The sequence below is a fragment of the Hemiscyllium ocellatum genome, chromosome 26 (genome assembly GCF_020745735.1).
Source record: "Hemiscyllium ocellatum isolate sHemOce1 chromosome 26, sHemOce1.pat.X.cur, whole genome shotgun sequence".
Taxonomy (NCBI): Eukaryota; Metazoa; Chordata; class Chondrichthyes; order Orectolobiformes; family Hemiscylliidae; genus Hemiscyllium; species Hemiscyllium ocellatum.
Genome location: NC_083426.1, coordinates 38,895,098 through 39,176,491, shown reverse-complemented (window position 1 = coordinate 39,176,491; position 281,394 = coordinate 38,895,098). Strand labels below are relative to the sequence as shown.

At 41.7% G+C, this 281,394-nt stretch overlaps 1 protein-coding gene across 2 annotated transcripts; it reads right to left on the bottom strand.

Annotated features, from left to right (window-relative positions):
• Positions 1 to 62,477: 62,477 nt before the first annotated feature.
• Positions 62,478 to 227,429, bottom strand: LOC132828418 (alpha-1,3-mannosyl-glycoprotein 4-beta-N-acetylglucosaminyltransferase C-like). 2 transcript variants are annotated; one of them, XM_060845510.1, is made up of 5 exons: positions 226,844 to 227,429; positions 136,658 to 136,709; positions 81,449 to 81,604; positions 71,919 to 72,069; positions 62,478 to 67,636 (listed from the first exon to the last, which is right to left on the bottom strand). In XM_060845510.1, the coding sequence occupies exons 3-5, from the start codon at positions 81,548 to 81,550 to the stop codon at positions 66,480 to 66,482; spliced, it is 1,410 nt and encodes a 469-aa protein (XP_060701493.1). In that variant the 5' UTR covers positions 81,551 to 81,604; positions 136,658 to 136,709; positions 226,844 to 227,429; the 3' UTR covers positions 62,478 to 66,479. The 2 variants fall into 2 exon arrangements, with proteins under 2 accessions (XP_060701493.1, XP_060701492.1); XM_060845509.1 differs by lacking the exon at positions 226,844 to 227,429 and adding an exon at positions 168,901 to 169,085.
• Positions 227,430 to 281,394: the final 53,965 nt, after the last annotated feature.

The following is a 281,394-nucleotide window of genomic DNA, read 5'->3' as shown; positions in this document are numbered from 1 at the left end:
GATCAGGCCTTTTTTTCCTCTTTTAATTCAAAAAGCAGGGGAGTCGTTATCCTTGTCCGGAAGAACTTCCCTTTGAAAATTCTAAATCAGATAAAAGACGAATCTGGACGATATATTTTGATTAAAGCCCTCATAAATGAAGAGGAATATGGGATCTTAAATGTGTACTGCCCCCCGGCACACCCCTTTAAATTCATAACGGAAGCTTTTTCAAAACTGATGGCCTTTGGTGCCCGTCATACAATTATAGGGGGAGACTTTAATTGTATTATGGATCCGGAAATAGACAGGATTCCCAAGAGTGCCGCTGGAGTATCTCCCAGATCTAGACAACTGGCGGACCCGAATAAAGAATTAGTATTGGTAGATGTATGGAGATGTCTCCATCCACAGGGTAGAGATTTTTCTTTCTACTCTAATCCACATAAATGTCACACAAGAATTGATATGTTTTTTGCCCCATCGATTTTTCTAAACTCTATAGCAACCTGTAAAATAGGTACTATAGCAATCTCTGACCATGCCGCTGTATACATGGAAACTAAGGTAAAGAACAATGGGACATCCGCTCGGCATTGGCGTATGGACCCCTTCCTGATAAAAGATAGCAAATTTTTAAAGTACTTCTCCCAAGAACTTAAAACTTTTTTAGAAATTAATACTGGTACGGCTAGCAATCCGTCAATGATGTGGGAGACCATCAAAGCTTATGCACGAGGTTTGATCATCTCCTATTCAGCGACCCAGAGGAAAATGAAGGGAGAGCAACAGCGTCTGCTCGAAGCTCGCCTAAAAGCAGCCGAAACAGCATACGCTGATAGACCTTCTATCACAAAATTGCAGAGGATTACAGCTCTTAGGACAGCTTTAAACACCGCGCTTACTCAAACGGCTAAAAGGGAAATATTATTTGCGAAACAAAGATTATATGAATATGGCGACAAACCGGGTAGATACTTAGCATTTCTTGCAAAGAAAAAGAAAGCCCCTCAAACTATTTCGACCATCAAGGAAAGTACAGGTACCCTGACTCATGATCATAAAAAGATCAATGCGACCTTTAAAGAATTTTATTCTGAACTATATAGATCGCAGGATTGTGAAGATAGGATTAGGAGGATGCAGTCATTTTTTAAAAATTTGACCTTCCCGGGCCTGACTCCGGAACAGGTGTCGGCCCTAAATACCCCTTTAACAGTCCAAGAAATACTTGAGGCAATTAGGCAACTTCAGAGCGGAAAAGCACCGGGCCCGGATGGTTTTCAAGCTGAATTCTATAAAGAATTTACAGGAATATTGGTTGACCCACTTATGGATATGTATAATTTTGTGCATAGTCAGGTCTGTCTCCCGCCCACGCTGAAAGAAGCAAATATTTCTCTTATCCTCAAAAAAGGAAAAGACCCAGAAGATTGTGCATCTTACAGACCAATATCCTTACTAAATGTGGACTTTAAAATTCTCTCAAAAATGTTAGCACTAAGACTAGAAAGGGTACTGCCATATATTATAAAGGAGGACCAGACGGGATTTATTAAGGGCCGCAGATCATCCAATAATATCAGAAGGGTCTTGAATATGATCCAAGCCTGTCATCAGGGAAAAATACCAGGAGTAGTAATTTCATTGGATGCGGAAAAGGCATTTGATAGGGTTGAATGGTCATATTTATTTTACACATTAGAAAGGTTTGGCGTTGGACAGGTGTTTACCAAATGGGTTTCAACATTGTATAATGACCCCAAAGCAGCTGTTATTACTAATGGGTTAAGATCGGATGGCTTCAGTGTGGGTAGGGGCTGCCGTCAAGGATGTCCTCTCTCACCATTGTTGTTTACACTGATAATCGAACCATTAGCAGAAGCCATCCGGACTGATCCTAATATAACGGCCCCGAGGATTGGTACAGGTAAACACAAAATTACCCTCTATGCAGATGACGTTCTCTTCCTCAGTAATCCTTTAATGTCAGTGCCTCGTCTAATTCAAGTTATTAATACATTTAGTGCATTCTCAGGCTATAAAATTAATTTTTCACAATCGGAAGCCATGCCAATGGGTGGTCTGGCTATGATACCCCACTTAATGGACGGATCCCCTTTTCCCTTCCGTTGGTCCCTGGAGGGCTTCTTATATTTAGGTATTTTTATCACGCCAGTATTTGATCAGCTGTATAGGGCTAATTTTGTACAATTAATGGAAAGGATAAGGCAGGACCTCCAGCGATGGAGAGACCTTCCGATTTCCTGGCTAGGGAGAATAGCATTAATTAAAATGAATGTTCTGCCCCGTCTCTTATATCCTATGAGAATGCTCCCGCTGATGCTGCCAAGGCTAGCCCTATGTAAATTATATGGCTGGTTGGGGTCCTTTATTTGGAACCATAGATGGCCCCTTATTAAGCTGAAGAAGCTACAGTTTCCACAGGCAAGGGGAGGACTGGACTTCCCAGACTTTAGGAAATATCAGTTAAGCTCCCTACTAAGTTACATAGCTGATTGGGTTTCATCTGATCCACAATCAATTTGACTGGATATCGAAGCCTCCCAAGTAAAATACCCACTTATTAACCTTTTATTTTCAGATAAGAGGAAAATCATTACAGACCACTGTAAAAATCCCATAATATTAAACACAATTAAGGCCTGGAATATAATGCGGCAAAATGAGGGTAACTCACATAAAACATCCCCCCATGAACCAATAGTAGGCGCATGGGGATTCCAACCGGGGATTCCAGATGCCACCTTTAAACTCTGGAGATCCAGGGGCATCTCATGCTTAGGGGACCTATTTAAAGATGGGATCCTGATGTCCTTTGAGCAGCTGCGTCTGAAATTCGGAATACCTAATGGGGATCTCTTTCGATACTTCCAAGTTCGAGATTATATACAGAGGAAGACTACATTAATAGATAGTCTTTATAAATCAGACAGAGAATGTAATGTCTTACGACCAGCGGGGGCATCCTCCGTTAGTACTATATACCATTTACTCTTGTACGTTGTCTGTGGACTTGTCAGAAAATCCGCAGATACTGGACTAAAGTGGCAAATACCCTGACAGAAATTTTAGGAACGGAAATTAGGGTGGACCCTGTATCTCTCCTTTTGGGCTTTTCGAACCTCTCATCTCTGGATATGCATGGGAAGAGACTATTTTCTATTCTCTCTTTCTGTGCAAGGAAAAATATTTTGGTGAACTGGGTGGCTGAGGGCCCCCCTGGACTTTCAAATTGGCACAGATTAATTATGGAATATATCCCCCTTGACTTCCTCAAAAATATGGTGCACCGAAAGACTGAATTATTTTATAAAATATGGCAGCCCTTTTTGAATTATATAAATGCAGATATTTCGGCTATCCTAACAAGGGCTTTTATTTAGTGAAGATTTCAGACCGGGCTGCTCCGGGGCCCCTTGGGAGAGGAATCCTGCGCGAATACGGGTTTTATTATATTTGATGTTTATACATTCCGAGCATGTAAGAGACTTAGGTATACACTCTGGTTAGTTATAGGTTAGATTAGTAGAAAGTTGAGTTTTTTTTTCTTTTTTCGTTTTTTTTTCTTTTTTTGTTTTCTTTCTTTCTCTTTTCTTTGTTAAATTATGACTATTGTATATATGATTTAATTGTACATCAATGTTTGTATTTGAGAGTTTTGTTTATTTTTGTAAATTTGCAAAAATGTTAAATTTCAATAAAAATATCTACAAAAAAAAAGAGTGGAAAGTGGGAAAGGGTCAACTTTAGGCATTACCTATTTCTTTGGCATATATTAATTGAGATACCAGATTTCTAAATACTTCAGAATTGTATCCAATTGATAATGTACAGTTAAGGTCCATTACCTTTGTGTGGAGGCTAACAGGAGGTAATCTTGCTTTTGAAACAAATCCTTGGCATTAAAAGTTTTCTTTTTTTTTGAAATAAAAATGAATTTTGCTCTGACTCTGTAGTAATTTGCAACTCTTATTGTTTTCTCCAGATGTATTTTCACAACGTTGAAGGAAAAGAAAGGCTTAACTTCATATAGCATCTTTCACTATCTCAGGCCATCCCAAAGCATTTTCATTTCTATTCCTCTGCATTTCCCATTCACTGTATTGTGGTCTTTGTTGTGAGGAGATCTTGTGGTGAAGACGTAACATTTCTATCTCTGGATCAATGTGTCCGGGTTCATGTTCATGTTCCACCTCAGTCCTTGATGGAGCAGAGAAAGTGAGCACTGCAAACGCTGGAGACCAGAGTCGAGAGTGTGGTGCTGGAAAAACACAGCAGGCCAGGCAGCATCCAAGGAGCAGGAGAATCGACCTTTCGGGGCATAAGCCCTTCGATCAGCTCATGTCCGAAACGTCGATTCTCCTGCTCCTCGGATGCTGCCTGGCCTTGATGGAACAGAGACATACAGTATTTATCAATCTGTAAATCTATAAGAATTATAGAATATATGAGCACTGGTAGACCAGTCAGCCCAGCAATTCTGTTCTGCCAGTCAATGAAAGCATGGCTGATCTGATAATCTACCACTCCACTTTCCTGCCTTATCCTTATAATCCTTGATTCCTGTACTGATTAAAAATTAGCCTTTCTCAGTCTCCATTGCTCTCACAGTACAATTTCATGTATTGATTACCCTCTAAGAGAAGAAATTCCTCCTTATTTCTATCTCAGAATGGGCAACCCCTTACATTTCATTTGTGTCCTCTTGTCTGAAACTCTGCCATAAGGGAAGCATTTATCTTATCAAGCCCACTACGAATCTCAAATGTTTCAATAGGTTTCCTCTCATTCACTATTGATAAGTATTCTACAAATTTAAATGATATATTTTGGAAAGCAGAAATGTGTCATATCCAAATTGATAAAGACTTCAAGCTGCTAAAAGAAAATAATTTTAGATTCCACAGAAAATAGGTCCATAGGTCGGAAGAGAGATGGGGACTTGAGGCAGAAATTCAGGGAGCTAGGATGGAAGCTTAGAGCTAGGATAAACAGAGTTGTTTTCTCTGGTTTGCCGCATGTGCCACGTGCTAGTGAGGTGAGGAATAGGGAGAGAAAGGAGTTGAACACGTGGCTACAGGGATGGTGCAGGAGGGAGGGCTTCGGGTTTTTGGATAATTGGAGCTATTTCTGGGGTAGGTGGGACCTCTACAAGCAGGATGGTCTTCATCTAAAGCAGAGGGGTACCAATATCCTGGATGGGAAATTCGCTAAAGCTATTAAGGTGGATTAAAACTAATACAGCAGGGGGATGGCAACCAAAATTGTAGGATAAGGACAGAAGAGGATGAGAGTAGGGGCTTCCAAAATTTAGTATCTAACACTGGCAAGCGAGAATCTGGACTGAGGTGTGTATACCTCAACGCGAGGAACATCCGAAATAAAGTGGGTGAACTGGCAGCATGGGTTGGTACCTGGGACTTCGATGTTATGGCCATTATGGAGACATGGGTAGAGCAGGGACAGGAATGGCTGTTGCAGGTTCTGCGATTCAGATGTTTCAGTAAGAACAGAGAAGATGGTAAAAGAGGGGAAGGTGTGGCATTGTTGATCAGGGGCAATATTACAGTTGTAGAAAGGATGTTTGGGGACTCGTTAACTGAGGTAGTATGGGCTGAGGTTAGAAACAGGAAAGGAGAAGTCACCATGCTGGGAGTTTTCTATAAGCCTCCGAATAGTCCCAGAGATGTAGTGGAAATGATAGCAAAGATGATTCTCGATAGGAGTGAGAGAGGCAGGTTAGTTGTCATGGGGGATTTCAACTATCCAAATATTGACTGGGATCACTACAGTACGAGTACTATAGATGGGTCAGTTTTTGTCCAGTGTGTGCAGGAGGGCTTCCTGACACAGTATGTGGACAGGCCTACAAGAGGCGAAGCCACTTTAGATTTAGTACTGGGTAATGAGCCTGGCCAGGTGTTAGATTTAGAATTAGGTGAGCACTTTGGAGACAGCGATCACAATTCTGTCAGGTTTACTTTTGTGATGGAAAGGGATAGGTGCACTCCACCGAACAGTTGGGGGAAGGGAAATTACGATGCAATTAGGAAAGATTTAGGAGGCGTAGAATGGGGAAGGAAACTGCAGGAGATGAGCACATTAAAAATGTGGAGCTTATTCAAGGAAAAGCCCCTGTGTGTCCTAGATAAGTATGTACCTGTCAGAGAGGAAGGAAGATATAGAACGCGTGAGCTGTGGTTTACTAAGGAAGTGGAATCCCTGGTCAAGAAGAAGAAGAAGGCTTATGTTAGGACAAAATGTGAAAACTCAGTTAGGATGCTTGAGGGTTACAAGGAAATCGGGAAAGACCTAAAAAGAGAGCTCAGAAGAGCCAGGAGGAGACATGAGAAGTTGTTGGTGGATAGGATCAGGGTTAACCCTAAGGCTTTCCATGGTATGTCAGGAATAAAAGAATGACAAGAGTTAAATTAAGGCTAATTAAGGATAATAGTGGGAAGTTGTGTGTGAAGTCAGAGGAGATAGAGGAAGCACTAAATAAATATTTTTTGACTGTGTTCACTATAGAAAATGAAAATGTTGGCGAGGAAGATACAGAGATACTTGCATTTAGACTAGAAAAGATTGAGGTTCACAAGGAAGAAGTATTAGAAATACTGCAGAGTGTGAAAACAGACAAATCCCCTTGGCCAGATGGGATCTATCCTAGGATCCTCTGGGAAGCAAGGGAAGAGATTGCTGAGCCTTTGGCATTGATCTTCAAATCATCATTGTCTACAAGAATAGTGCCTGAGGACTGGAGGATAGCAAATGTGGTTCCCTTGTTCAAGAAGGGTAGTAGAGACAACCCTGGTAATTACAGACCAGTGAGTCTCACTTCAGTTGTTGGTAAAGTGTTGGAAAAGGTTATAAAAGATAGGATTTATAACCATCTAGAAAAGAATAATCTGATCAGTGACAGTCAGCACGGTTTGTGAAGAGTAGGTCGTACCTAACGAATCTTATTGACTTTTTTGACAAAGTGACCAAACAGGTAGATGAGAGTAAACCGGTTGATGTGGTGTATATGGATTTCAGCAAGGCGTTCGATAAGGTTCCCCACAGTAGGCTATTATGCAAAATGCGGAGAAACGGGATTGTGGGAGACATAGCAGTTTGGATCAGTAATTGGCTTGCTGAAAGAAAACAGAGGGTTGTAGTTGATGGAACATGTTCATCTTGGTGTCCAGTTACTAGCAGCATACAGCAAGGGTCGATGTTGGGTCTTCTGCTGTTCGTCATTTTCATAAATGACTTAGATGAGGGCTTAGAAGGATGGGTTAGTAAACTTGTGGATGACGCTAAGGTCGGTGGAGTTGTGGATAGTGACGAAGGATGTAGCAGGTTACAGAGAGATATAGATAGGATGCAGAGCTGGGCTGAGAGGTGGCAAATGGAGTTTAATGTGGACAAGTGTGAGGTGATACACTTTGGACAAAGTAATCCCAATAAGAAGTACTGGGCTAATGGTAAGATTCTTGGGAGTGCAGATGAGCAGAGAGATCTCGGTGTTCATGTACACAGATCCCTGAAAGTTGCCACCCAGATCGACAGGGTTGTTAAGAAGGCACGCAGTGTTTTGGCCCTCACTAATAGAGGGATCGAGTTCCAGAACCGGAGGTTATACTGCAGCTGTACAAAGCTCTGGTATGGCCACACTTGGAGTATTGTGTAAAGTTCTGGCCACCGCATTATAAGAAGGATGTGGAAGCTTTGGAAAGGGTGCAGAGGAGATTTACTAGGATGTTGCCTGGTATGGAAGGAATGTCTTATGAGGAAAGGCTGAGGGCCTTGAGGCTGTTCTCATTAGAAAGAAGAAGGTTGAGAGGTGACTTAATAGAGACATACAAGATAATCAGAGGGTTAGATAGGATGGACAGGGAGAGCCTTTTTTCAAGTATGAGAACGGCAAACACGAGGGGACACAACTTTAAAGTGAGGGGAGATAGGTATAAGACAGATGTCAGAGGTAGTTTCTTTACTCCAAGAGTAGTAAGGGTATGGAATGCTTTGCCTGCAACGGTAGTAGATTCGTCAAGTTTAAGTGCATTTAAGTCGTCATTGGACAGGCATATGGACGTACATGGAATAGTGTAGGTGGGATGGGCTTCAGATTAGTACGACAGGGCGGCGCAACATCGAGGGCCGAAGGGCCTGTACTGCGCTGTAATGTACTATATTCTATAAAAGAGTGAACACTATTCCAATTTGATGGCATTCATTCAGATATACCAATAGCTTGAGAATACTGCCAGCTCAGCTAAATGGAAGAGAGCTGATTCATGGAAATACCCTAACAATTGTTATGGATCAGACCAAACCCCCTCAAAGATATTAAGAAGATAGTCTCGACCCTAACTTTTTTATTTTAAAGATAAGTGTAAGGTGGTACATTCCAGATGCAAGCCAATTGTCAAACTACTCAACTTTGAGCAAAATACACTTTATGATTACACTACAGTTAAAATATAGACAAAATAAAAAGTGGCTACACTTAACGCTATTGAAATGCTTAACAAAATAACATATACTGCTAATTAACTGTTCCAAAATAATAATAACCTGTAGGCATACATTTGGCAATTCTGTAAAATAAATTGTCTCACATATAATTCTGGCAGCTGGAAGAGAACCTGAGATTTTAGCTACAACAGGAAAAGGAAAATGAGCTTCCACATCCAGCTTCAAGACCCCAGCAACTGTAGAAAGCTAACATGAAAAATCCTGAATAAAAACAGAAATTGCTAGAAAAGCTCAGCAGGTCTGGCAGAATCCATGGAGAGAAAGCAGAGTTAACTTTTCAGATCGAGTGACTCTTCCTCAGACCTGTTTCTGTTTATGTTTTGGATTTACAGCATCCACATTTCTTTCAGAGTCTTATTAAAAAATCCTGGTTATGTGGGAGCTTGATCCATCAGGCTGCTTCTTTTGTTCCAACTTTAAAAAGAAGACCCCAAGGCTTCACAAGTTGTTGTCTTTATTAGCTTCGAGTAGACTTGGCACATTTGTTCAACATTTCTGCATTAAAAAAACCAGGACAAAAGTCATACTTCTCCCCTTAAAAAAATGAACTATCAATATACAAAGATGGCTTCATTTTTAAAAGCTTTGCCACCACTGTATTAGTACTTCACAATGCATATGTATTACAATGAATCTAACCATGCAAACATACACTACCACAGTCCATTTCAATCTGTTTCTTTCCTGCCACTGAACATATTTGTCCTTTGGTGTCCTGAAAGCCAAAAAATTCCTTCTCTCTTCCAGACAAAGGGAACTGCCAGTATCCTCTCAGTAAGTCTAATTTATAAACATAATTTGCTTGTTCCACCTTCTTGATACAGTCCTCAAAACCTGGAATAGAATATTAATCTACTTTTGTAATTATGTTGACTTTCTGATAATTCATACATGTTCTTTGAGTACCAGCTGGTTTTGGCACCATTACTGAGTGAGCTCCATTTGCTGCAAGTCACTTCAATAATATTAAATGCATGCTCCAAGACAATGTCTTTTTGAACATGCGAAAATTTGAGCGGGTTAAGTCTATAAGGATGTTGCTTAACTGGAACAGCATTTCCTCTATCTACATCATGCATAATCAGAGTGGTACGTTCCAGCTTATTTCCATGTATTTCCCAATATGATCGTAATAACTCTTTCAGGTCATTTCAATTTTCCTCTGGAAGGTATAACTCAAACATCTATCCCCATTTTTGAGAACTGCCTCATTGTCCAATTTAATTTTAGGTCTGTCTAATTCAGAACCAACTAAACTTAATTCCTCACTCTGTTATAATCAGTAATACATTCTCCTTTTTCTTTCTTTCCCTATCAAAATACTTTTTGACCATATTTCTGAATCACTGTGTGAGATTTCCTTCAATGTGGCATTCATATCAAATAATTCACCTCACTCAATTTCATTAGGTGCACTAAATCTTGCCTTAGAAGGTTCACCTACCACTGGTAGTAACACTGCCTCCATTAGCAAAATTACAAATCTTTGACTAATTGTCTGCTTCTTCTTTCATCACATGCTATACTGCTTTCAAATTCTGTCTAGCCAACTTACCCACTCTATTCAATCTTGCCCTAAAATTTGACACATCATTCAAACATGTAGTCTCTGAAGTCTTCCTAAATTAATTTTGGTGATCCTGTCACCTCATGCCCCAAAATTAATTCAGATGGACTGAATTTAGTTGATTCATTAGATGCAGCCTAATGTTTTTTTTCCAAATAACTGCAAGAAATACAATTAGAATTCCTTTATCCCAATCCTCTGGATAGTATTGACTATAAGCACTCAACGTGCTCTTTAAAGTTTGATACTACTGTTCTAAAACTCACTGTGATTCTGGAATGTTCTGCAGTAGATTTGAATTGTTTTATTCCTAAGCTATCTGTAACTTTCTTGAAAAAATTTTCATGTAATCTTTGACACTTGATCCAATTGTATTTCTGTAGGTAGTCTGTATTTTGTAAAAAAAATTGAGTAACTCTTCCATAAATCTTTTCAGCTGTGATACTGCATAATGGAACAGCACTGGGAATCTAGTAGACACACCCATTACAGTCAATAAATGCTGATTGCATAAGACCCTATCTAATACAAAATGTGGCAATCAGTTAAGACTTGTGTGAAAAGTTCCTCAAATGTGAGAATGACTTTTATCACTGCATGAGGTTTTTCAATTACCTGGCTATCCCTACTAGAGAAGGTGTAAAACTTGACTTACTCTTGGGAAATAAGGCAGGACAGGTGACTGAGATATCATTGGGAGAGCACTTTGTGGCCAGCGATCATAATTCTATTAGTTTTTAATTAGTGATTGGAAAAGGATCGACCAGATCTAATAGTTGAAGATCTAAATTGGAGAAAGGCTAATTTTGACGGTATTAGGCAAAAAGTTGCTTGGCAGCAGATGTTTGCAGGTAAAGGGATAGTTGGAAAATGGGAAGCCTTAAAAAATGAGATAATGAGAGTCCAGAGACAGTATATTCCTGTTAGGGTGAAAGGAAAGGCTGATAGGTGTAGGGTATGCTGGATGACTAGAGAAATTGTGGGTTTGGTTAAGAAATAGAAGGAAGCTTTTGTCAGGTATAGACAGGATAGATTGAGTGAATCCTTAGAAGAGTATAAAGGCAGTAGGAAAGAGGGAAATCAGGAGGACATAAAAGGGGACATGAGATAGCTTTGGCAAACACAGTGAAGGAAAATTCAAAGGGATTTTACAAATACATTAAGGACAAAAAGATAGCTAGGGAGAGAATAGGGTCCCTCAAAGATCAGAGTCAAGATTAGAGGGGTGCTAAAAAAGCACAGCAGGTCAGGCATCATCCGAGGAGCAGGAAAATCGATGTTTCAAGCAGGAGCCCTTCATCAGGAATGTAGCTGGCAGCCTCCGCTGGGGACAGATAAATGGGAGGGGGTGGGGCTGGGGAGAAGGTAGCTAAGAGTGCAATAGGTAGATGGAGGTGGGGATAAAGGTAATAGGTTGGAGGGGAGAGTGGAGTGGATAGTCGGGAAGGAAGATTGTGTTGAGACGGAAACCGAATGGTCTCGTCTCTACGTGTTCGTTGGAAGGAGAGATCAAACTGGCTAGAGTTTGGAGCAAAATCACCGTTTATTACAGAATCAAAACTGGCAAACTATACAACGAATTCAAAAGCATGCAAATTCGTTGGAGAAGGCGTTCTGTCTCTCCCTTCGGATCTGGTGCAGTTATACTTCGCGCTTCCTCGAGTTCCTGGTCAGGTTCCCCTTGTTCGGCTCTTTCATTGGTCGGTTCACCTGTCTGTGAAGGGATTAGTGTCTCTATTGGCTGCCTCGAGATACCTGTTCCACTCCTGCTGTGCCGAACAATGGGTAGACATCCTGGGTTCGGCAGTTTCCGATCTTGTAAATTAAAAGTTTATTGTTGGAAGGGTTTCCTCATTGCCATGCGTCTGGCTGTCTGGGCGTTCACAATAGTTCTCCATAGTTGAATATACAGATATTATCATTTAACATAGGACCCGAATGAGTTTGACGTCAGCGGGGGCATTAGCAAGTACTTTATCAATCAAGTGTGGTATCGGTGCGATTTACACTATCCAATAGTTACCGGTTTCCTTTATTAACAATGAGAGTGTAGCAGGATGATCTGAAACTGACGGACATGTTCTAATCCCCCAGGAATGTGGCCCCAGGCAGACAGTCCTGCAGTGGCTGGGTTTATTTTACATGGCTGTGTTTTAGCTGGTATCTGACAGTGTCTGCTTTAATAATGGTGCTCCCCTCCCTAGCCCCAATGTAGGTACCCCGATAGCAGATTCTCCCCAACATTCCCTCCCTTGGCCTCGAAAGAGGCCACACCCCCTTATCCCATAAGGAACGCAACCCCACGAGGCGACCGGTGTCCGGTGTTGTATCGACCAGACTCACCGGTTCTAAGGAGACAGTCATGTGGGGATGAAGGGTGCCCTGAAAAACGCGCCGCTACATAGTTAAGCAATAGATAGTCACAGCTGCATGCTAAGCTAAACTAATAGTTGAAGTAATTGAGGCAGTGTCTGCAGAAATAACGAAAAGCACAGGATTAGACAAGCATTGCAACAAGTCATTCAGAGCTGGCAAAATGTACGCGAGTGCGTTAGAATGAGTAAGTCATTTAGTAAACGCAAGTCTGTAGTCCAAAGAGCCGGCAAGTGTAAATAGGTGTTGTAAGTTTGGAAAGGGAGTAGGAACAGCCTGGTACCAGCAGTTAGGTACCCGCTAGAGATCTGAAACCCAGTGTGAAACTGTACTGTGCCCCGGTGGTCCAGTAGATCAGTATGCTCCAGAGAGCAACAGTGCTGTCCAACCGTCCGACACGGATGCAAGCAGGCAGAAATCTCATTAAATGGAGACGAACGGAGGCCACGCGTTCCGTTGTCAATGCGCGACTGTGCCTGTCTTAGGTTGTCCCTCGCCCGAGGGATCTTACCCGTCATTGGCTAACCAGTCGTGCTGCATTGAGTAATAGATGGCGACATCCATTTCACCACCCCAGGGACAGGCGTGGGCAGCTCAGTAGCATGGTCAGTGGCCTCCGAGGGTGGCTGAGGCCAGTCAGGAATACTGGACAGTCCGCAAAGGCTGCTTGCGAGAACAGCAGTGTCTCAATTGCTAAGGCACCCAGTACATCTCACTCCCCCCCGCTGTTATGGAAGGATCAATTCCCATATCCCCAGTTTAAACGGGCAAAATAAATAAGTGGGGGCTCTTTGGACAACCAGGCTGCATTTAGCGTACATGAAGATGAAAAGTTAGTCATGAGTACAACAGGATCAGACGAATTCGAAAGAAAGTCATTGAGGGAGCTGACACGCACCGGTGAGATAGGATTTACTCCGCCCGAACCGCGAGCTTATGCAAAGGTGGTACTATAGCAATGAAGAAAAGAATTGGGAGGTCCCCACTCGCCAGCCCTTATCGCAACCAGCCGTAAGCAAGAAACCCGGTATCATGGCTCACGAGCGGACGTCGCATTACAGCATGTAGTGGATGTGTCCCTGTCCGTTTGTAGGAGGTCACACACAGGCTGTCGTGTTGTTGGAGTTGGTGGCAGCGGCGTCTCCCGGTGGAGCTCAACGGATGGGGGTCCGGTTGAAAAGTAATGATACCTCATCAGCTTTAAATCAGTGAGATGGGGCTGTGGGAATGCAGTAAAAAGGAGTCCCCGCATCACCAGGGTGATATATGGCGGGGTCAGTCAGGAACCATGTGACTACTATGGGAAATAAAGTGTTGTGTTGTAAGGGGTCTTTGGGGTGGCATGTCTGGGAGACCGGAATGGACGGGAGGCAGTCCCCAAAGTCTCCAGTCAGTACTCCTGAACATGAGGTCTGTGCTCATGTGGAATGTCAAATGCAACCAGGAAGAGTGTACTCAACCATTTGTGTAAGAGGAAAGGGGGCAGATATAAAGACCATGGTGAAAATAATGACGGTAGTGTGAAAGCCTTAACTATTCTTATGAGTCGCGGACCTGTATGTGGCAGTATTCCACAAAAAGGAGTCACATGAAAATAGAGAGAACTCTGTGTGAGGTAGAAGGAGTGGTTTCATGTAAGGGAAAGGGTACAACTTTACACAAAGGTAGTCAGAGGGATTCGTGATCTCAAATCAGAGAAAAAAGGCTCCCCAGCACGGGCTGCCACAAAAAGGCAGTCGAGGCAGGGGTAGCCAGATTATACTATAGGTGTTTTAATGTTCGTCGAATTACGAAGAGGCAGAGGAAAAATGTAAAAAACGTAATCATGACACTGGTCCAGTGTCGGTGAGGTAATTGCGGGGAGCAGTCACGCAAACGGTGTCAAGTCGCAATATTCTGACAAAGTTAAAATAAAGTGTGCGCATAGTGTGGAAGACAATTAGTAGGATAATCCGTGTCCATTTGAGCAGCAGCACTACACGGGGTAGATGAAAGTCGGGACACTGATATAAATGCAAGATAGTACGAGTGGCAGTTCTGACTCGGTAGGAATGTATACTAGCAGCTGCAGGAGCGCAGGCGCCTGTATGTTTTTAAAACGCAATGTTTGAAGTGTAAAAACATTCGTCCAGGAGTTGTGTCAAAAAAATAGAGTAAGTCCCTCGAGAGGGAAGTGGGATTGGTAATAGTGAGAAGGGAACTACAATAGACTGCATAGGGGAAGGCCTACGGTACGCCTTGATACTGCACGGTAAGGGGCGCAAGGAATCTCGATTTGCACCCCAGGGAACTGCCCGTGCTCGGGGCGCACAACCAATGGGGTTGTCGTAGGACAATCGTTTGATGAGTCACCCATGGAGACCGTTTAGGATAAGGGTCATTAATGTGGAAATTATGAGGATCCCCATCAACTCTGTGGCAACAGGACAATAGAGCAGGTAAATTTCCACCGTGTGGTTAGGGAAGACACAGCGCAGGAGATCCCCCTAACCTCTCAGGGCGTGCAGCGTAAGCCTCAAGGCGGCCGGGACCCCGTCTAGCAGGGAGGGCGGGGATTTTCGCCCCCAGACACTTGGGTATGATATTGGAGCGAACCGCGACTGTGAGGCAGACAGTATTGGTAACATCAGGAAAGGCGCCTATACAATGGAGAAAGACCAATGTAGATAAAAAGGGGTTGAGTCACCAGCTAAAGGGCACAAACTTATCCTGGCGGCTATTTGCCCGCTCGAAGCGGAGTCTATGATAAACCAGGTGGACCTCCCAAGAGAAGGCCCAATGAAGAGTTTAGACAGCAGAATAAAGTACCAGAAGAGCAAAGATATCAGTGAAACAGAACCATGTCGGTGTAGAAGGGCAGCAACCCAAACTCTACGTAGAAACCGTGCCAAGGTGGGGTTGCATGACCCCTCTCTTTCTGCACCTCCCCGTCAGGTCCCGTCTCATCGAGTGACTTTAGGGATATATTAGGTTGCGCTGACCTGGAGCAATGAGAGAAGTGGTGCGTGCGGTGGCCTATGTGTTTCCAGCCAGCTCAGTATAAGAAATGATGATGATGATTATGGAGAGGGGGACAATGTAAAACTCTGGGCAATTAGGAGATTTGCGGTGGGACGAAATTGGACTGTTTGCCTGAGGGGACTTGTCCCCCCAAACGAGATACAAAATGAGAGGTGCAAGTATAATCCTTGTGTATGCAAGAATCTGTGTGTGTGTAGGGCCGTGTGGCATAGACAAAAGAGAATGCGCAGGTGCTGCGGGCATATCGGACTTCATCCCTGTGTAAAGGAGAGGGAGAGGGAGAGTATCATAAAAGGATGGTCAGACAGGTCAGGACAGAAATTGTCTGAGTAGCACTTTCCTCCGTTTGACACTTGAGGATTTGATCAGTTTGAGGGAAGTAACAGCCTTTAAAAGATACCCCGGGAAAAGGATCATAAAGGAACCTGGTGACCCTGCCGTTCTCAGTGCGTACCTGTGCGTCGCAAAAGATATGAACAGATGAATTGGCGAGGAGCACTCGCAGCTGAGGAGACTGAAGGATTTGGGCAGGGCATGAGGGTTGGGAAGTCCTGGTAGCAAACCTCAGGGAGCTTAAAACCTTAAAAAGAGATGGAGCGTAAGGATCCGCGGATCTTCTATTCAGCAAGACCCAGTTGAATTCATGCAAGCCGAATGAAAGACAGAACTAAGACGACCTCAGATCCGGCGGTGAACATAAAGTGTGTGGGTTTGGGAGAAAACGATGAAGGGGCGTGACTATGGCGTGGGGAATGGGGAGCGGGGGTGTAGGATAGGGCAGTACAATCGGCAAGAGGAGTCTGTACGAGATTTCAATGGGAAGGTTTGGTACTGACTGGCAGTTACAGGTTGCATGTTCAAAGCATTGGAGAGTGTAGCCTCAGACAGGTAGACTGGCTGGCATCCTCAACCCGCATGGTTGCCAATACCCGCTTCAGGGACTGGAAATGGCCGTGTCTGTGGCAGCAGTAGCTCAACCCTCCCTAGCCGCAAAGTTGAGGAGGGGGGGACAAGTAGCAGGAGAAAATTGCTTTAAAATGAGCGCCCATAATGCTTTAGCGAATGAAAACATCTGTGGACTTGGGAGAAAAGATAAAAATGGGTTCGTGAGAGGGGGCAGAAAAATGTGGAGGGCATAGACGGAAGAAGGAGTAGGTGGGCCCCCCCTCGTTCTTGGCACTTTGTGAACACGAGGGGAAAAGGGATGGCCTAAACACCCATGCCGGTGGACGAAAAGATGAGTGAGCGGCCGCGAGGAAGAGAGATGGGCCAAGCACCCTGCTGGGTGCTGAGTAGCACGTCCTAGCTGGAGGCCTGAGGCCTGTGACCAGCGGGGGAAAAAGAGAGAGACAAGATAAGTGGGCTGGGGGATATTCGGGCAGTGGGACGGCCAAACACTGGACATACAAAACGTTGTAAATGAAAACGCACAATATGGCGATACGGCATTGTGCATGTTGTCGGTCGGGATGTTAGAGTTAGAAAGGTACAACCTGTCAGAGAAGATGTGGTTAGAGGCATGATTCATATCGACATCCCAGTAACTGAAGTGGACCTGCTCATCGAGTAATCTCATGAAGTAGGGCAATGACGCTTGAGAGACCCATCGGTGTAGTGGTGGCGCGGTAGTTGAGCTAATAGGGTGGCGGAACGTCCGCAGGCGAGCAGCCCCTTCTAGACTGTGCAATCCTCCCAAGAGTGAGCATTCGTGCCAAAAGTGAACGGGCACCGCCCCAACTGAGCGTTCGCGCCAAAAGTCAGCTGGCCCCGCCCAACCTGAGTCTTCACGCCAAAAGCAAGAAAGCCCGCCAAGAACTAAGGTGACCCGCCCAGAGAAGGGTGACCCGCCAAAACTAGGGTGAGCACGGGACACCCCGGGATTTACCGTCTTAGGATTCCACAACCGTAGTGTTATTAAAATAAAAGCTCAACCATCCCTTCCTGCGCCCCCTCCCTACATTCAGGTATTCCTTTCTAAGTATAAGAGTAATTAAAAGTGATAGTGGGGGGACAAGCGGCATTTAATCCTAAAAATCAAGACGAGACTATGGAGAAAAATCCCAGACCGTTAAGTTATCAATCCCAAACCGCTAAGTGTAGAGAACAATACTCACGTACACCGACACCAGTAAAACTGCTTTCGGCTGCTGGGCGGCTTCTCACTGTCCCTGTCCGTCACTCAGGCTGTCGGTGCCGGTCCACTGTACACTGAGACCTGGGATGAAACATTTGTTGCGGCACCTCCGTTCGCCACGTCTGTTAAAAATCACTGCACTCACTCACTCATTCCCTCTCTCACCGGGCCGGCCCCACACTGGTTTTCATCCACATACATGCCAACCCACGCATACTGTCGGTGTGTCCGTGGGTGGACAGAAGTTACCAATCCTAAAACAAATCAATGTGAGATTGTAGGGAAGTCCCAATCGAACGAGGCACGGACCGTGAGGTGCAAGGAGGAAAACTTACACAGTCGATCCCCAGTAAAACTGCTCTTACTAGTTGCGCAGCTCACCATGCTATCCCCATCTGTCATGGGCCCGTCAAGTAATCGTTGTGGTTCTCCATTCTTAGGCAAGACCCATCCACCCCTTCCTGTCTATCCCGCGTCCTGGGGCCCTTTTCCATAATCCCTTGGTTGTTTCCCCCCAATGTCGGGGTCTGCCACGTCTAGACTCAGGGTGTCTATAAGAGGGTGAGCCAGCTGGGAGTGTGGACCCCGTTTGTTGCACCCTTTCCCTGCCACAGTGGCGGGCTTTATGTCCTGTCCCTTTACAAATCCAGCATGAGTCATCTGTCTCCATATCGCATCTATAAGAATTATGTCCAATTTCGCGACACTTCCAACAACGCCCGGGTAATGGATCTGTCCTTCCCCCCTTTCGTATCCCAGCGGGCGGCCCGGTCGATCTAATGCGGCCAGGCATGTGGTACTGAGGACTGCCCGCCCTGCTAAGGGAGGGCGAGGGCAATAGCGCCTGGGCGTAGGGCGAAGGGGAACTACACGGCTGTGGAGCCGGAGGCATAAGCCCCTGCGCTGTGCCCTTCGTCTCCAGCAGTAGAAGAACCTTTTCGAGTCGCTCTATAAGTTGCATAGGCAGTTTGGAAGCCTGTCTCTCAGTTTCCGCCTTTTCTGATGCTCTGCACCTGGATAGATAGTGGTGTGTCTGTGTTTTGCCCTGGTCCTCCGGCACTGAGTGTACCCCCACAAGGTTATTCAATATGCTCTGTACTGGGGCGGGAAGTTCTTCCATTAACCCCCGTTGAAAATGTGCTATTGGCAAGGGGGAGCCATTGGGCCTTTCCCCTGTGCCAGTCCCCCAGAGGTCCGTGGCCCTCACCAGATATTCATGTACACCGTTCCCGAACTTTAGCCTGAGGGTGCCCAGCGCATCCAGAGAAGGGGGCGGCGGACTGGGCTTGAGCAGTTCAGCTGGGGCAGGGTGTAGGATAGTGGGCGTGTGAGGGGTAGGGGGAAGGGGGTAAAGTGGGGTCCGGTTGGGAACCCACTCGGGTTCATACTCCGGGAGGGGGTCGTGCTCGCTCTGACTGGGCGTCTCTGCGAGCGGGGCTGGTAAGTGGGTCAGAGACCTTACTAAGAGCTCCCGTAGGGAGACAGAATCGTCAGCTGCCTTAGCAGAAGGCCTTGACAGATTGAAAAGAACTTCCTTCTTCCCATCTCTTTTCCCATGTAAGTAGGTGTGGAGACTGGTTTGGAAGTTTTCTGAATGTACTGGTGTGAAAAAGGGCTGGTGAGTAGCAGGGAGGCAGCCCTTGCGCCGCCACAAATTGAGGTTGTTGTCGATGTAGCGGAGTGTCCACTGGGCCTCTTTGGTGGTGTTGTTTTCTCTTAGCTGTGCACGAATCCCGTCCAGCACCTTTCCCATAAGGGGTTGAGGTGCCGGGGTGTTCGGGAGTGGGGTGTGTTCACTGGCGTGTGCATCAGGTGGAATGGAAACGGTGGCAGTGAGGTGGTGCAACTGTCGGGCAGGGGCGTCCGAAATGACTGAGGCTGTGGTGGAGGTACAGTGGCCCCCTTGCCACTGTGGGATGAATGTGATTAACAGTTTCGTTTTCCACCCCGGGGATTTTTCGGCGGTCGGTGGTGCCCAATCAGTAGGGGGTTTCCCTAGGGCTATCGTTTGCCGCACTGAATACTGCGACGAGAGTAGGAGACCGTTTAAAATTTTGGTCATTAGCGCCGTATCTGTGAAGGTCTGTTTTAGTCTCGTCAATATCAGGTCTTTTTGGGCGGGCGCTTGGTTAAACACTTGATCCAGTGCTGTCTTGTGCACTGTTACACTGTCCAGTAATAACTGGGCATGCCAAGTTATGTCTGTGCCGACCGTGAGGTGCCACCAGGGCACTCCGGGGCGTAATGGTCGAAATTGGGTCATTTTTGGTGGTCCAAAGTTCAAGTCCCCCATGACGGATCTCACCTGGTGGGTACTGCTTTAAACCCAGTGCGTTTTTCAAAAGCCTGACCTTCGCGTGGCAGATTTCTGCTCTTAACAACCGGTCTAAGGCAAACGCCTGTGCAGGTAAACCCTATCCAGGAGATGAGATCCGCCCTCTGTCCCCTTATGATGCTAACAGCGAGTGTGTCTATCGATAGTTGTGAGAGATAAAGTGCTTACTAAAAAGAAAGGATCCAATCAGTCAAGTGCAGTCAGCGCTGTATTAATTAATTTCAGAAAGCGTCCAGGCTCCGTAAGCCACGCTTTTACCTTAACTCAGAAAGCTGCGTCCAGGATCCGAAATCCACGCATAAACTTTACTGAAAAACCCGCGTCCAGGATCCGAAATCCACGCGTAAAACTCAAACTCAAAAACTGCGTCCAGGATCCGAAATCCACGCATTAACTTAACTCAAAAACCGCGTCCAGGATCCGAAATCCACGCGTAAAACTCAAACTCAAAAAGCTGCGTCCAGGATCCGAAATCCACGCATTAACTTAACTCAAAAACCGCGTCCAGGATCCGAAATCCACGCGTAAAACTCAAACTCAAAAAGCTGCGTCCAGGATCCGAAATCCACGCATTAACTTAACTCAAAAACCACGTCCAGGATCCGAAATCCACGCGTAAAACCCAAACTCAAAAAGCTGCGTCCAGGATCCGAAATCCACGCATTAACTTAACTCAAAAACCGCGTCCAGGATCCGAAATCCACGTGTAAAACTCAAACTCAAAAAGCTGCGTCCAGGATCCGAAATCCACGCATTAACTTAACTCAAAAACCGCGTCCAGGATCCGAAATCCACGCGTAAAACTCAAACTCAAAAACCGCGTCCAGGATCCGAAATCCACGCGTAAAACTCAAACTCAAAAAGCTGCGTCCAGGATCCGAAATCCACGCATTAACTCAACTCAAAAAGCGCGCGTTAACTTAAGGCTAGCCATGGATCAATTAGTCACTTCAGTACCGCGATGACAGGCAGGTATTAGTGAAGAAGTGAGAAAATAGCTTACCAGTATGGACTCTGCAACGTTGCTGCCAAACTGATTTAAAAGTACTGTTTGTGTTGGTGAGGATCAGGGAGCAGACAAAGACTGACTAACTGAAAAATTTTACTTACTGGAAGCCTTTGCTTTAACAGGCGCTTCCTCACCTTTTAAAAGTTCGGCCGAAAGTTTGTCTGCCCTCCAGTCCGCCAACGTGGCCAACTTGCGGTCGTCTCTTTCCCTTCCCACGGTCAGGCTCACCATCTGTTGAGACGGAAACCGAATGGTCTCGTCTCTACGTGTTCGTTGGAAGGAGAGATCAAACCGGCTAGAGTTTGGAGCAAAATCACCGTTTATTACAGAATCAAAACTGGCAAACTATACAACGAATTCAAAAGCATGCAAATTCGTTGGAGAAGGCGTTCTGTCTCTCCCTTCGGATCTGGTGCAGTTATACTTCGCGCTTCCTCGAGTTCCCGGTCAGGTTCCCCTTGTTCGGCTCTTTCATTGGTCGGTTCACCTGTCTGTGAAGGGATTAGTGTCTCTATTGGCTGCCCCGAGATACCTGTTCCACTCCTGCTGTGCCGAACAATGGGTAGACATCCTGGGTTCGGCAGTTTCCGATCTTGTAAATTAAAAGTTTATTGTTGGAAGGGTTTCCTCATTGCCATGCGTCTGGCTGTCTGGGCGTTCACAATAGTTCTCCATAGTTGAATATACAGATATTATCATTTAACATAGGACCCGAATGAGTTTGACGTCAGCGGAGGCATTAGCAAGTACTTTATCAATCAAGTGTGGTATCGGTGCGATTTACACTATCCGATAGTTACCGGTTTCCTTTATTAACAATGAGAGTGTAGCAGGATGATCTGAAACTGACGGACATGTTCTAATCCCCCAGGAATGTGGCCCCAGGCAGACAGTCCTGCAGTGGCTGGGTTTATTTTACATGGCTGTGTTTTAGCTGGTATCTGACAGTGTCTGCTTTAATAATGGTGCTCCCCTCCCTAGCCCCAATGTAGGTACCCCGATAGCAGATTCTCCCCAACAATTGGCAAGTAGGACTGGTCACAAGGATGGTGCTGAGCTGGAAGGTTGGAACTGGGGTAAGGTGAGGGGAAAGGAAATGAGGAAACTGGTGAAGTCCACATTGATGCCCTGGGGTTGAAGTCTTCCGAGGTGGAAGATGAAGCGTTCTTCCTCCAGGCATCGGGTGATGAGGGAGTGGTGATGGAGGAGGCCCAGGACCTGCATGTCCTCAGCAGAGTGAGAGGGGGAGTTGCAATGTTTGGCCATGGGGCGGTGTGGTTGATTGATGAGGGTGGACCAGAGATATTCTCTAAAGCGCTCTTCGAGGAGGTGTCCAGCCTCCCCAGTGTAAAGGAGACCGCATCGGGAGCAACGGATACAATAAATTACATTTTTAGAAGTGCAGGTGAAACTTTGATGGGTGTGGAAAGCTCCTTTGGGGCCTTGGATGGAGGTGATGGAGGAGGTGTGGGCACAGGTTTTGCAATTCCTGCGGTGGCAGGGATTGATGCCAGGAGGGGAGGGTGGGTTGTTGGGGGTGTGAACCTGACCAGGTAGTCACGGAGGGAATGGTCTTTGCAGAAAGCGGATAGGGGTGGGGAGGGAAATATATCCCTGGTAGTGGAGTCCGTTTGTAGGTGATGAAAATGTGTGCGAATGATGCGGTTTATGTGGAGGTTGGTGAGGTGGAAGGTGAGGACTGGGAGTTCTGTCCTTGTTTCGGTTGGAGGGGTAGGGTTTGAGGGCTGAGGTGTAGGACATGGATGAGATGCGTTGGAGGGCATCTTCAACCACATGGGAGGGGAAATTATGGTCTTTAAAGAAGGAGGCCATGTGGTGTGTTCTGTGGTGGAACTCGTTCTCTTGGGACCAGATACAGTGGAGGAATTGGGAATACAAGATAGCATTTTTGCAGGAGGTAGGTTGGGAAGGGGTATAATCCAGTAGCTGTGGGAGTCGGTGGGTTTGAAAGAAATGTCAGTGTTAAGTTGATCATCGTTGATGGAGATGGAGTGGTCCAGGAAGGTGTCAGAAATGGTCCAGATAAATTTAAGGTCAGGGTGGAATGTGTTGGTGAAGTTGATGAACTGCTCAACCTCCTCATGGGAGCACAAGGTGGCGCCGATGCAGTCATCAATGTAGCCGAGGAAGAGATGGGGAGTAGTGCTGGTGTAACTCTGAAAGATGGGCTGTTACACATAAACAACGAAGAGATAGGCATATCTGGGGCCCATATGGGTGCCCATGGCTACCCCTTTCGTCTGGAGGAAGTGGAAGGATTCGAAGGAGAAATTGTTAAGGGTGAGGCAGTGGAAGGAGTGTTTGACGTCATGACACATATTGAATTCATTGATGCATGGACAGAAGGGGATAGAGGTAAGGCCTTTGTTGAGGACTGATCATTTGTCCTCTGTGAGGGGGAGGTCTGGGGGGATGGTGAAACTTGGCAGGGCTGGGAGCTAGGATCTGGTATAGGTGTGGAGCTGGGAGTGGAGCCTGTAACTGGAGTGGGAGTGGTGGTGGAAGGCTCCGCCTATGTTTGGAGCTGCAGGAGATGGGGGAGATACAAAACGAGTATTTTGTAGCAGTGTTTACTGTGGAAAAGGACATGGAAGTTATTGAATGTTGGGAAATAGATAGTGGCATCTTGAAAAATGTCCATGTTACAGAGGAGGAAGTGCTGGATATTTTGAAACGCGTAAAAGTGGATAAATCCCCAGGACCTGATCAGGTGTACCTTAGAACTCTAAGCGAAGCTAGGTAAGTGATTGCTTGGCCCCTTGCTGGGATATTTGTATCTTCGATAGTCACAGATGAGGCACCAGAAGGTTGGAGGTTGGCTAATGTGGTGACACTATTAAAGAAAGGTGGTAAGGATAAGCTAGGGAACTATAGACCGGTGAGCCTGACATCGGCAGTGGGCAAGTTGTTGAGGGGAATCCTGATGGACAGGATGTACATGTATTTGGAAAGGCAAGGACTGATTAGGGATCGGCAAATGGCTTTGTGCGTGGGAAATCATGTCTCACAAACTTGATTGAGTTTTTTAAAGAAGTAACAAAGAAAATTGATGAGGGCAGAGCGGTATACGTGACCTATTCGAACTTCAGTAAGGCATTCGACAGGAGACTGATTAGCAAGGTTAGATCTCATGGAATACAGGGAGAACTAGTCATTTGGATACAGAACTGGCTCAAAGGTAGAAGACTGAGGGTGCTGGTGGAGGGCTGTTTTTCAGACTGGAGGCCAATGACCAGTGTTGTGCCTCAAGGATTGGTGCTGGGTCCACTACTTTTCATCGCTAATATAAAAAATTTGGATTTGCGCATAAGAAGTACAGTTAGTAAGTTTGCAGATGACACCAAAATTGGAGGTGTAGTGGACAACAAAGAAGGTAATCTAAGATTACAATGGGATCTTGATCAGATGGGCCAATGGGCTGAGGGATGGCAGATGGAGTTTAATTTAGGTAAATGTGAGTTGCTGCATTTTGGGAAAACAAATCTTAGTAGGACTTATACACTTGATTGTAAGGTCCTAGGGAATGTTGCTGAATAAAGGGACCTTGGATGTGCCGTGGAGAAATTGTAGAGAATCACCAGGAGATGCAGAGATTTCTTCAAGAAGTAGGTCTTTTATTTGCAACAAAAAAAACCGTGACACTGAGAAAACCATGATTCTCGAGTGCCCACGACCCTCAGGGTCCGTTTTTAAAAAATTTTTTTTATCATAGTTCTATTAGCTTATCAGCGTATCCAACTATATTAATCAAAGTACCTCACTCTAGCTCCACAATAAACCAGTGATGTTCGTTCCCATTTTCTCTTTAGTTATTGATTCTTCTTAATGTTATTCAAAAGTCACGGGTAGATATTTATTTTTATCTCTGCTACAGTGATCTTCCATTCCAGACTAACCTGTCATGATTAGATATTTAGCTATTCTATCTATTACAATAGTCTCCTGTCTCAAGCTGACTACTATTAATTAGATATTTAATGTCATGTCCCAAATATTTACGGTCCCAATCTTGTCGTAATGACATTTAATAAGGAGAGTACCTTTACTAACTGTTATCTCATCTCATAATCGTGACCTTTCAACCTCAACCTTACTCTGTTAATTGGTGGAAGAGCATTCCACTACTCTTATCCCATCCTGCACACCACAGACCACAAACTGCCAGTGGTCTTCATGCTTCAACCCTTCCCATGCTTTCAGGCTCTTTATTTTCCATAAGTGCAGGTTCATAGCTCCTTGAAAGTGGAGTCGCAGGTAGATAGGATAGTGAAGAAGTCATTTGTTATGCTTTCCTTTATTGGTCAGAGTATTGAGTACAGGAGTTGGGAGGTCATGTTTCAGCTGTACAGGACATTGCTTAGGCCACTGTTGGAATATTGCATGCAATTCTGATCTCTATCAGAAAGATGTTGTGAAACTTGAAAGGGTTCAGAAAAGTTTTACAAGGATGTTGCCAGGGTTGGGGGATTTGAGCAAGAGGGAGAGGCTGAACAGGCTAGGGCTGTTTTCCCCGGAGCACCGGAAGCAAGAGGTAATCTTGTAGACGTTTAAAAAATCATGAGGGGCATGGATAGAATAAACAGACAAAGTCTCTTCCCGGGGGTGGGGGAGTCCAGAACTGGAGGGCATAGGTTTAGGGTGAGATAAGAAAGATATAAAAGAGACTGAGGGGAACTTTTTCATGGTGGTACATGTATGGAATGAGCAGCCAGAGGAAAAGGTGGAAGCTGGTACAATTGCAACATTTAAAATGCAACTGGACGGGTATATGAATAGGAAGGGTCTGGAGGGATATGGGTGCTGGTAGGTGGGACTAGATTGGGTTGGGATATCTGGTCAGCATGGACAGGTTGGACTGAACGGTCTGTTTCCATGCTGTACATCTCTATGACACAATTGACATGTTCAGCAAAATTCAACCACATCCTTTTGCAGTCCAGGCCAATAAAAATGCTTTCATACTTTGACTTGAGGTTTCCTTTCTCCTAAATGATCTCCGAATGGTAATTCATGTGCTACTCACAACACCTCCTTTCTATAACCAGCCAGTATAACAACCTAATGAATTTCTGCCCATTGCTCATCTACCTGAATATATGACAGTCTTCTTTTCCTCATCAAGACTTCATTTTTAAGATTGTAACATTCAGGTATACACACAAATTCTTCTTCAGTGTATGCTTTTTGAAACAACTGCTTTAGTTTTTCATCTTTTCTGTTGTGATTCAGCTAATTTCTCTGAACTAAAAATATCCAGTTTGACCTCCACTTGTTCTTATTTTCTCTCAATCATTTGTTCCAAATTCTGAACTTCAGTTTCTTTATCTCTATCCTTTGATTTCTCCTCCGGTTTCTTCCTGTGGCTTTGTGGCCTTGTTACACAGTCAGGGCAAATCCCAGGATATACTTCCTGTAAAGTCTCAGTTGCCTGATTTTTCACTGGCTTTTCAACGACAGTCAGCATCACTCCCATTTGTGATCTAGCTATATCATTATGAAGGATAAACTGTATTTCCTGAACCAAGAATTTCACTATTACACCTACTACTACTTTACCACTTTTCACCGGACTCTCCAACCTCACCTTATGTAATGGAACATTGCTTTTCTCACCAGGAATTCCTCATATTACCATGTTTTCTGGCAATACTCCTTCTGAAATATACATCTGCTCATCTTTCACCAAAGATTGACTTGCTCCTATATAACTTAAATTTGTTATTTATTTACCTACTCCTCCTGGAATACATAACACACAAGTAAATTATTTACAGAGATCTGGCACTTTCTTCTCAAACAAATCCCTGATCAGGCTTTTGCAGCTTTTCAGCTTCTACTGTACGTTCCTTTACCATTTCAACAAAACTCACTGGAACACATCCATCTGTTTGTAAACCACCAACACTGAGACTTCATGTGGCCTACTTTATTACAGTGAAAACATTGGTGTTTTTTAACTTCTTGCCCCCTCACGGGTCTCCTTTTTATCCTGTGGTAAACTATCTTTACTGTCTTCAACTAAATCTCCTTTTCCCTTACCACCAGAGGATTTTCCTTGTCCTCAGTTTGTGGCTGCAAATGTGTTGCTGGTCAAAGCACAGCAGGTTAGGCAGCATCTCAGGAATAGAGAATTCGACGTTTCGAGCATAAGCCCTTCATCAGGAATAAGAGAGAGAGAGCCAAGCAGGCTGAGATAAAAGGTAGGGAGGAGGGACTAGGGGGAGGGGCGATGGAGGTGGGATAGGTGGAAGGAGGTCAAGGTGAGGGTGATAGGCCGGAGTGGGGTGGGGGCGGAGAGGTCAGGAAGAGGATTGCAGGTTAGGAGGGCGGTGCTGAGTTGAGGGAACCGACTGAGACACGGTGGGGGGAGGGGAAATGAGGAAGCTGGAGAAATCTGAATTCATACCTTGTGGTTGGAGGGTTCCCAGGCGGAAGATGAGGCGCTCCTCCTCCAGCCGTCGTGTAGTTGTGTTCTGCCGGTGGAGGAGTCCAAGGACCTGCATGTCCTCGGTGGAGTGGGAGGGGGAGTTAAAGTGTTGAGCCACGGGGTGATTGGGTTGGTTGGTTCGGGCGGCCCAGAGGTGTTCTCTGAAGCGTTCCGCAAGTAAGCGGCCTGTCTCACCAATATAGAGGAGGCCACATCGGGTGCAGCGGATGCAATAGATGATGTGTGTGGAGGTACAGGTGAACTTGTGGCGGATATGGAAGGATCCCTTGGGGCCTTGGAGGGAAGTGAGTGTGGAGGTGTGGGCGCAAGTTTTACATTTCCTGCGGTTGCAGGGGAAGGTGCCGGGGGTGGAGGTTGGGTTTACATTTCCTGCGGTTGCAGGGGAAGGTTGGCCTTGTTACACAATCAGAGCAAACCCCAAGTTATACTTGCTGTGACATCTCAGTTACCTGATTTTCCACTGGCTTTTCAATGACAGTTGGCATCACATTCAATTCCTCACAGATCGAAATTGATGTCGGAAACTAAACTTTGATTTATGAATGAACTCAATCATCTGCCATTTCTGCTACTAATCTTACAGTCCTAACTTCCTATGCTTTCACATGAGTTCTCACTTCTTCGGGAAGTGAATTTTTGAACTCCTCCAAAATAACCTTCTCTCTAAATTCATCATATGTTTGGTCCATTTTCAATTCCCTTATCCTCCAATCCAAATTGCATTGCTTGATCCTCTTAAACACAATGTATATTTGACCAGAGACCCTCTTTAGATTCCTAAAATGCTATCTGTAGGCTTCTGGCACTAGCTCACATGCACTTAAGATAGCATTTTTCACCTAATTCTACTCCCCAGATACCTCCTCTGATAATGATGCAAATTCCTCACCAGCACTACATGACAACTCTATTTGGAACAACAATACCCACATGGTCACCAGCCACTTGCTCGAATGAAATGAAAAAGGCTTCTTCATCCTTCTCTTCGAACTGAGGCTACACTTGGGCATATTTAAACAGATTCCCCCCCCCCAGGCCATTGGCTACAATGAAATTGCTCTCCGTCACCGTCCTCATCATTACTCCTACCTTTCATCTCTAACTCTGCCACCTTAAGTCGGCTTTGAATCTCCATTTCCAACCTCTGAAGTTCAAAAGCTCTCCACAAAGCCTCTGTCAGAACAGTTTTAAGAATTTTCATGGTCAACATCTTTGACAGTAGAAGTATTTTCATTGAATTCAGCTGTAACTTGAAGTGTGTCAACAGGAGGGTGAAAAGGTTTGGCAACCATCCTTAATAAGGTAAACACAATGACTGCAGATGCTGGAAACCAGATTCTGGATCAGTGGTGCTGGAAGAGCACAGCAGTTCAGGCAGCATCCATTTCACTGCTCCTTGGATGCTGCCTGAACTGCTGTGCTCTTCCAGCACCACTGATCCAGAACCATCCTTCATACCTCAGCAGAATTCCTTTTCTAAAATGCACAGCCCTCAACACTGCCCTTTTCTCAGATTACAGCTCTGACCTTACCAATCAAACAGTTTCTTGTTGCAAGATGGGAAAAGGACATTTAAAATTCATGCGGTTTGCTAATTGGATTCTAATGTTCAGCCAATTATCTTATTTGCATTTCGGCTAAGTGCTGCTAAGGACTTTCGTGTCTTACAGAATTCCAGTTACATAAAATAAATTCCTTTCCATTTTCATACTTGAATTAACAATAAGCTCCTGTAATAACGCCCCTGAACTTTACACCTTTCATGCCTCCTGGGATGAGATGTTTGAAGAATGCTCATTAAATTGATGGGTAATCTGGAAACTGCAAATCTTTGACTAAAATTTTTGTTGCCTTTTCCTTGAACTGGCTGCCTATGCAGTCAGAAATTGACTTGTCCAAATCAATTTGGATTTTTGTTTTAATATAAGAAGGTCTCTCTTTAGTCTAATGACTACAAATTGTTTTAAAGAAAACTATATGAGACTAAATTGCTGGAATATCTTAAAGTTTAAGCTGCATTGCATTTAATTCATTCAGCAAGATACCAATTACTTTGCAACCTGACCCCAGACATGCAGCATGCATACAAAAGTAATAGCACTTATTAAGAGGTACTCAATGATTTAAAATTGTGAACTGTTTTTGAAAGGACAGTTAAATGCATAGGAAAATTATGTCTCACATAATATCTTTAAATAAACGGTTGAAGTTCCTAACCTTGACCACAAGCTTTGAATAATGAAAAGTAGCTTTTAAAATATTAATTTCTTCTTTTCCCCGTATTCTATAAATAGTTATTCTACAAATTTAATTAGAAATTTGCAAAACAGGATGTGTCATATCTAAATTGATAAAGACTTCCAACAATTAAAATAATAATTTTAGCTTCACAGAGGAGAGTGTTCATTTGGCTAATTTGATGGTAATCATACAGTTATTATAATAGCTTAAGTTTGCAGCCAGTTCATCTGAATGGAAGAGAGCTGATTTCACTGATATTCCCTAATAATGAATGGATTTCATACTTACACAGCATCTTCCATGACTGCATTATGTCCAGAATACCAGCATGGATAAAAGATTGGCTGGCTGGCAGAACATAGAAAGTGCGCATAAACGGGTAATTTTCCAGTTGGCAGGAGGTGATGAGTGAAGTGCCTATTCTGTGGCATAGCTTTTTATAATTTACAATGACTTAGATAAGGAGAGTGAACACATGATATCTACATTTGCAGATGACACAAAAGAAAAAGTAGGAAAACATGTGGAGAGGACATAAAGATAATGCACTCAGTATACATTAGTTGATTGAGTGGGCAAAAATCTGCCAAATGGGGTATAATGGGTGAAAATTGAAGTTGTTCACTGAAAGGGGAAAAAAACAAAGTTTTATTTATATGGAGAATGGAGACAGAATTCTCAGGTGCAGCAGGATCTGGGTGACCTAGTGTACGTGTCTCATAAAGTTAGTATGCAATTACAACAACTAATTAAGAAAGCTAATAAAGTGTCATTCTTCATGAAGACAGGGATTGAACATAAAGACAAGGATGTAATGTTTCAGTTATGCACAGCATTGATGATGATGCTCTGGGCTTGTTATGACTGCTTTCTTAGCTGCCTCAACTGCTCATCGATTACCTAATTGAATGATGTCTATTTCCTTCTGATGTACTTTAACCTTTATACTGCTGCCCACAGTGGTAGTTTAACAGCTCTAGTAATTGATTCCTTAACTACTGTCTCAGGCTGCATTTACCCACCTCCTGAAGTGATGTACTCCCTTCAACTTCATTTTACTGTATAATCATGTCAAACTTCAAAGGTTTCCCTATTTTCCATAGTTTCCCACAACCTTGGAAAATGTGATTTATGCTATTTTGCATTTTGCTTTGATTTGAATTTCAATCATGCATCAGTTCAATTATTTAATAAAACTTATAATTCTAAAACATTGTTATGAATGTGAACTGTTATCTGTGAAATTCAGATCCCTTAATTTAGTACAGAGTGTAGAACAGCTATAGGATTTTGAATAGTTAGAAAAAGGTCAAATTGAGCAGATTTTGGAAAGGTGTGTGTATCCACAGTGACATTTTTTGCTGGTGGTTTTGAAACATCAGTGCATTTGATTCTTGTTTAACTTGTGGTAGGCACTATGTTTCAACTTTCTCCAGCAAGATTGTAACCACAGTAATGCAAGTAAATGAGCTGTCAATTCCACTGAAAATGTGGGTGTGGAATTGTTTGTCACATTATAACATGCCATGTTACTGAAAATGTTGGGAACCATTGAGTTAGGGTATGGAATATATCATCTAGAAATCTTGTGGATGCAGGTTCAATAGGATATCGGAAGATTATTTGGACAGAAATCATGGGCAATGATATGGGGAAAAAGCAGGAGATTGGCATTAGGTAATAAAACTGGTTCAGGCACGATGGGCCAAATGGCCATTCTTCTCCGCCATAAATATTCTGTGCTTCTGTGACATAACCATGTAAAATCTCAAAGGCGTTCCTACTTAGACAATTGCTTTTACTACCAAATTCAAATTGAAGATCCTACAGCTCTCCTTCTGTAAACTGCATCCTCTGTCTCTTATTGTCCCTATTAAATATTCCATGTTCTCAAAATAAAACACATTTACTGCTTCTATCTTATCATGAATCTTAGAAGTCATTGTTGCAATCTTCTTAACAATAGTAAACCAACTATTCTATTTGATCCCAGGCAGTAACATCATTGAAAACTTTATCCTTTACCCTTCAGTATTTAAACATTTCACACTTCCAGGTTCTAATAAACTAATGGATTCTCTTTAAAAGGTATAGTTTGGGTGTGTGTGTCCTAAATCACTTCTTCCCAGAAGCATTGGCTTTAGCTGTTTTGCAGGAAGAAACACAAAGGAGGGTGTTGGAGCTGTTCTCCTTGAAGAGAAGAAGGCTAAGCTAAGATCTGATGGAGGTTTTTAAAGTAACAAGCTGGCTGGATAGAGTAGATATGGAAAAACTGTTCCTACTCATAACAGGAACAAGAATAAGGATAAAAATAATGTGTAAGAATATGGAGGAAAACAAGGTGATTGGCACGAGGTAATGAGCTAGTGCGGGCATGATGGGTGGAATGTGCTCCATCTGCACTGTAACACTTCTGTGATTCTGTGTCATATTTTGCTCTGTGATTCACTTATTTCACCTGCCTTGATGGTCCAATCATGTGACTTTGACGTATGCTGCTTCACGAGTGGTTCATGAGGGATCTGATCTCTCTGCTCAGCCTTTTGACTTTGCTCACCTAATTCTCTGCCACCATGCCAGTGTAGTTCTGCCTCTTCACAGAGTTACTGTTCATAGAATCATAGAATCCTTACAGTGTGGAGAACATATAACAATTGGTTATTTCACATGCACATGTAGCAAAGCTTAAACACAGGGATCAAAGCTCATTCTGCAGAAATCCAGAACTACTTCAAGCTTTATATACAAATTACATCATGCATATTACACTCACAATTATACAATGTTCATGTGTCCCATTTTATCTGTTTCCCACTGTCTTTGACAGCATTGTTTGTTCTTAGCCAAGGCCTTTTCTAGGTATGAACTTTGACGGTCTGGATGTCTTTCTCCATTAGTTTTTGTCAGCTTCCTCACTACTCACAGGCTGGCTATATGAACTCTGAATACTGGAGAGGGACTCTGAAAATGGGAGTCTAGGGCACATGTGCTGCCTTGTAAGGCACTCAAGGGGGCACTGTAAAATGTGGAAAGGCAAGGAGGACTGGAGGAGGACAAGTCCACAATCATCAGGCACTGGCTGTTGTGTTTTTTTCCCCCACTATGGCCCTGCCTCCAGGCAAGGTTCACAAATGTAGGGTCAAGGAGGTGACATCTACCAGTCCATGCTTGTTCCCAGGAGGACCAGTTCCAGTACCGTACAACCCAAATGGCCTCTTTCTTCAAAGACCGCAATTTCCCCCCAGACGTGATTGACGATGCCCTCCACCGCATCTCCTCCACTTCCCGCTCCTCCGCCCTTGAGCCCCGCCCCCCCAATCGCCACCAGGACAGAACCCCACTGGTCCTCATCTACCACCCTACCAACCTCCACATACATCGTATCATCCGTCGTCATTTCCGCCACCTCCAAACGGACCCCACCACCAGAGATATATTTCCCTCCTCTTCTCTACCAGCGTTCCGAAAAGACCACTCACTCTGTGATTCCCTCGTCAAGTCCACACCCCCCACCAACCCAACCTCCACTCCCAGCACCTTCCCCTGCAACCACAAGAAATGCAAAACTTGCACCCACACCTCCCCCCCTTACTTCCCTCCAAGGCCTCAAGGGATCCTTCCATATCTGCCACAAATTTACCTGCACCTCCACACACATCATTTACTGCATCTGCTGCACCCGATGTGGCCTTCTCCATATTGGGGAGACAGGCCGCCTACTTGCGGAACGTTTCAGGGAACACCTCTGGGACACCCGGACCAACCAACCCAACCACCCTGTGGCTCAACACTTCAACTCCCCCTCCTACTCCACCAAGGATATGCAGGTCCTTGGACTTCTCCATCGCCAGATCATAGCAACACGATGGCTGGAGGAAGAGCGCCTCATCTTCCGCCTAGGAACCCTCTAACCACAAGGGATGAACTCAGACTTCTCCAGTTTCCTCATTTCCCCTCCTCCCACCTTGTCTCAGTCAAATCCCTCGAACTCAGCACCGCCTTCCTAACCTGCAATCTTCTTCCTGACATCTCCGTCTCCACCCCCCACTCTGGTCTATCACCCTCACCTTGACCTCCTTCCACCTATTGCATTTCCAATGCCCCTCCCCCAAGTCCCTCCTCCCTACCTTTTATCTTAGCCTGCTGGACACACTTTCCTCATTCCTGAAGAAGGGCTCATGCCCGAAACGTCGATTCTCCTGCTCCTTGGATGTTGCCTGACCTGCTGTGCTTTTCCAGCAACACATTTTTCAGCTCTGATCTCTAGCATCTGCAGTTCTCACTTTCTCCATGCTTGTAGATAGTCAGTTATACCAACTGAATGGTTATCAAGGTCATTCAGAACATGCTGTCAGGAATTTTCCAGTGGATACCAAGGGCTGAAACATAGCTGAGGGATGGAAGGACATCCCAGTAGCAGACTATGTTGGGAGTAAGACTATACTCAATGAGGATCCCTTCCTCCCTTTGACCCAACCATTCTCGCGCCTACCAGAGCTAGTATTGGTCCCTTGCAGATTCTGTTGAGTTACAATTAAGGAACAATAGAGAGGAACTGTCACAGCTGTAGTTGAAGTCATCAGATTGTGGAAAAGGCACAGAGGAGCATTTGTTCAGGCACTCTGCAGGAAGATTGATCATTGCAATTATTCTAACATGTGACAGTTTAGAGAGCAAAGTTTGAGTAGGAAATCCTCAAATGCAAATAAATGCAATTTCACAATCAGCAAGGTTGCAGTGCAATAAGAAAGAAAGCTAAGCTATATCCAGCTCTGTGGAATGAAATGGGGCAAGTGAAGAATTTTTCAGTGGGAGAGCATTTGGAGTCATTAATTTCAATATCAAGATACTTGACGAGAAAAATATCAATTGAGAAAATATTCATCTAGACAAGGACTAATTTGAGTGAATCAAAAATTGGTGTGACCAAATATATTAAAGTCAGCAGGGAGGTAAAACAATAAATGGTGAAGTTGAAGATCCTTTAGATTCAGACTAGACACTTTCAACAGGGACGAATGATTCTAGCCAATGATGGAAACAGGCTATGGATTTCTGCTAGTTTCTTTGTTGCAATGCATCCAAAATTGGCAAGATCAGTTCAAAAGATAGTAGATACTTTTAAATGCTAGTAATATTCAAGTTTCCCATGACAGTTCATGCCAGTTTTAAAAAAAAACACTACACTAGCAGCCTTACCCCCACAAAAATGGCTACACTCCGAGAGTTTGAGTTTCTAGTTATGTTTTGGCCAGTCTTTGAAGAGACTGTTGAAAATAAACCATATTATTGAAGCCCAAGGCCTCTAACAGATAGTTTTTAAAGCTTTTGATATGTTTACCATGGCTTCCTAATAAACAGACTATGGTATATCAATATAGCTATCAATAAAGTCATTTTTAAAATTGGTTACTCATAGGTGATATACTAAACATTCCTATTAAAATATGTCTATTTTTATGATTTAGTTGCCATGCTATGTTCTAAAACACTGCTGGAATGTGCTGATTCATGGCAGATTTTACATTTGAGGATATGTTTGCAGGCTTGAATGGAAACTTGAGGGGAGTAAACCACTTTTCAAATCCAGTGCAATCTTGAACATTACCTATGGCAAATTGTGCCCAAAGTGGAAGTTCTGTTCTGTAGTTATTAAAATGGAACAGAGTGAGGACATCTTACAATACATCTTGCTTTCATGTTTTTACAGAGAACCAAGCTAATTACAAATACTACTGGGGAAAGCTGAAAAAGTAAATAAGGCACAGAAAGTGAGTGCAGCTAGATTGACAAGTAACATCAAAATGGAACAAAGTCCTAGATTTTCACAAAGCATATCCAAAATGATAGTAGAAACCTGGATGCAGAAGTCCAGCTCCCATTTCTGACAGATTTTTATTGTTATTAGTAGGAGAATTGCTGAGAGTGGGGGGAGGGAACCGGGGGTCAGGGTGGGTGGGGTGAGGGGATCTGACTCACATGAGGGAATCTTGATAAAAGCAAACTACTGCAGATGCTGGAATCTGAAACCAAAAGAGAAAATGCTGGAAAATCTCAGCAGGTCTGACATCATCTGCAAGGAGAGAAAAGAGCTGACGTTTCGAGTCTAACTGACCCTTTGTCAAAGCTCATGTGGCATGTGGAGTGGGTGAGGCTATGACTCATAGAATCGAAAGGTGTGGTGCTGGAAAAGCACAACTGGTCAGGCAGCAATGTGGAGCAGGAGAAATTGATGTTTCAGGCATAAGCCCTTCATCAGGAGGGATTGGGAGGAGGTGGAAAGGGGGTCAAGATATAAGAGGGTGGGGCCACTCCTATTTATCTCTCAGCAATCGCAACCCCCCCCACCCCGACACATTCCTGATGAAATTGATTCTCCTGCTCCTCAGATGCTGCCTGACCTGCTGTGCTTTTCCAGCACCATAGTTTTCAACTCTGATTTCCAGCATCTGCAGTCCTTACTTTCTCTATTACTCTTAGAATGCCTCGGGAGAAATAAAACAACTGCTACAAAGTCCCAGAGAACAGAAATGTGCCCTTTAGCTACCTGCCTCAATACTCAATAGCCCTGTGGCTGCCATGGATCTGCATCTGGTGGGTGAGAAGGTACTCTATCCTGCATCTACCCCTTCCGAGCACAGATCCCATGATATGAAGCACATTTTGCTGAGGAGGGTGGAGCAAGCTGGGAATTAGTGAATCTGTACACTTGCCTCAGGAGTGAAAATCCACAAACAAATCTTTTATACAGAGTTAAAGACAAATTGAAGGCAAGGTTGTGTCAATTAAGGATCCAAAGAATAAAATCTTCGTATGGAAAAGGGCAAACCTGAGATACCAGATGTGATACTTCGCATACATCTTCATGACGGAAGAGGATGCTTCCTCAGTAAAGGAAGTGGAAAAAGATAAATTAGGCAGGCAAATGTTAGCAGCACTCAAAGTAAAAAGTCACCTGATCAAGAAAAAGAAGCATTGGGGGTAATTGAGAATGAAAACTGTAGACACACTGGCCATCTTCAGAATTGGGAATGTTGCCAGAGACTTGCACCACAGATGTGTAGAGGAGGTTTCTAAAGTTAGCTCAGGGACACTCTGCCATTTACAGCTCAAAACAACATAATTATACCTTTTAACGCACAAAGGTTACATGCACCTTTGGTATAATTTAAGCTTGATATCAATCAATTGCTTGTTGGTTCCTAATTGAGCTTCTCACACCCTATTTTCCTCACAAGGCTACTCTGTTTTCACCAACTGTTGTCACCACCTATCCTCTGCATCCCACATTCCTATCCATAGCTGACTGTATGTTGTGATGTTAATGATCTGTGGACGAGGGGTCATATAGCACGATGATCTTACTCAATGCAAATAACAGCTGCTCCTTCAGTTAACTGCTCATTGTTCCCTTTCCAGGTCCCTAGGTTAAATTGCCAAAACTGCATTAGCTATTTCCTAATTTGGATGTATTTTGCTCTTAGCCCCTACCCTCTATCGCTGGTTCAAGCTTATTTTTACCATGAATTTTGTTGTGGAGCATTCCACTCTTTTCCTTGTATTTTCCCGTTACAGTCTCCTATCCTCCTTCACAACTTAATACAATAATATTTACTGTTATCATACAATAAACCGTTGCTTGTTATATAAGATGTTATGTTTAGTATAGAAATGAAGATTAGTGGCAACATTGTACCTCAGCAACAAATTGAGAAACTTAGTCAATGAATGACAAATCATATTTGACTAACTTGTTTGAGTCCCTTGATAATGTAGTAAAAAATGAGGTCTGCAGATGCTGGAGATCACAGCTGCAAATGTGTTGCTGTTCAAAGCACAGCAGGCCAGGCAGCATCTCAGGAATAGAGAATTTGACGTTTCGAGCATAAGCCCTTCATCAGGAATGGTCAAAGCACAGCAGGCCAGGCAGCATCTCAGGAATAGAGAATTCGACGTTTCGAGCATAAGCCCTTGTAAACAGGCATGGTGTGTAACAGTAACATATGCGTATGGATATTTAAAACGTTATTTGATAAGGACCACAGAATTGAAATCCTAGCAGAACTCAGTGCCATAGTATTAAAGGGGCTGTAGATGAATGGATACAAAATTGGCTGAAGGAACAGGAAGAAGATGCATGTCAACAAATGTTTTTCAGAATGGAACAAAGTATACAGTTGAGTTCTCCAAGGTTCAATACTAAAATCAATGCTCTTTTGAATGACATTAATGATGTGTACTTAGGTATACAAGACATTAGATCAAAGGTTGTTCATGATGCAAAATTCTGAAATGTAAGAAACAGAAGTACAGCAACAGATTTCATGGGGACACAGACAGGCTTGTGAAATAGTATGTACACAGCAGGTAAAACTGAATATGTGTCAATGTGAAGTGATTTGTTTTTGTATAAAGAAAAGAGGTAAAGTCAACTGAGGGGTGCTATTATAAAGAGGCACGAACACCTGTATATGTACATAAGTCTTTGAAGGTAAGAAGGTTTTAAAAATTCATCTGCAATCCTCGGCTTTAGAAATTAAGGCATAGAGATGAAAATTAAGAATTGTGCTGAACTTGTATAAAACGTAACCTGGATCCAGGTGGATTACTGTGACCAATTCTGGGCATGGCTATTCAGGAAAGGTACCTTTGATAGCATCGAGAGAAGATTCACTATAATGGTCTCATGAGTGAAAGACTTCAGTTACATGGAAACTGAAAAAGTTGGAGTTATTTTTCTTGGAATATTGACATTACGGGCAAATGTAGTGATGGGATTCAAAATCCTGAAGGCTTGGAGTGAATAAGGATGAGCTATCCCCAATGGCAGGGGCCTCAGTAAGTGAGACAACAGGATTTATTAGGTAACTGGCAAAAGAAGCAAAGGTGATATTTGGAAAAGAAAAATGTAAAGTTACAAATTGGATTGGACTGTGTAATAGATTACTAGAAATAGTTTCAGTAATAATTTTCAAAAGGAATAGGTAAATACTTAAAAGGGAAACAAATTATACAGCTCTTGGAAAGGGTAGAGGTGTGACAATAGTTAGATAATTCCTTCAGAGGGTTGGCATTTGTACAATGGGCTGAATAACCTCATTCTGTGCTGTATCAGTCTATGAATCTAGGACAAAACATCAGAAACTGCTGTAGAGAATCTCAACTTATAAATTCACAAATCACAAAAGGGCCACATTCTAAATACTTTCAATTTGTTTTGGGATTTTAACTCATTACAAAAATTTGGAATCATTAGTAGTAATGAGAGACATTGAGGACCTCAGCACTTACACTACATTTCAGAATAATGATTGGCAAATAGTGCTTTATTCATATGAATGCAAAGTGACTGGAATAGATGTAAAACACATTAACAGTGATTATGGGATTAATAATTTTTCTTTAATGGAGTGGCTGCTGAAGCTGATTACCAGGGTGTGCTTAAGAATATAGCCAAACCTGTTTCCCAAGTAGTGAGAGCAGAATGTGAGTATTTATGAGTATCAGCCTGTGAGTGCTGCAAAGTAAGATGGTTTTATATTGAGCCAGAGTGATGTACAGCACGGAAACAGAGCTTCCAGTCCAACTCATCCATGCCGATTAGATATCCCAGACCAATCTAGTCCCACCTGCCAGCACCTGGCCCATATCCCTCTAAACCCTTCCTATTCATACACCCATCCAGATGCCTTTAAATGTTGCAGTTGTACCAGCCTCCACCACATCCTCTGGCAGCTCATTCCATACACGTACCACCCTCTGTGTGAAAATGTTGCTCCTTAGATATATCTTTTATATCTTTCCCCTCTCAGCCTAAACCTATGCCCTCTACATGGTACTCCCCCACCCCAGGCAAAAGACCCTGTCTATTTACCCTATCCATACCCCTCATGATTTTGTAAACCTCTATGAAGTCACCAGTCAGCCTTTGATGCTCCAGGGAAAACAGCCCCAGCCTAATTCAGCCTCCCCCTCTAGCTGAAATCCTCCAACCCTGGCAACATCCTTGTAAATCTTTTCTGGACTCTTTCAAGTTTCACAACATCCTTCTGATAAGAAGGAGACCGGAATCGCATGCAATACTCCAAAGAGGCCTAACCAATGTCCTGTACGACTGCAACATGACCTCCCAACTCCTGAAAACATACCAAATGCCTTCTTCACTATCTTATCTACCTGGAACTCTACTTTCAAGGAGCTATGAATGTGCACTTCAAGGTCTCTTTGTTCAGTAACACTCCCTAGGACCTTACCATTAAGTGTATAAGTCCTGCTTAGATTTGCTTTCCCAAAATGCAGCACATCACATTTATCTAAATTAAACTCCATCTGCCACTCCTCAGCACATTGGCCCATCTGATCAAGGTCCCGTTGTACACTGAGGTAACCTTCTTTGCTGTCCACTATACTCCTAATTTTGGTGTTAACAGCAAACTTACTAACTATATCTCCTATGTTCATCTCCAAATCATTTATATAAATGACAAAAAGTAGTGGACCTTGCACTGATCCTTGGGGCATTCCACTGGTCACAGGCCTCCAGTCTGAAAAACAACCTTCCAGCACCACTCTCGATCTTCTACCTTCGAACCAGTTATGCCCGTAATGATTGGTTCTCCTCGTATTCCATGAGATCTAACTTTGTGAACTAGACTCCCATGGGAAACCTTGTCAAATGCTATACTGAAGTCCATTTAGATCAAGTTCACTGCTCTGCCCTCATCAGTTCTCTTTGTGACTTCTTCAAAAAACTCAATCAAGTTTGTGAGACATGATTTCCCATGCACAAAGCCATATTGACTATCCCTAATCAGTTCTTGCCTTTCCAAATACATGTAAATCCTGTTCCTCAGGATTCCCTCCAACAAGTTGCACACCACTGGCTTGTCCTTACCATCTTTCTTAAATAATGGTACCACGTAATCTCCAGACTTCTGGCACCTCACCTATGACTATCGATGATATAAATATCTCAGCAAGAGGCCCAGCAATCACTTCCCTAGCTTCCCACAGAGTTCTAGGATACACCTGATCAGGTCCTGGAGATTTATCCACCTTTATGTGTTTCAAGACATCCAGTACTTCCTCCTCTGTAATATGGACATTTTTCAAGATGTCATCATCTATTTCCCCACATTCTATACCTTCCATGTCCTTCTCCACAGTAAACACTGATTCAAAATACTTGTTTAATATCTCCCCCATCTCCTGTGGTTCCACACATAGGCTGCCTTGCTGATCTTTGAGGGGCTCTATTCTACCCCTAGTTACTCTCTTGTCCTTAATGTATTTATACAATCCCTTTGGATTCACCTTAACCCGAGTTGCCAAAGCTATCCCATGTCCCCTTTGTGTCCTCCTGATTTCCCTCTTAAGTATGCTCCTACTGTCTTTATACTCTAAGGATTCACTCGATCTCTCCTGTCTATACCTGACCATGCTTCTCTTTTTCTTAACCAAACCCACAATGTTCCTAGTCATCCAGCATTTCCTATACCTACCAGCCTTTCCTTTCACCCAAACAGGAATATACTGTCTCTGGACTCCCGTTATCTCATTTGTGAAGGCTTCCCATTTTCCAATTGTCCATTTACCTGCGAGCATCTGCCCCTAATCAGCTTTTGAAAGTTCTGGCCTCATACCATCAAAATTGGCCTTCTCCAATGTAGAACTGCTACTGTTAGATCTGGTCTATTCTTTTCCATCACTATTTTGAAACTAATAGAATTATGGTCGCTGGCCCCAAAGAACTCTCCCACTGACACCTCAGTCACCTGACCTGCCTTATTTCCCAAGAGTAGGTCAAGTTTTGCACCTTCTCTCATAGGTACATTCACATACTGACTCAGAAAATTTTCTTGTACATTGTTAACAAATTTCTCTCCATCTAAACCCTGAACACTATGGCAGCCCCAGTCTATGTTTCAAAAGCTAAAATATCCTACCATAACCAACTTAATATCTTTACAGATATTTGAAATCTTACAAACTTGTTTCTCAATTTCCCGTTGACTACCAACAATATAGGAAGGGAAAAGGTTGAGATTCTGAGGGAAGATTACAGAGAGTTAGGCAGAAATTTAAAAAGGAGGTCCTCAAGGGTAGTAATATCTGGATTACTGCCAGTGCTACGAGCTAGTGAGGGCAGGAATAGGAGGATAGAGCAGATGAATGCTTGGCTGAGGAGCTGGTGCACGGGAGAAGGATTCACAATTTTGGATCATTGGAATCTCTTTTGGGGTAGAAGTGACCCCTGTATAAGAAGGATGGATTGCACCTGAATTGGAAGGGGACTAATATACTGGCAGGGAAATTTGCTATAACTGCTTGGGAGGATTTAAACTAGTAAGGTGGGGAGTGCGGTGAGGGGTGGGGAGGTTGGTGGGACCCAGGGAGATAGTGAGGAAAGAGATCAATCTGAGACTGGTACAGTTGAGAACAGAAGTGAGTCAAACAGTCAGGGCAGGCAGGGACAAGGTAGGACTAATAAATTTAACTGCATTTATTTCAATGCAAGGCAGATGAACTCAGGGCATAGTTAGGAACATGGGACTGGGATATCATAGCAATGACAGAAACATGGCTCACAGATGGGCAGGACTGGCAGCTTAATGTTCCAGGATACAAATGCTACAGGAAGGATAGAAAGAGAGGCAAGAGAGGAGGGGAAGTGGCATTACAGCTCTGCTGAGGAAGGATATTCCCGGAAATACATCCAGGGAAGTTATTTGGGTGGAACTGAAAAATAAGAAAGGGATGATCACCTTATTGGGATTGTATTATAGACCCCCTAATAGTCAGAGGGAAATTGAGAATCAAACTTGTAAGGAGATCTCAGCTATCTGTAAGAATAATAGGGTAGTTATGGTAGGGGATTTTAACTTTCCAAACATCGACTGGGGTTGCCATAGTGTTAAAGGTTCAGATGGAGAGGAATTTCTGAAGTGCGTACAAGACAATTGTCTGATTCAGTATGTGAATGTACCTACTAGAGAAGGTGCAAAACTTGACCTACTCTTGGGAAATAAGGCAGGGCAGGTGATTGAGGTGTCAGTGGGGGAGCACTTTGGGGCCAGCGACCATAATTCTATTCGTTTTAAAATAGTGATGGAAAAGGATAGACCAGATCTAGAAGTTGAAATTCTAAATTGGAGAAAGGCCAATTTTGATAATATTAGACAAGAACTTTTGAAAGTTGATTGGAAGCAGATGTTTGCAAGTAAAGGGAGGCTGGAAAATGGGAAGTCTTCAGAAATGAGATAACAAGAATCCAGAGAAAGTATATTCCTGTCAGGATGGAAGGGAAGGCTGGTAGGTGTAGGGAATGCTGAATGACGAAAGAAATTGAGGGTTTGGTTAAGAAAAAGAAGGAAGCATATGTCAAGTACAGACAGGATAGATGGAGTGAATCCTTAGAAGAGTATAAAGGAAGTAAGAGTATACTTAAGAGGGAAATCAGGAGGGCAAAAAGGGGACATGAGATAGCTTTGGCAAATAGAATTAAGGAGAATCCAAAGTGTTTTTACAAATATATTAAGGACAAAAGAGTAACTATGGAGAGAATAGGGCTCCTCAAAGATCAGCAAGGCGACCTTTGTGTGGAGCCGCAGAAATTGGGGGAGATACTAAATGAATATTTTGCATCAGTATTTACTGTGGAAAAGGATATGGAAGATAAACTCTGTAGGGAAATAGATGGTGACATCTTGCAAAATGTCCAGATTACAGAAGAGGAAGTGCTGGATGTCTTGAAACGGGTAAAGGTGGACAAATCCCCAGGACCTGATCAGTTGTACCCGAGAACTCTGTGGGAAGCTAGAGAAGTGATTGCTGGGCCTCTTGCTGAGATATTTGTATCATCGATAGTCACAGGTGAGGTGCCGGAAGACTGGAGGTTGGCAAACATGGTGCCTCTGTTTAAGAAGGGTGGTAAAGGCAAGCCAGGGAATTATAGACCGGTGAGTCTGACCTCGGTGGTGGGCACGTTGTTGGAGGGAATCCTGAGAGACAGGATGTACATGTATTTGGAAAGGCAAAGACTGATTAGGGATAGTCAGCATGGCCTTGTGCGTGGGAAATCATGCCTCATGATCTTGATTGAGTTTTTTGAAGAAGTAACAAAGAGGATTGATGAGGGCAGAGCAGTAGATGTGATCTATATGGACTTCAATAAGGCATTCAACAAGGTTCCCCATGGGAGAGTAATTAGCAAGGTTAGATCTCATGGAATACAGGGAGAACTAGCCATTTGGATATAGAACTGGCTCAAAGGTAGAAGACAGAGGGTGGTGGTGGAAGGTTGTTTTTCAGACTGGAGGCCTGTGACCAGTGGAGTGCCATAAGGATCGGTGCTGGGTCCTCTACCTTTTGTCATTTACATGGAGTAAAAAGTGAGGTCTGCAGATGCTGGAGATCAGAGCTGAAAATGTGTTGCTGGTTAAAGCACAGCAGGTCATGATGAAGGGCTCTGGCCCGAAACGTCGAATTTCCTGTTCCTGGGATGCTACCTGACCTGCTGTGCTTTAACCAGCAACACATAAATGATTTGGATGCAAGCATAAGAGAAACAGTTAGTAAGTTTGCAGATGACACCAAAACTGGAGGTGGACAGCGAAGAGGGTTACCTCAGATTACAACTGGATCTGGACCAGATGGGCCAATGGGCTGAGAAGTGGCAGATGGAGTTTAATTGAGATAAATGCAAGGTGCTGCATTTTGGGAAAGCAAATCTTAGCAGACTTATACACTTAATGGTAAGGTCCTGGGGAGTGTTGCTGAACAAAGAGACTTTGGAGTGCAGGTTCATAGCTCCTTGAACGTGGAGTTGCAGGTAGATAGGATAGTGAAGAAGGTGTTTGGTATGCTTTCCTTTATTGGTCAGGGGTTGGGAGGTCATGTTGTGGCTGTACAGCACATTGGTTAGGCCTCTTTTGGAATATTGCATGCAATTCTGGTCTCCTTCTTATCGGAAAGATGTTATGAAACTTGAAAGAGTCCAGAAAAGATTTACAAGGGTGTTGCCAGCGTTGGAGGATTTTAGCTATAGGGACAGGCGGATAGGATAAATAGACAAAGTATTTTCCCTGAAGTCGGGAAGTCCAGAACTAGAGAGCATAGGTTTAGGGTGAGAGGGGAAAGATATAAAAGAGACCTAAGAGGCAACTTTTTCATGCAGAGGGTGGTACGTGTATGGAATGAGCTGCCAGAGGATGTGGTGGAGGCTGGTACAATTGCAACATTTAAGAGGCATCTGGATAGGTATATGAATAGGAAGGGTTTGGAGGGATATGGGCCGGGTGCTGGCAGATGGGACTAGATTGGGTTGGGATATCTGTTCGGAATGGACAGGTTGGACCGAAGGGTCTGTTTCCATGCTGTACATCTCTATGACTCTATGAAGAGATCTATAGTACAATCCCAATAATGTGATCATCCATTTCTTATTTCTCAGTTCCATCCAATTAACTTCCCTTGATGTATTTCTGGGAATATCCTCCCTAAGTACAGTTGTAATGCTATCCTCTATGAAAAATGCCACTCCCCCTCCTTGCTTGCCTCCCTTTCTATCCTTCCTATAGCATTTGTATCCTGGAATATTAAGTTGCCAGTCCCGTCCATCCCTGAGCCACATTTCTGTAATTGCTATGATATCCCAGTCCCACGTTCCTAACCCTGCCATGAGTTCATCTGCCTTCCCTGTTAGGTCTACTGATGTCTGTCTGAGTTTACTAATGCCAACCAGAATGGAGCACTGGGATTACAAGTGGTCTCAGTTTACCTGCTAGCAAGTGGAGAATATATCTGACAGGACCCCTCTTAGAATACTTATAACTGTACAGGGTTGGAGCTAGCTGCAACTCATTGTGACATTTCCCGTACTGGTTCATACTTATCAAATTCTTGTTGTGGTAAAATACCAGCAGTGTCCAGAATCTATAGGGCAACATAGAGCATGAGTCACCAATCTAAAGGTATGGACATGCAGAAATAGAAGTAAAAGTTAGCACATTTCAATTACAGTAAATGTTATACAATAAATTGAAAACTGGCAGTTAAATGTCAATCATCAATAACTGGTGCATTACTCTGTGCATTAATTCTAAATAGGGTCACTGACCCATCAGGATTGTGCTGGACTCTGTAGTAATTAAAGATTTATCTCTAGGACCACCAGGTCATTTTCCAGTACAACTAGTTTGAGAGAACATAGAACATAGAACATAGAAGGATACAGCGCAGTACAGGCCCTTCGGCCCTCGATGTTGCACCGACCGAATCCTACCTAACCTATACTAGCCCAATAACTTCCAAATGCCTATCCAATGCCCGCTTAAATGACCATAAAGAAGGAGAGTTCACCACTGATACGGGCAGGGCATTCCATGAACTCACAACCCGCTGTGTGAAGAATCTACCCCTAACATCTGTCCTATACCTACCACCCCTTATAGAAACATTGTACCAGGTTTAAAAAGGATGGTCTTTCTCTGAACTTTTGCTTTTTAGTTTTAAAAATTGTGGTAATTGCATGATTGGCTCGGGAAGTTGTAGCTGACATGAAACTTCTCAGAAATATCCAACCAGAGCTGGCAACATTAATTCTAAGAGATAGATGCTGCATTGCTGTTTACTGCTCCAAAACATCAAAGTAAGAGAAGAAACAAGTTCAGTGTTCAGGAGATTGAACAGTCTCAACACAAGCCCGAATTTTCTGGGGACCATTCTCACTAGGACATGAGACTAGTAAAGTAGGAGGAGGAGGAGGCAATTATGGTAAGTGTCTGCTGCTGTCCCACTGCCATGTCATTTACCCAATAATGGAAATGGTACCAGATGAACTGGTCACTGAGGTCTCTTTTGAGTCACTTAAGTGCCTAGTGAAGCGTTCTTTATGCCTCTTTTGACATTTTTTCCAGTGGTGGTATGTCCATCGCTGCACTGGGTAAATACCACATCCACAATCTCTCAATCAGGGAAGGGAAGGACACTCATTTTCTTGTGCCACAGAGACGTCCCTTGGCAGCGTGGCTGCCCTACAACAATGGTTAGAGAGTGTTGTGGGAAAAGTACAGCAGGTCAGGCAGCATCTGAGGAGCAGTAGAATCGATGTTTCGGGCCAGAACCCTTCATTAGGCTACAACAATGGTTGCCTGTCTACGGTGATGCCTTTCCCTCACTATGACATACCTGGTCTTGTGCCCCAAGCCACACATTCTCAAAGCCATCTTTGAGAATGATTGCTATTGATCTGCTGCTATTCTCCAGCTGCAGGATTGACTTCTAGTGATGGCACTGATGAGCTAAGAAACCTCTGAATTTGCCGACAGCTTTTAGGAACATGTCACTTTTCTTCAAAGGGACAGTTGCTCAGTTGCAGTTACTCATTTGGCTGCCACTGGCAATAAAATGGTCCTATTTTCCACTATCCGCCAGAGCAGGGTCATCAGCCTTTGGTCCTGAGGGCAGGACCCTTGCACCCTCCGCAACATGGTGCCTGCTGACTGTTCTGACTCTGAAAATCAAAACATCATCCTAACCTCCAAATACACCAGAGCCCTTCTCTTATCCTCTCTCTGTTGCTTTTGCCCCCCAGACTCCAACTCTGTGACCCCAGAATGTGGGTTTATGAAGGTTCCACAAAGAGGACCAGGATCTGAGACTGTCTTTGTAACTAAGCTACTGGCATTTAATTCTCAACTTCCTTACTCATGTTCTCTCACCTGTGTGTGTTACGATAATTCCCAGAGATAGTACTGTGGGGTCACAAATCTTGATTAATTGTAGATTATGACCATCCAACCTACTGAGTAATGCTACCATTCCAGATTCACCACCTTCTTTTGGAGCACGTGGATATGCTTCATCTCAGATCTGGCCCCCAATCTGAAATATCTCTGCTGTGAGTTCAGCTCTGCATGGCTACCTCTAGCTGGCTCAGATCAACAGTAGTGGCTGGGACAGGGGTTGTGCAGACTGGAAAATCACTGGGACCAATGCGTTCAGAGGGTTATGATTTGGGCAACATTCATTTGCCAACTCACGCTATAATGTATTGTTACTATGTGACTGTGTCACTTAATAAATAAGTTAGTGAGAATGAATAAGGAATCTCTGAAACCAAAAACTAGCTTCAGAAAATAATAAAGCAGCCCTCAAGAAAATCTTATGAAAAACCTTGTAAAGCATTATTTGTGAGCTGCATCTTGAAACAGCAGAGCCGTTTGCATAATACGAATGACAAACATTGAGTGCAATTGTCTGACCAAGTTGTGGTTGTAAATGATATCTATAATGAGAACTGAGCTTTTATTGAGCTTTACAAATAGAGGCACAGAGTACAAAAGTAAATAATGTTTGCTGAACGTATTTTTGCTGAGAAGTGGGGCTACCTCCCAGTGCCAGGCACCCTCAGGTGACTGCCTCTGTGGAGTTTGCATGTTCTTCCTGTGTCTGTGTGGGTTTCCTCCCACAGTCCAAAGATGTGTAGGTTAGAAAGATCAGCCATGTAAATTGTCTGTAGTGTCCAAGGTTGTGTAGGCTAGGTGAATTAGCCATGGCACGTGCAGGATTATAGGGATAGGGTAGGGGGCTGGGTTTGGGTAGGATGGTCAGTGCAGACCCTGTGAGTTGAATGGTCTTTTCTGACACTGTAAGGATTCTATATTTCTAAAACAGTTCAATCCCACAGTAACTATGGTTTCCAATTCTGGACACTGGAAGAATATGAAGGTAAAGGCTTTGTAGAGAGTTGAGAAGAGATTTACTAGAGACAATGGATTACAGAGAAGCTATGGATACTCTCCTAAACGCCAGAGAGCCTGAACAAGGTGATGGAGGTGTACAAAATTATGAAGGACTCAGGTAGAATAAAATAGGATTTTGAATGCACTTCCTCCTTAATATTGAGATGGATACAGATTTCAAATTAGTTTTTAAAAGGAAATCGTATAAGTACTTGGAGAAAGAAAATAGGGAAAGAGAAGGAGGGAGGCCATTCTGCACTGAATGTACTTCTCTTTGAAAGAACTGGCACAGACTCAATGTGTTGGCTGGCCTCCTTCTTTCCTGTATTATTCTTTTGGCTCCAAAACACATCACAGAGCTACTTGCAAAGTAATGGGAAGGAGATGATAAGGGGCCCAGAAACAGAAGAAGCATCAGGGCCCATGATTTTTCCTGCAGTATGAAATTAACCACAATACAAACTAAGCTGGATATGAGAAGCATTAATAAACAAAAACAAAGAGAATACTTAATTCATAACCATTGCATACATTTTGATCAGATATATGCTTGTGATTATTTCAGTGATGCCCTTTACAAAGCCTCTGCACCAATCTTGCTTTTAGTTCAACCTATTACTTCTCTTCACCTGATCAATCCCTTAATCATTTAACCTCTCCAGTCTGCTAAGCTTCCTTCTTTGTCCCGAATTGCTTACAACTTGTAAAATCTCTAATTTCTCTCAGCTCCAAAGAACACTTCTGACATGAAACATGCTGCTTTGTTGAAGATTCCCAGTTATTTCTAATTTAATTTAGACTTAGTTCTGTTATCAGATCAGCTGGACAGGTGTTGCAAGATGTATAGGGTTCTACTTCACCTTAGACACTGTTTAATTCTGTTAACAAAGGCATTTTCTTTTATTCATTCTTGGGATATGGCGTTGGAAAAGCACAAGTCAGGCAGCATCCGAAGAGCAGGAGAATCGCCGTTTTGGGCATAAAGCCTTCATCAGGAATGTTGCTTGACCTGCCGTGCTTTTCCAGCACCACACTCTTGACTCTGATCTCCAGCATTAGCAGTCCTCAGTTTCTCATATGGGATGTGGTGTCACTGGTTAGGCCAGCATTTATTGCCCATCCCTAATTGCCTAGAGGGCAGTTAAGAATCAATCACATTGCTATGTGTCAGGAGTCACATGTCGGCCAGACCCAGGAAGTGATGCCAGATTTCCTTCCCTAAAAGATGTTAGTGAACCAGATGGGGTTTTTTCCTGACAAGAATCAATGCATAGTCGTTCTTAGATTCTTGTTTCCAGATTATTATTGAATTCAAATTCCACCATCTGCCATGGCAGGATTTAAACCCAAGTCCCCATTACCTGGCTGTCTAAATTAATACTTTACTAACACTACATCATCGCCTGTCCTTAGTGAACATATTCAAGTCAGGAGCTATAAGGCTGAGCAAAGATCACTGAATAGGGATCAGAGAAGCTGGACAATGGAAGATTGGGAGAGGATGTTGTAGAAATATAGAAATCATAATATGTAGCACAGGTATAGTAAATCCATATAAAGTAGATTCAGATTCAGGGTCTTAAATCTGAAGAAATGAAACTGTAAAGATATTGGTGGCTTGTGAAATGCGCTAACATTTAATGGTACGTAGGTAATGGCTGGCGTGTTAAAGAAATACTACATGGTAAGGGTGGCATGGTGGCTCAGTGGTTAGCCTGCTGCCTCACTTTGCCAGGGACCCTGGTTCAATTCCATCCTCAAGGTGACTGTGTGCAGAATTTGCACTGTCTCACTGTGTCTGTATGGGTTTCCTCTGGATGTTCCCATTTTCTCCCAGTCCAAAGACATGCATGTTAAGTGGATTGGCTACGCTAAATTATACATAGTGTCCAGGGATGTGTAGGTTGGATGTGTTAGCCATGGGAAATGCAGGGTTACAAGGACAGGAAAGGGGATGGGTTTGGGTGGGAGGGTTGGAATGGACTGTTTCCAGACTATAGAGATTCTATGGTTGATAATAGTTGTAGATTGTTCAATAACACCTTAAGGTAGGAGAAATCATCACTGGTTAGTGAATGAAGTGAAAGATTGTATTAGATCAAAGGAAGTGGCTTAAAAAGAATTCTTGAAGATACAAGCTTGAGGTTTGGGAAAAAAAATTAGGGGCCAGCGATGGAAGAAACTGATTAAGAAAGGGAAAAGAAAATACAAACTGGCAAGGAACATAGAAGTGGACTATAAAAGCTCCTTTAGGTATGTGACAAGGGAAAGATCAGCCAAGACAAATGTGGGCCCATTATAGATATGTTAGGAAAATTTATAATGGAGAACAGGGAATTTGTGGAGAAAATGATTGATTACTTTGCATCTGTCCTCATGTAAAAAAATAGAGAAAAGTTCCTAAGCATGCAGGTATCTAAGAGATTTGTGGAACTGAGGAACTAAAAGAAATAATTATTCAAGAGATAGTATTTGAAAAGTTGATTCAATTGAAGGTTAATTAATCGCCTTGACCAGATATGTGTCATCCCAGGTTGTTGAAGGAAGTGGGTAGGGAGATAATGAATGCAATGGTACTTGCCTAATAAAATTCTACAGATTTCAGAAAAATGCCCATGGATTCGAAAATAGCAAATGAAACACCACTACATAAGAAGGGAGGAAGAAAGAGAGTGGAAAAGTATAGATCTGCTAGTTTGATGTTTGTAACCAGGAAAAGGGTGGGATAACAGGTCATATAAAACAAATTGGTCAGATTTGATATAAATTCATGCAAAAGAAGTTGTATTGGATCAACTTGGTGTTCTTTGAGGATATTATTTGTAGTATTGATGAAACAACCACTAGGTGTTATGTATTGGATTTCCTGAAGGCTTTTGATAAACTTCCATGCAGGAGTCCAGTAAATAACATGCGATGGGTAGAAATGTCTGGTATCAATTGAAAATTAGTTAACAGTGAGAAAGCAGAGGGTGGGAATAGACAGATCGTTCTCAGGATGGCAAGCCGTTTCTATTGGTACACGTCAAAAAACAGTGCTTTGTCCATTACTGTTCACAATCTACATACACAATTTGGATTTTGGGAGCAATATCATACTTCTAAATTTAGTGATGACAGCAAACCAAGTGGGAAGGTATGTTGCAAAGACGGTGCAAGGAGACTTCAAGATAGCTCAGGCAAGTTCAGGGAAGGGTTAAAAACCCCCTGTAGCTAAACTATATTGAATAAATGTGAAGTTATTCATGTTCGAAGAAAAAAGTAGAATATTTCTTAAATGTCAGCCATTAAGTCCTGAGTATCCTTGTTTAGGAGTCAATAAAGGTACACATGCAGGTGTTACAAAGAATTAGAAAGACAAATGTCAACACAACAAGGGGATTTGAGTAAAGATGTCTTCCTTCAGTTGTAAAGAATTGATGCCACACCTGGAATACTGTGACCAGTTTTCATCCAATGATCTAAGCAGGGAAATATGTACCACAGGAGGAAGTATAATGGAGATCCATCAGATTAAAACCACAGGGGCTCCAAAAGCTCAATTATTCAGCATCTTTATGATAGAAGTCATTAGATTACTGATGACTAATAACGTCAAGAAATATGGAAATAGTGTGAGAAAGTGGCATTGAGATAAACAATTAGCCATGAATTAATTAAATGTCAGTGTCAAATAGCAAGGCAGATTTTTATTTAAACGGTCATAAATTGGAAAAACCGGAGGTACAAGACCTGAGTGTACCAGTCATTGAAGGTAAACACGCAGTGAAGAAGGCAAAGGACATGTTGGCCTTCATAATGAGTACACGGGCAGAGATGCTTTTCTGCAACTGCACAGGACATTGGCAAGACAACACCTGGAACATTGTGAGCAGTTTTCTTCTCCTTATCTGAGGAAGGATGATAGAAGGCCATTGAGGGAGTGCAAAGAAGGTTTACCAGCCTTATTCCTGGGGTGGCGGGACTGAGATACAGGAATAGATTGGATAAGTTAGGACATATTCACTGGAGTTCAGAAGATTGAGTGGGGAAATTTCATAGAAACCCCAAAACTTCTATCAGGATTACACAGAGTAAATGTAGGAAGGATGTTCTTGATGACTGAAAAATCCAGAACCAAGGGTCATAGTCCAAGGCTAAGGGCCAGGCCATTTAGGACTGAGCTGAAGAGAACTTTCTTCACCCAGAGAGTAGTGAGCCTGTGGAATTCTCTGCCACAGGAAACTGTTGAGGCCAAAACATTGAAGACTTTAAGAAAGATGAAGATATCACTCTTAGGACTAAAGAGAATCAAAGAATTTGGCAAGAAAGCAAGAACAGGGTAATGAATTGGATGCAAGTGTATGGTGCTGGAAAAGCACAGCAGGTCAGACAGCATCCAAGGAGCAGGAAAATCGACGTCAATTTTCCTGCTTCCTGGATGCTGCCCGACCTGCTGTGCTTTTCCAGCACCACACTCTCGACTTCAATCTCCAGCGTCTGCAGTCCTCAGTTTCGCCTAATGAACTAAATGGTCAGCCATGATCGTACTGAATGGTGGAGCACGTTTTAAGGGCCAAATGGCCAACTCCAACTCCTATTTTCTATAGTTCTGTGATGGGCTGAATGGCTGACTGCTCCTACATTCTTATAGGTAGAACGTGCAACATAGAATAGCACTGAAAAAAAAGGAGTTTCAGATGGTCAGGTGGAGAACGGAAGCACAAGTCTAAGACATTCAAAAGGTGGAGGACTTGGTAGAGTATTGTTATCTTTTAGAACTCCTGATGAGCATATTTAGGTGAGAATTTGACCTATCTGTGGCATTACCTGAGTGTCTTTCTCTTTTGTTATAATTCTAATACAACTCTTTAAATAACGTCACCTTTTTTGACAAATCTTTTTTGTAAATCAAGATTGTTCTTTCACAGTATTTTCCGTACATATCAAGCGAATATCAAGCTGTGACATTTGTAGTCAGTATTTTGCATTTAAACATGAGTTAATCCTACTATTCTAATCCTTTTGCTTAAATTCTGTTTTCTGTACTCTGCACTAAACTCCATTAAAGAATTTATGTTCAAATACAATTGAGCAGAGTCTTTGGCTCATGTTGCTCTGTTCTGTAAATAATACCAGGTTTGAATACAAGGTTTGTTAAAGTAGAACAATTGGCCTCTGTATATCTGGTCAAGAGTTCACAATCCTCCTCCAGAAATACTTGTTTTAAAGTTTAGGATAATTATGTAAAGGCAAGATCAAGTTTGGTTTTGATTGACTTTCTGCCTCAACAGCCTTTTGATATTCAGAATTGAGGCTGACGGGTTGTTTGATGGAGATACTGATGGGGAAAGAATTGAATTACCTTTTAAAGTATGGTTCTACAGTTCAGTCAAGTGTTCTGGAAATCACACTGAGCTTTGAGTGTTTTTACTTTGATCTTGGAGATTTATAAAATCTGGATTCAAGACAGGTAAAGCTCTTTGTACAGCTGGAATCCAAGTGCTTTTTTATTTAATATTAGAGCAGACATTTTATTGTTATATTGGAAAGGTACTTTGCAATTTAAGTTTCACATGTTTTTCACTTTGATTGACAATTTCCCTTTCTCTCACTATTAGCTCTAAAGCTTCCAAGTAAACAGTCTCTGCTATTGCCCTCTTACTATTGTTTATACAGTAAATGTTAACAATTGGCTGGAAGCAGACAGCGTGATGTTGTCATCAGTCAATGTTGCTATGCATACACCTTCCAACAGGAAATGCTGGAGTGATTAGAATTGAGCAGAATCAATTCTTCGCCTTACCCAGCCTGGGTCCGGAGGCCTGCAAATTTAGCACAAATTGAATTATATCCATCAAGTAACTGGCTAAACATTCATTGAGCGTGCAGAAGTTGTTATAGGCAAACGGCTGTGGTCAATTTTACATCTTGCAATAGTAGATGTAATGGCCACAATCATGATTATTGTAAAAATCATAAGATCCCTACAGTGTAGAAGTAGCCATTCAGCCCATCAAATCCACACCGACCTAGTTACTGACAGTAGTTAAAAAGGAAAAAGAGATGCTAAAGAAAGACAGTAATTTTGATGATGGGAAAGCCGCTCAGTTGTATGTGATAGCACTTTTGTGTATGATAGCAAAATGTTTTTCAGATGTGCATGGCAGGGGCGGGTCTTGTGGCACAATGGTAATGCCTCTACCTCTGGATGAAGATGCCAGAGTTGAAGTACCAACTGCTCCAGTGTGTATAATATCTCTGAACAGGTTGATTAGAAAAATATCTAGTCATTGTTTATAGGAAGTGCATGTGATCCAGTGGCCGTGACAGAGTTCCTACTGGCCAGTCAAGTTTCCATTTTTAAATAATCCACTCAAATTCCAATGTTTGTTTGTATTACTTGTTTAGTTAATTGACAGGTGTATAGAGATACAGCCAAGCATCATTGGTTACCAACTTGAGTTCTTTAAGACTATCATCAAACAGACACTCTGACTGTGGGTATCATTGTATGGATTATTCTTTAGTTGCAACTTGGATAGTTTCAGTAACTCTCAGATGTCAGTGGCTGCTCAGAACTCTCAACCAATCTGGAGATTGTTTGAAAGGGCTCACTGTCCCCATGAGATATGAAAACCAGTTGGGGAAGCATTATAATCTACGAGGGAGTGATTGCTGATGAATACCGTCTCCTGCCAATCACCCTGCCTGATGTCTTCAACCATTACTCCTTGCTGCAGTGGGTTTACCATATGGGATGCTGAGAGGAAAGGTGTTTTGCTGTTGGGTTGAGCAGGTCATTGAATAAAGACAGGATTGGTTTGAAGTTGACCTTTTCCAGCAGCTCGTCTGAATAATTACCCTTCTGGTGTGAGATGGTGGTGGCTTTTAGTGGGGACGGGGGAAGGGTGGTGATTACATTGCTCAGACCTGGGAAGCAGCAGAATGGACTTGACCAGAAATGACCTGTGATAATGCTCATCATTGAACTGAAATGCACATCACTGAATTTGATGTGGGCAGATAGGTAGCATTCTGGGACACAGCTTTCTTCAGCTGAGTACGTGATAGCAATAGCAGTCTCCATGTGACCTTCATGAGGTACCAGCCATGTCGATGAGGAAGTTATTGTAGTCCTATTGGAATACTGTCTGTTTTGTCAAATATAACAAATGAGGATTGTACTTCAGCGTGTGGTCATCCAGTGTAATGTTCACTTACCTCTTTGCTCTGGTATTGTGAAATTGCTTATTTATTAGGTGTTGTTAATTAATAAAGTTCAGAAAGTAGAAAAATAACATATAGGGTTTTTTTAAAATTGTGTGTTTGGGCATTGGAAAGGGAACTTGAGCTTTATTTAGAAAGAATAAGTTACATAGCGATTATTGATCTTAGCCAAAGCATATAGCATTTAGCTGTTCAGTCTGATGAGCTAGAATTAATATCATCTCTCCCTTTGTGAACAGTGTCTTAAAACAGTGAGTGCACAAGATGTACGTTGGCTGCAAAACATTTTGAGTGCCCTAAATTGGGAAAGGTCTTATGCAAATGCAAATATTTATTTCTTTTGGTTGTATCCTACGGATTGTCAATTAATGTTTTGTATTCAAGAAAGGGCACAAAACATGCCCAGGAAATTGTAAATCAAGTGGTAGGAAAAATAATGGAATCTTTGCTGAAGTACTACTCGAAGTGCGAAATACAGTAATGATCATTTAGCTTGGACTGAGGTTGCTTAACTAACCTTACTGCATTTTCAGAAGAGCTAACATGCAGTAGCTATAATTTATCTGGATTCCCAAAAGCAAACCTTTGGTAAAGTTGCCCCATTACACATTAATGAATAAGGACAAATGATGTGGATTCAGAGGATGTATGGCAGACGGTATTCTTAGCTGGTTTCAAGCAGGAAGTTGTGTACAGGAGAAAAGTGGAGTAATTCAGAGTGAGGGTGAGTCCACTGCTGTTCAAAATTTACATGCCTTCACATAAAAGCTGTAAATTGTTAGAAAGGAAGTTCCAGCCTCTACCATCACTATTCATAGCTCTGGACCACAACATGCACATTGAAGTGCTTGCTGCTATCACAGTAATTTGAACTCCTTGGGCAGATCATCCCTCTGATCAACTTGATAGTAACAGCATAGGATTCAAATCTCTTGGGCTGGGGACAGTACAGAATATCTCCTTGCCCTACCTGTGGTGGAGATCACAGTGTTGTGGCTCAGGTCCTTTAGACCATCAGGACGAACAAGAAATGAGTGGAAATTGTAGAGGATTTAGTTCGAAAACTTTTTGATCGGTAATATTAAAAATAAATGAGTAATATTAGAACAAATACAGTTGCTCAAAAGAGATGGTAACCAGTTTTGGTGTTTGTGTAGTTATCTTACAACAACGTGTGCTATTTAGCAAAGCCAGTTGTACAAAGTTATTGGATATTAGAAACAGTGGAGAGTTGCCAATTACCTTGCAATTGCAAAACATTCATTCAAAATACTATTATTGTGCAAAATTTACATAGGTAAGACTCCCCATATACCATCAGTCCACCTGCCAAAAAAAAACTTTAAAAAGGAAATAAAGTCAAAACAGCAGTGAGGAGATTCTGTTCCCCCACCCCCCATTTAAAACTTATCCTGTCAGATTAAGACAAAATTCAGAATCCAAAGGATGGTGGAGAGCAAATGCCAATATTGAAATTATCCCTAACTAAAAACACTAGGAAGTCTCTAATCAAAGTAGAACATTTTTGTAGAACCATAATACTAGTAAATAAAAGCTAAGTAATGCAGATGCTGGAAATCTCGAAGAAGATCAGGAAGCACTGGAGAAACTCAACAGGTCTGGCACCATCTGTGTAGATAGAAACAGATTAACATTGTGATTGAGATTAACATTTAATACTAGTTTGATCAGATCTAGGGCAAGCTGTTAGAGGGAAAAAAAGGTGAAGATAAGGTGTTGGGGGCCAGGAAAGCGAAAATCATGGAGGAGGTGGAGGGCATGGGTGGTGTCCCGAACGTAGGTGGGGAGTTCTTGGACTAAGGGGGACAGGACTGTATCAAAGTATGCAGATAGGTATCCACCTAGCGTATTCCCAAAGCCCCTCCCCCAAGTTCCTCCTCCCTACCTTTTATCCTAGCCTGCTTGGCACACCCTCCTCATTCCTGAAGGGCTTATGCTGAAACATTGATTCTCCTGTTCCTTTGATGCTGCCTGACCTGCTGCGCTTTTCCAGCAACACATTGTTAAGCTCTGATCTCCAGAATCTGCAGTCCTCACTTTCTCCTGTTTGTTGGGAAAAACCAGCACTCATATCCTTTAGGTAAGGAAACTGCTGTCCTTATCTGGTTTGACCTACATGTGACTCCAAATCCAAAGCAATGAGCATTGAGTATAGGAGTTGGGAGGTCATGTTGCAGCTGCATTAGATATTGGTTAGGCCACTTCGGAATATTGCACGCAATTCTGGTCTCCCTCCTAACGGAAGGGTGTTATGAAACTTGAAAGAGTTCAGGAAAGATTTACAAGGATGTTGCCAGGGTTGGAAGATTGGAGCTACAGGGAGAGGCTGAATAAGTTGGGGCTATTTTCCCTGGAGCAGAAGCTGAGGGGCAACCTTATAGAGGTATACAAAATCATGAGGGGTATGGATAGGGTAAATAGACAAGGTATTTTCTCTGGGGTGGGGGGAGTCCAGAACTAAGGGCATAGAGGGGAACAATTTAAAAGGGACCTAAGGGGCAACTTTTTCACGCAGAAGGGGGGTGCTTTAATGGAATGAGCTGCCAGAAGAAATGATGGAGACTGGTATAATTGCAACATTTAAAAACCATCTAGATGGGTTATGAATAGGAAGGGTTTAGAGAGATATGAACCAAGTGCTGGCAAATGGGATTAGATTAGATAAGGATATCTGGTCAACATGGATGAGTTGGACCAAAGGGTCTGCTTCCATACCGTACATCTCTAGGACTCTGACTTTAGTGGACAACAAAGGAGGTTATCTCAGAGTACAACGGGATCTTGATCAGATGGGCCAATGAGTGGCAGATGGAGTTTAATTTAGATAAATGTGAGGTGCTGTATTTTGGAAAGGTAAATCAGGGCAGTACTTATACTGGGGAGTGTTTTTGAACAAAGACACCTTGGATTGTAGGCTCATAGCTCCTTGAAAATGGAGTCACAGGTAGATAGGATAGTGAAGGCAACGTTTGGTATGTCTGCCTTTATTGGCCAGAGTGTTGAGTACAAGAGTTGGGAGGTCATGTTGCAGCTGTAGAGGACATCGGTAAGCCACTGTTGGAATGCAACGTTCAGTACTGGTCTCCCTTCTATAGGAAAGATGATGTGAAACTTGAATGGGTTCAGAAAAGATTTACAAGGACTTGTCAGGGTTGGAGGGTTTGACCTATAGGGAGAGGCTCCAGGCTATTTTCTCTGGAGCAGAGGCTGAGGAGTAACATTATAGAAGTTTATAAAATAACTTTGCTATTAGCTTGTTAAAATAATATTTGTACATGTAATGCCTTCCTGGTTGTATCTAATGCTGTCAGACTAATTTATTACCACGGCTTATATTTGACCCCAATATTTTCACCTTTTGCTCATTTAGGCTATTAATGTATAATTAACCATGGCAATTTACAGCCAAGACTGCAAATTATTGACAAAGTACACACAACATTTACCAACAGTATTGTAAGGCTGCAGTCTGAGAAAACCAAGGGTAACGATAAATTTAACGCTAGGATTGCGATGTTTGGGCATTCTTAAATTTAAATATTTAACTTTTAAAAAAGGTGTGATATCTATTAATGGGAAATCATCAAAGTATAGCGCCACAGATCTTGGGTGAGGTACAGTACATACAAGAACAAGTGGTAGGTCAGGTATTAAAAATGTATGGTACTACAGATCACATGTAGCGACATTAAGTTTAGGATGATAAGTAGTTAGAAAGAAGCCAGTTAGAAATAGTACGATTTGATTTGAATTTGATACTGAGTAATAATTAGTTGAGGGATACTGTTGCTTTTATGAATAATAACAAAATTTTATTTCTGCACAAATATACTGCCAGTCAATTAGAGCACTGATGCATTACTATATTCAATAAGCTGATTACCCATGATTGCTGTGTGCTTCTTCTTTCCATTTTTTTCAGTGGTTTTTATTGCCTGAACCAGAAACAAATCTCAAACCCCTTCTTTTTGTAGTATCCCTTTGCATGATCTGACAGTGGTCAATTCACTGAATTTTAAATTAGCTTTTATTTAGACCTTCCCCAACCCCCAGCAAATTGAAACAAATTGCAGCCATTTCCCAGCAGAAATGTGGCAATGTATTCCAGTGGCTTGTTTTCTGGATTCCAGAAGATCAGCATGAGCAAACTAATGAGTTCTGACCCCTTAATTGCTGCAGACTCGTGGTCACAAATTTTATTGTATACTGTATGGAGCTTTACTTTCTAAGCAAACCTATCCGAGAAACGACTATTATATCCTAACTTATTACTCCTCCCTATTGCTCAAATCTTTTCTGAACCCTTTCAAGTTTCACAACATTCTTCCAATAATAAGATCAGAATTGCATGCAATATTCCAAAAATAGCCTAACCAATGTCTTGTACAGCTGCAACATGACCTCCCAACTCCTAAACTAAATGCTCTGATCAATAAAGGAAAGCATACCAAACTTATCAACCACGTCTGAGGGGAAATTGCGGTCTTTGAAGAAGGAGACCATCTGGGTTGTTCGGTATTGGAACTGGCATCTGATCCCAGGAGGACCAATTCCAATACCGAACAACCCAGATGGCCTCCTTCTTCAAAGACCGCAATGTCCCCTCAGACTTGGTTGATGATGCTATCCACCGCATCTCCACCACTTCCCGCTCCTCCGCCCCTCCAATCGCCACCAGGACAGAACCCCACTGGTCCTCACCTACCACCTCACCAACCTCCAGATACATCGTATCATCCTTCGTCATTTCCGCCACCTCCAAACAGACCACACATCCCAACCCAACCTCCACTCCCGGCACCTTCCCCTGCAACTGCAAGAAATGCGAAACTTGCGCCCACACCTCCCCCCTCACTTCCCTCCAAGACACCCACGGGATCCTTCCATATCCATCACAAATTCACCTGCACCTCCACACACATCACTTACTGCATCCGCTGCACCCGATGTGGCCTCCTCTACATTGGGGAGACAGGCCGCCTACTTGTGGAACGTTTCAGAGAACACCTCTGGGACACCCACACCAACCAACCCAACCGCCCTGTGGCAGAACACTTTAACTCCCCCTCCCACTCCACCAAGGACATGCAGGTCCTTGGCCTCCTCCATCGCCAGACCATGGCAACACGATGCTTGGAGGAAGTGCGCCTCATCTTCCGCCTAGGAACCCTCCAAACACAAGGGATAAATGCAGATTTCTCCAGCTTCCTCATTTCCCCTCCCTCCACCTTATCTCAGTCCCAAACCTCAGACTCAGCACCGCCTTCTTGACCTGCAATCTTCTTCCCAACCTCTCCGCCCCCACCCCCTCGCTGGCCTATCACCCTCACCTTAACCTCCTTCCACCTATCGCATTCCAACGCCCCTCCCTCAAGTCCCTCCTCCCTACCTTTTATCTTAGTCTGCTTGGCACACCCTCCTCATTCCTGAAGAAGGGCTTATGCCAGAAACGTCGATTCTCCTGCTCCTTGGATGCTGCCTGACCTGCTGCGCTTTTCCAGCAACACATTTTTCATCTCACATTTGGAGTATTGCAGAGAGTTCTGGTCACCACATTATAGGGAGGATGTGGAAGCTTTCAAAAAGGTTTAGAAGAGATTTACTGGCATGTTGCCTGGTTTGGAGGGAAGGTCTCATGAGGAAAAGCTGAGGGAATTGAGGTTGTTCTCCTTAGAGAGGAGGTTGACAGGTGACTTAATTGAGACATATACTATAATCAGAGCGTTAGATAGGGTGGACAGCGAGAGTCTTTTTTTTCCTCAGATGATGATGGCTAGCATGAGGGGCTATAGCATTAAATTGAGGGGTGATAGATATAGGACAGATGTCAGAGGGAGTTTCTTTACTCAGTAGTAGGTTGTGTGGAACGCCCTGCTTGCACAAGTAGTAGACTCGCCAACTTTAAGGACATTTAAATAGTCATTGGATAAACGTATGGATGAAAATGGAATAGTACAGATGGGCTTCAGATTGGTTCCACAGGTCAGTGCAACATTGAGGGGTGAGGAACCTGTACTGCTCTGGAATATTCTATGTTCTATTTTATGACTAATAGAATTATACTCACTTGCCCAAACGTTCTCCCCCACTGACATTCAGTCACCTGCCCTGCTTTATTTCCCAACAATAGGTCAGGTTTTGCACCTTCTATAGTCAGTACATCCACATACTGAATCAGAAAATTTTCTTGTACACACTTAAATTCCTCTCCATCAGAGCCCTTAATGCTATGGCAGTCCCAGTCTATGTTTGGAAAGTTAAAATCGCCGACCATACCTATATTATCCTTACAGATAACTGGGACATTCTTACAAATTTGTTTCTCAATTTCCCACCGACTATTGGGGATCTACAGTATAATCCCAATAAGGTGATCATTCCTTTCCTATTTCTCAGTGCCACCCAAATAACTTCTCTGGATGCATTTCCAGGAATACCCTAAATACAGCCGTAATGTTATCCCTCATCAAAAATGCCACTCCCCCTCCTCTCTATTCTTCCAATAGCATCTGTACCCTGGAACATTAAGCTGCCAGTCCTTTCCATCCCTGAGCCATGTTTCTGTAATTGCTATGATATCCCAGTCCAATGTTCTCAACCATGCCCTGACTTCATCTGCCATACCTGTCAGGCTTCTGGTGATAATGATTTTGTATAACCTGACTCCTTATTAACTTAATGGAAGGCAAGACTCCCTCCAAATTAGGAGATTCAAGTCTAAAATTCAGCCTTCGAGGGAGAACTACAAATCACAAATGTAAGACAATTGAATTGAGCTGTTACCCAGGTAAATCATCTGAATCATAAAAAACAAACGCTCATTCTAATCTTCTGGTTGTACAAAGTTTTATTCTTTCCCACTCCCTTCAGAGCATCCACACTGTACACATTTATAAACTTCGCAAAATGCTTGTTTTGTTTGTGCACTGTAAAAAGAGATTTGTAGTTCAGTACATACACACAGTGTACTCTTCAAGAGCTACATAAATGGGCTCCAACCATATTCATGGATTTACATTTTCCTTTGAAAAATAACAATCATGGAAATGCAGAATGGAATTTCCCAAATGCTGACAAAACTAAACAGGATTTTTACATGATTTAATTACGTAAATCAGTAGACCTGTTCATGCCCATTATAAGCATAATTGATAATTGTCCTTTACACAGGTCACTTAACAGCTCATTAATTCAACATCTGTAAGAACTCGCTAAGTGCAATCTGTGCAATGGGCATAACTCCAGAAGTCCACCTAAACCACAGGTTTTGCAGTGCCATGGGATTGCTGCTGGCACATTGCTACTGTTCTGACACTTAAAACTCTTCCACCACGCAAGGTCTGTTCTGGCTCCCAATACAAGACTCAAATATGAAGGTTTTTCTGGTGCATTGGACACATCCCTCTCCTAATATTCTCGAATACGTCGATTAAAATACCTACAAGGCTCCATTGTAACTGGGCCAATGGTAAAGCAAACTTTCCAGTTATAACAAATTTGACAGTTGGCACTCAAAGAATCAAACAATTCCACTTGGAGATTGCCACCAGCTGCACAAGACTTGGATGTCAGGGGTATGGAGGCAGGAGTGTGGATTCAAGCAGTGTAAAATGAACTTTTAAAGCACTTTGCAATCTGACCTAGTAAATGTGGAATTGCTGAACGATTAAAAGATCCATCAAGATGGTCTTCCAGCATCCTGGTAGGTGCATAATCTAACGATAATGAGGAATTGTTGACTAATCAGTCTACAACAGAGCACAAGGAAGAGCAGAGGGTGGAAAAGCTTTGGGACCCATGGATCCAGAATAACCTGTTTCACACTGGCAATGCAGACCATTTACAAATGATCAATGCATTGCAAAGCCTTCATTGTGAACTGATGTTGACTAATTTAACCAGAACGTTTAACAATCTTTCTAGTGTTGTTCCTGTGGCCAGCTTTAGTTACGTAATTCCATAAAAAGTCAACTTTGGCTAGCATGCAAATCAACCAATTTGGATGTTTTCCTATACAATATTAACAGGGCACAATACTTCCTTGTTATAATTACTTTCAGTTCTAGCACACTTCATGTGTTTGCAAAACACCACATTCTGGTTAGTGAGAAAAAAATTACAGAAAATCTCTCTATGCTTGAACAGAATAGGTTGCATTTTGTCGGTCTATCGTTTTAATTTGCATCCTTTGGAACAGTCGAAATTCAGATGAAAGAGGTATATTTTGAAAACAACTCATGAAAATATATTATGACGTTTCTAATAGTAATGGATCATGGTTGTAATTACTACTCAAACATTCAAACAACTCTTCCTTCACCTTAAAAAAAAGCACAAGAGTAAACATTTCCATATTTATAGGTGTTCATGAATAAAAGTTCATATTCAAAGTTTCTTTGAAAACAGTAATAATCACATTCTTTATCAATTTATACAATACGTCAAAGTAAAGGCATTCTTTGAATTATAGTACAAAGGTTTGCACAAATATACATAACGCCTTATCAATAACCAACATTACAGAAGACGGTGAATCTCCCTCAGATGGTTAATGGTTTGAAATTCCACCTGTCACCCTTGCTTTCTCAATACAGACACAAATAAACCTCTATTCAGAAGCAACTCACCTTCCTGGTACAAAGTTATAAATTACACAACAGCAGGTTTGTAGTCCAGCAGGTTTAATTGGAAGCACACGAGCTTTCAGAGCGTCATTCCTTCATTAGGTGGTTGTGGAGGACACAACGGAAATTATACATTGAAAAATACCTTGATTGTCAAAGTATTTTTCAATGTATAATTTCAGTGACATCATACTGTAAACTTTTGCTATAAATTCTGTACCTTACAATTGTGTTCCCACAACCACCAGATGAAGGAACGACGCTCTGAAAGCTAGTGCTTCCAATTAAACCTGTTGGAATATAACCTGGTGTTGTGTGATTTTTAACTTTGTACACCCCAGTCCAACACCAGCATCGTCAAATCGTGACCTTCCTGGTAGCTCATCCTAATTCACAGAATTATGTAAATTGCCGATATTCTCCTCACTCTGTTCCATTCTGTCTTTGCATCAACGTGACGGCAGAGTTTTCAGGCCCTGGTGAGGTGTAGAACAGAGATGGATGTGTCAGCTTCCTGACCCTGTTGCCCATTTAGAGAGGTTGAGGTGGATTTGGAATCTGAAGGGGCTGGCTGCAGCCATTTAGGCTAATTAAGAGTCTTGTTAAGTAAGGATAGTCCAAGGACACTAAATGGGAGTTTCCAGTCAGCCTTCAATCTCCTGATATCAGTTTTCTTTTGTTGGTAGGGGAAGAAAGAAGTGAGGGGGAGAAAGCAGTAATTTAACTGCCTGAAGGTGGGCAGCTATTGGCAGAATCTGTGCCAGTCATCCAGGGGAGTTCACGTTTTCCCTACCTGCCTTGATGAGGGTGCAGCCAAATGGCACCTTCCAGCGGGATTCTCCTACTGGCAGTAGCCTAGCTGGTTTCTCTATTTTTTAAACCAATTTTCAAAGAGATTGGTCAGAGGGTGCCTTCCTGTTGAAATACCCTCTCAGCTATGTATTCTTTATTACAGTTTGCAACACCACTCAACCCAAAGTCCCCTGTTAATTCTTCAGTTTGGAGAGCACATCTATCACTCTTATTTTGGCACAGAACCTCTCTCCATGCCAATTAAGTGGTTAACCTGCATCCCCGTTCTAAGTGATTAAAGACTTAACAGCTAGATTTGTCTAATACATTAGATCAGTTGTATTACACTTTGATCTTTTACTTATAAATTCTGTGTCCTATGATCCTGCTCCACTAGTGACCTGATGAAGGAGCAGTGCTCTGAAAGCTTGTACCTTCAAATAAACCTGTGGACTATAACCTGGTGTCATGTGACTTTTAACTTTGTCCACCCCAGTCCAACACCCACACCTCCGCATCATGAATTCAAGATAGCTTTGTTCAGCAATCTAAACTTTTGATTTTAAACCATTTACACACATAATAATGCTGCATTCTCATTGTGCTTGTTAATAGCTGGTGTTGGGTAGAACAGATGTCCCAGATATTTTGTGAGCACATTTGGATGATTCATGAATTTCCATTACAACTTGGCCCTTGGCATAATAAACTTGTTCTGGCTCCTTCTTTTCAGTACCAGTTAGGTTATTACATCAGTGGGCAGAAATGGAGGATCTGTTGAACGCCATCACATTCAAATCTCTGGTCAGACCACTTACTTCTGAGGGAGAAGGGTCATAATGCAATGGTGGCTTACACACTGAAATTGTATGGAAACAAACAGGCACACAAGAATTAGAGAACGCAAGATTTCTTTTGAAATAATTAATTTTTTGTGCTATATATTTGGAATGAATCATTTGGTATGGAATGCTAGTTGGCAGCAGATAGCCTGGTAATCAAAACATCACACGATCCTTTGGAATTATTTTCATTATATATTAAAAGTTTTTATCGATCTGAAAAAAAAATTAATTGGTAGGTATTCAGTTCAACTTAGTAAGTGAGATGCACTAATGTAATTTCAATTGGCTTTGAAAACAAACTTCGTATTTCAATATCCTTGGACTGAGATAAGGGCAGGTGGTACAAATCAACCAAGGCTTTGGTCCCAATCACCATTTACCACACTCCTAATAGGTGCCAGGACATCAGTGAGCTGTGGCACTGTTTCACTGAATAGGCTGACATCATTTACTGTCTAAGCTCACCCACAAACAAGAAACCATTTAGTAAGATACCCTCACAGAACTATGTCCCAGCACGAGTCACTGAGGAGAGTAAGGAAGAGAATGATACTTGGGGATATATTGTCGTCATAGAGGGTTGTTGTGCTTTACCCAAATACTGATGCTTCTAATAATTATCCAGTCTTTTTGACTGTTTGTTATAGATATTCGCACACAGTCTACACTGAAATCAATGATGGTATTGATATCTTTTTTATCAAACAGTCCTTTTTGGAACTCATTTAGTTTAACATAGTCTGAGCAATCTTTACCCTTCTGCGTTATTTTTGGATTCTTTCCAACTTCAAGGATGCCAGAGTGAAGAATATCATTATGTCTATCTTCTGAACCAGTGACAACATGGATTCTGGTGACATTCATTGGCTTCATGAATACAATACTGAAGTAGTCTCCAGCTGAGGGTGATTTTCCCCAAAAGTACGCATCACCATTACTATAAGCTTTGCTGGGGTCATAGTTCTCAAATACCTTGAGACTTGTGTAGATAGTGGCTGGCGGGTTGTCAGGTATATCAAAGAAGTCCTCTTCAAAGTCATCATCCTTTAACCTATTTTCAGTCCCTCTGAAAGAGGAATAATATCCAATATGCTGAAAAAGGGAAGGCTTAAAGCGGATGACATCTTTTTGAGTGAGAAGGCCTCGAAAATGAATCAGTAACCAGTCACATGGCATCTCCTGATAAAACATTAGGAGAAAGTGGGCCAATCTTGGAAGGTCAGTAGAATGGTAAAGTTTTCCAATATAACCCAACTTGGAAAACTCTAATGTCACCCAATAGGAACCCTCCTTTGAAGCAAGGACTTTCTTGATGGCTGTTAGGAAAGAACGGGCACATTGAACATCGTCTTCCAGCATTAGGTAATATTCGGATAAGTTTGCACAGAAATTGAGCAGGAAAGCATAGTCGACATTTTGTTTTGACCTGAAAGTCACACGATCAGCTGGGTCATTATAATTTCGTTTCAGACCTTTTAGAGATGGATAGTACATTTGGGGAGCATGAATGATAACCAAGTGGCCAGAGATAATATGGTGAGCAAATTTTCTGGAAACCTGTTGAACTATTTGTGCATTCCATGCCATGTCAAAGTCTGCTAAGTGTACGACCACCACCATCTCAGTGAGCTCTTCATTTGTGGACTGATCAAATATGGATTTTAACGTTTCAAAGAGATAATTCCCACGTTTTCGTTTCACTGAAGACAGTCCTACTGTAAGATATTCTGCAAGTAGACAGAAATAAGTTTATTCAATTGTCAAAAGTCTAAAGATATGCACTAAAAATTTCAAAGCAAAAACCAATCCAATCTACTTCCATTTCACCAACAATGTAGGATGCTGCATTCAAACGGTTTCATACAATAAAGGGCTGGTCAAAGCCTATGGTTCGGTTGGGATATTAGGTCAACTTTACATATCACGATGGTATACAATAAACCAATTGATCATTGAACCAGATGATGAAATTCAATACCTGGGGCATTTATGGACTGAAACGTTTTTAAATTGGGGCCAAAAACACATTTAAAATAGTCGCAGGCATCACCTGATCCAGATACCTTGGCCAAGTCTCACAAAACCAATACTAACTAAATGAAAGAAAGCCATAGCTGAAATTAACAGTTTTCTCCAAAGAGATTGAAAAAAAGAAGGCTCCTCACACCCCACTGGGGGATGTGAAAAGACCTGCATCTCCTAATGCATTTATATCATGGTGAGAAATGGAACTTCGGACTACAGTTATCAGCTCTGACATCAAAATATGAGCAGATGGTAGACTGGTTAGCAAGGTTAGATCACACAGAATAGAGGGAGAGCTAGCCATTTGGATACAGAACTAGCTCAAAGGTAGAAGACAGAGGGTGGTGGTCGAGGGTTGCTTTTCAGATGGAAGACCTATGACCAGTGCTGTGCCACAAGGATTAGTTTTGGGTCCATTGCTTTTCATCACTTATATGATTTGGATGTGAACATAGGAAGTATAGTTAGTAGGTTTACAGAAGACACCAAAACTGAAGGTATAGTGGACAGCAAAGAAGTACAACGGGATCTTGATCAAATGTGCCAATGGCTGGCAGATGGAGTTTAATTGAGATAAATGCGAGGAGGTGCATTTTGGAAAAGCAAACCAGGGCAGGACTTATACACTTAATTGTAAGGTCCTGGGGAATGTTGCTGAACAAAGAGATGTTGGAGTGCAGGCTCATAGTTCTTTTGAAAGTGCAGTCGCAGGTAGGTAGGATAGCGAAGGAGGAATTGGGTATGCTTGCCTTTATTAGTCAGAGCATTGATTATAGGAATTGGGACATCATGTTAGAGCTGTATAGGACACTGTTTAGGCCACTATTGGAATACTGCATGCAGTTCCAGTCGACATGCTGTAGGAAGGATGTTGTGAAATCTGAAAGGGTTCAGAAAAGATCTACAAGATGTCGCCAGGATTGGAAGATTTCAGCTATATGCAGATCCTGAATAGGTTGGGGCTATTTTCCCTGGAGCTTTGAGGCTGAGGGGTAACCTCATAGAGGTTTATATGGACAGGGTGAATAGACAAGGTCTTTTCTCTGGGCTGGGGGCATCCAAAACTGGAGGGTACAGGCTTAAGGTGACAGGTGAAAGATTTAAAAGGGATCCAAAGGGCAACACTTGCATGGAACGAGCTGCCAGAAGAAGTGGAGGCTGGTACAATTACAACATTTAAAAAGCATCTTGGATGGGTATGTGAATAAGAGGAGTTTGGAGAGATGTGGGCCAAATGCTGGCAAATGGGACGAGATTAACTTAGGATATCTGGTCCACATGGGCAAGTTGGACTGAAGGGTCTGTTTCCGTGCTATACATCTCTATGATAGAAGAACATACAGCCAGTTGATATTGCTGGGGCTTCTGTGGTAGATTAGGGGAGATGAAACTAAAAATGCAGACCCAAATATAGGTTGCGAACTCTCTCTCTGTCCCTCAAGATGAAAAGTTTCCACAGAAAGAGGAGATGAAGCAACAGGGAGCTGGGTATTTTAAAAATAAGTGCAACCTTACTATAGCTGATGATCCAACAGCTAACTAACCAACTGTGGTCTCAGGTTAAACTGATATCTCAAGGACATCAAAAGGATTAGCTTCCTTTGTACTGAAAACTATCCCCTTTTAATGTTGGATGTGAGAGACTGACAGAGCAAGCTCATGTGACTGCCCAAAGCTTTAAGCTTTACTTTCTACCGCTATTATTGAGTTTCAAGACAACAAAATTGCTCTTTTTTTTACTCAAGAAAAGCCATGTAATTGGCTGTCTTGCTTATATTGAAAATGTTTAACCATTTTTTAGTGGAGAAAGGTGTAGCTGTTTGTTAAAACCAGCTGGGAGGTTGAAAAGAATGTCTTTTATTTTCCCTTCCTCTGGTTTAGCTCTCTACTCAGTGGCCTCTGAAGAGATCAGGTGGAGTGATAATGTGCATCCTCCTACTGTTCTTAGTGAGCAGGTTGATGTGATGTGATCCATAGTTCAGGATTCTCAGCGATAATTTGCATTGGAGGTTGATTCGCAACTTTCACTTCTGGTGTGAGTGGCCACATTGTCCCTAGTCAGTGGGCATTTGCTGGAGTGCTATCCGCTACCTTATAGGGAGCTTTCCGTGAAACGAGGAGAGGGCTTTTTTGTTTATACACACTGCAGATGGCTCACAATACTCTCTTCCAGGAAATTGCATCGAATATTAGCTGCTGTTTAGCAGATTGATCAGTGTGATTTGAAGTACTTTCTTGATGGATTTCTTCAAAACTTCACGAATGGAATGTGTAGAAACCACTCACAAATGAAGTGGCTGGAGCATCCATTTCCCCTTTCTCTTGGCAGCAGTTAGCCACTGGCCCAAGGTCTATGTGGGGCTGTGAACCTGTCCTGCATTCTGCAGAACAGAGAAGGGCCACTATTAGTATACACAATGATCTGGTTGTGCTCTGGATCAGTTATAGCCTCGATATTATTTGTTATCTGGGTATCAGATAAACAATCTTAAGTCGAGCCTTTGTGCCTTTTACATTGGATCTTCTCCAGCAACTGGCATAAATTTTGATTTTCAATGGCAGCATAAATTGGTCCACCAACAGAATACGCAATTCAGGACTAGAATATGTAAATGTAGGAAAATGAGTCTGGGTGGGTTGCTCTTCGGAGGGTTTGCTGCCTAACCTGCTGTGCTTTGACTAGCAACACATTTGCAGGAGGGTTGGTGTGGACTTGTTGGGCCGAAGGGCCTGTTTCAACACTTAGTAATCTAATCTAATAGTTTGACCAAAAAATCTGATGAAATCATTTAAGTAACACAATTCATTCAAGGCTTATTGTGTATTTAAATATTTATAAACATATACATATTGTAAAGGTAAAGTCACCATCATCCCAGAGAATCACAGGGATGCTCTTTACTAGACAGTGGAGACTGGTAATGGTTTAACCCAAGGGTCACTACATCTTAGATGCCGAGTGAGGTTGAGGGGACACAAGTTCCATGGGAATGTCAGTTGGTGCAGAAATTGAACCCACGCTGTTGGCATCACCCTGCATCACAAACTAGCCGTCCAGCCAACAGGCGTTTGAGATAAGCCAATGCAACATTGCACTTATTCATTTGATAATACAGAACTTGAGTTTGCCATAAAAAAAACATCTTGCACTCGATCAGGATAATTTGCAAGAATACCAATGTAAAGGGAAACAACTTTTTCATTGTAGGAGAGAAGAGTACTGACTGACTCAAAAGAGACTTTGATTGGGAGAGACATTACCATGTAGAATTTATCAGTTAGATGACTGACAGTTAATTGCCTTGCTTTGTTTAATTTCTAAACCAAACAAGTTGACTATGATTGGTTTTGGAATTGCTCTGAAAAACGTACCAAAGAACGTCACCTATTTTTCTGGGTTGAAGCAGCATGTACATTTATTTCTGTTTGCACAGAACAAGGCCCCATGTATTAATTTTTGTAGTTTCCAGTATGTGCACATGCTTCACAATGTCAACTCGGCTAATAATCCTAAATTGATTGTCAGCATTTATTTCTCACTGTATATCACACAAACCCATAAACGAATCCAAAGCCATCACTTTTGCTGCTGAGAAGTGTCCCGCCTACCTCACATTATCCTGAAAGTTAACATTTGATGATGCTAACTGCTTCACACTGCTATAGGTAGGAACAAGTAATGTTCATCACTAACAAGATGTTTCAATAAACATGTGGACTATATGGAAGTGTAAGACATCTCCAAGTTGGGTAGAAACACAAATTTCATTTGTTGGGTCAGTGCAAAATTATTCACAATGAAATGAAGGTAAATGGAATTTTTAAATGTAAGTTTTGTTAATTTGAAACGCCAATTACAGTTCAGACAATAGGTCTGGCTTTAGGAGACTTTAGACCAAGATTATTAACCCTTAAATGCAATTCCTTCATCTTACAGCTCTCACACACACGTGAAAAACGTCAAAGAAAATGCTTTTCTCTTACTCTTTTTCAGTAAAGGATAACCTGCTAAATATTGATAGGTGACATTAATAGGTGCAGAAAAGTTTATCAGCTCCCTGAAGTTCTGCACATTCCTCTCTGAATACAACTGCTGTACAGCTATTTCTTTGGCCAATCTCCTTTCTTCTTCTTCCTGAAAGACAAATGTAAACAACTGTAAATTGCACCACCAATAAGAAGTCATATAATTATCAAAGACATATCTTTCAGTAATCCCTGCTTTACATGTCAAGCTAACAAGCTCGGCACTTTCATACATCCTGAGTGCAAAAACTCCTTACAGTATGGGGTGCTCAACATGGACAAGTAAACCATCTTGCTCTTTATTAAAAAGATGCAGAAATATTTATTTTATGTAAGGTGGTGGTGCCATGGTTGAAATCACTAAAATACCATATCTGCAAGAACTCCCTTTGTTACAGTCATATTTTAATGTAAGATGATAGGGATTTCTCCCCACCACCCAGTGTTTGTAAATGCTTGCTTTTCATTTACAAAGTACTCACATTTTAGAGATTTCAAAATGCCATTATGAAGGGATAAAGGTGGGGACATAGTATTGGGTTTGCTATAATTTATATTCAAAGTAGAGTTATTGAGGTAAATGTTGATCTCAGTGGATTCAATTTGTAGAATAGCATGACTGAGTGTGTGGAAAGTGGTTAGAATATTTCAATGATCATTCACACCCATTCTGATGGAGTTAGTTCAATTGATTCGTACTCATTGGTGCAGTTACCATGACAACCTAATGAATTCCTCCTACGGCGATAATTTTAAAAACTATAGAAGACGACCATTGTTCAGATTCAGTCTTGGTTTAATAATGGTGATGTGAAGGGGAGATATGGGGCTCCGAGCTGAGTATTAAAATACAGTAATATTTAAAGTGAACGTTGTGTCTACTGTACTGGAAAGGTTTGCTGTTTATTGCAGTGAGACAAAGTGTTAAGGGAAAGGAAGTGTGGAATTGCTATTTTAATTCAGGGATAAGCATACTACAAAATAAACCTGTTGTTTGAGTTCCTATTAAATTCATTTTATTTGAGTGTAGGGATGACACTCAATGGCTCAGTGTTTAGCACTGCTGTCTCCAAGCATCAGGGGCCCAGTTTCAATTCCAGGTTCGGGCGACTGTCTGTGTGGAATCTGTACATTCTCCCCATGTCTGTGGGGTTTCCTCCCATAGTCCAAAGGTGTGCAGGTTAGGTGGATTGGCCATGGAAAATGCGGGTTACAGAGATAAGGTGAATTCTCCTCGGAGGGTCGGTGTGGACTAGATGGGCCGAATGGCCTGTGTCCAAACTCTAAGGATTCTTTGATTCTACGTTCATCAGTCCTGCCGAAGGAAAGATTTGAGAAACATTTGAATGGGTCCTGTATATTCATGGAACAGATTGGTATTGTCACATGCCTTGGGTTACACTAATTCTGGGTTAATATGGGCAGTGAGAATTAGGATTGAAAATGTGTTGCCGGTTAAAGCACAGCAGGTTAGGCAGCATCCAAGGAATAGGAAATTTGACGTTTCGGGCATAAGCCCTTCATCAGGAATGAGGAGAATTAGGGACAGAGCATAGCAGCTTCTCATAGCATTAACCTGCACTAGTGAACCTACAAGAATATCTGTGGCCCACTCAATATTTACAACAGGCCCCTTGTATTCTTGAACTATTTCATGTCCAATTTACCAGTGTCGAAGAGTAACAAATGGCAGCCAATGTACAAACAGAAAATGAGACTAATATGGTGCATACGCACCCACTGAAATGCTCAATACCAGCCAGGACAATGCAGCCCACTTCAGTGAGTTTCAGGTTCCATAAACATAAACAAGACCAATGGCAAATTGATGTTTTTTCTTAATAGTGGTGGTTGAATGAAAAAATAATATTATAGATTTTTGGCAACCACTTGAACAAAGACAACATAGAACATTCCAGCGCAGTACAGGCCCTTCGGCCCTAGATGTTGCACCAACCTTTCTGAAGCCCATCTAACCTACACTATTCCCTTTTCATCCATATGTCTGTTCATTTAAATGCCCTGACAGTCGGCAACTCTACTATTATTGCCAGGCAGGCCGTTCCACGCCCCTACTACTCACTGAGTGAAGAAACTACCTCTAACATCTGTTCTATATCTATCAACCCTCAATTTAAAGTGATGTCCCTTCATGCTAGCTCTCACCATCTGAGAAAAAAAGACTCTCCCTCCCTATCTAACCCTCTGATTATCTTAGATCTCAATTAAGTCATCTCTCAACCACATTCTCTCTAACGAAAACAGCCTTCAGTCCCTCAGCCTTTCCTAGTAAGACCTCCCCTCCATACCAGGCAACATCCTATGAGGAACCCTTTCCAAAGCTTCCACATCTTACCTATAATGTGGTGACCAGAACTGTATACAATACTCCAACTGCGGCCGCACCAGAGTTTTGAAGTTTATCTTCACATCTGACAATGCCACACCCTCTTAGCAATGCATTGAAATGCCAGGCTAGGTTATGAACCCAGATTCCGGATTCTGTCTTCATCCATGAACAAAATGTGATATCTGACTCGTTATCAAATTTGACTCACTCACCTGGAAAGTGTGGCAAAGTACTACAAAAATGAATAGCTTATAAATGCCCCTCCTGTATAGAGAGTAGAATTCATTCATTGATGGCTGAGTTACAGACTTGGAGTTCCCCTTAAATGGGAGGACTTAAAATAAACATGTAATATTCTGCGGGTTCCAGATCAGTGAGCTGGATCAAAACTGAGTACTCTGGCTGCAATAACAAGTCAGAGGCTGGGAATTCTATGATAAGGAACTTACCGTATGACTTCCCAAAGCTTGATCACCATCTACAAGATACTGGTCAGGAGTTTGATGGAATATTCTCCACTTGTCTGGATGGGCGAAACTCCAACACTCAAAAGGCTTGACACCATCCAGAACAAAACTAAAAAATGTGTTGCTGGAAAAGCACAGCAGGTCAGGCAGCATCCAAGGAGCAGGAGAATCGACGTTTCGGGCATAAGCCCTTCTTCAGGAATCCTCAACATTCTCACAGACCTGCCAAGGACCTCTACTATTCTTCATCCACAGAAGAATCCATACACTAAACAAAGAGCTCTTCCGAGCCATATCGGAAATTAAAGACAGTAAGTACCAATTTTTCAGCTCTGATCTCCAGCATCTGCAGTCCTCACTTTCTCCCACCATCCAGAACAAAACAGCCTATTTGATTCTCACCCCATCCACCATATTCCCTCCCTCCACCACTAACACTGTGGCAGTACTGCACGCCATCTACAAGAAATACCGTAGTAATTCATCAAGGCTCCTTCAACAGCACCTTTCAAACTCGCAACTTCTACCATCTCAAAGCAAGAGGTAACAGATGTTTGGGAACACTACTACAAGTAAATTCCTCTCCAAAACCCCCATGGAACTATATCCTATTCCAGTGTCAGAAACCTGGAATTCCCTCCCCAATAGCACAGCAGTGCACACATACCACATGAACTGCAGCTGTTCAAAGCAAGGTCGGCATGTGGTTGGCACTACTACCTCACAGCACCAAGGTCCCAGGTTCAATTCCAGCCTCAGGTGACTGCCTGTGTGGAGTTTGCACATTCTCTCCACGTCTGCGGGGGTTTCCTCCCACAGTCCAAGGATGTGCAGGTCAGGTGAATTGGCCATGCTAAATTGCCCATAGTGTGAGGTCTCCCACCCACAGCTTCCAATCTCAGACCTGGAACCCCGCACTGCCCGGTTCTACTTCCTTCCCAAGATCCACAAGCTTGACCACCCTGGCCGACCCATTGTCTTAGCATGCTCCTGCCCCAATGAAATCACCTCTACCTACCTCGACACTGTCCTATCCTCCCTAGTCCAGGGACTCCCCACATACGTTCGAGACACCATCCACGCCCTCCACCTCCTCCAAGACTTTCGCTTCCCTGGCCCCCAATGCCTCATCTTCACCATGGATATCCAATCCCTCTATACCTCCATCCGCCATGACCAGGGCCTCCAAGCCCTCCGTTTCTTACTCTCCTAACATCCCCAACAGTACCCTTCCACCGGCACTCTCATTCGTTTGGCCGAACTGGTCCTCACCCTTAACAATTTCTCCTTCAAATCCTCCCACTTCCTCCAGACCAAAGGGGTAGCCATGGGCAACGGTATGGGCCCCAGCTATGCCTGTCTCTTTGTTGGCTATGTAGAACAGTCTAATTACACCAGCACCACTCGCCACCTCTTCCTCTGCTACATTGATGACGGCATTGGCGCCACCCTGTGCTCCCGCAATGAGGTTGAGCAGTTCATCAACTTCACCAACACATTCCACCCTGACCTTAAATTTACTTGGACCATCTCTGACACCTCCCTCCCCTTCCTGGACCTCTCCATCTCCATTAATGACGACCGACTTGACACCGACATCTATTACAAACCCATCGACTCCCACAGCTACCTGGATTACACCACTTCCCACCTTACCTCCTGCAAAAATACCATCCTGTATTCCCAATTCCTCTGCCTCCGCCGTACCTGCTCCCAGGAGGACCAGTTCCACCACAGAACACACCAGATGACCTTCTTTAGAGACCGCAATTTCCCTTCCCACGTGGTTAAAGATGCCCTCCAACACATCTCGTCCACATCCCGCACCTTCGCCCTCAGACTCCACCCCTCCAACTGTTACAAGGACAGAACACCCTTAGTGCTCACCTTCCACCCTACCAACCTTCGCATAAACCAAATCATCCGCCGACATTACCGCCACCTCCAAACAGACCCCACCACAAGGGATGTATTTCCTTCCTCACCCCTTTCAGCCTTCCGCAAAGACTGTTCCCTCCGTGACTGCCTGGTCAGGTCCACACCCCTCTACAACCTACCCTCCCATCCTGGCACCTTCTTCTGCCACCGCAGGAATTGCAAAACCTGCGCCCACACCTTGCCCCAAAGGAGCCTTCCACATCCAAAGTTTTACCTGCACATCCACCAATATCATTTATTGTATCCGTTGCTCCCGATGCGATCTCCTCTACATTGGGGAGACTGGACGCCTCCTAGCAGAGCGCTTTAGGGAACATCTCTGGGACACCCGCACCAATCAACCACACTGCCCCGTGGCCCAATATTTCAACTCCCCCTCCCACTCTGCCGAGGACATGGAGGTCCTGGGCCTCCTTCACCGCCGCTCCGACACCTGGAGGAAGAACACCTCATTTTCGCCATGGAACACTTCAACCCCAGGGCATCAATGTAGACTTCAACAGTTTTCTCATTTCCCCTTCCCACACCTCACCCCAGTTCCAAACTTCCAGCTCAGCACTGTCCCCATGACTTGTCCTACCTGCCTATCTTCTTTTCCACCTATCCACTCCACCCTCCTCCCTGACCTATCACCTTCATCCTCTCCCCCACTCACCTATTGCACTCTATGTTACTTTCTCCCTACTCCCACCCTCCTCTCACTTATCGCTCCACCCTTCATGCTTTCTGCTTGTATTCCCGATGAAGGGCTTTTGCCCGAAATATCGATTTTACTGCTCCTCGGATGCTGCCTGAACTGCTGTGCTTTTCCAGCACTACTCTAATCTTTACATAGTGTTAAGTGCGTTAGTCAGAGGGAAATGGATCTGGGTGGGTCATTCTTCGGAGTGCCGGTGTGGAGTTGTTGGGTCGAAGGGCCTGTTTCCACATTGTAGGGAATCTAATCTAAAATACACATTTGTAGCTGAATTGCTCAGTGTTTCTTACTGGTTGGAGTGGCACGGTGGCACAGTGGTTAGCACTGCTGCCTCACAGCACCAGAGACCCGGGTTCAATTCCCGCCTCAGGCAACTGTCTGTGCGGAGTTTGCACATTCTCCCCGTGTCTGCGTGGGTTTCCTCTGGGTGCTCCTGTTATCTCCCACAGTCCAAAGATGTGCAGGTTAGGTGAATTGGTCATGCTAAATTGCCCATAGTGTTAGGTGAAGGGGTAAATGTAGGGGAATGGGTCTGGGTGGGTTGCTCTTCGGAGGGTCGATGTGGACTTGTTGGGCCAAAGGGCCTGTTTCCACACTGTAAGTAATCTAAAACAAGATTACTCACCATCACCTTCTCAAGGACAACTAAGGATGGGCAATAAATTCTGGTCTTATCAGATGCTCAAAGTCCACGAGATGAATTTTAAAAAAAGATAACTTGAAAATCATTGTAAAAAAAGTAAGATACGCAGCCTTGTTCCTTCATCTGATTTGACTTTGACAATTTACATTATCATTGCAGGGAGAATACCATCCACCAGAGGGAGCAAGGAAATAGAGATTGACAGTAATTGCTGAACATAAATTTTCACTGTGCCTCAGTCACAATACGACAAGGAACACATTTCTACACCATTTTGAAATTTGCTTTTGGTTCTACCTTACATTTTTTTTTAAACAACGACAACACTTCAAACCCATTTTATGCATTGTGACAGAATCCCAATTGATGGAACTACTGCACAAGATCCCAGAATTAAGTCTGGCTTGATAGATGATGGTTTATTTGGTTAGTTCATCAACAGGATTGTTAGTCACCAAGATATATTCAAATGAGGCTACAGATTTTCTCTAACACTAGAACAGAAGTTTATTAAACAAAAAAAGTTTAATAAAATAAAAGTTAGAATGATATCAAAATACATAGCAAAATAAAGTATCAATCTATTTTCTGAAATTATCCATCATAGTCATTCAAGTCCAGAGAGAAATTACCTCACATTACAACCCTTTAGGGTTTTACTTGACTTTTTCCAGATTCTTTCCTGTGGACTGTGAAGAGAACTTGATGAGCCCATTCTAAACGTCTACAAATCAGAGACCCTAAACTTTCTCAGTTCTGACAAACTTTATATTTTGCAACTAGGTTCTCCTTGCTTGGAAGTTTCACAAATTAAAACCCTTCTGTAGAGGTAACTTATTCCCTGAACCCTTTACAGAGAAAAGCTCATCTTGCTTCTAAACTCAACATTGGTGTATTTTGAATTGAATTTTCAAAATGACTCACGCAAACCTAGATTCTCTGACCTGAGAAAAACGCTTACTTTCTGTCATAAATACCACAGTCCTAACACCTTTCCACAAACGCAAGGATCCACAGTTCGCTGTTTTACAGACAGACAGACAGACAGACAGACAGACACACACACACACACACACACACACACACAATGTATAAATATTTCATTCATTGCTGGGATGTGGACATCAATGTCTGGGTCAATATTATTGTCCATATCCAGTTAGGCTGGTGCTGGTGAACTGCGTTTTTGAACCTCTGCAGTCTATTTGGTGGAGGAAGACCCACCATTCCATTAGAGAGAAAGTTTCAAGACTTTGATCAGTGAGAGTGAAAGTACTGCGACATATTTAAAATGCACCTTCATCACAAGTGCAATGTATATTTAGGTATGCCTGAGATTGTGAAAGGCACTAACATCATTGGAATTCAAGGAGTGGCTGCTTGGAATCCAGGTAAATTGTGCTCATCTTGCCCATTCTCTTTGCACGCACAGCCATTGTCTCTATGCCTCAGCCAGTTTTTATGCATCACTTTAATCTGGTACCTACTTCCCAAATCAAATCCTAGTGAATGCAGATAATATGTGGCATCTTTGGCATTTAAGTACAATCTAATGCATCACAGCAATAAACATATAATAAAACAGGTTAGGCAAGTGTACGAATTAAAAGGCAGATTAATTTTCATCTCTCAATACAATATAGAAGTTTTGCTTTCCACCTGTTTTGAGTCTTAAGACCTATTATATGCCATAGGCATTTCCCAACGTTATGGTGAAAGATTACATGTATGTGAATTCAGGGGGAAGTATAGCTTGGTAACAATTGCCTGTATTGTTAATTTGTCTTCATTATTTATCAAGTAGATTTTTTTCTGTATTCCTAAATTCTCGTGGATTTATAGGAGATTTCCTAGTGAAAGCTCTATTTAAGCATGGGAACATACATAACTAAAGACATCAGTCCGCTACGTACTGGATCAGCAGCATTTAAATAGGACCCGCCATATAAACTAAACTTTTTAAAGCAGATCACACACATTATAAAACAATGTATACACTGAGCCACTTAGGAGATCAGGTTAGCTTACCAAAATCTTGGTCAATTTGGTGGGTTTCAAGTGTTTTTAAGGAGGAACATTCAGTAGAGGTGGAAGGTGTCCCAGATCCTGGGAGCTCCACAATGAAACGCACAGCCATCGACAGTGGAGCAATGTTTTAAAAAAGATGATTCAAAGGGATGTTAGTGTGGTTGGCCAGGCCAGTATTCGTTGCTTATCTTGAATTGTCCTCGAAAAGGAGGAGGTAAGCTCTTTTTGTAAAACTACTGCAGACCATGGGGGTTAGGTACACCACATTGCTGTTAGGGAGGGAGCTCCAGGACTTTGACTCAGTGACAATAAAGCACAAGTGTATAGTTCCAAGTCAGGATTAGACTTACAGATTAGACTTACAGTGTGGAAACAGGCCCTTCGGCCCAACAAGTCCACACCGACCCGCCGAAGCGCAACCCACCCATACCCCTACATTTACCCCTTACCTAACACTACGGGCAATTTAGCTTGGCCAATTCACCTGACCCGCACATCTTTGTGACTGTGGGAGGAAACCGGAGCACCTGTTGGAAACCCACGCAGACACGGGGAGAACGTGCAAACTCCACACAGTCAGTCGCCTGAGTCGGGAATTGAACCCGGGTCTACAGGCGCTGTGAGGCAGCAGTGCTAACCACTGTGCCACCGTGCCGCCCAATGGTGCGTGACTCTCAGCAGAACTTGCATCTGATGATGTTCCCATATATCCGGTGACCTAGTCTGGGGTAGTAGAGGTTGCAGGTTTGGACATTTAAAATCAGGGATATTAAAGAAGCTAGGAAGAGATAAATGGCTAGAAACTATAGAGATAGAAAGGGATGAAGTAATTATTTCCTTATTAATGAAGACAGTTTACAAACTACTGAGAAAATACACAGCTACATAAAAGTTGCAGTTTTGCTGCATCTGTACTTTCAGGAGCTGCTTGAAATAAGTGGTTTTCACTTAAAGATACATGAGGGTGGCCCTATTTCATCTACTGAGCTGGGGAGAAAAGTTATTTTAATGACACCGTTGATGAATGGCAAATTTAACCTGAACAACTTTCCACATCGTGAATAGTGTCAAGTTCCCTCACCCCTTAGAGAAAATGACTCTTCACATTACCATTAGAATTAAAGATCTCAGATCACAACAGGAAACCTTAAGTTTGGTGTCAATGGAAGAATGTGGCAAACTTGACAGATATGGAGCTGTTGTACAAGGTGGTATGAATTGTTGAATTGAACACACATGAAAAACCCCCATTGTCAATTGTTGGGAAAGTGCTTACTCAGTCACACTTGGTGCACAAACATCAACACGGCTGAAAAGCTGATGCAAAGTGGACTCTTGTCTACCTGTGCCACTGAGAATACTCACCAATATGCTCCCTTCTTCATTGTTCATAAAGAGGAACATGAAAAGACAAACAAATAGGAAGAAACCAACCACCATCACCGATCGTTTCCAGTAGCATCTCATTGCAGCAGAATTTTTCCGAGTTGATCATGAGTAAGGGCTGTTTTCAGTCTCACTCTGAAAACAAAACACAGACCATTTGTCAAACTGGAGTTTGAGTCTTCAGATGGCTGCATCAGTTTGAAAGGAAGTTACAGTAATTTACAAAGTCTAGTACATACGGAGAGACCATCAGGCTTCACCGCGATGGGTACCATATTCAAACAGCCAGTGAATACTTACTGATGACATTCTGTATGAAGATTGAAACAATTGGGCTAGAGAAGTGACAAATCCAAGGACTCTTTCCAGTCCTTATACCAGTGTAATGGAGAGAAAATAAGTACTCCTTTTAAAAAGGAAAATAAATACTATCTGGAAAATCTTTGTGACGTTGTGTGCTTCTAAAGTTGAAAGAGAGTTTCTAGCACTCAGCATTAGTTGAAATCAGTATTCATTTAATCTCAAAGCTAACTGTATCGGTGCTCTTTGCTTGCCTCATCTCCTCCTGATTTGGAGTGGCACAAGTGTTGGTTTGGGAACAGGAGACCCTTCTGCATTGAGGCTGCAAAAGTCACAATCTGGCAAAAATGGAATGAAACTAGCCAGAGGCATACTATCTAATTGCTTCATGCCATTTTTTTACAACAATATATTAAGTGATATAATAAATTGACTCAGTGGGCACACTAGTCTCTTGTCCCAGTGACATTCTCCTGAGTCTTCCTTTAAAAAGGATCAAACCAAGCAGGTTCACACACAAATTCCAAGAAAATTGTTGTCCACGCAATTTGGTTGTAGCGGATTTGCTTTATCAAAATTACTGATGTAGTTTTTGCAATATTGAACCCTAGATTAGAAATAAATATTCAAGCTATTAATTTATCTGACAGTATTCCAAATGTTGTGTAAAGGGATAAAACAACTTGATATAATACATATCAGCTTATCAAAGATGCTTTGAACCAAAAACACTGGAACCTTATTTAATGCAATTGTGCTTGACATAATTTCCTTTCTATTCTCTTCTATTTTAAGCTAGATGATTGATAGTACGGGCAGGTGTAACTGCAGGGGCTGTTATCTCTAAAGTATTAGAGGCATTGTCACCAATCGAAGGAGAAGAGAATATCTATGAAGGGAGCTCATTCTATCTTCTACACTCAGGAGGCTGGTGACAGGTACATTTCATACTTTCCATTCTTTACACAGGTGAATTGTGCGAACCCCCTGAAGTTAGAACTTTGCTTGCAGTATTGTGCCCACAGTGTATACTTTGCATCATAATCAGCCCATGATTTGGCTCTATTCTTGTGCTAGTTCAATGACTTCTCATTAGTCATTCTTCTTGTCCCAATTAATATGTCAGTATGTGTCTGCAACACAATAACTCAAACACCTCCAGTTTAATTGCATCAGGAATCACACAATATCTGGAGCAAGTTTTAACCAAAGCTTTTTTTTTAAAAACTTGCCACGATAGAAAAAGTTTCCTGACAGTAAGGGTTTGTTACAACCACAGGGACTGGAAATTGTACAATTAATTGTCAAGTTTGGAGAAGGGAGTGAGACCATTAACTGCAAGGATTAGAATTAACTGCTTTCCATTTTTGACAATTGTAGGTAGCTGCACTAACAAAAAAGCAGCAAATAAAACTCAAACTCATCTGCAGATGTGCACACATCTGGCTCAAACTGACCCAGTCCTCAAGTTGTTAGTAAAAGCAGATTTTTATCATGTTTGAATGGTTTCTCTTTTTAAACTATGATCACAGTCACATATTGAGTCATTTATGCAACCAAAAATAGGTTAAAATCATTAAACATGATGTTGCAAACTGATAAATGAACTACCCAATGTGATCTTAAGATAACTGCCTTGACTCTGTAATAGTGCTACCCCTCTCTAATTTAAAACCTCAGTTCATGCATGTAATCTGGGCTAACACTTTACTGATGTGCTGGTCTTCTGGATGAGACACTTAAAACCAGTCTCATTTACACTCTTAGGAGGATATGAAAAATCCCACAATACATTTTGAAGACACAGCTAGGAGCTGCCCCCAGGCCAGCATATACAGCACAGGAACAGGTCCTTCAGCCCTCCAAGCCTGCGCTGATCCAGATCCTCTATCTAAACCTGTCGTCTCTATTCTCAGGATCTGTATCCCTTTGCTCCCTGTCTATTCATGTATCTGTCTAGATGCATATTAAATGATGCTATCATGCCCACCTCTGCCGGCAACGCATTCCAGGCACCCATCACCCTCTGCGTAAAGAACTTTCCACACATATCTCCCATAAACTCGTGACCGCTAGTAATTGAGTCCCCCACTCTGGGGTGAAAGCTTCTTGCACCTCAATCAGGTAACGCCACCACCCTCACCCAACCTCCATCTTTCTAAATCAAAACAATTTTAATCTACTCAACTTCTCTTCATAGCTCGTGCCCTCCATACCAGGCAACATCCTGGTGAACCTCCTTTGCTGCCACCTTCAAGGTACAATGGACTTGAACACTCCGACCTCTCTGTACATCAATTTTCTCCAGGGCTTTTCCATTTACAGTAAGTCCGCTCTTGAATTTGATCTTCCAAAATGCATCATCTCGCATTTGCCTGGATTGAACTCCTTCTGCCATTTCTCTGCCCAGCTCTTCAATCTTCCCATATTCTGCTGCATTCTCTGACAGCCCCTTTCACTAAGTGTTACTCCACCAATTGTAGTGTCATCTGCAAACTTGCTAATCAGACCACCTATGCTTTCCTCCAGATCTTTTATGTATATCACAAACAACAGTGGTCTCAACATGGATCCCTGTAGAACACCACCAGTCATAGGTCTCCATTTTGAGAAACTCCCTTCCACTACTATTCTCTGTCTTCTGCTGCCCAACCAGTTCTCTATCCATCTAGCTAGTACATCCTGGACCCCATGAGACTTCACGTTCTCTAACTGCCTACCATGGGGAACCTTAACACTATATCGAAATCCATGTACATGACACCTACAGCCCTTCCCTCATCAATAAACTTTGTCACTTGCTCAAAGAATTCTATTAAGTTGGTAAGACATGACGTTCCCTGCCTATCATGGATAAGCCCATTTTCTTCCAAATGGGAATAGATCCTATCCCTCAGTATCTTCTCTAGCAGCTTCCCTATCACTGACGTCAGGCTCACCAATCTATGATTACCTGGATTATCCCTGATACCCTTCTTAAACAAGGTAACAACGTTAGCAATTCTCCATTCTCAGGGACCTCACCCGTATTCAGGAAGCTGTAAAGATATCTGTTATATTTCCTCACTTGCTTTCCTTAGAAACCTGAGATAGATCCCATCCGGACCTGGGGGACTTGCCCACCTTAATGCCTTTTAGAATGCCCATCACTTCCTCCCTCCTTATGCCTAACCTCAACATCCATCATGTCCCTCTCATCAGTGAATACCGGTGCAAAGTACTCATTAAGAATTTCACCCATTTTATCTGACTCCATGCATAACTTTCTTCCTTTGTCCTTGAATGGGCCAACCCTTTCTCTAGTTACCCGCTGGCTCCTTATATAGGAATAAAAGGCTTTAGGAATTTTCTTAACACTACTAAATCTATTCAGCTGCTGTCTTCATGATTCTGGAACCATGCTGTGCTGGCCATCATATTTCGCTGACCCTGACTTGGAAGCACTTAATTGGTTGTGTAGTAACTTGCTATTTCAAAGTATTATTGAACTACACTGACCAGCTCTGAAATGCAATCCTCTGACACTGCAGAGTTAGAGAGACAAACTTGATATTACATTTAATATTCAGCGGAGGAGCAAAGAAAATAAGCCAGTACTCCAACTTCTGAGCGTGACTGTTCTGTGTCTGGGTTCCCTTGAACCTGAAATGGCAGCATGGTGGCACAGTGGTTAGCATTGCTGCTTCACTGCACCAGGAACCCATGTTCAATCCCAGCCTTAGGTGACTGTCAGTGTGGAGTTTGCACATTCTCCCTGTGCCTGCTAGAGTTTCCTCCAGGTGCTCTGGTTTCCTCCCACAGTCCAAAGATGTGCAGTTTAGGTGGATTGGTCATGCTAAATTTCTCAGTGTCCAGGGATGTGCTGGCTAGGTGGGTAATGCAGGATTAAAAGGGTGGGGGTGTGGATCTGGATGGAATGCCTTTTGGAGATTTGATGGGCTGAATGGCCTGTTTCCATACTGTAGGGATTCTATGATTTGAAGTGCTATAGTGTGCATCAGGATAGCTGTTTACCTGGAGTCTTGTGTAAGCAATTAGTTTTATTGCATTACAGTAACAATTTACAGACTACACAAATGTGACCAACATTACTACGGAGGTTAAGAGCAAACTTGCCTCAGGTCTGCCTCCTATCACTTCTTTCTTAACTCTGACCAAGGCCCCATGACATCACAACAATGGGTAGTGCTTACTGCACTGTCTCAATTATTAAAACAGAACTTGGCTTGGAAAAAGTAGAATGCTAAAAACATTTTCATCAGCCATAGCAGCACGGATTTGGAATAAACTGACCACCAAACAGCATTGGCCTGTATACTGTATCTTCTTTAATTGTTCCAGAAGTAATACTGCATACTCTCTTGTGCTTTGTGAATGGAATGCATACAATACAAGCAATATTATTCCAACAGTAAAATAGGTAATTTTCAGCATCTGGAAAAACTTATACCTATTCAGGCTGGCAGTTTGAATTCCAGCATTTTGAGAACCCCGTTTCAAGAATTCTGCATTTGTTTCAGTCCAGCCAGCCACATTGATAATCAATATGCAGTTTTTAAATACTTAGAATAGACTTGAGCCAATTGTACAAGAAAGAAAAGAATTGTAACCTCCACAACCTGCACATTCTGGCTAGTTGAAATAATACTCGCTACTTCCCATAACATTACTGCTAAGTTTATCAAGAACCCTCCTGCTTAGTCTGTGTTCCTATTAGTGTAAATGGCAAGGCTGGTAAGGTGTAGGGAATGTTGGATGATCAGAGAAATTGATGCTCTGGTCAAGAAAAAGTTGGAAACATATGTCAGGTATAGACAGCGGGGAACAAGTGAATCCCTTGAGGAGTAGAAGGACATTAAGAAGCATACTTGAGGGAAATAATGTCTAGCTGTCACCATTGTTAACAGCTAACCCGAGAACGCAACTTTAAAAAGAAGGGTTTTGTGATTTACACATGAAAGAAGTGAAACTATCACTGTATTCTAACAGATGAAAGGCTTAATAGACAGTCAATTTTTTAATATATAATTTCAGTTACATCACACTGCATAATTTTTGCTATAAATTCTGTGTTACGATCGAGCCCTCAACATTCACCTGATGAAGGAGCGTCGCTCCGAAAGCTAGTGTGCTTCCAATTAAACCTGTTGGACTATAACCTGGTGTTGTGTGATTCTTAACTAGGAGGGTAAAAAGGGGACATGTGATAGCTTTGGCAATTAGGGTTGGGGGCGGGGGGGAGAATCCAAGAGATTCTACAAATACATAAAGGACAAAGGAGTAACTAGGGAGAGAATAGGGCCCCTTAAAGATCAGCTAGACCAGCTATGAGTAGAATTGCAGGTGATAGGTGAGATACTAAATAGCTATTTAACATCAGTGTTTACAATGGAGAAGGATATGGAAGCCAGACAACTTGGAGAAATAAATAACGATAGCTTGTAAAACATCCATATTACAGAGGAAATGGTGCTGGACATTTTAAAATGCATCATGGTGGATAAATGCTCAAGACCTGATCAGGTGTACCCCAGAACTTTATGTGAAGCTAGAGAAGTGATTGCTGGGCCCTTTGCTGAGATATTTGTATCATCGATAATCACAGATAAGGTGCCAGAAGACCGGAGGTTGGCTTTCGTGGTGGCATTATTTATTGAACGTGCTAAAGAAAAGCCAGAGAACTATAGATTTGTGAGCCTGATGTCAGTGCTGGGGAAGTTATTGGAGGGGATTCTGAGGGGCAGGATTTATAAGTATTTGGAAAGACAAGGACTGATTCGGAATAGTCAACATGGCCTCGTGAGTGGGAAATTGTGTTTCACTAAGTTGATTCAACTTTTGGAGGAAGTAACAAAGAGGATAGATGAGGACAGAGATAGATGTGATCTATATGGACTTCAGAAAAGCATTTGACAACGTTCCCCATGGGAGACTGGTTAGCAAGGTTAGATCTCACAGAATACAGGGAGAACTAGCTATTTGGATACAGAACTGGCTCAAAGGTAGAAGAAAGAGGGTGGTGGTGGAGGGTTGGTTTTTAAGACTGGAGGCCTGTGACCAGTGGTGTGTCACAAGAACCAGTGCTGGGTCCACTACCTTTTGTCATTTATATAAATGATTTGGATATGAACATAGAGGTATAGTTAGTAAGTTTGCAGACGACAATAAAATTGGAAGTGTAGTGGATAACGAAGAAGGTTACCTCAGATTATGAGATCTTAATCAGATGGGCTAATGGGCTGAGGTGTGGCAGATGGAGTTTAATTTAGATAAATGCAAGGTGCTGCATTTTGGGAAAGCAAATCTTAGCAGGACTTATACACTTAATGGTAAGGTCCTAGGGAGTGTTGCTGAACAAAGAGCTCTAGGAGTGAAGGTTCATAGCTCCTTGAAAGTAGAGTTGCAAGCAGATAGGATTGTGAAGGTGGTGCTTGGTATGCTTGCTTTTATTGGTCAGGGTATTGAGTAGAGGAGTTGGGAGGTCAAGTTGTGGCTATACAGGACATTGGTTAAACCACTGTTGAAATATGGTGCTCAATTTGTGTCTCCTTGGTTTAGGAATGATGTTGTGAAACTTGAAAGCATTCAGAAAAGATTTACAAGGATATAACCTGGGTTGGAGGGTTTAAGCTATAGAAAGATTCTAAATAGGATGCTAAATAGGGCATTTCCAACACCCCTCCCCCAAGTCCCTCCTCCCAACCTTTTATCTTAGCCTGCTGGACACTCTTCCCTCATTCCTAAAGAAGGGCTCATGCCCAAAACGTCGATTCACCTGCTCCTTGGATGCTGCCTGACCTGCTGCGCTTTTCCAACAAAGATGCTAAATAGGCAGGGACTATTTTCCTGAAACATCACAGGCTGAGTGGTGATCTTACAGAAGTTTATAAAATCATGAGGGACATGCATAGGTTGAATAGACAAGGTATTTTTTTCCCCCTGGGGTGGGAAAGTCCAGACCTAGAGGGCATAAAGCTTAAGGCTTAAGGTGAGATGGGAAAGATTTTAAAAAGGGACCTAATGGGGAAATGTCTCATGCAGAGGATGGTGTGTGTTTAGGATGAGTTGCCAGAGGAAGTGGTGGAGGCAGGTGATAATGTTAGAAAGCCACAAAGGGATCAAGTTCCATATTTTTCTTCTTTCAAGGCATATTGGGGACTCAAGGGTTAAACATTCCGCTACCAAAGAGACTCACTCCAGTATCAATTGCATATCTGTCCTCTTACAATATAGACAGAACATCTCAGTAGGAAGGAGGCTGACTGAATCCTAGAGATGTGGATTCCTCTGTAGCCTCAGACAAAGGTATTTGTTCTCCTCAGACAAGACTGATAGCCTTGGCCACAGCCCTGTTAAACTGCCTCCTGCTCCCATAGTCTTGCCTCCCCTCCATATTGCATAGCTACGTGAATCCCTTATTGAGAACAAGCAAAAACTCTTCTGTTTTAATCTCTTCTCATCAACACATGATCATGAAAAATGTGTTAATCACTCCCTGTAAGCCATTCACATGTTATCACAGGACATCGACATTCACCGAACTTTGTAAATTTATAACTGCCTATCCTGAACTATGTAAAGACAATCGACTATGTGACTGATAGATCTTTTGTTTTATTCCTATCAAAAATACTGTCTTTGTATTGAGGGCAGAGATTCGTGAAGAAGTGTCACCACAAATAGACACACAACTACTGGTCACATTGAGAATCTCTCGCCGGCTGTCCGATAATAAAACATCAAGCTTTGTGCAGAAACTTAGATTAGATTACTTACAGTGTGGAAACAGGCCCTTCGGCCCAACAAGTCCACACCGACCCGCAACCCACCCATACCCCTACATTTACCCCTTACCTAACATTACGGGCAATTTAGCATGGCCAATTCACCTGACCCGCACATCTTTGGACTGTGGGAGGAAACCGGAGCACCCGGAGGAAACCCACGCAGACACGGGGAGAATGTGCAAACTTCACACAGTCAGTCGCCTGAGGCGGGAATTGAACCCGGGTCTCAGGCGCTGTGAGGCAGCAGTGCTAACCACTGTGCCACTGTGCCGCCTGAACTTGTGTCGTCCGGAGTTGTGGGAAAAAAGGACATCAATGTTTGGTGCATGACTCGGATCTCAACATAGGGAACGTCTCACGGGGCTGAGTAGGTGGCATGAAAATCTGAATTGGGCAGAACAGAGCGGTAAGGGCACGCAGGGTGTTTTATCCCAGACTCTCCTTACGTTCAGCCAGACAATCTGTCCATCGCACCGTGGAACTGGTGCCATGACAAGGTCACACAAGCCACCTGGACTCAGCTTGTAAGGTAGGAAGGTTGTCCAGTTGCTCTAAATTGCTGCAGGGTAACATTGGCTACTCTGTATTGTGCGCATTGTGGCTTGGGAGCTGTCTCTTTTGAATAGTGGAAATTATCTATAGATATATAGAAGAGAGAGCAGGCTGGGTAAATTTATTGCCCCACGGTACTAATACGGTCGGTGGAAATTTGTTCACATTAGAGCAGAGAAGCAGAAGGGTGGCACGATGGCACAGTGGTTAGCACTGCTGTCTCAAAGACCTGGTTCAATTCCCGCTTCAGGCAACTGTCTGTGTGGAGTTTGCACATTCTCCCCACGTCTGTGTGGGTTTCCTTTGGGTTCTCCTGTTTCCTCCCACAGCCCAAAAATGTGCAGGTTAGGTGAATTGGCCATGCTAAATTGCCGGTAATGTTAGGCAAAGGGGTAAATGTAGGGGTCTGGGTGGGTTGCTCTTTGGAGGGTCGGTGTGGACTTGGAGGGCCAAGGGGCCTGTTTCCACACTGTAAGGGGGCAATCACTTTGTGGTTGGGAAGGGGACCACCCCCCCTTCAAAGCATGTGCGAATACTTACCTGATCAGGAAAAAGATGTATGGAAATTAAGTGCAACACCAAACAAAAGGCTAGGGCACAAAATTTGGCCTCTGGCAGAAACTTGGGATGTGGGTGCCTGTGAGCAAGCTGTGAACCTGATCTGGAAGAGAAACTGTGGTGAAAGGTGGAAATCCATTATTAAGGAATGAAAGGAGAGGACTGATAACAAATTGCAAGACATCTTCCTAGCCAGCTGGAGAAATAATGCCTGTGACAGGCAGATGGAGGTGTTAACAGCAGATGGGACTCTGAAGGGTGGAGGGCGCTGAAGGCAGAATGTGAATGGGCGGATGGTAGGTGAAAAAGGGAACAGGAGAAACAGCAAAGAGGCTAAAGCTGGGGAAGGTAAACTAGAGGGGTTACAGCGGCAGCACTGCAAGGAGAACGAAAGCACTTCTCAGGATCCTGAGTTCAGGTCTGGCAAAACTATTTAAGGGAGGGAGGGAATGACATGGAGATCGAGGAAGAATGGGGAGAGAGTCGAGAGCACCAGTTGAAACACCCCCCACCCCCTCCCTGCACCGTACCAAAGCCCCGTGAGATCTTGCATAGCCAACCGGGTTAAAACACGCGCGCGCTGGGAAATCTGCGGAACCCTGTGATCTCTGCACTGGAGGTCACCAGCTCCACGTCACCCCAGTAAATATATTCCCCATCAGAAAGTTGCCAGAGCCCAAAGCCGATGAGGAAGATTAGCCATCCGCTGTCAGTGTTTACGTCCTGTGGAAACTCCAAGAAATGATCATGATAATGAATCAGGCACCAGACCGTAAAGATAAGCCTGCCCAATTCGCTCACTATGTCCAGCACACCATTCAAATGTATAATGCAACACCCCGGGATTTGTTTGCCCCTTGCTGCATGACTTTGTCAACAGAAGAAGAAGTAACTAAATGGGGCAGGAGCAGATGGGTGAGAACAATGGAAAGGGCCTGGTCCTCACCTAAGAGGATTTAAACGACAGATTCAAAGACGACACTCAGGTGAATCAAATTGTCCAGTTATTAGAACGCACCGTGCAATAGCCCCTTAAAAGGCTATATCCATTGTCCTCCAGTGCAAATACAATTAATAGTAAACCAGAGCCTGCCTTTGATCCCACAGTATCCCATTAAACCAAAGCCATTAGCAAGGTCGTAGACTGTAAATCCAAGGTGGGAGATTCCGGGGAGACCTCTGGGAGAGATTTGTTGCTTGCTATGGTCCTTTGCTGGGGATCAAGTTTTTAACTCCGGGATGGTCTCACCATTGTTTAATTCAATGGTTCTACAAATGTGTCCCCTCAAGTCTTGCTGACACGATATACACGAACAATATGGACTGGTCTGAGAACACCAGGTCCCAAATGAGAAGACCCCTTATGTAATACTTGGAAGGTCAGAATGACCCCAAGCCATGCTCCAAATCTCACCCAAAAACAGAGTTCGTTCTGCTGCCCCACGAACGCTGTCATTACTAACGAATCCTAGTGGAACCGGGATTGCTCCTGGTCACAAACTCTCCCCCAAATGCCACGTCCAGCGACACCCACCAAGCCACTTCTCCCTATGGGGACCTTGCGGGGTCGATTCCCAGTGAGGCAGCCAGGCCAGTGTTTCAACTGTGGGAGGCCCAGTCACTGGAAGGCCAAGTGCTCCCTTCGTCCAGAACCGGACTATCCAGGCCCGGACCTGCCGCCTCAGCCTCGTTTCACCTCTAACAATCCATTTGCTTGATTCCCAAACAGAACCTCCCAGTTGTCAGCACGTCACCTCAGTAGGAACCCTACTTTACCCTGCGGATAGCAGGAATGCCAATCCTATTTATGATAGATGCAGGGGTAACCAATTCTACCCTCGATCAGGCAGTTGAGAGGGATAGGGAATTTCAGCTATCAGGTGAGACCATGGCACTCGCCAGGTTTGAAGGAACAAGCAGCTTTTTATTCTAAACCTTCCACTGGAGGCGGAGTTCTGCGGACGAGCCTGCTCGATTTCCTTCATAGTAACAATAAAGGTCAGATGGAACATGGCAGGCAGGGTTTGAGATCATCTGTACGGATGAGGGCATTGCAGTGGGACTGCATGGCCAGATGCAATTCCCTCAGTTTGCGGTCCCCCAGTGGGGACACAGCATTGAACAATTTGCCTTCATACTGCCGCTCCCAACCCCAGACCACCATGTTACAGTTTGCTATAACTCCACTGAATGCTCCACAGAACATAACCAGTATTACACTGCGTTTGAGGGCACGGGATGCTCCATTTCGGTTGTTGGCGAGGTCGAGGGTAAGGAAGGCTCTGCTTATCTTGTTCAAATCCCACACTACCTGTGGTGACAGAAGGGGTTGGTAGTCCCACATCACTTGAACCATCGGCCCATGGTATAAACCTAAAGATGTGGGCCACCTTGCCTCCACCCTGACATAACTCACTTCCAACACCAGGGGACTGTAACAACACCTCACAGAGGGCCGTTTGAAATACTGGGAAAAATCCCACAACACAAGGTCAGCATCCTGGCCCACTACACATCCTCTGTAGACCCAACCCAGGATTTTGAAACCCAGCTGTGGGCTGCCTCTAACCATGAAGTTGGCTTGTCCTCTGCTGCAAATAGAATTAAAAGTGAATCAAAGCTTGCCTTCGATCCCACAGTATCCCATTAAACCTGAGGCAGAACAGGCAATCCAGGCCCTCATTGACTCTTTTCTGGCACAAGGTACCCTGGTCCCAATGCAAATCTCTTTGCAACACCCAGATCTTTCTAGTTCCCAAACCAGGCCAACAGGACTGGAGGCTGGTGCAGGACCGGAGGAAGATCAATGAGATGTGGCACCGTTACACCCCCTTGTCCCAAATCTGATTACCATATTAAGCTGCATACCTGCTGATGCCTGTATCTTTACCACAATTGATCTACAACATACCTTCTTTTCCATCCTTCTACATCCGGCTTCTCAATATTTATTCACCTTTACCCACTGAGGCCAGCAATATACTTAGACTCGCCTGTCCCAGAGATTTGTTCACTCACCCACCCTACTCTCACAAACCCTCCACAGTCAGTTATGGACCCTGAAGCTCCCATATGGATCCACAGTGAGTGGTGACCCATCGGTTAAACTACCACCAGTCATCTCTCTTCAGTGAGAGAGCAACCTATGGTCCTGGAGAACTATAGCAACTTTACTTTTAACAAGTTCAGATTGTGTCAGCTACAATAAAACAGCATTTCTCATGGCTTGTTCCTTTAAGGCTACCTGTGGGGAAAAGCTAACATTCACATATGCCTATAAACCACAGAGACACTGTAGGTACAATCTTCTGGTAACTGTAACTCCTGTTAATCTTATTGCTGATATAATAACTCAATGTTTTGGCCTCATGAGAAGTGGACACTCGATTGTGGCATGGGCATAAGCGAACTTAGGGAAATAAATAGTGATGTCTTGAAGAGAGTACACATTGCAGAAGAGGTGGTGCTGGAAGTCTTAAAATACCTTAAGTTATATAAATTGCTGGGACCTGAAGAGATGCATCCCAGAACATTGTGGGAGGCGAGGTAGGAAATTGCGTCGCCCATAGTGCAGATATTTGTGTCATCGACAGCCAAGGGTGAAGTGGCTAGTGTTGCGCCAATACTGAAGGAAGGCTGCAGAGAAATGTCTGGGAACTACAGACCGGTGAGCTTAACATCTTTGGGTAGGTTGTTAAAGGGGATTCTGAGTGACAGGATCTACAGGCATTTGGAGTGGCAAGGACTCATTTGGGATAGTCAGCATGGCTTAGTATGTGGGGAATTGTGGCTCACGAATTTGATTGAACTTTTTTTGATGGGGTGACCAAGAGGGCGGTGCAGTAGACATTGTCTAATTGGACTTTAGAATGACCTCTGAGTTGGCACCACATGGAAGGTTGTTGAGTAAGGTTAAATTTCACAGGATCCAAGAAAACCTGGTCAATTGGATACAAAATTGGCTTGAAGGTAGAAGGTAGAGGGCTGTTTTTCCCAAACTGGAGGCCTGTGACCAGTGGTGTGTCACAGGGATCGGTGCTGGGTCCACTGTTACTTGTCATTTATATAAATGATTTGGATGAGAATTTAGGAGGTATGATTCGTCAGTTTGCAGAGTGGTATCATCAGACAGTGAAGGTTATCTGGGAATACAGCAAGATTGTGATCAGCTATGCCAGTGCACTGAGGAATGGCAGATGGAGTTTAATTTACATAAATGTAAGAAGTTGCATTTTGGTAGATGAAACCTGGACTGGACTTACATAGAAAATGGATGGGCCCTGGGAAGTGTTATAGAACAAAGAGATGTCGGGGTACAGGTGTATAGCTCCTTGAAAATCAAGTTACAATTGACGAGGTGGTGAAAGCAGCTTTTGGCATGCTAGCTTTCATTGGTCAGAGCATTAAATATAGGAGCTATACAAGACATTGGTGAGGCCACATTTGGAGTATTATGTGCAGTGCTGGTCACCTTGCTATGGAAAGGATTTTATTAAACTAGAAAGAGTACAGAAAATATTTACTAAGTTGCTATCTGGACTGGAAAGTTTGAGCAATAAGGAGAGGTTGGATAAGCTGGGATGGCTTTCCCTGGACCATAGGAGACAGAAGGGCGACCGTGTACATATCTAGAAGATCATGTGAGGCATAGATAAGGTAGATAGCCAAGAGTTTTTTCCCCATGGTAGAACAGTCTAAAACTAGAGGGCATAGGTATAAGGTGACAGGGGAGAGATACAGAAGGGTCCAGAGAGGCAATTTTTCCCACACAGAGGGTGGTGAATGTCTGGAACAGGCTGCAAGAGGTCATGGTGGAGGCAAATACAATTTTGTCATTTAAGAAACATTGGAACAGGTATGTAGATGGGATAAGTATGGAGGGATATGGACCAAATGCAGGCAAATGTGCCTAGTTTAATTGAGAAAACTGGAGAGAGGGGCACCATGGGCCAGTTGGGCCAAAGGGCCTGCTTCCAAAGCTGTAAAACTCTAACTTGGACTCTAAAAGTGAAGGGGTCTGCAAGAGAAATCAGTTTCAACCTTCAAAGCATTGAGTTTTTATATTCAAAGACTGCTGGACTCTGAAATGTCATGATATCATCAAACGAAAATTTGAAAAATACAAGCCCGAGTTCACCTGAGGTTTGCTTAAACCGAAGAGATGTGCTTTGGTGAATTGGTTGAAAGTATATGCAGAATTCAAATTATGTGCAGCATTTTGTGAAATAAATTGAGGTTTTCTTGAGGATCTGGTCAGCACATCTACTGACCTGCAGCAGCTTGGAACTGGCAAAGGCTACTCAATAGGGCATTAATACTAGAAGAGAACCTGCCGCAAAAGCTCTTCAAATAGACAAGAACTTGATCATATATTGGCTACAGGACTAAGTCTCCAATAACCTGTGAAAACTTATGAAAAGGAGTGTATAAAGTGCATATACAAGGTATAAATACAAAGTCCACCTTTTTATGTAAAGCAGAATTTCCTCATTGCAGCAATAAATCCCTCTTCAAGTCATAAATTAGTACAGAACAATAAAGTCACATTTCAATTTTCTGAGGTTTGGAATCATTAGGAGATATTTGAGTCCGACTACCAGAGTGCCTATAACCACACAATTACTTCCGTTAAATATGGTGGCTCTCTAGTGCCTGCTGTAGACACACATTGCTATGGATAAGATATGCATTACGTATAAAATTTCACTACCCAAGGGGGGACATAAAAGGACAGGGACATTATCTGAATTGTAAATCAGAAACACAAAGAGCACCGTGGTCATGATCCCTCTGCTGACAAAGTGATTTACAATATGCTTTGCTGCATCGGATTTTTGATGTCTCCTATACGATGAGGGGAATGCACAGCCAGAGTGCACACAGATTCTATAAAGAGAGAATGATTGGTATTTTCTTGGGCAGATCTCCAAAATGGATCGCAGTGAGTGAAATCAGGGCTCAAAATATCTGCTTGCTGCTTCCTCATGGCCAAAACCCCTAGATAGGGTGCATTTCAAAATGTCAAGCAACAAACAGGATTTATCATGAACACAACCCTTTTCTTTGGAAAAATTGTGTCTGATCTGGTGTAAGTGACATGGTTTGGAAGTCATCTTGTCTACTTTAAAAGTAATAGCAAATGTGAACAGACAGAAGCATATCAGATTCCATCAGAAGACCCACTGAAAAAGTTGCAAGTCAATGATGCCACAGAGGTAATAAACAATAATATTGTCTGACATTCACTAACCTGTTCAAACTTGCCCAACAGCCTTCTGGAAATTCAATTATAAAAAGCCTCTCGGTTACTTAGAAACCTCTGCTTTCAAGACATTAAACTTCAACAAAAATCAACACATCTAAGAAATGACATGCCCGCCATTAAAGAACAATGGAGATAATTATACACTGTAACTCTATTGTTTTTCTCTTCATCTGTATCTAAATACTATGTCCTGATATTGTGAGAGAGTCAAACAAGTGAGACATTAAATTTTCAAACCCTCTAGGGCAGATATGGGATATTAAGTGGTTTCTTTATTTCAAACTTTGAATAAAGCTTGCTTCTGAAATTACTTTGATGAGTGTCCAAATTGAAGTAAGAAAATACATACATCTCACATGCAAAATGGTTTAAAAAAGATTCTATGAGAAAAGGCAGATGAAAATGTTAAATTATTCACTGAATCTGCTGAGGTCATTTCAACGTTCTACTTTCCATGGGTTTGGAATACTTGGGCCCAGTTTTATTCTAAATTGAGATGGAATGGAATGGAGAAGTTAACGTAAACTTAGAAGTTTAAAAATATGTAAGAAGCTGGCATGTGGAATATTACTTGATGACTTGGGTGGATTTGAATGCTTTCAACACAGTGGCACAGTGGATGGCACTGCTGCCTCTCAGCATCAGAGACCTGGGTTCAATTCCCACCACAGGTGCAAACTCTGTGTGGAGTTTGCACATCCTCCCCGTGTCTGTGTGGGTTTCCTCCAGGTACTCTGGTTTCCTCCCACAACCCAAAAATGTGCAGGTTAGGTGAATTGGCCGTGCTAAATTGTCCGTAGTGTTAGGTGAAGGGGTAAATATAGGGGAATGGGTCTGGGGGGGTTGCGCTTTGGCGGGTCGATGTGGACTTGTTGGGCCGAAGGGCCTGTTTCCACACTAAGTAATCTAATCTAAAATGTAGTCTGTTTGCTGTTAGGATTTAAGAAGTCATGATTGCTATGGTAACAGTTGATATCATTCAAACGTCAGATTACATCACTGACTAATATGGTCTTCCTTTCATGTTCAGGTCAAGATACATGTGAAAGGGTGGGAGAGAAAATAAAAAGCTAGCAGCTAGAAAAAATACAGGACAGTGTGTGTTCAGTCACATTTAACATCTTGCCAAAGGCACCCATTGTCCCAAACTTGTTTTACACACCACAATAATTCTGCTATTTCACTTTTTATTTCCTCTTCCTCATTTCAACACAGATGTGGAAATAATGAAATTGTTTCCATGGTTTCCTCACAATTATAGAAACTTGAGTAAATTACAAATGTCAGGTCAAATATAACACTTCATTTTCTTTTCTTTGGGACTGGAGTGTATTCTGACCTACCTCCACTGATTTCCTTATGTCTCTCTGCCTGCTGCTTCTCTTCTGCTTCATTGGTTAATATTGATATCATATTACAAAACCCATCATACTGCTGCCACCCCAATGTATTTTTCATGAAACATTACTTCTGTGTCAGGTGGCTCAGTGGATGTATGGTGTATATCATTGTTAGTAAGTTGAATGAAAACTGACATTCATTCTCAGGTTTCACAAGATCACCACTTTACAATAGGCCATTTGATTTAAATACCAGCTGTCTTCAAACAGGAAAACTAAAGACTAAACAAAAATAATCTCGTACTTGTTGCCCTTAAAAGTAGATTTGCACATTTCTATGCAACAGGGAATTCTTTGCTATACTGTCTTTCTTTTCATATCATAATTTCTTTATCTTTACAGTTTCTTTTACTTAAATGGTCCAGAATGGGGGGGGGGGGGGGGAAAGAGTTCCACACACTTCAATTGTGCCAAAGTGCTTTTTAAGCTGAATGAAATATTTACTGAAGTGTAGTCACTGTACATACAGCTAGGTACCACAGCAATGTAATAACAGAATCACAGAATGTTTACTGCATAGGAAACCAGACAGCCCACAGCATGATTGTGTTGACTCTTTGCAAGGATCATTTCATCCTGTTACCACGCCTTTTCTCTACAGTTCTGGAAAGTTCTCTGCTGATTCAATTTCCTTTTGAAAGCCACAGTGGACTCTGCTTCCTCTCAGGCAGTACATTCAGATCATAACTAAATGCTGTAAAAAGGTTTCACCTTAAGCTGGGCATCCCATTCTCCAATCTAAATGTTTTTTTCATTTGCCTGGTTGCCATGGTCTAATTCTTCAACAGTTCTTTAACTACTATAAAGCAGGACTTCCAGGTTTAGGTCTTACCTCCAGATGCCAGCAGCTCAGTGCCACACCAGGATCAATGGCCATTGCCGATTGCAGATGATGACGATATGAAAATTGGTAGGATGGTTGTGACAAAACTGCTCCTTTAACAAGGTTATGGGGTCCTTAGTTTTCCACCGCCCCACCCCCGACAGGTCGTAAATAAAAAGACTCTGAAAAGTCTAGGATTGAAGGGTTTTAGGGCCACTTTAATAATAGCTAACAGATATTGCCTCAGGCAGAAGGCTTTCATGTTTTAAGTCCAAAGATGTGCGGGTCAGGTGAATTGGCCATGCTAAATTGTCTGTAGTGTTAGGTAAGGGGTAAAATGTAGAGGTATGGGTGGGTTGCGCTTCGGCGGGTCGGTGTGGACTTGTTGGGCCGAAGGGCCTGTTTCCACACTGTAAGTCTAAGTCTAAGTCTAAACACACTTGTACAATGAAAGGGGAGTGGCCAATTCTCCCTGCTAAGTTTTCTCTGGTTTTAGTAGTATTGTGGAAAAAGCTGCTGGACCCAGAAGTAGGCCCAGGTTGTCTGTCTCCGTAAGGACCTGTGTTTGGTTTTTACCTTTTGTGCCAAAGGTTCTTTATAGGGTTTGTTGCAAGTATTTGCATCAATACGTTGGAGTGATCTGTTGACTTTTCAGACAGTCTAAGTTATTTGATATTCTGTTTGCTGTTGTTTCTGTTTCATTCAATATTTTCATAAATAAATTCAGAGGGAAGAGGAAGAGAGATACAGAGATAGAAAGAGAGAGAGAGCGACAGAGAAGGGGAGGGAGTTTGAACTTCAGAAATTGGTACTTAGACAGGAATGTCAGCAAAAAAGGATGGAGATGAAGGCTGAAGGCAAACATAATGAGGAAGAGAGTGAGGTTGAACAAACCCCATGGTAGTCAAAGGCCTAGTGAGAAACTGATTAAATATATTCAAGCATTTGATGAGAAGGATGTGAAAGTCTTTTTCAACTTATTCATTTGAAAAAGTGGCTAAACAAATGCAGTGGCCAGTGGGTTTGTTGATCCAAATAAAACTTGTAGGTTGAGGTGGAATGTTATTTGCATCACTTTAACAGGAGTTATCTGGGGCATATGAAGTGGTGAAGAAAGCTAACTTAAGTGCATATGAGCTTGTGCCAGAAGCTTACAAACAACTTTTCAGGAACCTAATGTGGGACCCTGGTCAAATCCACAATGCTTTTAGAGATATTGTTATTTTGGAGTTCAAAATATCACTTCCTGAAGTTGTGTAAACTCATGTGGAAGTGCAGGGACGGAAAACGGCAAGATTAGCAGCTAAATTGGCTGATGATTATGAGTTAGTTCATGAAGCAAAGTTTGGCTTCCAAAATCAATTTCAATCCATGAGGGATAGAAACTGGGGAAAAGAGAAATCCTCATTTGGAAAGGGAAAGGTATTCTCAGTGAAGATCATAAGGGTAACTTACAGGATAAAAAGGAAACCCTTTAGGGACAATGAAGTTAAAAAGCTCAAGTGTTTTCACTGCAATAAAGTAGGCCATATGAAATCAGTGTTGGTGGGTTAGGAAAAGCACTGGGAAGCCTGATGTAGGAAAACAGGATAAGCCAGTGAATTTTGCTGGAGTGGTAACAGAAAGCACAGTGGAGGCTGGAACACTGTACCAGAATATACAAGCTGGTTAAGGAGGAAGTGTCAGGTCTTCTTAAACCATATACGTGCAAAGATAATGTTTATTCATTAAGGCCAGGAGGCAGCAGGTAAAGAGGTGACAATATTTAGAGACAAAGGATCCTCTCAGTCTGTGATGCTGAAAGGGGAGGAGATATGTGCTTCTGAAGGACTATTACCAGAAAAGGTACTAGTAACGAGAATTCACGGTGAGACAAAAAGCACTCAATTTTTAAAGTGAGTTAAGAGTGCCAACTGAGGAATGGAGAATTCATGGTAGGAGTACTGGACAAACCTTCAGCTCCAGGAATACAATTTGTCCTTGCTAATGGTATAACTGAATCACTGGTAGGAGTGCCACATACTCTGGTTGAAAAGCCAGTGCAAACTCAAGCAACAGAACTATTGCAGGATATTGCCTGGGATTTTTCCTGACTGTGTGGTAAAGAGGTCAAAAAGTCACCAATTGAAACCGGAGAGATCCAAGAGTACATACAAGAAAGTTGAAGAGGAATTACCAAAGAGACTGTTTGATCAAATGGTTGAGACAAGCCAGGAGCAGATAGATAATAATATAGACATCTTTAGCTCAGATAAATTAACTTAGTTACAGCAGGAAGATAAATCTTAAATCAATTGTATTAAAAGGCATACACAGAAAAGGAATCCAAATGTATCCCTGAGTGTCAACATCTTAAATTTGACATCTTACTGAGGAAATGGAGGTGATCACATATTCAGGCAGATGAGAAATGGGCAGTAGTACATCAAATTGTATTCTCAGCAGGTTATAGAAAGAAGGTGTTGCGAGTGGCGCATGAGCTACTTCTAGGGGGTCATTGAAGAGTAAGAAAAATTAAAGCTAAAATATGAAATCATTTTTATTGGCCTGGACTGCACAAGGATGAAGTTGAATTTTGCCAGACATGTCATACATCTGCAAATGTGTTGCTGGTCAAAGCACAGCAGGTTAGGCAGCATCTCAGGAATAGAGAATTCGACGTTTCATACATGTCAGGTAATCGGAAAACCACAAACAGGAATAAAACCCACAGCTTTAATAGCTAATCCTGAACTTGAGGAACCTTTTAAAAGAGTCGAGTGTGTGGTGCAGGAAAGGCGAAGCAGGTCAGGCAGCATCTGAGGAGCAGAAAAATCGCCTTTTTGGGCATAGGCTCTTCATCAGGTTCCTATCGTGAATATGCTCAAAAGGAATTTTGACAGGAAAGGTATGCAAGAGGAGAACATGTTGCAACACAGAGGAAAGAACCAAGTTCAGAAGATTCTGCATTGGACATTCCTCAAATTAAATTGGACAATGAGGAAGTTGTCAAAAATTGTGATAAATTATGGAGTTACCTTCCAGAGGAAAATCATGATGACCTGAAAGAGTTATTACTATCACATGGGGAGATAGGTGGAAATAAGCTGGGAAGCACTAACGTAATTATATATGATGTAGATATAGGAGATGCTGTTCCGATTAAGCAATATCCTTAGAGGCATGACCCTCTAAATTTGGCATGGGTTCAAAAGGAGATTAAACACATGTTTCGAGATGAAGTGAGTTACAGTGACTGGAGTTCAGCCAAAGTAATGGCACCAAAACCAGATGGTACCCAACGGTTATGTGTGGACTATCCTGAAGTCAATGCAGTTACAATGACTGATGCATATCCAATTCAGCTGTGGAAGGCTGTGTTGAGAAAGTGGGACAAGCAACTTATATTTCTAAGTTGGACTTGCTCAGAGGATACCGACTGATACCTTTGTCAGAAAAAGCAAAAGCAATCTCGGCTTTCATATCGCCAAACTGATTGACGGGCCTACGCTCAAAACATTGACTCTCCTGCTGCTCGGAAGCTGACTACTTTTCCAGCACTACACCTTTTGACTCTATCAGTTTAAAAAGAGCAGTACAAGTAGACAATTCTTTATCCAAAGTTCCGAAATCCAAAAAGCTCCCAAGTCTAAAGGTTTTTTTGTCAAGTTTTTTTTCATTAACAATGCTGTTTGGTGTGCAAACAGTTAACCCAAGTTGACACCCACTCAATGCGTGTCACTCAGATGCAACGTAGGAGGGATGCAACCCAGCACCGGCAGACCTCAATTCTGTTTCAAGGCCCCATTTTACTTAGTGAGTGTGTTCGTTTGGTAAGATTTTTAAAAAATTTCATCAAACTGTCACCTATTCTGAAATTCAAAAAACTCTGAATTCCGAAAACCAGCTGGTCCCGAGCATTTCAGATAAAGGATTGTGCACCTGTACTATGATTCCTGGGATTGAGTGGATTTTATTGAAAATTTGTACCAAATTTTAGCAGTGCGGCTGCTTTACTCACTGAATTGCTGAAAGAAAGGCAAGAAGTTTGTGCACAGTGAACAGTCAGAAGGTTTTTGACAGGCTGAAAGCTGTGTTAACCACTGCAACATTATTAGCCACACCTAATAATGCAAAGCCATTCAAGGTGGCTATTGATGCAAGTGATGAGAATGTTGGTGCTGTGCTCTTTCAAGATGACAACGAGAAGATAGAAAGACCTATCAGGTATTTTTCCAGGAAGTTGAACATTCATCATCAGAAATATTCAATGGTTGAGGAGATGACTTTGAGTTTGGTTTTGGCATTACAACGTTTCAGTGTTTGTGTTACCAATAACGTATCTGAGACAATCATATCCCATTGAAATTGGTGGAGAAATTTAAGGACAAAAATGCCAGACTGATGGAGCTTGTTGTTGCAGCCATTCAATTTGAAAATCATGCAAGTGGCAGGACAGGAAAACATGATTGCCGATGCAAGGGAGACAGTTGAATGAGAAATAGAGGCCTTTGTTGGCAAGAGTACAACAGACCGAAATGGAATGTAGTTGTGCGTGTTTATCGTCAATACAATGTGCGTGTGTAGAGTACCAACAATTCATGCTTAAGGGGTTTCAAAATGAAGCCGCCTTTGGATATTGATGGCTCTTTTTTTTAAAAAGGTGTGTGTGTGTGGGGGGGGGGATGGGGGAGGAGAGAAAAGGAGTAACAAAGCTACTCCTTTAACAAGGTTATGCTGTGCTTGGCCTTTTTTCCAATGAGGTTGTAAATGACACAGATTCCAAAATGTCAGGGATTGTAGGGTTTTAGGGTAAATTTGATAACAACTAACAGATACTACCTAAGGCAGAAGGCTTTCAAGTTTTAAAAAAACACTTGTACAATAAAAGTGGTGTGGTCAGTTCTCCCAGCTCGGCTTTTCTCTGGTTTGGTTTGGTTTGATTTTTGCAGTAGTGTGGAAGAAGCTGCTGGACTCTCAGAAGCAGGTCCAGGCTGGTACTCTCTCTCTGACTTCTCTCCTGCAAGACCCTGTTTTCAATTTTACCTTTTGTGCCAAACAGTGTTTATGGGGATTGCTGCAAATATTTGGAACAGTAACATGACGCTGGAATCATCTGTTGGGTTTTCAGAAAGGTTAGCTTATTCGGGGGATAGGGTGGGAGGTATTGCGTTTTCAGTTGTTTGCGTTTTATTCAGTAATCTTGCAAATAAACTCTGTTTTCCTTAAAACTAAGTGATTTCACCAGTGGCATTTCTCCTGGAATATCCACTTGCCACCTGCCTAACACAAACCAGCAAATTTAGAGTTCGCCAGTCCCTTATGGTACTGGAACAAGTGTGAAATAGCAAGATCTTGTCTGTGATGCCGTCACCAGTCAAATAGCTAATAAAATCTCACAGATGAATGGATTCAGAGTGTGACTTGACTGTGAGACATTATATCAATACAGATCTTCAGGACAGATGAAGCTCAGTGAAGAAGCAGATTATGGGTTGTATTAATCAGAGCTTTCTCCCTGTCAGCATAATAGTTGAATAAAAACTACGAATAATTCTGTAAGACAGTATGCCTCATGCACTGTCTGGGAAAATACAGTTGTTCAGCAGAGAAGCGTACTCCCCATTAAAGATAATTAGACCTCTCCCTAGTAAAAACTCAATGTTTAATCAATTATGGCATTCACAATAAGACACCAGATGAAATGTGTAATTTATACAGATTTGATACATCACAGCAAAATTCTTAATCTAAAAAAGTCTTCATTGCCACATTTAAGAAAACCCTCAGTCAGAACTTAAATTTCTCTCTGGGCTGAGGCATTGTGCAATATAAGTGATTTTCAGGCATTTAAGCTACACCACGCCACACGCTTTCCCTAAATCCCACCAGGCGGTAGGTTTTGCTGAATCAATTGAAACGGAACCAATAATACAGTCACATTTGGGAAATGCGACTAACTACAAAAAGGCAAAATCAAATCAGGAATTCAATTTGGGATGGAGCCCTCCCCAGGGGGTTGCTTTTTAAATACTGTGTGGCAGTCTACTTCAATTTTATTCTGTGCTAATTTAGCTGCTCTGAAGCATTAGTACTATTGCATTATTGTATAGATTCCAGACCAGACATGAAGTATACCTTCAAGCCAGTTACACAACATCACAAATATGATATAAAAGGTACCCCTGTCTTTGTGCAATGGAGTCATTATAGTGCGTTAAGTTAGTCAATTATTTGTATGCAGTGTAGAGTCACATCAATAAACACAGAATATTATAGCAATGTAAATAGTTAACATTGTTAATAAATCTCAAGACACCTGTCTCAAGAAGAACCCAATGTTATGAGTGCTTACAAATAGGGCATACTGGCAGTGGTGTTAACACAAGTGCTACATGTGAACAACGGACCATATTGTTGGCTGCAGTGTTCCTTCCTGATGGAGAATAATTTATCAGACATCTTCTCTGATCACTCTTAAGTGACTGTATTAGAAACCATTCATGCATTACGCAGAGGTGACGAGAAAGTTACATTTAGCTGCAATGGTATCCGTCCTCCTCGGCCCCACGGGAAACAGCTTGGCAACACTCACTACCCAGGCTTACCTGCAAAAAAACAGCTGTTTGGGTGAGCTTCTGGTGGGCAGCTGCCACCTCTCTACATTGGCTGGCTGTGCAAATCTTACTCCTGCAAAATTGAAGGCCAGTGGGAGGGGAAAAAGAAAAGGACTTGTTCCTTCATGTTTTTGGTGTGATACTTTAGCATAATCCTCTTTATAAACTGGTCACTCTTAATTGCTAACTACCACCATCAGAGCCTGACCACTAAAGCAAGTGTTTTTTTTAAAACTTGAAAGCCCTCTGCTTGAGGTAGTATCTGTTAGCTATTATCAAATTGACCCTAAAACCCTTCAATCCCAGTTCATGTAATACCATGTTGAACACAACAGGAATTGGATGAAATATACTATTTTGCGCTAAACCCTTCACTGTAAAGAGTATATTTGACAGCAGCAGTGGGGTTTCATCCTCTGGTCAAACACATTGGAGAATGGAAATAACGGGGGCATGAGTGAATGATTTACTCGAGACATCACAGCATTATCAAGCAACATGTAGCACAATTTTGCAACAGTGCAGCAGCTTTCTAGGGTCTCCTTTTTACAGGAAAAAAGAACATCCAAGGCATTTCATAATAATATTACACATTTATACAAATCAAAGGCTCTTCTGCCAACTTTGTTTAGCTTTATGTCATTGGATTTTACATCAATCACAAACCATTCCCCTAAACACAACCTAGAGACTATATCCCATTTCAAAGGCTAGAGCATAAATCTTATCTGTAATTCATACATTTTTGGTCACTGTAAATATCAGTTCCAATGTATCAGGCAAGAAACTGGAAACTAATGCAATTTACTCAAAATGACCAATGTCACATTGCAAAAAACATAAATAAAACATAAGGGGCAACTCATAACAATTTTGAGGAAGCACAGTATCTAAGATGACCACGTGTTCAACCCTCTCTAGATACTGATCGACCTGCTACCTGCTTTGAAGTACCTTCTCTATTTGTTTCATCTATATTTCCAAAAGATTAAATGGAAATTAGTTCCTGATCAAGGTAAACAGGGATGTTAATTCCCCATGTTTGCTCCATTAGTACATTAGATGGACACACACACAATTTGACTATTATCCAAATGACTTCAAGGATAATAATGTACCAACAGTATATAGAGGAAATAATATCTGCAATAGCAACTCTACTGATCAATTAAAACATCATTCATTTACTAAATATTTCTGGTTAATTATAATAGTCAATGAATAATTCATTTGCAATATAGTCTCTAACATGAGTGACTCCCTGACTCTCTCAGGGTAGGGGATGTGTGCAAAAAATCGAAGGTTCCCAGCAGTTGTTATGGTATCAGACCCAAGTCTGTCCCCGAATTGCAGTTTGTTTTTTTTTGTTTATAAAGTTGAGCATCTTTATAGATTTAATAAAGATGTCACTATTTATAATAACAAAAACCAAATATTGCATCTACATATGAGATAATCATGGGAAAGAAATCATATAATTTCAGCCTATTGAAAAAAGTGACCAGTCACTTTTATATAAAATATTTCTTCAATATGCATCCATTCATTGTCTGCTACTAATTATCTTTCATGAATGCCTTTGTCCAAGCAGAAAATCTTTGTAAAAGTTCTTATCGAACCTTAAACAACAATGTTGTGTTCTGTCTCACAGTTAGTATGCTTGGGGACCTTGAAGCCATCACGATGGGGAGAAAGAATGGGTACGCAGTGAATATAGTCCACCTATTTCTCAGCAACAAACCCTAGCCACTCTCCCCAACATCAAAGACATCTCAGAAATGACTGCCACATCACTCAGACTCCTTGGCATCATGGTAGCCCACAAACTCACCGACACACTAAAACAACAGCTAATGAACTTGAAATACCCTATACAGACAAGCAAAACTAATATCATTTACAAAATACTTTGCAAGAACTGTAACAAACACGACATTGGGCAAACAGGCAGTAAACTAGCCACCAGGATACATGAACACCAACTAGCCACAAAATGACATGACTCACTCTCACTATTATCCTTACATACAGATGAGGAATGGCACCACTTTGACTGGGACTACACATCCATCCTAGGACAAGCCAAACAGACATGCACAAGAATTCCTAGAAGCATAGCATTCCAATCAGAACTCTCTCAACAAACACATTGACTTGGATCCCATGTGTCACCCCCTGAGAAAAAGAACTGGAAATTACATCACCATAAGAAATGATGTCACCACAGGAAATGACATCATCAACACAAGGAAACTCAAACATATGAATAGAAAGTGGGCAACACCACTAGTACTTCATTCGGAGGCTCACTGAAGATGTTACCTAGTATGGTGATGAAACGTCGGAAAACGAACCTTCTAGCTCAGCTATCAAACCCACATCCAGAACCTCAACCTGAGCTATAAATCTTCTCAAAACTCGCTGCATCATGATACCATAGAATGTGACTTAAGGTCTCATGCTCCATCTAATTCACCTGAGGTCTGAAAAGCTATTGGAAGTGTGCTGCTTTGCGTAACTTAAAACTAAATATCATCCCAGATATTTATGTGCCTGTGAGTATAATGTTTGTACAGAACAGCAAGTTGTAATGCATGTCTGTTGAATTGCAATCAATTACAACTGCAGTGAATTGGAGTTTCATTGTGCAAATATATTTAAACAGAAAGATTAGAATATCAAATTGTTTAGGTTTCCAAAATTAAATAAGGATTTTTGTGTTATACAAAACAGCAACATTGTAATTGAGGTGTATTACTATAGGGACTAACTCTTTCACTTTAGAGTTTTGTAAGTCCCTACTCTAAAACAAATCTTACCAAAAGCTAGAGATTTACAATAAATGGGAATATATTAATTGCCCATTTTTTAGGGGTAACTCTTTTAATGACAGCTGAGCCTATAAACAAACTAATACCAGTTTGAAACAGCGCAAGAATGAAGGAGCTCCCTTTATAGTTTTATTTTGCAATCTTCTGGCTATTCATTCGTGACCTGAAGGTGCATCTCCATTTCAGTGTTGATTGTTTACTTTATAAACTATGGCTGGTTGATTGTTCAGTACTCAAGGTCATACACCATGTTCTGAACTGACTTGTTAGGATAACCTTTTGAATCTTCTACTTTATTAACCAGTGTCTTTTTAAATCAGAATAGTACATTTGTATTAGAGTGTAATTTATTCTTACAAAGGAGGTTTCATTTAGTTAATCCATAGGATCATGGCTGATTGGATTGTGGCCTTAATAACATTTTCATGCCATAACTTAACTTTGTCATCAATCAAAAATCTGTCGATCCCAGCCTTGAGTTTACTCAAGCTTCATCTTCAACTGTTGTGGAAAGGAATTCTCATGGACTGAGGATTTTTTGAGTGAAAAAACTCATTCTACGTAGGAATACTATTTAGGAATGGAACTAGGCCACTTATACCCTCAAATCGACATTTCTATTCAATACAAATCATAGCCAATCGGATTACTCAACATTCTAGCTAACCCTGATAACCTTTCACCCCCTTCCTCCCCTCTGTCTTAAACAGAGAGACATTATTTTTAAACTGGGCGAAAGTGAGGACTGCAGATGCTGGAGTTCAGAGTCAAGATTAGAGTAGTGCTGGAAAAGCACAGCAAGTCAGGCAGCATCCGAAGAGCAGGAAAATCGACATTTTGGACAAAAACCTTTCATCAGGAATGAAGGGTTTTTGCCCGAACATAGACTTTCCTGCTCCTTGGATGTTGCCTGACCTGTTGTGCTTTTCCAGCCCTACTCTAATCTTGACTACTCTTAAACTGTTCTATATTTTCACAAGAGGAATCATCTCAGCATCTATTCTGTCCAGCTCTCTCAGTCTGACATGTCATGGCTAATTATCTTTTGTATCAAATGTCATTGGATGCCACCATTAAATATCTTTATTTTTGTTCTCTAAAGTTAAAATCCCAGTTTAACGACAGGTTTGTTGGACCAACACAGAGTATTGAAGGAAGTAATCTTTTTTCATTTATGGAGGTTAAAGATGCAGAGTATTTCTTGAATGGTAAGAGGTTGGAAAGTGTAGATGTGCCAAGGCATTTTGTTGTCCACTTCAATAAGTCACTGAAGGCTAACATGCAGAAACAGCAAGCTACGGAATATTAGCCTTTGTCACAAGGGATTAGAGTCAGGAATAATGAAGTCTTGTTTCAATTACATAGGAGCTCGGTTAGATTGTACCTGGGCCACATTCTGTTACCTCGCAAAAACATTATTGTTAAAGAAGGGGTGCAACAAAGATTCACTATTCTTGTTACCAGGATGGTCCCATGAAGATCCAGTTGGGTAAATTGGACCCATATTTTCTCCAGTTTCAAAAAATGAGAAGTGATCTCATTGATACTTAAAAAATACTTGAAAGAATAGACATGGTAGATGCAGGTAAGATGCTCTCCTGCTTGGAGAGTCTAGAACCAGGGGTACAACTTAAAAATAAGGGGAATATCATTTAGGACTGAGATGAGCATTTTTTTAAAAAAACTTTAATTGTGTATCTTTAGAATTCTTGACCGCAGAGGAATAGAGTCAGAGAGTCATAGAAATGTACAGCAAGGAAACAGACCCTTTGGTCTAACCCATCCATGCCGACCAGATATCTCAACCCAATCTAGTCCCACCTGCCAGCACCCAGCCCATATCCCTCCAAACCCTTCCTGTTCATATACTCATCCAGATGCCTTTTAAATGTTGCAATTGCACTAGTCTCCACCACTTCCTCTGGCAGCTCATTCCATACACGTATTACCCTCTGAGAAAAAGTTGCCTGTTAGGTCTCTTTTATATCTTTCCCCTTTCACTCTAAACCTATGCCCTCCAATTCTGGAGCCCCCCACCCAGGGAAAAGACTTTGTCTATTTATCCTATGCATGACCCTCATGATTTTTTAAACCTCTATTAGGTCACCCATCAGCCTCCGACGCTCCAGGGAAAATAGCCCTAGCCTATTTAACCTCTCTATAGCTCAAATCCTCCAACCCTGGCAACATCCTTGTAAATCTTTTCTGAACCCTTTCAAGTTTCACAATATCTTTCCGATAGGAAGGAGACCAGAGCTGCACGCAATATTCCAATAGTGGCCTAACCAATGTCCTGTACAGCCACATATGACCTCCCAACTCCTGCACTCAATACTCTGCAATAAAGGAATGCATACCAAACACCTCCTTCACTACCTTATTTACCTGCGATTCCACTTTCAAGGAGCTATGAAGGTCTCTTTGTTCAGCAACACTCCCGAGGACCTTACCATTAAGTGTGTAAGTCCTGCTAAGATTTGCTTTCCCAAAATGCAGCACCTCACATTTATCCGAATTAAATTCCATTTGCCACTTCTCAGCCCATTGGCCCATCTGGTCAAGACCCTGTTGTAATCTGAGGTAACCTTCTTCGCTGTCCACTACACCTCCAATTTTGGTGTCATCTACAAACTTACTATCTGTACTTCTTATGCTCACATCCAAATCATTTATTTAATGACAAAAAGTAGAGGACCCAGCACCGATTCTCATGGCACTCCACTGGTTACAGGCCTCCAGTATGAAAAACAACCCTCCATCATCACCCTATCTTCTACCTTTGAGCCAGTTCTGTATCCAAATGGCTAGTTCTCCCTGTATTCCATGAGATCTAACCTTGCTAATCAGTCTCCCATGAGGAACCTTGTTGAATGTCTTACTGAAGTCCATATAGATCACATCTACCACTCTGCCCTTATCAAACCGCTTTGTTACTTCCTCAAAAAGCTCGATCAAGTTTGTGAGACTTTTTGTTCAGCAACACTCCTTAGAACCTTACCATTAAGTGTATAAGTCCGGCTAAGATTTTTTTCCCCAAAATGCAACACCTCACATTTATCTAAATTAAACTCCATCTGCCACTTTTCAGCCCATTGGCGCATTTGATCAAGATCCCATTGTAATCAAAGGTATCCTTCTTCGCTGTCCACTACACCTCCAATTTTGATGTCATCAGCAAATTTACTAACTATATCTCTTATGCTCACATCCAAATCATTTATATAAATGAAGAAAAGTAGTGGACCCAGCACCGATCCTTGTAGCACTCCACTGGTCACAGGCCTCTGGGAATGTAGAAGCTTAGGTTTTGAATATAAAAATAAAGATTGATAGAATTCTGATTAGCAGTGTATAGGGTTATGGGGATTGTCTGTGTAAAAGGTATTGAAGTGTTCAATCATTCATTATCATACTAAATGGCAGAGGGGCTCAATGGACTGATTAGCCGACAAACTTGTTCCTTCGTTCTTATATTGCTTAAATTGGCAAGGACTGCAGTTGAATCCTGTTTTCCCCAACACAATTCATTGGACCTTGGGATATGAAATGAAATATTTAACAGATTTAAAATGCACAGGCTGCAAAATGATGTATTATGCACGAAGGAGACTAGACAGGATCCTAATCATTCCAGTAGCAGGAAAATAATTAGTGTTTGTAAAGATTCAATTACCCATATAAATTTACCATTAATCATTCAAAAAATTATTGAAATGGAACAGTGAACTTTGGACCAAGACTTAACCTGCTTTATTAATTAAAAAGGAATCAAAATTCCTGCTAAAAAAGCTAATGAATCCCTAAAAATTACATATAGTTTTACAGTATGGATATAGTCCAGTGGAACCATAAAGTTACCCTCCCTTTCACTTTATTTCATCTCTCCCATCAATACTACCCTATCTTTTTCTTGACTTGGTATTTATCTATCTTCCACATAAATACATTGATGCTAAGCATGTCATTTGAGATTTCCACAACCTTACACTCTGTATATCATGATACCGTAATAATGCGTAATGTCAAAGAAAAGCAAGTACTTTTCTTGTTTATGTTTGTAGTCTCTTTCTTGGGTTATAATGAATCTTCGACATTTAAGGAATATGTACAAATCAAGACAAATTATTTATTGGATACATTTATTTGATAATTATGGTGGATAAAACTTGAAATTTTACTAAGTTAAGGGCGCTAGATGAATGTAAGTTATTGTTGCCATTTCAAGAGCACATCAGAGCACTTCAGGCTCTTTTACAACTGTAAAACTTCCAATTGCAAGTCCCTTTGTATTGAGGTTATCTTTAGATTACTCTTCTGATTTATGGATTTATTGCAATAGTAAAATCTCATATGGGCAACATAATCAGGTTAAGTCAGAAAGCTGTACAGAAGAGATCTGTGCACTATGCATCCTACTTTCTGCCGACTGTTTTACCTACACAGTAAAATAATCAATGGTCATTGACCTGAAACATTACAATTATTTCTCATTCCACAGATGCCATTACACCAGCTTCTGACATTTTGTTCTTAATTCATATTGTAAGTCAATACAATATTGTAAATTCTATCAACAAACACATCGACCTAGACCCAATATACCAGCCACTGCAGCGGACAGCAACTGACAACCGGAAGCGGCAGAGACAAACCACTATAAATGCCGGAGGAATCAGCACAGAAGTGCTTCACAGGAGGCTCCCAAGCACTGAGGATGTCACCTAGAAAGGGGACGAAACGTTTGCAACAAAAACTCCCAGCTCAGCGAACAGAGCCACAACAACGACCACCTGAGCTACAAATCTTCTCACAAACTTTGAATCAATACTGTTTTGGTGCGTTGACTTTGAAACTGCAAGGTATGTGTCATAATTTGGACAAAGTGATTAGCAATGAGTGCTCACTGCCAATGAGCAGTTAAGACAAGATCACAAAAGTACACCATACAAGAATGATACCAAACCTTGTTCAGCAAGGTTCAATCATTTGTTAGAACATGTTTGATGTGGCATCCTAGTTTGATTTTATACTTTACTTCCTCTCCCCAAATCATGGAAATAGATTTAAAATCTGTGACTGTCCATTCAATTTGACTGCTTCACTTCAACCAGAAATTCATCAGCCTGCGACTGAGTGCTGGTTCAGTTTCTCCAGCATCATTCCAGTCACTGAACTGAAATGCTGCTTTGCAGCAATCATATCAAACTATCTCCAGTTGTCTAATTATTGCAGTGATCAATGCTCCTCAACACTATACTCCTGAACACTTTTAATCTCTGATTATGTTCTTCTCAAGGGAGCAGGAACATGAAAGGTAGAAATCATGTTGAAATAAATACAATCTTTGTTTCAGAAGTACAGAATTCCTACCTTATCAGCAGGGACATTTTCCCTGGTGCTCTGGCTAATGTTTTTCTTTTAACCACTATCAATAAAACCAATTATCTGGTCATTATCACATTGCTGCTTGTGCTGTATATAAATTGGCTGCTCTGTTTTCTACATTATAATAGCAGCTACACCTCAATAGATTCAGTTAATTCACTGTAAAGCAACTAGTCATGTCCAGAGCTCAGAGGTACAATCTTAGGGCAACTTTTTCTTTTCTCTCTCATTTGGTTCTTCCCTGAGTGTGTTTAGGATTCTTGGCCTCACTTTGCCCACAAGGAAAACAGAATTACACATAGTTTAAAAAGTGGTATACTGACTAAAATTATACCTCAAAAGAAATCATGTCTTCATTCTCTGACAACTAGAAGAGCTGAAGTTGTTGCCATGCTTATAAAATTTATAATTTAAAAATGTTGGCAACAATTCCATCCAGTAATAGTAACCAGATTTTTTAAATTTAAGTATCAGTATGTTATTTTTCACAACCACTTGATGAAAGAGCTTCCAAATAAATCTTTTAGACTATAATCTAGTCTTGTGTGACTTTTAGCTTAGTATCACTTTAGACTGAGACGGACTTACTTACTAATATCACTTGCTCACTAAAAGATGATCAATGCCAAGCCATTTGTTAAATATCAATGATAGGCATCAATAAGGACAGGTATCATTGGTAAATAAAAGTGCCCAAATTTATTTGGAAACATGCAACAAGGTTAGGCACCATTGATAAAGAGGGCAAACTGAAGAAGGAGAATTCCAAAACTACTTCACCTTCATTGTGAAAACGTTTCTCCTCTTTTCAATTCTAAGTGTCTTACTGTCAGAGTAGAAGGTACGTCTAATGATTGATTTTAACTCATGAACATTCAGTTTGCCTTCTGAATCGCTTGTTGCACTTGCATGCTCGAATTCATCGACTTGGACAAGGAGAGCTAGTTCCCTTTTGACATCAACACTCTTCAATTTATCACCATTGAAAAACTACTTTGCTCCATTATTTCCTACTAAAGTGGATAACATCACATTTATTCACATTATATCTTCTTTCTGGGATGCTCTTTCATAGTATGAGGTGTTTTGGCACTGCCTCATAACTCATATTCCCTCTGAAGTTCGTATGATCTGCAAACTTGGAAATATTACAACTGGACGCTGCATTCAAATAATTGATATGGAATATGAATAATTAGTGTACAGTACACCTTTATTGTCATCTCCTTCAGCACTCCAGGGCACAGGACATCAAGTGTTGCGAATTGTCAATTGTTTGAGGTGCTGCCTTTTAGAGGAGACATTTAAACAGAGGCCCTGTCCGTCTTTTCACATATCTTTCCACACTTTAAGATCAGCACAGAAATTTTCCTCACTATTACAGCTCGTATGTATCCCTCAAAACTACTTTATTGCAAAACAAATCTGGCCATTATTGCTGCTAGTTGAGGAACATTGCTATTTGGATTAGGTTGCTGCATGTCTTACATTACAACTGACTACACCTCGTTTGTTATAAAACCTTTCAAGATGGCCCCAGGTTTTGGAAGGTTATTTGTTCCACTGTTTCCACACCTGTGTCACCACTCTCATCTACTGAGTGAACAACCAGGGCAGAACGAAGAAGGCCTTCCGCAGAGCGAGGTGAGCCATTCAGCCCAAAATGTCCATTTACACATTTACATGCATTTCTCAACTCTGAGACTGAGATTTGTCTGAATTCCCTATGAAACTGAATCAATACACAATAAGGACTGCCACATGACTGATTGTGCTTTGCGTGTATGCGCAAGTTACTTTAAAGCTTCTGTTGCAGGGGAAGCTTTTGATTTTTCACTTATTGCATTTTGACCAGGTGACTTCAAGCTGTCTTGAATAATTCCCCTTCTCAGATTTCATCTTGGAAAATTTTCCTTACTTCTACTCTAGCAGAAGATTGATCACTTGACAAATTGGCAGATGTAAAAAGACACAGCAGGACTACAAGTGTCGCTGCACTGAAGCAGTGAAAGAATCTAGATTGTAATACATCAGTGGTTGGAAAAACCCAGAGACTGGCCCAGAGAGACCTCTTCCCCTTCAATAAGAACACAAACAGCTCCTTTCCAAAGAGTTGTTTTCCAGCCGACCATTGCTTATACTCTCTCACAGATGCTGCCAGTTAACGCCAGATGTTAAACGTGGTTGGTCCACCTCATGGACCTGGCTAAAGTAGGGCTCATGCCCGAAACATCGATTCTCCTGCTCCTTTGCTGCCTGACCTGCTGCACTTTTCCAGCAATTGATCTCCAGCATCTACAGTCCTCACTTTCTTTAAAGTGGTCATTGACAGGTCCAGGCAGTAGGCCATGGAGGGAGTTATAAATCCAAACTGCCTGCCTCTCCTCAGCAGTTATGTTCATGCCCAGGTGCCTTTTCAAAACACCACCCCTCTCACACTATTCTGATTTAATTCCCTCCCTCTTTTTCTTACCCTTCCTTCAGTCTGATATTGTTGCAGTGTCACTCTCTTCTCATAGGGTTCAAGTCCCACTTGCTCCAGAGATGCATCATAACCTATCTGGACAGGTTGATCAAAAAACATCTAAACTTAATAAAGCGATGCGCTGGAAAAAGCACAGCAGATCAGGCAGCATCTAAGGAGCAAGAGTGTTGATATTTCAGGCAGGACCCTTCCTCAGCACATCGGTCAACCAGAGTCGAGGTACATACCTTTCCAGCCAGGAGTTTTATTTCCATTCATTCACCACAAGACCAACAGCGATGGCTGTATCTAATGGGGGAACATGTTAAGTGCTCACTCAGAGAACCTGCGACCATCAGCTGCTCCCCAGTTCCATTTGATGACTGATACCCCACCATACCCTACTGGATGAAAACACTCCCCAGTCTCTGATATTTTGCTCAAAATGACTACCATTTATGAGTTTGACTATCCATGGGAGACTGGTTAGCAAGGTTAGATCTCACGGAATACAAGGAGAACTAGCCATTTGGATAGAACTGGCTCATAGGTAGAAGACAGAGGGTGGTGGTGGTGGAGGGTTGTTTTCAGACTGGAGGCCTGTGACCAGTGGAGTGCCACAAGGATCGGTGCTGGGTCCTCTACTTTTTGTCATTTACATAAATGATTTGGATGTGAGCATAAGAGGTACAGTTAGTAAGTTTGCAGATGACACCAAAATTGGAGGTGTAGTGGACCTCAGATTACAACAGGATCTTGACCAGATGGGCAAATGGGCTGAGAAGTGGCAAATGGAGTTTAATTCAGATAAATGTGAGGTGCTGCATTTTGGGAAAGCAAATCTTAGCAGGACTTATACAGTAAATGGCAAGATCCTAGGGAGTGTTGCTGAACAGAGACCATAGAGTGCGGGTTCATAGCTCCTTGAAAGTGGAGTCGCAGGTAGATCGGATAGTGAAGACGGTGTTTGGTATGCTTTCTTTTATTGGTCAGAGTATTGAGTACAGGAATTGGGAGGTCATGTCACAGCTGTACAGGATATTGGTTAGGCCACTGTTGGAATATTGCATGCAATTCTGGTCTCCTTCCTATCGGAAAGATATTGCGAACTTGAAACGGTTCAGAAAAGATTTACAAGGATGATGTTGCCAGGGTTGGAGGACTTGAGCTCTCAGGAGGGGCTAAACAGGCTGGGGCTGTTTTCCCTGGAGCGTCGGAGGCTGAGGGGTGACTTATAGAGGTTTGCAAAATTATGACGGGCATAGATAGGATAAATAGACAAGGTCTTTTCCCTGTGGTCTGGGAGTCCAGAACTAGAAGGCATAAGTTTAGGATGAGAGAGAAAAGATATAAAAGAGACCTAAGAGACAACTTGTTCACACAGAGTGTGGTACTTGTATGGACTGAGCCGTCAGAGGAAGAGGTGTTGGCTGGTACAATTGCAACATTTAAAAGGCATTTAGATGGGTATATGAATAGGAAGGGTTTGGAGGGATATGGGCCGGTTGCTGGCAGGTAGGACTAGATTTGATTGGAATAGCTGGTCGGCATGGACAGGCTGGACCAAAGGGCCTGTTTCTATGCTGTACATCTCTATGACTCTATGACTCTAAATGCAGATGACACCAAAATTGGAGGAGTAGTGGACAGTGACGACAGTTACCTCAGAGTACAACGGAATCTTGATCAAATGGGTCAATGGGCCGAGCGGTGGCAGATCGATTTTAGTTTAGATAAATGTGAGGTGCTGCATTTTGGAAAGTCAAAGTCACTTAATAGAATGGTCCAATCGAGTGTTGCTGAACAAAGAGATCTTGGAGTGTAGGTTCATAGCTCCTTGAAAGTGGAGTCGCAAGTAGATAGGAGAGTGAAGGTGGCATTTCGTATGCTTTCCTTTATTGGTCAGAGCATTGAGTTTAGGAGTCAGGAGATCATGTTGCGGCTGTACAGGAGGATGGTTAAGCCGCTTTTGGAATACTGCATTTCTGGTCACCCTCCTATCGGAAGGATGTTCATAGAATCCCCACAGTGTGGAAACAGGCCATTTGACCCAATATCCACACCGACCCTCCAAAGAGTATCCCACCCAGACCTATTCCCCTACCCTATTGCTCTACATGACTAATGCAGCTAACATATGACCAATCCACCTAACCTGCACATTTTTGGACTGTGGAGAAAACTGGAGCACCTGGAGGAAGCTGGAGCGCCCAGAAGAAACCCACGCAGATACGGGGAGAATGTGCAAACTCCACAAACGTCGGCATCCGAGGCTGGAATCAAACTTGCACTGGCACTGTGAGGCAGCAGTGCTAACCACTGAGCCACTGTACTGCCCATTTTAAAATTATTTTTCATGATGTAAAACTTGAAAAGGTTCAGAAAAGATTTACAAGGATGGTGCCCAGGGTTGGAGGAGTTGAGCTACAGGGAGAAGCTGAATAGGCTGGGGCTGTTTTCCCTGGAGAGTCGGAGGGTGAGGGGTGGCCTTAGAGGTTTATAAAGTCATGAGGGGCATGGATAGGATAAATTGATAAAGTCTTTTCCCTGGGGTGGGGGAGTCTAGAAGTAGAGGTCATAGGTTTAGGGTGAGAGGGGAAAAATTAAAAGGAACCTTATGGGCAACTCTTTTACATAGAGTGGTGAGTGTAAGGAATGAGCTGCCAGAAGAAGTGGTGAAAGCTGGTAAAATTACATTTAAAAGGCAGCTGGATGGTTTTTGACAAGGAAGGGTTTGGAGGGATATGGGCCAAGTGCTGGCTAATAGGACTAGATTAGTTAAGGATATCTGTTTGGCAAGGACGAGTTGGACTGAAGGATTTGTTTCCGTGCTGTACATCTCTCTGACTATAAATTACATCACATCTCAAATCTGTCCTCAACTCACCTTACCTCAGAGCTGAAAATGTGTTGCTGGAAAAGCGCAGCAGGTCAGGCAGCATCCAAGGAACAGGAGAATCGACCTTTCGGGCATAAGCCCTTATGCTCTGATGTCCAGCATCTGCATTCCTCACTTTCTCCTCACCTTACCTCAGACATTGTTATAGTCACATTTAGAGTCTGAATGAACCTCTTTTTATATTTGAGGTTGAATTAATAGATGCCTTTTTCAATTGAATGCTTAACTGAAAATGTATCAAAAGTTATAAATAAACCATGTTTGCTTGATCACAAGTTAGCAAGTACACGCATGTGTTTTACTTCAGCAGTTCTGAAGAAGATTCACATTAAACTCAAAACAATAACTGTTTCTTTCTCTTCATATGCTGCCAGATGTGATGTTCATCATCATTTTCTGCTTTTTATTTTAGATTTCAAACATCTGCAGTTTTTTGTTAATTGGTTTAGTCTTATACTTTATTATAATGTTCAAACACAGAGCATAGAGTCATAGAGATATACAGCACAGAAATAGACCCTTTGGTCTAACTAGTCCAACCAAATATCCCAACCTAATCTAGTCCCATTTGCCAGCACTTGGCCTAATCCTTCTAAACCCTTTCTATCCCATCTATATGCCTTTTAAATGTTATAATTTTATCAGTCTCCACCACTTCCTCTGGCAGCTCATTCCACACACTCACCACCCTCTGCATGAAAAAACTGCCCCTTAGGTCCCTTTTGTACAAGATTAGATTCCCTACAGTGTGGAAACAGGCCCTTCGTCCCACTAAGTCCACACTGACCCATTCCTCTACATTTAACCCTGCACCTAACACCACGGACAATTTAGCATGGCCAATTCACCTAATCTGCAGATCTTTGGACTGTGGGAGGAAACCAGAGTGCCCAGAGGAAACCCATGCAGACACAGGGAGAATGTGCAAACTCCATACAGACAGTTGCCCAAGGTGGGAATTGAACCCAGGCCCCTGGTGCTGTGAGGCAGCAGTGCCAACCACTGAGCCACCGTGCTTTTCCTCTCTCACCCTCAACCCAAGCCCTCTAGTTCTGGACTCCCTGATCCCAGGGAAAAGACTTTGTCTATTTATCCTATCCATGCTCCTCATGATTTTATGAACCTCTATGAAGAGCCTTGATGCTCCAGGGAATACAGTCCAGCCTATTCAACTTCTCCCTATAGCTCAAATCCTCCAACCCTGGCAACATCCTTATAAATCTTTTCTGAACCCTTTCAAATTTCACAACATCCTTCCCATAGGAATGTAATCAGAATTGCATGCAATATTCCAAAAGCGGCCTAACCAACCTTCTGTACAGCTGCAACACGACCTGCCAACTCCAATACTCAATGCTCTGACCAATAAAGGAAATCATATCAAATGCCTTCTTCACTATCTTATCTACCTGGAACTTTTCTGCACTCCAAGGTCTCTTTGTTCAGCATCATCCCTAAGACCTTACCATTAAAGTTCTACATCTTGCTCTAATTTGCTCTCCGAAAATGCAGTACCTCGCATTTATCTAAATTAAACTCCATCTGCCACTCCTTTGGCCCATCTGATCAAGATCAGAAGTTTACTGAGGTAAACTTCTTCACTGCCCACTACACTTCCAATTTTGGTGTCATCTGCAAACTTACTAACTATACCTCTTATGCTCATGTCCAAATCATTTATATAAATGACAAGAAGTAGTGGACCCAGCACCAATCCTTGTGGTCACAGGCCTCCAGTTTGAAAAACAACCCTCCAGCACCATTCTCTGTCTCTACCTTCGAGCCAGTTCTACCAGTAAAGACTAGATCTCCCCATATTCCGTGAGATCTAATCTTGCTAACCAGTCTGTCGTGGGGAACCTTGTTGAATGCATTACTGAAGTCCATTTAGATCATGTCCATTGCTCTGCTCTCACCCATCCTGTTACTTCTTCAAAAAAACTCAATCAAATTTGTGAGACATGATTTCCCACGCACAAATCCATGTTGACTATCGCTAATCCGTCCTTGCCTTTCCAAATATGTGCAAATCATGTCCTTCAGGATTCCCTCCAGAACTTACCTACCACTGATGTCAGGCTCACTGGTCTATAGTTCCCTGGCTTGTCCTTCCCACTTTTCTTAAATAATGGTACCATATTATTAGTGGGCGGCACAGTGGCACAGTGGTTAGCACTGCTGCCTCACATAGCTAGAGACCCGGGTTCAATTCCCGACTCAGGCGACTGACTGTGTGGAGTTTGCACGCTCTCCCTGTGTCTGCGTGGGTTTCCTCTGGGTGCTCCGGTTTCCTCCCACAGTCCAAAGATGTGCAGGTCTGGTGGATTGGCCATGCTAAATTGTCCGTGCTGTTAGGTAAAGGGGTAAATGTAGGGGAATGGGTGGGTTGGTGTGGACTTGTTGGGCTGAAGGGCCTGTTTCCACACTGTAAGTAATCTAATCTAATCTAATCTAATCAGCCAACCTCCAGTCTTCTGGCATCTCACCTCTGACTATCGATGATAGAAATATCTAGGCAAGGGGCCCAGCAATCACTTCCGTGGCTTCCCACAGAATTCTGGGGTACACCTTATCAGACCCTGGGGATTTATCCATTTTTATGCGTTTCAAGACATCCAACACTTCCTCCTCTGTAATATGGGCATTTTTTGAGATGCCACCATCTATTTCCCTACATTCTATAACTTCCATGTCCTTTTCCACAGTAAATACTGATGCAAAATACTGGTTTAGTATCTCCCCCATTTTCTGTGGCTCCACACAAAGGCTGCCTTGCTGATCTCTGAATGGCCCTATTCTCTCCTGATGAAGGGCTCCTGCCCAAAATGTTGATTTTCCTGCTCCTTGGATGCTGCCTGATCTGCTGTGCTTTTCTAACACCATTCTAATCTTGACTCTTTTCTCAACTGTACCAGTCTAAGATTGATCTGTTTCCTCAGTATCAGACTGCGTCCCATCCCCCTTCCTTATTAGTTTGAATCCTCCCGAACAGCTCTAGCAAATCTCTCTGCCATATATCAGTCCCCTTCCAATTCAGGTGTTATCCGTCCTTCTTACATAGGTCACTGCTACCCTAGAACAGATTCCAATGATCGAAAAATGTGAATCCTTCTCCCCCATACACTAGCCCCTCAACTGTGCATTCACCTGCCCTATCCTCCTATTCCTACCCGCACTAGCTCGGAGCACAAGAAGTAATCCAGGTATAACAACCATCGAGGACCTCCTTTTTAAATTCCTGCCTAACTTTCTATATTCTCCCTTCAGAATCTCATCCTTTTCCCGCCATATGTCATTGGTTCCAATGTGTACAGCGACCTCCTGCTGGTCCCTCTCCCCTATGAGAACATTCTGCACCCTCACTGAAACATCCTTGATCCTGGCACCAGGGAGGCAACACACCATGCTGATTTTTCATTGCTGGCCGCAGAAACGTCTGTCTGTGCCTCTCTAGTCAGAGAGTCCCCATACACAATCAATTGCTTGGAACCCGACATACCCCTCATTTCATTAGAGCCTGTCTTGATACCAGAAACTTGGCAGTTCGTGCTACATTCTCCTGAAAGTCCATCACCTCCTACCATTTTCCAAAATAGCATACTTGTTTGAAATGGGGACAGCCACAAAAGGCAGCACTACCTGCCTATCTCTCCTATCTTCCTTGGAGTTCCTTCCATCTACCTGACCATACCTGCGGCTTTTCTCCCTTCCTATAGCTACCATCCATTACACCTCCTAGCACTTGTAAATTCCTCATTGCTTCTAACTGTCACTCCAAGCGATCTATTCGATCTGACAGGATTCGTAACCAATGGCATTTATTGCAGATATAATCCTCAGTAATCTGTAAACTCTCTTGAAACTCTCACATCTGACAAGAAGAGCACATCACTCTACTAAAGACCATTTTGCTCCTTCCAATCTACAGACCCAGAAAATAGCACCATCTTATTGCTCTACAAAACACTACTCCAGGCTGACTTAATATTTATGGCTTATATTTTTAAAATTTAATTAAGAGACAGATCCCAATAAAAACATATAATCAAGGAAGAACCCACTTTCCTCACTATTGTAGATTTACAGTGATTCTATACTTAAAACTATTCACTTATCGGTTTCTGTGCTGTGACCTCTCCAAACAGTTTCCTCCAAGATCAGTTGTGAATTTCACAATTAAGTTGTCTTAGACCTACTCCGTCCTGAGTCTAGCCTCGAACACAAACACTTGGAATCGGTGGACTGGACCATGTTCAAGTACTCAGCGGAAAACTTACACGGGTACGTCTCCACAGTTACGGACTTCATTAGCAAGTGCGCGGACGACTGTGAGCCAAAGAAGTCAATCCAGGTGTTTTCCCACTGGAAATCTTGGATGAACCAGGAAGTTCACTGCCTACTGAAGACCAGGCAGGCAGCATTCAAGTTGGATGACCCAGACCTATACAGAAAATTCAGATATGACCTTTGCAAAGCCAGGGAAGCTAAGGGACTGTACCAGACCACGTTAGAGGCCCAAACCAAATATACAGATACCTGCCACCTGTGGCAAGGCCTACACAACATAATAGAATACGCAATGAAGCAGAGCAGGATAGTGGACAAGGCATACCTCTCCATGACGTTCTCAGTTAGCTCCCTCCTGTAGACATGAGATCGGGCTTTCCAGAGTCATACCGAGGAAAGCACTGGACCTGGATGGTTGCCCCAGCCCAGCTGGCAGTTATTCACCGATATCTTCAACCTCTCCCTCCCACAAGCAGAGGTCCCCACTTGCTTCAAGACCACCATCATCCCAGTACCAAAGAAAACATGTTCAATGTGCCTTAATGACAACCGCCCAGTGGCTCTGACCTCCATAATCACTTCTAGGACCAATGCTTCAAGGCGCTGGTCATGGTCCATAACATTAGCCTCCCAGCCTGCAATTTGCCGACTGACGAAACAGGTTCACGTTTCATTTCCTTCACCCTATGCTCATTCCTGGAACATCTGGATTGCAAGGACACCTACATTAGACTTGTCAACTACAGCTCTGCCTTCATCAGCATTATCCCTTCCAGATTGATCTCAAAAGACCGAGATCTAGGTATTGGTTCCGCCCTCTGCAACTGGATCTTCAACTTCCTGACCCACACACCGCAATCAGTGAAAATAAACAACTGCACCTTCTCCACGATAATCCTCAACACTGGAAACCTGCACCTCCACCCCTACCCCATCAAGGATGCATTCTCAGCCCCCCACTATACTCCCAGTACACCCATGACAGTGTTGCCAAATTTCAAACGAATGCATCTACAAGTTTGCTGACAACACCACCATGGTCGGACAGATATCAAACAATGATAAATCAGAATACAGAAAGGAGATAGGGCTTGGCATTCTTGTGCAATGATAACAACCTCTCCCTCACCATCAACAAAACTAAAGAAGTGATCACTGAATTCAGGAAGAATGGAAGAGGACAAGTCCTGCCCCTTCTACAACAACAGAGCTGAGGCGGGAAAGGTTGAGAACATCAAGTTCTTGGGAGTGACGATAACTGACCACCTGTCCTGGACTTCGCACCAATCTTTACAGATGCACCATAAAAAGCATATTGTTCAGGTGCATAATAGCCTAGTACAGTAACTGGTCTCTCCAGCACCTAAAAGAACCATAGAAGGTTGTGTGCACAGCCCAGTCCATCATGGAAGCCAATCTTCTACCCACAGATTCCACTTACACTTCTCATTGCTGCGGAAAGGCTGCCAACATCAAAGACCCCTCCCACCCCTCAGACAGAAGATACAGAAGCTTGAACACACACCAACAGGTTCAAGAACAGCTTTTTCTCTGCTGTTATTAGACTGATGAATCGACTCTCTGACTTTAAATAATGTTGGTCTTGCTCTGCACACTTCCCATGCAGTTTTTACTTGTATGCCTCATTCTAAGCACCCTGTGATCTGCAGGTCCTTGTTTGCTTTGATCTGCATGTACTGCTCACAAAACAAAGCTTTTCACTGTACTTAGGTACAAGTGACCACAATAAATCAAATTAATTCAAAGACTAGAATAAATTTACAGGATGTGGGAGGTGGAAATGAAGTGATGAAGTCCACAAGACAGAAAGCGATATATGTTCTGATGTTGGTCGTGAAGTTCTGATAGGGTTGCAACCACGTTCAAGGAGGAGACACATTCTCTTTTACTCATTGTCCTTTTCTGGAGTCGATTCTTTGGCACTTGAAGTTTCTTTTAATTTTAAAATCTCAGTGATGTATTCCAACTTGTAAGAAAGATAGGGTTAGAACTTGAAAAACATCTATTCAGAGAGAACTGGTTATTGTCCCCCGCAGACGGCCTTGACGTAACCACTTTGCCATAACAGACAGACAAGTTTGTAACGATTGCCCTTCCCAGGAGGCATTTCAATCAAAGCACAGCTGAGCATCAGCACACAATGGAGATAATTCATGTAAATTTCATGGTTTGGATCTTCTATTGTGCAAGGCTGTCAAGATGGCATCAAAACAGAAAGGGTGTTGCTGGCACTCTTTTTGCATTATGGATTCCCTTTGTTTCAGGTACTTTCTACAGAAGAAGTGGTTGTTGCTTATTGTCCTTCGGCATCTTCTAGATCAGTAAAACAATGACAAGCATGAAATTCTGAAAAAGAAATAATGTCCTGACATGAAAAGGATTCAGTTGAACAATGATCACATCCAACTCAAAATGTTCACAATTTCTCTCCACACTGATGCTGCCAAACTGACGGAGTTTCTCCAGCACTCTTTTTATGTAAGATTTCCATCTTCTGCAGCGTTTTACTTTGTATTATGCCCAGATATGTCTTCTATTAATCTCGAGAGGTTTATGGAAACAGGGTCTCTCTTGTGAATCAGATCATCTCTTCAGACATGTTAACACATAACGCATTGGCTCATTCAAATGGCTTTCAAATAAAGGCCCAGTTGATAGAACTAAAAGACAATCGTTCATATTTTATAACCTTGTGACAAGATATACTTTCCACCTAGATTACAATTTTAATGAGCTCATTTCAAACCCTAACATCAATCAGGAAAGATAGCAGATCTCCAAAGTCCATGCACCATCAACAAATGTCCACTTTTATATCTCAGATTTCACACAACATTAACTAACCTGCAGAGTGAATGTCCAGCCACTGTAATCCTGAACACTGATTTATACAACAAGTCAATAGCAACAGATCAGCATGGTAACTGAATGATGTATATAGATCTCTGGCATGGAAGGAGGACTCAAGAATTTACTTGAAACTTGCACTAAACTCTGATGGATTTTGTCCTCCTGATGCAGGGCTGTGTCTGGGGACCAAAACTGACGGTGTGAGGGGTTCTGATTATAAAGTGGTCAGGCCATTCTGGATGACTGCCATTGGAAAATAGCCTAACTCTTCCTCTGTTATTCAAAGCTAGCAAGATATGGTTTATTTATCTAATTTCTACACTCACAATTAAACGTAAAACCACCAGTAAAAGAGAAAACCTGTCCAGAATTCATCTCCACGCCCAACAAACACATGTAAGCAAACCAAAAAGATTACACGATAGCCCGTGAACTTATCTTTTGTAGCTGCAGGCTGATTTGTTGTGTGTTTACTGCAATTCCTATTTCTTAACTGCGGTATTACCTTTTTAACTGTTGTCTGGTTCTCTTATTTTCTAAAGTAATGTTAAAATGATGCTGCTTATTAAATATCTGACAGTAACAAATAGCTCCAGTAATTGCCTGCTAGTTATTTTAAGGGTAACAGTTAGCATGGTGAAACTGTGACAATCCATATCCAGTTAATTGGGTGATAAAGCTCTTGATATTCTGCTGACTGCAGCTACGCTGTGGCATCTGTTAGTTTCATTATGTTGTACCCAAAGGAGACAAAAAGCTCTTATCTTTGGATAAATCATCTCAATGCAGCTTCATTTTGCATCCTAGAGCGGCATTAATCTGTCACTTTATCAAGGCATTTACTGTTGTTGTTCATCACTGTGGGGCACACCTTGAATTTTACCCACTTTTTAAATTTCTTTTCCCCAATTTTTCTTTCCTTCTTTCAAGCCTAACAGACTCTTCCATTGGGAAATAGTGGCACCAGCAAAAGCTTATGAAAGCACCTTGCCTCTGAGCCACATGCTCATGCTTCCTAAAACAGTAGCTCACCTCAGCTGACTCCAAAGGTGCTGCATTGAAAAAGTGCAGCACTATTAGAGGAGCTGGTTTTCCGGTGAGATGTTGGGTGTAAGAAGATCCCTATGTTCTACACTAGGGACAGTACATACAATCCCACACAGTTTGGAGCTAATGTTGCTCTCCCAAACATCACAAACAGATCACCATGTCAATATTACATTGTGGTTTGATGACATAGAACATTACAGCGCAATACAGGCCCTTCAGCCCTCGATGTTGCACCGACCTGTGGAATCAGCCTGAAGCCCATCTAACCTACACTATTCCATTCTCATCCATATGCCTATCCAATGACCATTTAAATGCCCTTAAAGTTAGCGAGTCTACTATTGTTGTAGGTGGTGCGGTCCACACCCCTACTACTCTGAGTAAAGAAGTTACCTCTGACATCTGACCTACTTCTATCACCCCTCAGTTTAAAGCTACATCTCCTCTTGCTACTCATCGCCATCAGAGGAAAAAGGCTCTCACTGTCCACCCGATCTAACCCTCCGATTATTTTATATGTCTCAATTAAGTCACCTCTCAACCATCTTCTCTCTAATGAAAATCACCTCAAGTCCCTCAGCCTTTCCTCCTAAGCCCATCCCTCCAGACCAGGCAACATCCTCTGAACTCTTTCCAAGGCTTCCACATCCTTCCTATAATGCGGTGACCAGAACTATACGCAATACTCCAAAAGTGGCCGCACCGGAGTTTTGTACAGCTGCAGCATGATCTCATGTTTCCGAAAAGCAATCCCTCTACCAATAAAAGCGAACACTCTGTATGCCTTCTTAACAACCCTATCAACCTAGGTGGCAACTTTCAGGGATCTATGTACCTGGACACCAAGATCTCTCTGCTCATCTACACTATCAAGAATCTCACCATTAGCCGAGTACTCTGCATTCCTGTTACTCCTTCCAAAGTGAATCACCTCACACTTTTCTGCATTAAAACTCCTTTTGCCACCTCTTAGCCCATCTCTGCAGCTTACCTATGTCCCACTGTAACTTACAGCATCCTTTGTCACTATCCACAACTCTACCGACCTTAGTGTCATCCGAAAACGTACTAACCCATCCTTCTATAACCTCATGCAGGTAATGTATAAAAATGACAAACAGCAGTGCCCCCAGAACAGATCCTTGCAGTACACCACTAGTAACTGAAGTCCAGGATGAATATTTCCCATCAACCACCACCCTGTCTCCTTTCAGCTAGCCAATCTCTGATCCAAATCACTAAAGAACTTCCAATCCCATGCCTCTGTATTTTGTGCAATAGCCTACTGTGGGGAACTTATCAAACTCCTTACTGAAATCATATACACCACATCAACTGTATTACCCTCATCCACCTGTTTGGTCACCTTCTCAAAGAACTCAGTAAGGTTTGTGAGGCACGATCTATCCTTCACAAAACCATGTTGACTATCCCTAATCAACTTATTCCTTTCTAGATGGTTATAAATCCTGCCTCCTATAACTCTTTTCAACACTTTATCCACAACCAAAGTAAGGTTTTCAGGTCTATAATTTCCAGGGATGTCTCTACTCCCGTTCTTGAACAAGGGAACAACATTTACTATCCTCCAGTCTTCTGGCACTACTCCTGTAGACAATGATGATATAAAGGTTGAAGCCAAAGGCTCTGCAATCTCTTTTCTGGCTGCCTAGAGAATCTTAGGATAAATCCCATCCGGGGACTCATCTTTTTTTCACTTTCCAGAATTGCTAACACCTCCTCCTTATGCACCTCAATCCCATCTAGTCTAGTAGCCTGCATCTCAGTATTCTCCTTGACCACATTGTCTTTTTCTAGTGTGAATACTGACGAAAAGTATTGATTTAGTGCTTCCCCTATCTCCTCTGACTCCACACACAACTTTCCACTACTATGTTTGATTGGCCCTAATCTTACTTTAGTCATTCTTTTATTCCTGATATACCTAGAGAAAGCTTTAGGGTTTTCCTTGATCCTACTTGCCAATGCCTTCTCATGGCCCTTCCTGAAACATCTAAATCCCAGATGCTGCAACAACCATTCCTGCCTGTTTCTGTGCAGTACATCTCTATGACTACATGGTGCCAACCAGAAAATGTTTTTTTTTAAAAAGTGAAAGTGAAATCAGCTTTGCACAAAATTTTCCCAATTCCTCTGCTTGTTTTATCACTGTGCATATATTAACATTGTTAGCTTATTGCACAATGTAATTAATGAGCTTGTAAAATGCATTTACAGGATAAAGCAGCAACAGAGCAAGGCAAGGGATTCAAACTCGAACAATATAACCATACTGCATCTTTAACATAGTAACCCATCCCAAAGCAAGTCTTAGGAGTTATTACAAATCAAAACATGTGACATTGAGCCACGCAAGGGAATCCCAGGGCAGAAGTTAACATTTTTAAAAGGTCTTGTAGGCTTTAGGAGATGTTTGAAAGGAGCAAAAAAAGTGGTACAGTCATGGAGAGATTCAGTGAGGGAATTGCATAAGTTAGGGCCCAGATAACTGAAGGTGCAGTATCGAACCACAAGAACACAACAAGGGATCTTACAGTCAGTTGAAGCTCCTTTGCTATTCAATATCGGAATGACTGACTAGAGGCTGATTTGCCCACTCCTCCTATCTCTTGAATCTGCAAGATACCAATAAACTGCTTATCCAAGCCTGAATGTATTCAATGATGGAGACTCTGCCAACCTCTGGTGCTCTCAGAGCTCATACAATTTACAACCCTTTGAGTGAAGGCATTTCTCATCTCAATCTTCTACAACCAGCACCTTATCCTGATATTGTGGCGACTATTTTAGATCCCCTATCCAGTGGAAACAATCACTCAGCATCTACCCTAACAAGTCCCTTCAACACCCTGTGCAGTGATGAGAATGGAGAAAGTTCCAAGAGGCCAGAAATAGAGAAACACATATCTCAGCACAATGTGGGACTGAAGGAGTTTACATAGATTGGGAGGGTGAAAATACAGTGGGACTCAAAAGCAAGAATAATAATTTTAACAAATAGGCATGTTGCTTCACCAGGAGCCACTGTAGGTCAGGAAAGACATGGCTGATGAGTGAACGGCTTGGTGCACGTAAAACCACGTTCAGCAGTGTTTTGGATAGGTCAAGTTTTGGCAGGGTAGAATGTGGGAAGGCATGTTTGAGAATAGGCAAGTCTAGATGGAACAAAAGTTTACATGAGGACTGCAGCAGCTGATGAACTGAGACAGGGAGCAAGTCAGGCGATTATTATAAAGGTGGATGATATAAACATCATCTTAATTGTGTGGATGAGGTTGAATGCTCATTTCAGGATCGAAGATACCACAGTTTGCAAACCATATGGATTAACCTTCAACTCCATCTCTAACCTTAGCAAGTATGTGTGACTCAGGTGTTTACAGCAGCAATCGATGACAATGGCTTCAGTCTACCCAATAATTAATTGAAGGAAGTTCAGATAAAAGCAAGGCGTATTCCTTTAAAGGTAAAAGGCAGAACATTCACAGCTAACATGTCCTGGATAATAAAAAAAGCTTCCAAAAATTAAATTAAAACTGAGAAAGAAAACTTTGAACAAGTAGCAGGAGCGGGATTCAATCAATAGCCTGGAGATTATAGAAATACAGTTGAGAACTGAAGATAAAATGGGAGCACAAGTGACGCTGTGAGAAACAATCAAAAAGGCAAAACCTAAACTAAACACTAAAATGTATTACTAACGTGCAGGGCAAAACATGATCAGGACCAGTAAACAGGTATAGCCATTGTTATAGATAATTAGCCTGTGACTGTTTGTGGTAATGTTGACAGCACACTGTCATTCAGCCCAACAATAGTGTGCTGTTGAATGGCTACAAGACGCAGCATGAAACCTATCTTCACAGGAGGTTAGAATAATTTTAAAGCAGTCTGGTCTTCTGTATTTGAGTACACACCTCTTAAAAGAAGAAATGCATTTTGGTTGCAACAATTGGTTTCTGAGCAGGAAGAGGATTGAACATGGCATGAACTAACCAACAAGCATGCTCCAAGGCAATAACTGTAGAGTTGAAGGCCACAAACTTTTAATCTTATTTGAATATAGAAGGCTCAGTGCAAATGACTGCCCTTACCATCATAGCAATATCTAACTGACTGTGGATCAGGGTGACTTAGCACAACTAAAGTCAATTAGAATTAAAGGAAAAATTCACCACAGATTTTTAGATATTTCTAGCGCAAAGGCTATGTATCTTGAAGCCAATTATCTCAGCCCAGGACATTGCTGAAGGTATTCTTCAGGGCAAGGTCCTAGTCCCAAGCAATTTAACTGCTTCACCAGTGACTGTCCCTCCAACCTGAGATTAGAATTGTACAAAGTTTAGTACCATTCGCAAATCCTCAGTCCAAGCCAATACGCAACATGAGAAAAACAGAAATTGCTGGAAAAGTTCAACAGGTCTAACAGCATCTGGGGAGAAAAATCAGAGTGAACATATGTCGGTCCAGTGAACCCTTTCTCAGAACGGATGGTAGCTAGGAAACAGTTGCAGAAGATAGAGTGGGGGAAGGTAGTAAGAAATAAATGATCTGTGGAGATAGAGCCCAAAGAGAGAGAAAAACAGTTGGACAGACAAAGGAGTGAACAATAATCAGCCTGGGAGAATGAAGAGGCTACCAACTGGGACAATTAACAGCTAACAATGGGTGACAGGTAGGAACATGGGGGGAGGTGCCTCAAGTCCTGAAATTATTGAATGTGATGCTGAATCCAGAGGCTGTAGAGTTCCAAGCAGAAAATGAGATGCTGTTGTTCCAGGCTGCACTGGAGCATTGCAGAAAGCCTGAAACAGAGATGTTGGCTCGGGAACAGGGTGGTTTGTTGAAGGGACAAGCAAGTGGAAGCTCAGGGTACTTTTTTTTGTGGACAGAGCGTCACTTCACCTGGAAGATGTGTTTGGGCCCTTGGATACTGAGGAAGGGGGAGGTAAATGGGCTGATGTTACAGAAGGAGCCATAGGGCTGTGGGCAGATGGGATACCAGGAGTGGACCAGGACATCCCAGAGGGAACAAGGCTGACAGGGGAGGGTAGGGGAATATGTGTTTGGTGGTGCGTTCTCACTGGAGGTGGCAGAAATGGAGGCTAATGATTGAGGATCATCCATAATGCCAGATGATTAGCTTGTGGATGAAGAACTAACCCAGGATATGGATAAAATTAAATGATGTAAGATGAGGTAAGCACAACATCTAGTACAGGTATGATCGGCTGAACGGCTGCCTTCTGTTCTGCAAGTTTCTAATCATTCAGAAAATGTCCTCCAATGCAAAGTAAACATTTGTGAACTATTCTGGAATTTCTCAATCACATCCAAAAGAGCTGCAGTGAAGAATAACTTTTCTATCACGTGGCATGTCTCCTTATGTGGCCTGCCTTCACATTTTCTTTGAGTATCCTCCACTATAATGTCTTGGAATATTTTGCTACATTAAAGATGCTATATAAACACAGTTATTCTTCTTGCTGCAACATAGCATCACCAAGGTGATACAATGCAAAAGGTGTTGTCAACATGTTGACAGTGACAATGTTCAGTCCCCACGACTACATTGCTGGCTGTGCTGTGCATGATGATGTACAGAAAGATAATGATGACAGGCTTTTGATTGAGGCTGTGGGCAACAACAGGGCAGAGATACCAGCAGGAAGCCCAATGTTGAGGGAGACAACCTCAGAGACTCAGGTTCATAATTCTTTGAAAGTTGCGCCACACGTGGACAGAGTGGTTAAGGCGGCAATTAGCATGGTTGCCCTCGTTGTTCAGATATTTGAGTATAGGAGTTGGGAGATCATGTTGAGAATGTGCAGGAAGTTGGTGAGGCCTCTTCTGGGGTAGTGTGTGTAGTTCTGGTTGCCCTGCTATAGGAAGGATATTATTAATGTGAGAGGGTTCAGAAAAAAACTTATCCTCCATTCTTAGTAATATCCTGTTAACAGTTATAAGCAGAGGCTGGGACTTCTTTCACTGAAGCATAGGAAGTTGAGGGGTGACCTTATAGAGGTTTATACAGACGTGAGGGGCACATATAAGGTGAAAATTGCAAGGGTCTTTTTCCCTAAGGTGGATGGGGGAGTTCAAAACTAAGGGACATATTTTTAAGGTGAGAGGAGAATGTCATAAAAAGGACATGAGGGGTGACTTTATTTTGTTATTTTACAGAGAGGGGTTCATATGTGGAATGAACTGCCAGAGCAAGTGATGGATATAGGTACAGTTACGACATTTGAAGATGTTTGGATAAGCACACGAATAGGAATGGCTTGGAGGGTTATAGGCCAAACACAGCCAAGAGGGACTGGTTTAGTTTGGGAAACTTGGTCGGCATGGACTAGCTGGACCAAAGGGCTGTTTCTGTGCTATATGACTCTGTGACTGTGTATGGGAGAACATATGACAGAGATCATGAGTGAGAGGGAGGGGGAAGTGAAAGTACTGGAGGGGAGTGGGGTGTTGGGTGGGAGGAATTCCAAGAGGAGCCCTAAGAGTTTACCGAGGAGAAATCCTCTGTTGATCCAAGAATCTGCCCTAACTATGCCAGGGAAAATGAAATACATTGTAACTTCCAGAGTGTTACACTGAGCTGAGCTCACTCATTACAGCAAAGTGCCCCAGCTTGGAACAGCATTCCTGTCGATGTGACCATGGTGCTCTTACACAGCCCTTTGCTGTATCTCCCATGCTCCAAGAAATCAATAGGTCCTGCTGTTAGTCAGCATTTAAAATGGTCAGACCCGGAAAAGGGTATCATTTTCAAAAGGAGTGTAATAATACTTAATGGGGCTGTAAAAATGATGTCGTTTACACTAATTTAACTTTGCCATTGCATTAAAAATTTTAACCTCAGGCAGCATGTTAAAAATTAAAGACAACTCATCATTAATTCAAATCAAGGCAATCAAGATCATGATTAATCCTTCCACAAAGGCTGGAAGGTTTCCTGTGACAGCAGAAAAGTACATTTAATATTAAACAGCCAGAACCTACATATGCTGTACTAGGTATTCAACTGCACTCACCACAGTTCACTTCTGTAGCTGTTATAGATACTTGGTCCACCACACCCAACTAATCATCACCAAAATTGCTATTCACTGGCAATGCATTGTTACCTAAAAATAGAATCCCGACAGTGTGAAAACAGCCCTTTGGCCCAACACGTCTACACTGACCCTCTGAAGAGTATCCCATCCAAACCCATTTCCCATTACTCTAAATTTACCCCTGATTAATGCACTTAACCTACACATCCCTGAATACTCCGGTAATTCAGCACGGCCAGTTCACCTGACCTGTGCATCTTTGGACTGTGGGAGGAAACCGGAGCACCCAGAGGAAACCCACACAAATACAGGGAGAATATGGAGGAGCAGGTGTTGGACTAGGGTGTACAAAGTTAAAAATCACCTGATGAAGGAGTGACACTCTGAAACCAAGTTGCTTCCAATTAAACCTGGTGGACTATAACCTGGTGTTGTGTGATTTTTAAAGGGGAGAATATGCACACTCCACACAGATAGTCACCTGAGGCCAGAATCAAACCCTGCCTGTGAGGCAGCAGTGCTAACCACGGACCCACTGTGCTGCCCCAAGGTGTCCCATTAAGAATTATTACAATCCTTTTGAAAACAATACCCTTCTCTGGGTGTGATCATTTTAAATGCTAACTAACTGCAGGAGAATGGGAGATGCAGCACTGGGCTGTGTAAATACACTAGGGTCATATTCTCCATCAACTTTTGCACAACTTGAGTGGTAACTAGAGTGTCAACATAACTAGTAAATTCAATGTACCCTGTAATGAAAGATTGCAAAAATAATTACAGGATCGCATGAAATGAATTTAAGAATTACTTAAGAATCCAAAGTCACATGACACCAGGCTGGAGTCCAACAGGTTTACTTACCTGATGAAGAAGCAGTGCTTTGAAAGCTTGTGACTTAAAAAAAATCTGTTGTACTATAGCCTGGTGGTGTGAGACTTCTGATTTTATCCACCCTAGTTCAACACAGGCATCTCCACATTATTATTTAAGAAAGTCAGATTTACAAAATAATGGCCTACATATTGCAGTCATCAATGAATGAACTGTGTTTGCATTTCCAGCTGCACATGAACTATTAGTAGAGTTTTGCAATGGCAATTGATAGTGACTAGAAAGTCATTTCAGCATGGTGTCCTCAAAGGATCGGAGTTCTGTGTGAACAGCAGTTTCTCATCAAGTAGTAAGATTGAAGAATCCTTCCCAGACTTGTAGAATATCAAATAGATAAAGTTTTCTTATTAAATCTCCAACAATAATGAAATAAAGAGATTCCATATTTGTTAAAAGTTAATTTTCAGCAACACATTGTTGGGGAGATCATAGCATCGAGGTAAACCTCACTGGAAGTAGTAATTCACAAACTAAGGACGTAGTTTCAAATCTCTGTACGTCAATTATCAGAATTTAAATTCATTGATTAGTCGGAAATAAATGTTTGCCTCAATAATGGCGACAGTGAAACTACTAATTGCTGCATCTCTGAAGCAGTTCAAACAAGCATTTTAAAAAGGGAATATTTTTCCCTGGAAAAATGCCAAAATATATTTTTCAGTCTAAACAGCAAGTGTTGCCTGCTATGCACACCAGGGGAAACCCACTGATGTGTCAAAGCAATTACAGTGTTTAAAGAGGCTGTGTTTACATTTATTCTAACGCAACTTATGAGAAAAAAAGGTGTTGAGACATTCCTAGAGGTAACTTGATAAATTGTCTCCAGCTACTTGAACAAGACTCTGCAAGGTTAACACTTTTCATTCAAACTTGAAAGGAAAACTTGATTGAACATTTCCTTTGTACATTTTAAAGCATTTTCAAACAGTTTATTTTATCTTTGCTCCTGTTCAGAACAGAACTGCCCTTGAAAATTCATTCTTGACTAAATCTTATCACAAGACCATTATTTACCTCAAGATAAAACATGGATTCATTTTAAATAGATTATCACAGCTGTACCCCAGCATTCAAATTAACCTGACTACATTTCCTGATCACCACACCTTATAATTCCTAATTTAAGATTTTTGCAACTCACCTGGAGAGGTTGCTGATCTGGTTTTTCGATTTCTGGCCGAAAGTATCCACCCCTGATAAAGAGGAAAGATGTGCAGTCAGATTGGGAACCCAAATACAATTTTACAGTAACCGGATAGATGAATCATAATAAATGTAAAGGAAAAAAAGAAGAAAACCAAACTATTGTTACTTTTCTGTAATGCTTTCAGCATGATTGAATTTTGCTGAACCACTAATAGTGAGTTAAAAATCACACAATGCCAGGTTATAGTCCAACAGGTTCATTTGGAAGCACTAGCTTTTGGAGCACTGCTTCTTCATCAGGTGGTTGTGGAGTATAAGATTGTAAGACACAGAATTTATAGCAAAGATTTACAGTGTGATGTAACTGAAATTATATATTGAAAAAGACCTGAATTGTGCGCTAAGACTCTCATCTTTTAGAATGACCATGTTGGTTTCAGTTCCTTCATATATAAATTGCAAAACGTTTTTAAAAATTTACATTCTCAAGTGAACTTTAACAATTGATGTCATGTTGGCCCAGATAATGCATTGAAGGTGTGAGGTGCCCTGTGTGATACTGTGCCGCAATGTTCAAACTGACTCTAATCTAAAAAATTGATTTAGAGACTCTAACATGGATTCATGCAGTTTTTGAGCAAAATAAAATGCAATTCTTGAAGTACAAATTCACCCCCTAGACTCATATGTGTTTGTGTGCATGTGGATGTGCGCGCATGTGGGGGGTGGTAGGAGTGTCATTGAGAGTGTGAGTGTGAGTGTGTGTGAGCGAATGTGAGCGAGTGTGAGTGTGAGTGTGTGTGTGTGTGTGTACGCATGTGCACGTGTGTCTAGTGCAATGGGGTCACCTGTAGTGTGACATGAATCCAATGTCCCGGTTGAGGCCATCCCCATGGGTTCTGAACTTGGCTATCAGCCTCTGCTCGGTCACTATTCATTGTTACCTGTCCCAAAGTCCGCCTTGGAAGACGGTCACTCGGAGGTCCAAGGTCAAATGTGCCGGACCGTTGAAATGTTCTCTAACTGGGAGGGAACACTCCCTTCTGTTAATTGTTATGCAGTGTTCATTCATCCGTTGCCGTAGCCTCTGCTTGGTCTCACCAGTGTATCATGCCTCAGGGCATCCTTGCCTGCAGCGTTGGTAGACAACGTTGGCTGAGTCACACGAGTACCTGCTATGTACATGGTGGGAGATGCCCCCCTGCATAATGGTGGTATCCGTGGCGACACTCTGATATGTCTTACCGTGACAAGGTTGTATGGTGTTGTCCTGATAGCTGGGCATTTTCCTATGAACAATGATCTGTTTGAGGTTTGGTGGTTCGGTGGTTGTTTAAGGGCGAGAAGTGGAAGTGTGGGGAAGGTCTTGGCGAGGTACACATTCTCATTGATAACGTGTTGCAAGCTGCAAAGAACATGGATAGTTTTTTGGCTCCTAGGAAGTACTGGACATCGAAGGCTACCTCGTCAGTTGCAATGCATATCTGTCTCCTGAGGAGGTCATTACATTTCCTTGCTGTGGCATGTCGGAATTGGTGGTTGATGAGTTGAGCATCATCCCATTCTTATGAGTGCATCCTTGAGTACTTCCAGGTCCGTCATGTTCCTCGTCATCCGAACAGATCCTGTGTATGCATAGGGCTTGTCCATAGGAGATGGCTGTTTTAATATGTTTTGGGTGCAAGCTGAAGAAGTGTAGCATCACACATTATCCATGGGGTTGCAGTGGAGTGAGGTGCCCATCATTGATGGAGATGCATGTGTCCAAGAATGAGACAGATAGTAGAGAATAGTCCATGTTGAGTTCGATGGTGGGATGAAACTCATTGATATCACCATGGAATTGTTTCAGTGACTCCTTGCCATGGGTCCAGAGGAAGAAAATATCGAGCTGCAAACGACAGGGTACATTTCGTTGTCCAGTACTTCCCAGGAGCCGAAAAACTATGCCATGTTCTTCGTGGCCTGCGACACATTATCAATGAGGATGAGTACCTTGCCAAGACCTTCCCCAAACCTCCACATCTCGCCTTTAAACAACCACCAAACTTCAAACAGATCATTGTTCGTAGCAAACTGCTGAAAGACACGTCAGAGTATCGACATGGATACCACCATTACGCATGGGGACACCTCCCAACATGTACATGGCAGTTACTCATGCGAGGAGAAAGTGATGACTGCAGATGCTGGAGATCAAAGCTGAAAATGTGTTGCTGGAAAAGCGCAGGTCAGGCAGCATCCAAGGAGCAGGAGAATCGACGTTTCGGGCATGACACTCATGCGACTCAGCCAACATTGTCTATCTCATAAACTGCAGCCAAGGATGCCCTGAGGCATGATACATTGGCAAGACCAAGGCAATGGATGAATGGACACAACAATCAACACATAGAAGTGTTCTCACCCAGTTGGAGAACACTTCAGCAGTCTGGGACATTCGACCTCGGACCTTCAGGTGACCGGCCTCCAACATGGACTTTGGGATACACAACAATGAAAAGTGGTTCAGCAGGGGCTGATAGTCAAGTTCGGTACCGATGGGGATGGCCTTAACTGGGACCTTGGATTCATGTCACACTACAGGTGACCCCATTGCACTACACACAAACATACACACACTTCCACATTCTCTCTCTCTCACCCTCTTGCACATTTATACCCCTTTACACTCACAGATACACACTCTCTCACAGACACTCATAACCACCGTCCCCCCGTCTCCCAATTTTCTCTCTTTCTCCCTCTCCCACACACAAGTTTGTGGGGTGAATTTGTATTTGCAGAATTACTTTGCTCAAAAACTGCATGAATCCATGTTAGAGTCTGTATCAGCATTTTTAAAGATTAGAATCAGTCTGACCATTGTGGCACAGACAGTCCCACACAGGGGAGCTCAAACCTTCAATGCATTATCTGGGCCGACATGACACCACTTGTTAAAGTTCACTTGAGAATGTAACTTTTAAAAAATTTTGTGATTTCCATATGAAAGAACTGAAACCAATATGTTCATTCGAAAGGATGAGAAACTTAACAACAATCCAGGTCTTTTTCAATATATCATTTCAGTTACATCACATTGTAAACTTTAGCTATAAATTCTGTGTCTTACAATCTTATACACCACAACCAACTGATGAAGGTGCAGCGCTCCAAAAGCTAGTGCTTCCAAATAAACCTGTTGGACTATAATCTGGTATTGTGTGATTTTTAACTTTGTCCACCCAAGTCCAACACCGGCATCTCCCAATCATTACTAACAGTGAGGATACTGCTATTAACATGGGCTAAATCTAACAGCAAGTTCTTGTGTCTACATATGCACAATTAAGTGCAGAACTCCAGGAGTCCCGGTCAGCAGATGTCCTGATGCAAACCTCATTGTTCAAGTCTTCACTAATATAACATGAGGTAAATTAAATATTGAGTTTGCAATAAAGCACAATGAAAAGAATTAGCGTTGGTAAAATCAGAAGTGAATGAGCTTTTAAAAAGCATGACGTGATAACTGCTGCTGACAATGTTGGTCTGGAAAAACAATTTTACATGCGTGCAGTCTCATTGTCTTGGAAGAAAACTATTGTACAACAGTTTTTTTAAAATCAAGTTTTTTGTTTATCTTTTTGCTCTCTTCTTTAAACAGAAGTATGTTTCAAGACAGGAACTTCCAGATTACAGACAGATTCTGTTCTGGAGTCGATTCACAGGTTAATTCGCATGCAAATTGGAACACTATGCAGAGCAACATAAAGTAATTGATTGTAAGCACAGGAAATGTTATGTTGGATCTTTAAAACCACACCCCTGTACTTACAAACACGATCCCATTCAAGTGTTTGTAAATGGGATATTTGTAAATCAGGAACTCGCTGCAGTTATTTCTTTCCCCTGTGCATTGATTGAACTGTAATTTGTGACATTTACAACCTACGAGTTCCAATTAGGATTCATCAACTTCATTGGTTGAAGGGCTTTGCTGCTGCTTGTCTTGCTCACAGAAGTTACCACTTTCATTTGGAGTACACCCCTCTGGATCAGATGAAGTTGTCAGTGGGGGATTGGGAGAACAGTGGTAAATCCACCGTACTATTTGGTTCCTCTGCATAATCAGGCAAAATTATGGACACACATGGAGGAGGCTGGTACAATAACATTTATAGGGCATAGGGATGGGTATATGAACAGGAAGGTTTGAGGAATATGGGCCACGTGCTGGAAAATGGCACCAGATTAATTAAGGATATCTGTTCAGCATGGATCAATTGGACCAAAGGCTCTGTTTCCATGTTGTGCTGCTTTATGAATCCTGATAATATTTCTCCACAACAATTGCCCGTTCATTTGTTCACAAGATGTGGGCATTGCTGGCAAGGCTAATATTCGCTTTCTGTCTCTATTTGTTCATTGAGAAAGTAGTGACATGCCATCGTCTAAAACCCTGGCCATCTACATAGGTTAAATACTTTTGCAACAGCTTTGATGCATCTAAGTAACTTCCTAGGCCATTTAAAAATCCCATTTAAAAACTAGATACATGGAAAGGATGGTAAGCTACCTTCCCCAAAAGATAGCTGTGAACCATCTGGGTTGATTCATGGCATAATTCTAGTTCTTTATTCCCAGTTTTCTTTAATTAACTGGAACTAAATGCAATGATCCAATTTGAATTCATGCCTCAGTTGTTACTTCAGGCGTCTGGATGAATCAACCTCGTGCCAAAACACATGCTACCTGTTGAACGTATAAAAATATGCATAGACACAATGGCCCTGGTTTTCCCTTCAGAGTCAAAAAAATCATAGTTCTAACACTGATCCAACAGGGAAAACAAAAATCAATTTTTATACATTTACAGTTTTGTGGATAGCAGTCTCCTGCTCTGAAACAGTGGAGGCCACTTCAAGAATCAGTAGAGAGAATCGGCAAAGATTCAGCAACCACACCTCAGTCAGCTAGTAATAAGTGCACCAGATTAAAACATCCTACAGCCAACTTGATAGCTACCAAAGAAATGCAAGTACTGAAGGTCAGCGGTGGGGGGTTAACGTGTCAGGTGGATGTGGGTTACGGCAAAAGGCAGACTGATATATCGGACTGGGGGTCAGAGCAGAGGTCAGGGCGATGGGGATTGTTGAAGTGGAGGTTTCTGGAAGGAATTGGGAAGAGTGTTGCTGGCAGGTCATTGGGGTGGTTGTGAATTTATGTGGTGTTGTTAAGTGGGGGGTGGTGGTGGAGTGGGGGGCAGAATGTTAGGTTACGGCAGGGGCAGGCAAGGGTGGGGGGGTTGGTGGGGCGCACTGTTGATGCGTAGAGGCACTCGGTTGAGATCAGATCTGGTGACTGGAGCAGTATTGGGTCCAAAATTGAGGGTGGGTGTGTGTGGGTGGGGGAACAGGCTTTTTTTAAATTTCAAAAATATACTTTATTAATAAAATAATTTGATGGTCTGTACAGTTGGTCATGCCATACATATGCCAACATTTACATACAGAGATCAGAATTTATCATTTTTCTACAGGTCTGTACATTTTTCAATCATATGCCCATATATTTAGCAGAGGCGGAACAGGCATTTAAAAAAAAGGGAAGTGACAAGCTTAATGGGACAGGTCAGGGTTTTCAGTCCAGTGAGATTTAATTGGGTGGGGATGGAATGGGAGGAGCTGGGAATGAAAAGGTTAGATGGCATATAACAGGGAATGTGATAAATGGTAAGTCAGCTTTCAATTTAATAGTTAACTCTGAGTTACAGCAGGTTATTAAACACCATCTTTTCATGGAAAACTATTAAATTTAAGTGAACTGAACCCTAAAAGAAAATTTCAGAAGTTGAGAGATTTCTTTTAAACAAACAAAAATTAAGATTCCACATGCAGGATAATTGTCCAGAAGTAATTTCAACCCTGGGCAATTCTTGCAGTCAGCTGGCTTTAGGTTTTCTGCATGGTCTCAGCGAACAACCAATCGCAAAATTAGGTGTTCAGCCTTTGAAACGTTTGCGCTATTAAGTTGAAAGTGGTGGACAACCAGCAATCCGCATTCATGAACTTCAACCAGCCACTAAACGACACAATCAGCTGTCTCCAGTAGCTATATGCACAGATGACAAGAACCACAAATTCGACTAGGACAACATAACAATAATAGGATAAGCTAAACAGAGCACAGCCAGAGGATTTCTAGAAGCATGGCACTCATCCACGGACTCCCATCTGTAAACGCATGATTTAGACTCAATATACCAACCACTGCAACACACGACTGCAACCAGCAACCGGAAACAGCGGGAAGAAAACGAAATAAATTCCAACCGACACAGTACAGCAGCACTTCACAGGAGGCTCCACAGCACAGAGGGTGAAACATCTGCAAACCAACTTCCCAGCTCAGCGAACATACCCACAACAATTGCAACCCAAGACATGAGCTACAAATCTTTACACAGACCTTGAGTTGAAAATATTGCTTCGCTTTCGCATAGTAACACAACCCCTGATCAACAGGCATTCAACTGTATCCAAGTCTGTTCACATTCAAACACATCATCTGAAAGCTAGTTTTGCAACAAAAAACATTTTCAAAAGAGACAAAAATAAATGATTTTATGTCAGACCATTTTCTTTGACTAATTTTCTTCCTTTTACAAAATCTTGACCTGATATAGGTAAAAATGACAATACAAAAAGAATGCTCAGTATGGTTCGTGTTTCCAGACCTATAGTTATGATTGTGAACAGGCTGACATACAGAAATAGACGTAAAGGCTTAATAAAACCCAATAAAAGCAGATAGTGGAAAAATAGTGAAATACATGAAAACACATTACAATTAAAACAAAAACATTCAAAACACTTATGGAAAATGAAACCAAAGGCAAACATTCACAAATTTTCCATTTGCCACAAGATGATTCTACCTCCTTAAACAAAATAAAATTAATTAAGTTTTATTCATCCACTAAGCGTGATGGGCATGTAAGGAAGCAATCTTGTTGCCAAAAAAAATCTGAATGCTAGGGAGCAAATTTTATCCCAAACAGATCAGTGGGAATGTGCCATTGTGGTGGTGAATCATTCAGATAGAAAGAATCTGAGAGTTGAACTGTGATTTGTTTGGAGTGAACTGATGTTAGCCAGAGAAATGCTGGCTGCTAAAGTCTGTCTTGGAGTCTCTACACTAAAGGAATGGGTAAAGAAATTTCTATTTTTGCTTCTGTTCCAGAGTGTGTGCACATCTGTGTATGCTACGACCAAGTCCAGGATGATGAATAAATTCAGCAAATATACAAAAAGGACGTGCCTTCTTCAATTTAATGCAGGTAAAGTTGTAAGGAAACAAGACAACTAGACTTCAAGTAAACAAAGAAAAAGTTCAGTCTACTTTTAAAACTCAGTTAAAAAAGTGTAAAAATAACTCTAAAAGTAAAGTTTGTGTCTGAAGCCCATGACGTACTCACATTTGCACACTGGCATGCAAGCAAAAGAACTTACAGATTTGGGGGGTGGGGGGGGAGGAGTGGAATGTAAAAGTGAAAGTACATAAGCTTTGGCACTTGAAGTCTGTTTTAGTTTTAAATTCTTCATCTCTTTGATGTACTAAAACCTATAACAGATGGGGTCAGAGCTTGACAAGAAATGTTTGGTGAGAAGCTGCTATTCTATCCCACAGGCCCTTTTAATATCTGTTTGGTACAGAAAGGCAGTTACAAGCTTATAATGTTAGTTCTTCCCAGGTGGTGTTTTGAACAGCTGGCTATTGGCACAAAATTGAGGCAATCCACATTAAAGGGATTTTGATTCTCCCCCACATTCCCATTATCAAAGCTTTCAAGATACCATCAAAACAGGTGGTGGTACTCAGCATTCCTTTTGGCATCATAGGTTTGTTCAGGTTTCTTTCACACTGGATATTTATTCATGTGTACTGTGTGTACTTCCCTTATGGAAATACAGTGCATCCCTCAGCAATGTTGTTTTCTCATCCATTTTGTATCCTGGCTCATTTAAAAGTTGATGTCTTTCAAATTAACTATTGGTACATCTATGACATCAAGGGTCTGTGTTTGCATACTGGTGACTTTTCAATTGATGTGGAAAGGCCATGCATTGTGATAATGAACATTCATTTACAGGATGTGAATCCAGGATTTATTGCCCAGAGGGCAGTGAAGAATCAACTACGCTGAGAGGCGTCTGGAGTCATGGTCATCACAGAGTCAGGTACATTAGGGATATTTAAGCGGATAGGCACATGGATGATAGTAAAACAAAAGGTATGTAGGTTAGTTTGATCTTAGTGTAGGATAAAAGGTCGGCACAACATTGAGGGCCGAAGGGCCTGTATTGTACTGTTCTATGTTCTAAATTCCACCAGCACAGGTTTTGAACCAGGGTCCTCGGAACACTACCTGAATCTCTGGATTAATAGTCGAGCACTAATACCATACACCATTGTCTCCCTGTGATGGTATTTCTTGGAATGGGGGTCCAACCAAGTGAATTTCTGAGTGAGAGAAAAGTATGAGGTAAAAGCAATGGAACCACTTGCTGGCTGCTTTGATCATAGGTTTATTTGGACTGTGAATGGAGATGGGAACAAATGGTCATCCTTATCTATTTAAAAATGTGTCGTGCTGGAAAACCACAGGTCAGGCAGCATCCAAGGAGGAGTGTCGACGTTCCGGGCATAAGCCCTTCATCAGGAATGTTCATCACAAATTCCTGATGAAGGGCTTGTTCCTGAAACATCAACTCTCCTGCTCCTCAGATGCTGCCTGACCTACTGTGCTTTCCCAGCACCACACTTTTCGACTCTAACTCTCAAGCATCTGCAGTCCTTACTTCCTCCTAATCATCTTCTGTCTAGTGTGACAGCTTCTGATTTTGGAAAATGAACATGAGCATCACCAGGACAAAAATAGCTACAAAAGCTGAAAATGAGCTGAGAATTTGAAAACATTGAAATAATCAATTAATAAAAAATAAATGAAGATTCAAGTTGATGCGGATAACCTGAATTGTATTACCCCTGCAACAATACTAACATACAATTTGCAGCAAGTCTCAATTCAGTATATTATCCATTTCTGATATACTTTGGCCTTGCCATTGTCCATTTGCTCTAAGTCAGAAAGCAGTTGACAGCAGGAAATGAAGCAAGTCACCCACAAACATTGTAACCCACTTCCCCTTAGATCAATGTAACCTGATATACATAAAAAATATGAACGTCACATTTATAACTAAAGCAGTGGTACGTTCAAGCTTCCAAATGGTGACTTTGAAAGAAGAAATATGTTGGATCTTTAAAGGTCTTCTGAATCACAGGGAAGAAAAGAAGTGAACTATCTATGAGGCTGTGCTGTCAGTCTCCATGCTTCTGACAAGCTGAGCATTAATAAGGCCATGTCTAGAGGAGAGCGCACAAGCTTGGAGGTCTGATTACCTGCTCTCAGATGGAGCAGAGCGAGGGCTGCTGTCAGTGGAAGGTCAAGCTGCTTATTGCAAATTGCAGCACTGAACAAAAGCCTGATATATGATAGTAGCATCAATTTCAGGCTTCTCTCCAAAATGGTCTCATGATGTTCTGTTTGACTCTCTCATGCAGAATAGTGATTTTCCCAGCCTGTACACACACACATGTGCTGGCTGATCATCTAACAATTTGCCCCTTTCATGCAATTTTACAATTAAATAAAGAATCTATTTTATTTTCCGACATTGAGATATTCAGGAGAAAGTGGGAAAATTGACAAATCAGGAGGTGTCGGCGTGGGTTTCCTCCGGGTGCTCCTGTTTTCTCCCACAGTCCAAAGATGTGCAGGTTAGGTGAATTGGCCATGCTAAATTGCACATATTGTTAGGTGAAGGGGTAAATGTAGGGGAATGAGTCTGGATGTGTTGCTCTTCAGAGGGTCGGTGTGGGCTTGTTGGGCTGAAGGGCCTGCTTCCACACTGCAGGGAATTTAATCTAACCTTGAGGGTTATGACAGCAGAAATTTCACTAACAAACACTGCCATGTTGAGAATAACAAATCCAGTAGAGACAAGACTGGGACTTGGGACTCTCCTGGTCAGTTGAAACAGAGAAGAAAAAACAATTATTTTTCATTTCTTTCTCTCTTCAAGACGGCTGAATGGAATAGTCTGAGACTTCAGATTCCATGCACTCTCACTATTCTATAGTACTCCAAGTTCTACAGTTCTCGGTTACAGCCCTAAATTTGCTGGGTGAGCTGCAATGGGAAGTTAAAACAGAAGCTTACCATAGGGAAAGGTCAATCAGTCGGATGGTGTTCTAATCAATAGGAATCACTGGACTATGTCTTAAGCACTTTTTAAAAAGGGGTGCATATGTGTGTTCTGCAACTTAGCAGATGAACTGAACTGGTTACACAGCACATCTGCCTGAAGGTCCAAGCTAAAACTGACTCAGACCACTAGATGTGTGATGTACCATTTGTCAGCAAAACAGAAGTGTTGTCATCATAGGAGGTGTGCTGTGTAAATATACAGTTAACTGGATGCTTAGAAAGATGCAAGGAATCAGCACATGTAACAATATGAACAGACGGGCCTGAGATCAAGGTTCAGAGATAAAATCCAGAGATAAGCCTCTTTCCAAAGAAAACAGCAGTTGGCCTAAGGAATTAATGATCCGACCGATGTGGTACATGGCACATTTGTGATGTGCGCCAGTAGTCAAATTGTTCAATTATTGAAGACTGGAAATGTCAAGGATTGATCACAGACTGCTTGCAAGATTAAAAAAAAGGTACAGGTAATGGTTCTGTTCGCCGAACTGGAAGTTTTTGTTGCAAACGTTTCGTCCCCTGGCTAGGAGACATCATCAGTGCTGTGGAGCCTCCTGCGAAGCGCTTCTTTGATGTTTCTTCCGGTATTTATAGTGGTCTGTCCTTGCCGCTTCCGGGTGTCAGTTTCAGCTGTCCGCTGTAGTGATTGGTATATTGGGTCCAGGTCGATGTGTCTGTTGATGGAATTTGTGGATGAATGCCATGCCTCTAGGAATTCCCTGGCTGTTCTCTGTCTGGCTTGCCCTATGATAGTAGTGTTTTCCCAGTCGAATTCATGTTGCTTGTTGTCTGAGTGTGTGGCTACTAGGGATAGCTGGTCGTGTCGTTTCATGAGCAAAACTAATGTAGTTTATAAAATACCATGCAAGGACTGCACAAAACACTATATAGGACAAACAGGAAGACAGCTAACAATCCGCATACATGAACAACAACTAGCCACGAAACGACACAACCAGCTATCCCTAGTAGCCACACACTCAAACAACAAGCAACATGAATTCGACTGGGAAAACACTACTATCATAGGGCAAGCCAGACAGAGAACAGCCAGGGAATTCCTAGAGGCATGGCATTCATCCACAAATTCCATCAACAGACACATCGACCTGGACCCAATATACCAATCACTACAGCGGACAGCTGAAACTGACACCCGGAAGCGGCAAGGACAGACCACTATAAATACCGGAAGAAACATCAAAGAAGCGCTTCGCAGGAGGCTCCACAGCACTGATGATGTCTCCTAGCCAGGGGACGAAACATTTGCAACAAAAACTTCCAGTTCGGCGAACAGAACCACTACAACAAGCACCCGAGCTACAAATCTTCGCACAAACTTTGAAGGTACAGGTAAATGTGCTTCAGTGAGAAGTAGCTCACTCAAGAATGTCTGTCGTTTGATCAATGGTTGGTGGTTAGGATTGAGCAAGGTGATCACTTGTTTTAGTCTCATCCTTGGAAGGCCACATTAATCAGGACATTGGTGACTGTAAGCATGTATGAGTAAGCCAGAGATGTAGCAATGTTTTGTAGTGTCTCTTGTTTCAATTAAGAATTTGGTATATCCACTAGGATATTGCCTTAGGTTACTGATATCCATATTAATCCTGACAAAACAGGAAAAATAGGAATAAAAGCCTTCACAGTAAAGAGAACTTAACCAGGAAAATAATTAAAATGGAGATCATGACAAGACTTTACACAGTGGATAAGAAGAATGTGGAATGCTCCATCACAATTGCACACTTGGAACAAAGGCTATGAAGCCTCTAAAAGACAACTGAATGTGAATGAAAAATATTAAAGTATGGAAAACTGGTGAAGAATGGAATTAAAAACTGGGTGACGTGCTTGAGAAAAAGAATTACATAAACTTATAGGGCAATAGGGAGGGTGGGGATAATAAGTGAATCTTCGTTACCTGCGACATGTAATGATTTCAGACCCAATAGTGCAATTCAATACACATTACTATGTCATGACACATTCTGGAGAAAAATGGGAATCAGGTATTCTATTGACATTACAAGTCCTAAAGCTCTAAGCAAATTTGAATTCATACACCTAATTTTATAGCTCACAGTTAAGATGGTAATTGAATAGAGAGAAAGCACTCCCATCTAAATCACTATGGCTATCTATCACAATGACAGGTATGGCTGTCCCATCTAAAATGTGAAAGGCTTTAAACTGAAGAAGATTAAAGCAATTTTTGTAAACTACACTTACCCAAAGTGTTTGTGCACAGTAAGTTTAAAAGCTACAAAATATTCTGAGTATGTAAATAGACCTTTATCTGATTCTTACCCCAACAAGCAAAGTCAATTCCTGGAGTGATTGTTTCAAAAAAATTGCATTGCACAGCCACATTGATGGTCTCCTGGTAAATTCACATTAACAAACAGCCTATGGAATGCAAGTGTATTTTTGCAACAATGATACTTCCAGTTTAGTTTTAATTCTATGTTAATAAAGACAAGATAATACTTTTTTTTAAAGTTCAGGTAATCTTTATTGCAACCCAACTTTGTTACTGCTACAATCCCCCCCCCCCCCCCCCCCCCCCCAGCAAAAAAGCATTGAGAGTGTAGCTTTTTCTTTTAAACAGCTCAAGGTCCAAGTGGACACACTCCCCTCCCCCACCCCACTTTCTTTACTAGTGGTCAGCACCAAGCTGTCCATTTGAAATTGAATCCTTGGTACAGCCTTAACCTATATTGCATCACTCAGCAGTTTCAACCCATACCCTGTAAGGATAGCACTTTCATTGTGACATAGGCCATCAGGATAAATATAGCACACTCACTATTTAGTGAATATTTGGTAAACAGTGCCTCTTAAAAAGGGGCAGGAAAAGAAAAGACAAAAACAGAAACTGAAGAAACTCAGCAGGTCTGGTAAAGTACATGGAGAGAAAGTAGAGTCAACGTTTTCGGTCCAGTGATCCTTCTTCAGAACCGAGTTCTGTTAAGGACAAAAATAAGCTTCATTAAAATAAAACCTTCGGATGTATTGATTTCCAAACAATGGTCTAGGATCATTGCAGGTAGGACAATTTACAATACAGGTCGTTCCGCTATAACGCATGTTTCATTAATGCAAGTTAGCTATAATGACATTGACAAATTGGGGACACTGTTTCTAAAGCCTGAACTTTTAAAACGCGTGTTGACTATAATGCAATTACATCACCAACACTTTAACCACTGTTTCTAACCCTGATGACCTGATGAAGGAGTGGCGCTCCGAAAGCTATTGTGCTTCCAATTAAACCTGTTGGACTATAACCTGGTGTTGTGTGATGTTTAACTTTGTACACCCCAATCCAACATCGGCATCTCCAAATTGTTTCTAAAGTGCAATTTTTCCATAATGCGGTGTAGCACAAGAACCCAACTATCGCATTATAGAAGAACTACCTATAGATTTATAATTTAAATCAATGTGCAATTTGAAAACAATACAGGGTGTGAATCAGTACTCATGGGAACCTTGTACATAGATAACTGTAGTTACAATGAGCTCAGATAAGCACCTAAGGAGTTCCTAATTTCCTCAAAATAATATAATTCCTTTAATTGTTAAAACAATTGAACTTTTCCCAAGACATTGTATTGGGTTTATTCCCAGAGGATATGCTGAAAATAAAATGGATAATTTGTCTGCAGTGCTGGTCAATTAGAGAACAAATCATAATTCAACTGTGATCAGAGATTGATGTGGTTATCCCAAATTTTTGCCTTGTTTTCCCAACTCTCCTTTGAATCTTCACATGCAATAGCCACTTGGCAAGAAAGCAAACAGGAAATCTGTTTTTAGATTTGTGCAAATACCTCCTTTTAAAATCAAGCAAATAGAAGCATATTGGTGTCCTGCACATTCAACATCCCAAATGCCCCAAAGGTGTAGTGATGAGGGTATTACGTCAAATGCACTGATCAATAGACGTTGGTTGGTACAATAGTTAAGCACATATTATTTTCACTTTTGCATCTGAATAGATTAGATTAGATTACTTACAGTGTGGAAACAGGCCCTTCGGCCCAACAGGTCCACACTGACCCGCCAAAGCGCAACCCACCCACACGCCTACATTAACCCCTTATCTAACACTACGGGCAATTCAGCATGGCCAATTCACCTGACCTGCACATCTTTGGACTGTGGGAGGAAACCGGAGCACCCAGAGGAAACCCACGCAGAACGTGCAAACTCCACGCAGTCAGTCGCCTGAGGCGGGAATTGAACCCGGGTCTCTGGCGCTGTGAGGCAGCAATGCTAACCACTGTGCCACCGTGCTGCCCATAAAAATGTGCAAACTCCAAGAGTGGGATTGAACCCAACTCTCTGGTACTGTGAGGCAGCAGTACTAACCACTGAGCCACTGCACCACACTAATACAGCCCTGATGGATGATAGACTCTCCATTCAGCCATCAGCTTAAATTTGTACAGTGCTTGAACAGTTTAAACATTGGCTTTATTGACTACACAGCAAAACAGTACCCACATTGAGGTTAAATGGGAAAATGCATCCAAGATGATCAAGAAAATGTTAGATTTTTGAAATGAGTCATTTCAATGAAGTGAAATGTCACATGGTGCTTACCAGCTTTGTCAATCACCACAGAGAAAGCTTGGCTGTATCCAGCTGGAGCATGTGCAGTTTTCATTCCTAACAGTATAATCCCTCAACAAGCAAGTGAAATTTTACCCTCCCCCAAAATGCAACACTAACAAGTCACTAATACTGATGCATCATCCCAGATAATAAAAAATAGGCAGTGAAAAAGTTTGATAAACTCAAAAACTCAGCCAAGCAGTAATGTGCATTTGCCTTGTAGTACTTAGAATGAATTGCAAAAAGTGGAACTGTTAGAAAGAGGATTACTGTAATAGCTTGAATTAATATCTACTGCACGGTGAAATAGGCAAATGTGTTTTCTAATAACCATAGGATGGCTTTTGTTTTAAAAAAAATACAAATCATAGCCTGTAGTCTGTCCTAATTTATTCTTGCATTCTATTTCATTAGACTGAACAATGGACTTGGAGAAACTTGAGATTTTCTTATTAGTTCGAAGGAATTTATATTATTCCTCTTCCTTGCAAATGCTTGGAAGTGGGCCATGTTTGCTATAAATTCTACAACTTTCTCATATTTCAGAGGTTTCCACAGATTGTGTAGTACAGTACATGAGGGGAAACCATTCACATTGGTGACTTACAAATATTTATTTACTCAGATATGACTCTTCTTTGTTATTTACTTCCATTAGTTGTAATTACCTGTAAAAATAAACTATAATCATGTTCTGGTGTGGAGCATCTAATGGATTAGCAGTTTAGTTGGTCAATCTCCCTTTCCTTCACGTGCAGTGGAGAAAAAGGAGAGAAAAAAATAACTGAGGGCACGAAGAACATTTATGTGAGAATTAAAATAAGGATTGTGAATGTCCTCTCAAACCACAATAAAGACATTGCCCTATTTCCTGCTTCTTCTCAATGTTCCTGGCAATGCAAGCACCAATGAATGTAAACAATGATTTAAGGGCATTGGAATTCAATAAGTCTCTTTAAATACTTAACAAGTTGAAAGCTCTCTGTTCAAATGTGGGCATGGGGTTTGCTTAAGTCTCTCTAAATACTTTAGCAAACTCCAGGCCTGCACTTAAACAGAAAACTTTCAAGGTGTTAGGTCAGCTTAATTCTTCAATTTTCACACAACTAACGTTATGCTAACTACCATCTGATTTGCCCCCTCACGTCTCTTAAATAGCAGAGTGAGAACTTTGCAAATTAAAACAGTTTCTCAATCAAAGCTACTTTTAAATATTATAATTAGGCCATCCGCAAAGCACAGTGGCCCAGTGGTTAGTACTACCACCTCACTGCACCCTCTGGCAATTGAGTGGAGTGCAGTGTGCACCCTCTCGCAGTGTTTGCGTGGGTTTCTTCCCACAGTCTAAAAATGTGCAGGCTGGGTGGATTGGCAGGGCTAAATTTCCCATGGTGTTCAGGGGTGTGCTGGCTAGGTTGACTGGCCATGGAAAATGCAGGGTGGGTCTGGGTAGAAAGATCAGTGTGTCCTGATGGGCCGAATGGCCTACTTCCATGCCATAGGAATTCTATGATTCTAAGGCTAACTGGTCCTGAAAACTGATCATTCTTTTGTGCTATTATTTCCTTAATTATTAAAAGACTAGGGAGAGATTTTAAAATATTACACAATAGAAAAATCAAATATACCCAAACGTGTTTTCTATCTGTTGAGGACTTCAGAATAATCATGAACGGGCAAAGGAATTACTGTTGGTGTTCAGGTAACACTGGTTAAAAGGTCTATGCTTGGTTATCCAAATCTGGCCATTTTTGGACAGCTCCATTTAACACCAGACTGACTTACTGAAAACCAGCTGTGTGGCAATGTCAACCAGGAAGCAGTTAACAGCAATAGCACAATCTGGACGATCAGATTACTGCTATCTAACCCTTCCGAGCTTAGCACTCAGGGTCGCCTCTTCTCATTTTTGTGGCTTTTTAATTTGGTTTTATTGGGATATAAAAGCCAAGCTGGCTTTAGGACCTTCTGTTGCTCATTGCAACTGGTCTTTCAACTGTTACGTGGAACCTTAATAGCAAGTTTTCTGATTAAAACACCCCAAGTTTCCTTAAGCCAGTTTCAAAACACTCCCTGGAGTATTTATCATCATGTTATGGATAGATCGATAACTGAATTTCAGTTATTAAGCCTTTATGTTGCATTAATGCCTAACCCCAGGATCACCCAAATTCAATGATCTTCTCAGCATCTGCAGGTTAATCTGATACATTATATAACTCTTCAAAAAATTCACCAAGTCCAATTGCAACATTTAAAAGGCACCTGCATGGGTATAGGAATAAAAAGGGTTTCAAGGGACGTGGAAGCAGGCCATTTGGCCCATCAAGTCCACAATGACCCTTCCACCCAGACCCACCCTGCATCTTCCATGGCCAGTCAACCTAGCCTGCACATTCCTGGACACCATGGGAAATTTAGCATTTCCAATTGGGTTGGGATATTTGGACGAGTTGGACCAAAGAGTCTGTTTCTGTGCTGCACATCTCGATGACTCTATGACTCTAAGTCGTGCCATTTCCAAACTGCCAACTGAAGAGCTGTTGGTCCTTCAATCGCAACGACTCTCAGATCGGCTTAATTATACTCTTGGCTCCATACATGATGAGTTTGTTCCCAGCAAAATAATGACTCTGTCCCATCAGTATGATTCTGACATTTGCTACTTTAAGTCTGAAGGTTACACAAAAGATCTTTAATTATTAAACTGTACCACCTGGTTATAGCCATTTATTGCCAGATTTCACTGAACCACTTAAACGCTATTTCCAAACCATTGATTATGTTCCACGCTTTTGGAAGTGCGGTGAATGGCAGATGCTGCTGCAGAGATGTCTTTGCGTCAATCGGTATAAGAGGAGGCCAGTAAGTATAGTTCTGTCAGTGTGTTGGAAAAACCAGGAGATTACACAATTGTGTGTTGGGCAAATGAGTAGCTGCAACAAAACTCACAGCGTTTCTGCTCCTGGCTGTTTGGCTAGCAAAGGCAGATTGGAATATAAAAATGTTTTTAGCACAAAATATACGGATATTTAAAAGGAATTGACGTTAAGATCAATAAATATTGAAGGAAAGGGGAAGAGTGGGTAGTTGGTGAGCTGGGATGGGTTTCACTCCTGTGTTTGAAGATTCCCCTTTTAATCACAGAAGGAGCAGATGTAGACCATTTGGCCCATCAATTGCCCTGCTATACAATTAGATCATGACTAAATTGCTATCCCTCAACTCCATTTTCCTACCTTTTCCCCAAAACTTTTGATTCCTTTATTGATTAAAAAGCTGCCTATTTCAGCTTTGAATATGCTTTGAACCTCAGTCTCGGCAGCCCTCTTGGTAAGGTAGTGAGATTTCCATAGATTCATGATCCTCATAAGAGATTCCTCCTCGTCTGACTTAAATAGGAGATTATACCCTCACCTCCTAGACACACCTAAAAAAAGGGAAAATACCTTAACTTTTCACCACTCCTTTACTCAGAGGCACTGCCCCCACCTTGAGTCTTTTCTTGAGTTCAAAGACCTGACTACATATTTTAAATGGTTTGTTAAAGAAGATTAAATTTATTCTTACTGATGATTTTTAAAAAAATGGTCAGGAATAAAGTGCCTAGAATACCAGAGTCTAAACATTGGATTTCAGACTGAGGGAATGCAACCACTGGCCCAATTTAAGTTTTCCCCAGCCCCAGCTGTCTGCTCTGGAAGGTTCAGACACAGGGTGTGGACTTGGATTAGAGCAGTTAGATCCAGTTAAATACTGGATAATGTCAGCTACTGTAATTATGGCATTCACATACTGCCCTGTCATTCATGCAGCGTCAAGAACCAGTTAAATGCTCTTCATTTCAACTCATGAAACTGAAACTACATTGGGGAATCAAGTAAAATCAATATACATAGTGAATGTGAAGGAGCTAAATGCATTGATAAACTTGAAACAATGCAGCGATCATAATTTCAACGGTGGGAGAAAGCCAATCTAACAATATATCTTCAATATTTGAAAAGCAAAAACGAATTGTTTTCAGAAAGGAGTATCGATGCTGAGAATAGAAATTAAGTGTGGCATACTGCGCTTATAGTGCACATTGCACTAACAGCTTACACATGTTTTGGTTGTTTACTCCTTGAGATTCTGGGGCATGTACCTGGCGTGCCAACCCCAGGCTTGTGGGGGTGGTGAAAGAGGGAGCTGATTATTGCATTTGAAAAGATGGAGGAAGATTGGCTTCACCATGTCTTCTGTCACCTGTGAATATAATGAACTCAGCTGATGTCCACATGTCTTAGACTTCTATACATAATCTATTGTTATTTGTTACTCTATAATACCCAAATGGTAATAATTATAAATAATGTTACTATGCTGCTTTGGTTTTATTAGCTTGGAGTATCCTGTTCATTTTGAAATGTTAAAATGGGTGGTCGCATTAGGAAATAATCCATGAAGCACCACTCTACTAGTTTCTGCTTTCCTTTGGTCGAAACAGCACACTATCATAGGACCATATTGAAACGCAAAAAGTAATCATGAGTTTCTCTTTTTCCACTAAAAATTGTGTCCTTAAACACATCCTCCCAGCTCTTCTATCCTCACCTCAAAAAGTGGGGTACAGGAGCTCTTTCACACTATTCAGACCATTTAGTTACCTATTTCTGCCATTTCCTTCTTCTCCCTTTGCTCTTCAGGTCAAAGCATCCCTCTTGTTTCCCCTACTCAAATCATGAACTTGTGGATTTCTCTAGTTTCCACCTCAGATAGGCAGGAAGGAAGATGGACAGGTAGATGACAGCAAGAGGGTGGAGCCAAGTATGAGGGTTAGGGTCAGGTCAAGAGGGAGGAGCCGAGCTCTGACTTAACCTACCTGTCCATCTTCCTTTCCACCTATCTGCTCTAAACTTCTGACTGACCTACCACAATCACCGAACTATCATCATCCCATCTACAATTCCCCTTATTCCAACCCCCCCCCATTCATTTCTCAGCCACCTTTCCCCTCTCCAATCCTGAAGAAGGTTATGCCCAAAATGTCGACTCTCTTGCTCCTCAGATGTTGCCTGAACTGCTGTGCTTTTTCCAGTGCCACACTTTATCGACTCCATTCTTATCTACCCAGTCAGATTCACCATCAGAAAGTGGCCAGGGAAAGAGTTGGATCAGCGATCTTTAAATTGTGCTTTGTTAATGCAGGCTGTTGCTGTTTGCTCAACTCATTCTTCCAAAACAAAAAAAATTGCAAAATTGATTTCAATATAGCCATGACATGGAGATGCTGGTGTTGGACTGGGGTGGACAAGATCAAAAGTCACATGACACCAGGTTATAGTCAAACAGGTTTACTTAAAATCACAAGCTTTCAAAGTGCTGTCCCTTCGTCACTTCACCCAATGAAGGGGCAATGCTTTGAAAACTTGCAATTTCAAATAAGCCTGTTGGACTATAACCTGGTGTCAAGTGACGTTTGACCTCGAGTTCAAGATGGGGGAAGACAATGTTAGGGAATATTATTAATTCATATGATTCTCTGATTACTAGCTCTACTTTAGGTTTCAATAAAGAGGAAAAAAGCTTCTAGGCTTGAAGATTGTTAGAATTTCCAGTTATTGGGATTGATGAAAAAGTGGGACTAGCTCTGATCAGAAAAGCAAGGGAATTGAGGAAGGTGTTCCAAATCATGATGAGAAGCTGTCATGGAATTGCCAGTGAGAAATCGTTCCCATTGACAAAAGTGTCACAAACCAGGGGACATTAATTCATGGTGAAGGTAAAAGAATGAAAAGGTTTCTTGAGGAAAAGCTTCTTTATGTAGTGAGTGCTTAAGGCATGCAATGCATTGTTGGAAATAGTGAAGTGGCAGATTCAATTATAGCTTTCAAAAAGAAAGTGGATAACTATCTGAAGAGAAAAGATTTACACAAAAACTGGGAAAAAAATGATTAAAAATCATACAACACCAGGTTATAGTCCAACGGGTTTATTTGAAAGTAATGAGTTTTAGAGCATTGCTCCTTCATCAGGTAACTCGTCGGTCAGGATCATAAGACACAGAATTTATAGCAATCGGTCAGTGTCATGAAATTAAAATGATATATTGAATAAACCTAGGTTGTTGTTAAGTCTTTCATCTTTTAGAATGGGTTGCAGGTATCAGTTCATTAATATGTAAATCCCAGAACTTCTTTTAAGTCACATTCCTGAGATAACGTAAGATTTTATTTAAAAAAGTGACATCTCAACTCAGACAATGTATTAAAGATGTGAGGCTAGAGGCTGTCTGTTTCCCAATCTTGAGTCAGGCTGGTTCTATTTCCAAAGTAGGAATTTATAAAAGTTGTGCTTTTTGAGCAAAAATAGAATAAATCAAAAACCACACAATACGGCATGATGGCTCAGTAGTTAGCACTGCTGCCTCACAGCGCCAAGGACCCCGGTTCGATTCCAGCGTCGGGGGACTGTGTGGAGTTTGCACATTCTCCCTGTGTCTGCTTGGGGCATAATTTTATTTTTAAAGACAGGTGTTCTTGGTTTAAGAACCAAAAAATACGTTTTTATTCTTTGTCACTACTCAGTGATTTCACTTTAAAAATTCATGTACGAGGAATTGGAAGTGAAACTTGATTCGGCTTGTTTGTGATAGCCATCAATGCATGGCAGCTTATGAACACGTCAAAAACATGCTTGCTTCAGTGAATTACTGGAATCAGCATGAATCTTTAGCTCAAACTGGATATTAAAAAGCATTGCTGCAAATGTGTTGCTGGTCAAAGCACAGCAGGTTAGGCAGCATCTCAGGAATAGAGAATTCGACGTTTCGAGCATAAGCCCTTCATCAGGAAATTAAAAAGCATTTCAAATATTCACTGAAGGTAGGTCAATATGACAAAACAACACTAACATAGCATCAAGCCCACTTGCTGAAAAAACGGTATAAATCGATGGCATGCAGCGCAACCTTAGTAATTGTTTTGATAGGTAGTCTGAGATAGACACCAAATTACTTCATAACTATTGGGAGACTGAGGAGATCCTAAAATCAAAAACTAACTAAACAGCAGAATATGAACCACATAATACAATTTTACATACTGCATTAGATCAATAAGTAGTCTGCTCCACAAGGATCAAATGCCACTCTCTAAATTGGATAGATCCAAGAACAAATTGAACAGTTCAAGACTGGCCATCATTGAGATAATGAGGGCAGTAACTGCAAAATCATACCCACATCAATTTTCAAACTGATGGCTCTCCTTCAAGTGAAGAGGACCAATTCTAGTCCAGTGGGAAATGTAGAGGGACATGCCTGGAGCAGAACCAGGCATGCCCTGACGTCCCCCCCCAAAAACGATTCAACCTGATGAAGCCATAACACATGCATGCCATACAGCAGAAACAGTGCGGGATAGACAGACCCTAAAACCAACAGGTCAGATCAAAATCCTGCTGACCTGGTATATATCTTTATGAATGGTGACGGACAGTTAACAAAAGGAGGTTCTGCAAATAACCACTTTCTCAATGATGACAGAGCCAAGAATATGACTGTCGGCCCTGACAACCTCCTGGCTGTATTGCTGAAGTCTTCTGATCTAGTAATAACCATGCCTCTAGCTAAACTGTTCCTTTACAGCTACAACAGCAGCAACTACCTGCCAAAGTATGCCTTGCCCACAAAAACTGGGAAAATCTAATCCAGTCAAACACTAAACTATAAGAATATTGTTGATAATCAAGATGGAAGGTGTCGCCTACACTACAAACAGCATTTACTCAGTAACAAACTGTCAACCATTGTTCAAGCTGAGTTTCCCCATAGCACCTCAGCTCCAAACCTCATTATACTCCTAGCCTGAGAGTGATTGCATTTGATGGAGTATGGTAACAAGCAAACCCAAAGTTAGAATCAATGAGAATCACAGATATTCGGCTCTAATACTTAAATATTATATATACTGAGCACCAGGGAAGACTAAGTTATTGGAGGCCAATCATCTGTGTAGAAGTTACTCAGGGAAGTGGCTTGGCCCAACTACTGTCAGCTACTTCCATCAATGGCCTTCCCTCCATTCCAAAGTCAGAAATAGAAGATGTTTGATGTTCAGTTCAGAGTTGCTCAGACAATGATGTATAACATGCGGCATTCATGCTCGGACTGATAAGTACAGGTAGTTCTTAGGCCATACCAGATACAATGCAATGGTCACGTTCATCAACAGCTGGTCTGATCAGCTCCCCTCCCATGTCACTGATTGCACCAATGACCTAGGGATTACCATTGAACAGAAACTTAAACTTGACCGTCCACATCAATATATAATTACACAAACAGGCCGGAGGTTGGATATTCTATGGTTACTAACTTACAGGAGAAAGTGAGGACTGCAAATACTGGAGATCAGTGTTGAAAAGTGTGGTGCTGCAAAAGCACAGCAGGTCAGGTAGCATCCGAGGAGGAGAATTAGCGGTTCAGGCATAAGCACTTCATCAGGAATGTGTGCATGTGTTAGGGGGTAGGTGAGGGGAGATAAATAGGAGGCAGTTGGGGCTTGGGGGGGGGGGGGGGTAGGGGGAAGGTAGCTTGGAAGTAGATAGAGAGATGTGGGCGGGTGGCACTGGTGATAGGGCGGAGCAGAGAGTGGAGTGCATAGGTGGGAAGGAAGATGGGCAGGTGGGATAGTTCAAGAGAGCGGTGCTGAGTTGGAGGGCTGGATCTGAGATAGGTGGATGAGAGGGGAGATGAAGAATCTGGTGAAATCAACATTGATACCATGTGGTTGGAGGGTTCCAAGGGGAAGATGAGGCGTTCTTCCTCCTGGCATCAGGTAGCTGGGATTTGAATGTTGTTGTGGAGTGGTTGGCCACATGGTGGGGGGGGGGGGGGGGGGGGGGGATGTTTGGTGCATGCCCCAGAGCTGCTCCCTGAAACATTCCACGAATTGGCGCCCTGACTCCCCAGTGTAGAGGAGACCACATCAAGAGCAACATCGAGAGATGGGACACACACACTAAATAGCCCTATCATCCTGCAGCCAACCACTTCAACTCTCTCCCATCCCACCAAAGACTTGCAAGTCCTGCGCCTCTTTCACCGCCAAATCCTAGCCACCCGACACCTGGAGGAAGAACGCCTCATCTTCCACCTTGGAACCCTCCAACCACATGGCATTAACGTTGATTTCATCTCCCCTCCCCCATCTTACCCCAGATTCAACCTTCCAAATCGGCACCACCCTCTTGAACCTTCTCACCTGTTCATCTTCTTTCCTACCTACCCACTCCACCCTATCACCATCACCCCCCATCTGCATCTACCTATTGCCTTTCCAGCCTCCTTCCCCACCCACACACCCCTACATTCCTGATGAAGTGCTTATGCCCGAAACGCCAATTCTCCTGCTGCCTGACTTGCTGTGTTTTTCCACACTTACTAACTTATATCCTGACTACCCAAAGACTTTCCACAAGGCACAAGAGTGTCTTCCACTTTCCTGGATAAATGCAGCTCCAATAACATTCAACAAGTTCAGGGGTAAGATGCCCAACATACTATTTGTTCACAGGAATTAGTTGTTACATTTATTGCTCTTCCTAACTGTTCTTGTGACAGTGATGATGAACTGGGGTTTTTCCACATGCAGTCTTTGGGATATTGAAACACTTGTAGTAAGTTAGTAATAAGAGTAATTAGGAAATAGCAGTGGAGACTTGAGCTCCCGAACTAACCCAAGCCCTCAGCCAAGCTGTTCTAGCTCCGTTACAACACTGGCATCTACCTGACAATGTGGAAAATTGACCAGGTACGCCCTGTGTACATGACTTCAAACAAATCCAACCTGACCAGTTATCATCTTAAGAGTTTATGCTCCAAAATGATTGAAGGAGTCAACCACCATACTATCAAACAGCACTTGCAAAGGAATAACCTGATCACTAGCACTTGCAGAACCCAACCTGAGTGTCAGACAGTTCCTCACCTCATTAAAGTTGAAGAGTGTGGCGCTGGAAAAGCACAGCCAGTCAGGCATCTAAAGAGCAGGAGAATTGACATTTCAAGCATAAGCCCTTCATTAGGAATGAGCCTTGTGGCCCAAAAGGGCTGAGAGATAAATGGGAGGGAGTTGGGAGTTAGCTGAGAATGCAATAGGTAGATGAAGGTGGAGGGTGAAGGTGATAGGTCGGAGAGGAGGGTGGAGCAGATTGGTGGGAAGGAAGATGGATAGGTAGGACAGTTCAAGCAGGCTGTGCCGAGTTGGAAGATTCGATCTGGGATAAGATGGGGGAGGGGACCTCATTACAACCTTGATCCAAATGTGGACAAAAACAGCTGAACTCCAAATGGTGAGGAGAGAGTGACTGTCCTTGATGCCAAGCTAGCATTTGACAAAATATGGCACAAAGGAGCTCTAGAGTCAAAGAGAGGTACAGCACGGAAACAGACCTTTCGGTCCAATCCTCCATGCCGATCAGATATCCCAACACAATCTAGTCCCACCTGCCAGCACCTGGCCCGTATCTCTCCAAACCCTTCCCATTCATATACCCATCCAAATGCCTCTTACATATTGCAATTGTACAGCCTCCACCACTCCCTCTGGCAGCTCATTCCATACATGCATCACCCTTTGTCTGAAAATGTTGCCCCTTAGGTCCCTTTTATATCTTTCCCCTCTCACCCTAAACCTATGCCCTCTAGTTCTGGACTCCCTGACCCCAGGGAAAAGACTTTGCCTATTTACCCTATCCATCCCCTCATAGCTATCTTAGATAAGGTCAACCATCACATCACCCACTACCCTCAAAGAAAATACTACAGGAGTTCCTACAGCTGCTTCATCAATGTTCTTCCCTCCATCAAAAAAGGTCAGGACTGGGGATATTGTGGATGACTGCACAATGTTCACCTTTCATGACTTCTCCTTAACTACTGAAGTAGTCCATCCTCAAATACAGCAAGATCTGGGCAATCTCTAAGCTTAATAAGGGGCATTCATACCACACAAATGCTGGGCAGTAACCATTTCCAACAAGAGAGAACTTGACTATTATCCTTGACATCCAATGGAATGACCATTGCTGAATCTTCCACAATCCAATATCCTCAGGGCTTAGCATTGACCAGGAGCTAAACTGGACCAGCCACATACATAAAATGGCTATGAGTGCCAATCAGAGGCTAGGAATTTGGACATGAGTAATTTACATCCTGTTTCCCAGTCAAGAATGTAATAGAAAACTCTCTACTTTGCTGGAGAAGTGCAGCTCCAACAACACAGGAAACTTGAGATAATCTGGGACAAAGTAACCTGCTTAACTTGTGAATCCAATCACTTCATCTTCAACATCACCCTCTGCATGATCAACAAAGAGTCGCAGCACTGGGTACTATCTATAAATGCACTGCATCAATTCTCGGCATGATCAAGTAGATTGGATGGGACAGTGTTTGTGCAGTGTGTCCAGGAAGCTTTTCTAACTCAGTATGTAGATTGTCCAACCAGAGGGGAGGCCATACTGGATTTGATACTCGGTAATGAACCGGGACAAGTGATGGGCTTGTTAGTGGGTGAACATTTTGGTGATGGTGACCACAATTCTGTGACTTTCACCTTGGTTATGGAGAGAGATAGGTGCGCACAACAGGATAGATTTTACAATTGGGGGAAGAGAAATTACGATGCTGTAAGACAGGATTTGAGGAGCATAAGTTGGGAGCATAGGCTGTCAGGGAAGGATGTGGTGGAAATGTGGAACTTTTTCAAGGAGCAGATACGACGTGTCCTTGATATGTATGTACCTACCAGGCAGGAAAGAAATGGTCGTGTGAGGGAGCCTTGGTTGACGAGGGGGGTTGAATGTCTAGTAAAGAGGAAGAAGGAGACTTACACAAGGTTGGGGAAACAGGGTTCAGACAGAGCAGTGGAGGGATACAGGATAGCCAGAAGGGACCTGAAGAAAGGGATTAGGAGAGCTAAGAGAGGGCATGAAAAATCCTTGGCGGATAGGATCAAGGATAACTCCAAGGCATTTTATGCGTATGTGAGAAACATGAGAATGACGAGAACGAGGGTAGGTCCGATCAAGGACAGTAGTGGGAGACTGTGTATTGAGTCGGAAGAGATAGGAGAGGTCTTGAATGAGTACTTTTCTTCAGTATTTACGAACGAGAGGGACCGTATTGTTGAAGAGGAGAGTGTGAAACGGACTGGTAAGCTAGAAGAGATACTTGTTAGGAAGGAAGATGTGTTGGACATTTTGAACAACTTGAGGATAGACAAGTCCCCCGGGCCTGACGGGATATATCCTAGGATTATGTGGGAAGCAAGAGAGGAAATTGCAGTACCGTTGGCAATGATCTTTTCGTCTTCACGGTCAACGGGGGTGGTACCAGGGGACTGGAGAGTAGCGAATGTTGTGCCCCTGTTCAAAAAAGGGAATAGGGATAACCCCGGGAATTACAGGCCAGTTAGTCTTACTTCTGTGGTAGGCAAAGTAATGGAAAGGGTACTGAGGGATAGGATTTAGGAGTATCTGGAAAGACACTGCTTGATTAGGGACAGCCAGCACGGATTTGTGAAGGGTAGGTCTTGCCTTACAAGTCTTATTGAATTCTTTGAGGAGGTGACCAAGCATGTGGATGAGGGTAGAGCAGTGGATGTAGTGTACATGGATTTTAGTAAGGCATTTGATAAAGTTCCCCATGGTAGGCTTATGCAGAAAGTCAGGAGGCATGGGATAGAGGGAAATTTGGCCAATTGGATAGAAAACTGGCTAACCGGTCGAAGTCAGAGAGTGGTGGCAGATGGTAAATATTCAGCCCAGTTACAAGTGGAGTTCTGCAGGGATCAGTTCTGGGTCCTCTGCTGTTTGTAATTTTTATTAATAACTTGGATGAGGGAGTCAAAGGGTGGGTCAGTAAATTTGCAGATGATACGAAGATTGGTGGAGTTGTGGACAGTGAGGAGGGCTGTTGTCGGCTGCAAAGGGACTTAGATATGATGCGGAGCTGGGCTGAGGAGTGGCAGATGGAGTTCAACCCTGCCAAGTGTGAGGTTGTCCATTTTGGAAGAACAAATAAGAATGCGGAATACAGGGTTAACGGTAGGGTTCTTAGTCAGGTGGAGGAACAGAGGGATCTTGGGGTCTATGTACATAGATCTTTGAAAGTTGCCACTCAGGTGGATATAGCTTGTAAGAAGGCCTATGGTGTATTAGCGTTCATTAGCAGAGGGATTGAATTCAAGAGTCGTGAAGTGATGTTGCAGCTGTACAGGGCTTTGGTTAGGCCACATTTGGAGTACTGTGTGCAGTTCTGGTCGCCTCACTTTAGGAAAGATGTGGAAGCTTTGGAGAGGGTGCAGAGAAGATTTACCAGGATGTTGCCTGGAATGGAGAATAGGTCGTACGAGGATAGGTTGAGAGTTCTCGGCCTTTTCTCGTTGGGACGGCGAAGGATGAGGGGTGACTTGATAGAGGTTTATAAGATGATCAAAGGAATAGATAGAGTAGACAGTCAGAAACTTTTTCCCCGGGTACAACAGAGTGTTACAAGGGGACATAAATTTAAGGTGAAGGGTGGAAGGTATAGGGGAGATGTCAGGGGTGGGTTCTTTACCCAGAGAGTGGTGGGGGCATGGAATGCGCTGCCCGTGGGAGTGGTAGAGTCAGAATCATTGGCGACCTTTAAGCGGCAATTGGATAGGTACATGGATGTTCGGCACAACATCGTGGGCTGAAGGGCCTGTTCTGTGCTGTATTGTTCTATGTTCCATGTTCTATGATCAACACCCCACCTATCACCTTAAATATTTATTCCTTCCATTGTTGTCGCTTTGCAGCAACTTGCAGAGTCTCCTTTGACGATAGCTTACAATTATGCAACATCAACCTTGAAAAACGGCAATGGATGCACGTGAACACAATAACCTGCACGTTCGCAATCAAGTTACAAACTCATTAACAGGGTGGTGTCACTGGTTAGGCCAGCATTTATTGCCCATCCCTAATTGCCTAGAGGGCAGTTAAGATCAACCACATTGCTGTGGGTCTGGAATCACATGTAGACCAGACCAGGTAAGGATAGTAGATTCCTTCCCTAAAGGACATTTGTGAACCTTTCTTGACTTAGAAATAGATTGCCCTTCCTTTATCATAACTGGATCAAAAACCTGGAACTCCATAACTAACATAGAACGTAGAAAAATACAGCGCAGTACAGGCCCTTTGGCCTTCGATGTTGCGCTGACCCAAGCCCACCTAACCTACACTAGCCCACTATCCTCCATATGCCTATCCAATGCCCATTTAAATGCCCATAAAGAGGGAGAGTCCACCACTGCAACTTCATTGTAGGATACAGTACTTTCAACAATGGATTGCTGTAGTAAAACAGACAACTCACCATCACCTTCTCAATGACAAGTAGGAATAAGCAGAAAGTATTAGTCTGGACAGTATATCCCATGAATGAACGAAACTAAAGTATCAATTACATTTCTCTACTAAAAGAGAACTTGTTAGAAGAGCCTAAAAATGGCTTAAATTGCCTTCTATAATTGTTCCTTGAAAATACCATACATTTTACTGGAGGATAATCCCTGCCTCTAAGCCAAGAGACTAGGTCCCACCTGTTCAGAGATGTGTCATAACATGTCTAACAGGTTAATTAGGACATATAATAGCTTCCTTCTGATTCTGCCAGATATCTATTGACAGGCAATGAACAATACTTTTCCACAAAGTGACAGCTCCCAATTGCATTTCAATCTAATGTTCAAATTGATCAAGTGTCAGTTTGTCAATTAGTATGTTAGATTAATGTATGAATTACCCCTAAATTAGATATACAGCTAAAATATTCCAGTAACCACTGTCACTCATTTCTGCAGCACAGAGATAATGCTATCTACTGGTGTTTGATATGAAACACTTAAGCACAAAATGTTTCAGTTTAGAGGCATCTCTAAATAATAAGGGCCTGGTTTCTTTAAAGCATTGATGCCCTGGTAATCATGAGATTACGCAAACATTTTGTCTGGCATTCATTAAACAATAGTAACAACAGAATTATTTTTTGTATTAGCATTTAAAGAGAAAAGGATTGTTGTACATTATATGCTACAGATGAATAAACATGAACAGGACCCTGCTTACCTACCACCTCTGTCCAAAAGAAAAATAATCCCTTCAAATGGCCTGCAAGAGGAAATGGTGGAGGCTGGTACATTTGCAGCATTTAAAAGGCATCTGGATGAGTATATGAACAGAAGTGTTTGGATGGATATGGGCTAAGGACTGGAAAATGGGACTAGATTAGTTTAGGATATCTGGTCAGCCTGGAGGAGTTGGACTGAACGGTCTGTTTCCATGCTGTACATCTCCATGGTTGAATAGGCGAGGGCTGTTTTCCCTGGAACATCGGAGGCTGAGGGGTAACCTTGTAGAGGTTTATAAAATCAGGAGGGGCATGGATAGGGTAAATAGAGAAAGTCTTTTCCCTGGGGTGGGGGAGTCCAGAAATAGAGGGCATAGGTTTAGGGTGAGGGGGGAAAAGATATAAAAGGGACCTGAGGAGCATCTTTTTCACAGAGGGTGGTACGTGTATGGAATGAGCTGCCAGAGGATGTGGTGGAGGCTGGTACAATTTAAAAGCTATCTGGATGGATATATGAATAGGAAGGGTTTAGAGGAATATGGGCCAAGTGCTGGCAAATGGGACTAGATTAGGTTGGAATATCTGGTCAGCATGGACAAGTTGGAGCAAAGGGCCTATTTTCATGCTATACATCTTTATGACTCTAACTGGTTTGAAAAATGAACCGCACAAAAAAAACGCCCAAACATTAAGAAAATAAGATGTTACACCAAATATGAAAAGATGTAAATTCATGCTTCCTGGATTGTTGCCCGGATGATGAAAACAAAACATTGCTATTTTAGTATTTTTTCCCTGAGTGAGAGGCATATTTTATTTTAAAAATTAAGTTCAGCATGACACAAGATGAGAGGGTGAAATTTCACCTGTTGGTAGGTTAACTGGGAAAAAGAAACTGGTGTATAAAAATAAACTGTGTTTTATTCCCAACAACTTCTCAGCGAAATGATCGTGGCACAGAAGGAATTTCCCTGCCCCTCAGCTCAATTTAGCTCATCCTGACTGGCATCATTCCTGAAGTTCTTCCAGCACTGGCCAGTAACCTAATTACACTCACTGTGTATTTCTGTGCATCTACTGAGAGATTCTGGACATGTTTCCAACAGCTCCCCAGAAGGAACTGATAGCAAAAAATATGCAGGATGATGGCCACGTTCAGACCATTGGTTATGTGTGGCCATCAGGTCCATTAGGGAGCAGATCTTCCATGTGATTCTAGGGTTTTGCCACTAGTTACCACATTTAAAAAAAAAATCACAACACCAGGTTATAATCCAACAAATTTATTTAGAAGCATCAGCTTTCGGAGCACTGCTCCTTCTTCAGGTCATCAATTACCAGACGAAGGAGCAGCACTCCAAAACCAAGTGCTTCCAAATAAATAGATTTACTGCAACCAACCAAATGAACCCACAATAAGATCTCAAGTTGGACTGGTATGTGCAAAGTTAAAAATCACACAACACATGCTTATAGTCCAACAGGTTTATTTGATGCTGCTCTTCATCAGGTTGACAATCACCTGATGAGGGAACAGTGCTCTGAAAGCTAGTGCTTCCAAATAAACCTGTTCGACTATAACCTGGTGTTGTGTGATTTTTAACTGTCAGAACTGACGTGGTCACCCACATTAAAGCCCTTTATCCAACTATAACCTCGCACATCTCCACGTTAAAAGTAGACTTGTAACTTTTTTTCGTTAGTTCGGCTAAAACACCAACAATTTACCTTAAAACTATCTTAAACAAACATCCTCTGTTACTTCTGTGAAACAGAACTTAATTTTTTTTGTTGTAAAGTACATGTTCAGAAAATCGTTGTCTGCTCACAGATAAAAGCAAGTTCAGAAATCATCCTTACAACAAACAGACAATGCTGGAGGAACTCGTTTATAATAATTTACTGGCGGAACGCCCTCAACAATGTGAAAACCAGATTTACCGTTCTATGTCAGTCTGCTAGCGTTTGCTGTACCTACAATGTTTAGACAAATAACGGCCAAAACAGCCCATCAACTTCAGGAGTGAACACAATTTTAAAAAAACTTTCTTCCTTCCAACGTGAGCTGCAGTCACATCTGTTCCTTTGCTCAAAACCACGCTTCGGCTAAAAGGAAATGTTGAAGAGCTCCGGAAATAAACAAATATACCTCTGAGTTCAACTAGCTTTAGGTTCACTCGTCAGAAAACCTTGAGAGAAGCGTTCACCCGGGAGCAGAGACTCCAGTCGCGGTAGTTTACAGGTGGCTAAATGCCTCCAAAGGTGCAACTAAGGTATGGAGCCGGACGAATGATGTCTTGCATTAGTTCCCGAACCCTGTTCTAATCTCGGGGCGGAGTCTACATTCTGCAGAGTGAAACCCAGGCGTGACTGACCGATCTTACACGTTGTAAAACTTGCCCAATGTCGCAGACACAATGTTCCACTCTCCCAATAGGGAATTGTGTCAGTAATTACACTCACTATATGTAATTATGAAATTGGCGCTGATTCTACATTGCTTTATGTCTTTTAAGTTCGTCAGTAGGTTGAGTTATTTTCCGTCATACAAGGAAAAAAAAACCATTTTAATAACTGCTGTCTGCCTGCGTGACACCCGAAGGTGGAGAGATAGTGAGGGATTAATGTTTTCTCCTGATACTCAGGTTAAACACACCACCAGTCATGTCTCCCTTTCATGAGAGAACGGTCGTTTATAACGTCCTTAATGTTGTGCTCCACTGTGCAATTTAGGAAATGCCTGACTTGCGTTCATATAGCGCCCTGCTGTACAATTAGAAAGTGATGGATTTCCATTTAGATTGCAACAACTAGGCGTCCCAAAGCGCTTCACAACCAAACTTCTGAATTAAATTTCCTGTTGTAATATGTGAAACCCAACAGCCAGTTCCCTGGGTGACCAGTTAATCTGCAAAAAAAAGGTTGCTGGAAATCTGAAACCAAAACAGAAATTGCTGGAGAAACCCAGCAGGTCTGGCAGCATCTGTGGAGAGAGAAAGCCGAGTTAAAGTTTCGGATTCCCCATAATCTACGGTGTGTGTGTGATGTTGAAGGGGGGATTGGTATAGACCAGAATACCTTGGGAGAACCCAAAAAAATTTTTTTAAAGAAGCTGGAAAACTCAGCAGGTTAGGCAGTAGCTGTCACTAAGAGAAAGAGAGATAACCATTCGGGCGAACCTAATCGGATAACCTTCTGTCAGAACTGCAAATGCAAGAATTTTTAAGCCACTGGAAAAAGAAGGAGGAGAGGGGAATTACAAATGGACAAGTCTAAGGCCAGGGGAAAACAAATAACAAACAGTTCCATGATGCATCAACAATTCCATTCACTTCCTCCAAACAGAAAGTCATTGACCCCTGTAACTCTTATTTGATTTAATGCCTATCCTTCCCATGCCAGCATTGCCCTCGTCGGGCTTTGGTTGTTATTGGATCCCTGGCCACATGGGTGTTTTTCTGGCAGTGGATGTATTGAACAAAGTCTTTTGGCACACGGTGCTGTCACTGAGTCCCTGCACTTACACACAGTCGACATAGGTTGGAGTAGTGTGAATAAACTGGGGGTTTGAAATCTCCTCAGTTCAGGGGATTGGCTCCAAGCTGGCTCACCACAGCCAGTGTACTGTGCACAAGTAAAAAAAGAGTGACTTGGTGACGGGATACCAGTCTCTGTGCAGTTATTTCAGTAGTGAGGGGAGAAAACACTGTGCTTGAAGGACCTTTGCTTGCAACACCTCGAAGCTTGAGTAACATTTCTGACAAAAACTAGAAAGGTGTTGCTGGCTGCTGTGGTACAACGGTAGTTTCCCTATTGCAGACTGGAAGACCCAGGTTCAAGTCCCATCTGCTCCAGAGATGTAATAATATCACTGAACAGGGTGATTAGAAGACAACAGGTTAAAAAAGAAGTGTTGCTATGGGACCCTGTTATGACTTTTTTTAAGTTGGATTTATAGGAAATGTAGCAGTGGCCCCCTCTTCTATCTCTTTGCCCATTTCATTGTTGACTGTATCAGTATCACCTCTTGCTTCCACTGTATGAACTGGAAAATTTCATTAATTTTGGCACAGAATTGCTGATGGCCAGACAATCATTATTCCAGTGTAGATGGGAGTTGTGCATTGGGATCCTGTGGAATATAGCAGATTCTGAGGGTCTTTTGGTCTCCCTGCTACAGGAAAGATGTTGTGAAACTTGAAAGGGTTCAGAAAAGACTTACAATGATGTTGCTTGGGTTGGAGGGTTTGAGCTCTAGGGAGAGGCTGAATAGGTTGGGGCTATTTTCACAGAGTTATAGAGATACACAGCATGGAAGCAAACCCTTCGGTCCAACTTGTCCATGTCGACCAGATATCCCAACCCAATCTAGTCCTACCTGCCAGCACCTGGCCCATATCCCTCCAAACCCTTCCTATTCATATACCCATCCAGATGCCTTTTAACTGTTGCAATTGAACTAACCTACACCACTTCCTCTGGCAGCCCATTCCACACACGCATCACACTCTGCGTGAAAAAGTTGCCCCTTAGATCTCTTTTATATCTTTCCCCTTTCATCCTAAAACTATGCCCTCAAGTTCTGCACTCCCCCACCCCAGGGAAGGGACCTTATCTATTTACCCAATCCATGCCCCTCATGATCTTATAAACCTTTATAAGGTCACCCCTCAGCCTCCGACGCTCCAGGGAAAACAGTCCTTGTCTATTCAATCTCTCCCTGTAGCTGAAATCCTCCAACCCTGGCAACATCCTTATAAATCTTTTCTGAACCCTTTCAAGTTTCATAACATCCTTCCAGAGGGTTACCTTCTACAGGTTCATAAAATCATGAGGGGCATGGATAGGGTGAATTGCGATGGTCTTTTCCCTGGGGTAGGGGAGTCCAAAAATAGTGGGCACAGGTTTAAGGTGAGAGGGGAAAGATTTAAAAGGGACCTAAAAGGGCAACATTTTCACACGAGGGTGGTGCTTGTATGGAATGAACTGCCAGAGGAGATGGTGGAGGCTGGTACAATAATATTTAAAAGGTATTTGGATGGGTACATGAAGAAGTGTTTAAAGGGACATGGGCCAAATGCTGGCAAATGGTACTAGATTGGGTTAGGATATCTGGTCAGCATGGACGAGTTAGACCGAAAGGTCTGTTTCTGTGCTTTACATCTCTATGACTCCATGAAGGAATTGCCTGAGACACTGAAGATTCTATGGCCAATTCCTTTGTGCCTGGAACCCTTCGAAAATCTCAATCGGGGATTTCCGAGGGTTCAATGAAATTAAGTAAAATAATTACTTCCAAAAGGTTAGACTATTAAATAGAATTAACTCCTGATTACTATTCAACTGACCCCATAATTAGTTTACACACCTCCCCAGCTACACATCCCCGCAAACCCTGTACACCCCAGACACTGACATCCCTGAACCTGACTACCCGCTCCCATTCTAGATTTGAAAGACCACTCCATTCCTCTGCTCATAAGCCCATCACACCCCCTTCTGCTCTGGAGCCAACTTCACCTTCATTCGATGGGAACTGACTGCCCTTCACCTACTCTGGACCCAATCCACATTTACCCCCCCTACAGCCCTTACTCCAGAGCTGACCCCCTTGCTAACACTCCAACCTCGACCCTCCAACATCCCCCCTGCTGCTGGATCTGACACTTCTTTTCCCTGCTTTGGAACCAACCACCACCACTACCACCTCTCTTGGGAGCCAAACAACATTTCATCTAAAGTGCCTGGCTCAGTGCATGAGGTCCATGTAGTGGCAGGAATAATTACTGGGGGAATGTAGGAGCTGACCCACCTTCAGCCCCTCGCAGCCAACCTTCCACTTATCCCAGTGTAGACCTGACCTGCCTGCTTCATCTACTCCAGACACATTGCTCCTTCAACCCCTAGGACCTCTGTCCCCTTCTCCATCTACTCCCATTGGGTGCTGACACTCCTGCACTGGACTTGACTCACTTTTCTGGGTTTTTGGTCTTGACCCAGCCTCCCATGTTCTGGTCCTGAACTCCCCTTTCCCACTCCAAACCCGCCCCTGTGCAGCCAGTCCCAGCAGCCTGCCATCCGTCCCCCACTTCACTGCCGCCAAACCCAAATTCCTCTCCTTTCCCATCACCCCCCCATGAATCTGACACCCAACCTGCACCCACTCTGACCTGCCCTAAACACTGCAGTATATTCATGGCCCCCTTCCCTGGATCATTACTCTCTGCACTCTACCCTGCATCCACTTGGCATCCTACTCACTTGGCACCCTACCTCTTACTCAGCCGTCAATGCACCAGGCTGACACACCACTCACCTGGTATTCTGGCATAATACCTACATAGCATTCTGATACTCTACATATATGGCACCCTATCCCTTATCCATCTGATACCCTTGCCTCCCAATACACAATCATCACTATATGATATGAGCTGCTAGTGGCTATCTGTCATTCTGCCCTTTAAATGTCAGAGTACAGCAGCTGGCTGCTATGTAGAGGGACCTGCTTTGCCTTCTCCTGGCAGTATTGTGGATATCACAGTCTCGTACAGTTCCACATTTCTGAAGATGCCTCAATCAGAATCTTTTCTCGGAAATGCAGAGCTTTCTCTTTTCAGATAAAAATAATCGGATTGGAAATCTGCATGAGATTGCCATTCCTGGGAAAATCCGACTCTTTGTTTCCAATTTCTATCCATCATTCACCATGTCTGATGATTTCCTTCCTCAACTTCTCTGCCATTATTTCTAGAGATCAACAATCAATAAATACTGGCCACAAATCCAACAACTCTCACAGCTGCTTCAATGACACTTCCTCAGGCCTTGTTTTCTGGAATGATTCTGTTCTATTTTCCAAGTTTCTCCATTTCTGTCACATCTATTCTGATGCTACCTTCCATACTATGTTTTCAATAGGTTTTCCTCTGCCTCCTTGAGGATTTATACCCAGGGTGGTAAATAGATAACTTCAGTTTTTAATCCATTTCCTGTATCTCTCTCTACTCTTATTGCTTTCTGTCCTCCTCACTTTTTACCCATCAGCCTCTGTAATCAACAGCTTATCCTCCACTATCTTTGTCAGCTCACACACACACATCTACTAACAAGCTGTCTTTCAGCATTCCATTGGGACTATTCCCTCTCCTAACCCCTTGTCCACTCCTCAGTCACTGCTCACACTTCCTCCCCTGTCTGTTAAAGCAATATGAGATTTAACACCTGCCCTTTCACTACCTCTCTTCTTATTACCCAAGATCCATCACATTCCTTTTGTGAAATAATGATTGATTTATCTCTTTCAATTTAGGATATTGTGTCCACTGCTGGAGATGTAGTCTCCTTTACATTGCAGACTGGCTTTGAGGATCACCTGTGATGACGTTGCCCTTTAACAAGGTTATTTTGTCCTTGGGTTTTTTTTATGAGAGGTCTAACAATGGCAGGGGAATGGCCAGTTCTCCCAGTTCAGGTATGTTTCAGTTTGGTTAAGTTTAAGCAGGCAGTCAAAAGCTGTTACAGTGAATAAGGTTCCAAGCTTCAGCAGATGATCCCTGGCTGACTTCTCTCTGCAATCTCTCCTGCCTGAAAGAGCCGATCTTTGAATTTACCTTTTGCCAAGGGGTGTGTTTGTGGGATGTTATGCGAATTGGATAGCTCCTTAGTTAAGTGGCGGAATCGAGTTGGTTGAGTTCAAACAGTTAAGTTATTCTAAATTCTGCTTTCCTATGGTTGTGCCTCAGCTATAGTGTGCAAATAAATTCGGTTTTGCTTAAAGCTGAGTGGTTTAGCAAGCTGCATCACACCTAGAATATCCACTTCATATCTACCTTTAAAATAAGAAAAGTTAGGGTCTGGGCTACCTTCTTAATATATTTTGAGGGGTCTGGCCTGGTTCATAACACACCTATATTCAGTCCACAAGAGGTCTCAATTGCTTCTCATTTTAGTTCTCCATCTTGCTCCCAAGCTGACAGTTCTGTCTCTCTGAACTGCTAGGGTTAGGTTCCAGATTAAGAAACAGCACTTCATGTTTCAACCATGCTCTCTACAACCTTTTGAATTTAATGCTGAATTCATCAACTTTGTCTCCCAACATCGTCTTCATTCTTTTCTGTGGGTTATTTTATTCCCCTTTTTTCACTTCTCATTTTTGTCCTTCTGGATTGGGCCTCCTTTTGTCTACTTATTTATTGATTCATGTTGGAACCAAATGGGCTTCATGAAGCAATTCATGCCTCATTTGAACACAGCTTTCTGTTTCTTTACTGTATCTATTGTTGGACATCATGAAATGTTATTTAATGTTCTCTGGTCTCCACCCTACCACTGGCCATTTTTATTCTTCCTGTTCCACCACCCCCAACACACCCATCGCCCTCACCTTTCATTCACTGAAAACATTTCATTTATATTTATCTCCATTTCTCATTCCCTCTGTAGATGCTATCTAACATGCCAAAAGTTACGCCTTTTAGAGTGATAGAGACATAGAGATATACAGCACGGAAACAGACCCTTCGGTTCAACTCATCCATGCCAACCAGATATCCCAAGCTGCACCTGCAGTATTTTGCTTTTGGACAGGGGAGAACTTCACTGATCTTCTTTGAAATAGTGTCAGGTAGTATTTTTATAACCAGTCAAACGAGTAGACCAGGCCTCAACTGAACAGCTCAACAGTGTGACCTTAAATCTCTGTGGTTAAGTCCTAGACACGGAACTCATAAGCCAACCAACGAATACTCATTCAGTGTGTTTCAAAATGATTCACAGTTCTCCCACAACTCTGTTAAGGGCGGATTTAGGGCAAATTTGGCCCTACAAATATGGTAAAATTGAAAGGTTTTAGAATCATAGAGATGTACAGCATGGAAACAAACCCTTCAGTCCAACTCGTCCATGCCAGCCAAATATCCTACTTAATCTAATCCCAGTTGCTAGCACATGGTCCGTATCCTTCTAAACTCTTCCTATTCATATACCCATCCAGATGTCTTTAAAATGTTGCAATTGCAACTTCCTATGGCAGCTCATTCCATACAAGCACCACCCTCTGCATGAAAAAGATGCCCTTAGATCCCTTTTATATCTTTTCCCTCTAACTCTAAACCTAAGCCCTCTAGTTCTGGACTCACCAACCCCAGTGAAAATACTTTCTCTATTTATCTAATCCATGCCCCTCTTGATTTTGTAAACTTCTATAATGTCATGCCTCAGCCTCCAACGGTCCAGGGAAAACAGCTCCAGCCTATTCAGAGTCTCCTGAAAGCTTAAATCCTCCAGCCCTGGCAACATTCTTGTAAATCTTTTCTGAACCCTTTCAGGTTTCACATCATCCTTCTGATAGGAAGGAGACCAGAATTGCACGCAATATTTCAAAAGTGGCCTAACCAACTTCCTGTACAGTCACAACATGACCTCCCAACTCATATACTCAATGCTCTGACCAATAAAGAAAAGCATACCAAACGCCTTCTTCACTATCCTACATGTGACTGCACTTTCAAACAACTATGATCCTGCACTGCAAGGTCTTTTTGTTCAGCAGGTCCCTAAGACCTTACCATTAATGTATAAGTCCTGCTTTGATTTGCTTTTCTACAATACTTTGGGGCCAGTGACCATAATTCTATTAGGTTTAAAATAATGATGGAAAAGGATAGACCAGATCTAAAAGTTGAAGTTCTAAATTGGAGAAAGGCCAATTTTGATGGTATTAGGCAAGAACTTTCGAAAGCTAATTGGGGCCAGATGTTCGCAGGTAAAGGGATGCTGGAAAATGGAAAGCCTTCAGAAATGAGATAACAAGAATTCAAGAAAGTATATTCCTATCAGGGTGAAAGGAAAGACTGGTAGGTATAGGGAATGCTGGATGACTAAGGAAATTGAGGGTTTGATTAAGAAAAAGAAGGAAGCATATGTAAGGTATAGACAGGATAGATTGAGTGAATTCTTTGAAGAGAATAAAGGAAGTAGGAATATACTTAAGAGGGAAATTAGGAGGGCAAAAAGGGGACATGAGATAGCTTTGGCAATAGAATTAAGGATAATCCAAAGAGTTTTTACAAATACATTAAGGACAAAAGGGTAACTAGGAAGAGAATAGGGCCCCTCAAAGATCAACAAGGCAGCCTTTGTGTAGAGCCACAGAAAATGAGGGAAATACTAAAAGAGTATTTTGCATCAGTATTTACTGTGGAAAAGGATATGGAAGATATAGACTGTAGGGAAATAGATGGTGACATCTTGCAGAATGTCCATACTACAGAGGAGGAAGTGCTGGATGTTTTGAAATGGGTAAAGGTGGATAAATCCCCAGGACCTGATCAGGTGTATCCAAGAACTCTGTGGGAAGCTAGAGAAGTGATTGCTGGGCCTCTTGCTGAGATATTTGTATCATCGATAGTCACAGGTGAGGTGCCGGAAGTCTGGAGGTTGGGTAATGTGGTGCCACTGTTAAAGAAGGGTGGTAAGGACAAGCCAAGGAACTATAGACCAGTGAGCCTGACATCGGTGATGGGCAAGTTGTTGGAGGGAGTCCTGAGGGACAGGATGTACATGCATTTGGAAAGGCAAGGACTGATTAGGGATAGTCAGCATGGCTTTGTGTGTGGGGAATCATGTCTCACAAACTTGATAGAGTTTTTTGAGGAAGTAACAAAGAGGATTGATGAGGGCAGAGCGGTAGATGTGATCTTTATGGACTTCAGTAAGGTGTTTGACAAGGTTCCCCATGGGAGACTGATTAGCAAGGTTAGATCTCACAAAATACAGGGAGAACTAGCCATTTGGATACAGAACTGGCTCAAAGCTAGAAGACAGAGGGTGGTGGCGGAGGGTTGCTTTTCAGACTGGAAACCTGTGACCAGTGGAGTGCCACAAGGATCGGTGCAGAGCCCTCTACTTTTTGTCATTTCCCTAAATGATTTGGATGCGAGCATAAGAGGTACAGTTAGTAAGTTTGCAGATAACAACAAAGTTGGAGGTGTAATGGACAGCGAAGAGGGTTACCTCAGATTACAACAGGATCTGGAGCAGATGGGCCAATGGGCTGAGAAGTGGCAAATAGAATTTAATTCAGATAAATGCGAGGTGCAGCATTTTGGGAAAGCAAATCTTAGCAGGACTTACACACTTATTGGTAAGGTCCAAGGGAGTGTTGCTAAACAAAGAGACCTTGGAGTGCAGGTTCGTAGCTCCTTGAAAGTGGAGTCGCAGATAGATAGGATAGTGAAGAAGGCGTTTGGTATGCTTTCCTTTATTGGTCAGAGTACTAAGTACAGGAGTGGGGAGGCCCATGTTGCAGCTGTACAGGACATTGGTTAGGCCATTATTGGAATATTGCGTGCAATTCTGGTCTCCTTCCTATCGGAAAAATGTTGTGAAACTTGAAATGGTTCAGAAAAGATTTAAAAGCATGTTGCCAGGGTTGGAGGATTTGAGCTACAGGGAGAGGCTAAACAGCGTAGGGCTGTTTTCCCCTTCAGTGTCGGAGGCTGAGGGGTGACCTTATAGAGGTTTACAAAATTATGAGGGGCATGGATAAAGTAAACAGGCAAAGTCTTTTCCTGGGGTCGGGGAGTCCAGAACTAGAGGGCGTAGGTTTAGGGTGAGAGGGGAAAGATATAAAAGAGATCCAAGGGGCAAATTTTGACGCAGAGAGTGGTATGTGTATGGAATGAGCTGCCAGAGGAAGTGGCGGAGGCTGGTACAATTGCATCATTTGAGAGGCATTTGGATGGGTATATGAATAGGAAGGGTTTGGAGGGATATGGGCCAGGTGCTGGCATGTGGGACTAGATTGGGTTGGGATATCTGGTCGGCATGGACGGATTGGACCGAAGAGTGTGTTTCCATGCGATCATCCCTATGACTCTATGACTCTATAATTGATAAATACATCACAATTTTCTTTCCCTCGAACCACCAGAACTGGATGGTGATGATTTCACCCCCTTACCCTACAACGGATAAGATAAGACAGGGTTGTGGGTGGAATGTAGTGGTGAGAGGAGATGAAATAGGTAACTGGGTGAAATCCCACCTAACATATCTATTTGGATAGATTTGAGGGGTAAGCCCCCTGATGGGGCAGATCCAAGATTATAATATTTAGGTGAGACTTTTCCTCAGGCTTTACTGAACCCACAGAATCCAATAGCTGGTACTGGGTTGTTCAAATTCACCCTCACAATCTTTCAAAGCCCCAGCAATCTTTACACCCAACCCCAGGTCATTGCTCATCCCATTCGTCCTTGTCAGGGGACTCTTAACACTGCCCAAGATCTCTCAATCTTTTGTAATTTCCAGAGAACTGCAATCGCTCCCCCAGTGGTCTCTGGTTGTAATTGTCCACCCCCATTTTCTCTCTTGCCTGGCTGATAGCCTGTTTCCAGCAGTCAGGATTAAGTTTTGGAGAAGTAAAGGGTGATTGGGGTGAGGCTGATGTCCAGACCAGGTTTACTTGCCAGGCCTGTCTCCCAAGGCTTTGGTCAAAGAAATTTTTAAAACAGAAAGCACTGAAGAAGTTCAGCATGAACGCCAGTGCCTGAGGAGAGAGAAAAATGCAGGAGTTCATGTTTTGAGAACATGAATGCTTCACAGCCAATGTAGTTCTTCTTTAAAACTAAAGAGAGAGGTGAAAAGTGATAGGTTTATTGCTGTTGAAAATGTGGGAAAGAACAAATGGAACAGAAGAGAAGGTCAGGGGTAAGGAAGGTAGAAACCAAAGATTGGTAAGGTCCCACCCTCACCCCTAACTTGAACCACCACACCTCCCCCAGCTTGGTTTCTATTATGAATTCAGCAAGGGATTAGGGATACGTGTTAACCTACGTAGTTTGTTCCTAAACTTTCCTCAGGAGGTAATAGCGAAGAAGAAAAATCTGCAATTGAGAAGAGAATATATGGTAAGATCATCTCCATGATTCAGATAGGGCCCCTTCACTTCCCAAATTAACTTGAAGGTGAACAAACAGTTTTTACACAAGAAAACATTTAGCATAGTCTTATTAGCAACAGGCTATTCTGGGTAGACAGCCTTGTGACTGTGGCTGTGCTCACATCCCTGTAATGTGTCTTAATGACCTTACTCCTTCATGATCAATTGCAATTTTTGTGTCAGTGTGTGTGGTTGCAAACTGCAGAAAGATTGAGCCTCCAAAGAGCTTTTCTGAGGAGTGGTGCCTTCAGGCTATGTGCGGGCATGCAGGCTTCAACTTGTGAGGTTTGCTGATTGAAGCAACAGAACATTCATTCAGTAAGAAGCACTGACAAAATCAATTGTCAGAAATGTTTGTTAGAATGGTGAACAAGCATCGGGCCCTTAGTTCACGTTGTACAAGGTTCATGTCATGACTAATTAAATTACCAGAATAGCACAGCAGCTCTGGTATAACTCACAGTAGTGCGTTTGTGAAAGGAACAACAATATCACATCTTCCCATCTTCCCATAAATAAGTGATATTTCAACTGGTGACAGTGAGTTACTGGTGTTCTTTCCTGGTCATGACGGAACCATAATTCACAAGTTGTGCAAGCAACAGTGACATATAGCATCCTCTGTATATAGGTGATATGATGCCAGCAAAACTCTGTCATCTCTGAGCCAACTGCTGTGGCTGTCTTAAATATTTACATCTCGCATTCGCTTATTTTGTTGAGAAAATTCCACGTGTGTTGCCTCAATCGTTCAGAAAAAAAATCTCGGCTGTCTGCATTTGAACAGATTTGCAATCTGTTTCATGTTTGTCCTCTGAAAGTCTCACTTCATGTCAGCCTCACAGATCCCCGTTTCAACAGCCTGACTGGCTTTTCCTGTGAGTTTTAACTTCCTGCGAAAGAGCAAGGATGTGGGGTGCTATCGATTGCCAAGGCAGATTAATAAATTGCTTTTCATTTATAATAAAAGGCTTGGTTGTAAGTACCCCTGCAACAGGCTAAGAGGTTGTGTGTTAAAGTCCCACTCTAGTGTAGTGCTGCAGGAGTGCTGCGTTGTAGGTGCTGTATTTCAGATTACATGTCAAATTCAGATCTCAAAGTGGATATAAAAAGTCCCATTGTACATTTTGAAGAAGAGCTTGCAAGTTATTCTTGCTGTTCTGGTCAATAATTATTGCTCATTCACCATTGCACAGAGATCATCTGGTCATCATTATCCTGCCACTTCTGTAAGCTTGCTGTGCCAAATTGATTGCTACATTCCTGACATAACAACAGTGACTATACTTCAAATAAAGTACTTCATTGGTTCTAAAGCATTTTAGGATGTCCTGAGGTCATGAAAGGTGCTGCAAGTAAATGTATAAATATATAAATGTAAATTGTTTTTACAAGTCCAGAGCTAAAACTAATGCCAGCTTATGAGGAGCTTCATAAGCTGAGAAGCTCATCAGAATTAAACAAAAATTGTTATAAATACACTACAATGCTTTAAACGACCAGATGCAAAAGTCAATGCTTCAAAACCTTTCTGTGCAAAAATGGTCAGCAGAGAGCAGTGTCACATACATAGTCACTTTGGTGATCTCCTTGATAAATGAAGTCTGTGGTGTGTCATCAGTAATAAGCTATTCTGTCTTCTCTTTTTATAAAAGATAAAGAATAATTTGCAATTTTCTCTCTGCTTTTGAAGTGATGTCCTATCTTGCAGCATATGTTCTGCAGATTCAATGCTAGGATTGTTGTTGAAAAACACCGGTTCCAAATTTCTGTTCGCATATAGACTGTTCAGAACCTAATACTAATACTCCTTTTCAACATCTGCTGTGAACTAATAATTCTAAGTTTTATTTTAACAGTAGTTGATTTGCATTCAGCATACTAACTCAAAATCAAATTTGATGTTTTCTCACAAAGTTACCAACTTCAATTGTGAAAAGAGGAATGCTGAATAACTAGTTGGAAGCAAAATATAAAAGGCTGGAAAAGCTCAGCAGGTCTGGCAGCATCTGTGGGGAGACATTAGAGTTAATGTTTCAGGTCAACTGCCCCTTCCTCAGAACTCAGTTCTGTCGAATCTGCAGATGTCAAACTGCAAATAGAACTTTGTACAAAGGCCAAGTTAAAAATGAAACTCTATACACTTTTAATTAGTCTTTAATAACTAGTAGACTTCATATAAAGCTTGTCATTCAAAAGACCATGCATGAGGGTAGACAGAGCCTGAGTTTGAAGTCTCGCACAAGGATTGCAAATTATTGATGAAAATCTTTGGAGATATTGTTCCTTATTCTGGAATATTTGCCATTAGGACTGTTGTGACCATGTTTGTATTTGTGAACCACTCTAGAGGAGAACAATATGAGATCACCTTCATCAGTGTTGTTTATAACAGTGTTGCTAGAAAGCTAGGCAAAGTTAAAGAATCTATTGGGCTTTCACAGAAAACTAGAATGTCATTCTTATGCTTCGGTCTTGCTGAAGTACTTTCTGGCATGTGCAGAGTCTGATGTTTTCCGTGATAGTATACAATCTCATCAGACTCACGCTGTCTGCTGCTGATTGATAGATCATTACAACCCATCTAGCACTATCAAATACACTGATATTTCCATCACATACCTAGTAGATACATGTTGTACTTCTCATTAATACTATATGTCACATAAACTGGCAGTGTATAAGAGTAGGTGAAGAATTCTGCTTACTCTGGTCTGGAAGAATCTTAGTCAACTCCATCAACAACCAGAGAGTCAGGGATCACAGGAAGTTCTTGTTGAAATACCAAACAGGGCCCAATATGCTCTCATTCACCCACTGGAAGTGCCTCTTGAATAGGAGCTTCTTCTGAAAGAGGCTTACCCACAGGCAATGGCTTAGTGTTATTATCGCTGGACTGTTAAACCAGATAATGTTCTGGGGACATGGGTTCAAATCCTGCCATGGTGGATAGTGGAATTTGAATTCAATAAATATCTGGAATTAAGACTTTAATGATGACCATGAATCCATTGTCGATTGTTGGGGAAAACCCATCTGGTTCACGAATGTACTTCAGGGAAGGAAACTGCTATCCTTACCTGGTTTGCCCTCCTTGTGACTCCAAACCCTTAGCAATGTGGTTGACTCTTAACTGCTCTTGGCATGGGCAATAAATGCTGGCTGAGCCAGTGATGCCCTCATCCCATGAAGATATAAAGAAAAAACATGACTGAAGCAGTGGTATCCCGACACTGACCAAACATCTGGAAAAACAGAGAAACTTCTTGAAAGAAGATTTCCTTGATAGGATTTTGGAAAAACTGAGGTCAATGTTCAGAAAACAGTATTAAATCTTCTTCTGATGAAAGTGCATGCTTTTGGAAAGGCTGAGGTAATTCCTCACAAAAGGGAATACAGGCATTGTCTCAGCATGAAGTATCATACCTAGCATGGAGTCTGTTGAACTAGCTGTAGAAGACCTTGCCAGCTCAGCAAGGATCTGTTCTGATTCAATAAATTGCAAACTAATAACTACTATTGTCGAGAACTGTTCTACAAAAATACCATGAACTGGAAGGCTCTGGTCTCCATGACCCTGGATCCTGATGTTTGGTAACTGAAGGCATATGATGTCAATTCTAATGTGTCAGACAGCACAGTGACTACTTATCCTCAATCAAGATTATAATTAACATCAACAATTAGCATAATACAATATTTGTTGGGACACTGTCCATTGTGAAGGGTGTAGTAGCAGAATAATAAGGAATGCATTGTATAATTGAGCTGAGCCATTATGGCTTCATGAAGGGAAATTCACACCTGACAAATTTATTAGAATTTTATGAGGCAGTAGGAAACAAGTAGATGAAAGGGAACTGGTATGTGTAAAATATTTGGATTCCCAAAAAGTATTTGGTAAGGTATTACTTGTAAAGCTCCTTGAGATAAGAGCTCCTGGTGCTGGAGGCAGCATAGAGGATTGGCTGACTAATAGAAGCAAAGAGTTAGGATAGGGGGATTTTTCAGGTGGCACTGTGCCACAGGGATCAGTGCTGGGATCCCAATTATTTACAAGGCATGTTAATGACTTCAATGAGGGAAGTGAATGTACTAAAACAAAGCTTGTGGATGACACAGACAGGTAAAAAGATAAGTTGTGAGTATGACAATGTCTGCAGAGAGGATTATAGACAGGTTAAGTGAGTGCGTGCTTTCAATAATATGTTTACTCTTGGAGCCAAATCCAATGCTGCTAGGATTGACTGAAAATCTGGTCAGTTTTAATTAATACCTTGTCTGGAGATGACATCATCCACAATGTATCCATCTACTGTCTATAAGAAAGTACTGAACTGGAGTGGTTGCTGCTTTTAATGGAGACATGAAAATGTTCCATACTTGTGTCAGTGAGCCTTCCATAGCTCCTGTGTAGCTGGGTTGGTGCTTTGACAGTGTTGAAGAGCTATGAAAGGAGTAGGCACTGCTCAGCAATGGCATAGACATACTGCCACTTCAGAGTATCCTTCACTCTCCTCACTTCTAGCAAGTCTTCGATTTCTAGTATTCAGGAAGTCTCAGGCCTTTTCTCTTGTGGCCTCTTAATGTTGGATTTTGGTTTTTCCGATTTTTCTGTGAAAACACAATCTACTTTAAAACAGTGCATCCCCTGCTGCTATCGTATTTGATTTGAGTTCAACTGCTCACCAATTGTCTCTCTCCCTAATGGACTACTCTGTGGACTACGGTAATTATCTTAAGTGACAACATCATCAGAGTAACCAACCGTGTGGAAGGGAACGGATGGTGTAGAGACCAAGTGCAAAAGATAAAGATCAAAGCATAAGATAAAGATAAAGAGATTATTAACATATTCTGAGGAAGGGTCACTGGATCCAAAATGTTAACTCTGACTTCTCTCCATAGCTGCTGCCAGACCTGCTGAGATTTTCCAGCAACTGCTGTTTTTGTTTCTGATTGGTTCTTTTGGTTTTTATTTAAGGGGTTATTAATAGTGGTGAAAAAGAATAAGAGATGTAAAATGAGTGTAAAATGATGTATGAAAGGGAGAGAATGTGTCCTTCTCTACTGAGAGCAGAGTAGACAAAACACAAACATCACAAGGTTGTGGGAGGGACGAGGGGGAGGCAATATAAGAACAGTGGAGAACAGACATAATGTGGTCAGTTTCTAAAGTTATCGAATTTAATATTTGAGACCTAAAGGAGTAAAGTGCTGGATAGAAGATGAGCTGCTGTTTCTAGAGCTTGTGTTATATTTCACTGCAACATTGCAGCAGGCTCAGGTCAGAAATGTGAGCATGAGAACAAAGTGGTTTACAAAACCTTGCACCCATCGTAACTTTTCTGGCCTGGGCCTACTGCAGTGTTTTAATGCGGTATAATGCAAGCTCAAAGAACAACACCTCATTTTCTACTTACACACTTTACACAATCCCATCTGCAGTTTCCACACTGCCTCACTGCGCCAGAGACACGGGTTCAATTCCCGCCTCAGACGACTCTCTATGTGGAGTTTGCACATTTTCCCTGTGTCTGTGTGGGTTTCCTCTGAGTGGTCCGGTTTCCTCCCACAATCCACAAATGTGCAGGTTAGGTGAATTGGCCATGCTAAATTGCCCGTAGTGTTAGGTGAAGGGGTAAATATAGGGGAATGGGTCTGGATGGATTGCGCTTTGGCGGGTTGGTGTGGACTTGTTGGGCCGAAGGGCCTGTTTCCACACTGTAAGTAATCTAAGTGATCTAATCTAATCTAATCTAATCCAATTTACTTAGGGGAGGATGTCTAACTCCCACTGTGGTCACCATGCTTCCTATTGCTGCAGGCTGCATAAAATCTCGCATCTCGTCCACATCCCGCATCTCCACCCTCAGACCCCACCCCTCCAACCGTAACAAGGACAGAACGCCCTGGTGCTCACCTTCCACCCTACAAACCTTCGCATAAACCAAATCATCCGCCAACATTTCCGCCACCTCCAAAAAGACCCCACCACCAGGGATATATTTCCCTCCACACCCCTTTCCGCCTTCCGCAAAGACCATTCCCTCCGTGACTACCTGGTCAGGTCCACGCCCCCCTTCGACCCACCCTCCCATCCTGGCACTTTCCCTGGCCACCGCAGAAACTGTAAAACCTGTGCCCACACCTCCTCCCTCACCTCTATCCAAGGCCCTAAAGGAGCCTTCCACATCCATCACAGTTTTACCTGCACATCCATTAATATCATTTATTGTATACCTTGCTCCCGATGGGGTCTCCTCTACATTGGGGAGACTGGACGCCTCCTAGCAGAGCGCTTTAGGGAACATCTCCGAGACACCCGCACCAATCAACCACAACACCCTGTGGCCCAATATTTCAACTCCCCCTCCCACTCTGCCGAGGACATGGAGGTCCTGGGCCTCCTTCACCGCCGCTCCCTCACCACCAGACGCCTGGAGGAAGAACGCCTCATCTTCCGCCTTGGAACACTTCAACCCCAAGGTATCAATGTGGACTTCAACAGTTTCCTTATTTCCCCTTCCCCCACCTCATCCTAGTTTCAAACTTCCAGCTCAGCATTGTCACCATGACTTGCTCGGACTTGTCCGACCTGCCTAGCTCCTTTTCCACCTATCCACTCCACCCTTTCCTCCCTGACCTATCACCTTCATCTCCTCCCCCACTCACCCATTGTACTCTATGCTACTCTCTCCCCACCCCCAACCTAGCCTAGCTTATCTCTCCACACTTCAGTCTCTCTGCCTTTATTCCTGATGAAGGGCCTTTGCCCGAAACGTCGATTTCGCTGCTCGTTGGACGCTGCCTGAACTGCTGTGCTCTTCCAGCACCACTGATCCAGAATGCACAAAATCCAGCCCTTTGACTCTCTGTAGAAAGCTTTTGTTATGCAGTAGTCATCATTGTAGAGACGGTGGTCCATACAGAAGTTGTCTTTTGCCAGTCCTATTTAGTTTCCCAGCTGGAATGAAAAACACTCCTGTCCTTCTCTACATTACCTAGGCTATTTATCAGCAAGCCTTTTCTGAACAACAAGTCATAGACCACAAAGCAAATGAATCAGCAGACATCAAACTTGCCGAAAGGATGCAAAAATCTATCCCAAAGGATATTTTATGATTCTGGACCAAATCTGATGGGAATCACAGTGGCCACCCAGAATTCAAAATTATTGTATTTCAGAAACACGGGATCTTTCTGAGAGTCTGTTTATGGCTGGGATAACATACAAGATAATTTGTAATTGCACATGTTTTCCAGCTTCCTGGCAGCATTGTTGTGTTTTCAAACTGGGTCATAAAATATATCCCTAAAAATGCGCAGTAATATTTTATTACAGTCTGGATGATTCATAAACCTTTCAGCATGACTGCTACAATTCCTAACCCACACTAAATCAAACTGGTTCCTTTCTTTGACAAGTTGAGAACATAGGGATAGGGGTACATTACTCAGCATGTTGAGCAAGTTCTGCTGTTCAGTTATAGATCATTGTTAATACGTACTTCACTCCATTTAGCCTCCCTTGACTCAAATTCTTACCCAACAGCAATTTATTGACTTCAATCTTGATAGCTTCCACTGTTCCCAGCATCAGGATAATGGTGAATAGTAAGGGTAATCACAGGCTCATTGTCACGTGACAAACAATTTCTTTATCCTTTCCTCAAGTTCCTTGATTTTCCCCTTCACCCTACTCCCCACATTCTTGATCTCTTATCACTATGCAGCTTGTCCTCTCTTGGAGGTCACCAATCTAATCTGCTTGAAATCTGTCTCTTGCACTTTCAATTTTGCATTCACTCAATTCTTCATTGTACAAAGCTAACACATATAATCTTTTCAGGTTCTATCTCTTCAAATCCGCATCACTATTTACTCAAACAGAATTTGATTTAATTCTAACAACAATATTGTGTTTACTTAATCTCCTTCCTGTTTCTAAAAGCCCTCAAATTGTCATTTGAGTCTCAGTTGCAATCCCTTATCTGGAGGTCTTGTGGTATGGTGATGCCTCTGAGCCAGAACACTTGGATTCACTCCAATACTTGAGGATAAAAATTGACATTAACTCTCCAGAGTGATACAGAGCATATGTTGCACTCTCTTTCTCATCAGGTCGACATAAAACATCCCAGAAAACTATTTCCAAGAAGGGCACATGAGACATCTCTGGCATCCTGGCCAATACTAACTGCTGAATCAAAACCAGAAAAAAAATACAGATTATTTGGTCCTAAATCTATTTTTTTCTTTTAGTGGGAGCTTGCTGTTGAACAGGTCCTCTGTTATGTTTCATTATTTGAAAAGAATGTCGGGACATGCCAAGGTCATGTATGGTGTGTGTGGATGCAATTTATTTCTGCTGAACTTAGTTAAATGTTTTGATGAAGTAGCAAATGTAGTAGAAAAGGACAGTCTATGCATCTTATTGATATAAACTTCAAAGGAGACATTCAACAAGACTCCACGTAAGAAACTAATGAATTATGGCAGTACATTGAATTGGAAGCAATTTATTGATTTGATTAGGGAATTGTTGGGAGAAGGGAGAACCAAATATTATCAGTTGGCATGATGTACACCCATACCCCAACCCTGGATGTGTATTGAGGCCACAGCTTGTTACTAGATTTAGATTAGATTACCTATGGTGTAGAAACAGGCCCTTTGGCCCAACAAGTCCACACCCACTCTCCAAACAGTAACTCATCCAGACCCATTTCCCCCTGACTAATGCACCTAACACTATGCGTAATTTAGCATGGCCAATTCACCTGACCTGCACATCTTTGGATTGTGGGAGGAAACCAACGCAGACACAGGGAGAATGTGCAAACTCCATATAGACAGTTGCCCGAGGCTGGAATCGAACCTGGGACCCTGGTGTTGTGAGGCAGCAGTGCTAGCCACTGAGCCACCATGCCGCCCTTTATAAATGAACTTGGGGACAGAATGGAGAAACATACTTCCAAATTTGGTGACACTATTAATTTGTATATATGGGAGAAGATAGTTGCAAAGAGACATTGATGGGTGGCATAATATTTCAAGAGATAGTGGTTATGTAAATCTAAGATCCCAGGTGAATGTTTTTGGACCCAGCATTGTAACTGACAGAATTAAATTCAATTCATAAAATATGCAGGGTAATGATGTAATTGTAACTTTGATTCCTTTCTGAGATAAATCTGCTGTCTTTACTTGGTGTGTCCAACATGTGTCTTAAGTACCTTCTCTGTAAAATGGTCTAGCAAGCCTTTCAGTGCAGGGGGAACTAGTGATTGGCAACAAATGCTGGTCTTGTCAGCAATGCTCACACCCCAGTGAAAGAGTGAAAACAAATCTTGGGTGGAGTTCAATGTGGGAAAGCGTGAGGTTATCTGGTTTGTACCTTCGATAAGTGAAAGGTGATTTTCAAAATAATGAGAAGTTCAAAATGTAGATGAGAAGCGAGATTCATGCTCTGACTCCTGGAATTATTAAAAGCAAATAGACAATATATAAAATAATGGAACATTTAAAAGAAAAATCACACATGGGATGTGGACATTGCTGGCTCGGCCACCATTTATTGTCCATCCCTAACTGTCCTTGAGACGGTGGTAATGAGCTACTATCTTGAACCACTGCCACTTCCTTTATTGTGCAGACACTTACAATGCTGTTAGACAGGGAATTCCAGGAGTTTGAATCAGCAACACTGAAAGAACTGCAGTAAATTTCCAAGTTCCAGGTTAGGTGACGGCCAGTGTTGTTATTGGAAAGCTATTGATCTAGGTAATCCTCTGGGACTTGGGTTCAAATTCTGCATGACGGATGGTGGAATTTGAATAAAAATCTGGATTTGAGAGTTAAATGATGCCATAAAACTGTTGTTGATTGTCAGGAAAAACCCACCTGGTTTACTAATGTCTTTTAAAGAAGGAAACTGCCCTTCTTATCTGGTCTGGCCTATGTGATTCTTAACTGCTATCTGGACAATTAGGGACGGGCAATAAATGCTCACATCCTGTATTTCCCCAACAAAATGGCTTGTGGATTTGAGGGGAACTTGAAGGTGATGGTGATCCCATGTATCTGCTGCTGTTGTCCTTCTAGGTGATAGTGGTCATCAGTTTGGAAGGTGCTGTCTGTGGAGCCTTAGAGAATTTATGCAATGCATCTTGTATATAGTATACACTTCTGCTACAGAATGTTAGTGATGGAGGGAGTGAATGTTTGTGGATGTGGTGCCAATCAAGTGGGATGCTTTAGCCTCAAAGTTGCAAAGTTTTTACGTGTTAATAGAGCTGAACATATTCAGGCAATTGGGGAGTATTTCATCATACTCTTGCTTGTACCTTGTAGATGGGGAATAGACATTGGGGAGTCAGGAGGCGAGCTACTTGCTGTCTGATTCCTAGCCTCTGAACTGCTCTTGTAGCAATTGTATTTATATGATGAGTCTAGTTGTGTTTGTAATTGAATGTATCCCCAGGATATTGATAGTGGAGGAATGGTAATGCTCCTGAATATGAAGGGACAATGGTTACATTCTCTGTTGTTGGAGATGGTCATTGCCTGGCACTTGTGTGGTACAAATGTTACTTGATAGTTGTTAGCCCAAATCTGCGTATCAGAAGAAAACAAGGAATGCAGATGCTGGAGATGAGAAGCCCTGGGCTTATGCCTGAAACATTGATTCTCTGGCTCCTCAGATGCTGCCTGACCTGCTGTGCTTTTCCAGCACCACACTCATGACTCAAATCTGCATATTGCCCGGTCTTGCTATATTTGAACATGGACTGCTTCAGTATCTGGGGAATCATGGATGGTGCTGACTATTGTGCAGTCATCCCACTTCTGACATTAGGGAAGGTCACTGATGAAACAACTGGAGATGAATGGACATACGACATTACCCTGAGGAACTCCTGAAGGGATGTCCAGGACCTGAAATGATTGAAATAGAAAATAGAAGCAGGAGCAGGCCAGCATTTATTCCCCATCAACCACATTGCTGTGGGTCTGGAATCACATCTAGGTCAGGCCAAGTAAGGATGGCATTTTCCTTCCCTAAAGGAAATTAGTAAACCGGATGGGGTTTCCCCCAACAATCAGAAGTGGATTCATGGTCAATCATTAGATTTTTATTGAATGGTGGGATTTGAACCCAGATGTCCAGAATATTACTTATGTCTCTAGATGAACAGTCCAGCAATAATACCACAAGGCCATTACCTACCTCTTGATACCTTTAGCCACAAGTGGTATCTCCAACTCTTTCTTGAAATCATACAATGTTGGTTTTAACTGAATTCTGTGGTAGTGATTTCAACCTCCAGCAAACACATCTTCCTTTGCTCCATGTATGATTCAATCCATTGGAGAGTTTTCCCTGATTCCCATTGACATCAGTTTCTAGAGTCTCTATAAACTCCCAATTGGTCAAAGCAGCCTAGATGTCAAAGGGAGTCTCACTTCACCTTTTGAATTCAGCCCCGTTGTCCCTGTTTGAACCAAGGCTGTAATGAGGTCAGGAGATGAATGACCCTGGCAGTATCCAAACCTACCATCAGTGTGTGGGTTATTGCGAAATAAGTTCTGCTTGATGTACTATTGATGACACCTTCCATCACCTTACTGACAACTGAGAGTAGATGTAGCAGTAATTGACCAAGTTGGATTTGCTTTTTGTGTACAAGATGAACCTCGGCAATTTTCCACATTGTTGGGTAGATGCCAGTGTAATAGTAATGTTGCCCTTTTTCTCAAGATGGTTGAAAATGAAAGTGGATGGAAGTTACAAAGCTCTGGTAGACAGCATTGGGACTGCAATTGAATTTTGGCAACACATCTGAGGGAAGACACTCTGGACTTGAAGGGGGTACACTGCAGATTCATCAGAAAGGCAATTGAGCTAAAATGGTTAAATTATATGGAGGGATTATATAGTATACAGTATTATTTCCTTGAATGTAGAAGAGTAAGGGCTGATCTACTCAAGGTGTTTAAGATAACAAGAAAAATTTATACGAGACATATAAAATCACAATTGCCTCTTAGGGTGAATACAGACAAGGGATGATGCCAGGAAACACTACTTCAAATAACATTAATGCAATTGTTGGTCAATGGGCTAAATAAATGGCAGATGGAGTTCAATCTGGATAAATGTGAGGTATTGCATTTTGGTACAACAAACAAGGGTAGGGCTTCTACAATTAACAATAGGGCATTGGGTAGTGTTGTAGGTCAGAGGGACCTAAGGCTTCAGGTACATAATTCTTGTGTCATTTATAGACAGGGTGGTTAAAAAGGCGTTTGGCATGCTTGCCTTCATTGCTCAGTCCTTTAGGAGTTGGGAAGTCATGTTGAGGTTCTACAGGATATTGGTGAGCTCTCTTCTGGAAAACTGTCTCTAGTTCTAGTCAGCCAGTTATAGGAGGGATATTATTGAGTTGGAGAGAGTTCAGAAGAGATTTACCAGGATATTGCTGGGTATGGAAGGTTTGAGTTATAAAGAAAGGCTGGATAGGCTGGGACTTTTCTCACTGGAGCATTCACTGTTGAGAGGCAACCTTACAGAAATTTATAAAATAATGAGAGGTTTTGATAGGGTTAGTAGTAGTTGTCTTTTCTCTAGGATGGGGAATCTCAAGATGAGGAGGCACATTTTTAAGGTGAGTGGAGAGAGATTTAAAAAAGACACGAAAGGCAATTCTTTTACACAGAGGATGGCTCGCATGTCGAATGAACTTCCTAAGGAAGTGGTGGATGTGGGTACAATTACAATGTTTAAAAGACATTTGGATAAGTACATGCATAGGAAAGGTTTGAAGGGATTTGGACCAGGAGCAGGCAGGTGGGACTAAATTAGTTGGGGTTATGTTTGGCATGGAGTGGTTGGACCGAAGGGTCTGGTTTCATGCTGTATGATGCAATGACTTGATGTCTAGAATGCTCCCTCCCAAATAATGCTAATACTGTTGCCAATTAAAAAAAAAGGTAATTTCAGTTTGCAAGTTTTTTGTTGGCAAAGATATGTCGGTATACAGAAGGAAGATTGGACTTGAGATACAGATCAACAATGATCCAATGATCCTAATGGGTTGACTGGCCTATTTCTGCTTCTGTCTTTCTGTCCAGCCAACTCTACTTCTTTACTCCCCTTATGCAATTGAGTGATTAATATGCCAATTGTTTTTGAGCAAAGTATGCTATTCTGAATTGGTTCCAGCCAAAACAAAAACAACAGTGCTCTCAGGCCCACTCTCATATTGACAAATACTCCCGGCTTGAGCCTTAACAGGCATAACCATGCGTCCAGCAGATTTCCTGTGTTTGAGATTTTTACATCAATTCTTTCACAAATTCCTTCCTTTGCCTTATGTGTTTAAAGAATTTAACTTTCTTTGCCCTGTGTGGCTTACAGGTTACCAACAGAAAGCATATTGATGTTCACCTTCTAGCATCACAACTAACATGCGTTCTGCAAACTAGGACGAGGTCCATCAAATATTATTAGTTATATTTGGCATTAAAAGTGGAAACTCCTGCTTAGTTTAATTGCTGCCTTTCTGAATGCAACAGCCAGAAAACCTGCAGTGATGTCTTCTTCTCCCCACTTTTGTTTCATTTCCAGAATCCCCAAAAAATATGAAAATCCTTAGTTCCTCTATCCTATCATGCACGTTCACAGATGAAGAGGCTTTCCAAATTTACACTGATATTACTCACTACCACTTCTCCATTTCAGCACTCAACCGTTTGCTGTCTGTTGTCAGCCTGCACATCTAGCTTTCAGACTGACCGAGCCAAAGCTAACACCAGCTCAAAATCTTTGGTCCTCAGCACAAATCCTATGCCCTTACCACTGGTTCCAAACTGTACACTGCCATTATGTTAGGCTGTAGTAGATATTTTTTTCCTAACCTTCGAATTCTGTTTGAGCCTGAATTGTGTTTCTGTTACTACATATTCTGTGTCACTATGACCTCCAAAGCATTACTGATTGTTGATTGTATCTCAGTTCCTGTTCTGCTGATAACCTGTCAACTGTGGCTCAGTTGGCAATACTCTTGACTCAGAATCACAGGATTAAAGTTCAAGATCTATTCCAGCATTTAAAAATATAGCAGACACTCTACTGCTGGGCTGAGGGACTGTATCAGGTACTATCCTTTGGATGAGATCTTTAAACCAATTCCCATCTCCTTCTAGAGTGGTTGTAAAAGTCATAGAGCACAGACCCTTTGGCCCAACTTATCCATGCTGACCAGGATTCCTAAACTGAACTAATCCAATTTGTCTGTCCATATCCTGCTTAACCTTTCCTATCCATGAATTTGTCCAAATGTTTTTTAACCTTCTCAGACAACTCATTCCATACATGCACTGCCCTCTGTGTGAAAAGGTTGCCCCTTAGATCCCTTTCAAATCTTTCCCATTCCACCCTAAACAATTTCCCTCCAGTTTCAGACTCCCCTGCCCTGGAGAAAAGACTTTGGCTATTCACCTAATGAATGTCGCTCATGATTTTATACGTCTCTAAAAGGTCACTCCTCAACCTCCTATACACCAAGTAAAAGTCCCAGCCTAACCTGCCTCTCCTTACAACTCAAACCTTCAGTTTAAGTAACATGTTTGTGAATATTCTTTGCCCTTTTTTCAGTTTAATAACACCCTTCCTATAGCAGGGTGACTAGAATTGTATGCAACATTCCAAATGTGGCCTTACTAATGTCTTGTAAAGTGATAACATGACATTCTAACTCCAGTACTCAATGCTCTGATTGATGAAGGCAAGCATACCAAACACCTTCTTCACCATCCTGTCTACCTGTGATGCCAATTTCAAGGAAATATATACTTGCACTCCTAGGAGTCTCCGTTTGACACTCTCCAAGGCCCTACCATCAACTGTGTATGTCCTGATCTGGTTTATTTTACCAAAATGAAGCACCTTGCATTGTAAAAGATCCAACAGAAAAAGATCAATGAAAACCCCTTGTTCTAAGGTCAGAGTGGGGTTTTTCTCTGGTGATTGCACAGTGTTCGGCACCATTTGCACCTTGACAGATACTGAAACAGCCTGTGTTCATATGCAGCAAGTACTAAAGAACATCTGTGCTTGGACTGACAAATGACATTCACACCACACAAGTACCCAAACAATGATCACCTCCAGCTAGAGAGAAGCTAACCATCTCCCCTTTGCATTCAATGGCAGAAAGACCGATAACTGGATGCCCCAGATTTAAGGTGTGTGAAAATGATCTATCAGTGACAAAAGGAAAAAGCTTTATTTATTCCAGGATTAGGTTTTTGAGGGCACTGGTAGAATTCCAAATCCAATCCTTGCCCTCAATGGGGAATTAGAAAAACACACAGATGAATAAGTGAAGGTAGAAAAGTTACAAGATGGGGAAACAGCAGGAGAGTTGGATTAATGGAATTGTTCTTTGAAAATGCTAGTCCAATCTCAGAGCTACAAAATATCCTTCTCTGATGTTCTATTCCATCATTTGTCTTCATCACCTCCAGGTTTGAGTATTCCATTGCTTTTATTGCTGGTCTGCTTGCCTCATGTCCCCAGGTGCAGCAATTTGTCCAACAGCTTTCTGCTCGTGTTCAAATTGTTCATTATCTGTGTCCTTCATAACTTATTTTGCTGTCCTATTTCAAATTCAATTTACATATCCTCATTCCTTCTAGCCTTTTTTCACCCTTTCGCAGCTACCATGGCCTCTTGCCCCAACTTTCTGCAATGCTCAGTGCCTCTAATACCAACTCCCTGAAACGTCTCACCTCTGCTTGTCTCAACAGTTAGAGCTCTATTCCTAAACTATTTCATTTCTTCCTTTCCTTCTCGCCAACATCTCTGATCCACATTTTTCTTTGTTCTGATTCTGTTAAACACCATGGAAGTCCATTTTATATTAAAGATGCTTTATCAATGCACATTGGACTTTCATCTTTAAGATCTATAAAGATACAGAAAAGTACTTGAAACTGACACCAGGTGGTAGCAGAAGAAGATTTTCATTAAAGCAAAGATATTTAGAATGTAATGATATAAATTATTACTTAAAGCTTACCATGAGATTTCATACACATTTGCATACTTCATGTCTGTGTCAGTATAACGGCAGTCACTAATCTTTAAAATAATTTCACTGAATGAGAAACATATGTTTGACGTTTCTGACAATTGTAATGAGGCACCATAAATGGAATATTCCAGCCCTTCAACAATATGGACATTGGGAGAATCATATGAGATTAGAAATGAGGAGCTTCTTGTCATTGAGAGCAAAAAGGCTGATTTTCCAACCTAGTGTGGAATGACAAAACAAGATTCTTTATTGTGAACCAAAATAGGCCAATTTGCATGCATTGAATGCATTGATATCCTAATTACTGTGTCATCTCATACCATTGAAATGCAGTTTCTAATTCTCCCAGACGTTAAAGCCAGACGACAGTGCGGTCTCTCTATCTCACCATTTGCTTCTATGGACATCCATCAGGCACTGACACCTCATCCTTGAGCAGACACCTCCCACATTCCCCATCCAGCACAACCTCCAGGAAAACCGATTGCCAATTACCTTAAGATCATAAGACCACAAGAAATAGGAACAGCAGTATAGGTCGTTCAGCGATAATGCGTGTTTCGTTAATGCAAATTCACTGTAATGTGATTGACGAATTGGGGATGCTGTTTCTCAAACATGAACTTTTAAAATGTGTGTTGGCTGTAACGCGATTACATTGTCAACACTTTAAGAACTGTTTCTCAAATGAGTTTTTTTAATAACGCGGGGTTGCATAAGAATGTAACCATCATGTGATAGAAGAACTACCTGGAAGTTGTTTGGCCCCTCGAACCTGTCCACCATTAAGTAAGATCATGACTGAGCTGACATCCATCATGTCCACTTTCCTGCATTTTCCTGTAACCCTGGATTCCCCTGCTGATTGAGAACTTATTTCAGCCTTAAATATACACAGCTCTCTGGGGCAGGGTGGGCCAAAGACACTCAACCTCCTGAGGGAAGAAATTCCTCCTCATCTCAGTCTTAAGTTGGCATCTTTTATTTCTGAGACTATGCCATCTGGTCCCAATCTCTCCCATGAGAAGAAACATCCTCTCAGCATTTATCCTGTCAAGCCACATAAGAATCCTATATGTTTCAATGAAATCACTTCTCATTTTTCTAAACTCCTATGAGTAGACTCCCAACCTGTTTAAGGAGAAAGTGAGGACTGCAGATGCTGGAGATCAGAGCTGAAAATGTGTTGCTGGAAAAGCGCAGCAGGTCAGACAGCATCCAAGGAGCAGGAGAGTCCTTCTTGAAGAAGGGCTCATGCCCGAAACGTCGACTCTCCTGCTCCTTGGATACTGCCTGACCTGCTGCGCTTTTCCAGCAACTCATTTTCAGCTCCCAACCTGTCTAACCCTTGCTCATAAGACAATCCCTCTGATACCAGGGATGATCCTAATGAACTGTCTCTGAACTGCCTTCAATTTCTTTCCTTAAATAAGGGAATCAAAACTGCTCACAGTACTCTAGATAAGGAACTTGTACAGTTGTATAAGACTTTCCTACTCTAATACTCCAAGCCCTTTGCAATAAGGGCCAACATTCTTTTAGCACCTGCTGCACCTGTGTGCGAGCTGTATGTGTTTCATGCACAAGTTCCACAAGTTCATTTGTGTTGCAGCTTTCTGCACTTTGTCTCCATTTAGATAATACTCTGTTCTTTTGTTCTCCCTTCCAAAATGTACAAGATCACATTCTCCCACAATATACTGCATTTGCCAAACTTTTGTCCACTTACCTAACCTATCAATATCTCTCTGAAAACTGTTTCTATCCCTCTTGCAATCTGACTTTGCACTTATTTTTGTGTCATCTGCAAATCTGGCTGCAGATTCTTAACTTCCATCCTCCAAGTCATTAATACATATTGTAAACAATTATGGTTTCTACATTCATCTCTATGGAACTCATTGGTTATGGGTCATCAACCTGAAAAAGAACCCTTAATCCCTACTCACTATATCCTGTCCAAATATATAAACTCATACAATGTGGGCTCTTATGTTAGGAGAGTGGGCAAAGAAATGGCAGATGGAGTACAATGTGGGAATGTGTGAGGTCATGCACTTTGGTAGGAAGAATAGAAGAATGAACGTTTTGTTTTAAATGGACAGAAAATTCAGAAGTTTGAAGTGCAAAGAGACTTGAGAGTTGTAGTCCATGATTCTCTGAAGATAAACTTGCAGGTTGAGTCAGTAGTTAGGAATGCAAATGCAATGATGGCATTTATTTTGAGAGAACTTGATGATGTACTTCTGAGGCTCTAGAAGGCTCAGACCACATTTGGCATATTGTGCGCAGTTTTGGGTCCCATATCTGAGAAGGATGTACTGACCAGGAGCGTGTTCAGAGGAAGTTCACAAGAACAGTCCCAGGAATAAAAAGCTTAACACATGAGGATCATTTGAGGATTCTGGGTCTATCTTTGATGGAGTTTAAAGGATGATGGCATAATTGAAACGTACAGGATACTCAATGGCCTGGACAGCGTGGATGTTGGGAAGATATTTCCATGGGTAGGAGAGACTGGGACCTGAGGGTATAGCCTTAGAGTAAAGGGAAGACCTTTTAGAACAGAGACAAGGAGAAACTTCTTCAGCCAGAGAGTTGTGAATCTATGGAGTTCATTGCCACAGAAGGCTGTGGAGGCCAGGTCATTGAGATTGAGATAGATAAGTTCTTGAGCATCGGGTGGATCAAGGGTTATGGGGAGAGCGCGGAGTTGAAAAACTTATTAGCCATGATTGAATAGTGGAGTAGACTCGGTGGGCTGAATGGCCTGACTTCTGCTCCTGTGTCTTATGGACTTATGTCTTATCTACTGGTTCCCTTCTAACCACACTGGTTGAAACTTCCTCAAAAGGCTGAAGTAAATTTCATCTGCATCCATCTGCTTGATTAGATTATGATTTTGCAAATATTCTGCTATTGCTTGTTTAATCATTGATTCCAACACTTTTCCAACATTTAGATTAGATTAGATAACTTACAGTGTAGAAACAGGCCCTTCGGCCCATCAAGTCCACACCAACCCTCTGAAGAATAACCCACCCAGATCCATATCCCTCTGACTAACACACATAACACTATGGGTAATTTAGCATGTCCAATCTACCTGACCTGCACATGTTTTGGACTGTGGGAGAAAACCGGAGCACCTGGAGGAAACCCGGGGAGAATGTGCAAACTCCACACAGACAGTCATCTGAGGCTGGAATAGAACCTGGCACCCAGGTGCTGTGAGACAACAGTGCAAACCACTGTGCCACAGTGCCACCCACATATAGATGTTATACTAATTGACCTATAATTGCCAGTTTTTTCCCTCTGTCCCTTTTTGATTAAGGGGGTCACATTAGGAGTTTCTAATCCTCTGGTACTTCTCCAGAATCCAACAATTTTTGGAAAATTATAACCAACACATCCATTAGCTCTGTAGCTAACTGTTTTAGGATCCTGGATGCAAGCACTGGGGCCAGGGGACATACCCAGCTTTAGCCTCATGCACTTGTCTAATACTACCTCATTACTGTTGGTGATGGTACAATTTTAATTCTTCCATTGTATTCTTTAGTATTAATGGGATGTTCGAGGTCCCTTCCACCATAAAGACAGATGCAAAGTAACTGACTTTTCTTTCCACTTCCTTGTTCCCTAAAACAGACACTGCACATTCATTTTTGAAGAGGCCTATGTTCAGTTTGACCTCTCTCTTCCTTTCCTTTTATTTAAAGAAGCTCTTATTGTCAGTTTTTATATTGCTCATTAGTTTACCCTAATAGTTTATTTTCTTTGTCTTTATTGTCTTTTTAGTTCTTCTTTGCTGGATTATGGATTTATCCTGGACTTTGGGGCTATCTATGACTTTGGCCTCCTTATATGCTTTTTCTTTCAACTTAATATTCTCCTTAACTTCCTTGGTTAGCCTTAGTTGGTTTATCCCTCTCTTAGAACCTTTCCTCATACTGGGATGTATTTTTGCTGAGAGTCATGAATCTGCCCTGCTTGTTTACTGTCATTCCCATTAATCCATCTGCTCAGTCCATTTTATCAAACTCCTTCCTCATTTCATTGTAATTCCCTTTATTTAAGTTAAACATTGTTATTTCGGACCCAAGCTTCTCACTCTCGAAGTGCATATCCTGGCAGACTTGTCCAGGGTAAATTTCCTCAAGTTTGCCAGTCAGCTCCGCACAGCTAGGTCTTGATTATGTGCATACTAAGCTTTAAAAAGTGGTGCTGATGCCAGGAATCCATGGTGGTCCTGACAGTGACTGGTATCACTGCCTACACTGTGTGGTTAATGAAGTGAGTATGGGAAGATTATAGAATCGCTACAGCATGGAAGCAGGCCACTTGAGTACACAGTAACCGCCCCCCCTCCCTGCAAGACCATCCTACCCAGTCCCATCCCATCCCCACATTTCCCATGGGTAATCCACTTAGCTTGCACATCTCTGGTTCAATCAGGCAATTTAGCATGGACTAACCTGCATACCTTTTGGACTGTGGGAGGAAACCAGAGCACCTGGATGAAACCCACACAGACATGGGGAGAATGTGCAAAGTCCACAGAGACCGTTGCCTGTGTGTGGAATCAGACCCAGGTCCCTGGCTCTGTGAGGCAGCAGTGCTAACCACTGAGCCACAAGATTGTTTAAAAACCTCACAAGAGCTTGTGGAGAGCAACACTCCAGGAAACTCACCAAAAATGATACTGAGATGATTTCTGATATGGTTGATTCCATAGTAACTTCTTTTATTATTAAAGAAATAATTTTCATTTGTACAATTCCTGTCACAATCTCAGAATAACACAAATAACCTTACATCCACTTGCGTTATTCAGAAGTGTACTCATTCATATAAAGTAGGAAATGAAAGATCCAATTGGAGCACCACAAACAATGATGTGATAATCACCAGATAATCTGTTCAAGTGATGAATTGAAGGGCACATATTGGCTGGTAGACCAGTAGAAACACCCTGCTCATTTGAATGTGCCTCAGTTTAATGTTTCATTCAAAAGTTAGCATGTCTAATTTCACAGAGAGTACAAAAGCTGTACTGGAAGGGTATGATTTGATTGCGGGTTCATGTCTCTGAAGCAGGATTTGATGCAGTACTGACTCAGGAAGTGAGAGTGCTCCCTTTGAGCTATGGCTGGTGCTACAGTAATTATTAATTAGAGTTCAATGAGAGCTACACCAGTGTGACACACTGCTGACTGCAAGAGGCCTTGCCATAGACAACATGGGCCAAGATTTCACACATGATGTGCAGCCAAGATACTATACTGCTCAGTGCAATTCACAATAAATGATAAAGAGCAAACTTAATGGAGTCCACTCCTGGCCATTGTCAGCCTTTTCATAAAGAAAAATTACTAAAGTGAAGTCCATTTTAAAATTTAGATTGATTCGGCAAATGCACAAGCATAGGAGGTGGCAAGATATCAGCTCAGCTATTTTTGTTGTTGGCACAATTAAAGTATTTTAAGGTTATTATCTAGTTGGAACAGAAAATTATTAAACTGTAGCTAAGGAAACTAGACTTGCTCAATTCAGCAATATTGACTGTTGGACTGTGTTGCGTACTATGGCAGAATGGCTGGTTGTGTTAATTGATTAGCCTATATGGCAACAATAGCTGCATAAGTGAACAGTCAGACAGCAGCCATTGTCTGTGGAACTCTGTCCCAGCGATCACCAGTTTAAGACAAAAAGAAAATTGGCATGATGTTTAAAAAAGATTCGGACTAAACAAATAAGGACAATCTTGCATGTAAGCATAATGGAAAATAAAATTATGTTTACACAGACTTGAAAATCTCTTTAACAAACTGGGTGCATTCAACAACAGCTGTTGGTACACAAAGGAAAAATGATTCTATAGCTATTTATAAAATGAATTAATGATACCAACACAACCCCATCTATCAGCGATAAAATGCTTTCAGCTGCAGGGCTCAACGATATCCATTACTATTAATTCTGAGAATAATAACGCCACTTTTATACGCTAATTAAGAGATAATGAACATAAGGGTGTTGCATTATCATCTGCTTTAGCACTGCTGGTTTATATCCACACATAATGTGAGTCAGTGAATAAATAAGTATAAACCACAAAAATATACATTCCTTTTGATTCGTGATCTCCTTCTTCAGTATAATGCAATAAGCAGTCACGATTAATAAGATTTATTGAGCTAATAGTACTCTTTCCCTGTTGGGTCCATCCATTTAATTTCTTATGATTTTTTTCCATCAAACTAACTTTATCCTGAAGTGTTAAGCCTAGCTGGAAATGTGCATTCTATAATATTTTACCACCACTTAAACAGTTAAGATGTTCTTGCCACACGATACAATTTAATCGGTGACTGCCCAACATAAATGGAAACAATTTGCAGTTTCTGGGTTTTCAGAGACCATGAGTATGATTCAGATGGGTGTAAAGTTTGTGTGGAAGTCCTCACATAATGACCCATATGTGGATTGTCCGGGAAAGCTCAACGTCCCATGGGCAATTCACCTGCTCCCTGACACCCGCTGTGATTGTTTTTGTTTCCGAGTTACAGTCAGAAATTTGGGACACATTCAATGTGCTTACACAAATAGTTACCCAGGAAATGTTAGACAGCCTAGGTTTAGTCTAGCTCCTGCATCATTACATAAGTGGTCCCTGAACCACAGAGCCCACCGCCAATTATCCTCCCTGTCTTCCCATTAGCCACCGACCACTCACCCACTTACTCATTTCCCTGGCTCATCCATGTACCGCCTGCAAACCTGCTCATTTAATCACATTCAGACTGGACATTTAAACTTACTGAACAGCAGCTGGTGAAATACGAAAGGGACACATTCTGACTTCCCCTGACTTCAGTACGATTCACTGCGTTCTGTATTACTGAGCCAGCTGGGTTTAGAAGACTCCAGTAGAAATGCTGAGCAGTGTGTGGTCAGGGAAATTTCTGGAGCAGCAGCAACCTCACAATGATTGTTGCTCCTACAAAGATCTGGGCCAATACCTTTCATAGCAAAATATAACCATGCTTTGTCTATGAGTAAGGACGTTGTGAGTTCTGAAATAACTCCATAAATGCCAGCATCCTGTCACCAAGTCATATGGTGACTTTATTTACATGTGGACAGTCTTTGACACTGGACCGACTCCCTCAGAGCCAGCTCTCAGAGTGAACAGAACCTTTGACATACCTGTTTATATTTGGCAGCCAGGACTCCCTGATTGGACCCAATTAACAGCCCCAATCAGGGAACTCATATTCTATGTGGTCTACCTGGCTGACCATGTTCTAATCACTACAGCTTCAAATATCACCCAGTGCCAAAGCTGGCACTCCAGTGTACTACTGAGGGAGTGCATTATGAGGTGCTTATCTTTGGTAAAGATATTAAAACCAAACTCTGTTCTCTCAGATGTTTGAAATAGTGTCATGGAAACTTTTAGAAGAAACACATGGAGATATCCTTGGTGAGACCAATATTTATTTCTCACTCTTTTCACCCCATGAATAGATTGTCTGATCATTTTTAAATTGTCATGTGTTTGAGCTTGCTGCGTGCATATTTGGGCCATGTTTCCTTTATTACCATAGTGACCTTACTTAAAAAGTAAAATGGACAACTTTTAAATCTTTTGTATTCATTCATGTCAAAGGGCATTGCAGGCTCGGCCAGCATTTATTGATCATCCCTAATTCACCAATGGGTACAAAATGCTGAAGATATATAGTAAAAATTGAAAAAGTACAAGGCTATAGGTGATCTGATTTTGTCCCTGAGGGTGTTTTACCTGATGCAGCAATACTTAAATTGTTTCATAGGATTAGAAACTGGGCACAGACATTATGGTAATAAAGAATCCAACAGAGTTTTATTGCAGCTAACTATTAAATACAAGCATTATGTTAACGGACCAATAAGTATTTGGTCTAATGTTAAACTATTAGATTATGAGATGTTAGCATGCTGTCTACAGGGTCTCATGCTTCAAGTGATTCTGGGACAAGATGAGACAGGTACAATGGACTGAAATGGTCACTTTTTGTGTTCTATCATTTTATGATAATGTCAAGTTGGGATGTTCTATATTTAATTTAATTTAATTTAAGACTCTGCATACAGAAAGGGCAAGCAATGATAGAAATTGAAGGGGGAGGATAAGCTCTTCAGATCCAAAACAAATTTGAACAGAATTCAATAGTGTCTTCGGGGTCAGTACCTGAAGGTGAATGACACAAGGTCAAGTTAAATTTATTGAAGTAGTGTGTTGCTGACTTTATAGTCTCTCTCATCTGGAACACAGGAAACACCTGTGTGTACTTAGCAAAACTCTGATCAGGAAATGGGAACTTAATTTGTGTTATTTGTCACCTAATGTATCCCTCAAACTGAACTGGTTCTGAAATATCATGCGATCCTGGCTTGATGACGTCATCTATTTGTAGTGCAGAGGGGGCTGCCCAGTGTTGGACAACACACAAAAACATATATTCCAACAGTTTCATAGTTCAAGTGTTTTTTTGATGAACAAATATTTCCAGTCTTCCAAGAGTTCTTATGGATCAGGAAATCTGTAATTAGTATTCTGTGTTTTGGGCTATCTATAGCCAGAGAGATGGCAACACTGGCAAACAGAGGGATACCCTCTTCTTTAGGTAGATTACAGCACATCGTTTGAGCCTCATATCACTTCATTTTTACCCATGGAATTGGAGCGGCCACCCAACAGCACCACTTTATGGCATCAAGGTTCTGCAACACAATATCTCGCAAGGTGGTAATGCTTGCTTTTGCCCTATATCCTGCTGCTTGTAATGAATGTTCCAACGCACCTTGTATATCCTGAAGCTACTTAAATCCTTTGACTGTAGACTGGTAGCCAAATTATTCCATTCAAACTCAACACAAGAATTAGAATTTATAATTCTGTCATTAAGGCTAAAGGAGAGTTCTGCAAAAAAGATGGTTTCATTCCTATAAGGGTGAAGTAAGAAGCAAAATGAACAGGAAGGAAATAGCTACATGGACAAAACTTGTTCAAATCAGACTTGTAATTAAGCAGAATGACATATAGTATCTGCCTGACAAGATTTATAGCAGCAAAAGCTCTCCTCATAAACCACTGCAAAGGAAAGCAGAAGTAAATCAAATGTAAACTGCTAAATAATTATGTTCCAAAACCCAAGTACAAATGAATGCCTTTAATTGGGCTGTAGTGCAAAATAAATCACCCTATTTATTAGTTTCTGTGACAACAAATCTAATTATACTTTTGGGATTTGCTGACATCAACTACGTATGATTTGTGCTCAGTTTCAATGTGAGGTTGGGGATCGAGGAAACAGTGTGAATCACCAACACCACACATTTATCTCCAATACAGCAAATTCACAAGGTGACCTGGTAGCACCCATTTAGGGTTATTCTCGAAAGCCCTCTAAGTCAAACCCCAAATTAATTACTTACTATCTGATCCTAAATCCTCTACCATGCTCATTTTCAAAGGAACAGATACCCCAGCACCAACTGCACAAGTGGTAGGTTAACTTACAATCCGGTGTGGGGAACTATTCCTTTACATTACTTGAGAAATGCTCACTTACAAATTGCTACGCCACATTCTTGGTTCAGTACAAAAAAATCATCACCTTCCAGCTCATTATTTAAAGTCGAAACCATAGTTCATCTCTCTCCTTTCTTTTGCACTATCTCTAAGTTGTAGGATGTTAAAGGGGAAGGAAGACTTAGGAGAGGTATTTGTCCAAGATACTTGCACATTCATAGAAAAGAATGCTTACCAAAAAGATTACCGCTGATATTTTAGACATTAGTTCTGAAGAATTTATATTCTCTTTCCACTGATGCTGCCTGATCTGTTGAGTATTTCAAGCGCCTTGTCTTATTTCAGATTTCCAGCATCTAACTTTATGCAGTTTACTGGTGTTTGCCTGACAGACTGCTCAAAGTATATAACCAAGAAACGCAGGTTAGAACATCACTGGTAGCTCAAATGGAATTATGAACATATTGGGCAAAAGATTGACTCACAACTGATCACACACAGTGGCACCACCAGGTTAGCCAGCCAAACTATCGAATATATCTGGCGAATTTTGGCAAATTAACACCAATGGGTCAGTTAATTCATGGGAGATGGATCAGAGTTTACTGCAGGACTAACAACAACAGAACCTCTGAGAAAGCAAACTACTTCATCCAGCAGTCTGTTTAAACAGTGTATTTTGGAATAAAGTGTATTTATTAATCATGTCTACTCTATGAGCCGTTATGAATTTTATAAATTTCCACATCTAAAGCTATGGCAAAGTCTCCTGATAAAAGGAGAACTACGTATTGAACAAAATGCAGTAGGTGGAGGACATCTGCATTATACATATAATGTGACTGAAATCAGTCTCAGTCACTTAAAAAAGTGTTGTCTTCAGGTAAGTTTGATCGGGAAATTACTCGATCCTTCAGTCTGGCTCCTACTATTGGTGCCGTTACATGCAGTCATTGTTGGGAAAAATCTGAGAACTGCTTCGAAAACTCTAAATCCCATGTTACCATTCAGAAAAATGGCTCTTGGGCTGTTGTGAGACAATTCCCCTAACAGTTCCTATGAATTTATTCTGGGAAAGTTCACTGTTGGTACTTATTATCTGAGCAGTATATCAGAGAGAGTGGCTGAATGTCTCAATAAAACAACTACATCTGAAAATTTCTGGTGAACATATCACACCTTCAGATGTAAAAAAAAGTGGAGTACTTTGAACCAAATAATTTTCCCCGGACCATACATTCTCCTCAATGAGTTTTACATCTAATGCGTTACCTTGCATGAAATCATATTACACATAAATTCATAGAATCTCAGAATTGCTACAGTGTAGGAGGCCATTTGGTCCATCATGTTTGCATAATTAAAACCCCTCCAAATTTTCTTTAGTATGAGCCTCTATTAACTATTCTGACAATCTAGACAATTTAATTTGATCTCCAAATTTAGGAAAGTTACTTTTTTAAAAATCCAGATTTCTAATGAAAACTGGAAAAGCAAAGGATCAAGAACAGTTCCCCAAAGAACTCTGCAAATTATCACTCAATATATCACATTAAGTTTTGTTATTGTCTAACCAAAGTTTTGCCACATTAATTCTGACTGCCCAACACCGAAACTTTAATTGTGCTACAAGTCTGTGAAGACGCAGTCCATCTCACATGCAGTTTGGAAACCAAATGGATACTCAGTGCATAGCACTCACCAACATCTTGTATTGTGCAAAATAAATGATTTTGCCCATGCAACCTGGTGTTTGATATCTCTGTAGCAAGAAGCAATTGGAAATGCATTGTTTCATCAAGGTTTATTTAAAAAGGAGTGATTTGCTTCATGACAGTCATACAGAATGAAAATGCAAAGATAGCATGCTACAATTCAATTTGTCTGCGTGGGAAGGGAGTTATATACATTTGGTGCTATTTAGTCCATGTAAATGTTACAGTAGCAGGGCTGTAACAAGGAACAATTTTAATTTCACATTTACTTCAAAAATATACGCATGTCCTGTGACCATTTGTCTAAAGTAGATGGAACCTATTTTGCATTCAGCACATCCAACAAATAGCTTTTCTTTACAGCACATGTTGCTTTCACCATTATGAAACAGTGGGACTGCAGGTAACATATGTTGGAAAATGTGTTGAATGAAGTGAGTTTACTATCAAGTGTGTCAAAATCTTGGGAAAATATGATATGCACTGTGAGATATGTGACAGGTGCTTGCACAGTCAGGATAACAAAAGTACTTTTTTCTGGTTCAACTGTGCAAGAGGATAAAGTTAATTAGAATTTTCTGTCAGATGTTCTGTTACTTAAAAGATATTTGTTCTTAAAATATCTTTCCCCAGTCTGCTGTTGTTTAGTTTAAAATGAGTCTGCTTCCATTCTCAAAAAGTTGCCCTATTTCTGCAATAACTCATGGAGAACACTGAGGTTGACTAGCCAAGGATGAAGATCTCTAAAGGACGTCTGTCAAAGATGCTCAGCGTTAAAACATAGAAATTTGTGTCTGAGATATTTTCAATCCAATGATATTATGTCCTATCAGACCATAAATCTTGAACCGATTAGATTTCCTACAGTGTGGAAACAGGCCCTTCGGCCCAACAAGTCCACACTGACCCTCAGAAGAGTAACCCATCCAGACTCATCTCCCTGCGTTTCCCCGTAACACTATGAGCAATTTACTATGGCCAATTCACCTGATCTGCACATCCTTTGGAATGTGGGAGGAAACTAGAGCACCTGGAAGAAACCTGCACAGTCACGGGAAGAATATGGAAACTCCACACAGACAGTTGCCCAAGGTGGGAATCAAACCTGGGTCCCTGGCACTATGAGGCAGCAGTGCTAACCACTGGGCCACCATGCCACCCTATAAGATGTAGTTACTGGACCTTGAAATACAAGAGGTAGTTACTGGATCAAACCCATCAGTTTTTGGTTAGGTTAATGCATTTCTTTTGTAATCTTTAATTTTTTAATGATTTTGGAGGATTGGAATATATCAGATCAAATTGGCAATGTTTTGAAGGCCTTCACCTTGTCTTTTTACCCCATTCTGCTCATTTCAGGGATGTATAGAAGAGAAGTAATTTTGGCTATGAAAACAAGTGTGGGGTTTATTTCATGGTGACGATCCTCAGGAAATTTAAAGATGGACTGCAATTATTACAATAGCTGACGTGGGAAAATATGGCTGTTGTCAAACTGGATTAGAAGTTTCATCCTCCCATTGGGCCTTAGTTCCACCTTAAGTTTTGTAATTATCTTTCCTGCATTGTGATGGTTTCTCCCTTATGGTCTAATTGACAATTTGAAGTTCTAATCTGTTTTCTTAATGTAGGTAACAGTGAGGTCAGTAACCTAATGTGACATCAGCCATGCTTCGCATCACCAAGACTAGTAACAGTTGTGCACCAAGCCTCATCTTAAAACATTGAATACTACAGATTATTGTATGTTTGTCATTATGGCAGAAACCAGGAACATCAATGTTAAATTTCAATGTGTGAATGTACGCCAAGAATATAAACTAATTCTTAAAATCTTTATTCAACTGAATAATAGCACAATTTTTCAATTCTTTAAGAGTTAAGATCAAACAAAACAAACAAACTATTTTTCATCTGTGGAAATTATATTACCACAGCAATAGGTTTTCTGAGAACGTCCTTTATGAAAAAAACCTAATATTGAACTGACAGTCTTCCTTCTGAAGAACATAGTTACAACAGTGATTTAAAATACAAAGAAAAATCTGGAGCTCGATCAGCTCAAACTCAAGTTGATTGTGACATTAAAACATGCTTAATCCCATTAAACTCTTTGATACTAAACAAAATTTAGACTAATTACTCCAAGTTTGTTATATTCTGCATCAATATAGCTTGTCTATATAAATGGGCACTACCCATTTACGCCACATGCCATAGGAATCAAATCACCAGCCCCCTCAACTTTAACCTTTCAGGTTGAACATCCATGATGCACACTGGCATTTAGTTGAAGAACTTCAACTAGCTACAGAGTGCAGGCCATTTGGTGCATCAAGTGCTCTTCATCAAAATATTTGTAGGATTATTATATTACCAAACTGTTGAATCTTCCTCTTGACAGGTCATTGAATTTTTAATCCTACTTCATTCTTTCCTTGAAAAGAAAATAATGGCAGAATTTGCACAATCCTCACACAACCTGTTTGTGGACATGTTGATCATGAATATTGACTGGGACCCAGATCTGCTTTGTCTCTGTCCTTTTCTGTGATGACCAAAAGATATTCAGGGCTAGTAATGAAAGGTGATGGGGATCTACATCCCCTGCATACTCCATAGTGACAACACTGAAGAAAGTGGGAGAGCTGGGGTGACATTAAGTACAAGGACTTTAATTCATGGTTACTGCATCATTTGTTATTTGTTTAGAATGGCCAAACTGGGCCTTTTAAAAAAATTCTTCCAACTTTGGAGTGAGGACAAGGAAACTATCTTCCTTCTCCAATGATATAATAATGCACAATGTTTTTATGGTGCAGTGGTAGTGTCCACACCTCTGAGCTAGAAGTCCTAGATTCATGTTCTACCTGCTGAAGGGATATATCACAATACTTCGGAACAGGTTGATTAAAAGTATCGAAAACAAAGCCCAAGCTTCTCTGATCATGGGGCAGACGTGCGGTGGGAACGAGCCCTTAGAGATGCCTGTTTGCAAATGCTCCAAGCTAGGAAAGCTCCTGGAGATGAAACTCAATAGCAACAATGAGCTCAATGCCTTAAACCTGTGAGACAAAGGAACTTACTGCACATCTTATGTGGTGGAATTGTTTTTATTTCCTTTGTGGCCCATATAGGTGACAGACTCTAATGAAAATAAGATGTCTGTTTGCATGAAATAATCCAACTGGTCAGATTGAGCTGCAGGTCTTGGATTGTGTGTTAATGCATTCCAACATAACTAGTGTAAATCTATATTTACTTGGAACATTTTGTGACTGGAGCTTTACTTTCTTTTCAACCACTGCAGTATTCTGGTGTTTGGCAGCTCAAACTGCTGAATTTCACATTAACCTCTAGAACACTGTTGAGACATATGACACTGCAAATCCCCACAGTCGTCATTTTGTTTTGGTCATTATTCTTAAGGAGTTGAGTTGGGCAAAAGGAAATCTTCCCGGGATGATTGCAATGGAGATTTTCACAGCAGAGACAGGATTAGTACAGCATGCTGTGTTTTCTAATATATTGACCTGTGTTTTTCACCAAGATTCTTGGCTACAAAACCACGAGAGATCTAGGAGCCAAGTAGAAATAAGAACAAATAGCAAGCATTCCTGAACTTAAACTATGTTGCAGATCTATGGCAATCTTTATATTAAATCATGCCAACAAGAATTTGTGCATTCTTTCAATTTACTTTCTCCTTATAATTTGGACAAAAATCAATTTTTAACAACCAAGGATCCAATGGTTTTCACAGTTCTAAATGTCTTATTGTAAATACAAAATATTATAGCATTTCCTTTCCCTCTATTCTTCTCTGCACAGAACATTGGCTTTCCACTGCATCACAGAGCAAACAGGTACAGTAATTGTTAGGGTATAAAAAATGTTTGAGAAATTACATTGTCTGGAGGGGCTGCAGGATAGTCAGAGGAGTGAGGAGGTCCAGCTTCCCACGCATAAATGAAAAAAAAGGTGTCCAACCAAGTAATACTCCACATTCTACAAGTCACACAACCTCTGTCTTTCGTCAATAGAAACTGTATCCTACTCACCAGTCTCAGAAAATATACTGCAATTTGGTAACCTGCTGTTATCAGGTGAACAAAAATGAACCAAGTGCATAAACATTTAATACCTCCATAAAACTGTTGTTTTAGGATAACTGGCAAGTGTGCAAAACCCAGTTAAAAATTCTACACTACAACTCAGGGAGAGTTATAGATTAACATTTGGAAGGTGAAGGTTTGCACACTGGCCATATTTTTCAGGGACATGATTAGATTAGATTACTTACAGTGTGGAAACAGGCCCTTTGGCCCAACAAGTCCACACCGACCCGCCGAAGCGCAACCCACCCATACCCCTACATTTACCCCTTACCTAACACTATGGGCAATTTAGCATGGCCAATTCACCTGACCCGCACATCTTTGTGACTGTGGGAGGAAACCGGAACACCCGGAGGAAACCCACGCAGACACGGGGAGAACGTGCAAACTCCACACAGTCAGTCGCCTGAGTCGGGAATTGAACCCGGGTCTCTGGTGCTGTGAGTCAGCAGTGCTAACCACTGTGCCACCGTGCCGCCGTGAATGAAGCAAAATCTTGACTTTCTATGAGTAATAGGGATTCTCGTAAATTAATTTGGAAAGCACACACCATGAGATGAAAGATATCAAATGAAAACTGTGCACAACTAGTTCAAAGTTGTCAAACTCATTCAGAGAGCTTTGAGGATGGGGGAATGGAAGTGTCACAATGCCACAGTATTATTGGGATAGATTGTCTCATAGTTTGGATATGAGTTGGAACTGTGTTTCAAGGATTTAATCTGTTGGATTGAGGACAATTTGATGTTGACACTTGTGCACTTGTTCAGAGTCTTATAGACTTTACAAGTGGAAGAAAATAAAATATATTGGATATCACATGCCATTTGTCTGTATATGAGGTGTCTAGAAACACTTTTGATCATAATACGTTTCAGGATCATAAAAAGTAGCACCTTGTCTCAGATCAAATGTTGGAGAGTAAGTGTTGGATAAATGTTAGAGAACACCAGCTCCTTCAACAAGTTTCTCCTGGTCTGGATTGATAACGGCCTATCAATTACGACATTGCTGTTATTAAGAGCTGCTTCCTTAAATCTCTCATTGTTTTCAGAAGGCTCCGAAATACACTTTTCTTTTATAGTGAAATGATACTATGGCTTTAAGAGGTGTATTTTGTCCAAGCTTTTATTAGGAAGAAAGGTTGAGACAGAGGTACCAAGCAGTCTTCTGGGGTTTTCTTTCTGCTGCTAGGATTGCATGTGGGACAATCTATTTTACTGACTTTGCCTTTGTGTGTTTATGGGATGTTACCTTATTGGAACAGTTAATTTTATATACATACATACATAAGTTGGTTTAGCATTTCAATTGAGGTATAGTTAAGCCAATTATTTATGTTTTTTTTATTTTGGCTGTACTTTAACTGTAGTGTAAAAATAAATGTGTGTTTTGCTTAAAGTCAAGTGGTTTTACCAATTGAATTGCACCTGGAACATAATGCTGTACACTTAGCTTTAAAATAAGAAATGTTAGTTTTTTAAAATCTTTTTTGAGGGGGTTTGATCTGGCTCATAATAATATTTTTAACCCTCTCATAAACATTTTGTTTGCCTATCCAATGGCATTAGTTGAAAAAGAGTAGGAATGTATTCCCCTCACCACTTATTCCTCAACCATGAGATTACTGGATATTTATCTCCTGAATGTTTATGGGTTCTTGCTGTACAGAAATTAGCTGCCATATTTATCTCCATAGCAAGATTGATTATAAAGTGAATCTTTGGCTCTGAAGCATATTGGGATGCCTTGATATTGTAAAAGATATATGAATATGAGTTCTGTCGTATTTCACAAAATTTCCCCACAGACCACCCTTCATGACAATAGTCTTAAAATGGACCAGATTTTTAATAATTCACTGCTAAAAGTATAACGTTTGGTAATGCATAGATTGACAACTCCACTTAGCACTCAAACTTGACATGATTTTTACTGAAAGGGCACCAGCTTACCCTTAGATTTACCAGCCTTTTATGGAACGGAAGACCTGCATTTTAGATTTGTTCAGCTGTATAATTGGGCTCTCTTAATTTGTTCAAACCATGATTTGATGAGATGAGTATTCCTGATTATGTTGAACCTGTATAAGACTCTAGTCAGACCGAATACTGTGAATAGTTTTGAACCCCTAATCTACGGAAGGATGTACTAGCCTTCGAAGGGGATGAGTGGAAGTTTATAAGGATGATCCCATGGATGATGGGCTTGGCATCTGAGGATTGGTTGAGGATTCTATGTCGGTACTCATTGGAGTTTAAAAGGGGAAACTCATTGAAGCTTACAGAATACTGAGAGGCCTGGATAGAATGGATGTGGAGAAGATGTTTCTACTAATAAGAGGGACTAGACCCAAGAACACAGCCTCAGAGTGAAGGGATAACCCTTTATAACTGAGATGAGGAGGAATTCCTTCAGCCAGAGGGTCGTTCATCTGTGGAACTCATTGCTACAGAAGGCTGTGATGGCCAAGACATTGAGTGTATTTAAGACAGCAATAGTTAGGGTCTTGATTCATCAGGGGATCAAATGTTATAGGGAGAAGGCAGGAGAATGGGGTTGAAAAACATGTCAGCATAAAGAAATGGTGGAGCAGACTCAATGGACCGGATAGCCTAATTTTGCTCCTATGTCTTATGAAGCATGAAGATAAAAGACAACAGAACAGCACATCTCAACACAAAATATTGAAAATCTCTCTCTCTGTCATTCTCGCATCTGAGCAGGCTAAATCTTCCCTTGTGCAGTCTTGGCACTAAAAGACCACAGAATGCCAAATGGCACATGGCCAGGATGGTGCACAAAGCCATCTTCCAACTGGATCCATATAATTGTGTCAATTGCTGTAAAGCAGACACATTTTCTTTTGCTACATTCAAGTGGTTAATTTGAAAATCATTTTTTTTTGGGATGTGGGAAAGGTAGCATTAGTTTTTCCAAGAAATTGGCAATGGACATTCTTCTTGAGCCATTGAAGCTCTTATGACAATGGTGCTTACACAATAATTTCAAGGAGAGGGATACACATGAGGTACTCTGCGCCCTGTAGATCATTTAGAATGCCAATATTGGAGAAGCTGGATATAGATAGATAGATGACATTGGCAGACTTAATCTGGAGCATCTCCATCTGGAAAGCAGGTATTTTGGATGCAGCAATCTTGCAAATTGCTGATGTTAATGATCAGTGCTAAGTGTGTGTGTTTGGATGACATTCCTTTTAAAATAAATGGGTTAATCTCTGCATTAAAACAAAGGATGGAGGAAAGTTGCATAAATAGGAAAAGCATCTGTTGTGTAACCAAAAGCAATTTCTCAGCTCAAAAATCATGATGCTAAAGTGGGAAGCAATGTGAAACAAGCCACATTACAAATACATTATTTTGTTGACAGACCATGTCCATGATTTAAGATTATAGTAGTTTTCCATCTACCTTTGTGCTCTCCAAAATGTAAGAATAGGTCACAATGGCAAAACAGTTGTTGTGCCTACTAATCCAGAAGCTTGACCAATAATTGCAAAAATTGTAGGTTCAAATTGCAAGACAACTTAATAATTTAAGTTTCAAAAATACCAATTAGCGTCTTTAATGGCACAGAATCAACTGTTCCATGACTGATCTTATGGATAATAATCATCACATTTACCTGGTCTGACATTTTACATGAATCCATCACATTCTCAAATTAATGTGGTTACTACTATCTGAGATGGTCTAGCAAACTGTTCAAAATAAAAGCCAAACCTGTTTAGTTGTATCAAAGGATGAGTAGGCAGTAAAGAATAGCCTTGTAACATTCTGAGAATTAATTTTAAAATTACATAACATTCCAAAATGTTAACATCAAAATGTTGAGATTTGTAGTAAATGTTGCTTGTTCCTATTAGTCAAAAGTTAAATTTGGCTCCCCAGAAACTAAATCACATACATGGTTTCTACTAGTCATTTCTAAAATTATCATTCTACTGCTGTGATATGGTCTAAACTAAATACAAGTCTAAAAATAATTGTTTATCAATAATTCTGTTGGCAGGAAAGGTTATCTAACAGCAGGATATGAATTATTTCTTTCTTCCAACTCCCTAGTCTTGTCATACTAAATTAAAGCAATCAGCATAAATAGAAAATCAGAAGTATACACTTGAACTAGTGGAGCAGAGCAGGAAGGAACAGAGTCCCAGTGTACTCTGTGGCCTGTGGGATGTAGCATCTTTTCTGAAATATTGCATCAGTTATGAGCATGCTCCAAACCCACAACACAAGAAAATGTCAAGCCACCTTCTATCAAACAGCAGGCAAACAGGCGCACTGCTGGAGGATTTCTATTTGTCCTGTGCAGCTTTACAATGAGTTTCTTGAGCAATGTTAAAAAAGCAGGTTGCAGAATTCATTATCAATGGTAATGCATGCATAATAAAGAAATGTTCACAGATGTACGTCATTTGCATTACCACACAGAGTGAAGGAACCGATTAGCAGGTTTCCAATGAAACAGTCGGACATTAAAAGACAATTAAATATCTTAGTGACAGAAATGCTACTGAGTAGTTTCAGAGGAAATAATTTGCTTTTGTTAAGTACCATTGGGAAGAGTCAGAAGTATACAGTGGCTACTAAATGTTACAAGGATGTGAGACAACCACAAATAGTAAAAGCTCATGTACCTAAAACAAAGGTTGACAGTTTCCCATGAATACCTACCTCCCTGAGGAGACTAACTAGGTCAGCAGGATCCCACTGCAGTACACATTTACCACACCTTATCAGAAAGTGTGTGTTTGAGAGGGTGAATGGTTTATCATAGCGAGTTGAATAAAATTACACTAGTTAGCACAGAAGTAGGGTCTTTCTGCATGTAATGACAGTGAAAGCGCAGTGGGACATGAACTTTTCATTGCCTAAACTACAAGTACACTCAGCATTCCATTCATTGGGAGACTGTAGACATTGTGGGCTCTTACTGGTAAATTCTAATACTTTCTGCTGCCAAATCTGAAAAATAGGTGTGAAATTGTTCAGACTATGTCACAGTGATAAGGGGGGATTTTTTTCTCTCCTATTTACATAGTCTACCTGAGTCTGTATGGGTTTCCTCTGGGTGTTTCAGTTTCCTCTCATAGTCCAAAGATGAGCAAGTTAAGCAACTTGGCCATGCTAAATTGTCCATAGCAACCATGAATGTGCAGGCTAGGTGGATTAGCCATAGTAAATCTGGGGTTACGGGGATAGGCTGGGGGTGCTGGGTCTGGGTGGGATGCTCTTTGAGTGTTGGGTAGAATCAATGGGCTGAATTCCCTCTTTCCACACTGTAGGAATTCTATTCTATTCTATTCTATTCTATTCTATTCAGTCCATTCACAGGAACCACTTTTGTTCCCTTACTTCCCCATCTGTATCTTCTCGATACACAATGGAATTGTTGACCCAATTCTCTTCTTAGCTCACAGAACCACTCTTGTCACATTTCTCCTGCTTCTTTTGCCTTTTCTTTCAAATTAGATTGGTGCAGTTTAGGCTCCCAGGAAGTCCTCTGACTCTTTCAAAGCAGTTTTGGGCTTCAACACAATAGTGTTTTATTAGTGGAGCAGATGTTACTGTACACTGTGTGCTTACTTCCACCTCCAACATACAGAGGGCTCCCATCTTCTGGAGTATGGCAACATCAATCATCAACTGATGAAGGAGCAACGCTCCTAAAGCTAGTGTGTTTCCAATTAAACCTGTTGGACTATAACCTGGTGTTGTGTGATTTTTAACTCAATCATCAACAGCAGAGATTAGAGGGGGCATCAGTGTTGATTCCGTTTCACAGAAGAAGCCAGCTACATTGGGTAAAACTTTGATAACTGGCATTCATGTCATCATTATTTTGTGAAAAGTATTTCCATACAGGAAGGTGGATTCCACATTGGATAAAAAAATCCAGATTCCAACTTTTGTGCACTGTGATAGGATAATGAATGACCATCATGTCACTTTTACAGTGCAAGGGTTCTCAGATAAAAAAAACCCTAAATGGGTGCTTTTGTACCAGATTCAGCCACCTTTATTTTTATTGTGGCTAGATCTGGATTTCTCATTTGGTACTATTTGGTCCATCTCATTATTATCTACACCATACTAATGACCTATATTAAATAAAACATGTTCTTATACAATGACATGAACCCAAATTTCCTTTCCAATTGTGTCAGCTGCTTTCTATGCCTGTCCAAGTTGAATGTCCTGCCCATGGTAACTAAACAACTGAGTCTGACAAAGATCTTTCGAACCAAGAGATAAAGGGTAATATTGTCCGTGGACCATTTTCTCACTGCCATCAATGAATTGTAAAATACAAAGTTCAGATTTTATGTATTTAATGTATATATTGACAACTGGCTATTACATGAAATGGTACACACTAAACAGGCCGTATAAACAAAGAAAAAATTGTACTAGTGTTGACGTCCCAGGATTGATGGTCTGTTCATTTTACTGCTCAAGCATGCATTGCTTTCTGCCAAATATGCTTCATTTAGATTAATTGCACTATTGCTTACTGAGCAGGTAGAGCTTAAAATCAGCTTTTGGCTCAACGCATGGACAACAGTATACATTTGTACCCACTCCAGGAGTTACAGGCAAAAGTTTGTTGTGAAGAGACTGTACATGCTCTTTATAGACACATCATGTGCATTGCCTTCCAATTGTTCCTCTTCTGCACGATTCACACCTTTTGTTTGATGAAGGCAGATGGGATTTTTTCAAAAAAAGTGTTGAACTACATTACTTTGTTATTTCATAAAATTATCATTCTTTACAAATTCTGCTCATGAACTGACTATTTTAACACACAAATGAAGATTGCCCATCGTTAACCCGAGCTATGATTAGCGAAAGCAAAACAATTCTGTAATCATTGCCCAATGCGACAATTTAAAAGATTACTTGGTGCTGTGTTATAGCAACGTGCATGCAACATATTGAGAAAGGATACTAAGAGATTACATATGATAGGCTGCAATATATTTAAAGTGGGATTGCCAACAAAGGATAACATCTGCACACATTGTTACAGTCTGTAGACCATATTCCTTTTCTAATTCACATCATGTGCCAGTCATGTCTTATGGACTAACTTTAATAGCTCTACAAATGCAATATGTAATGCTCTCAGCACTATGTTAGCATGCCCTGGATAAATCAAACCACTTCCAATTGGTGGGCTCACTCTGGGTTTTCCTTTAAGTAAGCAACAACTCCTCAACCTCTCCACTGACCTGTTCAAATACATCAACAGTCAATTATAAATTTTAATCTCACCCACAAACAATAAGCTAAATTCTGAAGGCAAAAAAAAATGCAGATATCATGAATAATTGAACATTTTCTAATTAAAATGAATATCATGCTTCTAATTAGTAAACTCTTCATTTTAAGCAATGTTTCCAATACACCTGATTTTTCATGACATTGAGTGCCACAGTGAGAAAGGGTATTCTGCTTTACAACGAGTGTGACCATAGGCATGTTACAGAACGTAATGTGACATTTACAGAAAATGTAAGTTAAATCCAAGATTTCTAGCAAAATAGAGACAGATAGAATTAAGTTTCAGAGCCAGTCAGAAATAGAACAGAATTAAACTGAATGTATTGAGTGACAAGGCAGTTTCCTATTAATATTAATCACTTACCTGCTTGACTCAAGTCAGGAATGAGGTGGAATATTCACTGCTGGTTGGCTAAGAGTGGCTACAACAACACTGAAGAAACTCAGCATTGTCCAGGAATAAGCAATTTGCTGGACTGGCACTTTTGCCACCAGCTGTAGTATCCATCCCCAGCACTACCGGCACCCTGTGGTGGCAGCATCCACGATTTACAGGATCTACTGCAGAAACTTAGAAGGTTATTGCAACAACACCTCTTTCATGGATCACTATGAAGGACAAGAGCAGAACTGTCATAGGAACATTTTCATCCACAATTTTCCATTTAAATTGCACACCATCCTGATTGCACTTCATGTTCATTTACTGCGCATCTTCAGCTGTGCTGAGACGGTGTTGCTACACTTCCTCTTTGAACTGTGAGCTATTGCAATGCTATTAGATAGGCAGTTTCATGCTTTTGATTCAATGACAGTTAAGGATATAAGCCCAAAGAATGGTGATATATGTGTGTGACTTGGAGGTGTTGCTACTTATCAGTTGCCCTTGTCCTTTTAACTGGTAGAAATTGCTGGTTTGGGAGCTGCTGTCAGATAAATCATGGCAAGTTTCTTGCTGCAGTACAACTTGTAAAAATGTGAAGTACTAGGAGAGGTTTAGAGTAGCAGACACAGTAGTGACCAAGGGGCCTTGTCCAGGATGGTGCTGAGCTTCTTCAGTGTTGTAACAGCTGGACGCACCATGATAAATTTGATTTGATTAATTATTGCCACATGTACCCAGGTAAAATGAAAACATTTTTTTTTGCATGCAGTACAAGCAGATCAGACCATACAAAGTGCATTAGAGAATAAAACAGAGTGAGGAATACAATGTTATGGCTGCAGAGAAAATGCACAAATAGCAGGTTCTATGCCTATGAGAGATAAATGGTACTTGTCACTTATCTGTGCAAACCTACATTCTGCTCACACCTTGCTGCAAGTAGGCATGGATGGTGTTTACCTGAACTGGAGCTGGTGTTTTTGCCAACTTCAAAACTAGGGAAAAGGAGAGAATTCTAAACTGAATAATGGGAGTAAGGGAGCAAATTTGGGGAGATGAGTTAAATCAAGGTCAAAGAGAAATTTATTAATATGGGAAAGATAAATCTGACATGGCACAAAGGTATAAAGTGTACGAATCCAAGAATCACCCAACAATCAATACTATAATTTCCAAAGAGAGCATAGGATAAAAACAGTGGCTGTGAATCTGAATGCACATAACATTCAATCAAGACAGACACGCTGAGAGTGAAAATTGAAATGAATAAGTATGAACTGGTAGCCATTTCGAAGACAAACTTGCAGGATGGCATGAATTGGGACCTGCCATTTGAAGGGTCAGGGTGTTTTAAATGACAGGAAAGTAGGAAAGGATGGGGATTGACTTTGTTAATTAGTGATGGCATTAACACAGTTGAGAGGGACAACCTAAGTTCAGAAAACCAAGATGTGCAACCAGTTTAGATAGACAGGTCCCCAACAGTAACCATATGGTATAGTGGGACCTAAATTAAGACATTATGAAACTTGTTAGAAAGGCATAATACTAATCATGGGAGAAGTTAATCTATGTATCTATTGGAAAAATCAGATGGGCAAAGGTGACCTAGTGAAGATATCATAGCAGGTTTTTGGGAAAGCTTCTTAGAACAGCATGTCCCAAAACCAACTAGAGTGCAGGCTATTTTGCAATGAAGGATCAATTCACAAGTTCATAGCCACGGCATCCTAGAAAGCAGTGACCATGAATCTGTCCATTCTGTTTGAGGGAGTGAAGAGTAAGTCTGCGACCACATTTTAAAATTTGAATGAGACCAATTATAGGGCATAAAAGCAGAGTTGACCAAAGTGATTTGGCAAATTTGGTTAAAGAATAGGTCAATACAGATGCAGTGGCAGACATTTAAGGTGACATTTCAGAATATACAGAATAGACTCATAGAGTCATAGAGATGTACAGCATGGAAACAGACCGTTCAGTCTAACTTATCCATGCTGACCAAATATCTCAACCCAATCACCTGCCAGCACCTGGCCCATGTCCCTCCAAACCCTCCCTATTCATATACCCATCCAGATGCCTTCTAAGTGTTGCAATTGTACTCGCCTCCACCACTTCCTCTGGCAGCTCATTACATACACGTACCACTCTCTGCGTGAAAAAGTTGCCCCTTGAATATATTCCAATGAATAAGAAAAAAAAATCAAGGAACAGGGATTAAATAGAAATGTTAAATGTTAGTATCAAACTAAAAGAGAAAACACGTCATTGTGCAAAGACAGGTAGATGCTCAGGAGATTGGACTGAATATAAAAGAAACAAAGAGTAAAAATAAAGAAAACATTAGAATATAAGAGTAAGATAGTCAAAAATATAAGAAGAGAGTAAGAGTCTTTCAAGAAGAAAAAGTTAACAAAGTATGTGATGGTCATTTGAAAATGAGATTGGAGAATTAATAATATAAATTAAAGAAATGGCAGATGAAATGAACAGGCATTTTACATCATGTTTCACTATAGAGGATACAAGAACATCCCTAAAGCAATGGTACATCATAGAATGGAAGGGAAGGAGGAATCAGGAAAATCATGAGCACCAGACAGACATGCTGTACTTCATAAATTGTTGGAGCTGTAGGTTAACAAGTAACCTGGTCCTCACAGACTTCAAAGAAGTGGATGAAATGATTTTAATTTCTAAAATTTTCGTAATTCGGGGACAGTCACATTAGACTAGAACATGATTAATGTAACTCCTTTATCCAAAAATGGAGGGAGTCAGAAAGGAGGAAACCAATGGGGTTCCCTCATTATCAAAGCTGGACAATTACTTACAATATATGTTAATAACTTGGAGGGAGGAAGTGAACGTACTATAGCCAAATTTACAGCTGACACAAAGATTGGTGGAAAGGCAAGTTGCAAGATAAATATAAACTGTTTGTAGAGAGATACTTTTAGGTTCAGTAAATGGACTAAAAGTTGGCAAATGAAGTATAATGTGGGAAAATGTGATGTTCATTTTGGAAGTGAGGTCAACAGAACTGAATATTATTTAAATGGAGAAAAACTGTAGAAAGCTGCAAAACAAAGGGACATGGGGGTACTTACACACGAAAGATAGAAATTAGCACACAGGTGCAGCAGGTAAATGGGAAGGCTAATTGAATGTTAGTCCTTACTTCAAGTGGATTGGAGTTTAAGAGCAAAGAAGTCTTACTGCAAATGTACAAAGTGCTGGTGAGACTGCATCTGCAGTACTGGGAGCAAAGATATTGTTTCATTTGAGACAGTTCAAGAAGGTTCATGAGATGATGCCTGGTATGGGGGATTGTCTTGTGAGCAAAGACTAAGCATTTTGGGTCTCTACTTACTGGAGTTTAGAAGAATGAGCGGTGATCTCATTGAAACATATAGGATTCTGAAGGGACATAGTCTCAGAATAAAGGGGCACTAATTTAAGACTGAGATGAGGAGGAATTTCTTCTCTCAAAGCATTGCGAGTCTTTGGAACTCCTTGTCATAGACTCACCACGGAAACAGACCCTTCGGTCTAACCCGTCCATGCCGACCAGATGCCGACCCAATCTAATCTCACCTGCCAGCACTCGGCCCATATCTCTCCAAATCCTTCCTATTTGTATACCCATCCAGATGCCTTTTAAATGATGTAATTGTCCCAGCCTCCACCATTTCCTCTGGCAGCCCATTCCATACACGTACTACAGTCTGTGTGAAAAAGTTGCCCCATAGGTCTCTTTTATATCGTTCCCCTCTCACCCTAAACCTATGCCCTCTAGTTCTGGATCCCCCAACACAGGGAAAAAATCCTGGTCTATTTATCTTATCCATGCCCCTCATGATATTATAAACCTCTAAGGTCACCTCTCAGCCTCAGACAGTCCAGGGAAAACAATCTATTCAACCTCTCCCTATAGCTCAAATCTATCATGGAGAAATGTTAGATGCTATTGTTAAGATATTATAAGAAGGCATTTGGATAAGTTCCTGGTAATCAGGCAGAGTCAGCTTGGTTTTTTGGAAGAGAAACCATGTTTGACCAATCTATTGGAGTTTTTTGAGGAGGTAACATGTGCTCTGAAAAGAGAGGAATCAGTGAATGTGCTAAGCTCAGAGGCCTTTGATATGGTGTCACATCAAAGGTTGTGTAGAAATACAAATTCATGATATAGTGCATAGATATTACCCTGGCTAGATGATGGACTGGGGAACAGAAAGCAGGGAATAGGTATAAATGGGTCGTTTCTGGGTGAAAAGGTGCAGCAAATGGTGTGCCACTGGTCTCGTGCTGGAACCTTAACTTTCTATAATTAATATGCATGGCTTAGATGAAGGGAAAGAAGGGATTGTTGCCTCTATGGGTTGGGAATGGAGAACAAGAGTCAGGATGTCATGTTGCAGTTTTGTAAGGTTCTGGTTAGGCCACACTTCGAGTATTACATTCGGTTCTGGTTGCCACATTTCAGGAAAGATGTGGAAACTTTGGAGAGGGTGCAGAAGAGGTTTATCAGGATGCTGCCTAGATTAGAGGGTATAAACTATAAGGAGAGGCTAGAAAAACTCAGGTTGCTTTCTTTGGAGCAGCGGAGGCTGAAGGGAGACTTGAAAAAAGCCTATAAAACTATGAGATGCCGAGATAGGTTTGATGGTTAGAATCTTTTTCCCAGGGTTGAATTGTCTACTAATAGGCAGAATGCATTTAAGATGAGAGGGGGAAGTTTAAAGGAGATGTGAGAGGCAAAGTTTTTTACTCAGAGAGTAGCAGGAGTCTGCAATGCACTGCCTGGGGTGGTGATGGAAGCAGATATGATAGGGGAGTTTAAGGACTTTTAGGTAAGCACACAAACATGCAAGGAATGAGGGATATGGACCAAGGGCAGGCAGAACAGATTAGTTTAATTTAGTGTCATGAAGAGGACACACGGAGGTTAAGTGAGAGGGCCAAGGTGTGGCATATGGAATATAATGTGAAAAAAGTGAAATTGGCTATTTTGGCAGGAAGAATAGAAACAAGGCAGTTGATCTAAATGATGAGAGACTGCAGAACTCTGAGATGTAGAGGGATCTGGGTGTCCTCATGCATGAATTGCAAAAGATTAATATGCATATAGAACAAGTAATTAGGAAAACTAATAGAATGTTATCATTTATCATCAGGGGAATTGAATGCAAGATTCAAGAAGTTATGCTTCAGTTATACAAGGCACAGGTGAGATCTGGAGTACCTTGCTTAGCATTGTTCACCTTATTTAAGGAAGAATATAAATGCATTGGAGGCTGTTCAGAGAACATTTACAAGGCTAACACCTGGAATGAGTAGTTTGTCTTTTGAAGAAAGCTTGGACAGGCTAGGTCTATATCCACTGAAGTTTCAAACAGTAAGAGGTGATTTGACTGAAGCATATGACATCCTGAATGGTCTTAACAGAGTAGATGTGGAGAAGATGTTTCCTCTTCTGGAAGAAACAGAACTGTGAGTCGCTCTAAACATCAGGGGTTGCCCATTTAAAACAGAGATTAGGTGAATTTTTCTTTATTAAGCAAGGGGTTGAAGGGTTATCTGGGATTGGCAGGAATGTGGATTTGAAGTTGCAATCAGATCAGTGTTGACATTATTACATGGTAGAGCAAGCTTAAGGGACTGATTTGTATGTTCAGATGGATCGATACATAAAGGTTCCTTACAAACTATAATGGATTGCTCAAAGCTGGTTGCATTACATTTGATGCTGCTGCCTCTGGATCTCAGCTTTTTCTTTGCACTTTACTGTAGTTAATAAAACCATCCTCTCTATTAAGAAATATTTTATGCACTTTCATATTTAATTCACAGCTGGAATGAATGAACTCTGTTTCTAATATAAGTTCTAAATTATAATCTAGAATAATCACACTGAAAATAATGGAACAAAATTGGTCATGCATTGACCATAATTTCTATTGTTATTAATTAGTCAAAATCTCATTAACACTAGAACAAGGAAAACTAAGTTATCAGCATTTCTTAAAGGCAAATATTAACATACTTCCCGCACAAGGATTATTTGAGTTGATATTAGATCTGTGAATATGGCAAGTTACTCCAGTCCATACATTTACAGCTTTTGAATGACATGTCGTACTGACAATCAGCATAGTTATTTGTCTATGCTACAATGACTTGAATGCAGCTGTAGTTCAGTACAATTTATAACACTGCCTTTAGATGGCACAAATCAGTTCAGCCCTGTACTGCTGCAATACACAAAAATTCCACGACTGAAAATGCTACCCCTTTAGATGTATTACGATAGCCACTGAATGTTTCTACTGAATTTGTGAAATTTTACAATACTACATGGAGAAGAAAGAACAATTCATACATTAGTTTTCAGACCCAATTAATTTGATTTAGTTTATGAAATACTCGAACAAAGCTTTCTTTAACCTTTCAAGAATTGGAATGAAATTCTGTGTATTATAAAAAGTAAGGTTAAAAAAAATCCCAGCATCAAACTATGATGATATAAATAACATATTTGGATACTATGATAACCCAGTGGGGAAAAGCAGGATGCAACTGAATCATATAGATAAGAAAAGCCTGAGGTTTGGCTTCTCGTTTCTGCCAGGCAGAACTGGGACAATTACAGGAGCATTCCAATTGATCAATGAAGGCGAAACATGTCAGCCAAGTTTCTTGCTACTGAAGGTAACAGAGAGCAGAAGTAAAAGAAAGTGTGAACAGCTAGTATGTACAGATTAGGGTGGGATACAAAATTCCCCCCTGACTGCATTAGCTGGCTGGATTTTCAGATAAGGCATGGCCACTGAATTATTCTACAGGAGATTTCAGAGTAAGTTCTCTCCAACTAGAAGCTAATGCATTCAGGAGAAGAAGACACTGACAAAAAATTTACAAATCTGTTATACCTCATCTCAACAGAATTTCAATTAAAAAATAATCTGTAATGGATGACTTCAGTTTTGCGTAAAGCTTCAGAATGTCTCCAGTTTCCCAAGTCAAACAACTCAGTCCCATCGGTGACATCTGTCTCAAGACAATAAACCAATGATTTTACACAATAGAACAACTGCTGAACTCCACAGCTCTGTGTCAGGTCTATTACCGACTAATATCATAGAAAACGCCAACGTGACCACTACCAGCGTTTTTCAGAAAAAGGAATACGAAGAGATGGTTACTATCCATTCAGTTTTCTGTTTGTTTTGTTTCCAATTGAAGTCTAATAAAAGTTCATGCTATTCCGGAAGCGCTGATTCGTGGACTGTCATTTTACACTTAAATCAATTTCTACCTCTAAAGACGAAAAGTTTAAGGATAACTTTCAATTGCAATGCAAACGAATCAAAGCCCTTCTTTCCCACAGCCATCGCTTTTAACATTAAAAACTGCAGAAGCAAGACTGCAGCCAACAGGACAAGTTTGAGTTGATTCTTATTGCTGGGAGTTTAGGATTGTGACAGCTTCGTCCTTCCGTCTCCTTAAACAACTGAAGGAGATCGAAATCTTTCCTGGGATTTCCTCCAACTCGTTCCAAAAGATGCATCCTTTGTGAAATGTTTGGATGTTTATCCTGTAGAGATAGATGTAGAAACTTCGGTTGACAGCTAGCGACATTTCCCCTTTGAATCAGACACAGGAGCTGCCCTTTCATCAGATTCGGAATCAACCGCCTGAGTTCACAACGAGTTGGATTTTTAACATGGATTTCTCAGGCTCTGCAAATGTTTCTCATAAACTAATCTGCAGCGTTTAATTAAAAAATGGATAGTATGCTTTGTGCGTGTGCATTTTTTTTCTATGGAAAAGACAACCTACAGGCTACTGTAAAACAAAACTCCAGCGGATTTCAGCAGTGAAAGAGTTAAACTTGGTTGAAAATAATCTTCTTACCTTTGCTGTGCACATTTCCAATCTCTTCTCTAGTGCCTTTTCACACGAGGTTTGTAAATCCTGGCCCTGAGAGTGAAGAGAGCACAGTGCAGGAGCTGTGTCCATATAACAGTCGGATTTTTTCCATGTGTTCACTGTATATTTGTGTCCTTACATATACCAAGTCATGTTAGCGTCGATGGAGAGGGAAGGGGGTTAGTCACAGATCCCTGCTGCATCGGCTGCCCCCCTCCCCCTTGATAAGCAATCGCTGATAACTACTCGACAGCCGGAGAGAGAGAGAGAACATCTCCTGTGAGCCGACAGAGCAATGTTCACCATCTGCATCTGTTTGTAGCACGGGTTACCGGCGTGGTCCCGGGGCCTCTCACTCACTGTGCCATGTAAATCAGAAACCACTCAGCAGCTTGTTAGGGATGCCCATCTGTTAACTTAGCCGCTTGTCTGCTGATCTCTTTAAGCACAGCCACTGTAGGATTGTTTGCAGAACGCAGTCGGATCAGCTCAACCAAGACGTGTAATGCAATTCTTCAGCCTAGGGAATTATTTGATATAGGGAAGGATTGCTATATAGCCATGTGGTAATCAAGCCTTCCCAATACCGTAGCCCCAGCATTAAACTCCAAACAGAACTCAGCTCTGTTAAAAAGCTGTAATTCTGATTTTGCTTCCTCCACACATTGGAACTAACTATAAATCACAAAACTAAGTCTCCCACGATGGCTCATAGTCTCATAATAGTTCTCACCGGAAAGGAAAATTAACATTAAAATAAATAAATCCACGTTTAGCAAGCCTTAGTAAAGCTGCACGGAGAATTGAACAGATTTGTAATCCTTTGGAAACACTATGCTCTTGTTCAGCATCAGCCCAGCCTCACTTCAGTGATGGGTACGCGTCTAGAAACTATCATTCAGGATAAAGTTAGTAGTCACATGGAGAGCTTTGGGTTGATTACGATGGATTTCTGGAGCGGAAATAATGGCTTGTTAACTTGCGGGAGTGCTTTTTTTCGGAGGTTAACAGAAAAGGTAATTGAGAGTAATGCCGTGGACGCAGCGTATGTGGACTTTCAAAAGGCATTCGATACAGTTCCACACATTAGAATTGCAAGAAATGTATACCTTGTTCGATAAAAGAGGTTGTCAGATGAAATTTAGCACAAACAGTATGTGGACATGTGCATCTATCATTGAAGGTGATGGGGAAAGTAGAGAGAGTAGTTAATAAAGGCCAGGTTAGTGTATGCTTTTTAAAAGAGGAGAAGAGCAAGGACGTTATGCTGAACATATGCAGGATACTTTTTTTTTCAATTCACTCATGGTCTGGGTGTCACTGGCTGGCCAGCGTTTATTGCCTGTGCCTAGCTGCCCAGGAGAAGGTGGTGGTGAGCTGCCTTCTTGGACAGTGAGCTACAGTCCCTGTGCAGGTCCAGGGAGGGATTTCCAGATTCTGACCCAATGACACTGAAGGAACAGTGAGATATTTTCTAATCAGGATGGTGGGACCTTACAGGTGGCAGTGTTCCCATGTATCTGTTACCCTTATCCTTCTTGATGGAAGTTGCTGCCTGAATTTCTGCAGTGCATCTTGTAGATGGTACACACTGTTGCTACGTGGCATCATTGGTAGAGGGAGTGGATGCTGACAAATGTGGCACTAAACCAGCCGGCTGTTTTGTCTTGGATGGTGTCAAGCTCCTTGAGTCTTGTTTGAGCTGCACCTATCCAAACATGTGGGGAGCATTCCATCACACTCTTGACTTTTGCCTTGTAGATGGTAGATAGGCTTCCTAATGAAGGGCTTTTCCTGAAATGGCGTGAATGTGGCATGAATGTTACTTGTCACTTGTCAACCTATTGTTGAGATCTCATTGCCTCAGCTGGAGTATTATGTGCAACTCTGGCTATTACATTATGGGAAGAATGTGATTGCGTTAGAGAGAGTGTAGAGAGATTTATAAAAATAGTTGCACAGGTAGGAAACTTCAGCTACAAGGATAGACTTAAGAGGTTGGGACTGTTCTCCTTGGAGGGTAGAAGGCTTAGAGGAGATTTGATTTGAGGTTTCCAAATTGCGAGACACCTTAGATAGGGAGAAACTGTTCACAATCATAAAACAATCAAGAATAAGAGGGCACAGCTTTTAAGTCATTTGCAAAAATAGCACATGGAATGAGAGAAAAACCTTTTCAAATGTGTGATTCAGGTCTGGATTACATTGCCTGGAAGTGAGATGGAGGCAGGTTCAATGAAGGCTTTCAAGAGGGCACTAATAATCATTTGACTGGAAACATTGCGCATGGTATGGCAAGAATTGTATTAAATCATAGCACTCATTTTGTGTCACAATGAACTGAAAGGCCTTTTTCTATGCATAATATTGAACACCTTTTTAAAATACAGACAGCTGTCCACATTGGGTAAAGAGCGAGTTGATATAATCTGTACTAAAAATGTGTACTATCTCCCATTTATAGCATTCAACTCCTGCAGTGACACTTCCATTATCATGTAGGAATTGATTCCCTCATCATTGCAATAATTGAAAAATGAAATAGGTGGAAGAATCTCAAAACAAAAGGAGGGGAAAACATTGGAAAACTAATTACCACCACCCACTTAGAATTTATAAAAGCAAGCAGACTTAATCACTACTAATTAAACATAAATAGAAAGGCAATACTTGCATTAAGGAAAAATTCAAAACATTTTTGCCTCAGAATTTCTAATTATAATAACATCGAAAAGTGCTATTATTCATAATAACATGACATATATATATATATATATATATGTGTGTGTGTGTATATATATATATATATATATATATACACACACACACTGAATTGGCTTTTAAAATCTTAGTTAAAAGTTGTACATTGTGATCTAATTGTCAGCCATTAACCTGGGTTGCAACCCAGGTATTGCTGAATGTAGATCAGAATCTGAGCCCTTTTTCCAAGCTGAGGCAGTAGCACATAGTTTGCCAACTAATAGACTAGAATGTCATCTGTGTTACAGCTGCTAAGCAGAAACTTCAACGTCTGATATAGATGCACAATATTATAAACTGAGTGGGTCAGCCACTATATTAGTAAAGGCTAATAAAGCAACATACATTGTTCAGATTCAAGAGGCATAAGGGCCTTTATGTAGTTAACAAACCTTACACCTCCTTGGCATTTCCAAAACCAACACTCGAAACAAATCTCATGTTCTTCTGAAATAGCATATTTTCCAACTCAGTGTGAGCAACATCTTGGGAAATTGGCTGATGTTAAATGTTTAGACCTTTAAAGACTGTTGTACTGGCATTACTGCAGAGGCAGCGTCTGTCATAGGAACTGTTTACAGTTGCTCTGCCTGCCAGAGGGCTGTGGAGCCAGACAGTGGGGATGGAGACTGTTGCTTATGGTTATGAGGTTGACCAATGTCTCAGTGGAGGACTCATGCTCTCAAAGCGCTATGTCATTGTGGAGCACGTTTTCAGTTGATAACTGCACCGTGCCTCAGGCAATTCTATCATGGGACACGTGTCTCATGCTGATTCTCCAGGCAGACCTGGCTGTTTTGTGACTTCTGAAGCTCTGCCTTTCTGCCCTGCAGTCCCTCCATCTTCACAGGATACATGCCACAGCCAGCTCTGCACCGCTCTCATTTTCTCCAGCTCTGACGTGTTGCTGGTCAAACTAGCATTTCTTACTCATCGCTGACTGGAAAGTGAACAGTTCAGAGTCAGACACTGTGCTAAAGGTCTGGAATCACATGCAAGTCCTGTAAGGAGGGAAGATTTCTTCTGTCAAGGATATTAATAGAGTCATAGAGTCATATGGCACAGAAACAGACCCTTTGGTCCAACCAGTCAATACCAAACTAAATCCCAAACTAAACTAGTCCCACCTGCCTCCTCCTGGCCCATATCCCTTCAAACCCTTCCTATGAATGTACTTATTCAAATGTCTTTTAAATGTTGTAATTGTATCTATATCCATTACTTTCTCAGGAAGTTCATTCCACATGTGAACCACCCTCTGTATAAAAGATTTGCCCCTCATTTTTTTTTATATAGACATTTTTATTGAAGAAAAAGGAAATTTTTAAAACATTTTTGACAAACTTTCAAAATAACATAAACAAATATAAACACTAATATACAATTAAATATTAAATAAATTATAGCCAAAACACAACAAACAAAAAAAAAGACTCAACTTAGTACTAATTTAACCTACAAATAACCAAAGCATATAATAAAATATCTTACATTACTCAAAAAAAAGTAATTAAATAATGAAGTACATGCACAGAATAAATTAGCATCAAGTCATAATAAAACACGTATTAATGTGGGATTCCTCCCCCCGGGGGCTTCTGGACCAGCCAGAACCACTACCACAACTAGATAAAAGCCCTTGACAATATGGCCAAAATATCTGTTCCTATATAGTTCAGGAAGGGCTGACATATTTTATAGAATAATTCAGTTTTTTGGTACACCATATTTGTAAGGAAGTCAAGGGGAATACATTCCATGAATACCTGTGCCAATTCAAAAGTTCTGGAGGGCCCTCGGCTACCCAATTTACTAAGATATTTTTCCTTGCACAAAAGGAGAGAATGGAAAATAATTTCCTCCCGTGCACATCCAGGGAGGGCAGGTTCGAAAAGCCCTCGAAAAGAGATACTGGATCTACTCCAATTTCTGCTCCCAAGATTTCTGTCAGAGCATTTGCTACTCTGATCCAGTATTTGTGGATCTTATGATATGTCTATAAGCAGTGTGTGAGAGTGCCCACTTCTATTTTACATTTAGGACACATTGGAGATGTTTCTGCCCTAAATTTTGCCAGTTGTTCCGGTGCTATATGGGACCTATGGAGTATCTTTAATTGAATAGCTTGGGTTCTATTACAAATGGAGATCTTTCTGGCATTTTCCCAGATGTTGTCCCACATTTCTGAAAGGATTTCCAACCCCAATTCCTGATTCCATGTTTTAAACAATTGTTCCATGTCTTTCGATACTTCGTTCTGTAATGAGTGATAAAGAGTGCTGACCGAGGGTGGACCCATTGGCCATTACACTCTTCTTTCCCTATTCAATTTATAAGAGCTATTCAATAATGTGGTCTTCTGTATATAATCTCGAATTTGGAAATATTGAAAAAGATCTCCATTAGGCAGTCCAAATTTCTGGTGCAGCTGTTCAAAAGACATCATAACCTCCCCATCGAACAGATCTCCTTAGCAAGAGCTACCTCTGGACCTCCAGGTTTTAAATGTAGCATCTGTGTGCCCCGGTTGAAAATCCTATGCTCCCACTATAGGATTATAAGGAGAGGTTTTTTGTGAATTACCCTTGTCTTGCCTCATTATCTTCCAAGCTTTAATTGTATTTGATACAATAGGGTTTTTATAATGGTCCATAATAACTTTCATCTTATCTAAAAATAAGAGATTAATGAGGGGACACGTTGCTTGAGAAGCCTCAATGTCCAGCCAGTTTGATTGCGGGTCACATGAGACCCAGTCGGCTATGTAGCTTAATACAGAACTCAGCTGATACTTCCTAAAGTCTGGGAAATCCGGTCCTCCCCTTGCTTGTGGAAGCTGCAGCTTCTTTAATTTAATAAGGGGCCGTCCATGATTCCAAATGAAAGAACCAAGCCAACCGTATAGTTTACACAATGCTGGCCTCGGCAACATCACAGGGAGCATTCTCATAGGGGATAAGAGATAAGGCAAAATATTCATTTTAATTAGAGCTATTCTGCCTAACCAAGATATCATGAGATCCCTGCCACCACCCCCCCCAAGCGTCGAAGATCCTGCCTTATCCTCTCTAATAGGTGCTCAAAATAGACTTTATACAGCTGACTAAATATTGGGGTGATAAAAATACCTAAATATAAAAAACCTGCCAGAGACCACCGAAAGGGAAAGCAAGACCCGTCCGATAAATTGGATGTACTAGCGAGACCGCTCATCGGCTTGGCCTCCGATTTTGTGAAATTGATTTTGTAACCTGAGAACGCACTAAATAAATTGATTACTTGGATCAAGCGGGGCACGGATATCAAAGGATTACTAAGAAAAAGGAGAACATTGTCTGCATAAAGGGTCATTTTATGTTTACCCAAACCAATCCTTCGAGCCATTATGTTAGAATCGGCCTGTATAGCTTCCGCTAGTGGTTCAATTATTAGTGTGAATAATAACAGTGAGAGAGGACATCCCTGATGACAGCCCTCACCCGCACCGAACTATTTGAGCCTAAACCGTTAGTAATCATGGCTGCTTTAGGGTCATTGTACTATATTGAGACCTATTTAGCAAATACCTCTCTAACACTGAACTTTTCCAGTGTGTAAAACAGATATAACCATTCAACTTGATCGAATGCCTTCGCCGCATCTAAAGAGACTACTATTCCCGGTATTCCTTCCTGATGACAGACTTGAATCAAATTTAAAACCCTTCTAATATTATTAGATGATCTACAGCCCATGATAAACCCCGTATTGTCCACTTTTATGATATATGGTAAAACCCTCTCCAGCCTTAATGTTAATGTTTTAGAAAGAATTTAAAAATCTATATTTAGCAAGGATATTGGTCTGTATGATGCGCGATCTTCTGGGGCCTCTCCTTTTTTAAGAATGAGAGAAGTATTTGCTTCTCTCATCGAAGGTGGGAGGCAGCCCTGATTATATGAATAATTATACATATCTATAAGTGGACCAGCCAGTACCCCTATAAACTCTTTGTAGAATTCAGCCTGGAATCCATCTGGGTCAGGTTCTTTACCGCTCTGAAGCTGCCTGATTGCATCAAGTACTTCCTGGGTTGTCATCAGAGCATTCAGGATCGACGCCTGTTCTGGGGTTAAGTCCAGAAAGGCCAGGCTTTTAAAGAAAGACTCCATCTTCTTAGCTCTGTCTCCACAATCCTGTGATTTATACAGATCAGGGTAAAACTTTCTGAAGGCTGTATTGATCCTTTTGCGGTCATGAGTCAAAGTACCAGCACTTTCCCTAATGGATGTGATAGCTTGAGGGGCCTTTTTTCTCCTTGCGAGATACTCTAGTTATCTACCAGGCTTATCGCCGTATTCATATAGTCTTTGCTTTGCAAATAATATTTCCCTCTTGGCTGTTTGGGTAAGTGCGGTATTCAAGGCTGTCCTAAGGGCGGTAGTCCTTTGTAACTTAGCAATAGAGGATCTATCAACATATGCTATCTCAACTGCCTTCAAGCGAACCTTGAGTAGACACTGTTGTTCTCCCTTTTGGTTTTTTCTGTGTCGCCGAGTATGAATTAATGAGACCTTGCACATAAGCCTTAATGGTCTCTCACATCACCGACAGTTTACTGGCTGTAACTGAGTTAATTTCCAAAAAGGTTTTGAAGTCTTGAGAGAAATATTTTATGAATTTGCTATCCTTCATTAAGAAGGAATCCATACGCCAATGCCAGGGCTTGTCTCATCGTCCCTAGTCTTAACTTCCATGTATACTGCAGCATGATCAGAGATTATTATATAACCTATTTTGCAGGATAATATGGAGTTCAAAAAGATCAAGGGAGTAAAAAACATATCAATTCTAGTATGACACTTGTGGGGGTTTAAGTAGAAAATAAAGTCTCTGCCCTGCGGATGAAGTCATCTCCACACATCTGTTAACCCTAGGTCCTTATTCAAATCCGCCAATTGTCTGGATCTAAGAGATATACCCACAGTACTCTTGGGTATCCTGTCTATCTCTGCGTCCATAGTACAATTAAAGTTATAAATTTGAAGGGGTATGCCGGGGGACAATACAGATTCAAAATTCTTTAACTTTTGTTTTATAATACACTTGAATTTGTTTACTCTATTATGTGACGTCTGGGTCGAGGGCGGGGCGCTGTTTGGTGGAGGATATGGTGGCTTTACTGACAGGTAGTGATGCCCCCTGGGAGCAAGGGGAAAAATCTCCTTTTAAATGTGTTTTATATTTTTCTTATTTAGAAATAGTTTTTAACTATATTGACATTAATGTATTAAAGAATTTCTACTTTTGTGAATTTTCTACTTTTGTGAATGTTCTACAGTCTATACTCGGGGTGTTTTGGGTGGGGTTCTTCCTCAGAGCTTTAATCAGTATAAACCGTCCAGATTAATCTTTTATCTGACTTAAGATTTTGAAAGGAAAGTTCTTCTGAATGAGAATGACTACTGCCCTACTTTTTGAACTAAAAGATGAAAAGAAGGCATGATCGAATCCTCCTTGTTGTAATTTTAAATGCTCTTTGTCCAGAAGGTGTGTCTCCTGTAAGAGAGCTATATCAACCATTTCTTTTTTGAGGTTTGATAGTATTTTCTTCCTTTTGATTGGTGAATTACTCCCCTTGACATTCCAGGTGCATCACCTAATTGAATGACTAACCATGATCATCCAACCAAGTCCAAGACCCCCTGGGAGGAAGAACCCCGCCCAAAACACCCAAGCATAGACCGTAGAAAATTCACAAAAGTAGAAATCCTTTAATACATTAATGTCAATATAGTTAAAAACTATTTCTAAATAAGAAAAATATAAAACACATTTAAAAGGAGATTTTCCCCCTTGCTCCCGGGGGCATCACTACCTGTCAGTAAACCCACCATATCCTCCCCCAACCAATGCCCCATCCTCTACCCAGGCACCACATAATAGAGTAAATAAATTCAAGTGTACTATAAAACAAAAGTTATAAATGAGTGCCCCACCCCCACCCACCCACACGTTTAGATACGTTTAGTAAAGATAATACAAAGTATAAACATACAAAACTATAAAGTTACAATCCCGGCAAATAACTAAGTATAATAACAGAAGAAAAAAGAACCCCCGCTCTAAAAAAAATTGTGGTAGGACAAAGCAAACGCCCCACCCCCACAAATCAACTAAACCGCCTGGCCTGTAAAATTAAGAAAATCACGTAGTGGACAATAAATAAGCCCCCCTCCCTGCCCCCCCCCGGAGAAGATATTAAACAATAAAGGGGATGAAAAGAGAAAGAAAAGGTAAACCGGGCGAGGAGGTGGGGGAGCAAAATAGCAACATTAGCCACACAGTTTAATTCTTAGAGACTATTTACGAGAGTCCAAAAATTCTTTAGCCTTCTCCGGTGCTTCAAAGTTATAAACGGATCCTTCATGGCTGAAGCGCAGTGTTGCTGGGTAATGCAAGGAATATTGGATGTTTAAGTCTCTCAGACGCTTCTTCGCCTCATCAAATGCCACCCTTTTGTGGACCACAGCTGGAGAAAAATCCTGGAACAGCATAATCTGAGAGCCCTTGTACACCATGGCCTGGGGATCCTTCCCCAGGCTTCCAGAGGATTCCAGGAACATCTGTTTCTCTCTGTAGCATTAGAGCTGGAACAGAACCGGGCGGGGGCGCTGGTCCAACCCGGGCCTATGTATAGCAACCCGGTGGGCCCATTCTACCTGCACCTGGCCTGATCCGGACTCCAATTTTAATATTTCAGGGAGCCATTGCTCCAAAAAAGCTGCCAGCTGGCCTTCCTCTTCCCATTCGTGAAGGCCCAGCAACTGAATATTTTTGTGATGACCCCGATTATCAAGGTCATCGATGTGCTCCTCCAAGGTCTGGACTCACTGTGCGAGAGCCTGGAGCCGGCCCACATCCGATTCAGCAGCAGTGTCCGAGGTTGCGGCCTTTAGCTCCGCCCCTCCAACGCGATGTTCAAGTTTCTCAATTGAAAAAGCACGACCAAGAGCGACTCCCACCTGCTCCTGGATTCCTCGATAAACGCGTTGATCCTCTCCTGCAACTTATTGATCACGGAGACTAGGCTCGCCTCTGCAGATAAGACCCCCAAGGTGGCCGCAGATTTCTCCGCTGCAGCTGGAGGGGGTGGGGGAGGGGTCCCCGCCTGTTGCGAGCTGCAGGCATTTTTACCTTTAGTCATTTTAAGCACAGCACCAAACTGTTCAAGTTTGATGCAAAATGATTAAATATGCTGGGTAAGAGTTATTTTAAATGGTTTAGAGAGTGTGGTGGAGGCGGGTACCCCACTTTGCCTGAGTCTTGGGCAGAGTACTACAGACTCAGACTTTCTGGGTTGCCGCTATCTTGAATTCCCCCCCTCATGTCTTTTTTAAATCTCTCTCTCCACTCACCTTAAAAATGTGCCCCCTAGTATTGAAATCCCCCATCCTAGGGAAAAGATAACTACCCTTAACTCTATCTATACCCCTCATTATTTTATAATCTTCTAGAAAGTTGCCTTTCAACCTCTAATGCTCTAGTGAAAAAATCCCAGCCTATTCAGCCTTTCTTTGAATCATTACAGTTTTTATGACAATCAACAGTAGTTACACAGTCACCAGCAGGCTTGCTTTTAGTTCTAGATTTTCATTGTATACCAATTTCACCATTTGACATTGGGGGATTTGAATCCCTATTCCCAGATAGAGTCATAGAATTGTACAGCACAGAAACAGAACTCTCAATCCAACCCGCCCATGCCGACCAGATATCCTAAATTAATCTAGTTCCATTTGTCAGCATTTGGCCATATCCCCCTAACCCCTTCCTATTCATGTACCTATCCAGATGCCTTTCCAATGTTGTAATTGTACCAACCTCCACCATTATATTTGGATTGGATTATTGGCCCACATTATCAGAACATCAACCCCTCCCCAGTACCAGGTCTCTAATAACACACAAGGGATTACCTGCCCTGGTGAAGGATGTGAAAGAGGTGACAGTGCAGGCTCAGAGATATTCTCATCTTCAGAGTCTGCCAGAATGGGTCGGCAATGCTGCAACTCCTCTCCCTCTGCAGCAGACTTTATGAGAGATATGGCTGTTTGGATAAATCAGCACAATCAACAGATGCTAAGATCTATGAAATAATGAGATGATATATTACATACTGATGGGTCATTATAAGGTGAGGACTGCCCCAAGCATTCTTTGAATCCCCTGAACTTCTGGATTGTTAAAATCTGTTCACCCTCTACCTTCCGATCGTGCTGATTGCCATTTCTCCTTCCACCTCCAATGCTCCACTGGATTCACCTCTGGCTGGTTCCAGGCCAACTCCTTGAAATACATTAAAACCCTGAGCTGGGACACTCCCAGTCAGAGGATGGTCATTTGTGCTCATTGGTGCTGCTCTCTTGTTGGACCTGCAAGATGAGAAACAATATCATTTGGTCAATGCCTCCCTCCATTACCACTTAAAGCTTTAATTCAGATAAGGCAGATTTCCCATAGCCTATTGTCGGATTATTAACTGAATCTATGTGTTATTAGTGCTCACAGCTATCCTATGATGAGAGAATTTTTAAAATTCATTCACAGGACATGGTATTGCCAGCATTTATCGACCATCTGCAATAGGGCCTTTGGGAATGTGGTAGTGAGCTGCTGTCTTGAAGCGCTTTGGTTTATTTGGTATAGAGCTGGGCGACCGTACACAGGGAGCTTTGTATTTTGATTCAGTAGCAATGAGGCCTTGGTGATACAGTCCAAAGTCAGGACGGCAAGTAGCTTGGAGGGGAACTTGCAGGTGGTGGCGTTCCCTTGTTTCTGCTTCCCTTGTCCTTTGAGGGGTGGCAGGTTTGGAAGGTGCTGTCACAGGAGTCTTGGTGAGTTGTTGCAAGCATATTGTAGGTGGTATACACTGCTGCCACTGCACGTCAGGAAGTGAATATTGTGGGTGGTGGATGGAATGTCTATCAAGCGTGCGGCAATGTCCAGGATGGTGTCGAGTCCTCACGAAAACCCACAGCCTTTGTACTCTACTGACTGCTGATATGGTGCATTCCATGATGGTCACAGCTTGCCAGGTGTAAGCAGGCCATCAAAACATATTCTTCATTTCACCCAGTTCTTCCCCGCTGCTTCTCTCTGGCTGTCACTTCCTGCCATGCTTTCTTGGTGGGCCTTGCGGGCCTCTGAGGGACAGGATCCTTCTCCATTCTGTCATCACCCCCACCAACAACTCAAGTGAGGTGCCAGAGAAACACTGGAGTTAGGATGGGGCAGGCTTGGTCTCTGCTCAGCATTAACCACAGCAATGGCTAATGCTCATCCTTAAATTCACGTAGACAGTTCCCTGTACCCTGCCTCCTCCCTGTGTTTGTCACCACCATTGGACAGAGAACCCGAATCTGGGCCCAGTTTCCTGTTGATATTACATTTCCAATGCAGTGTAGGATTGGGGCCAGGAAACAAATGTAACAATGGGGTCTTGACCTGAAATCCCATCTCAAGTGGATGGCTGGATTACATTGTCAGCAGCATGGGTTCAATTCCTATACTGGCTGAACCATCATAGAGTCATACTGCACAGAAACAGATCTTTTGGTCCAAAGGATGAGTTGGACCGAAGGGTCTGTTTCTGTGCTGTACATCTTTATGACTCTAGTCCAACCAAGTTTTCCAAACTAAACTAGACCTACCTGCCTGCATTTGGCCCATATCCCTCCAAACCTTTCTTATTCATGCACTTATTCAAACGTCTTTTAAGTGTTGTAACTGCACCTGTATCGACCACTTTGACACAGAGAGTGGTTCATATGGGGAATGAGCTGCCAGAGGACAAGTTGCCCCTTGCATCCCTTTTAAATCTTTCTCCTTTCACCTTAAAAACATGTCACCTAATTTAGATTTTCCCTGGCCTTTGCTATTCATCTTATCTGTGACCTCATGATTTTATAAACCCCTAGAAGATCATCCCTCAACTTCCTACGCTCTAGGGAAAATAAGTGCCAATCTATCCAGCCTATCTTTAGAAGTCAAGTCCTCCAGTCTGGCAACATCCCATCTTTTCTGAACCCTCTCCAATTTACTGATGTCCGTCCTATACTGCACACAGTACTCCAAAAGTTGCCTCACCAACATCCTGTACAACCTCAACATGATGTCCCGACTCCTGTACTCAAAAGGTCTGAGCAATGGAGGCAAGAATGCTGAACGCCTTCTTAAGCACCCTGTCTGTGTGATGCAAATTTCAAAGAGCTATATACCTGGGTTTCTCTGATCGACAACAGTACCCAGTGCCCTGCCATTAATTGTTTCCCTCTCAAACTCTCCTCTTGCCTGAGGCATGATGACCCTCAGGTTAAACCTCCATCAGGCTTCTCCCTCTCTGTAATGAGAAAATAGCCCTATTATGGTGACTTTACGTGCAATATCCTTGAATTTAGGACAAAGTCTTTCAGCATGTGCCAGCCCAATCCCTGTGGAATCTGGTAACTTGAACTATAATGGAAACCACAGACACTTCTACAGATTGCAGCAAAAGTCAGTAGAAATCAATGATTAACTAATCTGTAAATAGCTAATGGTTCTTTCACATTTACCACCAGTGGTACCAAGGCCTTTCCTGCTGCTTAAATGCATGCTCAGCTCAGTGAAACTATCGAGGAGAAAGTGAGGATTTCAGATGTTGGAGATCAGAGTTGCGAGTGTCGTGCTGGAAAAGCACAGGAGATCAGGCAGCATTCGAGGGGCAGGAGAATCTCCTTCTCCTTGGATGCTGCCTGACCTGCTGTACTTTTCCAGCACCACACTCTGGATTCTATGAAATTACCAGCAACAGTGAGTTTTACAGTGCTGGCAATAAGGCAGGGTTACACACCACTTAGTGCTACAATGTACCAATCCTGATATCTCCCAGTGACATTCACGGCCGTGCAAGCCAATGTCTATCTAATGCAAATGACATTTTATAGTCAGAATTAACTTACTGAAGGTGAATGGGGCGACCATAGGTCTTTGCTGGCAAGTCCTAGAGGCAAGTCCCAGGCCAGGCTAGCGTGGGGGTGGGGAGTGCAGGCATTTCCCAGAGGTGAGAACCAGGTCAGGCCAGCGTGGGGGGTGAGGAGTGCAGGCGTGCCCCTGAGGCATGTGGAGCAGAGGCCAGTGTTGGGGCAGTGATGAGTCCCTGAGGGACTATAAGTGAAGTCTCCAGGATTGAAGCCCATTGACTTCTAAACACTTGGCTCCTGCGGTCTGAAAGCTGACACAGACTTGATTAAAAGACTAAAATGCAAGTACTTTTTCAAAGAAAACTTCTTTATCTTTATACTGAACTTTTATTTACAATTCTCTCAAGTCTGTAATGCATAGTTAAGTATTTTGTATCTAGTTAAAAATCACACATCACCAGGTTATAGTCCAACAGGTTTAATTGGAACCTTTGCTATAAATTCTGAGTCTTATGATCTTATATTCCACAACCACCTGACAAAGGAGTAACACACCGAAAGCCAATGCCTCCAAACAAACCCAATTTGGAGATGCCGGTGTTGGACTGGCGTGTACAAAGTTAAAAATCACACAACACCAGGTTATAGTCCAACAGGTTTCATTGGAAGCACTAGCTTTCGGAGCGCAACTCCTTCATCAGGTGGTTTGGAGGACACAATTGTAAGGCACAGCATTTATAGCGAAAGTTTACAGTGTGATGTAACTGAAATTATACATTGAAAAATACCTTGATTATCTGTTGAGTCTTTCATCTGTTCAAATACCATGATAGTTTAACTTCTCTCATACATAAATCACAAAACTTTTTCTAAAAAGTTACATTCTTAGTTTAACTGTAACAATTGGTGTTAGCCAGATCATAGGTTAGAGGTGTTAGCCCCCTGTGTTCTCTGATTGTGCCATAATGTTTAGACTGATTCTAATCTAAAAAGTGAGTTAACAGAGTCTTACATGAATTCATGCAGTTTTTGAGCAAAGTACAATGTAACTCTGCAAGTATAAATTCACCCCACAAACATATATGTATATATGTGCATGTGGGGTTGTCTGTCTGTCTGCCTGCCTGCCTGGTATTGGGGGTTGTGAGTGTGAGAGACAGTGTATATGTGTGTGTACATGGGTGTAGAGTGTCTAAGTCTGTGAGGGGATGCATGTGAATGTGGGAGTGTGTGTGTCTGTAGGGGTGTGTGTGAGTGTCTGTATGTGTGTTGGTGTATACGTGTGTGTGTGTGTGTGTGTGTGTGTGTGTGTGTGTGTGTGTGTGTGTGTGTGTGTGTGTGTGTGTGTGTGTGTGTGTGTGTGTGTGTATAGTGCAATGGTGGTCACCTGTAATGTGACAAGAACCCAAGGTCAGGTTGAGGCCCTCCCTATGGGTACAGAACTTAGCAATCAGCCTCTGCTCGGCCACTTTTCACTGCTGTCTGTCCTGAAGTCCACCTTGGAGGATGGTCACCTGAAGGTCCGAGGTTGAATGTCCTGGACCGCTGAAGTGTTCCCCAACTGGGAGGGAACCCTCCTGTCTGGTGATTGTTGTGCAGTGTCCATTCATCCGTTGCTGTAGCCTTTGCTCGGTTTCCCCAATGTACCATGCCTCAGGGCATCCTTACCTGTAACATCTGAGATAGACAACGTTGCCTGAGTCACATGAGTACCTATCACGTACATGGTGGGAGGTGTTCCCACGTGTAATGGTAGTATCCATGTCCATACTCTGACACGTCTTGCAGCACCTACCATGACAGGGTTGTATGGAGTTGTCCTGAAAGCCGGGCAGTTTGTTATGAACAATGATCTGTTTGAGGTTTGGCGGTTGTTTAAAGGCAAGCAGTGGAAGTGTGGGGAAGGTCTTGGTGAGGTGCTCGTCCTCATTGATAATGTGTTGCAGGCTGCGAAGAACATGGTGTAGTTTTTCAGCTCCTGGGAAGTACTAGACAACGAAGGGTACCCTGTCAGTTGCAGCACGTGTCTGTCTCCTGAGGTTCCTTGCTATGGCACGTCGGAACTGGCGGTCAATGAGTTGAGCATCGTACCCTGTTCTTATGAGGGCATCCCTGAGTACTACCAGGTGACCTCACAGACTTAGATACTCTACACCCACATACACACACATATACACTCTCTCTCACACTCACAATCCCCAACCTCAGACACACACACACACACACACACACACACACACACACACACACACATATACATATATGTTTGTGGGGTGAATTTATACTTGCAGAGTTACATTGTACTTTGCTCAAAAACTGCATCAATTCATGTAAGACTCTGTTAACTCACTTTTTAGATTAGAATCAGTCTAAACGTTATGGCACAGACAGAGAACAAAGGGGGCTAACACCTTCAACATATCATCTGGCACAATTGTTACAGTTAAACTAAGAATGTAACTTTTTTAAAAAAGTTTTGTGATTTACATATAAAAGAAGTGAAACTATCATGGTATTTGAACAGATGAAAGACTCAACAGACAATCAATGTATAATTCCAGTTACATCACACTGTAAACTTTTGCTATAAATGCTGTGCCTTATAATTGTTTCCTCCACAACCACCTGATGAAGGAGCGGTGCTCCAACAGCTGGTGCTTCCAATGAAACCTGTTGGACTATAACCTGGTGTTGTGTGATTTTTAACTTTGTACACCCCAGTCCAAACACCGGCATCTCTAAATCATTCTGCACCTAGATACCCAAATGGCACCAAAGCGGTGACATTACAAACTTTTCAGTGCATTCATTCGAGTGCACGTGACAATGAAGACTAATTCCAGTTCTAATAATGGCATATCAGTAAACCTAATGCTAGAGAGTGGAATTTCTCAGCCTGCACACTCCCCAAGATACCACTTTTGTTAGGTAGCTCAGTTGGTTGGATGGCTGGTTTACAAAGCAGAGTTCCTGCATTCACCGAGGTCACTATGAAGGTCTGTCTTGCCCTTGCCTGAGATGCAGCCACCCTTAAGTTAAACCAACACTTTGTCTCTCTTTAATGAGAGAGCAATCCTATGGTGACCTTGTCTTTTACTCTTACAAGCACTGCATTCTATTATCAAGCAGAACTCTTTAATGCATGTATGTATTTTAGTGATTGTGGTTTATCATGATTAATGTAACAAAATATTTATGTGAAGGAGTACCATTAGTTAATGTTTCACATCATTTATTTAAATGTAGAAATATTACCATGCCAAGATGGATATTATAAATTGCATGTAGAATTGCATTTGTGTTGCAAAAGCTGTAGTTGATGACTGTGAACAATGAGCAGGCAAAATTAATTCACATTTGCAGGAATTTTTCTTCATATTTTAAAAGGTGCATTTATTCTTTGGCAGAAGCCCCCATTTTAAAATCAATTTTGCAGACTGATTGCAATAGTTAATTAACACAGTTCATTGCCACTGGCCTGACAGATATGCAAGGTATGATGATGAACCGTGAACTATTGTAATGGTCTTGCTGCTCTCCCTGTCAGTGGAATTCATGTTCCTTACACAGTGGATGTTGTACCCTTCAGCACTCACAGCATCCCAGATTGCTATTTCTGAAAAGGTAGTACCTTCAACAATCTGCACTCTAAAGTGGGCTCAACTTGGAAAATCACTAAAACGTATTGCCAGAAATTCAATACATAATGTGTCAGGCAGCTAAAATGTTAATAGTAAAAAGGTAAAGACAGCAGGCTTGATTGGTTTTCTAATGAATGAGGTGGTGAGTGCAGAATTGGTCCTGTGTACCATTCATGAGTTAAGTCAGTCAGGTAGATAGGAGGTGGGGGAAAGTTAATTGAAATTTCTCAGTGTTAGTTGTAATGGCATGGGAGGTGGAGCAAAAGTTTAGTTTCAGGAGTGTTTAAGAAAGAACAACGTTGTAGTAAAATGTTTATGAAAGAAGTAGATGGATTTCTAGATAGTAAAAGTGTCAAGGCTTTTGGGGAAAGGTCAGTATGGCATCAAGATAGTGAGGATCAGGCATGATCATGTTGAATGATGGAACCTGCTGAATGGGATGAATGGCCTACTCATGCTATTTTTCTTTCTGTTTCTATAAAAGGCTCAGTTTGAGTTCTGCTAATGCCAGTCAGCTCCTGAACTCCTTACAGCCTTTGTCCAAACAGATAAGAAAAGAGCTAAATTCCAGAGGTAGGGTATGACTGATGCCCTTTTGACATCAAGGCAGCATTTGACCAAGTATGGTATTGAAGAACCCAAGCAAAATTAGAGTCAATGGGAATTATGGGAAAGAACTTTTGACTCATTAGAGCCATACCCGGTACAAAGGAAGATAGTTGAGGAATTCTGATGAAGAATCACCTGACTTGAAACATTAACTTTGCTTTCTTCCCACAGATGCTGCCCTACCCGCTGAGGTTCACCAGCAATTTCTGTTTTTGTTTCAGATAGTTGAGGTTGTTGAAAGTCAATTTTCCCAGTCCCAGGCATCCATGTAAGGAGTTTCTTAGGATGGTGTGCTAGGCCGCAACATCCTCAGTAACTTTGTCAATAACCTTCCCTCCATCATAGAGTTAGAAGTAAAAATGTTCACTAATGATTGTGCCATGCACAGTGTGACTTATGACTCCTCAGAAACTGAAGCAGCCTGTATTCACATTGCAGCAAGACCTGAACAATATTCAATTTTGGGCTGACAAGTGGCACGTAACATTTATGCCACACAAGTGCCAGGCAATGACCACCCCAAACAAGAGAGAATCTCATGATGTTCCATTTATGTTCAATGGCATAGCTATCACTGAATCCCTGGCTATCAGCACCATGGGTCTTACCACTGGGGAGAAACTGCACTGTACCAATCACTCAAATAGTTTGGCTGCAAGAGCAGGTCAGAGGCTGGGAATTCTGTGATGAATGGAGATCTCTCACCTCTGAACTCCCCAGCCACACATCATCTTGGCTTGGAAAAATATCACCACCCTTTCATTGTCAGTGAATCTAAATTTTGGAATTCCCTTCCTTAACAGCGCTCTAGGTGCAGTTATACCATAGGGACTGCAGTGGATCAAGAAGGTAGTTCACCATTACTTTCATTAGAACAATAAAGGATGAAAAACAAATGTTGCTTTAGCAAATGATGCTCACATCCTGTGAAAGAATACATTTTAAAATATCACAATGACATTTTTTGCTTGTTCCATAATTTCTTACATAATTACTTATCCATTCATAAGGTTCTGATTTGGGTCTTTAATGGTAGGTCTTTAAACAATTTTAATCAGCTCATTCCTTGGTAAAATGCCTTAGATTCTGGATGCCATTGTTTAACTTTTAGAAGGTGCAGTTGCAAAATGAGATTAGCTGTTACTTATAAGTTCATGACGTATCTGTGTATCTGACGTATCATGATGTATCTGATGAACCATTTTTAAAATCTGTTTTACTTCCTGCCATAAGTCAGCTTAGCATGTGTGGGCTTTCAGGGGTACAGGGAAAGGACAAAAAGAGTGAGATAAGATTAAAGCTCTTGCACAAAGCTGATGAATGAATGGCCTTGTTTATTGCTGTAAGCATTGTATAGTTCTATAACAGACAAATTGTATTTTCACCAATGTATCTGATATAAAATGGTGGGATCATTTAAACTGCTTGTCACTGTTTATGGAGGGAGATGCCTATGGTCCTATTTGTGGACCATGACTCATTATTTATTTTATTTTAAATAAGTCCTTTTCCTCAAAGGACGAGGGGATTCACTGAAGGTAGTTGCAACTTTTCCACTGTCCTGGGGAAATCTGCTAGCATTCTAATGTAAAAGTAAAAATGGTTTTTGATTATGGAATGTCATCAAAATCACCGACATGGAAAGGCAAACTACACTGTGCACTACACCATACTGAGAAAGAGCCTATTTAAAGGAAGAAAAGGGGTTGATTAGGAAAAAAAGGTGTTGAAATAGAAAAGAAACTGACACTCCAATCTGTTTTATTGCAGTCTTTCTCAATGGGTGGAATTGTGATTTCCCAGGAGACACTTCACAGAACTGGTTCTTTTCAAGTGGAAAAATGTAACAAATTAAAAAAAAATACATGTAAGAAATATCTGATGTATTCAAGATAACAAAACATGTTAAAGCTCTGTCATTTTTCTTACAGTCAATCTGTGTAAATCAGAGATTGTTGTTAATTTGAGCTACAGCATTAAATATTCACAATGCAGTCATTGCCTCACAAGAGCGAAAGGGAATTTTTGTGTAAAAGCTGTTTTAAATTGTCTGGTGCTTTAGGAATTTGTCTCTTCATATTTTGCTATTTCTACCTCTCCAATATTGCCAGACCATACTGTCTTAGTTCATCTGTTTTTGAAACCCTCATTGATGCCTTTGCTATCTCTGAACTTAACTATTTCAGCACAGTCCTGGCTGATCTCCTACATTCCACATTCCACAAGCTTAAGGGCAATCAAGACTTTGCTGCCTTTGTGCTTCCTTGCACCAAAGCCTTAAACTTACCAATCCCATGCTTGCTGATCTCCATTGGCTCCCAGTTAGCAAAGCTTCAATTTTAAGATTCTCATTCTCCTTTTCAAAATAAGTATTCCTCTCTATTTGTGCAATTACCTTGAATCCCACAACCCCATATCATATTGGAATCAATCTAAATCTGGCCTCTTCAGCATCCCCAATTTTAGTTGTTTGACTTGAGCTGCCTGGCTCTAAAACACTGGAAAGTCACCCGTAAATGTCTCCACCCTCCATGAGTTTTACGTCTTCAAACATGCTTTGAACATCTGCTTTGATCATCTTATGTGGTTCACTGTCAGATTTGTTTTATTTCACTCCAGTGATAAATCCTATTACTTAAAGGTGTGAACATAAATCTAAGATGTTGTTGTCATAAAGATAGCTTGTGTGAGAACTGGAACAATTCACATCAGTATAGATGAGGGTCAACTTTAAAAACCCAGGATTAAGACACACAAATGAAACAGTGTAATATGGCCTTTAGATTATCGAACATATGGAACTAGAGCCTAGATTAGCGTGGTCCTGGAAAAGCACAGCAGGTCAGGCAGCATCCGAGCAGCAGGAAAATCGATGTTTCGGGCAAAAGTCCTTCATCAGGAATCATTCCTGATGAAGCGTTTTTGTCCAACACATCGATGTTCCTGCTCCTAAGATGCTGTCTGACCTACTGTGCTTTTCCAGCACCACTCTAATCTAGACGCTGATCTCCAGCATCTGCAGTCCTCACTTTTGCCTATATGGAACTAGATGTTATATGTTTCAGGATACAACCACAGCCAGCTTACAGTTGGACTATAGTCAAGGAGTCATAAAGATGTACAGCACAGAAACAGATCCTTCGGTCCACCTCGCCCATACCGACCAGATATCTTAACCTAATCTAGTCCTATTTGCCAGCACTTGGAACAGATACCTCCAAACTCTTTCTATTCACATACCATCTGAATGCTTTTTAAAATGTTGTAATTGTACCAGCCTCCACCACTTCCTCTGGCAGCTCATTCCATACATGTACCACCCTCTGTGTGAAAACGTTGCCCCTTAGGTCCCTTTCCTGTTCCTCCCCTCTCACCCTAAACCTATGCCCTCTAGTTCTGGACTCCCCAACACCAGGGAAGAGACTTGGTCTATTTATCCTATCCATGCCCCTCATGATTTTATAAACTTCTATAAGGTCACCCCTCAGCCTCCGACACTCCAGGGAAAACAGCCCCAGCCTATTCAGCCTCTCCCTGTAGCTCAAATCCTCCAACCCTGGCAACATCCTTGTAAATCTTTTCTGAACCCTTTCAAGTTTCACAGCACTAGGTCAGTCTTAATGGGAAGATAGTCTTGTCTTAAACATTATGTAGTTTATTGCATGTTAGCAAACAGGTACAAAATACATTAATAAGATAACCATTGTTATTAAGATTATAAGAAAACTTAACAAACAGGTTTTCACTCAGTCAGATCTACCTTATCCCAGGACTCTGAAATTTTCCAAATCATCGAGCAAACATCCAGGATATCAGTCATGATTGAGAGAGTAGGGATAATAGAAAGGTACTTTAATTGGCAAGATGGTGTCCTGCAAAGATCTGTTTTAGGGCCTCAAATGTTCATAGCATTCATGAATGACTTTCACAAGATAGAGAGCCATTAATCCAAGTTTGACAATGATGCAAAAATGGACAGATTGTAAGTAGCATAAATGGAAGCAAGAAACAAAGCCATATGAACAACTAAAGTGAATGACCAAGATAGCACCAATTTGGTCAAACATGAGATTGTCTACTTTGCACTTAAACATAAAAAAGGGTGGCATAGTGACATAGTGGGTAGCACTGCTGCCTTACCGTGCCAGGTATCTGGGTTCAATTCCAGCATTGGAGGGGTGCTGTCTGTGTGGAATTTTGTATGTTCTCCCAATGTCTGCATGGGTTTCCACCCAGCACTCTGGTTTCCTTTCAAAGGTATGCAGGTTATGTGGATTTGTCTTGTTAAATTGCCCATATGTGCACGCTGGGCAGATTAGCCATGGGAAACATAGGGGTCGGGATGGGTCTGGAAGGAAATTGCTCAGACGATCGGTACAGACTCAATGGGCTGGGTTGCCTCTTTCTGCACCATAGGGATTCTATAAACTATCAATCTACTTCCTCATTCTGTCTAGCTCTTAAAAATCCAAAGAGACAAGATTGGCCTTATACATAGATCATTAAAATGTCTTGAACAGATACAGAAAATAATGCCCAGCCTTGATTGCATGCTGACCTTTGTATCTGGAGGGAAGTGCAATTCTGCTACAGCTATATAAAGGTCTAGGGACAATCGCCTCTACAGAAAAGGCAACAGTTCTGAGCATCACACCAAAATGGGCACTCATGGCTTTGGAAGGAATGGTGCATTTTTGTACCAGAAAGGAAGGTTTATTTTAAAGATTGCAAATACAGATTTCACAAACAAGGGTTGTATATACCAAGGCGTGAATTGACTTAAAGTATTTTGATTTATTCACAGGATTTTCTAGCTAAGTCAGCATTTATTTGCATCCCTTGCTGTCCTTGAGAAGGTGTTGGTGAGATATGTTTTTGAACAACTGCAGTCAGTTTGGTGTAGGTAGACCCAGAGTACTGCTAGAGAGGGAGTTACAATATTTTGACACAGCAACAGTGAAGGAACGGCGATATATTCCCAAGTCAGGATAGACAATGGCTTGGAGGGGAATTTGCAGGTGGAGATGTTCTCATGTACCTGTTGCCTTTGTCCTTCTAGATGGAAGTTGTTGTGGATTTAGAAAGTGCTGTCAACAGAACCTTGGTGAATGTCTGCAGTGCACCTTGTAGATGGTACACTAAATATTGGTGATTGAGAGAATGAATATTTGTGGATGTGGTGCTAATCAAGCAGGCCACTTTTTCCTGGATAGTGTCACTGTTTTTGGTGTTGGAGCTGTACTCATCTGGACATTTGAGAGTATTCCATCACATTCCTGACTTGTGCCTTATAGATGGTTGAGAGGCAGTGAAATGTCAGAAGGTGAGTTATTGGCTGCCGATTCCTAGCTTCTGACCTGCTCTTACAGCCGTAGTGTTTATATGGCTAGTCCAGTTCAGTTCCTAGACAATGGGTATTGCCTATGATGTTGGTAGTGGAGGGGGGGGGGGGGGGGGCGGGGATGGTGGTGAGGGTTCCAATGTTGGTACTGCCATTGAATGTCAAGGGGCAATGGTCAGGTACTCTCTTACAGAGTTGGACATTGCCTGATTTGTATGACAGAAATGTTCTTTGCCATTTATCAGTTCAAACCTGGATATTGTCCAGTCTTGCTGCATTTGGACTTGGACTGCATCAGGATCTGAGGGTGTGTAAGTGGTACTCAACATGGTGCAGTCATCTGCAAACATCCCCACTTCTGACCTTCTGATGGAGGGAAGGTTATTGATGAAGCAGCTGAAGATGGTTGGGCCTAGGACATTACTCAGGCGAACTAGGATTCTTGTGGTGCAGTGGTAGTGTCCATGTTTCTGGGCCAAGAGACCGAGTTTTCAAGCCCCATCTGCTCTAGAGGCATGTAATAACATCTCTGAAGAGGTTGATTAGAAAATAAATACACTGTGGAACTCCTCCAGAGATGTCCTGGAGCTGAGATCACTAACTTCCAACAACCATGATCATCTTCCTTTGTGCTTGGTTTGAGTACAACCAGTGGAGAGTTATTCCCATTGACTTTTGTTTTACTAGGATTCCTTGATGCCACATTCAGTCAAATGCAAGGGCCACCTACTCTTACCTCACCTCTGGGATTCAACTCTTATGTCCAAGGCTTCAATGAGATTAGGAGCTGAGTGGCCCTGGCGGAACCCAAACTGGATGTCACTGAGCAGGTTATTGCTGAACAAGTTCTGTTTATGACACCTTCCACTACCTTACTGATGATTGAGAGTAGACTGACGGAGGAGGAATTAGATTTCTCCTGCACTGTGTGTACCTTGACACATTTCCACATTGTTGGTTCATGTCAGTGTTGTAACTGTACTAGAACAGCTTGGCTAGAGGCACAACAAGTTATGAAGCACAAATCTTCAGTCCTATTGCCAAAATATTGTCAGGGCTTATAGCCTTTGAAGTATCCGCTGCTTTCATCTGTTGCTTGACATCACCCATGGAGTGAATGGAATGGGCTGAAGCCTGGATCCTGTGATGTTGTGATTTTCTGGAGGAGGTTGGGATTGTTTTAGATGCTTCAGCTTTATCTTCAAGCTATGAAGGGGAAAGAAAGAGTTAGTGAGGATGGGAAGCTCAAACTGGAATACATCATTAACCATGGGAGTCAGATGATGCACATGTTGGATGATCAATAGCTGGTGTCTAAAGAAAGAGCAGGTGGCGGTAGGAGGTCATGAAATGATGTCTCCCAGAACATGGAGCATCCAACTCAACTCTTGGATCTTGCAGTTTGAACCATAGCCTTTTGTTATAATAACAAACTTGCCTCATATTGCAAGAGCTGAAAATGTGTTGCTGGAAAAGCACAGCAGGTCAGGCAGCATCCAAGGAGCAGGAGACTCAACGTTTCGGGCCTGAGCCCTTCTTCCTGCACAGTGAAATAAACTATTCGGTCTGTCCAAAATACTGGTCCTCCAATGCAAGGAGTTGTCCTCAACTGAATGTTGGAGGCTGGCATTTCAAGGTGCAGACCACATGCTGAGTGATTCACTAAAGCTTAGGGCAGCTGCTGCAGAGGTGTAATGGAGAAATGTCACTGCCCAGAATCTTTCAATCATAAAATGTAGAGGGACTGGAAACTGCCAAACCTCTTGGATTGTGTGCTACACAAAGAAAACATGTTGTAAATCAAGAGTATTGAAAAAATATCGAGGCATCTCAGAGTGAAGAATGTTATATAGAACACTTTATATCAATTGTATTTTCTCTAATTTCCAATTTTAAATGTTTTGCCCTCTGGCTGAAAAATGAGGTAGAATGTATTTTGTAAATATTGAGACTGTCATAGTCATATCAACTGGAACATTTTGTCTTGGGGCATGTTGAATTTTCTTTTAAATCCTCTAAATGGTTGAGTGGAAATGTGTGTGTTTACAAATTATATGAATTAACTGCACTTTGGGGGATTTTTTTGTAATAAACGAGCTGACTAAAATGCTTCATACGTGGAGATTTTGTTTTGTATTCAAAGCTGCAAACAAGAAAGTAGACAATTTTTTAGTGATGGATTTGGTGAAAGGTGCCTCGACTCAATTACATTTGCCTGCCACCAGCCTTGTTGTGGATTGATGGTCCAGCGATGGACACTGTCCAATTCCCTCTTCGAGTGCAGCTTACAATTGCCTGTCTTCTGCCATCACCCAGACAATGGTTCCCTCCCTATTCATGTCAGCAGGTGATCATGATGTCAATTTAGTTTTGGGGTTGAAGAATACTGAATAACAAATGGTGGCAAAAAATATGGTGTCCAGGTCTGAAGGCCGGTGACAAGACTATCTGTGCACACAGCACCACCCTGAAACAGTATTCTGATTCCTAGGGCACAGAGTGCATGTTTTAGAGTATTGACATTAAATGGAATGTGAGGGTTAGGGTTATGCCCCTTGAGATCACACAGTATTCTGACTAGGAACATCATAATCACCCTTTCAGTGACCCTTGGTCAAAAGGCCAGAATTCACTTCCCATCATAACTTTGGATAAGCCTGTACCAGGGGAATGGCCCTGGGTTCAAAAAGGCTCCTTCTCATGGGAAGTCAGAGATGGGCAAAGTGCAGGGCCTTGACAAAGATACGTGCAACGCATGAATAAATAAAATTAGAAGCAACTGGATCTTCCTGAGCGGCAGTTAGGAGACACTTCTATAAGGTACAGGCTACAATTCTCTTCACAAATAATTGATATGTGTTGATTGGTAATTATAAATCTCTGGTTTTGGTTAACAAAACATTATGGAATAAGAAGTGAGTATACAGAGTTTGGTCCTTAATGATTCCATTGAGCAGCAGAACAGGTGCAAGGGGCCAAAAGGCCTCTTCCAATTCTTATGGGCTTTTTTTGGCTAACTGCAAGTCACCTTGAGTTTGGGGGACTAAAACCTGACACGTGGTTAGGTTTTCTTGCGCAATCTTAACAAACTTACTGCTTTAATGGCTTTTTCCGTCCTAATGGTGAACATCACCTGGCATCATGCACCATTCCTGAAACTGATGCCAGTCAAAAGACATCTGCCTTAAGACTAGCATGCCTTGTAGCTGTGACATCACCAACAGTGCATCTGGAGAGTGCTTGTTCTGGTGCCTACTCTGCTCATGACTGGGCAGAGATAGCTGACAAGGGCAGTTTCTCTGACAGTGTCCTGGAGTGCTGGTTAATGGAGTGGTACACAGGAGGACCAATCTCTTCCCAGAGGACAGAAAGGGGAGACCATACCATTGGATGTGATCTGCCTGGTCAGAGATCAGCACTCCTGTCAGTACCCTGAGCAGGGATCAGCAGATCAGGCAGCAGTGCTGAATGAAGGTCAATAACCTTCTCAGTGCCATCACAGTAAGTGCCATACACTACTCTCTGCTACCTCACACCCGCTCTATTACTGCACTCACCCCCTACCAGGACTTCTGCCCTGAAATCCCCTCTGTTGTATGCAACATATTCCCTCATTTGCACCTCTTATCCACCCCATCCTTCCGCTCCACTAACCCTGCATCATTTACACATTGCCTCCTCATTCCTTCAGAACACCTCAACACCTTTATCTCCACACACACCAGGACCAACAGTGGACCATCCATTTGAGTTTAACCCAATTGCTTCATTTTGTGTTATTACAGGAGACGATATCCAAGAACAGGATGGAATGAAGACAAACCAATGGGTGGGATCCAAACTTCTGTGTCCTTACCCCACTCCACCTCCACCTCATAAGGAGAATATATTCACCCTGGATGGTGAGGACTGGAACAGGTGTCTGAGTCCTGGCAGCTGGGTAAGTACCACTTGTAGTGGCACTGAAAGATTGCCATTTGGCAGGCAGTTAGTGAGTTACATAGGGCATCATCTCTCACCATAAGCTGTGGCATCTCTATCATTTATGTCTTACAGATGCAGCTAGTGTGCTGAGCTCATCAGCTGAGAGGCAGCCATCTCTCCCAGGAGGAGACCTCCTTGATCCTGGGGGAAAAGGCTGTTCAGAGCCCGAAGATGCCATTGGCAAGGCTGCCCACTGGGCTCTACCAATGGTGATACTGACAGCTTTGTGGGCTCAATGGGTGAAGAGAATGTGGAATGGGAGATTGCTGAGGATCCATCTAACAGTTGCACAAATAGGGCAGGAGAAAGACACCCCAGACCCAATAGTGCACTTGAGGAATGATGGTGACCAGGCACCTGCTCAACCAGCAACAGGAGGAGATGCTGTGGTCTCTGTCCTGGGGAATGCCATGGACATGTTCAGAGGTGAGCAAGATCAACTATGACTGCCCTTGCAGGAACAAATCATCCAGTCCAATGACCTTCAAACTCCTTCCATTGACAAGTTGGTTGCTGCAATGGAGAGACAACACCTTTTTGGGGCTGTTGAACTGTCAGATATACTGCACTCCATCATACTCCCTGAAGCACAAAGACACAGACCCACTGTGCCAGGCCACAATGAGTGAACACCTATTTGTGGACATTGCCTGGGACTGGTAAAAAAGCCTGCCTTTTACCAATCACTGTGGACCTCATGACAGATGGGTGTTGACACCCACCCCCACCATCCCTCAAGAGTTGGGTGTGAACCATATGCCTGAAGGTTTTCAGATGGGTTTAACTGTTTGCTTCAGATGCACTGAGTTAGGAGCAATGGCTGCTGCCATTTGGTATGGGGTGGGGTGGGGGAGGGGGAGAGGGGGCGGGGAGGCTAGTCTGATGTTGCTCACTAATGTATAGGAATATGTAGGAGCCCTCAAATGAGCAGTACTGGTGAGAGGTGGTGCCCTATGTAGCTCACTGACTGCCTTTCAGTGTCACTATTAGTGGTACGTATCCAACTGCCAAGGCACAGATACCTGTCCCAGTCCTCACCAGCTAGGGCAGTATCCAGGCCAGCCACCTGTCGAGTGCCAATTGTCAGTGCAAGGCAGGGCAGAGCAAGGCTCACGTGCTGTGGGCATACAGTAGGCACCAGGTGAATATGCACTGAGAAAGCAAGGGAGCAGCCCTGGTGGGCAGGCTGATCCACACTGCGGATTGGATGCCTGTTGCTGTGCCCAATGCTACTGTGTATTGCTAGGTATCAGCGAGCCTGCTTCAGAAGTGTAGGATTGCTAGATGTAATGTCGGGGCAATGCATGGGTACCAGGGCGGTGGCATTGGTTCCCTGAAAATCAGATGCCAGTGCGCTTCTTGGAAGGGTAAGAGTGAGAGGTACTGATGAATGGAAGGGTAAGTATGGAAGGTGCTGATGGGTAGAAGGGTAAGAGTGGCAGGTGCTGATGGGTAGAAGGGTAAGAATGGAAGGGGTTGATGCTTGGTGGCTTGCTCTGCAGTTTGGCCGTAGACAACACGAAGGTTTTTTAGGAGCTAGCTGTGAGCTGAAACTGCCAGGCATCCACTTTGATTTCCACATCAAGTTTTCCTGGGAGCTAGTTTGCGTGATCCCATTAGTAATTTTACAACCCGCGGTGAGCTGACCTGTTAAGAAGCCATTTAACAAGCAATAACGAGTGTATGTTGGGAACTTGCTGTTCCATAATGGAATGTTGCCTAGCCACCTCAGCGAAAGGGGAAGTTGGGGCGAGATGATCTCAACTTTTTGACAGCCAGCTTTCCTGATTTTACCAGTCATTTCACTATAGCCCACATTGCTCGGCTTCTTGTAAGATTTCACAGTATGTTCTTTTTAAAGCTCAATTTAAAATCAATATTTACTAGCTGCTCATCTCTGATGGTATTTTCATATGTGGTGGCACAGCAGCTTTTTTGATCAGGTAAACATTTGATCTTCAGTCTCAGAGTTAACCTTTGAAGCTTCAGTCAGATTCTTAACTAAATATTGATCCAGCTCTTATTATCAAATGTCTTCAAGATGCTTCCCAGTGCTCCCTCAGTTCTTATTGATAATAAGAATGCATTGACCTGATATTTTATTGAATAATCACAACCAGATTCACTGATGGAGGTTCTGCTCTCGTTTGTATGAAGCTCGAGTGAGATAATGATTTGGAGGAAATATCTGAATATTGTTCAGCATTCTCCCCAGTTAATCTTACGGAAATTGGATACCCACCTTTGGAGATTCCACTGCATTGCTCAAGCCATTTAGAACAAGTAGACGTTGTCACTTTTGACAATTTCAAAATGGAGGTTCTGCCATTCCCTCTCTCTCTAACGTTTTGCCAATCCCATAATCTTCAAAAGTTCAGCATTTCTCTTATTCTGATCTCTTCTGTGGTCCTAATATTTATCAGCTCTGATGACTGTAGTTATGTGGGAACTAAACATAGCCATTTTCTTCCTGAACCTCAACGCCTCTTAAACTGTCTCCATTCAGCTTTAACCGCCTTCTTTTGAACCCCTCTTTACCCAAACTTTTGGTCGGCTGTCGTAATAGCTCCTTTTGTGACTTGGTTGTTAAATTTTGTTTGATAATGTTCCTATGAAGCTGCCTGGGTGGGAGGGAAGGGTTTAGGTGTTGATAAGCACGATGTAAGTGCAGGTTGATGCTGTTGCTTGGTGACTAATGGAAACATTAAACACTCCTGTGTCAGTTACAGCGTGGCTGGATTATCACAATGTGACCATTTTTGGAAGTATCATGTACCTATTATCAGAGTTTCTTTACTAAATGATAAACAGGATAACACAGGAAATACAGCATAAAAACAGGCCATTGGGCCTGTTAGTCCAGACCGTGTTCGTGCTCCACTTGCTTCCTCCCATTTCTTCTCATCTAAATTTATCATTTTAACCATCTATTTCTTTCTTTGTGATGTCTTGTTTAGTTTCACCTTAATAACTTCCAAATTTATACTTCAATTCCCTGCGGCAGCTAATTCCATTTGGTCCACAGTCCCTGGGTAAAAAATTTCTTCTGATTTCCATTTTGATTTCTTGGTGACTCAGTGGCCTCCAGTTCTGCTCATCCTCACAAGTGGAAACATCCTCTCTGTATTCATTCTATTAAAACCTTCCATAGTTTTAACAACCATCACTAGGTCACCCCCAGCCTTCTGTTCTCAAGAGAAAAGAAACACAGTTTAACAACCTTTTATTGAAAGGTATATCCATGCATCCTCCACCAGTACTCTCTCTAGTGCCTCTATGTCCTCTGTAGAATGTGGCAACCAGATCTGTGCAGAGTACTCTATGTGTTGTCTAACCAAGGTTTGATACAGGTTTAACATAGCCTCCTTGCTTTTCAGTTCTATCACTCTAGACATAAAGCTTAGGATTTGATTTGATTCTGTATGGTCTTGCTAAACTGTGGCACACCTTCAGTGATTGATGTAGGAGCAAATTACTGCAGATTCTGGAATCGGTAATGAAAACAACAAATGCTAGAGATCACAGCAGATCAGACAGCATCCATAGAGAGAGAGAGAGAGAGAGAGCACAAGCTAGTATGTCGGGTCTAGATGACTCTTTATCAGAGTTCCAATGAAGCTCTGATGAAGAGTCACCTGGATGCAAAACGTTAGTTTACTCTCTCTCCATGGATGCTATCTGTCTTTCAGTGGTTGATTTATTTGTCTTTGTTATCTCCTGTTTTATGTTGTGTGGGTGTGTGTCTTTGTGTGAGTGTCTGTGTGTGTGTTGCATGTCTGGGAGGTCACCTCCATTGCAGGCATCTGCTGGCTCCAGCAGAGGATTCCAAACCCAAAGGTATCGCCACCTCCTTTAACCCTCACAAACTGTACTCTTGCTCCCCTTTGAGAATTCTGATCTGGCCTCCTTAATATGGTCCAGGAGTCCTAGGCATGGCCAGTACTCCTGGCTGATGTGGCTAGGACCAGGAGTATGCTATTTAGCCCTTCGAAACTGTTCCACCATTCCATATGATCATGGCTCATCAACCAACCCAATGTCTTGTTCTAGCTTTCACCTCATACACTTTGATCCCATTAGTCCCAAAGAATATATCTAACTCCTTCTTGAAAAAAATGGATGTTTTGGCTTCAATTACTTTTTGTGGCAGAGAATTCCACAGATTCTACTCTCTGGGTGAAGAAATCTCTCCTCATCTCAGTCCAAAATGGCCTGCCCTGTTTCCTTAGACTGTAAGGCCTAGTCCTGACTTCCCTAGTCATTGGAAACATCTGTCCTGCATCTAATCTGTGTAGTCCTGTCAGAATTTTATAGACTTCTATGACAGCACCCCTCATTCTTCTAAACTCCATTGTATAAAGTCCTAAATAACCCAATTTCTCTTCATATGTCAGTCAGGCAACCCAGGAATCAATGTGGTAAACCTTTATTGCACTCCCTGCATAGTCAGAATGTCCTTTCTCAGATAAGGGGACCAAAACTGCACACAATACTCCAGGTGTGATCTCACTAAGGTCCTATATAATCACAGCAATACGCCCCTGCTCCTGTATTCGAATCCTCACGTTATGAAGTCCAAAGTATCATTTGTCTTTCACCTATGTGCTTACTTTCAGTGGCTGATGTGCAAGAACACCCAAGTGGCATGGCACCTCCTCCCTTACCAATCCATCATCATCAGATAATAATCTGCCTTCCTGTTTTTGCTATCAAAGAGGACAATCTCAGATTTATCAACATTATATTTCATATACCAAGCATTTGCCTGCTCATTCAACTTGTTCAAATCACAATGAAGGGTCTCCACATATTCCTCACAGCTCATCTCCAACCCCACTCCCCCCCCAGCCTTGTGGCATGTGCAAAACTGGAGATATAACTCCCTCATCTAAATCTTCATTATTGTGAACAGCTGGAGTTCAAGCACTGATCCCTGAGTTCACCTGCCACTTGGAAGAAGATCCGTTTATCCCAGTCATTATTTCCAATAGGTCAACCAGTTATCTATCCACATTAGTAAACTCCTCTCAATCCCATGCTCATTAATTTTACATGTTAATCCCTTTGTGGGGATTTATCAAATACCTATCTCCAATTTTTGCAAGTACATCGCAGCCACTGGTTCCTCTTACCAACTCTATCAGTTACAATCTTCAAAAATTCCAATAGATTTGCTAAGCCTGATTTCCCTTTTGTAAATCCCTGTTTACTAAGTGCTCTGCCGTTAAATCCTTTGTAATTATTATGACACAAGGATAGCAACTTTGACCAAATCAGAATCTTTAACACTGGATTCACAACATCGTCACATTAAAACATTTAATGACCCTCAAAATTGCTCAACTGCTTCAAGCCAGACTTAACAAGTACAAAAAAAACTTGGACATCAACTTTACAATATAAGCAAAAATAAACAATTTATTGGCAATAATTTATCTTTAACACAACACCAGTGAACTTCAAGGCAATTTAATTGATGTCCATTGATCACCCCCAACTCCCAAGCATATACTATTGGGAAGGCAAAGGCCTTTAGGTGATAAATTAAGAAAAGCAATCGTAAGTTGCTAGTTCGATAAACATTTCAATGATGAACACCATGCCTTCATAAAATACAATGGCAGGTAGGATTGTATTTTGTTTGAATTCTGAAGTTACTGGTTAATGCAAATACCTTCCACAATCTTCTGAAGACTTTTCCTTATTTCTTATGGATTGGGGTTCTTTTCTCAGGAATTTCAACAAATCAATAACTGGAGAAAAACTAGAGAGAGCAAAACCAAACATCCCAGTCCTGCAGTCCTGCAGCTTTAAAACCAGTTGGTTTCTCTTTCCTTTTCCACATTCTCTGTGGTTGGCTAGTCAGCGCTGGCCTTCCCTTAATTCAACATCCAACCAATTGCCAGTCCTGTGCATAATGATATCTCAGTACCAGTTCGCCCATAGTTTTCTTAGAGCAGTACTTAGCCTGCATTATCTTTCCAGCCCAGTGCCCAACAAAAAACATCAGCCTTTTGTATACTTTCCTTTTTCTGAAAAACAAGCTGCTATTCAAAATTCAATTATCAACTTCAACTCACAGTTCAAAAGCAAAAAGTAGAAAAATAGAAGAAAAATAATGGTCTCGATAATAATAGATTCCAGTATTTTCCCCACCACTAATATCAGGTAAATCGATCTATAATTCTCCGTTCTTCTTTGTACCACCTTTTTAAATTGTGGAGTAACACTAACTACTCTCTAATCCATAGACATTGTTTCAGAGTCTATAGAATCTTGAAAAGTGTGCACAAATGAATATGTTATTTCAAGGGTCACTTTCTTAAGTACTGTGGGATGTAGATTATTGGGCCCTGGGGATTTATTGGCCTTTAATCCCCAACACAATATCTGTAGTAGTATTGATAACTTTCAGCTCCTACATCCTGCCAATGCTCCCCCCCAAAGCTCCCTCCCCCCAACTACCCTGTGTTCCTCTACATTTTTGTGACATTATTTGTGTCCTTCCTTATGAAAACAGAATCAAAAATGTTTTTAATTAGTCAACCATCTCTTTGTTTCCTATTCTAACTTCCCCAGTTTCTGACACTATTTCATTACTCCCCAACAACAGTCCAGCCTATCGGGATTCTCGTTATTCTTGGAGATTACATTCTCCAGTGTGTCTTTTTTGTGATCATTAATAAGTTTCCAACTAAAGTGAGACTTAATCAGCAGCCTTGCCCAATGTAGCAAAGTTTGAGCTCAGCAAATATGTCGACATTATTGAAATTCACATCGTGTTGCTGTATCAACAATTAATATGACCACATTAATAATGTCATTTAAATAAATGTAGACTCAAAAATTCACACTGTAAAGTGCTAGCAAATCAAGAATCTTTGGCAAGCATAGAGACCTGAATAAATATCCTTACTTGCAAAATAGACTGTAAATTTAAATCGATCAGCGTCATTTCTGAAGACATACATTGTGCCATTCTGCCAATATATATCGTGTAGATCAGCCATATAATTGATAAGATTTGGTTGTTGATTTTCCAAAACCACCAGGGAATGTGTATCAGCAGGTTAGGTCCATTGGATATAAATGGTCAGAAATTACTGCGAACTATCAGATTGCCAAGCATCCATATTTCCAATACATTCTCAAAGTGCACAAAAGTCTCAGCTGGGATTAAGAAACATGAGTTTATTTGAGTGATTTGGTTTAGCGGGAGTTAAGATAAGTCTCATGAAGTCAGAAAATGACCCCTCCATTTTTCAAAGATCAGATATTATTGGTTGCTGCTTCGCAATCCAGCTAAAATCAACCGTTCAAATTGGATACGACTTCTCTCATTTGAACTACATTATTCTCTCTTAAGAAAACACTGTCTTTTCTCGGGGACACTGTGTACATCAGATGTCAGTGAAACATAGCTACAATAGACATTATCTTCCCAGCCTTGGGCGATTGTCTGTGTGGAGTTTGCATGTTCTTGCCATGTCTATGTGGGTTGCCTCTGGATGCTCCGGTTTCCTCCCACTGATGTGCAGGTTAGGTGGATTAGCCATACTGAATTGCCCAGTGGGTTCAGAAATGTGCTGGTTGGGTGTATTAGTCATGGGAAATGCAGGGTTAAAGGGATAGGGTGAGGGGAGTGTGGGTCTGGATGGACTGCCCTTCGGAGGGCGGTGTGATGTGATGGGCCGAATGGCCTGATTCCACACTGTAGAGATTCCATGATTAATCTGCACCAATTCAATCCACCTAAGTAGTTCATGTGCTTGCTGACCTAGATTGAATAAAAGGAAGTGTCTTTGCTTTTTCATCAAAATGAAAAATCCACAAGACATTGCTATAGATAACATAGCTGTTGCCCATTGCAACTGAGATATGTCTGGGCATATGCCCTTAAATCAGGGCCTTAGAAGCTTTCTGAAATATATTTCTTACTGCATTTGGCATACTGATACTGCCAGCCAGATATAGGTTTACACCAGTTTGGCTTGACACTCTACACAAAGATCTTCAAAATGCATCATTAATGTTGCATGTTGGATATTTTAAAACTATTTAATAGAGGTCACTGCTTTTTCCAAGGGTTTAATTACTAAACTCTCTCACATACTGAGGCAAGCAAATTACATCAACACAGCAGTTTAGCAACAAGCAAAGGGAACTGTTAAAAAAATCTTGAACTGGAATCTCATCCTGTATTCTTCACCCTTCTCAAACCTGGTGTTAACTACACAAATAATACTGCTGGCTCTTGGCATCCAAATTTTAAAACAAAAGAAAATATTTCTCTTCACGGATGGAGGAGTCGAGCCTGGAGCCAACAATACCCTTGGTGTAGAAAATGGCCAATTATTCCCCTGCCGAGTCACATTTCACTGCCACTGATCTGAAACTTGCCTTTCACACCACCCGTCATTGTCTGGTCTGTTGAAATATTGTTAGGGATGTGTTTTGAAGGTCATTCTACAGATAACACTAAATAACTGGGTGCTGATATTCTATTACAATGTCAGTAAATTACTGCAGATGCTGGAAATCTGAAATGGAAAAAATAATGCTCAGCTGGTCTGGCAGCATCTACTATGCTCAAATTCAGCAATTTTTGTCAGATCAATGTCGTTCAGAAGCCATTTGCTTCCAAATCTCAATTTCTCTACATTAACCAGAAATCAAAGATGCAGTTAATTTTTACTCATGAAAACAAGTGGATAATGGAGATTTCTCTGATAATTTTTCAAGACTTATACACTTAGGAAAATTATTTAATTATAAACATGGTTGTCAGTTCAAATCCTTTGAGTTCAGTTACTGAAATTTGAAACTTTTGAATCTAGGCAAGATATATTTTCTTCACACTAGACTCATTTTCTTTGGGGATTGTAATTTGGAATGCATGGCAAGTGGCATTTTCTTCACAATATTGAGAGGTTTTAAGGACTGAACCCTTTGGGTTGGTTTTAATCCAAAGGCCACATTTGTCTGAGTAATAAGAATTATACATTATATGAAAGAAAGAGAAAACTTAAACCTAAGAATATTAAAAATTAATCTCAAAGCTTCTGATTGTCCTTTTAGTGTAATCTTCAAGTTTCAGGGTTCAGCATATATAACACTTTTGGAGCAAATTCCTCAGGAAAATATTTTATTTCAAATTCTTGTTTAATCTGATCTCTGCTAATGTTCATAAGTTGTCATTCCACAAAGTAAGTTTCTGCATATCTGTTCAGCATTGTTAAATTTGTTTGCCTATAGTTAACCCCATAGCACTTAATCTCTCTTACCCCTTAGTTTCTCTTCGAGATGCAGCAGGGAACTGTGTTGGGATGTTTATTCTTGACATAATTAAATGATATTCCCAACAAGTTAAATAACAATGTGTGACTGTTTTCAGATTCTTGCATGGGTTATGGATCACTGAAGATCATATCCATACACTATAAGATGATCTTTCTGAATTGTAAAAGATGGCATAAAAATGTCAAAAATGCAATGTTATGAATATTACCACCTGAAATGATTCACCACAGAAAGCTTTAAGTTCTGAAATTAAATTTCCTAACAAAGACAGAACCATACCTGGGAGATTCTGCTTGGAAAATGATCTGCAATGAGGCTTCCATATTCAATGGATAACAGACAAAGCAATCAGTTTTTTTTTTGATTGTGAAGCAGAATCTTTGATATCGCAAATATATCAGAGTGAGAGCTTACCAAACATTTCTTTGTACAATCCTGGCACATAAAAGTGAGGTACGAGATCCTTCTATGTCAAAGTTACATAAGTCTGTGCACATCAATGTGGGAGATACACTTGCATCATGTCCCTGATCAAAGGTTTGACATGAGATTCACTACAGCAAAGGAGGGAGAAAAAATGGTGACCACATTCTGTAAAATATGAAGTGGGCTACTGGGAATTCACGGAAACACGTACATGATGCCCTCTAGAGATGGCAAAATGCAAAATAGTCAGCCACACAAACTATAAATTCATTTCTTTTCCCAAGACAGTGTATGAATAATTTTTCCTCTCATGGGTAATCCCACAACGGAAGCTGGAAAAGGAATTAGTGACAACCCTGGTATTTGAAATCTTCAAGACCCATTAAAGTGTTTTCATTATTAAGATGACAATCTCAGCAAATCTTGACTGGTTCAGATAGCACTACCCATATAAATGTTGGTGGAATACAGCTAAAAATCGGTGTTGCTGAAATAACTGAAGCAGAAGCTAAGCATACTTCTCTCAGTATGTCTGCAAAAACAAAACGCAGTGACTTCTGTCATTTAGGTACTTCTTCCCCATTCATTTGCTTCTCTCTTTGTTGCTTAATTTCTTTTACAAACCCTTGTTTTCATCAGCCTCTCCTTCAGCTGTTCCACTCTTCCTTCTGACATCTGACCTGTTTTTGTTTCTTTTGCCACTCAATTTTCACTTTGCTGTTGTATAAGGTAATGGGTCTGAAAGGGTTAATGTTGGTGACTGCATTAAGCTCCACCCAATCTGATGATTTCATACTGGCTTGGGTGGAGATAAGGCAGAACAACTTAGGATATTGTGAAGACTTATAACCTAGTCCTCCTCATATTCTTAGTAGTTATGTTGATCTTACTAATGTAGCTTGGACCTGACTGTAAACATGCAATTCAGAACATTGTGTTTAAGACAAGAGTCTCTTCTTGTTAAAATTTATTCATGCCAGCAAACTTCTCCAATCAAAGCTTGTTAGGGTTGGGATTCCAAAACATACAACATTTTCCATTTTAGTCATTTAATATTTTCTTCCTTTCACTTCTATAGCAAGTGTCTGTTCCTTCTAATTGCTGAATGAAGATAAAGATGGAAGAAACCCAAAGTCTGGATCACGTCAGGGAGCAGGGCCGGATTTCAATGCAGGTGGGAAATGGGGCATGTTGAATCTACTTGGTAAACGGATGAGAGAAAGAGATTCTGAAGAACCCGCAGGAGCAGTGACTTTCAAGAATTAGATTAGATTAGATTACTTACAGTGTGGAAACAGGCCCTTCGGCCCAACAAGTCCACACCGACCCGCCGAAGCGCAACCCACCCATACCCCTATATTTACCCCTTACCTAACACTACGGGCAATTTAGCATGGCCAATTCACCTGACACGCACATCTTTGGACTGTGGGAGGAAACCGGAGCACCCGGAGGAAACCCACGCAGACACGGGGAGAATGTGCAAACTCCACACAGTCAGTCGCCTGAGTCGGGAATTGAACCCGGGTCTCAGGCGCTGTGAGGCAGCAGTGCTAACCACTGTGCCACCGTGTCGCCCACGGTGCCTATAGAATCTGACTCTCCAGAGTCAGATTCTATAGGCACCAGGTTGCTTATTGAAACCAGAAAGCATTGATAAAATTGACTTGTTCAAAGTGCTGGTTGGATTTTCCAAGGAGCCATTTTTTAACTGTATTTTCTCAATTGCCTGTAAAGAAATAACCACTGACAAACCAATTCAATGGTTAGTATATAGAAACGTAGGACAGTAAAATGTGGGAGTAAATGTGGGCTATTTGGCCCATCAATGCTGCTCTGCCATTCAATGAGATCAGGGTTGATCTGATAATTCTGAAATACACTTTCTTGCCTTTTCCTCATACCCCTTAATTCTGCTCCTGATCAAAACTTCTCTGCCTCAGCCTTGAATGTACTTACCGATTCAGCCTTGAGAGCCTTCTGCAATAAAGAAGTCCACAGATTCATTAACGTCTGAGAGAAGAAATTCCTTCTTATCAGCAACTTAATTGGGCAACCCTGTGTAATAAATTAAATAATTAATTTCCAGGATATGAATAGAACTAGAAGTACCTTGAATTGACTCATATCCTTCAGTGGTTAGCACTGCTGCCTCACAGCACCAGAGACCCGGGTTCAATTCCTGACTCAGGCGACTGACTGTGTAGAGTTTGCACATTCTCCCAGTGTCTGTGTGGGTTTCCTTCGGGTGCTCCGGTTTCCTCCCACAGTCCAAAGGTGTGCAGGTCGGGTGAATTGGCCATGCTAAAATGCCCATAGTGTTAGGTAAAGGTGTAAATGTAGGGGAATGGGTGGGTTGCGCTTCGGCGGGTCAGTGTGGACTTGTTGGGCCGAAGGGCCTGTTTCCACAATGTAAGTAATCTAATGTTGTATCTGTTCAAGAAAATGAAAGACTATTCAAATAAACTCTGTCATTTCTACCTCTATCTGAGTGCTTTAAAGTATGCAGGAGAATGCAATTGGAGCTGTATCTATAAAAGTGAAAACATTTCTGTAACCCTGCCAACTTTCTTATTGCAGTATGTTCAGTTACTTTAGTTAATACAATTCATCTACAATCTGACTAGTCCTAATGGATGTATTGATTCCCTGAATTCATAATCTTGTTTCATTTGGTTACACCCACTTGTAGTCTGAATTAAACCTGGGTGTGACAATTTGAGACTTCACTGAGTCAACTGTGCTACATTCATTGGATAAACAAACAGAAAATGAAACAAAAATGGAAATTGATGGAGAACATCTGTGGAGAGAAAACAGAGATAACACCTCAAGTCCAGTGACTCTTCTTCAGAACTCAGATGCTGCCAGACCTGCTGAGTTTCTCCAGCAATTTCTGTTTTTGTTTCAGATTTCCCCACCCGCCATTCTATTTTTGTTAGAAAAGAACATATTTTTATCAAAGAGCCAATTGTCTGAAATATTGCATGCTCTGTTTTACAATTCTCACTATCCCGAAATGTCGAATTTCCTGTTCCTTGGATGCTGCCTGACCTGCTATGCTTTAACCAGCAACACATTTTCAGCTCACTATCTATGTAGCCTGTTTGATGGAGTTCAGTTGGAAGGTTACATGACAAACTTAATTGCTCCCTTGATTCAAATATATACATTTTCTATTTGTAAAACCTTAAAACATAAATCTGGAAATTACAGTTGTAGATAAATGTTTAAAACAAAACAAACAACAGTGGAATGCAAGATGGATGTATGAATCATTTGTCCAACATTTTCACAAAGAATTACTTCTAATCCAATCTACTGTCTTGAATTGGAATCTCATCCTGTATTCTTCACTCTTCTCCAAGCTGGTATTAACTACACATATACTGTCTCTACCCCTCAGCCTCCATGTTTTAAGACAGAAAAAAAATTTCTGCTCACAGATAGAGGAACAAAACCTAAGGCCAACAATAAACTTGGTGTAGAAAATGGCTGAGTGAAGGAAAATATGGGTTGCTGACAAAAGCAGGGAGTCTGAGGTGAATGTAACATAAAAATGGGCAGGGGTCAGAAATCAATTGTTTTCATTGATTATTAATGTCACTTTTTTGTGATGTTTTGTATGTCGTCTGTTGTAATATGGATGGTTGCTGCATGATCACATCATGAGTACAGAGGCAAACTAAATAACACCTTCAAAGTTACAAGATGGAGCCAGGAGCTACACTTGAACTTGCACAATTCAATCATCCGCTTCACAGTAACACCAGCAAAATATCATTTGAAATACGGGAATTGTTACCGCTTACAAAATTCAGCAAAGCTCATCACCATAGCGACCCTATTCCTTACTTTGTTTCCAGACTCAGACATTCTGGAAGTGTTGTGACAGAAAGACTGCAATTAAACTTGTTAATATTTTTTGCATCAAGGAACATCTCCCTTATCTTAAAAACCAGCTGCAACCAGTTTTGAAAAAAACAAACTCTCTCAAAATAGGAGCCAGAAAGCTCCTTTGAGGGAAAGCATGGTTATAAAAGCTACACTTAGCATCTTATATAATGCTATGAGATTTCAATGTATGAAAAGGAAGCCAATCAGAGTTTAATGGGACTTTCAAAAAACAATCTGGTTATTCCCATTCATCTGAACTTTCTCCATATTCCTGTATAATTTTTGTACTGTTTTGGGGAATTCTTTCTTTATATGTTTAGAGTTTCTTGCGAGAATATCAAACCAACAGTATAGAATTAATTACTCAACAACCTCAGTGACAGAAGTGACAAATCCTCATGGGATGGTCAGCAGATATAAACAGTTTGCCCCAAAGACCTTCACTAGGTCTGACCTGGGTAGGCCATAACATGAAGGACACATGAAGCTTTCTGTCCCTGCTGAAACTGCAAAGTAGTGCAAGGGAGACTGATTCAGCAACAGCAAACTGCCTCGAGGAAGCAATTCTTTAGTATCAAGGGAATAGTATCAGCATATTTGTATCCTTTTTGTCTGTATTAAGTGGAAATAACAACTCGAGCCCACTTCAAGCAACCCGTGTGTAATATTGTACCAAAATGAAATACATTGAAAAGGCATTTTTGAATGGCCTAGCAAGGGACTATGAGTAACTATGCAAGAAGATATGAAATTGAATCTTGCAGGTTTGAATATCTCTACCTCTATTCCTGCTCTGTCATTGGAGTCAGCCCCTTAATACAAACTGCCAGGCTACATGATTTGCTCTGCAGAAAATTGAAGAAATGAGTTAGGATACATAGATTAGCCTTGACCTTCAAGCCTAGAGCCAATGAATGGGTTGGAAAATCACCTAGGCTTTATGTTTCTGATTACACTGTTAATATTTGCTGGCCAAGTGTTGAGCAATCTTTATTGCAGCTCTTGAAGGATACAGTTGAATATGTGATGTTTGGTTGCCTTGGCTCACCCTTAAAGATGTTACTTTGGAATAGGTGCAAAGTTGATAGAATCCTCAGCATTGCTTTCACAGTTAATAATGCTTACGTTGCAACTCTTAGAGACATTATCAGTTCATCACAAAACTTCAGCTTCTAGTTAATGTGCCACAAGCAAAGGAGGTATATGGCTAAAAATAAGTACTCTTTTGTTGGTTTTGGTGGGCTCCATTCTTGTTTCCTATTGCTGTGAAACGGATAACTCCAATCTCTGAAAATATATTTGATTGATTGAAACATGGGTTCAAATACCAATTTGCAATTTTAAACACTGGCTGTTGACCTAAAAGGAAAGTAAAGTCACCCTAATCCTACGAGACCATAGAACTGCTCTCTCAATAGGCAAAGGTAAAGATGGTGGCTTATCATGAGGATCACTATGCCTCAGCTGAATAGAGAAGGATAGTCCTTCCTGGTAACCTCAGCTGCTGCAGAAATTGAACCCATGCTGTTGACATCACCTTGCATTGCAAACCAGCCATTGAGCCAACTGAGCTAACCAAACCCGTCTGTTGACAGCACAATTAACTCAGGACAATGCTCTCTAAACTTAGTTTGCATATTCACCCTGTGTCTGTGTGGGTTTCCTCCCAGTGCTCTGATTTCCTCCCATAGATCAAAGATGTGCAGGTTAGAAGGGTTACTCAGAGTACCTGAGGAGTTACAGGGTTAGATTGGAGAAGGGGGTGGGGTGTGAGTCCAGGTGTGATATTCTTTGGAGAGTCGGTGATGGCTTGATGGGCAGAATGGCTTCTATCTGCATTGTAGGGATTCTATGATTTTATCATTCGAAATACTTTGCAAAACAGAAGTTTTAAATGCCAGTGTTAGAAGATTGTTTCCCCCTCACTAAAACTGTGGAAACTTAAGATAGGTTCAACTTGACCAGATGGTGCCTTTGTTGAGAATTGGATTGAAACCACCGACGTTCATTTCACTGAGAACTTTGAACTCAGTTACTAAAGCATTAGTATCTGGATTTAAAACCACGGGTTTGGATGAAATGACAGCATCATTCCCATATCCATCACACATTGCCCACTCAACTTCTTTGATTTTAAAGCCAGACACAGACCAACCTTGCCTCTTTCCTCAGTAGCTCTTGTGTTCTTCAGTGGTAAACGCAGTCCATGTATACAGCTGAAACTCATCACAGGTAAGGGTTTATAATGCCATCTTTAATGAAGCTTTTTAATATTCTTTATGAAAACTAAACCCCAGATGAATCAAAGAGAGTCTGAACGTTGTACCAACAGAGCTTATCCCTACAGTTGATAAAGCTTTGCAATAAGTAAATCTTATAATATTTATGAGGACTTTTGAAAGCATGGGGGAGTCCAGAACTAGAGGACATAGGTTTAGGATGAGAGGGGAAAGGTATACAAGAGACTGAAGAGGCAACTTTTTCACTCAGAGGATGGTATATGTATGGAATGAGCTGCCAGAGGAAGTGGTAGAAGCTGGTACAATTGCAACATTTAAAAGGCATCTGGATAGGTATATGAATTAGGAAGGGTTTGGAGGGATATGGGTCAGGTGTTGGCAGGCTGGACTAGATTAGGTTGGGATATCTGGTGGGCATGGATGAGTTGGACCGAAGGGTCTGTTTCCATGCTGCACATCTCTATGACTCTATGTGTTTCTGTAAACTATGGCTTCCAGGTTGTTGATTGTAGATAAATTCAATATTGTTTTCCTGATACATTAAGCTAAACAAATCAGTCAAATAAACCTTCCCTCAAAATGGAGCATTCATGTCAATTTACATTTGAACAAAGAACAAAAAAAATTACAGCACAGGAACAGTCCCTTTGGCCCTCCAAGCCTGTGCTGATCCAGATTCTCTATCTAAACCTGTCACCTATTTTCCAAGAACTGTAACCCTCTGCTCCCTGCTCATTCATGTATCTGTCTAGGTACATCTTAAATAATGTTATCATGCCTGCCTCTACCACCTTCGCTGACAATGTGTTCCAGGCATCCACCACTCTCCACATAAAGAACTTTCCACGCTCATCTCCCTTAAACTGTTCCCCTCTCACCTTGAACTCATGACCCCTACTAATTGAATCCTCCACTCTGGGAAACAACTTCTTGGTATCCACCCTGTCTATACCTCTTATGATTTTGTAGACCTCAATCAGGTCCCTCCCTCAACCTCTTTCTTTCTAATGAAAATAACATGAATTTAGTCAACCTCTCTTCATAGCTAGTGCCCTCCATACCAGGCAACATCCTGGTGAACCTCCTCTGCACGCCGTCCAAAGCATCCACATCCTTTTGGTAATGTGGAGACTAGAACTGTATGCAGTTTTCCAAATGTGGCTGACACAATGTCCTATACAACTGCAACATGATCGGCCACCTCTTGCACTCAACACCCGTCTGATGAAGGAAAGCATGCCATGTGTCTTCTTGACCACTTTATTGACCTGAGTTGCCACCTTCAGGGTACAGTGGACCTGAACACCCAGATCTCTCTCTACATCAATTTCCCCCAGGGCTTTTCCATTTACTGTATAGTTTGCTCTTGAATTTGATCTTCCAAAACACATCACATTGCATTTGCTCAAATTGAACTCCATCTGCCATTTCTCCGCACAACTCTCCAATCTATATTCTGCTGCATTCTCTGACAGTCCTCTTCATTATATGCTACTCCACCCATCTTAGTGTCGTCTGAAACCTTGCTAATCAGGCCATCTATACCTTCCTTCAGATCATTTATGTATATCACAAACAGCACTGGTCCCAGCACACTCCCTGTGGAACACCACTGGCTACAGCTCTCCATTACTACTACTCTCTGTCTCCTGCTGCCCAGCCCATGCTCTATCCATCTAGCTAGTACACCCTGGACCCCATGTGACTTCACTTTCTCCAATAGCCTACCGTGGGGAACCTTTTCAAATGCCTTACTGAAGTCCATGTATATGACACCTACTGCCCTTTCCTTAACAATCAACTTTGTCATTTCCTCAAAGAATTCTATTAAGTTGGTAAGACATGATCTTCCTGGCACAAAACCAATTTGCCTACCACTGATAAGCCCATTTTCTTCCAAATGTAAATAGATCAGATCCCTCAGTATCTTCTTTAGCAGCTTCCCTACCACTGACATCAGGCTTACTGGTCTATAATTACCTGGATAATCCTTGCTCCCCTTCTTAAACAAGGGGACAACATTAGCAATTCTCCAGTCCTCTGGGACCTCACCTGTGTTCCAGAATGCTGCAAAGATATCTGTTAAGGCCCTAACTATTTCCTCTCTTGCTTCCCTCAGTGACCAGGGATAGATCCCATCTGGACCTGGAAACTTGTCCATGTTAATGCCTTTTAGAATACTCAACAATTCCTCCCTCCTTCACCTAGAATAATCAAACAGTTATCCGTTACCTCAACATCCATCATGTCCCTCTCCTCGGTGAATACTGATGCAAAGTACTCGTTAAGAATCTTACATTTTTTTCTGACTCCACGCTTAACTTTATTCCTTTGTCCGTGAGTGGACCAACCCTTTCTCAGATTCCTGATGAAGGGCTTTTGCCTGAAACGTCGATTTCGCTGTACTTTGGATGCTGCCTGAACTGCTGTGCTCTTCCAGCACCACTAATCCAGAATCTGGTTTCCAGCATCTGCAGTCATTGTTTTTAGCAACCCTTTCTCTAGTTAACTTCTTGCTCCTTATATTTGAATAAAAGACTTTGGGGTTTTCTTTAACCCTGTTTGCTAAAGATAGTTCATGATCCATTTATCCCTCTTAATTCCTCATTTCAGATTGGTCCTACATTCCCGATATTCTTCCAAAGCTTCGCCTGTCTTCAGTTGCCAAGATCTTATGTATACTTTCTTTTTCCTCTTAGATAGTCTCACAATTTCACCTGTCATCTATGGTTCTGTAATCTTGCCATTTCTATCCTTCATTTTGTCCTTCTATCCTGAACTCTAATCAACCTCTTTTTAAAAGCCTCCCACATTTCAAATGTGGATTTACCCTCATACAGCTGCTCCCAAACCAGATTCTTCAGCTCTTGATGAATTGTGATTTAGCTAGCTTTCCCCCAATTAAGCACTCTTCCTTTAGGACCACACTTGTCTTTTTCTATGAGTTTTCTAAAACTTATGGAATTGTGATAACTCTTTCCCAAGTAATCTCCTACTGAAACCTCAACCACCTGGCTGGGCTCATTTCCCGACACCAGGTCCAGTATAGCCCCTTCCTGAGTTGGACTATTTACATACTGCTCTACAAAACCCTCCTGGATGCCCTTTACAAATTCTGCCCCATTCATGCCTCTAACGCTAAGTGAATCCCAGTCAAGGTTGGGAAAATTAAAATCTCCCGCCAACACCCCCTGTTGCTACTTTGTCTTTCCATAATCTGTTTCCATATTTATACCTCTATCTCACACTCGCTGTTGGGAGGCCTGTAGTACTGCCTCAACATTGTTACCACACCCTTCCTATTTCTGAGTTCTGCCAATATTGCCTCACAGCTTGAATCCATCAGAGTTCCCTTCTTCGGCACAGCTGTGATATTCTCTGACCAGTAGTGCAATTCCTCCACCCCTTTTGCCTCTGTCTCTATCCCATCTGAAGCATCTATATCCTGGGATACTCAGTTGCCAATCTTTCCCTTCCCTCAATCAAGTCTCAGTAATATCAATAACATCATACTCCCAGGTACTAATCTAAGCCCTAAGTTCATCTGCCTCACCTACTACATTTCTCACATTAAAACAAATGCACCTCAGACTACCTGTCCTTTTGTATTCATCATCTGCTCATTGGCTACTCTTCCCCTGAGTCACGCTGACTTCATTATCTAGTCCGCTCTTACAGGCTTTAGAACATCTGATCTGTCTAGCACTTGATCTGCCATGAATGTTGTGAGGGACTTTTACTTTCATTAAGGTACAACTACTTGAGGCAATTACTTTGTTAGCTCCCACAACATAAGACCTAGATATGAGTCATGTAGTACCGAACTACTCAATAGACCTTATGACAGCTCTTGGTGTCCACGCATATTGCAATCATAGGCACTGACATATTTGGGCTAGTATTGAGTAATTCAGTTATAAACTGTTGCACAAGTCCCTCAGTATGTCATACTGCAATCGGCCCCAGTAAGATTGAGGAAGGTGGAGACTGAGATCTTTACTAATTATGATAGCATACTATGATACAGCAATTATTTTATGGGCGAGTCTCTTAAAGATGTATTACATACATCTGTAAGACATGAACACAACAAGTTCTGGTATAAATAAGCACAGCCAGCATAGAAAGCCAAATCTCAGAGTAAAGCAGCCAGTTAGACTAATTGCTGCCTATTTACTAGCCGTCTTGAACTCTCCCTCATTTTCAATTATTTTCAGGCTACTTTCAGGAAGAATATAGACTGTTGTTCAATGATTTTCTCTGTCTCAAAGTCAGGAAATATGAACAGGACACACACACACACACACACACACACACACACACACACACACACACACACACACACACACACACACACACACACACACACACACACACACACACCTACACACCTTGATGGATAAATACCAGAGCGATTACAAACCTTTTCCCAAAATAGCCTGATGTGCTATTTATTTATATGAGAACAATACAAGCACTGTGTCCTATTTTTGATCTTAAATCTCATCTTCAAAATTTTGTTCTGAAAGCATTTTTTGTTTCCGAAATGTTGAAAATACATTGCCCAAGTAGATTTCTGATGTGATTGATCACAAACTACTGAAGTTATGATCACTGAATTCCTTCAGTTTATTGATGCTTTTTGCTCATTCACATTAGCTGGATGCATCTCCGTTTGACTTGACACCCCCACATAATTTCAGCTTAGCAAGTAGAAATGAAGAAAGTTTAACCGGTCATTGACACTGCTTGAGGCGCAGAATTGAATATCATAATTACAGTAGCATAAGCTATTCAATAAACCTTACCTATGTTGCTGCTACATTGGATCTAATTACTCTAATCCAAAAACACCCCTAAACATTCCAGAGCAGACAACTGGGACTAGGGGAATTTGGACGGTGAGAAAGGATAGGATTTCAAACAGGGGGAATGCAGTGGTTAGATTCCTGTATCCACAGCATTTTATTCCTGACTTTTTTTAGAAGCAGCAGTTGGAATCATTTACCAAACTATTTCAAGATGTAAAAATACACCAGCTTGTTGGAAAGCAGAATGGAAAACACAGAGCAGGGCTCTGAGATATTAAAAATATGTAGACAAGAATCTTCAAACACAGGAGTAGAAGATGGAGGCATGGCTACCACAAAATCACCTCACTATCATGTCACTATTCTTATTCCTTTCAAAGTTTATCAGAATTTTATCGAAATTCATTTTAAGTTTCAATAGATTTCTATGCTAATGCATCTTATATTTTATGTAGCCTTTACTATACAATAGGAGCAAAAATAGGCTCAAGTTTGAAGCAGTCACTGAATCTTCCAGCTTAGCTGCATGACCTCCTAGCTTTTCTCACACTCAGTCAGAGACATGATCAAACATGGCTTTCTCTGTCTGCACCAATTGGTGTGCAGACTTCCAGTTGGAAGTGCTTCCTGAGGTCAAAGGGCACTGTGAACTCACCATTCATCCCATTGCTGTTTTGTTGGCATGGAGCCAATAAGCTCACCAGCTGTACTGACAAAATATCCTCACCAGAGGAGTGAGAGCTTTCAATCCTAAAAGCTATCTCCACAATCCTCAACTCGTCCTCAAGTTAACAACAGATTTCAGGAAGTACTAGAAACAGAGTGAAGTGCCAGATGCATGTTCCACTTCACAACTCAACTCACAGAGAACTTGTATGTCATTCCTAAATATGTATGTTTCTTTTTTAAGGTGAGCTATTTACATAACTTCAAATTTTCTTTGAATAGCAGGAAACAAAAACGCTGACCTTGATTCAATGCACCAGCATCACCCTCTATTAAAGGCACTGCTGCCCTAGCATCAGAAGAAATTGATAAGGAAAGAAACTTTCATTACTGGAGTCTGAGACTTGGATTTTCATGTTCCTTTGAATTCATGTTGCAGTATTCCTGCAAACCTGCTGGCTCTTTTGAGAATTAGAGTTTTCCGTACGATAAAGAAGTTGTCTGATTATTTCACCCAAACTACCAAGATAATACATTGTTGGAGATGGTGGCGCAGTGCTAATGTCACTGAACAGGTAATCTAGTAGATAGCAAATCCCACTATGGCAGACAGAGTCATAGAGGTGTATAGCACAGAAACAGTCCTTTTGATCCATGCTGTCCAGATTCCCAGATAAGACTAGTCCTATTTGGTCCACATCCCTCTAAACCTTTCCTATTTCTATACCAATCCAGATGCCTTTAAAAGTTTGTAATTGTACTAGCCTTCATCACTTCATATGGCAGCTCATTTCATACACACATCCCCATCTGTATGAAAAAATTGCCCCTAAGTCCCTTTAAAACATACCCCTCTCACCTTAAACCTATGCCCTCTTTTTAGGCCTCCCTTACCCTGGGGAAAAGGCTTGTCTATTTATGATTTGATAAACCTCTATATGGTCACCCTTCAGCCCCTAATGCTCCAGGGAAAATAGCACCAGCTTATTCAGCCTCTCCCTACAGCTCAAACCTCCCAACCTTGGAAACATCCTTGTAGATCTTTTCTGTACCCTTTCAAGTTTCATAACATCCTCCCTAGTAGTAGGGAGACCAGAATTGCATGTGACCAAACCAATGTCCTGTGCTGCCGCAACATGACCTCCCAACTCCTATACTCAGTGCACTGACCAATAAAGGCAAGCATACCAAATGCCTTCTTCACTATCCTATCTACCTGTGAGTCCACTTTCAAGGAATGATGAATCTGAACTCCAAGGTTTCTTTGGTCAGAAACACTCACCAGGACCTTACTATTAAATGTCTAAGTCCTACTCTGGTTTGCCTTTCCAAAAAATGCTACACCTCACATCTATCGAAATTAAATTTGATCTGTCACTTCTTGGCCCATTGTTGGTGAAAGTTGAATCCAATAAAAAGATGGCTATGTCCTGTATCCCCAGCAGGACAGACATAGTGGGGAATCTCCTGGAAATCCTCAACACTGACTCTAGACGCCAAGAAATTTCATTATAACATGGGCAGGGGAAGCTTCTGCAGATTACCACCTAAAGTCCCTCCTGTTTTGATGAATCAGCACACCTTCATATTGAACACCTGTTGGATGAAGTAATGAGCATGAAAAGGACACAGAATGTACTCTGGAGGAGACACTCTACACCCATTGCCAAGGGTGGCTCAGCAACAGCACCACTGACCAAACTGGTTGGATCCTAAAGGGTGTACCTGCCAAGCTGGGTCTGCTGCAGGAACCAAAGGAACAGGAATATTTGAACTTGTCCTCACCAACGTGTGTGTTGCAGATGATTCTATGCATGACCACATAGGTAGGGTGACTACCACACAGTCGTTGTGGACACAAAATTGTGTCTTTACATTAAGGATATTCTCCATTGTATTGTGTAGCGTTACGTCTATCCTAAATGGAGTAGACTTCAAAGAGATCCAATAAGTCAAGACTAGGAATCCATGAGGCATAATGAGGCATCAGAATTGTCTTCAACCACAATCGGTAACCTTGTGGCAGGGTATATCCCCCAATCTACCATTACTGTCAAATTAACCCTGTTTCAATGAGAGTGAGGCAGGAGTGCTGATGCAGTGGTAATGTCACTGGAGGAGTAATCCAAACACCCAGGATAATGTTCTGTGAACGTGTATTCAGGCCCCATGACTGCAGACAATGAAACTTGAACTCAATTAAAGAAACCTGAGACTAAACAGTTTTCTTCGGGGTAATCACTTGTTGAATAACCCCGCCTGGGCTACACATGATTCCGTTAGCAAAGGAAATCTCCAATTTTTACCAGACTGGCCCACGCATGATTCCAGACCCACAATGATGTGGTGACCCTTAACTGCCCTCTTGGAAAATTACGGATGGTTAACAAATGTTAGTCTAGCCATCAGCACCCTCATCTCATGAATGAATTTACAAACCAGCAGTAAGCATACCTTAAAAATGAGCTCAATCATAGAACTACTTGTGTGCTAAACAGTATATGCAGTAAGTGATACACATGGCTAAGTGATCCTATAACCATCAGATCAGATTGGATCAGTCATGTATGGTGGTGAACAGTTAAACAGCTATGAGGAGGAGGCTCCACTAATATTCTTATCCAGAATGATGGGGAAGCCAGAACATTAGTGCAATTAGCTTTTGCATCTACCATCAGTCAGAAAATGTCCATGCTGTATGACTTGATGAGTCTATGACTCATCTCAGGCTTATTCAGAGGCCATTATCACAGATGCCACTCTTCAACCAATTTGAATTACTCCACTTGATAACAAGAAACGGCCAAAGGTTTTACATACTGCTAAAGTCCGACCAACATTCCAGAAATAGGATTGAAGACTTGTGCTCCTGAGCTAGCTGGGATCCCAGTCTAGCTGATCCATTACAGCTACAATACTGGCAGTTAGTTGACAATATGAAAAAATGCCCAGGTACTTCCAGCTAATAAAAAGTCTGGACAAATAAACCTGGCTAATGACCACCTCATCAGTCTATTCTCCATCAATGCAAAGTGATGGAAAAAGCCAAAGTAAAAACCAGCTTGCTGATAATCAATTTGGTTTCTGCCTGGGCCACTCAGCTTCAGACCTCTTTCATAGCCTTGGTTCAAACATGGACAAATCAGCTGAATTCCAGAGGTATGTGAGAGTGTGGCCCATGACATCAAGGCAGTATTTGACTGAGCATTTGGCATCAAGAAGCTTTAGCAAAGCTGGAGTCAAGTGGAATCAAAGGGAAAAGTTTCTGTTGGTTAGAGCTATGCTTAGCTCAAAGGAAGATGGTTGTGTTATTGGAGGTCATTAATGTCAGTCCAAGGACATCTCTGCAGAGGTTCCAAGGGTAATGTCCCAGACCAAACCATTTTCAACTGCTTCATTAATAAACTTCCCTCCATCATGAGGCTAGAAACAAAGTTTTTTGCTAATGACTGCAAAATGTTCAGCACTATTAACAGCTCCTCAGATACTGATACAGTCCTTGTCCATTTACAGCAAGATCTGGACAACATCTTAGTTTGTGTCAAAAAGTATCATGTAAAATTCACACCACACCAATGCCAGGCAATGACCATCTCCAACTAGAGAGAACTTTTTCATTTCCTCTTCATGTTTGATGGCTTTCCGAATTCTGAGTCCCCTAGTACTAGAATGCTGATGGTTACCATTGCCCAAAAACTGAATTGGGACAGCAGTATAAATGGTTAATGAGTGCATTCCTGATGCCAAAATGGTACATTTGCCCAAAATGTCGACACTCCTGTTCCTCGGATGCTGCCTGATCTGCAGTGCTTTTCTAGCACCATGCTTTTTGATATCATGTAAATGCTGTGTCTATAGGAACTAGTCAGAGGATAGGATCTGTGGGGTAAGTAAATCAACTGAGAGAGCATTCCTCCAATCTAGGCCTACACAAGACTTGTGTCAAACCATCTGTTTTTATCTCTCCTACTTGTGAATATGTTTGGCACTTTAAGAGAGGATAGTTTCAATTGCATAGTAGTAATGATTAATGCATTGATGTTTGCCATTTGTTAAAGAATAAGGTTATTTACAATAAACATAGTTATTTTGCTGTTAATGATAGGATCCTGATGTGAATTCCTTCAGTTTGAATAGCAATCAGGCAAATTGATCAACTTGATAGTTTAATTGGGCAGTGACACATTTGTGATGGTTTGTGAAATAGTTGAGATTGATTGTTGGCACACCCTTTTCAATTTACAAAAACACAGAATTGTAATGGCACAGGAGGAGGTTATTGGCCCAATCTGCCTGCACTGTTCCATTAAACAATCTTCATTACCTACTGCCAATCTCCTATGAGTCCCCATAACCCTGCACATTATTTTTCTCCAAATAATCATCCAATACTCCTATAAACCCCTCACGTGAATCTACCTCCATATCACTTCTACTACATTCCATACTCTGAGTACTCACTGAGTAAAAGCTTTTCCTCATTTTACCCCTGCTTCCTTTGCAGATCATGTCAAATCTATGCCCTCTTGTTGTTCTTCCCATTGTGAGAAGGACCAGTTCCTCCCTATCTACTTCACCTAGCCTGCTCTATCAGATCTCCTCTTAGTCATCTTCTCTCCAAGTAAAACTGCCCTAACTTCTTCAATCTACTTTCATAACCATCTGGTCATGTTCTACAACCACCTGATGAAGAGGCAGTGCCTCAAAAACTAGTGCTTCCAAATAAACCTGTTGGACTATAACCTGGTGCTGTGTGATTTTTAACTTCATCACTGAAGTTTCTCAACTCTGCAACCATTCTTATAAACCGTTTCTTCACACTGTCCAATGCGTTCACATCCAGTTGAGTCACAACACTGCACTGAATGTGAATGAAACCTGTAAAAGTAAAACACATCTCAAATTGGAGACTCTGCTGAAATCTCTTGTCTGATAACTCATTGCTCCAGTGGCCCACAGTCAGCACCTGTCACCTTACCTTATGTACCATTTGTTGAGACTGCAACCATATAATTGTAGGTGTGCAGTCTGTAGCTAGGGCACCAAAACCCAGAGGACATCAGCGAAGAGCATCTCAGCAGCCAGTTACTTTACACTTATAGTGCAAGTCTTCCCACTATAAAGCTGACAGCAATATATTGAACAAGCAGAAGATTTAAATGTTTCACATTTTTCTCTTAACAAATGCAATAAATTATGAAATGACTGTGGAGTTTTCCACATCAGATCTATCCAAACCCATTAGAAGTTATATGGAAACAAAAAGCTACACTTCATTTGTAAATATTAAATATCGAGTGCATTTTCCCAATGACTTACAATGTGTGAGAGTTATCGTTTGACCCTATTAACAAATTGACTCCTGTTCACTTGTAATACAAAACCACACTGTAAAGCTCAGAACAGTCAACCTGTCTGCTCTCTAAGGCCATGAACTCTCCTTGAGAAAGAAATGACCTTGGGCTTCAACTCTTTGTATGTTATTTCCAGCAGTGGAGAATCCAAACTAGACATTTTAACTGAATGAAGGCTGCTTTCTTGCTACAATTTGATTTTGGAATGTGGAGACCTTTTGTTACTCAGCGTCATAATGTAATGATGATATCATTGCAAAGCTGTGTTCATCAGGCAACGTTTGATGCAATTAGTGTCACATTGATGTCACAAACAGCCCTGTGTATTTTTATGGCTGGATGGGAAGCCAGTAGATCCATCACCAGTTTACATGACTCATGATAAAGAGACTCCCATTACAAACAGCACAAAAATGATCAGATCCTCTGTGATTTTGGCTATTAGCACTGGCCAGAATGATCAGTGCTTAACAACAAATGCAGTTGAGTGATTGCAGTCTGCTTGAGAAGTGAGACACAGTGATTACAACGTTCTACTTTGCTTCACATACAACTCTTCAACCA

What these genes read in the sequence shown, in the direction of transcription:
- LOC132828418 (XM_060845510.1), bottom strand. Translation starts at nt 81,550, where the DNA reads ATGAGATGCTACTGGAAACGATCGGTGATGGTGGTTGGTTTCTTCCTA. An exon ending in ATGAAGAAGGGAGCATATTG is followed by an intron (nt 72,070 to 81,448) that starts GTGAGTATTCTC and finishes TTTGTCTTTCAG; the next exon opens with GAAGAAGAAGAAAGGAGATT. An exon ending in TTATCCTTTACTGAAAAAGA is followed by an intron (nt 67,637 to 71,918) that starts GTAAGAGAAAAG and finishes GTCTACTTGCAG; the next exon opens with AATATCTTACAGTAGGACTG.